This window comes from Melanerpes formicivorus, unplaced genomic scaffold (genome assembly GCF_026170545.1).
Source record: "Melanerpes formicivorus ecotype bairdi unplaced genomic scaffold, bMelFor1.0.p_v2 SCAF_32, whole genome shotgun sequence".
NCBI lineage: Eukaryota > Metazoa > Chordata > Aves > Piciformes > Picidae > Melanerpes > Melanerpes formicivorus.
In genome coordinates this window covers 7,933,744-8,208,003 of record NW_027142384.1, presented here as the reverse complement: position 1 = coordinate 8,208,003, position 274,260 = coordinate 7,933,744, and the positions used below count along the sequence as shown (strand labels likewise).

General features: G+C 41.5%; 4 protein-coding genes and 1 long non-coding RNA gene across 11 annotated transcripts; 3 read left to right on the top strand and 2 right to left on the bottom strand.

The window, feature by feature from the left end:
* Positions 1–39,715: 39,715 nt before the first annotated feature.
* Positions 39,716–68,658, bottom strand: LOC137449748 (uncharacterized). 3 transcript variants are annotated; one of them, XR_010989479.1, is made up of 3 exons: positions 50,554–50,884; positions 48,184–48,241; positions 39,716–43,586 (listed from the first exon to the last, which is right to left on the bottom strand). It is a non-coding gene; the product is annotated as an uncharacterized lncRNA (long non-coding RNA). The 3 variants fall into 3 exon arrangements; XR_010989481.1 differs by lacking the exons at positions 48,184–48,241; positions 50,554–50,884 and adding an exon at positions 68,550–68,658; XR_010989480.1 differs by lacking the exon at positions 48,184–48,241.
* A 2,752-nt stretch (positions 68,659–71,410) lies between these two features.
* On the top strand, positions 71,411–91,718 carry SQLE (squalene epoxidase). The gene is made up of 11 exons (XM_068155556.1): positions 71,411–72,274; positions 75,942–76,194; positions 76,470–76,650; positions 80,174–80,270; positions 84,076–84,189; positions 85,351–85,522; positions 86,245–86,340; positions 86,939–87,081; positions 88,437–88,533; positions 89,003–89,090; positions 89,838–91,718. The coding sequence occupies exons 1-11, from the start codon at positions 71,978–71,980 to the stop codon at positions 90,028–90,030; spliced, it is 1,731 nt and encodes a 576-aa protein (XP_068011657.1). The 5' UTR covers positions 71,411–71,977; the 3' UTR covers positions 90,031–91,718.
* Positions 91,719–96,422: 4,704 nt separating this feature from the next.
* Positions 96,423–121,896, bottom strand: WASHC5 (WASH complex subunit 5). 2 transcript variants are annotated; one of them, XM_068155550.1, is made up of 29 exons: positions 121,779–121,896; positions 120,679–120,976; positions 118,119–118,264; positions 117,145–117,229; positions 116,820–116,920; positions 116,256–116,448; positions 115,304–115,456; positions 114,333–114,446; positions 113,099–113,270; positions 112,212–112,339; positions 110,634–110,763; positions 110,304–110,416; positions 109,531–109,697; positions 108,905–108,980; positions 107,261–107,371; positions 106,998–107,138; positions 106,031–106,111; positions 105,314–105,415; positions 104,567–104,746; positions 102,605–102,729; positions 101,371–101,533; positions 100,579–100,681; positions 100,387–100,466; positions 99,412–99,515; positions 98,868–98,997; positions 98,663–98,759; positions 97,769–97,922; positions 97,441–97,528; positions 96,423–96,774 (listed from the first exon to the last, which is right to left on the bottom strand). In XM_068155550.1, exons 2-29 carry the CDS (start codon positions 120,862–120,864, stop codon positions 96,718–96,720), a joined length of 3,480 nt encoding a protein of 1,159 aa, XP_068011651.1. In that variant the 5' UTR covers positions 120,865–120,976; positions 121,779–121,896; the 3' UTR covers positions 96,423–96,717. The 2 variants fall into 2 exon arrangements, with proteins under 2 accessions (XP_068011651.1, XP_068011650.1); XM_068155549.1 differs by lacking the exons at positions 96,423–96,774; positions 97,441–97,528; positions 121,779–121,896 and having other exon boundaries at positions 97,800–97,938; positions 120,679–120,971.
* Positions 121,897–122,093: 197 nt separating this feature from the next.
* On the top strand, positions 122,094–252,172 carry NSMCE2 (NSE2 (MMS21) homolog, SMC5-SMC6 complex SUMO ligase). 3 transcript variants are annotated; one of them, XM_068155551.1, is made up of 7 exons: positions 122,094–122,273; positions 125,204–125,351; positions 152,906–153,012; positions 183,155–183,308; positions 248,199–248,296; positions 248,614–248,720; positions 251,790–252,172. In XM_068155551.1, exons 1-7 carry the CDS (start codon positions 122,106–122,108, stop codon positions 251,944–251,946), a joined length of 939 nt encoding a protein of 312 aa, XP_068011652.1. In that variant the 5' UTR covers positions 122,094–122,105; the 3' UTR covers positions 251,947–252,172. The 3 variants fall into 3 exon arrangements, with proteins under 3 accessions (XP_068011652.1, XP_068011656.1, XP_068011653.1); XM_068155555.1 differs by having other exon boundaries at positions 248,614–248,763; positions 251,790–251,875; XM_068155552.1 differs by having other exon boundaries at positions 122,125–122,256.
* Positions 252,173–258,970: 6,798 nt separating this feature from the next.
* TRIB1 (tribbles pseudokinase 1) lies at positions 258,971–267,116 on the top strand. Of its 2 annotated transcripts, none has more exons than XM_068155548.1 (4): positions 258,971–259,019; positions 261,785–262,221; positions 262,619–262,911; positions 264,964–267,116. In XM_068155548.1, the coding sequence occupies exons 1-4, from the start codon at positions 258,986–258,988 to the stop codon at positions 265,430–265,432; spliced, it is 1,233 nt and encodes a 410-aa protein (XP_068011649.1). In that variant the 5' UTR covers positions 258,971–258,985; the 3' UTR covers positions 265,433–267,116. The 2 variants fall into 2 exon arrangements, with proteins under 2 accessions (XP_068011649.1, XP_068011648.1); XM_068155547.1 differs by lacking the exon at positions 258,971–259,019 and adding an exon at positions 261,248–261,281.
* The last annotated feature ends 7,144 nt before the right edge of the window (positions 267,117–274,260 follow it).

Sequence of the window (274,260 nt, the reverse complement as noted above, 5' to 3'; positions counted from 1 at the left end):
GCTGTTCCTTAAAGTGGTTGACAGTTCAAAAAGAGACAGGATTTTTTTAAAATAGGTTGCTAAAGGCTGAACTATTTAATTGAATTATCTCTTTAAGAGACTGATGCAAATTTATACTATTATTCTCCTTTATATTGCCACAGAATCTTTCATCCTCAAGCCTTTGTAAAATACATCTTTAATGAAACGAGCATTCTGACCCTATTTGTTAGGCTTTCTAATAATTATTTATATTTTGAAGTATGAGGATGTTTTCCTTTGTATAGACTGAGGAAAAAGATCCCAAGAGGTTTCGAGAGATGAAGTCCCTAACATGATTTCTTTCCATTCTCAGGATGCTCATCAGGTAAGATCCTGGTCTGATCATAAAAGCATGAAAAGCATGTGAGCTCACTTTACAATGCCTAATTGGATGGAGAGGTAAGGTGGCAGGCAATACAGCCAGAAAGATGCCACAAAGGAATTGATGAAAAAATGGAGCAAGCCCAACAGAATCTATGTGAGCCAGCTGTCCCAGTAGCATTATAAATATTAAATAGTGACCACTCCTTATCACTAGTGAAAAGTCTGCATTATATCTAAAGAAGCTTAATTATTCACTGGTCATACATGAAGGTAAGGATCTCGTGAGGGAGAATTTGCTTTTTCAGGAGCAGGTGTTTACAGTCTCTGGTTTCAGAACACAAGAAATAACCATGTTGTGGTTATTTTTATGTCCCGAATTGTTTTTAAATTGCCAGCTAGCATTGCTGTACTGGGGGTACCTCTGCAACCATTTCTGCTTGCTGCTTGCTGGCAAAATAACAGCTGCTCTTTCTTTACCGGGATTGATTTCCATAGAACAGCTCCATCTAAAGCCTACCTACAGGCAACAACTCTGCAGCAAAATATCAATGCAGTCTCATTTTCAGCTGTAAGCTTTTCTCAGAAGGAAAAAAAAACCAAACAACTAACATTTTCAGCAAATTCCAACATGCAATATAATTCATTCAGAGCACATATTTTTAAGGCACTAGATTGGTCTTCCACTTCCCCCCTCAACACCACACTGGCAAAAAAGAGTCCTTGCCCCAGTTATCTCTGTGCACAGGACACAAAAGATGACAATCAGGGTTTGCATGTTCTGTCATGGGCTTTACATATAGGCCACCACATTTGTCAGTAGTGGAAATGTGAAATGTTCTTGCTCACATCTGCCTTCTCAGGCTGGTAGATTCAGAAAAGGTACTCGGGTCTATCACCTCCTTCTAGTCAATGCTCCTGTCAGCACTCTCAAAACTCATGCTTGATGAACCTCAGTAAATGGCCAGTGGGGTTGCTGTGACTGAGGTTACCTGGGCACTTTCATCCTGTGCAAGGCCACAGTAGCACCAACAACATATTTCCACACTTGCCACTCAGCCTTGGCCTCCTTCCTATGCCACCACATGTCACCAGCACTGGGGCTCAGGCAGTTGTGTGATGGATCACACAGAGACCTGATCTGCCTGCGAACTAAGCCTACAGAGAGAGAGAGCCTACAGAGAAGGAGGGACTCTGTTTTTTAGTGTTTCACAAAGAAGGGGTAGTCTTCCTTCCCATGCTCATTTCCCAGGAGATACCTGCTTGTTTCTTGTCTACAGCCCACACAGGTTTAAATATCCAGAATGGTGATCGGAACTCTCTTTCAAACTCACTTCATGATCTTGTATCAAGTTCTGGGATGGACACATTCACTTCACACAAACTGTCCTCACACGTTTTCAGACTGTTTAGCCGATGTGTCTTCAAGTCATGCCCTAAATTAATTTGGATAAAATTTCCTGAGTACGCCTGTGGAGACAAGCAGTAAGTTGAAAAATGATCAGGCTACGCTAGCAGATACATACAGGCTTAAACACCTTGAAGAAGTAAAGCCTATAATAGGTTTTGCAAATAGATCATGGCCTCTTCTTTAGAGCAACATCAACTTTGACTTTGGTATAATTACAGACAGATATCAAAGCTGCCTGTTGGACACAAGCTCCAGCACATACATTAGTTCAAGACTTTGTGGGCCATTTCCCCCTTTAGGTGTGATACAAAATGAATCTGAGTTTTTCTGTACTTCCCATTAATCAACAATTTGTAGTAGGTCACTATTCCTAAAACCTCTGAGATCTGTATTTATTGCTCTTCCCAGCACTTGGCATATTGAACCACCTCAGGACACAGTCATGTGAAACATGATGTAACACTTTCTTCTCTAAAAGAAAACAGTATTTTTTTTGCCAGTCCATAAATCCAGCTTTAAAAACAAGCACAAAGAAACTTATTGGGGGGGGGAGGGGGGGAAAGTAAAAATTATTTCGATGGGCAGACTTCCAAATTTGTGTAAGTGTGGAACTGTCAGGCTGTTGGATTTGGATTGTTTTGTTTTTCTCCCCTATCTCTTTAGTTATGTTTAGTATTAGAAATTCTTATGAAAACAACTTGAACACTAATCTACCTTTCCAGACCTAGACACTTCGGATGTCAGTAAGGAGTCAATTTTAGGTAGAGGTTTCTGCTATGAGTCCAAGTTCCGCTGCAAATTCCTTGGCCAGAAACCACTCTGTGGAGATAAGATCACGCTAAGAGCCTGCTAGCATACAGTTCCTTCAAAAGACAAAAAGAGAGGAATTAGAAACAAGAGGAGTTCTTCCAATGAAGAAAAGAAGGTGTACAAAAACAAAAATCTACTCTACTGATCCAAATAATATAGGCAGACCAGCACGTACTGGAATTTGGGACTAAAACCAAAGAGAGCTGACATGAGGACATACTGGAGGGAGGGACAAGCACAGCAATGAATGGTGCCATTGTGTGACTACTTTAATTAATTTTTGTAATGAAGCCAAAGCTCTAATTTACCACATCTCAAAAGTAAATAGAAAAGGTTATGACCTTAATTTCAGAGGTGGGGAGGGAAAACCTAATTGCTAAGTTGTCAGCTGTCACTCGTTATCGCAATTGGATAGATACACTTGGTGTGTTACTATGAATAGTCCAGATTCAACAGTCAAAATAGTGGCTAATGACAGCTTTGTTCCCTCTTCACTTTGTCTTCTTTCCAAGGCTTTGATTAGTAACATTTTGCACCAGTTTTACCATGTGGATTGCGGCACTTCTAACCCCACCACACACTGAGTAAACCTGTCTAGGGCACAAAATAGCCTTCTTTCTTTTTTTCCCCTGTCTTAGTGGGCAGATATGTTCAACTTTAGCAGGATATAAACCATACAGAGATTACAGAAGGTCCTTCCTGCCTTCTTCCTTTCTGTTACCCCCAAGTCAATATATCTCTATACATGTCTACATGTCTACAAGCAGAAAAAGTGTGAAAATCATATTTGTTTCTATTTCTACTATTTCTAACTATTTGTTTCTAACTATGTGCACTAAATAAATACAATCAGTTGTACATTTTATGTTGTTCAAAACATGCCTCTGTTTGCATTTTTATGCACAGCTATCTCTGCACTTAACTTGTGGGGTCACTTCTATGGGCCAAGATCTGAGATTAGTGTAAGGTCCCTTATGTCTTATCAAATGCAATGCTATGCCTCTGTATGTGACCACATAAAGAGAGAGTACAATACTGTGCTGTGGCTAAATGAAGTGTTTTCTACTCCAGACCTTTTTGTTCTTTGCCCTATAATGACAGTTTGAAGAGGAAGTTATCCAGCATTGGAACATGGAGGATTTAAGCAGAAATGTTCATAATAAAAAGTGCTGTTCTAGCAAGTTCAGCTATGGCAGACACAAAAGAGTGATCTGTGTTAGGCTGACTAGTTCAGACAGAGCATACTGGTATTGGACAGGGTGAATATTAACACCTATAATGTGTTAGTTATCATCCAAACTACAAATAACATACTTTCTGACCCAAAATCCTTGTGTTAATAGGCACCTTCCTTTCACAGCATATGCAGAAGCAGCCACCTTTGTTCTAGAAACAGAGTATTTCTTCTAGCACTGTCCTTTTCTCCATATTCCTACTGAAAATCCTGAATGGGAGGGTACTTCAACTATAGGATGTCTTTAAATACCCAGTGATGAGGCAGGTTAGTTAGCTGGTTGGCATCACAGTTTAACAACTCAGGTCTTGAGCAGAAAAGTCTATGTATTCTTCTGTCAGGATTCAAGACCTAGTGCTTTCAACAACTAGGAACAAACCTCATGAATGACTTTCTAAACCTCTGTCAGTTCAGGGAAGTAACAAATCTTCCTTCTTCTGTGGCTGTCAAATCAGAAGTGGACTGCCTTTTTCTGAAGGACATGTCTTGACAAAACACAAACTAGCAGGAGTCCTGATGGTCTGTGTTAGCTGACAAGATGATCTAGTGGTGTCTTTTGACTTTGAAGGCTAAGGCTATGGCAATCAACCTCTAAAGAAGACTCATGGTCTGGCACAAATCTTGAGAGACAGCTGCCAGTCTTACTGTTGCTCAGGGATGATAAATAAGGAAAACACTGATCCTTTCACATTCTTGTCCCAGTGGGTTGAGGCATGGCAACAGGAGGGAGAAAGATCTCATGATATATGATGTGTACATGCACAGTGGGCAGTGTGCTAGTCTCCAAAGCTGTATCAATATGTTTCATAAGGCCCAATAAGATATTTGGAAGAGCTGCCCAGGGAGGTGGTGGAGTCGCCATCACTGGAGGTGTTTAAAAAGAGACTGGATAAGGCACTTAGTGCCATGGTTTAGTTGATTAGATGGTGTTGGGTGATAAGTTGGACTTGGTGATCTCGAAGGTCTTTACCAACCTGGTTAATTCTGAATTCTGAAGAAGACAAATGTTTGAGTACAGGAGCTTTTCCTAAAACCCATGTAAAATACAACAAACTTCAAAGCTAAGCAAAGACATTTAAAATGTGAAAATTATTTATGGGTAGTATTTGATGTTGCTCTTGTGTGAGAAAGAAAATAATTGATTTTTAGAGGACAGCTTCTACATCAGTTTTGGTGTTAGGGCTGAAAATGTCCCCCCTGGGTATAGGCCACTTGGTTGACATCTACATCTTTTGGCTTTTTGTATCTGAATCCCACCACAATGCTGATTTCCCAGCCTGTGCTCCACTGATCAGGAACAGGTAAGCAGGGCTGTTGGGTGTTAGGTTTTGGCTAATGGACACTGTGGCATGGGGTCCCAGGATACCACTTGAAAAGAGGAGCAGATTTTACACCCTTCAGTTGCAAAATGAGCACTTGGCTCCACCGTCAAAGCTGGCCTTTGGCTCTGTAGGCCTCAGCCATCTGCAAAGAATTGCTGCACACTGACCTAGATACTCCGTCAGCTCTGCTGCAGTGCTGGCTCAGTGACGAGGCTGCCATTTCCCTGGTCTCTGCTCTGCCCTATATCCTGCCTTGGAGATAAAACAAAAAGCCAGGGACAAATTAATGTTAATCAGAATAGCATTTTCCTCTGATGATTTTTCTAGAAAATAGAGATTCCCAGGGAAATCTGTGGCCTTAATCTTCCCCTACTGCTCTGCTTCCCTGCCATCTCTGCACATTGCTTTAGCTCAGAAATCCTGCCTCCTTTCAAACGTGGGCTGTCCTCAAGAGAAGTCAAACATGCCATATCCATTCCCTCCTTTCCTTACATCTCCACCATGTGCTCCTAGTATGTAAACAGAGAGGGAGGGCAATTTATGAGATAAAAAGTGGGGTCTCCAGCAAGGCTAAGCTCTGACAGCAGCCACCTGAGATGTCCACATTGCACTCCAGTGGCATATTATTAACAGGGCACTTAATTCAGCTTGAGAAGTACAGCTGATAATGTGACTGTGTCTCTGTAGCTGCTGATCTGTACTAGCTAGGAAATGAAAAAAAAAAAACAACAACAACAAAAAAAAAAGCCCTTAATTGCCTCTAAAATTTCACTAGAATCACATTAGATTGGGAAATTAGTTTTTCCTTTACAAAAATAACTGGAAAGGTACATCTGTGATTATGAGTAAAGAGGAATCTTTGTATTTGTAGTCTTGCTGTAGAGGCCTATGGGGACAATACCAAGAGAGCATCCCAGAAGGCAAATTTCTCCTCTTTCTTTGCTTCACATGACAGCAGTAGGCCTTTAGAAGACACAGTATTCTGCGGCATGGTGGAGCAGAGCACTGCACTGCCTTGCTTCCCTTCCGAGGAGAAAAGCTGCCTGCACCTGGAGACTCCTTGGTTGAACTTTGTGCACTACAGACTGCTCTGAATAAAATCCCTGCCCTCCTTTCTGCTCTGAACCAAGTGGAACCACAGGCTCAGTTCTCTGCTCCTCCACGCCACTTTTGTGTGGCCCAAAGTGAACAATTCAGACCAAAATGTTTGAATTCTGTCCCTTGGCTTTCTATCTTCATTACAAGGCTACCACAGCTTTGGAGGACCTGGCCTCCACTGTGTGCTGCACCAGAGCTATGGTGGCATCTATCTGGTGAGACAGAAGATGTGGTTTCAGCTTGGTGCTCAGTGAGATGGAGCAGAGAGTCCCACTGGTGGTTCAGTCACATGTGGTGGGAGGAGAGACTATTACTGACAGGTTTTCTGTAAATTTTGTTTTCTGACACGTGAGAAGAAAATTACTACAAGGCAAAGCAATAAACATCATAATTCACTTGGCTGGATTTGCAGGGCAAGGTGAATAATGTAGAAGCAAGGGGAAACAAATGTACTTTATTCCAAGAAATGTAAAAATACCATATTGGAGACTGATCATTTCTTAGAATAAAACCAAACCAAACAAAAAAAAATCCTCTAAAGACTAGTGTCCCGAGAGAAGGGAAGAATCCCATGAATTCAGGAGTTATCTCTTCTTAAAGAAGGTGGAAGCAAAAAAGAGATGTGGGGTCTGACAGCCCTGCCCTGCACCTTTTGGCTGATGGTTTTCTTCCTGAGGAATAAAAATAGCAGTGTTTTCAGATGTGGTCTTCTTGATGGAGTGACCATGGCAAGGCTGATCTGGGAACATGTCAGATTCATCTTCACTTCATGCCAATTCTTTTTTCTCCCTTGCTAACCTCCGATTAAAAGGGATCTTTGTTTTACATCCATGGTCTTGACAGGGCCAAATCCTCAACCTCATTATGATGTCTGAGTGATGAAGCTGAGTGGGAGGAGGGAGTGATAGGGAAGATGGGTGGCAGCAGAACCAGGTTTTGGGAAAAGCTCTTGTAGGAACAAATGTGTGTGAGATGTTTACCCACTCCCTGAAGGCTTCAGAACATTTCTGTGTTTAGGGACAGGTGCTGGACTTCATCAGAAGACTGGCAGCCTTGAAAGCCAGTGCTTAGCCTACTTTGCTAAGATTGTCAGGTGACAGAGGACATAACATCCTTAAAAGCTTGGTGCCCCACTACTCTGGGGGGAAGTTTTGCTCCCCACCATGACACGTGGAAGAATTTAAGCTAGGCAGAACCAAACTGAGATGGAGGTTGCTCCGGAAAAAAGTCAGATCTTTTGTTTCCATCTTTCCAACAAAGGGCTCCTGAAACAGAATTGCTTTCCTCACCTCCCAGTACACATTGCAAAGCTTGTTATTAGAAGCCTTGGTATTCAAATTATTGAATTAGAGTATCTCACTGAAAAATGTAGAGGTCTTATTTTCGTATAAAAAGTACAAAACACACTGCAAAGCATTGCAGTGGCACCAGTGGATTAAAAATACGGCAATATGAGAAGCCACTGAGCTGGCTTGCTTGTCACCTGCCAAGAGTTTACCTTTCAGTTGAATTCAGCAACTTTTCTCTTAATGGAACTGCACTTTCCAAGTAATAAAGTAAATGCAAAGATGGCAAGCAGTGCATTTGAAATATTTATCAGGGCTAGTGCAATAAATGCATTCCATTCCCCCATTTCTGTTATGAATTTAGTTAAATGCAGTTAGATGAAGTAATTTTACAAGAAGCATAACTTTATTCCCTGACATTAATCATTCCAATGCAATCTGAGATAATGGCACCAAAGAACAAATATGAAATATGCTTCCAGGTTTTGTTATTTCTCTCCCACTATGATCACTCCAGGGGCATCCTTTCCTTTTCTGTCCCATCCCTCCATCACAGGAAAGTAGCTGAGTGTGCCAGGGAGGTTTGGTGGTGTGCAGTGCATCTGTGCCACGCTGGTTTATGAAAGCTGGTCACAGTATCACAGTATCACAGTATCACAGTATAACTTAGGTTGGAAAGGACCTCGAGGATCATCGAGTCCAACCTATAGACACAGACCCCATGACTAGACCATGGCACCAAGTGCCATGTCCAATCCCCTCTTGAACGCCTCAAGGGACGGCGACTCAACCACCTCCCTGGGCAGCACATTCCAATGACGAATGACTCACTTGGTGAAGAACTTCCTCCTCACCTCGAGTCTGAACCTCCCCTGGCGCAGCTTGAGACTGTGTCCCCTTGTTCTGGTGCTGGTTGCCTGGGAGAAGAGACCAACCCCCTCCTGGCTACAACCACCTTTCAGGTAGTTGTAGAGGGCAATGAGGTCTCCCCTGAGCCTCCTCTTCTCCAGGCTAAACAATCCCAGCTCCCTCAGCCTCTCCTCATAGAGCTTGTGTTCAAGGCCTCTCCCCAGCCTTGTTGCCCTTCTCTGGACACGTTCAAGTGTCTCAATGTCCTTCTTAAACTGAAGGGCCCAGAACTGGACACAGTACTCAAGGTGCAGTCCTCCTGCTCCCATGTGCACCATATGCAGAGGGCATATTACACACATGGCTGCTGCAGCATAAGCTCACTAAAACGCTGTCAGCTTGTCTCTCTGATATCCCGATAAAGTAGAGCTTTTGGAGCATTATTTTTCCAAGGGCAGTTATTTATACCATTGAAGTCTACGTAATGGCTGAGCCTTGCTCTGCCAGGTTGCTATTTTGTGTCTTCAGGACTCGGGGCGCTTTGTATCAATGCTAGCAGCAAGTCTCTCACTTACAGTGCTGGGAGGAGGAATTGTCTATTGTGATAACAGCGTATTATATGTGAAATCTGACAATGAGGATTTTGTAGGATATGGCATTGCATTGATTTAATTGGTTTAATGTCTTTTCCATGCCTTGATCTGAAGCAAGACCCTCTCAGCTAAACTTAGTCCTTGAAACTGAAGCAGACTTTTATATATTTTTTTTCAATGGCTGAAATAGAAAAGGAAAGAGGAAAGAAGGAAAGAAAGAAAGAAAGAAGAAAGATGGTTTTATATGCTGGGGCCTCCTGCATTTCACAAGTGATAGAAAAATTTCTGTCTCCGGAGACACTGAGGCTTTCATCTGCAGGTGGGAGCTGGGAGGCAGGAGCAGGTGTCTCTCACATTGGCAAGCTCTGTGAAAGCCTCTATCCACCTCTGAGCAGAAAGATCAGCAGGCGTTCCTGCGGTCCACAAATTGTTGCCAGCTGTCAAAGTGAAATGGTTCAGCAGTGAGTCTCCTGGGCTGTGTTCTGGCCAAAATTCAATCGGATTACAAACCAATTGCTCCAGCCTATCCCAGAAGCAGGAAACCACAATCAGCTGGCTGGTGGGATCTGGTCTCAGCGACCAACAGCGCTGCTACTTGCCCACTGCAATATGTTTGCAGTAGCTCACTGGGAGCAGTGGACCTCCTTGCATGTCTTACAAATGCAACTCTCTCTCCTTCCTCAAGCTGTGGGAATAAGGACTTCTTGGGGGAGGGGGAGGGGGGAATAAGGATGAGAGAACTAAATGCTGCACTGCTGCAAACAGCTTTTTTTCTAAGCAGTGATTTCTCTGCAAAATATCTTATGCAACTCCAGGCACCAAATCCTCTCAAAGAACTACCACTCACATGCAACTGAAACAGCAAATATCTTTCACTAAAATAAGAAGATTTCTTTTATTTCATATACAGTTTGGCTGTAGACAGCCTGGCTGTGGACTGTAATTGAAGTCAAATCAAGGATACTTGGCCAAGTTTATAGGCAGCAAGACTATCTAATGATAGTCTGTAATCAAACACCTTTTGGAAAGGAGAAAGAAGTCTGCTACTGTCACTGATTATTTGTAATTAAAGGCAAGACATTTATAAGAAACAGATTGTCATATGTGCACCTGGTCATGTTTCTTGGGTCTCATCTTCAGCACTGACTACCTATACCATACCAAAGTACTTGGTTGTGGATCTTAGTAGGATGCCTCAGCTAAAGCCCCTTCAGCAGAACTCACTTGGAAAAAGTGGTCATTGTCTTCACTTGTGAGTGCAAAGCAGTGAAACCATCATGTGTCAGTCTTACCAACATTTTAAGACTAAATATAAATGTGAATAAGAAAGGATCCTGTTGAGGCACTTGACTGATCCTGCTGAGTAAGAAGTGCCAGCAATGGAGCATTTACCAGGCTGAGGCAGTGGGCTCCCTGTGGGCCCCTTTGTTCTAAAGGGATGAGACCTGTAAGAACAAAAAGTAGAGAAGCACAGGAAGAAATGGACACCTGAGAGTATAAACAGGAGCTTCTTCCCATGAAAGGGATAGGGAAGGAAAGCTTTGATTCCTCTCTCTCTCATAAGCCTTCAATTCCCTTTCTTTTCCTTTCTACTTCTAGTCCCATGAGGGACTAAAATATTAGCTCTAGGGAGCTAAAATATATGTTGGAATTATTTGATGGAAAATTTGGCTGTGGTGAAATCAACAGGAGTTTTGGAATCAACTTCAATGGAGTCTGAATTTCACCTTACTGCAATACTGTGCTAAAACATTTCCAGGACCATACAAAACATTGCCTGGTGGATGCTGACCTTTATGTCACAACTCTAGAGAGCCTGATGCCCTCCTGTGAAATTCACCATTCTTTTGTGATAAATCACATCCCTCTCTCAAGGGGTAATGACAAATAAATACCCCTTAATCATCCTGGGAATGAGATAAACAGTTTCATGTATCACTGGGCACCATGAGCAGACTTTTGTAGCCTCAGTGGGAAACTGCTGGAAATCTAATGTTTCTGTAGTGGCTGTTTATTTGAGGGACAAATGGAATATTCCAGTGATCCAGATTTAGTTATTTTTGGTGTCTCTTTCCATAGGGAGCTGGCAACCTATTTAAATCCAGGGGATCATGACTAGTTATTCAAGTTTTGCTCTGCTGGATTTGTGCTGTGTATATTTTGGAAACAATGCCTGCTCCAAGCAGCAGATAGAGTGATGCCACAGCCCACATCAGTGAAAAGCTAGTGATTATTTATTTTCCTCTTCCATTTTCATTGAAGGCTGTGCTCTGTTCTCCCTCTTTCTGTATTTTATTGCCAGTGTGGAATGCTTTAAAAATGCCATTAAGGAATGTGTTACCTGGTAGGATCTACACTGCATTTCACTCTTTATGCTCTTTCCAACATCATCAAAGCTTTGAATCTATGATATCATTCTTATGACTGCAAAAGCATAAACATTTTCTGTTTGGCTAGTTTAACATTGGGGCTGTTGACAACAGGCTTCTAACATAATATGCAGAGCCCAGGTTTCCTTAAATGCATGGTGATTTTGACATGACTGGGCTGATTATCTGAGGTACTTGAGCATTTGAGAATCCCAAGCTGTTGGTCTTCAACTCTTCAGCAAATGAGTCAAGACCCTGGAGATTCAAAAGTCAGTTGCAAAAACTGAGCCACCCAAATCTCTGAAGTCTAATGGCTATCTTTTCTCTCATCTCCACTTTCCCATTCTTGGGAGAATTCAGCCTGATTTCTTCACTTGCATCTCTACCTTTCAGAAGCACTTCTGGAGCTATTGCTTCACTATCCTTGGAGAGGACTGGAATGGAGTAGTACATCAACAGCAAGGGATGACTCAGCAGTGAGAAGCCTTTGCCAGATACAAACCTACCTCCCATGGTGATTCTGAGAAGAGAGTAAACATGCAAATACGTTGGCTCAGCATGATGAAATGGCAGCTGGTCCTCATGCAATATCTGCCTCCACTGTTAAGTCTCTCACATATGCCCACATAGCACCATCCTCTCAGCAACCAGGCACCCAGAGTGGATCTCCCCTTGAAATCCTTTCACAAATGGTAGCAAAGGATCCCTGACCTGCCTCTTCCCCATACTACTGCTTGCCTGGCTCTGATCTAGATGTTCCTGCAGACCTCTGCTACTAGTAGGTGGGATCAGCACTTTGGGAACCTAGCAGAAGGTAGACTATAGTCTTTTTTATGAGGACTCTAGTGTTTTATACATTGCATACTTTTATACATTAAGATGATGTGATGTGAGGTTTCGCTCTGCACTGCTTTGTCAGCCCCAAGCCCTGCCTCAGGCTGCTTTGGCTGTGTCCTTGGAGGTGTTCAAGAGGGGACTGAATGTGGCACTTGGTGCCATGGTTTAGTCATGAGGTCTGTGGTGACAGGTTGGACTTGATGATCTTTAAGGTCTCTTCCAACCTTGGTGATACTGTGATACAAAATGGCAGCAGGACTGTGAACAGACTGCCTGCACAGGAGTGGGGTGCTCAAAGACATTTCCACTTCTGCTGTAGGCTCACCATATGAGGCTAGGAGGGCAGGTAATTTCTCCATATTTAAAGACTGAAAAGGCAACTCTGACCTACTGAGATTAAAGTGGTTTAAAAGCTTGGGCACTGTCTTCTTAAATGACCATAGTATCATAGTATCAGTCAGGGTTGGACAGGACCACAAGGATCATCTAGTTCCAGCCCCCCTGCCATGGGCAGGGACACCCCACACTAGATCAGGCTGGACAGAGCCTCATCCAGCCTGGGCTTAAACACCTCCAGGGATGGGGCCTCAACCACCTCCCTGGACAGCCCATTCCAGTGCTTCACCACTCTCATGGTGAAGAACTTCCTCCTCACATCTAGCCTGAATCTCCCCACCTCCAGCTTCATTCCATTCCCCCTAGTCCTATCACTACCTGAGATCCTGAGAAGTCCTTCCCCAGCCTTCCTGTAGGCCCCCTTCAGATACTGGAAGGCCACAATGAGGTCACCTGGGAGCCTTCTCTTCTGCAGACTGAACAGCCCCAACTCCTTCAGTCTGTCCTCACAGGAGAGGTGCTCCAGCCCTCTGATCATCCTTGTGGCCCTTCTCCGGACACGTTCCAGCACCTCCACGTCCCTCTTGTAATAGGGGCTCCAGAACTGGACACAGTACTCCAGGTGGGGTCTCACCAGAGCTGAGTAGAGGGGGAGGATCACCTCCCTCAACCTGCTGGCCACACTTCTCCTGATGCAGCCCAGGATCTGGGCTGATGATGATTGCCAGAAAAGGAATAGAGAAAATAAGCTGGAAAAAAAAAGTCTTTCACTTGCCACGTATCTAAAAATGGCATTTGATAAAAATATCACTTGAGCTTGTAAAATTCAGCATTTCCACTGCCACCAAATTCCCATAACTCCTGTCTGCCTCCCTAGACCCTTGTGTCTTATGCAACACAAGCAGAAATCTTGGTCATCCCACTGAAAGACTGAATCCTGGTGCAATGCACAGGGAGCACTCAGTAGCTGTTGCTAAGAGTAAATTTCATTAGAAGTCTTGGTGAAAGACAGAGGAGCTGGATGATAAACCAAAGGCAAGCACAGAGTGTATCCTGCAGAAGTCACTAGGGCTACTTTGGTGTCTTTAGCAGGAATCAGATTTGGTGTAGAGTCTGGGCCATTTGGGAGACCTTAGTCTTCTACTCTTGTGAGTAGTGCTGAAGGAAGGTGGCTTTCAAATTCCTTTTGGGCAGTTTTTGTGCATCCAAGATGCTACAGATGTTCAGAAATAGTTTTGCTAGCACAGTTTATTAAGAAGTGGCCTTAGTGATAACAGTTGTTCTGTTCTTTGTTCTGTGAATTACAATGTGAAAATAAACATTGCTCTGCAAATAGAAGGCTGGTTAATCTCTACTGAATTTTGAATGAGTAGCACCAAAGCCATGCCCTCAAAAAGCTACAATGGTTTCACTGAATAGTGCTAAATCGGTACTAAAGCCTAAAGACTGGCACCCACTCCTGGAAGAATCACTGGATAATAAGACTCGTCATCCCATGACTTTAGAATTCTTCTGTGTTCCTTCCAGATGCTGTCTTGCTACAAGCAGATGATGTCCTCAGTGCAGTACCTGGAATCTGTGTAGTTAACAGGTAAGCAGAGCATTTACAGACTGCTGGTGGGAAAAGTTCCCACTTCAGCACCTGCTTCACCTCAGCACCAGTCTGATCTCTCAAACCTTGATGATGGCAGACAAAAGGAGGGTAGCAATCATAACTATTTCCTGCCTCATTTCCAGCTGGTGCCATGGCTTTTAGTATGGACTTGATGATTTCTGTCATGGCTACTCACTTCTCATGTGCCACTGCTGCTTGGCCACACTGGCCCTTCAAGGCAAAGATCACGACTCTTGGTGTAACACATTCTGCTGTGAGAAGCACAGGCTCTTGCCACTTGAATAAAGAAATTCCTACAGCATAAATCAATTTGCTTGTGCTTTCCCCCTGTGTTTACATAACATGTAACTATTTTTATCTAGCTAGGCACAGGCCTTTTATAGTTATCTCTGGTTATTTTCAAAACCTTAACATTTGGCTTGTATCACATCGGCCCCAATGATTTTGTGCTGCTTTTCTTCCCTATTCTCTCAATTCCTTGCCTTCTCTCCTTGGCAGATCCCAGCTCATGATCTCCCAAACAGGCACAGGCTGGTTTCAGAATGTCTGCCCTACTCTGGCTTAACCTAGCAGCTTCCCCCAACACAAAATCAATAAAGCCTTCTCACAATAGCCAATGACAGTGCTGGTGGCTTCTTTCTAGCTCTTAAAAATGTACTTATAGCTCAGAAGGCTTGAAAAGAGATCATTAAGGGAATATATTTGTGAATGTAGATCAAGATCTGATTCTGGGATTTTCTTTACACAATTACTTAGTGTAAATAATAATGTTTGACACCTGCTTTCCTATCCCATAGAAATCACAAAGCAGTCTACATCTATGAATTCAGTAAAGCACTCAGCCCCAGTGAGGCAGAGAGAGGAGCTGTCCTTGAGGGTCTTAAATTGACCCTATATTCTGATCTACTAATGTTTTTCTTTTAAATTCACTGACTTGCTCTTACTCTGTCTGTGACCCCACTCACGCTTCTCCTCACTTCAGAGGCTGAAGCATGAGTGAATTAGACCTTCACAGATTCGAATTATATCAAAACTGTAGCACTAGAGTGCTCAATAGTGACATTCAAAGAAGACCCTGAGCTCCCCACTTCATTGTGAAGCCACTGAGCATTATCATTCATCTATAAAATATAGCACAATTACACACTGATGCAGAGAGATGATTTTTTTCCCATTTCTTCATTTCCTTTCACTATCAATGAAACATGAACATCAGGGCTCAGGAGCTCCATCCTTTTCCTGCTTTTCAGTGACAATCTGAATACATTTTTTGTGCAAATCATGTTTTGTTTTCTACCTTTGGTTCTGATCAAAAATTGCAAACTTGCAGTAGTGTTTGAAAATGGGTGCAAAGTTGGAAAGCTCATGCATTACCCATGGAAATGTGCCTCAAACCCACAATTTCTCTCCTGGGTTGTGTCTGCACCCAGAGAAACCAGGACTCAGTTAAAAATTGCAAATCCCAAGCAGTGCTCAAGCTGAGAAAGCAGCCACATGAGTTTATCATGACTTTTTTTATCCCCAAATTCAGATTTTTTTCCATTTCCCTGTTATCCTTCAGCCCTAAGTGCCACTTGCTGCTGGTCATAAAAGCAGAGCTGTGATGTGTGCCAGTTTGCAGTTTGTGCAGAGTCAGAGTAGTGTTACAAGGGTGGTCATGCTGACTTAACCAAGCAAAGCCATCCATCCACCTGCCCCTGATACAGCCCAACAGCTGGTGAAAGAACCACAAGAGCAGATATTTCAAACACTAGGTAGATCCTTTCATAACCATTTTTCACAAGATACTTCCTCTAAACTTTAAGCCCATGTTATCCCAAAAAAATGTTTTTGGTGGAAGTGCTTTTTTGCTATGAAAAGTTCCTTCTTTCTGTGAGTCATCCTTTTCATTGAATCTTTACTGTGAGCCTTGACAAAGGTTTCAAAGTCCGTTTTGTTTTCCTTGAGCAACCATCAACATACAGATCAGAGGTCTAGTTCTTCAGAGTGCTGGCCATGCTTGAGCAGTACTGTGAGTACAGGACTCCTATATTACATTGGACCTGGGAAAAGCCTAAAAGAGACAGCTCAGTGACACTTCCTCTAAAAAATAAGCTGAAACTTAGCTTTATTTATGAAGCACATCTTAATCCAAATCAAAATATTAGGCCTTGGCTCTGAGAATTCAAGGGAATCCTATCTTAGGTACCTTGTAGGTGAGGGAATGTAAACATAGTGGTAAAATGGAGACACAGAGATTTTAGATAGCAAGTTGAGTAAGTAAGTAAGGAGAGTTAGAATCATAGTTCTTTAGGGTGCCATGAGGTATGACTTGGGAGTCATTCATGTGCAGAGCTTGACCTCGTTCATCTTCTCCCAGCTCGTGTAAAGAGCTAGGTTACAAACCCTCTTATCCTTCTGCTTCTTCAACCTAATTGTGCAGGGCACAGCCACTTTGAAACCAGAGAGGACTCAGGCTCACTGATATTCTTTAAATTAATAGATTCCTTCTAATTGTGTTCACTGGGCTGCAGTTACATCTCTTGGACCACAGCATGTGCATCATCAATTTTTCTTCATCTGAAATGTAGCTACAATTAGGCTCATGATATCCTTCTGTATCTCATCCTCCATCTCTGGCCCAGCTACCTCTCCTTTACACCTGAACAGAGACACTCTGGAGCAGAGACCTATTAGCTCTGTGGAGGTGTCAGCTGTTCTTCAGAGCATGCAATAATTATGGCCATAACTGGGCCAACCTGCTGATGATTAGCAGTTGTGGGTGCCAAATCTCTGATGACTTTCAGGCCTGTTGGTGTCTCCTCTGGCTACACCTGTGCTAGTGAGCCAGTGCCAGTGTTTGCATTGTGGTCCTGAGGCCTGTTGGCAGAGTCTGGTCATGCTGCTACTTTTAGCTTCTCTGAGCTTCCAAAACAATTTTGCAACTTCCTACTATTAGTGTTCCCTAATCCAGACTAACTCCTGAACCTTTGTTTAGGAGAGTGTTGCTTACTCCAGCCATAATCATGCCCCAGACCACTCCAGTAGCTTCACAATGTTGATGTTCCATGTGTCTGAGCCTAGACTCTGGCATTGTTCGTGTTGAACAAATGCTAACTTGCTTTGTGGTTTAGAAATACTTTCTTTCCAAACACCAAGGATTTGTTTGCCTGCTCAGCTGATGCTAATCCCTGTGAATCCCCTTGCTGTCTCCTAGTTTTCAGTGTATGCATCGCCTTGCCGGGGCTCTACAAATGCTATCTGTGTGTCTTCACAACAATTAAAGAGTGGCAGCGGCCCGGTGGAGATACATCACAGATATCTGGTTTAAAAGAATCATAAATTATAATTCTGCACTTACCTTCCGTATTTACAGCAAGATAAGCCAATCTCTGCTGAATCCCAGGCCCACAGCCAGCTGGTGTTTCTGCAAGGCAGACATATATCCTCTGCACCAGGCCTTCCAAGGTTTGAGGAGTCTGGAGTATGAGGTCCAAAACAGATCATTAAAGGCCATGAGGAAAGTCTAAACAGGATGTAGAAATAGTTCTTCCAAGTCACAAGCTAGTATAGCAGCTGCTGGAGCACATTTCCCTCAAATTTAACAGGTGATGGGTCCTTTATGTCCTTTACATTTTCTTCTCCCTGTAGTAACACACAGGACCGACCTTAGTTCATACAGGCCAGGGTCATAGCTCCAAAAGTAGTCAGAAGGCAAGTCTCGAGGGAACAGAAGGTGCTTCGTAGGGCAGAGGAATGCTAATTCAGTGGTCCAAAGGCCTTAACTGTGTGTTTGTATATTACAACTCAAAGGCAAGTGAAACAACTTCCATGACAGTGACATACCTAAAAAGGCTGAAAAAATAAACTAAAATCTTGTAAAACAGGAAGTGTGACTAAAACACAGAGGAGTATAAGAAAATGAAGATTTATCTGCTGTCTGTGGCGAGCTCAAAGCAGGACCTTGTTAAGGAGGGGCCCTGGCAGCAGAAAGGAGGCCCCTGGCACCCAGCAGGGGACAGGAGGTCCTGCAGAAGTTTCTTGAGAGGAAGCTGCTATGGCAGTGCACCAGCAGCATGGGAAGAGCAACACAGAAGAGCAGGAAGGCCAGGTATGCACTGTGTTGTCTGCAGAGAACTGCTGGGAAGGGAAGCCCACCTAATCTTTGCTAACTCTGGCTCGGTAGATACTCCATGTGAACTAGCACGTGTAGCTCTGGACAGAAGGGCACCTCTGCACAAACTGCAGCATCTGCTGGAGGCAGACATGCTCAAGGGCAAAGCAGGTGTCATTAGGGACATCTCTGGTGGGTCCTGGAGCAGACCCTGTCAGGTTCTTGCCACATTCAGAATGTGGTTGTTAAATCTGCCTGTATTAGCACCAGAATGAGATTAGGGTAAGGCAATCACCCTTTTCATAACAGTGTTCACCAATCTCCCAGTTACTGAAAGAGAAATACTCTAAACCAATCCTTTTATTTTCTACCATAGCTGGAGCCTGGGATCTTACTTTATCTGTCACATTCACTCTGCTAAGAGAGGCAGGTTCTGTATTTTAGTCTGTGGTATGATTTTCTGTTTGTCCTTTTGAATGACTTTGCCCAAAGGGGTGATAATAAAAAAATGTGAAAGCCAGTGTCAAAATAATTTCTCTGAGCCTGGAACATACAGTTTTGTCATTATTGTTGACATTCTCTTTTATTTGTGTCTTTTCTCTTCCCCTCTCCATTTACACTCACTATAAGAGCAAAGTAAAACACATAATACTGATAATTCTGCTTTCAGATTTCTCAGCTAGCGTTGCCCGCTCTCATCTGGCTATGTGAGAGCTCTGCAGACCACCTATGGTCTTTATATTCCTGATATTTATGAAGACACACAATTTTCCATTCACAAATGCACAAGACCACAGTCATGTTGAAGATCCTTCGATTTCTGCTATTTTTTTCCCCTCCCTCCCCTAGGTTTACTGTTTTAAAGCCCACTGTAGAGGACCTGATCTGCTTCTAAACACATTCATGGGCATTTTGTGTGTATAGCAGTAGCAAGGGCTGATTTCTGAATAAGTGCCACCATTTTGACATCTGTGTTTGGGAGAGAGCATCTCCAAACCTGTATGTCAAGAGGATCAGACGTGGTTTGACTGGCACCATGGCTTTGTTCCTGGCCATGGCTGCTCTCCCAAAGGCAGTGCAGGGCAGGCATTTGTGCACTCAGTCTAGATAAAACTGAAGATGACATGGTTTTGCCCTTTAGTGTTGCCATTACAGCAACTCTTTAAACAATGTATTAGATGATGTGCTGACATGGAGGACACAGTGGTCCAGCACCCGCATCAAAGACAATTAAGAAGGTGGGGAAATTACAGGTGTATCATGTGGGGTTATTTCAATCCACCCATGTCTTTAATAGCCACAGCTAAAAAGTAGTTAAAATAAAAATGATTGTTCATGCTGGGATCCCTGGCAAACCATAGTGCCATAAAGCTTCTAAAGATTGATTAGATGCTACAGTCAGTTGGTCTTAGTGAGCTGCTAAAAGTTGCTGCAAGAATAGGATTTGCCTTGTGGCTGAAACAAAGGACTGGGAATCTCCTGGCATTTGTTACAGTCTCCACCGTGGATTTGAAATGGTGGCTTTGGGCAAGGCTTTGTTTCTTTGCCTTGCTGGTCTCCTGCCTGTGCTAAGTAGTATTTCCCCCCTTGCAGAAATGCTCGTGCTTGGAGATTAGCAAGGTGTACCAAGAGCCTGTCAAGGCTGGCTGCAGCTGGAAATTCCAGGGACTGTTTGCTGCAAGGGCATGTGTTAAGTAACACTTTTGCTGTCTGTCAGCAGCAGTGGGAACAAAGCAGTGAAGGCATCATCACTGTCTTCTACCATAATGGAGGGGGCTGGGCCACGGGTTGAGTACTGGAGATTTATGACAGCAAGGTGGACTAATAGTTTTTACATGGAGATATCCACATTGTCCTGGCATGGGTGATGCACGCGATGTGAAGGGTTTGGAAAATTGCTTGGAGCAGACATGCTTGGCAAATAATGTTTGCTTTGTTTCAAAACAAACAGGGAGTGATTGAAATGCACAAAGGTATTGGCAGTGCCACAATGAGAAAATTATGAAGGCACTCACAGGTGACATGTTGACTGGGTGCAGCTCAGATTTGTGAAAGAACAGAAGGGAAGGGAACTGGTTGTTCAGATCCCAGAGATACTCGGTGGGGTTTGAGCATCCAATCCTGCCAGTGTTCAAAATTTAAAAAAAAGAAAAGTATTAAATACCATAATGCACATGAATGCACTCTCCTCTGCTCCAGCCAATGGCTCCTGGCTTGGGCTGCAGAGTTGATGGGATGTTGTCACAGAAAGTCGGAGTTTGGTGTCAGTAGCTGCAGTGTGGTGATGGCCTGAGACCCTGCTCCAGTCCGGCTCCCACACCAGTGGGTCTGACAGCAGGAGCCAGGAGTAGATTACAGCAGAGCAAAGGACCAGGCATACTCCAGAAGAGAATAAATAAATCACCCATGGGCAATCAGGCAAGGAGTGAAACTGTTTCCTGATTCTGCAGCAAGCCATTTATTTTTGACAGAGCTGGGGTTGATTAGCTCCTTTCTGAATATACAGAACTTCCTTCTTACTTGTTCCCAAATCCAGCCCCAGAGTCCACCAGACGATTCCTCCCAGCAGGTAATTCTGATTAAAAGAAGTCTTGTGAGGTCTCTTCAGGACACAAGGATGACTAACTCTGCAGCAAGTATCTCCAGCATAGATCAATCAGTCACATTCAACCAAAGCAACTTCTGACCTCTTTCACACCATCTGAAGTCCCAGATAACTCCAGAAGCTTCAAAAGATTTATCCTCTGTCTTGTTTTAGTATAAATAGTCCAAAATCTGAGCAGACCTCCCTGCAGCAATTATTTTATATGGGCAAGGGTGGATCCTACCACAACTGGTTTTGTAACAAACTCCACTTTTGACACTGCTTTGGCAAACAAGGTCCACTTTGGAGTAACCTGGCCCACTTTGAGTTGTGCCCTACCACCTGATCGGCTTCTTGAGCAAAGTATGACATTCTCCTAGGTGCGCTGCATCCCACCTTTCTGTCAGCATAAATAGGTCCTGGTCTGGCCCTAGATGGCACACAGGTGGAGGGACCAGTAACTGAGATCATCAGACTGAATGTCCTCAATTCTGCCCTTCATCACTTTTTAACCAAAACAATGACTTGGATGAAAGAGGAAAAAAAGGACAGCAACTGGGAAGAAGAAAACGTGTAAGTTTAGGTAATTTCAGTGTATAACTAAGGTTTACTCTTGTTATATGTATTTTGGACTGGACACACACTACTCAGATGCCTTATTGCTGCAGTCCATAGATGTCAGGAGCTGTCTTGGCACATAAGAGAGGGAGACACCACATAGGACATTACTGCATTTTATCATTTTTTTCAGAATAAAGCTGACCTTTTCTCTTTTCCTCCAGTGCTGGCTGCAGGAAGGCTTTGGCCACCCCTGGGTTTTATATTATTTTGGGAATGAGTCTCGTTTTCCACCTCAAGCTTTACATAGCAAGATGTGATTGTCAGACACTGCTCTGCTTCCTCTGTGCACAATCTCTGACAGTGCTGACGTGTTTATTATGATTAAGAAACATTATTATTCATAATACAGCAGCAGCTGGAGTCTAATGAGACATTAGGGCCCTGTTACTCTAGGTCTGGTAGAAACTTACAGGAAGAAGCAGCAATTTAAATAGACAAAAGAATGTTACTACTGTTTCACAGGTGAGACCCAGAGAGATTTGAGCATTTGTCCCATGCCTCACAGGAAGCTTTGCAGAATCAGTAGCTGAACTCACATCCCTTGAGCTCCAAACTCTAATTTTACTGAAACAGAAATGCAGGAGGAAAACCACTGTGACACAGTCAAGAGCATCACAGGACACGTTCATTCTCCCGGCCCCATAGAACTGAATTGCTTCTGGGATTTTTTTGTTGTTTTGTGTTTCCTTTCCCTGGTGATTATTTCTTTTCTTCTTTGACTTGCAGCTTGTGAGTCATCGCTGTAGAGAGAAAATTTTCATCCAAAACAAACAGAGCCCAGTTTTAATCAGGAAATCAAACACCATTTCTTCTTCTTCTTCTGTTTTTTTCCTTTTCCCCACCCTGCTCTCTCCATTTTTTAAAATCAAAGCAGCACCAGATTGGGCCCTACACAAAACCACCTGAGTTATTTGGACTAACATTTGATTGCCTTTTACTGCACCAGTTCACTTTCACAAAGGACAGTGTGGAACATGCTAACGACTCTTTACTGCTAGATTTCCTCATCCTGCTGGCAGTGGGATTAATCTTGTCCTGCACAGGACACTTGGAATGATTGCGTACAGCTGTCTCAGTAAGTTCTCTGTAGCTCATTTTGAGTGTGAAGTGATGCTTCTGTGATCTCTACCTCCATGACTCTTCTGAGATTCAAATCCATCCTGAAAACAGTCTTGTCCTGGTGCTCCTGAGAAAACCACTGACCACTTTGTCCTTCTTGGAGGGTAGTGTGAGGGCCTCCTCTCTATTCTGGGCTATGTCTGACCATGCCTGTGCCATCTTGTTTTCCCTCATTCACCGTTGCTTCAAATTACATTTTTGGCTCCCTCAGTGCATGTGATTTGTTTCCTGCTTGTGGGGAATTCCTAGCTGTGAGTACTCCTATGGTATGAGTATTACCAGAAGTCGCCTTGCTGTTGTATTTTGGGTGAGGTAGGAGGTGGTGAAGGGTTGTGTTTGCATCAGCATTTGCTTTTCTCTTCAATGTAGATGCCTTGCTTCACTTCATGATATCCTCAGCCAAACAGGTGTGATTATAATCTTGCCAGCCTACACCAAGTTGTAGATCCTGTCCCAAATACCGCTATGCTACAGCCTCTTTGAAACCTTTGGCAGACCTGGGGGCCATATGGGGACATCCATGCATTTAGCACATAACCTGGGGCTGCTCCTGGTGTTACTCCATGTGTGTGTTCTCCACAGATGGAGAAAAGTCACCTCTTTTCCTTCAGAGAGGCAGCAGCTTTAGAATACCCAATACAAGTATTATCTCCTGCTTGGAGGAAGACTGCTTGGAGGAAGAAGAAACCTTTTCTGGAGTAACAGCCTCTGTGGATAGTGTGTGATATGGATTAGTAAGACACATGGGCTTGAAATCACAGAGGCTTTTCTTTAGCAGGGGAATGGGTTAACAGAGCCCACAAAGTGCATCTGCTGCTGCAATGTCAGAGAGTTTAGTGGGTAGCAATGCCCATGCTGGAGCTGGCCAGGATACAGAGGTTTACCAACTCATCTCCCCCATAAAGCTAAACCAAGATAACCATAGCATATATGTAATGACTTGAGATATAAGAACATGCAGTTATTAATGCTCCCTGACTAAAAAGCCTGTGGTACCTGCTCCCTTCTGCACAGAGAGAGAGGGGGCTTTCCAGCACTGCTGCTCCAGCTCATATGTAACTTGATGTAAATAACTTTTGGAGACTATGGATACATAGATGCCAAGATACTGGCAAATTCATCAAAGATGTGAACTTATGGGCCATTTAGCCTCATGGTGTACAGCACACCATACAGCAAAGTATACCATCCTTGTTATGATGATAATTTCTGCAAAGGAGGTAAAATGAAACAGACTTTTCCTCAGAGGAGGAAGAGCAGATGGCAAAATCTCAAGGCATACTGGGTTTTGAGTATAAAGAAGGCATCATGAATAGCTGGATTTGAAGGCAAAGACCACATATGCCCTTTCCTATTCTCTTTATTTAAGGACAACAGCTGACTGCTTTTCCACTGTATTTCAAAGGGCTGCTTCAAACAACAGATTTCAGTTCCAGGCATCTGCTTCTTCCCAAACGTTGAATAGCCACGGTGCTTCCTAACACCATTTACAACTATGAATTTAAGGGGCAGTAAGCACCTGACCCAAAAAGCTTCCAGGTGGATATTCAAGTATGGAGACACTTGAAAATATGTGACACCTTGAAGACAAGGGGCTGGTTTTTTTCTTTGGAGAAATGAGACTGTTTAATTCTTCCTGTTCTGTGCTGAGTATATCAAACATCCATGGATTTAACTGTACCTGCCAAGTAGCAGGAGAGTGGCTATGAAGAAGCATGTTTGTTATCACAGTATCACAGTATCACAGTATAACTAAGGTTGGAAGAGACCTCGAGGATCATCGAGTCCAACCTATAAACACAGACATCATGACTAGATCATGGCACCAAGTCCCACATCCAATCTCCTCTAGAACACCTCCAGGGATGGTGACTCCACCACCTCCCTGGGCAGCACATTCCAATGGCAAACAACTCGCTCGGTGAAGAACTTCCTCCTCACCTCGAGTCTAAACCTCCCCTGGTGCAGCTTGAGACTGTGTCCCCTTGTTCTGGTGCTGGTTGCCTGGGAGAAAAGACCAACCCCTTCCTGGCTACAACCACTTTTCAGGTAGTTGTAGAGAGCAATGAGGTCACCCCTGAGCCTCCTCTTCTCCAGGCTAAACAATCCCAGCTCCCTCAGCCTCTCCTCAGTGTTAACACTGTTGAAAACCTTTGAGCCTGCTCATCTGTCTCCATAGGACCCACTTCAGGGAGAGGTTGACATTCCTCCTGCTTCTTCCATCTCTCAAGTGTGCTATCCTCATTTCATCCTGACTGCAAGAGAGGCAGCTCTTCATGGACCATCCACTGAACACACAAAAGGAAGAGAACTCCTGCTCTATTTCCCCTGCAGTGCCCTCACCAATGTAGGTCTTAACAGACTGGCAGGGAAAAAAAGGCCTCACCTTACAAACCCCAGGTTGTGTGCATTTACCTCAACAGCAGTTCCTGTACCTTCATGGGTTTGCTTTCCCTGTACTTCAGTGTTACAAACCAGCAAATGATGTTGCAATAGAGCTGGGCTTTCCCAAATTTTCCACTTTGGATGGCAGTCTTCTCAGACCTTGCAAACCACAGAGACGTATGGTTGGGGAAGGAGTTCTGTAAATGGCCAGACACTGTGGGCAATGACGCTGACTATTCATCATGTCTCACTCTGAGTCACCACTGAACCCACTGACAGAGGTGGGGAAACACAGTGCTCAGCAAGGTACCATGTCCTGAGTGAAACAGAAAAAAATGCCTTGGATTTGCAGACATAAAAACTTTTAGGGAGAAAGTTTTGCTATTTAAAATAAAAAGTCATTAAAGAATGACTGGAGAGTCATTAAAGAATGAATGGAGAGTGAGACTGAAACATTACCTGGTGTCAGATCCCTTGAAACACTAAATGAGGAGTTTACCAATTAGCAGTGTATGTGAACAGCTCTCTGACCTAAGCTGGCTTTACTCAACACACATTATCTGATGGCTTGGAAGTGAGAGGGAAGTTGTTGTTCCCAGAAGGCAAAGGGTCACTGTGATCTAATGTCTGCATTTGCAAAGCCAAGACTCCTTACTCATCCCTTAAATGTCTATTTTAAATAGCAGTTTTAAAAGTAGCCACAAGACAGACTTGTAAAGCAATTCCTTGTACAAAACCACTGGTTCAAAGTCTAGTATCCAAGTAGCTTTTTCACATTGTAAATACATTCTGTGCATTTCAGATTTCCCAGGCAGTAATCAATGGATTAAGTCATGAAAAATCACATTATAATGAGAGTGACATGATGCTTTAATGAGTCCACAGCTAGGAAAATGAAGCCAATTTTCCATTCTCCTTAGGTTTATCATTAGCATATCATGACCAGCTTTAATTGAGTGATTAATAATAGTATCAAGACAACAGTGAGGTGTTTGGCAGTGTCATTCTAGCTGGTGTACAGACAAATCACAAATATCTGACCTTTGTCTAGAAATGTTTACAGTTTAAGAGAACAGAACAGAAAGTCCACAGCTGCCAGCTTCAAGAACACCCTCACTACAGGCTGATGACAAAGTGGACTCTTCTCTACCCTTTCTGCTAAAGCTGCACCCTATGTGAAGAAAGATCAAGGAAGAGGTGTCTCACTGGTAAGTAGCCACTAGCACTTCCTCCGGAAGGAGCAAGTCCAGAGCTCTGCTCCTCACTCCAGATGCTATTTATACACATCATACCAAGAAGCAGGACCAGAGAAGTCCTTGGTGCAAGGATCAACCATCACTTCTCATTCCCCACACTGGAAGAGCCCATGCAGCATGCTGCAGAGGCAGGATATATTTTGCTTGCTCTCTCTTGAAGATGCAAAGCTGGACCACTACTTTTTGTATAACAGCCCAGCTTCAGTTATGGCTGCAAAGTGTGGGGAACATTTCCTTCTCTCTTTGACCTCCAGCAAAGCTGTGAAGATGTTCATGTGGAGAGGGAAGCTGTGGCTTTGAAACCTCACATGCTGAAGTTTGAGACCCAGGTCTCACAATTTCTGGGCAAGTTCTTTGACTAGCAGTCTTTTATACAAAAAGAAGGAATTGTATATGCCAGTTATGTTCAGGAATTTAAAAAGCAATCTGGTGATCTCTACCCAAGGGGAAGGTTGTGATTACATATGGAGTGCTCTGCAAATCCTTAGTCTGGATGATTGCCCTTGCCACTTCCTGACTAGCGTGCTTAGGGGTCACCAAAGTGTGCAGGAGCCTTCCACTTTCTGACTTCCACAGGAGGAAGATGTGGGTGCACAGTTTGGAAGTCATGTACTGTCCCAGCCAGGTCCTGGCTTGGCTGTATGGTGAATTGTGCATCATCAGTATCCTGCATCCAGACAGATGGATGTCCCAGGCCACAAGATGACACATATTTTGGGTTTTCAGGTAAATAAATCAATCCCATACAAAGGTGGCATTTTCAAGATTGACTTCTTCACATATCAGACTGCCTTAGTAATGTCCTGCTTAGCACCCTTAAAGCTGTGGGTTTCATTATGGAATGCCAGCTCTCTTCGTTGTGGTAGTGGTGTAGGTGCCCTAGCCCATGTAATGCTAAGGGCCTTCTAGGTCCCATTCTGTAGCCTGCCTTTCACTTGCAGTTTTGTACCCTTCCTCCCAAGCTACCACAGGAGTGTTTTCCAGAGCTTACAGGGCAGTTGTTTACCTCTGTTGTCAGTTGTTTTCCCCAGTTGTTCTCCCACTGTTGTTTTCATGCTGTTATTCTCATGGCCTTGAACCTACAAACCCTGATACTGTTAAGAAGGGTTCTCAAGGGCAGCGATTGTCACCAGAGTGAGACTCATAGCTACCCTTTCCCTTACCCTTGGTGATAGCTTTCAATGAGGAGACACAACAATACACAAAGATTAGCCAGCATGCAACGCCCACCCTGATCGAAGCGTGCTTCCAGCAGCACTGTGAGCAGGAGTAAACCACAAACTGCCCACAAGCAGTTTCTGATGAAAACTGTGTTGTTAGTATGCAACATAATGGCAGGACCCTGCTACACTGGCGAGGACAGCTATCTGGGGGGCCCTATCACTTGTCTTCCCAGAAGACTGCTCAGAGAATTTTCCCTTTTGCTTATCTCTCTCTGTCTACTTCAACAGTTGTCCCTTGTTGTCACTGATCGCCTGGTAACAGCAAGCGCTGTTTGATCAGATGATTGCAAACATGGCATCGTAACTCAGGATGTGGTTATGAGTGTATCCGAGATAACTCTTACAGCTGGGCACTTGTCTTCATAGTTCATCGATCTTTCAATCAGTCTGATTCAGAAATGTACTAAGCTCTTTCCAGGGAGGGATTGTGAGGCCCAACCTGAGACCATGTCTGTTTACAAGAAACTTCCTCCTCCTTTTAATATAAAACAGGCTATCAGCATGGCCAGTTCTACAGTTATGGTTTATGTTAAGACTTTGTGGCGTTACAGAAGTGTGGACCTTCTTCCTTGGTGCAGAGGATAATGCCAGTTCATGACTGATGAGTTCTTTTAATCGTCTTTATTTTTTAGAGCCACCCAGTAATTAAGACTCAGAGAGTGCCTGTACAAATAAATTTGGATGCAGAAGATGATACACTGCGTGGAGTAACTGCTTATATTAGCAGCTTCAATTCTGGCCTGAGATTTCCTTAGTCCTGCCAAAACTCAGGAGTCAATCCAGCTATGAAAGATAAGATTTCTCTGTATCTTTTCCAACTGCTGTTGGAGATTCACTTCAGCCAGAGTCCTAACCAGTGCAAATCCAGACAAAGCAGTGGGAACACACAGAGGTGCAGAAAGCCCAAAATGAAGAGAATCTAACTTCCCAGCATCCTGGAAGACAGCTGTGAGATGTTTATTAGCGATGAGGATACATGAAATAGAAGGGAAGATGACTAACAAGCCTTTCACTGAAAGTGTGGGTGAGTGTCTCATAACCATCAACACTCAACTGCCTCTAGGCAAAATCCTCCATCAGTCCCAAAGAGCAGACAGTGCAGTGAATGAGTAAACTGAAGCTAGGACGCAGTGATTTCTCCACTCTCTTGCCATTGATGATTTCCACCCCTTGTGCTTTGAGCTCTAGTATGCAGCTAGCAATGCCCTTGCTCCAGAATCATCATTGGCTCAGCAACATCTAACATAACTCACCCATTACACATTGTCTAGAGTTCGGCTGTCATGGCTATAAACAGGCAAGATAAGAGATCACCCAGATTACTGGCAGCAGTAGAAGCTGTAGAGCAACCTTGGCAAGGCTGCTTTTGCTATCTGGCAGGAAGCTGAGTAGAGAGGAGAACAAGGCACTGGGGGCACAGTCCTTGGCATCCTGCTAGGACAGCCTGACACAGGCTGCCATCACCCAGGATTTATGACAAGCTACCCTTTTAGCTCAGCAGAGCTCTGCACAGGTTTAGGACATCTTCCTGTGCATGTTTCCCAATGATATGACACTCCTAGAGGTTCAGACATGCAAGGGAGACACTAAAGCCTTAGGAGGCACTGCACAGCATCAGTACCCTCTGCTCCATCTGATGCTTACCCTGAGCTAGTGGCAAAAAAGGTCTACATTAAAATATTCTGCAGCTCCCATGTGCAACAGATGAGCTCTTGTTAGAATGTGTTGAGGTTGTCTCAGAATGGGAGCCTGACCAGTGCTCAGAGAGGTGGTGGATGCCCACACCTTAGCTGAGCTGTGGTAACTGTTCACATACGTGCTCCCACCCCCCTGTGAGTAGTAAGGAAAGCATCTTCATCTCACCCTCTTCCACTGAGGCTTAACATAATGTGTTTTACCTCATGGCTGCCGGAGGCAAGTGTATGAATCAGTCAACTGTTGCAGCACAGCTGACATGTAAGAACTCAGCCATGTGCCTCAGCCCTCTGGGCTAACTATTGTCACAGTGTCCTTCCTCCTGCATTTGTCTCAGCTTGTTTATGACCCTCTGTGGCTGGGTCACATCAGATTTACTTTGTGCCTTGCCTTGACTTAGCAAGGGCCAGGTTCCCATTTCATTTTTGCTATACGGTTTTCAGTTTGGGGGCTACTGTGGTTTAGCTTTTTCTCCATCCATATGTGTGTGGGGGGAGGGGGTGGTTTGCTGAGCTTCAGAAGTATTTTTAATATTTCTACTTAAACCCCCCATAGCTGAGCCTTTCTATTCATATTCAGGCATGTTCTTGTATTGCTCTCCATACAAGTAATAAAGCTCTCTTCATAAGCAAGCAAACATGCAAAAAAATTAGCCCAGCACCAAAAGCTGTTCAAAACAGATAAAGTTTAAAGCCTTACATAAAAAGTGGGGCTCATTGTACTCGGTGGAGCATTTTGGCTTTATAACTTTGGACTACAGGAAAAGAACCCTGCCATAAAAGGCTGCCATAAACTGACCTTTTGTTGCAAATTCTGCCATTCAAGCATAAAGCAGCAAGAAAGGCTACATAAGCTGTGGTAAAAGTAGGTCACTGTACATCCGCTGTTGCCACGGCTGGTGCTGGCTGTGTGTTACTAACTGGGTTTCTTGAGCAGCAATACACAGACAAGATGATGAACTCACCACACAACTCCATGTGATGTAGAAAAGTCACCATGGTGTTTGGGGTGATTAAGAGCCTTGTCCCTGAGTAGGGCAGGACTGCTGTGGGCCATCCATAAACATGTTTTCTGAGAAATAGGGCATCCTGGCGGGAGGGACAGTGTTTCTTCAATGCGCCTTGTGGCTGGCTGGCACTGCCCTGCTTAGGTAGTGACACTGGGAGCTGGTAGGATGTTCTACTGGTAATGCTATACCTTTAGATACAGCAACAGTATTGCAGGTCTGTGTTGCCTGGCCTGGCTGAGACTCTCTCTCCCTGTTGTGTTTGCATCCAGAGCTGAGATAATGCTGTCTGTGTGGGCTCCCTACCACAGCAGTAGTCCTCTTTCTCCAGCCCAGCATGTCTTCCCTTTGCCCAGCAAAGTGCTTGCTCTGCTATGATGTGGCAGGTATGAGGTAGAATGAGAGAGAAGTCAAGGAATGATTTGCACTGGGGACCTCATCTCCTCCAGTCTTACCTCTTGAGTCTCCATCATAGAATAAAGACACCCTTCCTGCTGTACTATTAGTTTGCGCTCAGCTGGAGAGCTGAAACTGTCTGAACTGTCATCAATTCATTAGTATTAGTCGTCCAAAATATGGTGTCAATCTCTGCATATCCAGAAGAGTCCAAGCTAAAACAAGAGGTTGCTTAACTCACTCTGTCCCCTTCCAGGGCTACATAATATGGGGATCCCTGATTTTTTTTTTCAGCATTGTCAATGTTATTGAAGAGAAAGCTGAATCCAAGCCTCCAAGAGTCAGACAGGATCTTTCACCATTCACTCTGGTGGGATGACTACAGACATTACGTCAGAAAACTATCATGCTCCAAGAAAATGCTTAAATGCACAAAGCTCTAAAATGCCCTCCCCAATAGGAGTGAACAAAGCTCAGTTAAGAGTTTCCTTGACTCAGACCCTAACCAGCATAATATAGGTAATAAAATCTGAGTGAGTCATATGAACTCCTCAAGAAAACAATCAAAATCTTCAACATCTTTGTGGGTGCCATGGACAGTGGCATTGAGTGCACCCTAAGCAAGTTTGCTGATGACACCAAGCTGTGTGGTGCAGCAGGCATGCTGGAGGGAAGAGATGCCATCTGAAGGACCTTGAGAGGCTGGAGAGGTGGGCACAAGCCAACCTCATGAGGTTCAATAAGAGCAAGTGCAGGGTCCTGCAGCTGGGTCGAGGCAATCCCAGGCACAAATCCAGGCTGGGCAGTGACTGGCTGGAAAGCAGCCCTGAGGAGAGAGACTTGGGGGTGCTGGTGGACAAGAAGCTCAACATGAGCTCTCAATGTGCACTTGCAGCCCACAAAGCCAATCAGATCCTGGGCTGCATCAGGAGAAGTGTGGCCAGCAGGTCAAGGGAGGTGATCCTCCCCCTCTACTCAGCTCTGGTGAGACCCCACCTGGAGTACTGCCTCCAGTTCTGGAGCCCCTATTACAAGAGGGATGTGGAGGTGCTGGAATGTGTCCAGAGAAGGGCCATGAGGATGATCAGAGGGCTGGAGCACCTCTCCTGTGAGGACAGACTGAAGGAGTTGGGGCTGTTCAGTCTGCAGAAGAGAAGGCTCCCAGGTGACCTCATTGTGGCCTTCCAGTATCTGAAGAGAGCCTACAGAAAGGCTGGGGAAGGACTTCTCCAGATCTCAGGTAGTGATAGGACTAGGGGGAATGGAATGAAGCTGGAGGTGGGGAGATTCAGGCTGGATGTGAGGAGGAGGTTCTTCACCATGAGAGTGGTGAAACCCTGGAATGGGTTGTCCAGGGAGGTGGTCGAGGCCCCATCCCTGGAGGTGTTTAAGAGCAGGCTGGATGAGGCTCTGGCCAGCCTGATCTAGTGTGGGGTGTCCCTGCCCATGGCAGGGGGGTTGGAACTGGATGATCCTTGTGGTCCCTTCCAACCCTGACTGATACTATGATACTATGAAAACATCCATCCACGTTTCTCCTAACTGCCCAAGCTTATCTGTCTCAGCTGCACTAGCTGGCCCCAAAACAAGACTGGAGTCAAGATCCAAGTTCATCCTGGAGACTGACAGGAGACCCTGGCAGGTGATGTTTGCAAAAGCATTTCACCAGATTGGGCAATCCCAGTGCCAGTTCTGCCTTGTCCTTACCTCAAGGGTTTCCTGTAAAACCTTTTACTCAGCAGCAGGCCAGAGTCTTCATTTGTTATCCTTGACTTAAAATGACATGATAAACCGAAGAGGAGGAATTGTTTTCCTTTGTATCTCCATTACAGACTTACACAGGGAAATAATGCTCAGCCTTTGATGTTGTTCGGCATCGTCTTTGCAGCTGATTGAAAAATAAAATATAGGCTGTGTAGATTTAAAGACAGAGGAACAAGACTAGCTAGACTTTGTGATTTGTGCTGAATTATTTATTGTGCAATAAATAACTTCTCTCTTTTAGTAGACAATCTGTCCATCCATCCCCTTCCATGGGCTGTTCAGAAGGGCTTACACACTGTCAGCAGAGAGAAATGGAAGCAAGCAAGACAATGCCACCAGGGAAGAAGCAACCAACCAAACAAAGAGCTTGTTTTGCTTTGTGTTTTTAGTTATAGCACTGGATAGATATTAAGCAGAAAGTTTCTTCCCAATATTTCTCTGCCAGTTGTGAACAGTCCCAAATGGAAGTGCAGTTCCTTACACTGAAGAAACAGGAGCTAGGCAGAATGGGTGGCCCAAGATCCCTCAGAGCTGCAGCACTATAACTTGGTGAGGGACACTACGGAAATCAAAACCTGGCCCAGCTTGTTTTTCTGACATACAAGGTATTGCCTTTAATGTGCATTTTCTGCTAGTTTTGACTATAGCTCTACATACTATATGCCAAGTGGTCTGTGGCCTGTATTGTACAAAACACCCAAAGCTAAACACAGACTGATTAAAAGAATGCTCTGCACTTGAGCACCAAGCGTTTTAAGTGCCCCCGAAACAAGATCACACCATTTCTGTTATCTCTGCAAGCCTGATTTTCTGAAGATGATGCACAATCAAAATGTCTGTGTGTTCATGTGTGTTATTGTGTGAGATTTCCCCCCCCCAACATAAATGTATGAATGTTCCCACCCTGCAGAACCACAGAACAGTGAGCTTAGGAGGCAGTTGCTGAGACCATCTGATCCAACACTTGGTTAAAGCAGGGGCAATTAGAACAGTTTGCTGAGGGTTATATTCAGCCAGTTTTTCAGTATCTCCAAGGATCAAGAGTCTGCAATCTCTCTGGGCAACCTACTCCAGTGTGAGACCACTGAACAGTATCAAAGTTATTTTTGTATACTCAGGCAGAATTTCCTATACTTCTGTTTATGGCCATTGCCCCTCTGGTTGTGTCACTGGGCACCACCACAGAGCAGTATCTGGGGCATCTTCCTTACTCAGATCCCCACCTCCAGTCAGGTATTTATTCACATTGATAAGGTCCACTGAAGCAGTTATCTTCTCCAGGCTGAATAATCACAGCTCTCAGGCTCTGCTTGTATGACCCTTGCTCATCTTTGTGGCTTTTTTTCTGGACTCATTCCAGTATGTCCCTGTCTTTCTTGTACAGGGGAACTCAGGACTGGACACAGCCCTTCAGATGTGTCTCAGCAGGGCTGAGCAGAGGCAAGGATCAACTCCCTTGACCTGCTGGCAATGCTTTGTCTAATACAACCCAGGAGGCTGTTTGCCACCTTTGCCACAAGGCCACATTGCTGGCTCATGTATCACTCTTCCCAGTGTTCTATCATCTGTAAACATGCTGACAGTGCATTTGGCCCAATTGTTCAGGTCACTAATGAAGACACTGAACAGCATTTGCCCCAGTACCAACCCCCTGGGCTACCTCAATGGTGAGAGGCCTCCAGCTGGACTTTGAACTGCTTATCACAGTCCTCTGGGTCCAGCAGTTGAGCCAGTTTTCAGTCCACCTCAGTGACCACTATCTAGTCTGTACTTTGGCATTTTGTCTTGAGGATATTATGGGAGACAAAGTTGAGAGACTTGCTAAAGTCAAGATAAACAACATCCACTGCTTTCCCTTCCTCTTCTGAGCCACTCATCTCATTGTAGAAAGCTACTGAGTTGGTCAAGCGTGATTTGCCTTTTGTAAATTCATGCTGAGTATTCCCAATTACTTGAAAATATTTGCTCTATCATTTTCCCAGGGATCATAGCAAGGCTGACCAGCCTGTAGTTCCTCAGATTCTCCTTCTTGCAGACAGGAGTAACTATTACTTTCCTCCAGGCCTTAGGAATTTCCCCCAGTTACCACAACCTTTTAAGATAATTAAGAGTGGCCTTGCAACGACATTGGCCAGCTCCCTCAGCACTCATGAGTCCATCCCATCAGGTTCCATGGAAGTATGTATTTCTAGTCTGACTAAATGTTCCTTAAATTAATCCTCTTGCATCAAGGGAAAGACTTCCTTGCTCCAGACTTTCCCACTTGTTTCAAGAACCTGGTATTTCTGTAGGCAAATCTTACCGGGGGAGGGGAGGGGAAGGGGGGGGGAAAGGAAGGAGGCACTGAGTACTTTGATCTTTTCTGTGTCTTTGTTCCCCAGTTTCTCTGCCCCACTCTCATCACATCATCCCTGTAACCAAGGCTACCTCTAACCTTTATGCTGCTGGCCAGCTCTTTTCTTTTTGGTGAGGCAGAGCACTTCCTTTTGCTGGCTTCTCCTTTGTCTGTGTCAGGAAGTGGTTATCATCAACACACTCCAGAAATCACCTTGACTGGTAGTGCCCTGCTGTGTTGTGCTCCCAGCAAATGTCAGGATGATTCAAAACTAGGACATGCCAACATGAGGCTTCTTGCAGTTGTCCACTGCTGCTTCCCCATGAGATGATTTGTAGCAGACACCCACCACAGTTTCTCACATTTGTCTGTTCTTTAATCCTGACCCACAGGTTCTCAGATGGCTCACCTCCTCTCCTTCTGCAAAGCTACATGAACTCCCACTGCTCTTTCACATGAAGCTCTCACACCCCTATAACTTCCAAATCTTCTAGTTGATTTCCACAAAATATCTGTCTCAAGCATGTGATGTTCCTACTACAATTTTTCATAGAAACATGTCTCCATAGGTGAAGGGAAGGGGTGGATGAACAGATATACAACTGATCAGTGGGATTCAGGATCTACTCAGTCCTTCTTAGGCATGTAAATCCAGTTATAGAACTCAAATAAATGGGGATCCAAATAAAGAGAATAATCAGACCATATTATTTCTGCTGTGTAGTACTGTGGTACTGTATTCTTATGTAGAAGCATTGTGAAGATTTAAACCTAAACCAGGCAAAAACCTGAATGTTTTTCTCAGAAGAAAGGAACAGCTACATCACAGGACATCCCAAGAGAACCAAAGAAAAAAATCCTTACACAGCAGAAGATCACATCACAAAGTTTGTTATCCAATGCTATCATTGCCTGTGCTTTCCACAATCATTTTAACTGAGCTATAGTCCCTTGACAGCAGGATTTGGTACTATCATAGAAAATATCATTCCTTGGGTCATACACATTGATGCTCCCATTTCTAAGCATCTCATGAGCAAAGCAAGCTCTCACTAATGTCATTCAATGCTATTGTTCTGGCACCACACAAGTTATTACTGCTTATTTTCTCTTTACTGAAGGCCAGCAACACACATACCAAACTTATTGAAAAGAATGAAATAAGAGCCCTAAGACTCCAAATGTAAAGACACAGCTCCAGCTTGCTGTTTCAGAACCCCTTGTCTCTCACATTTACACCATAGAGGGAAAGAATCCATTCACTGGATGAAGTTACAAGCTGCCCAAATCCTGAAGAGTTATTCTGATGGTGTTATTGACAATGTGTTTATTAGTTACCTAGTGTAAACAGCCATATGCTCTGTGGAAAAAAGAAAAAGAATTTAAATCAGAGTTCCCACAGCTTATTTGCTAACACAGACTCCTTAGAATTGTTTTAAAGCTTATCCTGTTTTCTAAATAAGCAGGAATGAGGAACAAAACCATCAGTTATTACCTCTGGCAGGTATCTCCTTCAACAGGGCTACACTGGTGCCAAAGCTCAGCCTCGATTTAGAATTGCTGTAGGTCAGACATGGAAGGAGCCCTCAGCACCAGTGTCCTGCTAGGTAGAGCTTTGTGCTCCTCCCAGCACAGTGAGAGCATCACTCTCTCTAGGGAACAATGGCACAGCTGGCCCCATGCTAAGGAATTATAAGTTTCTCTTTTGAAATGTGTTCTTTGTTTCCATTAGTAATGGGTAAAAGTCTTAAAAGTGCAAAGCTTCTTTCTCAAAAAGTGACAGGAAGCTGTTGAGCTTGGGTCTCCAAGGCAGCTGCAGCTGAGTTACCTGGTCACAGGGATCTGTAGGATCCAACATGCACAAACATTTTTGAAAATCTGGGCCAAGAGCTTAAGTTTCACTCATAAGCAATGCAGCACAGACACCAAAGTGTTAGTCGTTTAGTTAGCTCCTAATGTGGTATTGTGAAACACATCAGTAGGATCAAAGTGCCCCTTGTAATTGTACAGCTTCTTTTGTGTCTGGTCTTTGCTGGTTTTGAAAAAAAATACCTTAGATCTATAGCTACTCATCTGCATCTCCAAAACCTTAACCATTCTTGAGCTTTGCTGTCACTTGCAGACCGGCTGCCACTAACACCCTGCAAACCATCTTGATGCCACCATAGATGGTGGCTAGATGCCTCTACCAGGCCAGAATGGCACTTGTTGGGCATACATATGAAGTCATGTTGCACAGGGGTAGTCCTGCATAACCACACAGTCTCTCCCCTCTCCAGTACTATGTGACCAGCATTACATATCATTGCAGGCAGAAACAAGAGAGTGGCAGATGGAAGCTGAAAGCTAGCCTTCTAGGCTCTTGCAAATGCATAGTCGGCATCCCAAAGGGCTTTTGTATTTCCTGCAAGAGAACTACATCAGGGTCAATGCCAGTAATCCTCTGTGACTGTAACAGTCCTCCTTAGACGATCTTCTGCAGCTCTCAATCATTTGTAAGGAATTATTGCCACCACGGCCACAGAACCTCTTAAGCACAGATGTCTCCGCTGTTCTTACTACCAACATTCAAGATGTGCTTCTATAAACCTGGCTGAGAGAAAGGCTTTCTCTCGAGTACAAACATTTCAAGCACTAAACTTGTCTCCAGTACAATACTGTATTTTGTCCTCCAAAGAGCTCTGATATGGGACACTAGAATCTTCCAAAGGCACTGAATATAAGAACAGAACTTTTTTTACTTAGTTATGAATACAAATAGCAGATAACAAAAAAAAAAAAAGGGCGGGGTAGGGAAACCCATGGTGGAGCTCTTATTTTTATTCACTCACATATGCCCACACCATTTCCATATAAAAAAGACAGGTCTGCAGAACTAAATTCAAAAGTGACATAAAAGAAATATAATCTAAGCTGACAGGGAGCTGACCCAGCCTTTGTGTTGTTTGGGCTTTTTTGCTAAAGCAGAGGCCCTTATTTTTCTTGCTGCTGTGTCCATGGGCTAGCAGAAGCTCAGGGCAGCTAGATGCTATCCTTCCACAGTGACATGCTGGAGAACATTCTGTGGGAATTCCTGATGTTAGCATTACTGCAAACGACATGATGTACTAGTACAGATGTCAGGTGAGAATTTCACAGTCACGATTAAATCACTACAAAGCCCGGAGCTGGCCACTGTACCAGGAAACCTCTCCAGACTTACGCAATCCTGTTTGTTCCAGTCATGCCAATCAGAATTGTTCTGGCTCAGGAAAAACAAAGCAACTACAAACAATTATTTTCAAATAACAAAACTCCTGAAATCTAGTTGAAGAAACTTTGAACTCTGCTTTATCCCCATATTAAAAAACATTCCATGCATACCAGGGATTTGTCAGAATTCCCCCTCCTCTATTTTTCCTTCTTGTAAAATTTACTTTTAATAACTGTCAGCTTCCTGAACCGCAAAGCTCTCTCTTCTGTTTTGCTGTTATTCACTGGAGCACAATAAAATGCTAAGGCAAGAAGAGAACACAGGTGTGTTTACCCTGGGCCAGGGCAAAAGTGATCTACTCTCCAGCAGGAGTAGAAACACAAGCAAGGGACTAATGGGTTGTTTCCAGCCTTTGCCTGCTGCAGTGGGAGGTCTCCTAAAGGGGCTTGCTAAAGGACATCAGCCACAACTGCACCTCCACTCACACCTCCTACTCTCACGTGCTGCCCACTGTGATAGCTTATCTTGGATGGAATGTAAATCATCCTCTTCCTGTTGTAGGAAGTTCCAAACTTGTGGAAAGCAGAGGGGAGGGACACATCTTAAACACTGCAAGTTCCCCCTGAAAACCCATCCTGCTTCTCTCTCAATCTGAAATTTTACCATAGCTGTCTGGAAGTATGCACTGGGGAGATGCTTCAATGCCTGCTGGTAGCTCTGAACTATAAACTTGGAAATAACAATCCAGTGTAGATGTTACAGTGCAGCTCCTTCTCACTGAGGGAGCTCAGCAAATGCCATTGTGCCTCAAACGGCAATACCCTTGTGGTAGACTATGATGGCACTGCTTAGAGGTGACAGGCCAGGTTTTAAGAAGCATTGAGCTCACTGCAAAGGTAGATAGATCCTGGGGAGAGACTTTTCAATCGCTTATATCCCATCAATTTCCATGGCAATTAGTTGCTACTCATCTTTGAAAAATGAAGCCGTAAGCTCCATTCCTTCATACTCTGGCTTTTAGCTGGCAAAGGACAGTGCCTCTAAACCCACATTTTCTGTACATGGGGGAAAGGGGTTGAGACAATTACAAGAAGAAATTAATCTTAAGAAACTGAAACAAAAATAATTTTACTTCAAACCTACTTTGTAGAATTCTATGTAAAACATACAAAAATGCAGAGAATATAGTGGTCAGTTCAGGTAGCTATCATTTCATATCTGTTTTCTGTAATACTGACTACCCTGTACTCTCTAAAGAAAGCTTTTTCAATGTAAGCACATTTCCATAAGCCAGTGTAAGCACATAAATATCTACTCTGCATGCCAAGCAGGCATCCTTCTCAATATTTAAGTATGTGACCAGTTTGAAGCATTCATACTAATTCCTGGTTACAAACATCATCTTAAATTACAAACAAAAGACTGTTGAAGGAATGCCTGCATAGGTAACAGACAGATATTTACAATATATGAGGAAAAACTCTGTTTTCCAAAGCAAATCCAGCAGTTAGCCTTCAACTACAAACATTGTCCATTAATTTACTATACTACTTTGAAGCTCATTGCTTGATCTATGTGCAGACCATATACAAGCTTATTTGAAATTGTTTCAGCATAAATTCTGGCAGTCCTGGCCAAGGTTTTAACACCCAGACTCTTCAACAGAATTACTTATTTTTTTTCTCTTGCTGAGGATATTCTTGCACATGATTTTGTTTGTCAGGAACAGAGACCTTTCTGCATACATTGCAGAGTACTAAAAATCCCAAACCCAGCATCCTCCCAAAGCAAACACCTGAAAAACAATGTTCCCGGTGCATTCACGGGGATAGTTAAGAGGCTCTTCAGCCCAGTGGGAGATCTGCAATTGTATCCTCTTGGATTGCCATTAGGCTGAAGAGAAGCATCTTCCTCCTCTTCCCCAAATCACACTGCTGCTCAGGTACGTTAGACAGAATTGAGTTTATTTGACTTGCTATCGATACCTCTGGGAATAAACAGGAGAATTCACCTGGGCTCCCAGACAACTTAATGCCTCTATTTTCAACCACCAATTGATTTGAAGGCTCATATAATTTTGAGGCCACACAAACAGCCTGAGTAAAGAGTCAAATTAAGTGTCCCAAGTCATGACTAGGCAGGATTTAGGTTTAGTGTAGCTCTACATACTTAATTGAAGGAGCTCAAATGTTGATTGCTAAATGCTTACAATAAATTTTTCACATACACCCAGAAGAAAAGTGCCAGAAAGTATTTAATTGACATCTATATTTTAAAAAATAAAAAAATCCCCAAACCCAAAGTGCAGAAAAATGTAACTCACTCCTGAACAACTTAAATGTAATAAAGTTAGTCTGTAAACAATTGACAAGGCCCATAGCTTCAGTTATGCCATGGCTGCCCTCAAATGCCTGATTTTTTTCCCAGATAGAGCAGAACACTCCCTGGTTCTCTAGCACCAGAACACAAAGGGATGCTCTCTAGATATAAGTGAGCTCTACTTCAGGAAAATTTATAGCCTGTAGGTCAAATAAAGCAGTTCAAAGGTTTTCTTTCTTTCTTTTTTTTTTTTTTTCCTTCCCCTCTCTCCTGTCCATCTGCAGGCTGGTGTGGTTAAAGGAACATGCACCAGCCAGTGAACCGGAGCCATATGAGTTGCCCTCCCCTGAAAAGTGAGGGTGCAGAGGGCTTCTGCCTTCTGGAGAAGGCACAGGTACCTCCTGCTTCTCTTGTGTCACTGTGAAGTCCCACACAATCCTTCTTCCCTGTTCCTTTTGAGAGGCAGGAAAGCCCTGGACGAACCCAAATTTAAGCCTTCTGACTATAAAATACAGACTGTGAAAGCCAGCATGCCTGAGTAAGTGTGTGTGACAGAAGAAGGTAGCTCAGAGATAGGGCAGGAGAGGACTTGGACAAAGGCAAGATGAGTAGGTTGGCAGCAGCAAGACTGGGCAGGTCCCGCTACAGCAAAGGTATTAAGTTGAAAGACAGTGATGCACAATGAGGTGAAGGTTCTGGCCTCCTATACACACTGTGTGGTGGCACAAAAGAAGAGTAAGTTCTCCTGAGATACAGAGAGAAAAAGCCAAAGCAGGAACATGGCCTGTGAGCAAATACCTTCTAAAGGTCAGTGCTGTGACAAGAAGAGGGTGGTCTGGCAATGATGGTGGGTGATGAGGAACGAAGTGAACTTGAAATTTTATGGAGCATGTCTCAGATTCTTTTTTCTAGGTATTATAATTTAGAGATTTTTTTTTAATAAGTCCACAAGTTCCATCACATTTACTTCAAACCTACTTTGTAGAATTCTATATAAAACATACAAAAATACAGAGAATATAGTGGTCAGTTCAGGTAGCTATCATTTAATATCTGTTTTCTGTAATACTATAAGAAAGCACAGAGAAGGAGACCCATCATTTCCTGCCTGCACCCGGCTCATCTGTGATCAGAAGGATCACCAACTCTCCAAACAACATTTCTCCTATTAAAAGAGTTAAGTAATCAAATGGCAAAAGTCCTAAGTCTGCCGATAGAGACAAGCTTCTCTGGGGGTTCCTTGGCTCTCAGAAAATCTTTTGATAAACTAGACATTAAAAGAGAAAGAAACCTGCAAAACTAAACCTGCCCAGGCAACGGCAATACGGTCATCTCTTTCTCTGTGTCACATCTGTGCTGACTAGCAGTAACACATCCCTGTCAACTGGACAAGGCCCACTTCTACACTCCCTGCACAGTGTGCATCTACTGCACTGCAGAGTTATGCCTTTAGTTCCCAACCAGTAAGGGCACAGGTGGGTCTTTCCCACTTCATGCCACAGGCAACAAGGCAACCTCTGGCTCATACTGTTTTTTCTCTTTATTTCCTGCATTTTCAGCAGTTTGCAGAGTTAAAATATACTCAATTGCTTAACCAGGGCCATCATCTGGAACACAATCAAGATTAAGAAATCCTTGTTTTGTGAACAAAGTGTCTTCTGGTATCTTCAGATAACACACTCGTTTTCAGCTTTGTGTCAGCAACAGATTTGTCTCACTCCCTCCATTACTTTTTTTTGTTTTAATATGGAATGCATTCAAAGAGAACCCAAATCTTTCCAAAGCTAACAAGGAAGGGATTTCTTCCTCTGATTGAAGTGGAATTAGCAAGGTTGTGATGAGGCACTTCATGCTGAGACCTGTATGATACTGGCAATGAGCACGTATTAAGATGAGAGGAGTCATTGTAAAACTCCAGGCAAAGGGGTTGGGCCCATCTCTCTACAGCCTGATGTATAACTCGTTATTTCAACAGCAGGCAAACAGCAAGGCCAGATTGTTTACAGGAGCGGGGAGGTAAACCATCACGGTATTTTGTTTCCTGTGTAGTTAGTGATGACAGAACAGGTGATTATGAAAAGCAATCGAAGTATTTCTTCCCAGATTGGATGATTCATTACTCCTCGTTGCTGCTGTTGTCTCCAAACCAAAGGTTGCTGATGACGGTGTGAGGAGGAAGAAGGAAGAAAAGAGAAGGCACGAAGAAAAAGTAACAGGATGCACCCATAGCAATCTGCCTGCAACCCTGATCTACACTCACGTGCATACCTCAAGCTGCATGTACAAATGAGCACAGAGTCCAATACACAGGTGGGAACAGGAGTAAAACTTAAAAAAACAAAACAACACGAAAATTATTCCTATATGGAAGACAGAAGACTAAGAGCAAGCAATAGGCTAGACACTCAGTCATGCACATAAAGCCCATACATAATTTCTCACGTTAAGCCATCACTCAATATACCCCAAAATGAATAAGCTCAGAAAAGTCATTGTCAAAGCACAGGGGCCAAGAATGGCCTAGATTAACTTGTGCTGTACCCCCACCTGCCTTAGAATAACTAGAACAATGCCAGCGCAGCTGTGCCAGTTTACGCCAGCTTAAGCTATGACCTGTTTAAACATTTTTGGACAGAGTCCAGTGATAAAGTCTAGACATTGTTATTCAGGAATAACTTGATCTTCATCTTTTGCTTTTGTACAGACAGGAAGAGGAAATCTATGTCACAAAGCAACATTTCACACAGAACAGCAGGGAAAGACAGGATGGTAACCCAATTAAAGAAATCTTTCAAAGCCACTTAAAAAGAAACATAAACTAACTCCATCCTCCTGTGACTGAATGAAAAGAGATTGCATGGAGCAAGGAATCAGGTGATCTGCCTGCAAAATCTTCTTCGCCTCGCAGAACAAGATTGAAGAGCCCATTTCATCAGCCTTGCCCCTTTGGTCACTGCTGAAATCTTTTGCTCTTATCTTCCTTAGTTCCTGATCTGGCAGACCCAGCACTGAAGAAAACGAGTCTTGCTACTGCCTGCTGTCTCCTGTTTGCAAGGGAAGTGCTTACAAGGTCTTCTCTGTTGAGGGGCTATGTCAAACAGCTTTGGGGTTTTTTTTGCCCCTTGTTACTTGCTTGAAGGATTGTCTGAAGTGAAATACCTTCTCTGATTCTAATATTTTGTATTTTTCTGGTCTTCATTGCCTCTTGGTCATAAAGTTTTATTTTTAGCTTACTTCTCTTTATGTAACTTCCACAGAAGAATTTGGCGCGCTCCTTCCACACGAATATCTGCACTTCGAGCAGGGAGATGAGGGATTCTTTGAAAGGAACATCTGTGAAGTCTTTGTGCTACAGCTTCCCGAAGGCCCTGACATTCTGTCTCTTCCTTTGCTTCTACATCAGCTTCTTGTCTCTTCATATGCAGCTTTTAAGTATATTTTTAGACAGTTGAACAATTCAAACAGTTTGCCTGAAGCCAGCATTTAAACTTAGACCTATATTTTCAGAAAAAAATAGATTTAAAGTTAGAATGGTTGTTTAGAAGTTTCAGAAAGGTCAATCTCCTGCTGCCAGTTTTACATATCTTATTTTTGTAGCTGCTTATATACCAGATGAAAAGTTTGTACCTTATAAAGAACCCTATCAGCTGTTTCAAGAGCAAGAAAAAGAGGTCACAGTATTCTATTATAAAATGGCAGACATTTATTTACCAGGCTAAACTCAGTGGGACTGCTTCAGTACAACCTAGACTACAACTTGATGAGATAGCAAAGTCTATGTTCAAGGTCCGAGTACTGCATCTGAAATATCATGCACACACCATGACAAGCACTGGTTCAATACAACCCTCTCAATTTGCTAGTTCTGTTTTAACACAAACATTTTTGTAGATTGACACAGCAGAGCTAACCTAGCATGCTGTCTGTTCTGGTGTAGCTGCCCAAAACCAGCATAAACCTCTTCTTGAGAGCCTTTGTGAGCTGAACAAAAGCACATTCACAGCCCACATCATCGTTTCATCCAACAAGGCACAGGTTCTACATGCAAGTGGGGAGCCACAGCTTTAGGAGATATATGGACATGAAAACCAAATTATCTCAGCAGCTCTCAGAATTGATACAATGACTGTAACACAAATCCTCATCTCACAGGTGTATCCCATCTTAGATTGCAAGATTCATTGCAAGACATAAATCATGCTGGACACGATGAGTTCTCCTTTAAGAGAACTCTGACTGTCTCCACCACTGCTTATCTTCCAGTTCCAGGGAACCCAAACCTCCCAACCTTTCTCAGCTATTTGAGAAATTGTCTCCACCAGCCATATGAAGACAATACAGAGAGTTGAAGGGTGGGGAATACCAACATATTTTGCCTGGAAAACAGCGGTTCCAAGGACCTAATCCCTTCCTTGATAGGCAAACTCACCCTCAGTAACCAGCTGGCCTCTAGATACAATACCAACCTCAGCTGCTATCACCTGCCTACCTGCTCCCCCTTTACTGCTGCTATTTCATGAAGCCTCAGACTACTAGTACAAAACCAAATAAAGCCAAACATTTCAGTTTCTTGATTTCTTCCAGCACCACTCTTTTTCTGACTCACCCACCAGTCACCTCTTCACTTTATATGTGCTATTTCAGCTGGTGCTTCATGTCCCACTCATGCCTTCCATACCAATGATACCAGTTGCCATCAAAACATCAGGATCTTAACGACTGCCACAACTGCAGTCTTTATATTGGGATACTTCCCTTCCCCATGCTGTTAGCAGCATACGTTTTTTCTGACAATTACTTTGGCTATATCCCACCATGTTGAATTAGAGGAGACTGAGCAGACAGAAGACATCAGTGGTGTGACTTGACCCTGCCAGTCAAGGAAAACAGTATTTAGGTCACTAGGGCTGCAGATAGAAGGGTTCAGAGAAAATGGGTCTATGTAAAGAAAAGCAATTGTGGTGGAAGAACAATTTACCACTTCTCAGCCCATCTCCAGGTTTTCTCTGTGGTAATATCATATATACAACATATGTAAAGCAATGCATAGAAACGTAGTCTTCTTGTGGCCTCAAGATGGAAATCCAAAACACCTAGATAGCTTTGAATAGAATAGAATAGAATAGAATAGAATAGAATAGAATAGAATAGAATAGAATAGAATAGAATAGAATAGAATAGAATAGAATAGAATAGAATAGAATAGAATAGAATAGACCAGACCAGACCAGGTTGGACAAGACCTTCAAGATCATCGAGTCCAACCGATCATCCAACAGCATCTAATCAACTAAACCATGGCACCAAGCACCCCATCAAGTCTCCTCCTAAACACCTCCAGTGATATTGACTCCACCACCTCCCCAGGCAGCCCATTCCAATGGGCAATCTCTCTATGAAGAATTTCTTCCTAACATCCAGTCTAAATCTCCCCTGGTGCAGCTTGAGACTGTGTCCTCTTGTTCTGGTGCTGGTTGCCTGGGAGCTTCAGCTCTGCCTTAGCAAAATAAGGAATCATACTCCTCTCCAGAAAGGTATGAAAATGAATTCAATAATAATAATGATAGTTCTGAGACTCACAGAAGAAACTGGTAGGAAATGAACATCTTTAAAATTGGCATAGTGCTAAACAGACCCCACTGGAATATGGTCTGAAGCTGCACAATGGTACTGTTAAAGCTGATCATTCAGTAGACACTATCCTTACTTTGCACTGAACAAAGTAAGCATCATATGGAAAATACAGTATGTAATCATGCAATAAAACCTAACATGTAGAAAGGGTATAAACTAAGTTGACATGGCAAATGTTAATTCCAATCCATCTTCAGAGTTACTGCATTTGTAACTCAATTTTCTTCTAATAGAGCTTGTTGGGTGAAATATTGGTATATGTTAGCAAAAAAAGCAATTCAAACCAGACAACTGGATGTCATTTTTCCCCTCTAAGGAATGTCACGTTTGGAATGGCCCAGTGGGCAAAGATGAATACATGATAGTTATTCAGAAAGCAATTAGATTCTGACCTCAGGGAAATGTTTTCTGAATGGATTGAGCTTTAATAGAATGGACCCAATAGTCCTCTATTTCTTACATAAGGAATCTCTTTTCCTTCAAGTTAAGATCGGGGTTAATGATGAACACATAATTATACTCTTCACACAGTTCTTCACTATGAATTTATACATGTATGTTAACAGTTACAATAACTGCATTCTAAGATAGACATAAATAAAAGAGTGGCTAAAGATATTTTGCTATAAATGGCCTTTATATGCCCTTAACTACAGGCACAGTTATGCCAGTGAATGTTAGCCTTTTCAGTTTGCAAACACGTGGTATCACAGGAGTAGTCAGTGTTCAGGGCTGATAAAAACAACAAAAGCAAGTAGTAACCCAAGCCAAAATTAAAAGGAATGATTTGCCTTTGAGAAAATTTTAGTGATTTAGAAGCCTCCCATCTTCTGTTCTTTCTTTCCATTGTATGATATGAGAAGCTTTACTGTATTTAGAAAACTAATAAATAACAGGCCTGATTTTGCTCCAAACACAGGGAAATCTCAAAGCAAAGGCAAGACAGTTCAGGTAGGTTATTAAGCCAACACTCCAGTTCTCCCCATTGGCTCTTCAGGAGTGGAAAGCAATAAGGCTGCTATAAATGAGTGTTTGATAATACAGGAAAAATTAAGTCTTTACAATATCTAATCTCATACCTCAGTAATGACAAACTGTAAATACCTGCATTACCTGAATATCCAGCAACAGGTAAAGTAACACAGCACAGGCAGTAGAGACATGGAAGGGAGCATAACAGTTTTTTCTTTGTTTTCCTTATAGACATTCCCATATCAAGGACAAGCTGACAATTTGCCCTAGCCAGAAAGGTGAGAGATAATACAGAACAGAAGTTGCTTTGCTGCATAGCTACAGAACAAAACAGGATCTTCTAGGTGGTGAAGTCTCATCAGAGCAGCTGTACTTTTCTTCTGCATAAATTGCTATTACTGGTTTTGCATTGCTCCCGGTAACACTTAAGAGGCTCTGCTAAAACAATACATTACTGCACCAGCTCAAAAAGCACTCACACCTACCAGACTCATTTTTCTAGGGGGTTTGTCAGGCCTCAGTTTGAGAACAATTATGTACACCAGGACTGCTTCCTGTAGGTTTGAATATACCAGCTGTTGCCGATCTTCAGACAGAATCAAGTGTCTCTAATTAGCCAGCAGGATCAGGTGCTCTCATAAAAGGTGGCAGTGTTGGCTCAGCTTCTTGGTGCATCAAAGCCAGTTTCTGTGTTTGGTAGTGATCAACAGCTGAAGTGTGAGGTGAAAATGCCTGAGGTTACATAATTTCCTTTTTATGATACCAGGTATAGCATCAGATGGCTGCATCTCCTTTTTTCCTATTTTATTATTTCTTCTTTGTAAGTGGGAAAAATAATAGGAAAAACCCAAGTCTTTGTCATTCAATATACTTCTATGTCTGAGCAGCCAGCATACCTCTGGACCTCTAGTAGAGGTCAGTTTCAATGCTTGTGATGATTTAAAATAAAAAAATATTTCCCTGATTTGGTAGCAGTATCTGTAAGAACATTTACTCTGTAGTAGTATCAAGTTTTTAAATAGAAGAACAGGCGTTGTGTTCTTAGTGACATGCAAACAGAAACAATTCTAATCAGGAAGGTTGTTTGTAGAAATGATAAAACACCTGCTTGGATGGAGGCCAAATTTAAAATACATGAATGATATCACAAGTCATCAAGTGATAAGATCTTGCTCTTATGAAGTGTTTTTCACTGGTATGCTCAGATCATAAAGCAAACTGAAATGGAAATCAGTTCTATGGGAAAACAATTGGGAATCTGGTAGATGTAGACGTGAAGGATGCGCTCCACCAGTCAACGTGTCAGTCAGAGCGGTGGGGAGAAAATCCTTGTTTCTCAATTCCCTGACCAGTTTTCTATCACACTGCTGCAGACTGCTGTTGTTTAATCTTGGGTTTTTAAGACACAACATTACAGAGAGAGATGTGCAAAAACACCAGGAGAAAAATAATCCTTGTGGGCCCTCCCTTCAAATTATTATAATACCTTAATGGAATTTTGTGCGCTGAAAGCCCGCATCCTCCACATCACCACTTCAGGCATCCTAGAACACATGGGAGAACTATGTCTGATGATGTTCAAATAAGGTATGGAGAAAAAAAACAATGTTTTAACAGCCACTCTTCAGCATACAACCACCTTCAGAAAATGATCAGGATTATGTTCTGATATTTCTGTGAAGTGTATATATTGTCTTCCTCTACACAAAGAATTTTTAAGAAATGCTGGAAGAATGTTTGTTGGAAGAATGTGGCAACTGTGTTTTCATTTATTTTCTGTCTCTCTGTGAAATTGAAAGTAATGGTTTAGGGCTGCTTCCTCCTTTCTCTGTAACGGATCATTTAGTCACAAGTTGATAGTCTAGTGGATGAAAATGTTAAAAAGCTCACAGAAATGTATTCACTCTCCTGCTTTTTGCAGGCAGAGGACAACAAAATCAGCTGTGAAGATGTGAGGGCAACTGATTTAGAACTGGAAAGACTGAGCTTCCTGAGTATCTTCTATAATATCTATTATTATTATCTAATATTGTTGGAAAATAATTGCTATATATGGCTTTAAGAGTCTCCTCTTTTTTTTTTTTTTTCCCCTCCCCTTTTTTTATCTCAGTTGCAAACTTGTAATTTTTTATTTCTTTTTTAGAAAGAGCAGAATAATAATTGTATTTGATTTCTTTTTCATCTTTCCTGGACACAAATAGGGATTATCAGTAGTGTTACAACACCTATACAGAGTGTTTCTGAAATGTTCTCTGTGGTCATCCAAGCTTCACAGAGCTTCTTATTAAACAGAGAGAATAGCAGAGAAGGCAGTTTCATATCATCCAGAGCGTATAGCTATGCAGCAAAAATTACATTTGAGAAGCACTTTACACTGAATACTACAAATATAGACAGATTTTAACAGTGGTGCTTTGAGAAGTACAAGAAGCTCATCAACCAGCATCCTCTCTTCATTTCTATTCTGACCTCAGTCTCAGTTCTTCTTAGATCGGCCGGAGAATGAGTCAGCACTGACCGTTAAATCATGTCTGTACTGAAGACAGGGAAAAACCTGCAACCTCCAAGAAGTTTACTGTCTCAGGATATGTAAATCCTTTAGCTAAGTGACTGCACCACCATCCTTAGTACAAAACTCTCTTATTGTTCCTGACTCTTCTTTCTCTAATCTTCCTGACTTTTACTGTATGTTATTCTTGGGTAAAATCTGAAATGTAATGGATTCTCTTAGTAGAGACACATTTCCAAATTCAAAGCCAAAGTGCAAGTAGGTTCTTCATAGACTGTAAGATACCCTTCACCATTTTACATGTGGTAAAATATTAAGTTCATTTATCTTAAGAATACATTGCTGCAAGAGTTAGTCTCAAAATTATGGATCATCAACCAGAAATCACAAATTAGCCATCAAATGTACTCTGAGGGCTTTATCATCTGTGATAATCCCAGAAAATATTTTACAGTTAATTTCAATGTACTACTTGGGTCAATTTTGAGCTGTCATTTGTCATACATCATTAATTTACAAGTCTACACAAGATCTGATATTAATTATTACTTCACAACACCCCCAAAATTATATAAAGATATAGTGATATTCTTCATTTCTACCTGCAACTGTCTGGCTGCTGAATATTTGGTATTCTGTGCTTATTTCTTCTCATGCCTTGAATTTGTTAATCTGTATTCACTAGGAAAAATACTACAACATAAAGCATGCAATTACTATATTCCTTTTTTAACCTTCTGTGTGGTATTTGACACCCACAGAGATTTTCCCAGCTCTGGGAATTGTTGAGTCAATGTTGTCTCAGCTACAGACCAGCAACCATAGCTAATGTTTTCAAAGCTGTCAGAAGCTGCACTCTTAAATCCATTATTTATACCCTTAGATAAAAGTGATCTGATTTTTAGAAACATTAAAAGAATCCAATAAATTCCTGACTGAAATAAAATGAAGAGTAATTATTAGCATTCCTAATTAGCAAATAGAAACAGTAGTCTTTATATACTGTCATGTATTTGTGTTCAGTCATACCTCCTTCATTTAACAGCCTGTTACATTGGAAAAGCAGCTCTTAAGCTTTGGATTAATATTTCACAGCACTGCCCAATGGGACACCATAATCCAGGTCATACCAATAAGCAAATTGCAATCAGTATCTCAGAGAACAGATGTCTAACAATTTAGAAATGAATGTGAGTGGATAAAAATGCCAAACAGTAACATGGCTCTAAAAATGTTCTTTATATATGTAACAAATTTAAGAATATTTTAATTCTAGAGCAAACCAATAGCTTTATAAAGGCTGGTAAGCAAAAGAAAAAGGGGGAAGACTACTGTCAAAAAATTTACCCTGACACAATTGCCTGGAGGACATCATGGGAGAGGGGAAGTCACCTTCCCATCACACGGCTGAGGTGGAGGTTTCTTCCTTCACTGCAGTGACTCCTTGGCCCTTCCTGCCATCCTGGCCCTCCTTTCTGTTATTGAAGGACGCTGAGAGGAAGGCTGCAAGTGCCATGCTGATCTCCCAGCTCTGTGAGCAGAGTTCTTGGCCACTGCTGATGTTGCAAGGAGAAGGGAGGGGAAACCGAGGGAAGCACTCTGCAATTAGGCAGGGTAGTAGCAGAGGGAAGACACAGCCATCTTCACCCTGTACCCAAACAGCAGCTGGCAGGAGGTACTTTCATCCTGACTTGGAATTAGCTCTCCGATTTAGCCTACCCCACCTATTTAAGCTGTCTGGGTTTATGTTTCCTTTGCAGCAGCAATGCAGCCTGGCCAGTCTGGCTGACCTCAACTGGCAAGCTACAGCTGAGAGTCTCATTATAGCTCTTGGTGATATGCTGTACTTTTGTATCAGGAGCTGAAATAACAAACTCGGTTCATGCAGGGGGCAGAGCTTTGGACTCATCTCTGCTTGAGAGGCCTGGTTATTTATTAATTATATTTAAAGTTTTATAACAGCTTAAAAGGAATGTAAGCCAGAGGCAACACTTCCAGTGAAGCTTCCCTTGTGCAATGCTTGTGTAATTCTTTTGCTCTAGCGCTAGTTTGTGCAGATATGAAAGGTTTCAGTTTGTTCCCTTCTCTAAAGCCTTCACTGCTCCTGACGATTTCTTCGTCCTTTTGACATGGGAGTGTTCTGACAAACAGACCCCCAAAAGTACTACTTTGTGGTGAAATCCCAGTGCCTGGGAGACCAAAGGGCAGACCAATGCCAAAGCTTGCCCAACTAACTTTCTAGGGACAATCTGCAAGGATTACTTCCTTTTGATACCCACTTAGTGGGAAGACTGGAAACAATGCTTGGCAAGCCATTTCCCCTCTCCTTGAAAGACCACTTGCCATAACAAGGTGAGTGTGGTTGGTAGAATGCAGGGTCCAACTTCTGACCCAGAGCTTGCCAAGATTAGAGTATCAAAGGATGGGGGAAGTGAATGAGTTCAGTTTCATTAAGAATTGATGTAGACCAGCTTGTTGAGTCAGGAAAGGCCCTCGTAAACTTATGTTCGATTTGCCACAGTAAAGCAACCATTTCTGAAGGAGAAATTCCCTAATGTCAGTGCTCTGGAGATAAAACACTCCACTGGATGAGAACAGGGGATACTGGGTTTGAGCCTGTTTGGGGCATGGATAACTAAGGACTGGACTCTGCCATAAAGCTGCTTGTAAATGGGCATGGTGTTAATAACATCAGTGAGCCTACTCCGGGTTTCATCTGGCTTGGCATGCCGAGAGCCTGCCCCACTCTGGGACAGCTGCTGCCATCTACAGCCACCTGCTGGCTTCTTCCTGCATCCTGAATGTTTCTGCACAAGCATTTGCAAGGCATAAGAAGAAGTTTGGGTGTCAATCTTTCATACCACCTGTCCTTTTGAACAAATTTGATCTGTTTAATTTGAGAGCAAGTTCTTGTTCTGGGAATCTTGTTTGAGATCTTTATTGACTTTGTGTCTCTCTTTTATACAAACCAGGAATTACTTCCAGACACAGCATATATTAACTAATTAAACATTGCAGTTTTTCAAAGCATATAACTATGCCCATTTTGCAGCAGAGTGCTGAGAAGTAAGTCAGGTGAATGTTCAGAGTCTTTCAGCAGAATCATTGATATGGGCTTTTGTCTGACCATTCTTGCCTACATGGTTTGATACTTGCTGGTCTTTCTTGAGATGCTGGCTTCAAGGAAGAAAAGGCTGGGAGACAAGACATGCTGCATGCTGTTAGGAAGGATATGAGGAGTTCCTAAAAGTCATTTCACTCTCTGTCCTTCCCTACTGCTGAATTTAGCTCAGCAGCACTGCAGGCAGGAAGAGGCAGGCCTTAAAAAACCTGACATAAATTCAATGTATTGTAGATGAGCTATGGGTTGCACCTTGATTAAATGAATTTGCACAGCTAGTATTAGCTATATCCTAATGCATTTAAAAATATGTTAATCAATTAAGAAGTACTTAGGAAATGATATGCAAACTAAACAAAATAAGGCATAGGAAGGCATGCTTAAGGGAGTGGCTGCTGAGAGGCTTCTTCAGCTTGCTGTCTGTGGATAAGTTGCCATCCTGCTTTAGCAAGGGCTTATCGAGATAAGCCAGTAAGTGACTGCTTTGATTTTATCAATAAAAGATACTATCTCTGCTTCTTAATTTCCTTTAAATTAACAAGCAACCTTCTGTAGTAATGTTACAGGTTTCATAAACAAACCCAGTAAAGGTAAAAAATGTTAAATTGGCCTATTAACCTCAGTTTAATATGATAATTAACAGCTTTTGTTTTTCCCTTCCCATGTTGCTAATTGTGCCAATTCTTCCCAATTCCCTTGCTCACTGCATTAACCCTTCACTTACCCCACTGATTTAATTTTTCCCAGGGAAAAACTATCTTCCTGGCCCATTATGCAACCCTTTACAACTCTGGCCTTTGGAGCTATTCAAATAAATGAAACTGGTACACCTTGTCCTAAAGTTCTTGCTGTCTAAGACTGTCACAAAAAAAGAAGCAGATAAACAAGCTGACTGTGGTGGCAATAAAGGATATTAAAAGAATGGCTGTGATCTGGGGTCTCCAACCAGTTTCAGTCTCTTCCTGCCACTTCCCTGGCACAGGTGTCCTCCTTGTAGTATTACAGAAAGTCTACTTCCCAACCAAGGTTCAAGCCTGCATATCATCATTTGCTCTGACATATCTGTTGCCCTCAATACTACTATTAAATGTTGTCTTTTGACACTTTGTTGCACTGGACACCATGACTTTCCTGTGTCCTTTTTGTCTCAGTAGACTTTCTCTCAAGTATCTGTGCCCAGAGCGTTTCCTCCCTCCTCAAAGTGTACCCCCTTCAAAACTTCTTGGATCCCCTTCCCCTCTACCCTCACTTCTTTGGCCTCAGATGATCTCTTCTGCTGATATGGATGTAATTAATACCTCTGTGCCAACTACATTTAAAATAATTATCTAATGTCGATCTTCCACACATCAGTTTCACATCTCACTGCCTCCATACTGCTACATCCTGACAGACAACTTGCTACCAAACTCACTGAGGTCCAAAAAAGGAATTTACTAAAACCCAAACCAAACAACACAGCTTTCCCTAGCTCCCTGGCCAGCAGCCAGTGTGTATGTCAATTTTAATGTCTTTGATATTTAAATTTAGCTCTCACTGCTGATACCATTTGGCAGAAGATGTACTTACAATATTATTCCCAAAGCTATTCACCAGGCAGCTCTTTGCTACATTCAAACCTTCCCAGGAATTCACTTCTGTGAATAAAAAAATGTAGGGATGAGCAAACTATCAGTGCTGTCCTAATTGACTAAAGGGCTGGTTTTCTTGTTTTCACTCTCTTCTAGCTGATCATTGTATATTTGTGTGCTGTACCAAATCCTCCCTTTAGCCAGCACTGTCTTTAATTATTCATGATGTAGCTTCAGGTTTCTTGGACAAAATTTTTGCCTCTCCTATTTCACCTGCAGGATTTGATATGATGTATATCCATACAGCCACAGCCGAAAGAGTCTTTTTTTTCCCATAACAGCAAGGCATTCACTTAGATCTGACTCTTCCCCGTTTTTTATCCTAGGACTTTGGAAGGGGCTAAGCGATCATCAGCTAGTCAGGGCAGAAGTTCTAAACGGTTTTCCATAAAATGCTAAATTACTAATAAGAGTTGGGCACAACACCCATTTCTTGGATGTTCTAATGACCATAATGTAGTATCATACTGCTCTGCTTTCCTTGCTCTGCTGAATATTCAGGTATGCCACACAAAGCAGAACTTCCACAGCGGATCAGAATATTCTGCAGCAGATGGTTGTAGTGAAAGCACAGAAGTGGGACCTCTGGAATTAAACATTCTTCAGAGCATGGTGCCTGGACTTCTGTGTCCCACATCCTGGGTGCCTGAGAATTTAGGTGAATGGCCAATACCTGACTGTGACCTTCATTCTGTCTCAAAGGACTTCCCAAAAGGAGAATTACACCTCGGTATGTGCAAAATCAAAACCCCAAGTGCAAATGGTTAGAAAACAGGATGTATAGTATTCCTCCTGATAAAGTCCTGTAACTAGAAAACTAATCTGCTATGAATGACCTCAAAAAAGGTCTTCCTTTCTTTTCTCTTGCGCTCTAACCTTTTTTTTTTTTTTTGTTCATGAAAGCCTTATTATTAAGCTGTAGAGATGACCTGCTTCTTTTAGCTCCTTAGAACTACCAAGCAAGAACTTTATCAGGGGAACACTTAAAAATGCAAGTTACATTAATAGAATAGAATAGAATAGAATAGAATAGAATAGAATAGAATAGAATAGAATAGAATAGAATAGAATAGACCAGACCAGGTTGGGAGAGACCTTCAAGATCATTGTGTCCAACCTATTATCCAACCCACCTAATCAACTAAACCATGCAACCAAGCACCCCATCAAGTCTCCTCCTAAACACCTCCAATGATGGTGACTCCACCACCTCCCCAGGCAGCCCATTCCAATGGGCAATCACTCTATGAAGAATTTCTTCCTAACCTCCAGCCTAAACCTCTCCTGGCACAGCTTGAGACTGTGTCCTCTTGTTCTGGTGCTGGTTGCCTGGGAGAAGAGACCAACCTCCGCCTGTCTACAACCTCCTTTCAGGTATTTGTAGAGAGCAAGAAGGTCTCCCCTGAGCCTCCTCTTCTCCAGGCTAAGCAACCCCAGCTCCCTCAGCCTCTCCTCATATGGCTTGTGTTCCAAACCCCTCACCAACTTCATTGTCCTTATCTGGACATGTTCCAGCAAGTCAACATCTTTCCTAACTGAAGGGCCCAGAACTGGACATTTATGTAATACAAAATTCTATGGTTTTTTTTCCAGCAACACCTCAAGATTGTTATTTATCTGTATTATAATACTATTTAACTTGTCTGTATTGCATCTTTTTCATACACAGTGTTCACAATACAATCCAAAGCCTGCTAAATGTAGTGGGAACTGTGTTGTTGCTTCTGTTGCTCATCTGCAGAGTTTTTCCTCACAGTGCTTTATAAGCTCTGCAGAAATACAAGCAGGAAAGTTTCAGTCTGAGAAGACTGCTTGACATTAATTATTGAACACTTATTAATATTCATCAAGGACCCAATTATCTGGGAAAGTCATAGTGTTCTTATTTGCTGATTAGCAAAGAAAACACTGACATGATGCTTTTCTTGTTGACTAAAATTTATGTCAATGAGCAAGCACAAGGTTAAAATGAAGTAAGTGGATAATCTCACTGGCGAGATGACAACTGCTGAAGTAAAAGTGATAGAAATGCAAGTGAGTGATTTTTTCAGCAGGTAAGAACCAGTCATGTGATAATTTAGTTTGGAAGGACCTCTGGAGGTAGACTGGGCCAAATCCTAAACTACATTCCTCAGGGCCTGCAGGGGACACTGCAGTGTTAACAAAACACAAAAGAGGAAGTGGTTTAACAAAGGAATTAGGTACAATTAGGTATAAAAGGCATACTTGAGTGATCATTTGGATTTTTATCCAGGGAAAAGTGCTTTCTGAAGTCATCAAGCTGTTCTGTTTGGCCAGGTAGTGTTAAAAGTAAATGAGTTAAAAGGTTGAAACCTTATGAGTGCTTTAATTCTGATCAGAAGTGAAAATCTTCCAGTTTTTGCTAAAATAAACCACAGACAGTGATTCAGGATAGCCATGAATGTAGTAAGTAGCAGCTGAGCCTTATCTAATGATTTAATTGGATAGTCAGCATACCCAAAACCTCTGGATCACTCACTGAAGGACCACTGTGGAAGTGCCTCACAGGAGATACCTGCCTCAGGTCTCCAGGAATGAGAAGAGAGATTCACAATACAAATGTGTAGAGAGAGCAGTCAAGCTGTACCAGCGTGTTCCTGAGACCTGGCATGTGATGCCCAGCAGCACCACATGCACAAACATCACCAGGAAACGAAGCAAAACACCTCCTGCTCACCTACATGCCTTCTGACATGCTTACACCATCTTCCATCACACACATTAAAGCCAGGGAGTATTAGTTTATTCCCAGTCCTGGGAAGGGCCACCACCTTGTTACATTCAGCCTTGTTATAGCTCTGCCCACTGTTTTTTATCTGACTTGTGTTAAGGATGAGAATCAATGGCAAAGTAAGTTCTTGTGGGAGCTGACCTCGTGCAGCAGGGCTCAGCCACCTTCAGACAATTTTTGGGTTGCCTCATTTTTCGGGTTACAGCATGAAAAGGCTGACTCACTTGCTTGTTATGATGCAAAAAAGACAGTCAACATCTTCCAGCAGCTTTTGAAATTGGGTTTTGGCTTCTGCTATTTCCACACTGAGAATGTTGCCAGTTTTGCAGCTGAGACTGGGCTAAACTGACAGCTGGAGTAAAAACTGACAAAGATTTTGATGGCACAACTTGGATTTTATTTATTTTTTTCCTGTGTATCATCTACTAGTTTTTGAAAGCTCCAAATTTAACAGATTGTGAAATTGACTAACTTATGTGAGACACTGAGAATGCCTAATTTCTCCTTAAATTTGTTTCTTATCTTTCTGTCCATTGTTTGCTTTTTCTTTTAAAGTATCCATGCCAGCACAGCCTTACTGACAGTGTGTCTTTCATTATTCAAGGCTGATGCATTCAGTTATGGGGTTCTTCCAGCCATCCTACTGTCTCATGAAGTGCTGCAACACTTGCTTTAATTTTGCAGTGAAGGATTAAAAGGACTGCAAGTCAGAAATGCATGTAAAAGTCTGATTATAGGTTGTCTTTCATGTGGTGGCTTTTGGATTTATGTAAGAGCCATAGACTTAATTTTCTGACCATACTGAAACGTGCACCAAAACTTACAGTTATTTTTGTAACACGACCTCTCCAACACAAGCTTTGTCAAAAGTTAATATGGGTGCAAAGGAAAGATCCTGAATTTTTTTTTTTTTTTTTAAATAAAACTACTAAGTTAATCCCAGGTACTGTCTTCTCCATGATGCTTTGAATTTAAAGCATCAGAAGTTCCAGACAACCTCCTTAAGAAGATCAGTTTGAATAGCCCCCTCAGTCCGGATCTGTTTGCAATTGAACAGTAATGTGCCCAGCCAGAGCTAAGGAAGAGATCACAGTATCACAGTATCACAGTATAACTAAGGTTGGAAGAGACCTCGAGGATCATCGAGTCCAACCTATAAACACAGACCCCATGACTAGACCATGGCTCCAAGTGCCATGTCCAATCTCCTCTTGAACGCCTCCAGGGATGGTGACTCCACCACCTCCCTGGGCAGCACATTCCAATGACTAATGACTCGCTCGGTGAAGAACTTTCTCCTCACCTCGAGTCTAAACCTCCCCTGGTGCAGCTTGAGACTGTGTCCCCTTGTTCTGGTGCTGGTTGCCTGGGAGAAGAGACCAACCCCCTCCCGGCTACAACCACCTTTCAGGTAGTTGTAGAGGGCAATGAGGTCACCCCTGAGCCTCCTCTTCTCCAGGCTAAACAATCCCAGCTCCCTCAGCCTCTCCTCATAGGGCTTGTGTTCAAGGCCTCTCCCCAGCCTTGTTGCCCTTCTCTGGACACGTTCAAGTGTTTCGATGTCCTTCTTAAACTGAAGGGCCCAGAACTGGACACAGTACTCAGTGTTCAGGAAGGTTTTAGCAGGTAAAAATACCCAAAGAGAATGAAGTATGGCCTGTAAGCTATTAACAGCAGAAAGACAGATAAAAGGCTTATGAGTGTGATCTTGAGAAGAAGCTGAAAGATGGTCTTTTCTGGGTCGAGGCCCCAGAGTCAGATACACTCACTTATAAGGGTGATGAAACTTCCTACCAATGTTTGCTGTTTGTGCCGACCCAGAAACAGGATGTATGTACATTTTATGCAAATAAGATCATACTACAGACATTTCTAATTTGTATCAGCAATTGTTAGTCAACTAGAAGAAAAAAAATCCTTGTAAGGCCTTGCAATTTGATGATCCCCTTGAGCAAAAAGGGCAACACTAGTCAATAACATCTCAAACGCAAGACTCTGATAGCCCTTGAAACGCTTTGAAGAGTTAACATTTTGCTCTGTGGTGGCCACAAAGTAAACTAAAACATCAAATTACATTTCTGGTTTTTCTCAAAACACTGATGAACAGTGTGTGTGATTATACACAATAACACAAGACTGAAAGGACAATTGCCCAAACGGATCTTCAAAGCAGGAAAATCTGTACACAGCGGACAAGCAAAGAAACTGAAAAGGTGTGGGAAGGAATAAATGAGAATCAGCAGAAAATCTGTGAAGAACTTGAAATCTCATCCATGCTTGGTACTGCTACAGCAAAGGCAAGATGGCATAATGGGAACCTCTACAGAGCTAATTGGAAATGCAAAAGGAAATTTTAGGAAAACAAGTATCTGAGTCCTTGACATTTATGAGTACTTGACACTGTTGAGATACTGAGAAATCTTTTTTCTCAAGGCAGATATGTACTTCTGTATGTACACATGGATGGGTTATTTACAGATGGAAAATTGCCAGTTGTGCAAAGTTGTTAGCACGGAACATCATTTACTGCAGAAAAAGGGACTGGTAGGAAATTTTCACAGCTGACAAGAAATCAGATTAAAACTGGATTTTCTTGCACCTATAGATTCGCCTCTAGGTCTCTGACAGATTAAATCTGGTTGGCTGCAATTGTTCTGTCTCTGGCTGTCTGCCAAACCTTTAAGGCAGAGCTAATGCCACAGTGTTTTACATCTAAAATCTGAAACCTAGCTAACCCTAAACACAACTTGCCTTATCCCAGTAGCCTGAAAACTGTGGTGGTCCCAAATCTGCTTCGTTTGCCGTTTACTTATCCCACGGCAGGGTGAGGCACATATGTGGGGTGGGCTGAATCTGCCATCAATTTTAATCTGACATCACATTGTGTTTAAGCAGTAAGTACGGTTCTGCTGCTGCTGCCAGAGGAAACTTCAGCCAAGAAATGTCATTGCACAAGACAAACTCAAGAAAAAATATTCAGTCTGATCTGTGAGGAAAAACACACTGAAAACACGAGCCAGAGAAACTGAAATCTGTGGATGAGATTGGCTCTGTGAATGGAATTAATTTCTCTTTAAATATTTAGTCCACTACCTGCACTTGAGAACTGGATGTACAGGAGCCGAGAAATACCCCTATTCATGTAGCTAACTCTTTTCCTTCAAAGTACAGTAGCATGAATGTGGCCAAAAACATTCTGACCTTAGCTAATGATTTCTTTCACAGCAGAACTTCCCACTAGTTCAGACAATTCTTGCATGGTTTCAAATGTGAAATGAGGACTTCCCTGGGACATTTTATTTTGCTCTGGTTCCAAATAACAAGAATGCCTGCTGATGTCCCACACAGGGGAAGTTAATGGACAGACCTCACTTGACTTGACTCTAATGACCATGTTTTGTCTTTGTTATTCTCTCAGTAAAGTCCCAGCACTGTTTTCTCAGACCTGATCTCCCAAGAATATTTGCATTGCTACAGCCCATTAGGTAATTACAGACCAGGACTCCTCAAATGCCAGAACATGGTCTGTGTTCAGGCCGTGAATAAATGAGCTTATCAAGGCCTGGCAAGACTGAGGAACAACCAAGACCATAGGGAAAGCTCAGTCAGCAGCACAGCATGCACTCTGCATAGGATGAACTGCTTAGGCAGTTCACTTTCTAGAGGGGAAAGTTTTGTGATCCCTGCTTGTCTAGTCATGTCACTGCTGGCTCTCCTGTCAGAGCCCTTCTCTCAGTCCCTGTTGATTCTTGGGTTTGGTCCTTTGGCAAATAGTGGAGGATGAGGCTCATGTCACTGATATCCACTTCTAGCAGAAGTATTTCAGCTGTTGTACAGCTTGCTCACCCCTGAAGCATCCCAGCCACCAGCCAAGAAGACTGGAGGTGGTGTGAGTAAAAAAATATTCTAAGAGAAGAAAAGACCATTTCAGATATTTCAGTTGGAAGGGACCTACAACAATTCTCTAGCCTGTCTGAGTATCTTCTTGACTTAGACAGGCTTGAAGGATGGGCCCTTAAAGCACAATGCCAAGTGCAAAGTCCTGCACGTAGGTTGAGTCAAGCCCAAATATCAGTATAGACTGGGGGACAAAGGGATTGAGAGCAGCCCTGTGAAGAAGAACTTGGAGATATTGCCAGATAGAAAGCTAGACATGGGCTGGCAATGTGGACTTACAGCCCAGAAAGCCAAACATATCCTGGGCTGTATCAAAATAAGTGTGACCAGCAGGTCAAGTGAGGTGATTCTCCTCATCTACTCCACTCTTGTAAGACCTCACCTGGAGTTCAGCATCCTGCTCTGGAGTCCTCAGGACAAGAACGACATGGACCTGTTGAAGCAGGTCCTGAGGAGGGCCACAAAAATTATTAGAAGGATAGAACATTTCTCCTGTGAGGGAAGGCTAAGAAAATCAGAGTTGCTTAGCCTGGAGAAGCGAGAGCTCCAGGAAGACCTTATTGCAGCCTTTCTATACTTCAAGGCAGCTTATAAGATGGAGAAAGACTTTTTACTAGGGCTGTAGTGACAGGACAAGAGGTAACAGGTTTAAAATCAAAGGTTATTAAATTTAGAGTAAACATAAGAAATATTTTATGATGAGGCTGGTGAGACACTGAATGAGTTGTCCAGAGAAGTTGTGGATGCCCCACAATTGGCAGTGTTCAAAGTCAGGTTGGATAGTGCTTTGATCAACCTGATTTAGTGAAACACATCTCTCTTCATGGCAGGAGGGTTGGGATAGATGACTTTTAAAGACCCAAATATTCTATGATTCCTCACATCCAAGCCCAGAGTGTAGAAATAGAGAGCAGATGGAAAACAGACATTAGTAAAAGAGAGCTGCTGGAGACAATAAAACGGAAGAGGTCCCCTTTTTTCTAGGTTCTTCTTTTCCCCTCTACTGCATTTGCTTCAGACTTGCCTTGGTTTATCTCATCTTCTTGCAGTTACTTTATGTTTGCAAGTTCTCTTTGCAAGCTCAGCTCAAGTACTTGCTCATGGAGGATGAAATCCCTCCCTTTTCTTGTCATTCCACTGGTGGAGTCACACTCATCTTCATTTCATTGTATCAGCTATCAAGAAGAAATTTATTTTTCAGGTTGCCAGCTAGGTTTTTCAAACAGCATGTCGTAACACTCATCTGCTATTCTGCTTGTACCATCAAAGCTGACATTTACAGGTGTCTCTGCTACAGTCAGGTACTCAGGTTTTATATTGGGGATTTTTCTTAATATTTCATCTAATTAGTATCCCATGGCATATTATAGATGCTCACAGGGAGTGTGAGGAGAAATCCTACCTTCATTAACTCTACTTCCATCTCACACTGGTAAACAGCAGGATTTGAAACCATGAGAGAATACAACCTTATAAAATTAAGTTCTAGGAGGGGACGCAGTCATTTAAGCTGTCACATGTAATACAAACCCTCTTGTGTCAACCAGTTACCTCTGTATTTAACTCAGTTACTTGTGTTGAATAGAAGCATATCTTGTGGATGGCTAAAAAAAACCCATATAATGTGACACCTAATTTATAGACATAAAGAGATGGCTTTATCATCTCTGCAGAACTCGCTGCCAGGCATTAATCATGCTCAGCATTAAACAGTTGGGCCCAATTCCTCACTTGAATGACTCTGGATCAGTTTGAAGCCACTGCTTTTGAGCCACTGGTACTTGATTGAAGAATCCACTGGCACATGGGGGGTTTTTATACCCAAAGTTGTTTCTTTGCTATAATCCAGTCAATTCTAAAGCCGTTTATTTGAAAAATGCCACACAAATTGTCTCTTTAATATCCTAATGAAATGTTTTTTCTTTGATCTGAAAAATCAGGTGTGATGCTCTTTTGCTCACTTCCCCCTTTCTTAAGGTTCATTTTTGCCCTTGAGAGCACAAATTTCCACAGGCCTTTCTGGTATCATTGTCAGCAATATCATATATTACAGCAAAATAATTTTACTTTTCATTATGCTCATCTATACATCCAAAGATTACTACACTGATGCCTCTTGCTCCAGCACTGTCACTGATATGCATGTTTAGTGATTTTCACAGCTGCTTCTTTTCATTATACAGTCCCTCTTTTTATAGCAACTGAAGTCTCAAGAAAGCTTCAAAGATCTGTCACCCCAAAAATGCATAAAACATAGGATGAGCCTCAAGTACCCATCTTTTCTTTTTCTTTTTTCTCTAAATCTGCATCAAGCAGTTAAAACTAAATAACTAAAGACATAGGCATAAAGAGAAATTGATGATTAGACTGAAAATAAAGTACATTCCCCTACTCTAACCACCTCTCGCCTAGCCTTGTCCATGTGTGTTGCATGACTCAGTCAGGAGCCCGACTTAGACACGCTCCGGCAGGGCTGGCGTGTAATGCTGGAGTACTCCACAAGAGGGGGCTGCGACCCACAAGCAAAGCCTGCTCGGGAGACGCAAACGTGACCTCACAGGGCTGGGCTGCAAATCTGGCAGTGAGGCTTAACTTCTGGGGGCTCCCTGGAGATGAAGAGCCAGACTCAGTGTGGTTGCTGCCTACCTCAGTTGTTTTTAGGATTCTAAAGTAGCTGAAATACTTTCGATATAAAATAGCAGATAACTACATGTATTGAAGTAAATGACTGAACACATCCTATCGGTCACTTGAGAGACAACAGGAGACAAAGTCTGACTCTGGAAAGAAATACAGCAGCACCTAAGAAGCAGAAGTTGTTCCCATGCCTTTGTAGGAATAGAAAAAAAAAAGAAAAAACACATATTCCTTTTTTATACAGGAATATTACTGAGTCAAAACTACAGATCTCATTGGAGCCATCACTGTTCACATACAACACAGCAGTACTAAAACCCATATTCAACCCCTTTTCATACTCTAGAGCAGGACATTCAGCAGTCACCATTAGAGATAATACCCTCATCTAGTCATGGTGAATCATTATGAAGATCAGCATCCTCAAGGAGGTGAAGGAAGAGCTAAAAAGTGCTGCTAAATTAAGCTCAGACTTCAGAAGAAAATATTCAGTTCTCTCACCCGAAAGAATATTTTGCCTAGGATTACTTTTTCTGTTTTTTAAAGATGAAGAAGCAAATGCATCTCCTAAGGAAAAATCAGAGTAGATGCAGAAAACTCTGAAAAGAAACAGGGAAGATGGATGGCAGGGAAGATATACAGAAGTACTAGGGGAAGTACTTCTCTGCACCTTGAGACAATGAATGTTCAGAATTTTTTATCACATATTCTACAGAGACAATCTTTGCTCTACAACCAACAACAAACCAACAACAAACCCTGCTAAATGGAGCTTGCCAGCTGCATGGATTATCTCCATCCAGTTTTGCAGGTCAGGCATCTTGCCTCTCCAGAGGCTGCAATTACAGGCTGTCCTCATTTTTACTGACATTTCCAACACATAATGGTCAGTCGTAAACTTCACCTGGCCTTGCCATTTATACATGTCAGATGATTTATATTTAAAACACTTTAATTGGAAAGCAATATTTTTTGTTGTTAAGTCATGTGGAAATTTGTATGTGGCCATTAACCTTCTCAGGAAGTAAGGTTGCTCAACAGCTGGAAAAGCTCACTCATAGCAAAGTCATGTGCTACAGAGCTAGTGCACCTCTTGCTCCACCATTGCTCCATCCTGACGTTGAAGATTTGATCATCTTCTGGGTAAATCTGAACTCCACCTATGTAGAAACAAATTGCTCACTGAGGAAACCATGGAGAGTAATGGCCCCTGGGATCCGTGATGGGTCTGCCATAAAGAGAAGGAACTGTTTGGATGGCATGTGGAAATTGATACTACAGATGCAGAAGGGCTGCATTTCTGGTCAATGCTGCATAAGTGCACAAAAATGGAAGACTCTTAAAATAAATACCACTGTGACACTGATCTTCTCCTCTACCCCACTTCTTCTTATTCTTTACTTGTTTTTACTTTCTCAGTACCCATAGCCTGCCTGCTCTCTGTTAACCCTATTCCTGTATCACCACCTTCATACCACAAGCCTCAGGACCATGTATGTGAAAACATTTTGCTGTCTTCAGCAAGGCACAAGTAGGAAATGCCCACAGAATGGATATTCAAAAGCAGAGAAAACCACAAAGCTCTGTCATATGGCCACTGGCTCTACCACAGGCTGAATGTTGCCTGTATTCCTCAAGCCCAAAGAACTTTAAATTACAGGCTAGACTTCCCAGGCACTACAGGTTTGCTCCCAAAGTGGTGCCCTCTTAAATAATCTGTCCTATCACACTGCAAAAAACATAATAGCTTTAATTGCCTAATTATGCATTAATAACAGACAAATTATTTTACAATCTTCCTGCTGGGAAAGAGAGAAACTACTGATAAACATCCCTTTGATCACAATATAAATACCATATGTCATCAGGATGAAATTTCATGGCATGCTGCATAATATTTTAAACTTCTTAGTGGAATTCCAGTGCCTGCATTACCTGTATATTTGATGATATTTTTGGTGTTGTTCAGACATTAAACTGTTTTTGGGGGGTGGGGGGGTTCACATTTATTAAAAACATATTGAAAACATCTGCAGAGTTCTTCGCTGTGATCAGTTTTGAAAATATCCAGCTGCACTGCAACACTTTGTTAGGAGGGCTGGAGCACCTCTCCTATGAGGACAGACTGAAGGAGTTGGGGCTGTACAGTCTGCAGAAGAGAAGGCTCCGAGGTGACCTAATTGTCGCCTTCCAGTATCTGAAGGGGGCCTACAGGAAGGCTGGGGAAGGACTTCTCAGGATATCAGGTAGTGATAGGACTAGGGGGAATGGAATGAAGCTGGAGGTGGGGAGATTCAGGCTGGATGTGAGGAGGAGGTTCTTCACCATGAGAGTGGTGAAACCCTGGAATGGGTTGTCCAGGGAGGTGGTCGAGGCCCCGTCCCTGGGGGTGTTTAAGAGCAGGCTGGATGAGGCTCTGTCCAGCCTGATCTAGTGTGGGGTGTCCCTGCCCATGGCAGGGGGGTTGGAACTAGATGATCCTTGTGGTCCCTTCCAACCCTGAATGAAACTATGAAACTATGAAAACTATGAAAATAAACCACGTAACTTCTCAACAGCATGAATTTCCCACATGAAAGACACACCCAGTGATATATTTGCAACAACAATTACACCTTTTTGTGCCCAGAGCATCTCCAAGTCCGAGTAATTGCAGTTTCATGCAGTTATCCTTCTCATTTTTCAGGAACCTTGCTACCTCTCTCTTTCAAACACCAGGCTCTGCTTCTTCACTCATGATGGTTAGTGACATACAGAACAGTTATTTATCTTTCATCTTTTAGTCTACCCAGCAGACCCTCCCCATCTACAGTGCAAGTAGATGACCACTAATTGGATGCACAGTGAGACCAGGCTCTACATCTGTGATAGCTCAATCCTCTGTTGTCACCTGTAGCAGGTCCATGGACAGTCTTGTACAGCACATGCTGGTTAGTTGTGCAGCTTATAAGCAATAGGTCTGATACCTCCTATATTGGTCCTGATGTATGTGCTGCCAGGGTAGTTCTGCTCATGTACTAGGGTCGTGCCTTGTGTTTTGTGTGTCTGCATCTTAACATACCATACCTATGACACCTGCTTCCATAAAAGTGGCAACATTTTCATCAAGTGGTTTGTTGGGTTTTTTTATCCTGGAGGTCAGCCAACCATTTCAGAGAATTCCAACATCACATTGCTGCCTGGCCAACTGTCAGTTATCCAAGCTGCTTCTGGAGAAGGGCTAAGAAAAAAACACCTTGCTGAGCCTCTTCTCAGGTTCCTTTATTTCCTGCTCATGGATTTGTTATGCAATTTTAGAAATTCCTGCTCCAGCCTGTTTGTAAGATTAAAATAATCAAATGTTGTTTCATAGTCGCCATCTTGACCGTGCTTCACAAGTAAAGCAGAAGTTTCTTACCCTAGACATAGAATTCTTAACAAAGTTCAAGAATATACATAAACACAAAATACAAAAAACACAGGCTGTTTTGTAAGGTTGGAGAATAAGGTCATGGCAAAAATTCAGTAGTTCTGCTTATCTACAGAGATAGCCTCTTATTTACAGTAATGCAGAGAGCTCTCAGAGAGAGCAAAGAAATCCAAACACACCAAGCTCTTCCCCATAGCCAGGACTCCAATAGTAAATGCAGTGGGGAGCCATGTCTTGGCTAGAAATACAGAAATGTTCTGACCATCTATGAGTTATCAGAAATGGTGTGAGCATCTATGAGTGCTGCATTCAGAGCCAGAATTCTGCAATTGCTTCAATTCCCTGCACTGACTGCTCTAAGTATCAAGAAAAGTTCCTCACAGGATCACAGGATGTTAGGGGTTGGAAGGGACCACCAGAGATCACTGAGTCCTATCCCCCTGCCAGAGCAGGACCATAGAAACCTGCACAGCTTGCACCCAAATGCATCCAGATGAGTCTTGAAAGTCTCCAGAGAAGGAAACTCCACAACCTCTCTGGGGAGCCTGTTCTAGTGCTCTGTGACCCTCACAGTGAAGAAGATCCTCATCATGTTGAGGTGGAACTCCTGTGCTGTAGTTTATACTGACTGTCCCTTGTCCTATCACAGGGTGCAAGTGAGCAGAGGCTGTCCCATCCATCTTGACCCCCAGCCCTTGGATATTTATAAACATTTACTAAATCCCCTCTCAGTCTTCTCTTCTCCAGACTAAAAAGCCCCAAGGCTCTCAGTTCCTCCTCAGAGGGCACATGCTTCAGTCCCTCAATCATCCTGGTAGCCCTCCATTGGACTCTGTCAAGTAGATCCCTCTTGAACTGGGGAGCCTAAAACTGGACACAATATTCCAGGTGAGGTCTCACCAGGGCAGAGTAGAGGGGGAGGAAAACCTCCCTCGATCTGCTGGCTAAACCTCACTTGATCAGCTGGACACATTCCTCAATGCAGCCCAGGATATCATCAGCTTCCCAGTTTGGTATTGTCAGTAAATTGCTGAGCAGACACTCTGTTCCCTCATCAATGTCTCTGATGAAGATGTTGAACAGGACTGGACCCAGCAGTGATCCCTGGGGGGACTCCACTAGTTACAGCTCTCCATCTGGACTTGGCACCATTGACCACTACTCTTTGGACTCTATTTTGTAACCAGTTCCTAATCCATCTCACTGTCTGTTCTTCTATCCCACACTTCCTGAGCTTATTCACAAGGGTGTTATGGGGGACACTGTCAAAAGCCTTACTAAAGTCAAGGCAGACTACATCCACTGGTCTCCCTCCATCTGCCCACTCAGTTATGACATTATAGAAGGCTATCAGATTAGTCAAGCAGGATTTTACACATTCCTGAAAAACGTTTTAGACAAGTATTTAATCAACAAAAGGTGGTGTCTTGAGGTGGAAAGAGAACAAGCATGTGGTTTTGTTGGTTACCTAAGAAGATCTAATTACAGCCTGCAGCCAAAGAGACTTCCACACTCATTCCTGAACCACCCGTGTATGCTCTCACCTCTGGCTCAGGCATGGAGGCTAAAGGTGACTTGGATGAGACAGAAAGTTGATGTTCTGTGTGGCGTTTGCTTTGACTGGGATTAAATTAACGAGGTGGGAATTATAAAAATATAGTTATCTTTATTTTCCCCCAAAACCCTGCCCCAAAATTATGTACAAACTAGTTAGATTTTATTTACAGGTTCTATTCGTTTGCGAGTTCTACCAGGATGCTTATGGGCAACTTTAGTGCGATTTAGAGAATTCAGAAAATAGAAAAGGCTAAGCCACAAAATAGTTTCACCCCACTTATAAAACGGAGGCAAGCCAGAACCTTAGGGAAAGGCAAAGAGGATGCCGGCTGTACTCACCAGGACGGAGCAGGAATTTGGAGACAGTCCCTAGGTCTCTCTTCGGTGGCAGGCTCCAGAACTGCAAGTTGATAATCCAGTGTGTGGGTAACGCGGCACAAATCCAAAGGAAAAGGGACCCGCCAAAATCAATCCTCAGACACAGCTGCCACGAGGCAAGCCTCGAGCAGCAGCACCGCCTGAGCGGCACCGCCTGAGCCGTGCAAGGGAGGCCGCACTGCCGGCCTGTCCCGGCCAGCAGCCGCAGCTCTACGGCAGGCAGGCCCACTCCAGCAGCGAGCAGGCAGGGAGCAGGACCCCAGAGCAGGCCGGTCCGGGGAGCAGCCAGGTCCGAGTGCTCATCTCGCCAACTTCGCCACGAATCCAGAGCAAGTAGAGCCAAAATGAGAGTGCAGACCACTTTCTCGTCAGTCTGTCTAAGATTTTCTTAGCCGGTGTGTCCAGTGCCAGTATACACAGGGCACGAAGAACCCAGCCAATCACAGCGCCAAATCCCAGCGCGGGCTTCGCCCACAGGTGAGTACATGTGAGGGGCTTCAGCTCCCGGCGGGAAGAATGGAGCCGTTTAACCTGTCCCTCAGGGGGAGGCGAAGGCAATTTCACCCAGTGGAAGCAAATTTGCACCGCTGTCTTCCCCCATCAAACCTCCGCTGATGGAGGCGGGGGACGGGGATTTGGAGCACCCTGTAACAGAGTTACACTCTCATGTTGTCACCAGTCGACCCAAGTAACCTTACAACTGCATAAAGCTGGATCCACAATGGCTGAAGGGGGGGGTTGGGGTAGTTTAAATTTTACTCTAAAGGGGGAAGAGTAAATTTTACTCTAATCTTAAAATCATCACACTGTTATCTTAATTCACATAATTCTGCTATTGTCTGCTTACTTAAACACCACCCTGCTCTCTATCACCCACTTAAGCTTGTTCTGGTCCTTGGTACAATCCTGACTCTGCGAACACTTGCATTACTCTGGTATTATTTCCAGTAGTTCCTGGTTCGTGCATGTCCATTGACACTTCTTAGTCCTTAGAAGCTTAGTGCTGGTTCTGGGAGCTTAAAGGCTATGTTTCATCTCCTGTTTAGAATCTAGCATGAAAAGCTCAGAAGGGTTACACATGGTTTAATTTGGTCTTACAGTGTGCTGAGCAACTCTGTACAACTCGGTCCATAAAATGGCATTTTTAGCAGGTACAAGGAACATTTGTAAACTGAACACAGGAAAGCAAGTGCAGATGTATTTAAGAGGCTCATTCTCAAGTGGTTTAAATATAAAACTTGCTGACAGCTTTAATAACTCTAGTGTGAACTGGAAAAAGCAGCTCCTGCAGTGAATGTGCTTTTACAGGTAGGTGCCTATGATTACAGATGCCTCTCCTGCACAAGAGTTCGTTTCATCACTGAGGAAATAACCACCATCACCAGATAAGACCCATGTCTTTACCTTAGAGAAAAAAATGTGCATTATCTGTTCTGAAGATCTTTACTTCTAGCTGGAACTGATCTTACAAATAAACCAAAGCCCCTTCTCTTACTACCTCCTATTTTCACCTATAGTCATGCAAGTACACCAAATTGTTGTCAGTCTTTTCTCATGTCAGTGCATGAGAAACTAATTTTTTTTTCCCTCTCTTCAAAATCCACTCCACTCTACCACTGTGGGGATCCCATCTTCTTTTGCTCCATTTACATGGGAGTGATTTTGGTCATTCTTTTGGTTATGCTGTGGTCATTAGGACCCTGAAGTGGGGGTCCTGATGCACTTCATTGCTTCATCACTTTTATTACACTGCAGCAGAGACACTTCAAGTCTTACTGCACTGCAACAGGTGCACAATCCTAGAAGTGTCCCTCCGAGAAAAGTGTGTGCTCCTGAGCAGCTCCATCTTAAAAACAAATGATTATTTCTGTTTTGTCCAGCTATACAAATCATCCCAGGAGCAAATGATAGAAATGCCTGGTTGGGAAAGACCTTAAGAACATCGAGTCCAACCATAAGCTAACATCTTGCACAAAACTGTTAGACCAAATCTCCAAATTCCACTTCCCGTTATTAAGGCTGGGGCACAGCAGACTCGACTCTTCTCTTCTCGCCCCCCCACTTCTCCCATAGATTTTGCACTTTTGGGTCCAATTTGCGGCTGAGGGGCTGCCAGACTGCCCCTGCGCCTCTGGCTGCACTGCAACCCCAAATTCACCCCTTTCCCTTGGTAAAATGGTTTAGTTTGCCCAAGCTGCAGTACGGTGCCGTCCACCAAGGACTGCCTAGCGCCGAGACAAACGCTGCTGTCCTTTGCACCGTTTGCTCTCAGCCTCCGAGCCGAGCACAAGCGAGCACACCACCGCTACCTGAGCGCCCCACGCCGCGCTGCCTTCGGCCACCCCACAAGCGCCTGCGCTTGACATCGGGCACGCGCAGCTGCCATTGGGCAGAGGGATGCGGCGGGGACCACTCCTCCCCGGCGAGCAGCAAGCCCTCATCCCGTAGCCACGGCAACCGCCGCGCTCCCGCCCCGCCCTCCCCGTCGTCACATCGCCCTAGCTGCCGGCCGGCGCAAGCCCTGCCTTTCTCGCGCTCCGATTGGGCGCCTGGCCATAGCGCCATCTCGGCATAGCACCGCTGATTGGCCAGCTACCTCTGAGGCATGGGGCGCGCGGTACCCAGGCGGAGGTGGAGGCGCGTTCTCATTAGCATGGTCCCGTCCCTTCGCTCCGCCTCCTCGCCCCGCCCCCGCCCTGCTCTCGCCGGGTGCTGACTGTGGGGCGCCCCCGGGGTTCGGGGCGCTGGGCGGGAAACCAGGCGGAGAGGGTGGGGAAGACAGCGCCGTGTCCTCCTTCCGTGAGGCGGCTGGGGGTGGGGGGGGCCCCTGACAGAGCAGGTAGAGCTTCAGCCGCGCACCCCGGGCCTCACGTGAGCCTTCCTGCGTCGGAACCGCCTTCCTGGGCGCGTCACAGGCAGCCCCCTCGCAGCGCCGTCGTCTGACTCGCGGGGCGTGGAGGCTCGGACCAACGGAGGCGCATCCGTCCCAGCAGCCGAGGCGGGGCTGGACACAGCGGAGGGGTGACACCGGGAGGCGGTAGGGAGGAGAACCCCCAGGCCACGGCGGGGACGAGCTCCAGGGGCATCGCGTGTGGTGCGCGGCGCTGTGCAGTTCCCCCGGGCGCTGTGCGGGGCTCGGTGGTTTTTAGGACAACTCCTACTGATTTTTTGGGGGTGTTTCTTGAACCTCTTTCTGGGCTCCTGCGGCAGCCTCGGGGTTTTGTGACGCGCCGTGTTTTTTTACGATCTCCGTCCCACCGCAACGAAAGTGTTTGCGCCTCTCTACATACATATTTTTTCACACTCTGCTCCAAGCCCCGTTTTGGGCAGCATCCGCCAGCCGGAAAGCTTTGGGGAAGGAACCAGCAACAGTGATCAGTCCCCTCACGATGTGGACCTTTCTGGGTATCGCTTCCTTCATCTATGTGTATAAAAAGTGTGGAGACCTCATGACCTATGCCAATAAGGAGGTGCTGCTCTCCGTGTTAGTGTTTTTCTCCCTCGGCTTGCTGCTGTCGTACAGGTACCGTTTCAGGGGACCCAAGCAGCAGCAGCAGCAGCAGCAGCGGCGGAAGACCCACTTGGGGATGCTCTCCGATATTCTCTCGGCTTTACCGCTTGTTGGTTTCTTCTGGGCCAAACCCACCGCTGCATCTCAACAAGCTGAACAACCCAAAGCCAGAAAGGTAGGTTCAACGTGACACGTAGGGTGCAGTGCCCTCCAGCTGTTCTATTTGGCCACAGACTCTCTGTCCTTGTGAGGGAAAAGAGCCGAAAAAGTGTTGGAGGGGGTTTGTATTCAGATGGTGGGTGTCTTGATTGGTCATATTCTGTGTTAGGTTCACATGGTAAAAGAAATAGTGAAACTTATTTAAGTGGTAGACCAGAGGTTTTATAGAGTTAAACGTGTTTGAAGAAAGATTTGTAGTAAAGTAATTGCCAGTCAGTTGTAGAGATGCTGGAACATCTCTTCTGTGAGGAAGGGCTGAGAGAGCTGGGACTATTCAGCCTGGAGAAGAGAAGGCTTGGGAGGATCTCATCAATGCATGTTAATACCTAAAGGGAGGGTGCAAAAGCATGGAGCCTGGCACTTTTCAGTGATGCCCAGTGGCAGGACCAGAGGCAGTGAGGACAAACTGAAACACATGCTTGTTCACTGTGACTGTGCACTGGAATATGTTGTCCAGAGAGAAGATGGAGTCACCATCCTTAGAGATACTCAGAGTTCACCTGGATATGGTACAGGCCAATCTACGCTGACCCGGCTTGAATGGGGAGCTTTGGACTTGATGACCTCCAGAATTCCTATCCAACCTCAGCTGTTCCAAGGCTCTGTAGTCAGCTTCCTAATACATTTGTTTAGACAACTACATATAGAGTTATTTGTAAGTTATTGCTGAACTATTGATTGTAGAATAGCTCCAGGACCTGAGCTCAGTCTGTTCTGCTGAGCCCAGCATGAGACTTGCTGTGACAGTGGAGAGAGCTGTGGTTTGTGGCTGGAGTCCTGCCATCGAAGACTACCAACTGCACATGCATATTCACTATGTCTGTGGGCCATCAGTGCTTGGCCACTTGCCTGTGTGCTTCTGAACATTTTTACCCTGAGCAGTGACCCTTTGCACAAGAGCTTGAAACAGGTTTTGACAGCAACTCAAGGGTTCTGTATTTTTATTTTGTTGGTGGTTTTGTGGATGGTTTGTTTGCCTGTGTTTTTTTCCCCCCTCTGGCAAAGCCTGCCTTCCCCCCAACATCTTGTGTTACCTAAATTCAGATAGTTTTACTCTCCCTTGCTACATTGTAGATACTGGAGTACTGCATTCAGTTCTGGAGCCCCTGTTGCAGGAAGGATCTGAACATGCTGGAACATGTCCAGAGAAGGGCAACCAGGATGATCAGAGGGCTGGAGCACCTCTCTTATGAGGATAGACTGAGGGAGTTGGGGCTGTTCAGTCTGGAGAAGAGAAGGCTCTAAGCAGACCTAATTGTGGCCTTCCAGTATGTTAAGGGGGCCTACAAGAAAGCTAGTGAAGGACTTTTTAGGGTGCCAGGTAATGATAGGACTAGGGGAAATGGAAAAAAATAGAAATGGGTAGATTCAGATTGGATGATAAGAAGAAGTTCTTCAGCATGAGGGTGGTGAGACACTGGGACAGGTTGCCCAGGGAGGGGTTAGAAGCCTGGAGATTTTTAAGGCCAGGCTAGATATGGCTCTGAGCAACCTGATGTAGCGTGAGGCGTCCCTGCCTGTGGCAGGGGGGTTGGAAGTAGGTGATCCTTGAGGTCCCTTCCAACCCTAACAATTTTATGATTAAACAGCTCCTACTCCACCATCACCATTTTTGCAGCCATCCCGGAGCCCAGGGCAAGACCCTCAGCAGCCAAGATACCACACAGAGGAGCTCAGCCCCAGTAAGGAGGCCCAGCCAGCACCTGTGGATGATATTGCAGTAGTCATCAATCATGTTCCTAACAACCGGGGGGCCACCAGGCCCCCCGGCCTTTGTTGTCACCACCACCATCACCCAGTGTGCACCACAGGGACTCACCAGTGACAAGAGGAGGTTCCTCCAGCCCAGATGGGCTCAACTTGGGGCTTCTGCCTTTCCTGGGGGGGATTAAATAGGGGAGTGGGTGGGGAGGGCAAAGTGGCCACAGCTGGGGTGGGAGTAGACTCCAACAGAGCCCAGGTGCCCTGGGATTTGAGGGGAAAAAGGGGGGAAATGAGGCAGGTGGGGTGGAAAAGGGGCAGGTATGGTGGGAAAGGGGAATTGGTGGTGGTGAAAGAAGGGGATTTTAAAATAATTTCATTTTCCATAAATCTTTCATAATGCACAACTGCAGCTCATGGTTTGCTTTGCCTCCATGCAAAAAGAACAAACCCATCAATACTTCATAAAATAAAGCGCAGCGGTGGCTATTACAATGAAATCTTCCCGTAATCATTATTTTGCTTGTTGGGAATATCTGTGCTTTTCAGATCAAGATAACAAGGTTTAACCAAACAAAAAAAAAAAAAAGTTCTGCAAGAGTGAATTTTCTGCCTGGATACCAGCAGACACCACCAGGATGATTAAAGGACTGAAGCATATGCCCTATGAGGAGAGGCTGAGAGCCCTGGGGCTGTTTAGTCTGGAGAGGAGAAGACTGAGAGGGGATTTAATAAATGTTTATAAATACCTGAAGGCTGGGTGTCAAGAGGGAGGGGACAGGCTCTGCTCAGTTGCACCCTGTGATAGAACAAGGGGCAGTGGGTATAAACTACAGCACAGGAGTTCCACCTCAACATGAGGAGGAACTTCTTCACTGTGAGGATCACAGGGTACTTGAACAGGCTCCCCAGAGAGGTTGTGGAGTCTCCTTCTCTGGAGACTTTCAGGACCCAACTGGATGCATTTCTGTGTGACCTGTGCTAGATTCCATGAGCCTGCTCTGGCAGGGGGGTTGGACTTGATGATCTTCAAAGGTCCCTTCCAACCCCTAACATCCTATGATCCTAAACATGACAATATGCCACTAAAAACTCTGGTGTCAGTGTTATTCTGGGTATTTGTTTCACTGATGCAATTGTATTTTTAGCATGGTCAGTGCTCAGGCATTTGTGTAAGAGTGAATTGGACTCTATTCTTTGGTCTACCAGCTGGAGAAATGACTTGCAGGTTTGCACTGAAATTGCCCTTTTAAGTTTTTTTCACTTTGAAGTGTATGCAATTAGGTGCTCTTGGGAAGATACTGTAATATAGCTGGTCTTCAGGTACCAGTTTAGACCAGTTTGTGTGTTAACTGATAAGTAATCTGATGTATGTCAATTCTTAACAGTTCTAAATGTAGTGAATGGTAGGTGAAGGGTAATTTTGCTTTGACTTTTGAGTTATCATCTCAGAGCCCCTTCTTTATAACATTTCCCAAGTAGCTGCTTCTCCTGACACTTTTCCTATGGTAGGTAGGTAGGTTCATTTACAGCAAAATTAATTAGAGGAATACATTTTCCAGTTAATCTGATAATGGTTTTTTTTCACTGGAAAGGGCTGAGGCCTCCTCGTGGTAGTGGCTCACTGATATGAAAGCATTGCTGTGTTACTTTATAGACCAGCCTTGGCTTGCTGCCTTTTACAGGACCTTAACTTTCAGTCTGAGGCTATGTTAGTGGTTTGTCTTTGATCAGCAGTGTAGTTTTAAGTGAGTTTCTTGATTTTGTTTGGAAATGTGTTGTGAATTTTTTGTGTTGCACAGTATGACTGATTTAATCTGGGGACAAAATGAAACTGCTCTCCAACAACCCATGCTCTCTCTGACAAGGTTAAGGTACAGGTGCATTGCCATGTATGACTTTGTTTGCTTTCTTCTCAAAAGGGTAAAAGAGAAGTAAAATTTTCGGAGGTCTGTATGACAGAGACTGTTCCAAATGCTACATTATCACCCCAGTATGATCCAGAAATTATCATTGTGGGATCAGGCGTCCTTGGTTCTTCCTTGGCCACCGTGCTCTCAAGAGATGGAAGAAGAGTGACTGTGATAGAGAGAGACCTGAAAGAACCTGATAGGATCGTTGGAGAATTGTTGCAGCCTGGAGGTTTTAAGGCACTTAAAGACCTGGGTCTTGAAGGTGAGTCAATTTCAGAATGTAAATATATCTATAGCACAGCAGTTGGCACACTCAGTTATGTACATAGGAAAGCATGCCCAGAGGGAAAATGAAGACATACATTATTTACTTTTAATATCTGAATTTAAATGTCTTCTATTTTTCCCTTTGGAAAATACTTATGGGTGTGTGTTTTGATTAAGAAAATTGGACTCCATGTAAATAAATACTCTTCATACCTAGTTAAGCTTGCTTAAAGGCTTTTAAAAACTCATCTATTTGTTCATGTTTTGCAGATACCATAGAAGGCATAGATTCACAAGTAGTAAATGGCTACATAGTTCATGACAGAGAGAGCAACTTGGAAGTTGAAATTCCTTATCCCACATCTGAGGATGGCCGCGTGGCGAGTGGAAGATCTTTTCATCATGGACAGTTCATCATGGGTCTCCGAAGGGCAGCTATGGCAGAGTCCAAGTGAGTCACCTTGTGAATGGGCCCAGGTGGGATCCAAAGATTCAGAAGCACTGTTCCCAGTATCCCTGAGATTCCTTAGCCATTTCACGCTGTCCCAACACAGAGGGCTGCAGTGACCCAGACTGAGAGAAAGTAACAGCTGTAGTTACTTTGTTTTCTGTGGACAGGCTTTTCTACATCTTACATGTGCAGGGTCCTGCATCTGGGTCGAGGCAATCCCAGGCACAAATACAGGCTGGGCAGTGACTGGCTGGAAAGTAGCCCTGAGGAGAGAGACTTGGGGGTGCTGGTGGACAAAAAGCTCAACAGGAGCTCTCAATGTGCACTTGCAGCCCGCAAAGCCAATCAGATCCTGGGCTGCATCAGGAGAAGTGTGGCCAGCAGGTCGAGGGAGGTGATCCTCCCCCTCTACTCAGCCCTGGTGAGACCCCACCTGGAGTACTGTGTCCAGTTCTGGAGCCCCTATTACAAGAGGGATGTGGAGGTGCTGGAACGTGTCCAGAGAAGGGCCACAAGGATGATCAGAGGGCTGGAGCACCTCTCCTATGAGGACAGACTGGAGGAGTTGGGGCTGTTCAGTCTGGAGAAGAGAAGGCTCCGAGGTGACCTAATTGTGGCCTTCCAGTATCTGAAGGGGGCCTACAGGAAGGCTGGGGAAGGACTTCTCCGGATCTCAGGTAGTGACAGGACTAGGGGGAATGGAATGAAGCTGGAGGTGGGGAGATTCAGGCTAGATGTGAGGAGGAGGTTCTTCACCATGAGAGTGGTGAAACCCTGGAATGGGTTGTCCAGGGAGGTGGTTGAGGCCCCGTCCCTGGAGGTGTTTAAGAGCAGGCTGGATGAGGCTCTGGCCAGCCTGATCTAGTGTGGGGTGTCCCTGCCCATGGCAGGGGGGTTGGAACTAGATGATCCGTGTGGTCCCTTCCAACCCTGAATGAAACTATGAAACTATGAAACTATGAAATTACTTCAGCCTTTGGGACAAGTTAATATTTAAAGCCTGCATTTCTGTAGTTGAAAGATTAGGCAGGGTACTGGTCCATCTGCCTGAGAGAACAGTCGAGGATGAAGGGTTTGACATTTTACCAGAAGTGACCTCTTCTCAGTGAGCAATGCATAGAACTTCCTTGGTCAAGAAACAAGTGGCAAATCTGATACAATTTCTTAGAATCATAGAATGCTCTGGGTTGCAAGAGTACCTTGAAGGACATCTAGTCCAACCCTTCTGCCATGAGCATGTATTTCTTCCATTTCTGTGATGCCAGAAATAAAGCTGCTTTTACATTTGCGTATGGTTCTGCTCCTTCTGATAGCAAGAAGCCAAGCAAAGTAACTAGAAAAGCAGACTAAATGGAAGTAGCTCTTTCCAGTCATTAACTTCAGTGTTCAAGAATCTTGAAGGCATCTTCCTAATGAAATATAAATTAGTGTTTGGTCTTTCCTCCTTAATGGATTTTTTTCCCCTTTTATACAAAAGATGAGAAGGAAACCTTTAATGACTCAAAACAGATTTTAGGTGCTGTTTTCTGGGGGATGGGTTTTGTTGGTGGTGATTTTTTAGGGTCATTTGTTTGTTGTTGTTTTTTCCCCCCTCCCCTATGTAATTCTTACAAAGGAAATGTGGCATTATCATCTATTTACCTTATATGCTTCTTTTGTTCTGAACTGGAAAATTGCTTTTTCCTATCACATCTGTTACATCATATGAATTACTAAAAGTAGCACTGAAAGATAATGGCTCTGTAGCACAGATAAAATTAAAGACAACTGTGGTGAATAGCTATGAAAACTAAAGGCTTCTTCTTGAGGCTTCAAGTTCAGTGACATTTGGGCACCTGCTCAATTTACACAGTAAACTCCAGTAGCTGTACAGAGTTTTTGAAGCAGAAACTTGCAAAAGCTGTTTGTGACTGAAATCCAGTTCTTTCCCCTTTTCCCACATTGTCTTCAGTGTTAATTTTGTTTATGTTTTAATTGTAGCATAGAAAAATGCATTTTAGATTAAGGTGCTGGAGAAATGAAAAACTCTTAATAGTACCATGAGGCCTTGTTTTCATCTCCTAGGTTGTGAAAATATAGGGGATAATTATTGCTGATGAATGGATCCTCATTATAAGTGTTAGAAAACACTAATTTATTTCAGATGAGTAAAATTACTTTTGCAGAGGGAAGAGGGAGGTCATCATTAGTTAATTATTTTTATAGTGTGTGAATCAAAATAAGTGAGCACTTACTTTGGCAACTGAAATGACAACTGCAAAAGAAATTTAAAGCTGATAGGATCCGCAGAACTCTGATTCACCTAATATTAACCTGAGATGTTGCTGCACTCCCTTGCTGTGGATGTTTCTTCCAGTGTATGTACACATTCATGTATTGGTGCTGTCAACCTGTCTGTTTCCTGGCAAAGCCAGCCAGTCACAATCTGTTTGGAAATTTCTGTGCTGGCTCACATGAATTGAGTTGCTCATGTTCCCTCTGAGAGATTAAAATATCAAACTGTAGTATTCTCATGTGAAACTTAAGCTCATTTTTTCAAGTTGTGAAATTCCATCTGGGTGTGAAAATATTTGTGAAGGAGAAAGTGTGTCCATTTCAGTCTGCTAAGTATGAACTGCTGGGATCAGGCCTGACATCTCAGACTCAACAAGGGATATCAGGTTACAGGTATTTAGAATGGAATGGAATGGAATGGAATGGAATGGAATAGAATAGAATAGAATAGAATAGAATAGAATAGAATAGAATAGAATAGAATAGAATAGAATAGAATAGACCAAGTTGGAAGAGACCTTCAAGATCATCACATCCAACCCATCAACCAATCCAACCCACCTAAACAACTAAACCATGGCACCAAGCATCCTATCAAGTCTTTTTAATTTTTGAACCCCAAATAGCTCTTGATAGGGAGGTAGAAGTGATGGATGCTCAGTTTGAGCTCCCAATGTAAGCAGAACTTTAAAAGCATAAATAGCAAAAGGAAAAAAAAAAAACCACAACTGTTCCTGAATTCCTGAGGTGAAAAGCTAGATGTCTTGTGTCCTGAGCAGGTTAGATTATTAAGTGTTGAAGTGCTGCTTTGGGTCTTGCTCCTAAATTCTGCTTGGAGCTAGGTCTCAGCTGCAATGTCTGCATTTCCCACCATTTTGCAGGGATAACTCAGTCAATGGCCTGATTTCTGGCCATTCGATGTCATACTCCTCTCTGCTTCTCTCACATGGCTGTGGAGCACCTGAAGCTCAGCTGAGGATTCTGCTACTTGTTAGAGTGTTTAAGACAAGCACTACCATTTTGGAATAGGTATCAAACAAAGTGGTAATGATGACCTGAAACTCATGACAGGCACCTTTTGATGTTTAATATGGTTCCTGAAATCGGACAAGAACACATAATTGTCAAATTTAAACAAATAGTTTGACAGAGACAAGGTTAGTGAAAATCTGTTTTGGCTTTTGTGTCAAGAGAAATGTTACATCATAACCCCTTTTCATTCTGTTCTAACTCTTCCATTTTATTTCAGTGCAAAATTCATTGAGGGGACTGTGCTGCAACTGCTTGAGGAAGATGACTGTGTTGTGGGTGTCCAGTACAAGGACAAAGAAACTGGAGACACCAAGGTAAGACAGTTTTCTGTTACAGTCTTTGGAAAACTATTGAGCAAATCAAAGATTGATTTTTTTAATATATATATACACACAGTATTTTAGAAAATGTATTTGGAGCATGGGTACAGAAATAATGCAGTTGTCAGGAAATCAAAAGCTTTAATAAAGGGAGATTATTTTTTGGTGGGTACAGTCCTGGCATATGAGAATTCTTGTTATTAACTTACTGTGCAGCTTCTGCTTTCAGTGTCTCTGGATACTTCAGAGCTGGGAGTTTAAAGTCTTTTGAGAGTTACTGGTGGAAAAAAAACAGTATTTTAAGATTTGTGTTTTGCCTGTGTGTGATAGTCTGCAGTTCTACATATTCCACCATTGACTGAGGTGTCTGAAGACAGGTGCCTGTTGATAGGGAAAGCTCTGTCCAGTCAGTTCTTGATCAGTGAAGGAGACTTCTGGCCTGTTTTAGTTGTATCACTGGTTCACAGGGGAGGTTTAGGCTGGATGTTAGGAAGAAGTTCTATACAGAGAGAGTGATTACCCATTGGAATGGGCTGCTCAGGGAGGTGGTGGAGTCACCATCATTGGAGGTGTTCAGGAGGAGACTTGATGGGGTGCTTGGTGCCATGGGTTAGTTGTTTAGGTGTGTTGGATAGGTTGATGGGTTGGACAGGATGATCTTGAAGGTCTCTTCCAACCTGGTCTGGTCTATTCTATTCTATTCTATTCTATTCTATTCTATTCTATTCTATTCTATTCTATTCTATTCATGTTCTTTGGCTCAACTAATGCTGAACTGCTGGCTAAATGCTGTGAAACAGTATGAGCTTAAAACGTTTATGAAAGACCAGTCTGGGTAGAACCTGTGTGCTGAAGTTCTGCATCTACTGCCTGTTCTATAGTGTAGTGGTGAGATGGTTTAATCCACCCGTACCCACATCAATCACAGCTAACCCAGTCAGAGAAGTGAATGAAGGCTGTATTTTACAAGCAATGGTGAAATGCAATGAATATATACAAAATATACAGTATTTACAATATTATACAGGAATTTACAGGAAATAACACAGGAAAATCCCCCTCACAGGAGGATCCCACCTTGGGTTCCCCCCAACCTCTCTCCCCCTTCCCTTTCCCCTCCAGTTAATTAGGCAAAAAAGGAGAAAGAGAGAGAAAAGAATATTAAGGGAAATTAATTAGCTCAAAGCAGTTGTTAAAAAGTTAGTTTTCTTATCTTACCAGTTTCAGTCCAGGGTCAGTGGCATGCATTCTGGCCAAGAAACGAAAGACAGACAGACTGAAGGTGGAGTGAGTGAGAGGGAGAATATTAGAGATATTTGCTATGGTACATCTCACATCTGACCAACGAAATTCGTTTAGAATTAATCTTTGTTTTCCTTTTTACACCAAAACATTCAGCTAGAGAGTTCTGCAGCTATCCTTTTCTTAAAGGATATATTTATCACATACAGAAAAGCCAAATTATATATGTCACATATAGAAAAGCCAAATTTGTAATCTTCTTTGTTGACTTAAAAATTTATTTGCTGCCCAAAGTTATGTAGCCAGAACATTCACTTGTGCTCTGATGGGGAAGACAAGAGTTTCCTGCCTGTTCTCTCTATCCATACACGACTGCAGAAGTTCCTGAATAGCTGGAAGATCCTGCTCTGGGCTTTGCTAATAAAATCTCTCATCTTTAGGTCCTTTAGAAATGGAAATGGTGATATAAAACCATATGTAATAAACCTCTTTAAAATATTTGACCTAGATGTAGGAGATGTTTTAGACCCTCCTCAGACAAATGGCTTTTCAGCCCTCTTGATGGTAGAATGCTCTTAGGTAGGAAGCTGTGAGAGAGCTGAGTGGAAATAATATCCTTGACCCCTCTTGAGGCAGCTGGATGAAGGGTGAGTTCCAAGTCCTGGTCCTTGGTCTGTCTTGCACGTCACAATAAAGAATAAATACCTATTAGAATTAAATCACTCATGGATACTGGAAAGATATGGAGTTTAGAGAGGAGGAGGTTTTTGAGGGGATGGTTTGTTGGGGCTTTTTTTCCCAGCTCCAGCAATGCAGGAAAGAGTTTTTTTTGGGATTATTTTTGGAGAGTGGAGGGGTAGAGTGCATGTTTTGCTTTGATATTTAAGTTTTATGCACTTTTGGATGTGGTAATGTTACTTGAGACTTACTTGACCAACAGAAGAGTAGCCAGTGTTTTAGACTGCATCTGATGTTTACACTGCATGGATGTTGTTCATAAGGCCTTGAGCTTCCTATCTGTATAGTGGAGATAAACAAATTCATGTTTTGCTCTGAATGCTGAGGTACTGTAGCTGGAAAGAGCTGACCTAGAGCTCCTTTGATTTTAGAAACCCAGTGTAAGAACTAAACATTTCTTACTAACTGTGTTTCTCTAGCTATCACTTTTTACAGCTGGGAAGCTACTTAGGGAAATAAAACCCCAAACCTAAAGCCTGTTTACATTCCTAAGGACTGCTTGCATAAAGAAAGGACGCTGATCTCTGAGTTTTCCTCTTTTCTCCATGCCTGTTGTTTACTAAATTACCTTGAGATCTTTATTCTCTTCAATGAGGTTCAGATTAGCCAGTGTGCTAGAGCTCAACTTAGGAAATTTATCAAAACCAGGGAGCTGAGTAAAGGTTTTAGTACGTGGACTATGGAAAAACTGTAGCATGAGTGTTCAGCTTATTAGGCATCAGAGAACCCATATGGGCAGGTGTCTTTGCTCTAATTGCAGGAATAATTAGAGCTTGGAATCATCTGAGGCAGGAATCCATAGGAAAGAGGTTTAGTATCTCTATGCGGGAGTTGACTTCTATAAATAAGCTCAGACACCTTAAATGTTATTTTATTCAGCTCTGCTCTCTTCTGATTGTCTGACTTCACACAGTAAAAAATGTAAGGATTGTGTGACACAAGTGATGGAGTCCATTCCTATGCAGAAGAGAGCTGCTTGTAGAGGAACCCTCTCACATGCTGGCTCAGCAGATGCCAAGGACTAATGCTCAGTACTAATCTATAGCCGTTTGCAGTTAAGTCACTGAATATACTGACACTGAGAAAGCTGTATCCAGAAGGAAACACCTACCTCTGAATGCTTTCTAATATAACAACATTGTTATATTACCATAACAGAAAAGTATTTAAAGTACATATTTTAGTAGTCAGAATAATTTGCTTATGTTAGAGAACAATCTGTGTGTGACACATTAGGAATTTGTGCATATGTTCAAGCTGAACCTGATCTGTTCACTCAGATTCCATTTTGCATTTTGACGTAGGAACTGTCAGAATAAATAGTGTATAAGCACACTGAGAGTCTCTTTTAAAAGGTCTTGGTATTATTACTGCATTTCTGATTGTTAGAGCTTGGCTTTGTGTTTGGTTAGTTCCTTATGGACAGTTCTTTAATTTGAAATTTCTTCAGTGTTTTCTTTTTTCTTCTGAAGGGTATGATAGGCTGAAAGGAGCAATTACTCTGCTTTCTTGTCTTAATCCAAGATCCTACACAGTCTCCACAGTTACCTGAATGCATGTCTAAAAAAAAGCTAAAGTATGTTGTTAGATCCGCTTTTAGAGGCAATAGAGTTAAATATGAATATGAGGAAGGCAAAAAAGGACTGTGTTTCTTATAGCAGCTGTAAGAAGATCACAGACCACATATATAATATGTGTATTGTTTTGTAGAATGCCTGATGCACAATTGAAAATGAGAGCTTGGAGGGAGTGGTTTCCCCCTATTCTGAAGCACAGTTGAAAATGTCATATCTTTTCTTATTCTTTTTTTATGCTGCAGGAACTTCATGCACCACTCACTGTGGTAGCTGACGGGCTTTTCTCCAAGTTCAGAAAAAACTTGGTCTCCAACAAAGTTACAGTTTCATCCCATTTTGTTGGTTGCATTTTGAAGGTAACTTTTATGCATAATAATCTGTAAGCCACTGTGTTACTGCTGCTTCATGTCTGTCTGAATTTCACTATATTGTTCTCATTAATTTTTCTCCACAGAAAGGATGTTTTTAGATAACAGAACTATGTTTTTAGATGTTTGTCCAGCTGTTTTATCAATTTATGTGTCCCTCTGAGGAGTGTTTAGAAATTCTGGCCTGTGTTTTTTAACTCTCAAATTAGTGATGCATGCTCTCGTCCCAGCTCTAGGACAGCCAAAACTTGCCATGTTAGACAACACGTTTGGTGCATATTACAGAGCAGATTTTCAACTCTTTAAACACTTAAAAAGTGTGAGCCAGTTTGGAGGGGTTGTGTGGTTTTTAAGTAGATACTGTTAAAAGTTAGATTTCTGCTTCTAAGAGTGGAGTATGGTGTTAATCTCAGCTGAACAACATACCTTCAGGACCTAGAAACTTCAAGAGAAAGTGGGATTCTAAATTGGTACCCGAGTAGTTAGGGAACCCAGTGAGAAATCCTGGCTGGGTCTTGTTCTCTGCTGCATTAACTAGTGCATTGACAGCAGAAACAGTAAGGGTACAGTTAAGGTACAAAACCTATAGAATTTCACTGAACCAGGAGCATTGGCTTGGAGTGATTTCAGTCCTTTTTGGGTCCTGGTTACCTGGTTACCACTACCCAAGCGCCTCCTGTTTCTCTGCTTTTGGAAATTTGTCTGAGGCATAGGCAGGACCCAATGATTCTTCCTCAGCTGGTATCTGCATTGATGTGGATACAGACTAGTGTGTTTCTTTTTCTCCCACCACTTTCTTTGTGAAAAGAAAACAAAGAGATCTTACCAAAAGCTACTGCATTGAACACATAACAGATTCTTCAATTGCACGTGTTAAACAGTAGGGAGATAGTAAGATGACATATATAACTTAACATATACTCTACTCAACATTAGAAAGCATTGCCAAAAGAATTGTACCTACACTGAAGTTCCAAACTTTGGTTTTGAAAACACTTCTCTTGTCCATGTGAAGAGAAAAGTAACACAAATTTAAGCTGATGTAGGATTTTATTTCCAAGTATTTCAGAAAATGGTTTCATGCATCTGAAGTTTAATGTCTTTCATTAATCAGTCTCCATTTTTCTCCCCCATCTTTTTATTTCTAAGGATGCACCACAGTTCAAAGCTAATTATGCTGAACTTGTTTTAGCTAAAACTAGTCCAGTGCTAATCTATCAGATTTCTTCAACTGAGACTCGGGTCCTCGTAGATATTCGAGGGGAAATGCCAAAAAATTTGAAAGAATACCTGATTACAAATATTCATCCACAATTGCCTGGTGAGTCTAGAAAGTTTCCCATCCTTAATTGCTGCAATTTAATGTTCCAAAAAAAGGCAGATCTTGTTGAATCCATTGAACCTGGAGCCTGGAGAGGAGGAGACTCAGGGGTGACCTTATTACTCTCTACAACTACCTGAAGGGAGGTTGTAGACAGGCGGATGTTGGTCTCTTCTCCCAGGCAGCCAGTGCCAGAATAAGAGGACACAGTCTCAGGCTGCTCCAGGGGAGGTTTAGATTGGATGTTAGGAAGAAGTTCTATACAGAGAGAGTGATTGCCCATTGGAATGGGCTGCCCGGGGAGGTGGTGGAGTCACCATCATTGGAGGTGTTCAGGAGGAGACTTGATGGGGTGCTTGGTGCCATGGGTTAGTTGTTTAGGTGGGTTGGATTGGTTGATGGGTTGGACATGATGATCTTGAAGGTCTCTTCCAACCAGGTCTACTCTACCCTGCTCTACTCTACTCTACTCTACTCTACTCTACTCTACTCTACTCTACTCTACTCTACTCTACTCTATTTCTGAACTGTGAGGGCTTTTTCCATGTGTGCAGTAGCCAGACAGCCGCCTTTGATTGCACATCACATAGCAGCCTGTCTGGCACACACCCATGAGTTTATCAATTCAGAGGGATTATGTCTGTAGGAAGAGGTTAAAGTGGGTTGTGTGCAAATTGTTTTAGACTCCCAGGCAGTGTAATGAAAATCTTTGGTTATTGCAGATCACTTGAAGGAGCAGTTCTTAATAGCAGTTCAGAATGATCGTCTAAGGACTATGCCAGCCAGTTTCTTGCCTCCTTCAGCTGTGAACAAAAAAGGTGTGTATTATGAAATAAAAACAGGGGGGAAAGGCATTGTAGAATTCCTATGGGTCTTAGGGCTTTGTTGTCACAGATGTGTATTTGTTGTTCAGTACACCTGTCTTGTAATTCTTCTATGAAAACTCATAATTTGACAATCTGTACCCTGGGCATAGTTTACCTGGAATATTGGTGTTGGGCACCAGACTTCAAATCAGTGCCTGCTTTGTTTTTAAGCTTAAATCACTCAGTTGCTGAAGCTTGTACAAGTGTGGTCTTTTTGAGGAAAACTTGACAAAAAAGGGAAAGAAATTACCTTATAATGTGCTTGTGTGTTTGTGTCCTTTGCCACACAGGGATGCCTATAAGGAAAAAAAACATTTAACCTTCATCTTAAAGTCTTTCTAAGCCTGTTAATTTAAGGACAGCTGATGGTTTGGTTTGGTTTGTTTTTCCTATGTCTTTTTCCTTTTTTATATTTTTAGTTGTTACTCATTTTACAGTAGTAATAAATCCTTAGTAAGTGTGATTTTGAAAACAATATAAATAGATGGTTTGATTTCTGAGATTATGTAGTGGCTGTGCATTAGCCCATTCATCTTTCTTTTCTACCTAGGTGTTCTCCTATTAGGAGATGCATATAATATCAGACACCCTCTGACTGGTGGAGGAATGAGTGTTATTTTAAATGATATTAAAATATGGAGAAGTTTACTCCAGGATATCCCAGACCTTTATGAAGATTCTGACATTCTTAAGGTGATGCTTTATTTCAAACTTACATTGGGCAGCCTTTGCTTCAATTTAATGACACATGCTGAAGTTTTATGCAACTCAGGGACATATCAGTGATTGTGAGGCACAGCAGTTTTCAAGACTTTGTGTTGGACATTTACTCATAGCTACAATTTAGGCTGTGTGGCAAAAGGCAGATTCAAAACTGTGCTTACTGACCTGTTGTCTTTTGCTTAAGGGGATGAGTGTGTTCTGTCTGGTCAGCATGCCCTGCTGGTACAGCCTGATAATCCCATACTAGGTAGTGTAGTGTAGGTGGATCTTAAATGGGATGGGTTCAGACTGTTACACTTGTGTGAGTGTTTTCAAGATGCATCTCAATGCTCCACTAGCCTCGTGACTGCTGCATTAATCTCACAGTTAGTAGACACCCTTTGTGCCCAGGAATCATCAGTGTCAGTGTCAGTGTTAGGTTTATTTTTTCAGTGAGATTAGTGGATGATAAGATCTTTCAGTTACTCTTTACTGCTTGTACTTTTGTTAGGCATGTTGCCTTGGCTAAACTACAGTTAAAATAATTGTAGACTGCACATCAATGATTCTTCTCACAGGTAATTAGTGATAGAACAAGAGGGAAAGGTCTCAAGCTGCAGCAGGGCAGGGTTAGACTGGACAGTAGGAAGAAATTTTTCCCAGCAAGAGTGGTCAGGCAATGGAATGTGCTGCCCAGGGAGGTGGTGGAGTCACCAAGCCTGGGTGTGTTTCAAGGTGGTTTGGATGTGGTGCTTGGGGATGTTGTTTAGGGGTGAAGCTTGCAGAAGAGGGTTCTGGGTTGGACTTGGTGATCCTGAGGGTCTTTTCCAACCTGAATGTTTCTGTGGTTCTGTTTGCCCATAAAAGGTGTATTTAAAAATTGGGAAGCAGTGAGAGGGACCCTGAGTGTCAGGACAGTGCAGGACTTACCTGACCAAATACTTGCATCTCAATAATAACAATAATAACAATACTTGCATCTCATCTCAGCCAGTCACACTGAACTGAACTTTCAGTTATTTCCTAATTTGTCAACAGGGAGAGCTAAGTGCATGTTAGTCTTCAAGTTTGTGACCTACCCCAGCCACCTACTGTAGGATGAGATGGAGCACACCCTGGAACTACCTTTTTTTCCCACCTATATTTGGTGTAAGGAGCCTGCATAACTTGTTTGACAGGCTTCCAAAACTCCTTCATGGCCTAGCTTGGAACCACTCTAGCCTATCACTAAATCCACTCTGTTTTCACAAGTGTGATTCTTACCACCTCTTTGGCAATTTTTGGAATGCTCTTCTGCATTTACTGACAGAAATACATTTGTGGTTTTTTTTTTTTTCCCTTCTTAGGCAAAAAGAACATTTTACTGGTCAAGAAAAAAATCTCATTCTTTTGTGGTGAATGTTCTTGCCCAGGCACTTTATGAACTCTTTGCTGCCACAGACGGTAAATATATTTTAAAGATAACTGTTGATTAATTACAACTTGAAATGTAATTCCTGGGGAGGGGATGTGTATGAGCATATGTCTGCATGTTTGTCTGCATGTTTGTCTGCATGTATACTGATACATATAAAAAACACATCAATCAAAAGAGTTTAATGAGTTAGCTTGTGTTCTCTGCCTAGTTGTTTTGTGTTATGTAAACTGAGTTTATGGAATGTGAATGTGAGTCTGGAATTTGTACTAAAAACAAACAAACAAAACCCCATGGACAAAGCTGCAAACAGAAGTCACTTGTTCTTGAGTCAGGTAATTCAAAAAGATGTAGATAGTCTGTAAGACTACTTACCAAAATGAAACTAGCTCAAAATCCAACTGAATACAACAGAAAACTCCGTGTCACTGTGGTATATGTTGAAAAGGTTTTTAAATGTTGAATATATTTGTTGAGTCAGTGTAATTCATGTTGCAGATTCCTTGCATCAGCTGAAGAAAGCTTGTTTCCATTACTTCAGACTTGGTGGAGAGTGTGTCTCAGGTCCTGTTGGATTGCTATCTGTGTAAGTTCAGTGCACTGGTAATGGTTTATGTGAACTGGGTCAAGCTTTGCGAGCCTCTGTGAGAATCTACTTTGCTCCCAGTCCATCAGCTCCATCAGCTTATGTTTTTAGGATTATACTGAAGGTTGGAGCTTTATTAGAAGCTTTGACTTTAAATGTTGACTCTTCTTTACCTTTGTAAAAATCACCACTAAAAGCTGAAGAGAAGTTAATGTAGGTGGCAGAGGAGTTTGAATGAGGTGGAGGGGTCCAGACTAGCAGATGAGCTGGAGAAGACATTTCATGCTTGGCAAGTTGAGCAAAGTCTCCCATAAGAGAGGGGTCTCCCATAAAAGAACATAAGGAACAGGGAAATCTGTGCCTTCTCAGAAACCACTGAATGCACAACAAATCCTAATACTCTGAACGTGTGAGAATGTTTCTCCCTTTTTGGAATGAGAGCTGAAACTGACGCAGCCTGTTGAGAGTAACCCCCTGGGGTTGCTGAAGGCAGGTGCAGATTATGAGAAAGGAAGAGAAAGCAGCAGTGTGTGTTGGCTGTGCTGTAGTAAGGAATTGAGGCTGTATAGCAGCTCCAGAACAAGCACATTTGTATTTTTCAGTTGAGATGGCAGAATCAGGGCAGCCTAAAGAGGCAGGAAGGCTGTGTGTTGTCTAAAGTGGACACCTCTGCTTGCAAACTGAACATTGGTCAGTCCTGTCTGATTGTATTTATTTACATGATTTATCTCTCTCTTTTCAACACAGGCTATCTCCCAAACCAATGGTACTGATTGGCCACTTCTTTGCTGTGGCATTGTATGCTGTTTATTTCTGCTTTAAGTCAGAGCCCTGGATCACCATGCCTCGAGCGTTTTTCAGTAGTGGAGCTATTCTTTACCGGAGCTGTTCCATAATATTTCCACTTATTTACTCTGAAATGAAGCATTTAGTCTATTAAAATCCAGGGGAAATGACTGGAGGAAGAAAATCATGATGCCTTCAAAATCTTTTGGACATGTGCTATTTAATATCGTATTATGTTTTATTTTCTTCGGAATGCAATTTCCTTGATGAGGATTTGACTTAATTTGGGGTTTGTGGTTATATACATATATATTATATGTAAATAGTATCTGCTTTGTAAGTAAAGTTAAAAAAGGAGTTAGCTGTTTACAAAGACCATTATTAAGTGTCGACATGTGGTAGATAATTGCCAGCTTTGTCAGAATGTCATTCCTTGCTTCATCCATTGCTGAGTGCACCACTAACATTAATAAACTGAAAAGTGACAACTGTAAACCATATGCTGCTATTATCCTTCATGCTTTTTTGTCCCATTCAGTAGTTCCATAGACTGTTTCTTCATTACTGTGGAAGACTGTAACGTTCTTGGTTTGGCTTATTCCATTAGGATTTGCCACTGTTCTTCTTCAGTTACAGCTAAGATACTAGTCTACAGGCACTTAAAAGGACACTCTAATGGATTTCAGATCTGGAAGTAGCACCATATCTTTAACTTCACTGTTGTAAGTGCCATGTTGCTCTTCTGAGATCATTCTTTACAGTAGAATTAATTTAAATGAGCACCAATCAAAGCATAGTTTTGTTGGCTACCGCATAGCACTCAGGTACTGAGAGCAGAGGTGTTTGAAACTTTCTTCCTAGCTCACTCCCTTTGAAAATCTTTGGGGGTTTGTTCAGGTTTACTTGGTGTGTGTGCAACTGAAGCCATAGCACTGCCATGAACTGAAGCACAGCAACAAACCACGTTCACTGAAACAAATTCACTCCGGGCTGTCTCCAGCAGACAGTGTAATCTTTACCATTACTACTTCTGACTCGTGGCAAGCACCACAAAAGTGTCCTTTTAATACTTGGGATGTGGGGGTTTTTTGTCCTGTAGAAGTCACTCTTAGTCACTGTTTCCCTCCATGTTCCCTTTATCACTATGCTTTCCTTTCATCTCGTGTATTTTCACTTTTCCATACCCTTCTTAGATCACTTTGTGTATCGCCCTGTGGCTCCTCTCCTGGCTCGCCTGAACAGCCCCACGTTGGAGCAGCCAGCAGTTTAGAGAGCAGGAACAGATTGATTTTGATTTTTGGTTTGTAATTTGTTTTTTCCTGTACTGGCACAACTTTGACTACATCTTGAAAATGGCAGATTGCATCAGCTGTATATAAACATCCATTGAATGTTTGACTGTGAAAACAAAATTCTGTGGAGAGGTTTTTTTCAGTCTTCACTTGACAGCTATTTCAACTGCCCTCTTCTGTTCCAGAAGCAAAAGGATTTTGTCTGTTTTTCTAACCATTACCACTTTTGATACCCTCTGGCAATTACATGCATCTGGAGTATGTCTGTGGTTAAACTTCAGGGTAAAGCACTAATATTTTCAAATATCATTATGTCTGGCAACCAAACTGTGCCCCTTTGAGGGTATGCAAAGTTTGCAGAAGTGATAAAAGTGTTTCCAAAGTTTGTGACACTTGTGAAAATGGGGATTGCTCTTACCTTTTCTATTTATATATATATATTTTTTTTTAGTATTATTTACAGTCAGTCTCTTTTTAAGTCCAGGATAAATAGTCCTGAGCCAAATACACATCCTCAGCTAACTTAAATAAAAGTTATGATCTCTGTGGATTTTTTGTTGTGTATCTCTCCTTAATGAGCTTTGTTAGGCTCTGATTTATCAGGAAATAGCACTCTGCTTACATTTGCATAGGTAATAGCTGCTTTGCTTTTCTTGAACCCAGTGCCTTGTTAAGTGTCTTGATGAGGAGGGTAAAGATCACAGGCTGGAAATTACCATGGGAGAGTGAAAAATCTTGTGTGTATGTGTGAGGAAAAGCAACTCATGAAATGGTTACATCCTTGCAGAACTATCAAACCAACTGGGATCACTTGGACACAGGGCAGCACAGGGTGTGGGCTTCTAATCTGAAACTACTGATGGGTTAGGCATGGGTAATAGCATTGGCTGGGCTCCTGCTCCAGCTAGTCAGTAGCATGCAGCAGCACTTTGCCCTGGTGAAGGAAAATCTCAGGGCAGCATTTCAGGCTGTGTTCTGTAGTCCCTGGCTGCAGTGTTTTTCTTGAGGACATAGGGAGGTTGGGGGGGTGAAGGGGAAGTCACGAAAGAAGCAGTTTTTTGAGCCATGTGTGAGTAAGAAGAGTAAAGTTGTCGGTAAGTGGGCAATGCCCATGGATAAAATGGAATCACAGTGCTAGCTAAAGTATGCAGTGGTCTCTAAGAGTCCTTGTTTCCATTTTCTGCACCTGTGTGCATCAAAGGGACAACTGGATGATCTTTGAAGTCTCTTCCAACTGGATGTATTCTGTGATATACAAGGAAAGGGGAGGCACAGGTATGATACAGAGCCTCAGCGGATCACAGCACACAGGGAACTCACAGGCTGCATCAACTGTGTATCTGCAACTCTGAACAGGTCAGTTCTAAGGATTTTCACACAGTACAATTCAGTGCCATCCTGTACCCTCAGCAGTGTGCTTGCTAAGTGTTGTGGGCATATGTGCCTCGTATGTGTATGTGTGTGCTCATCCCTAGATACCAGAACCCATGAGAGCTAACAGCGGAAGCAACAAGAGAAGCAGCAATACATAGTAATGAGGTCACAGCTGGTGACACGGTGCAGGAGTGTGAAAACTTGCTGGTGATGGGGTGGAAAGAGGAAACTAGTTGTGTTCTCTGCGAGTCTGGTGATCTGGAGGCATGTTCATAGGTGAGGAGTTGGTTTTGTGTCAGTAGAGCAGTAATTTGTGGTTGGCCCACAGTGATTGCATTTTGCTCTCTGGAACCACCTTGTGTGCTCTTTCACAAAGGCAGAATCCCTTCAATCCAGCATAAATACAGGCAGTTGATAAATTATGCATCCTGGAATTCTGGCTAGCTCAGCATGACATTACTACACGGGAAAATAGTGTCAGCAGTTCCTTAATTGTTCCCTGTGGAGCTCCAAAGCGCTGTGCCAGCTCCTGTGCTGTGTGCTGTGAACGGCAGCATGGCAGTTTGCTGAGATGAAGTCATTCAAGGCATTGTACATAAAAGCTGATGGGCTGGTTTAAGTAGTAACTGAAATCCACCTTTAATGTAAGCAAAGTAATAAATAGGGAAAATAATCCTGATGGTGGAACCTAGCTGTTGAGTGTCCTGGGGTCATCATGTCTGGTCCTCTCCAAGATGCCACTCAGTTTTCAGCAGCAATCAAAAAGGTAAAATGGGATGTTGGAAATTGTTAATGAGGGTTAAAGTGAAACCCCACAATTCTGCACAAAAGGAGGCTTTGCACCAACTGGTGTATGGCAGAGCAGGAGCTAGTTATGCTTTGGGCAGGGTCAAGAGAGTCTACAGAGTGAAGTGTTGGGCCTTTGTTGGTATCATGCTCAGAAGGGGAAGGTGATTAGCATGGAGCAGGGATCACTGCCAGCACTGGGTGGATCAGACTGCCCTGTTTTGGGTGTGAGCTTTTTTGTGTGCCACACTGGTTCCCTACATCACAAGATGGGTCCTGACATGTTTTATGAAGGTGTGAGTAGTGAGATCCTGGGCCTAAATGTGCACATGGGGCTTCCTGAGCACAGTGCTGAGTCCAGCAGCAAATGATTCATGTAGCTTTTGTGTGGGAAGTAGAGCATAAACATATCCCTCACCTGTATTTCAGTATAAACAACAACCTGGTACTAAGGTTCTAGGTTATGAAGCTTTACCATCTTCCTTATGACTTAGGATATTTGCTGCCTTTGTGTTTGCCAGGACAGAACAGTGGCCATTTTATCAAGTGATTTGTCCTCCTATCTGCTGAAAGAAACTCTGCACAAGAGGATACTGGTAGCAAGAAATTGATTGCTATTTTGAGAATGTGGCTGATGTGCTTTGATCTTGGCTAATTTTTCCTTTGCTTGTTGGAGAGTGGATTGAAATGCATTTTTTTGATTGCATTTTGATGCACATCCTGTTGTAGGCATGTGAATTCCTCAAGTGTTTGAGATGAGATACCTTTGTGTGCAGGAAACCTCCAATGTCCCCACCTCCATCTTCTCTTGAAGCACCTCCAGTGCTCAGAAATGTTTCTGTTAACCTTGAGCCTTATACCACTTTTTCAGGGTGAGTTTTCTCTTCCAACTGTGAATCAATAGGAGGTGGGAGAAGCTTCTGCTGCAGGTGGCCTTGGGTTGCCAGGGGTCACTTGTGCTGCCCTCCCTGTGCCAGAAAGCCTTTCTGACTGATGACTGCTGTCTGTATTGCTGTATTGCATTTTTCTCCAAGGTCTCACTCTCTCCTGCCAACACCAGGCGGGAATCAGATCCAGTACCTGAGTTTTCAGCTCCAGCTGCCTCCATTTCTGTCAAATGTGAGCTGCAAAGCAGCACTGCTGTGGTTCAGGCTTGGCCATAAGGTGACTCGGTAACTTCAGGTAATTACTTTGGCAGGGGAAACTGGTCATTGACTTACTATGTTTTCCTTTGTACAGAGAGTAGCTGGTTAATTGCTATAGAAGACAAATGGAGCCACTCTGTCTCTCAGTAATGTATTGGGTGTCTGCACTTTTCATCTTCAGGAGCTGTTTTCTCCTGTGAAGGACAACTGGAAACAGTGCACAGAGATGTTATTTGCAAGCCCAGCTTGGGGCATTTGAATCAGAGGTCTGTGGTTTTCATGTGTCTTGCCATGTCAGCATAGCTCAGCATCATCCTGCTCCATCATTCTGTGCCTGCAGAGTACCTGTCAGTTACTGTATTTGTCACACCCCATCTTTACAATCAGATAAATTAAAGCCTGTTCCAGGAAGGCATTTCTCCTCTCAGAGAACTGCACTGCCAGTCATTGCTGCCTGACTGCTGAAGAGACTCTTTCAGTGCCCTGGGACCATGCTCTGCGGAGCTGCATGCCTTACAAATGTCCTTGTTTTTAAGGACCAGCATGCCTGTAGGAAGGATTAGCCTGATTTGGTTATATTTGGATGAGTAAATGAGGGTGGTTAATGCTTATTTGCTAAATGCAAACCAGAGAAGTACATAGCATTTGAAGGCTTAGAAGGCATGAGCATGCAGAAATGAAGTTCTGTCTGTATTAACCTAGTGTATAACCTCAGCCTTAAAGGTCCTGTGCCATTCAGCCAGTGAGATGTGTGAGGATTCATAATCTTTTATCCTGGTACAGCCATTGCAGTGCTGGGGAGTGTGGCCAGCAGGGAGTCCTGCACCCAGACATCTTCCTTTTTTACTGCTGGAAGAGTTGTGGTGGAGATTACTGTCTTGAGTTATGGAGGTCGCCTCTCCCAGGAAGGCATTTCAAATACCCTCTTAACAGGCAGGCTAAAGAAATGTGCCCTGGGCAGTTCTGGCTGTGAGTCTTGCACTTTAGCTGATGCCAGCTCATGAGCCTTTTTGGGCCTGGTTAACCAGTTAAGCAATGGATCATGATGCTGAGACCCCACTGTGTGCCATTGTCAAATGTAGAGGCAGAATAAATATGCTGGGTCTTTTCTTTCATGCCAGAATGGAAACTGAGGATTCTCTTGAAAGCATACTACTGGTTTGTTCTTAATTTCCTTAGTTTCAAGGAAGATGTAGCCTCATGTGGCTCTTGTGGTTTGCATAGTAGGGCTGTTTGAGCCAGGCCTCCTTGTCAGGGCTGCCTGAAGCAAAATGCTAGCCACTCACTCAGTGTGGGTGCAGCTATCACACATGGAGAGAGAGATGGAAGCCAGAAGGGCAGTGGCTGGCAGCAGGACAGCCTGTGCTATAGCTTAGCTGACATGAACATGCCAAAGCTCTTGCATGGGCAAGGAGATGGGCATTGGGCAAGCCTCTTCCTGGGATGGGGGGAAGGGCTGTACTCCTGACCAAGCCAGTCACAGCCACGGAGTGCAGGAGATAAAGTCCTTCCCCCTGAAAAACGAGTTACTGGGACACAGGCTCAGCTTTTGCACAACTTGAATCGGGAATAGGTGAAGAAACAATGGTCAGGAGTGCTGGAGCCCACAGACAGTCATACCTTCAGCAGAGGAGGAGGTTGGGGAACATATTTAACCAATGTGGGTACCATGGGAGCTGGGGGGATGCACCCCTGGGTGCAGGGAGAGTGCGCAGGTGTCTACATGAGACCACTAAATTCTCTGTGAAAAATGGTGGTGATCCTGGGGCCTGGACTACAGCAAACCACTTCTCTCTTCAGGAGCAGCAAGGTGGAGGATGAGGGAAGCTGCAGCACGGCCAGCTTCACCTCACTCCCTGGAAAGGTGATGGAACCTGAAACCTGTTCCCAAACATACAAAGGACTGGGCCTAGGCAGCAATGCTTTACAAAGGGAAAACCAAGTCCTGCCAACCTCTCCAACACCTTTATTTCCAGTATCATTGCTCATTTGTGATAGAAAAGTCAGACTTCTAGAGGCAGCTCTTCAGCAGAAAACCTCCAATGATTTCTGCACAAACAATTACATACAGCATTTATACTGTGCAGTACAAGTTGTACACCAGTTGGGGGAGATGCAAACAGTACAGGTGAGAGGGGATGGTTATGTTTCAGAGAGGTGGTTGCAGGTACCACCCTAAAGCACAGAAAAGAGCTCTGAAAAGCTGTACTTGTCTCATCCACAGTCCTTGGTCCTCCTCCATATTCACAGAACAGTTCTGAATTCATCAAAAAGGAAGCTGGGCACATGTGCTTCAACCACCTGAAGCAAACAGGAAGGCACAGTTAGGGTTATTGGGTCTCTCAAGCACACAACACTGTCACCCTAAACCACCCCAGCTTTAGGATGTGCTCATGCTTCGTGCACAAAGAAAGAAGAAGGAAGACCATGGTGAGGGAGGTAAAGTGAGCCCTGGGCTGGGAGGAAGTGCTGTAACCATAGGTAGTGTGTAAGACTGGAGGACCATCGACAGCCTCTCTGCTGCTTCTCCATATAGTGCCAGGCAAAGCAGAGGTACCAGATACATCAGCTGTAAGACTGAGACAAGGGCCTTCTGCTACATTGCAATGTGAACTAGGAGGGAAAGACTGGAAGAGTCTCTCTTTCAGTTGTATTGGCTGGGAAATGGCTTACTCAAGAACTGCTCAGGTACAGCTTATAGCAAATGGGATTCTGACTTATTTATGGGCAGTATTAAAAATAACTGATCATCCTCAAATGCAGATAGGCTGCTTTTAGCCCCCAAATAAAGTCTCTCTACAAGCCCAGGCTTTCAGAACAGGGAAGGAGGGAAGGGAAAGCCATATCCCTGCATAGCTACATGTGATCAGACTGCTAGTACCTAACCACAGCATAAACAAGGCTGAGGTCCTCTGAAGAGGACTCCTGCTCTGTGCTACAAACAGGAGAGAGAGAGTTCTTTCTTACCTTCCTGGGTAGCTTAGTGTAGCGAATGTAATCCTCCAGGAACATGAGGGCGCCCACTACATCAGCAGGCATTTCTGGTATCTTCTGACTGAAAAGTAAACCACCATCAGTTATTTGCACAAAATGACATCGAAATGCCAGCCTTCAAGTAACACCATTTCCACTAGGCATCATGTGATTCCATTACAAAAAGAAACTCCTTTAATCTTGTATCTAGTGAAGTCTTTTGGTATGTCAAATACACTCTGCTAAAACAATCATCAGCAAATATTCTGCTGAAGCTCTCCTCACAGAGGTGATACTCTGGGGAAAAGGAAGGCATGGATACCTCGTGCACTGCTCCATGGTTGAACGAATGAACTGACCAATCAGCCCGAGAAATTGTTCTGTGTATCTTGAGTGAAACTGTTTCAACAAGGTAAGGAGTCCCAGAACTAGAGGAAGCCAATCAATTTGATCAGCAGGCCGCTTGCACACCACTCCTGCACAGAAAAAAACCTGTAACATGTTCATAAAACAGGACAGAGTCTTTATAGCAGAGACAAACGTATAACATACCATCCTGATTATTTTTGCTGTGCCTCCCTTTCTGCTCGCCCACACATGGAAATTAAAGACTAATGTAACAGTTACATTGCTGTTGTAATATAGTTGTTCTATTCACCCTGAGCACAGCTCCCAGGCCAAGATGTAAGCAGGCAAAGACATTTATTATGTTATACAGCAAAGTTATATAGTCTGTCAGAAGGCACAGGTGTCACATCTCAATTGGTTATTTTCTACTGGCATGCATGTAATTAAGGCATACAATAGGTCAAAACAACAAAACAATATTTTAACACATCCAACCAAATTCTGCCTTGTTTCTCTCCTTCATTCTTTTCTGAGTCAAAGACTAAACATAGCCTTCTCTAATTGGAACAAAGGCAAATTTTCATAGCCTTCCAAAGCTGTCCGAAAACAACCCTTCTCCCACGTTTCCTCCATAGCAAATGCCTTAATGACATTAACTAAGGCACAGGACGAAACGAGAAAGTCCAGGGGTGCAGGTTCTGTTTCCTATTCCATTGCATTTGGCTTCAACACTATAAACAAACCTGCCTGGACATGATAGACTAAAGTCAGAAATCAAGTACTTTATAAGCAGATGACCTTGCTGTCTCCTCTACAGGTAATTTCATGTAAGTTTTTGTTAGATTAAGACAGCCAACTTATACAATACCTAAATTTCTGTTGTACTGAAGTTTTGGAAACTGGGAAATGAGAAACAGGAAGTTGACAGTGGGAAAGTACGGCAGACGTTTTGTTGTTATGTAGATCTGAAGGGGAAAAAAGACAAACAGTTCTTCTATGTAGTTTCTTCCTCCATTAATAATCAATTAAAATAGGAAAGGCAAACTCCACCTAGCCATGGAATGCAAGCTGACCTTATTGAGTGGATTGTGAATGCCAGCTGCTTCCAGATACGCTGTGATTTCATACAACAGAGTGTTGTCTTCTTTAGGGTAAGGTAGTGATGGGTTCTGATAATGTGCTTCTATGTCAGCCAGTATTGCTCTGAAAAGGGAAATCATTAAATGCATATTTAATGCCACATCATATTAATGTAGAATCTTCAAAGACACAAAATCTGTAAAGGTTACAAGCAAGGGTAAACCACCTTTTTGAGGAGTTTCTTTCTACAAACACTGTATTTACTTAAAAACCAGCACCACACATTTGCCATGTTCTTCTCACCCAAATGTGACTCCAGGTCTAACCAAATGCAATTAGAAGCTGTGCCATCCACTAGCATGTCCATACAAATTACTTGCCAAGCTACTGATTTTTAATTCAAATATCACCAAAAATACAAAACAGTCTGAAGACAGACTCCACACTTTGCCATAGTTTAGCTTTTAGGGCTCACTGAGTTGATAACATTTACATCACAGTGACACACGCAGCCCTTCAGCACATTTTGCTTCTTACTTGTTGAGATTTTCCAAAGCAGCAGCCAAATGCTTGGAGTCAAACCTGCAGGAATAATTTAACTCATTGGTAATCTGTTGTCTTAAAATCTGCATCTGTCCAACCTGTTGAAACAAAAACAAGATGCAAAGGGTACTGTGTTACACTGAAAGCAAAGTCAAAACTAAAGAAAAACTAAATGAGTAACAATTACCAGTATAAATTGATTACACAAAATCCTCATTACACCTAACAGCCTTTGTAGGGCTGCCCAAAGCAGGGACATATTGTGGCTGGAGCTATTTCTTCCTGGGATAATCAGGCACTGATTCAGACTGCCTGCAGCCAGAACTGAAAGACCCCAGCTGCACAGTGTAGCCAGAGGAGAGCAGTCACAGCACTCGAGATTTCCACACAATTCATGGTAGCAAGCACAGACAGGTACAATTTTGTACCTGGTAACTGGTATAAAAGCTCAGTTCCTTGTTTTTCACTACACAGTGAATGCTTGTGCTCTTTTCCCCACCTCCCCCTAGACCTCTAGGTCAGCAATAGCAAGGATAAAAGCCACCAGACAGGCTGGTTGCAGTCAACCTTCCCCTTCTTTCCCTGACCTTTCTTTCCTCTTCTCTTCAGTAACATAAACATCCACAGTACTCTGGAAACACTGGTGGCACAGTATCATTACAAACACAAGTACTAGGGTACTGTTGGGACTCTCTGAGCTCCCAACACTGAGCACTAACTCAGTCTTCCCAGGTCTCTAGTGTCAGACTCCACTTCTGGCAAACTATTAGACATGAATCTCAGTGCTAAGCACTTTCTGGAGTGTGAGCTGTCTATATATATGAAGCTCAGGGGCTCTCAAAAACTCAAGCCTGCTTCACTTATGGTGTTACAGAATTGCAGGTCAACAGAATACTTGAATCTGCTTATTTTACAATGATGTATGTAAGAACCTGGAGCTCTGTGTATCACTAAGTCACATAAACCTACTTTCATTATGGAGTCTAAATATGCTGTCCAGATCTTCTGAGTCTTTGCAATTGCTGCTGAATAAACCTTGTTGGAATTTGCTGAGAAAGGAAAAAGAGTGAGACATTAAAAAAAAAGAACAAGTAAGAAGGGAAATGAATGCAAGTGTACAAAGACAATGGCTCTCTTCCATCTTACCAGGTAAGCACTTACCTATAATTCCTTTGAGAGGACTGACAGCATTCATAAGTGCTTTTAAGGTATCCTGCACTGTCCTGTCACGCAATATAGTTTTCTGAAACATACTGAGGAAGTTCTAAGTAAAAGAAATAGGTAAGTCAAATCATCACACATGTACTCTTGCTTAACCCTGGTGGTACAAAAGCCACAGTTATTAAGAGCAGGGAAAGAATATATCCACAGGCAGATTGATGAGGAATTCTGTAGTTAGGCTTTGTGTTTCTCTGCTACTTATCCTAGCACTAAGGAGCATAACTCAGATTCCCCTCATCCAAATGTAATACCCACTGTAGATGAATACTAATTCAACTTTTGAAAAAGAACTGTCTCCATCAATACTTCTTTTCCTTAAAAATCTTTAACCAGACTAGGACTGGATTCTTCTATATGAAACCATGTTCTTTTCTGAGAGGTATTAGGGGAAAAAGTAATGACATAGATTTGACACCTTGTTTAAAACATGGTAGACCCATATAATCTAATTTTGTATTGATATCTGGACTGAAAAATAGAAGTTGACCTGAGATCAGCTTCTAAGTGTATGCATTCAAAAGGTTTTCCTTGCAAACCAAAGGTTTTCCCTGCACACCAAACCTCATCATACACAGCATCAGGACTACCAATTCAGAATTGTATCAGTAACTGAAATTCTTACATTGTTTGTGATTTCAATTTACCATTTCAAAAATTACCAGGTTTATTTCACTAGGAGTCACTGAACAGTAAAGGCCTTGTGACCTTCAGAAATCAAAGTTCAAGAATTACCTGCAGCTCCTTTACAATCATGAAACACAGCAGCCTGTCTAAACCATTGAGACCAAAGGTCCCTAAAGTATCTTGGATCTCTGAGAAGAGACGACTGTTGGTTACTTCCTGATGTGTTTTGACATCATACCAGGTGTTCATTTGGTCAATGTAACATGTGATTCTGCAATAAAATTTGAAAAAAAGAAGTATTTCAGAATAAACTGCAGCCAGTTTCTGTGACACTCTGAGTGATGAGCTGCCTTATTCAGGTAGAGATTTGAAAGACTGTCTCAGTACCTTTGGTGATGTTGAATCGCACCTCTCTCCACAAGCTACTGTCAACCCTTCTCTGGTTACTTTCCTCTCTTTTCCCTTCTCAGACAAATCACAAATTTTTCTAGACTAGATTTAACATGCACAGCTAAGTGGCTGGAGAGCAGCCAGGTAGAGAGGGACCTGGGGGTACTGGTCGATGGTAGGCTGAACATGAGCCTGCAGTGTGCCCAGGCAGCCAAGAGGGCCAATGGCATCCTGGCCTGCATCAAGAACAGTGTGGCCAGCAGGAGCAGGGAGGTCATTCTGCCCCTGTACACTGCACTGGTTAGGCCACACCTCGAGTACTGTGTCCAGTTCTGGGCTTCTCAGTTTAGGAAGGATGTTGACTTGCTGGAGCGTGTCCAGAGAAGGGCAATGAAGTTGGTGAGGGGTTTGGAACACAAGCCCTATGAGGAAAGACTGAGGGAGCTGGGGTTGCACAGCCTGGAGAGGAGGAGACTCAGGGGTGACCTTATTGCTCCCTACAACTACCTGAAGGGAAGTTGCAGACAGGCAGATGTTGGTCTCTTCTCCCAGGCAACCAGCACCAGAACAAGAGGACACAGTCTCAGGCTGCGCCAGGGGAGGTTTAGGTTGGATGTTAGGAAGAAGTTCTATACAGAGAGAGTGATTGCCCATTGGAATGGGCTGCCCGGGGAGGTGGTGGAGTCACCATCATTGGAGGTGTTCAGGAGGAGACTTGATAGGGTACTTGGTGCCATGGGTTAGTTGTTTAGGTGGGTTGGATTGGTTGATGGGTTGGACACGATGATCTTGAAGGTCTCTTCCAACCTGGTTTGTTAGCCTATTATTCTATAATGATGGTGATATTACAGCTAAGAAAACACTATTTGTTGTACATTTCATTTGCATATGGTAGATTTGGAGCAATTCAATGCACGGCACCAAAATACAGCTTGTGACATCCAGAACTTACTTTGGGTCTGTGATCCTCAGGATTTCTCTACAAAGCCGACCAATAAAAGTTACAGACTCATCCACAGGAGTGAACTTTGGTATAGGAATATGAGTGGACTGGTACATGCTTTGCCAGTCTTGAATCTGAAAAAAATAGGAAGTTTTAGATTAATTTGCAGTGCTACTATAACATGTTTTTGATTCCCTTAAAATTTGTATTCCTGTTGTTCAATTTAGAAGTAGTGCACCAAAGCTCTACTGTAGATTGCACACAGCAGAACACTATAAATACAGAAAAAAACACAAGAGAAGACTGAGCCTTATGACTAAGAGGAAGCAAAAGGTGTGGAGGTTGAGAGCACTACCTACATCTAGGTGAGAACTCCATCTGCTCCTTCCTGCAGTAAAGCCAGTTACCACAGTTAGCTAAATTTATGATCTGTCCACTCTATCACTTGTGAAATACCACCAAAAATTGCCAGCAATTTACTGCAGTCTTTCTAAGCGTGCCTCCTGATGGTTAACTATACATAGAGGGAGGACTGCTGTGACTCAGCAGGATTTTGTGTATTGAGAAAGAGGAAGGATATCGTTCACTGGAAAGATATTAAACTGTTTTGTTCGGGTACTTTGCTCTTCTTATGTACAACTTATCACACAATCAGTAAGGTTGGAAAAGACCTCAAAGATCATCAAGTCTAACCTGTCAACCAACACCTCATGACTACTAAACCATGGCTTCAAGTGCCACATTCAATCCCTTTTTGAACATCTCCAGGGATGGTGACTCCACCACCTCCCTGGGTAGCACATTCCAATGGCTAACAACTTTCTCCTCACCTCCAGCCTAAACTTCCCCTGGTGCAGCCTGAAACTGTGTCCTCTTGTTCTAGTGCTGGTTGCCTGGGAGAAGAGACCAACCCCTACCTGGCTACAACCACCCTTCAGGTAGTTGCATAGAACGATAAAGTCTTCCCTGAACCTCCTCTTCTCCAGGCTAAACAATCCCAGCTCCCTCAGCCTCTCCTCGTAGGGCTTGTGCTCAAGGCCTCTCCCCAGCCTCGTTGCCCTTCTCTGGACACGTTCAAGTGTCTCAATATCCTCCTTAAATCGAGGGGCCCAGAACTGGACACAGGACTCAAGGTGTGGCCTAACCAGTGCAGTGTACAGGGGCAGAATGACTTCCCTGCTCCTGCTGGCCACACTATTTGATGCAGGCCAGAATGCAGGCCACCTGGGCACACTGCTGGCTCATGTTCAGCCAGCTGTCAATCAGTACCCCTAGGTCCCTTTCTGTCTGGCTGCTCTCCAGCCACTCCAACCCCAGCCTGTAGCTCTGCATGGGGTTGTTCTGACCAACAAGGCTCGAGGTGAGGAGAAAGTTCTTCACTGAGGGAGTCATTAGTCATTGGAATGGGCTGCCCAAGGAGGTGGTGGAGTCACCATCCCTCGAGGTGTTCAAGAGGAGATTGGACGTGGCACTTGGTGCCATGGTCTAGTCATGGGTCTGTGGTGACAGGTTGGACTCAATGATCCTCGAGGTCTCTTCCAACCTTGGCTATACTGTGATACTGTGAAAGTGCAGCACCCGGCACTTGGATTTGTTGAATGCCATCATGTTGGACTCCAGCCATCTGTCCAGCCTGTCAAGGTCCCTCTGCAGAGCCCTTCTACCCTCTAACAGATCAACACCTGCTCCCAGCTTGGTATCACCTGCAAATTTACTGATGATCAACTCAATCCCCTCATCCAGATCATCAATAAAGATACTGAACAGGATGGGGCCCAGCACTGATCCCTGGGCAACACCTAGTGACTGGCCTCCAGCTGGATGTGGCACCATTCACCACCACTCTCAGGGCAGTGGGGATGCTGAAATCTTTCAGAAGCAGCCGGGGGCAGGTGTTTTACACAGTAAGTACCATATCAGTGCAGAAAGACATTCATCAACTTTTGAGTTACTCTTGGTTTTGGCTAGCACCTTTGTTCTTAGGAAGTTATTGCACTCTTGTTCCACGTTGTAGTTAATGATGCGAGACACTTCCTCTTGCCAAATTTTTAAACCATATATGTTGACATAATCCTGGATATATTCAAATGAGCGATGGAACCCATCCATTGTGGCTGCCATTTCCTTCAGTTTGGGCATCAGTTCGCTTGGCTGCAGAAAAAAACCCAAACCAAACAAATCAAAACAAAGCTGTGAACAGGTAGAATATAAAGAACATGCATAAGGCTTCTAGATATCTTTACACAACAACCTCTAGAGGATTTCACTATGCTCCAGCCAGAACTGAAAAGCACTGAGAAATTTATCAAGGGTTGTTTGATATCTGAAGTAATTCTTCTATTCAATATTTTTTCTTTATGATTTCAATGATTATTTTAGGCTTCAGTGGTAGCACTGACTGAATTAGAAGAAAGACTCAAGAAGCTGAATCAAACATCAGCCATCACAAACACAGAACTGTAATTACAAATCTATAGGACACTTGGCAATAAAACTTGAAATATGCTTTTGAGCTTTATGTACTCTTTGTTTATAAACCCATTTTAGTATCAAACAAAGGCATTCCAAGTAACCTTTAAGAAGATTTAAAAGTATGCTTTGCAAAAAAGGAAAGCTGGACAGAAAGGACAAATTGTTTTCTTGAATGCAGTATTATAAGAAGTCCCATCAGACCCAAGAGACATCAAAAAATTAAACTCAGATCAAGCTGTTGCAAACCTTGGCTCTAGGGTTAAAGATGAGTCCCCTGTGAAGGGCTAGAGCTACTCGTTTTACCAGTTCCTTCCTTATGCCATCCTCTAGTAACTGTTTTGGGTCCACCTAAGTAAAAGAAACATTTGTTTCTTAGTCAGAAAAGTATAAAAAAGATTTCTTAGGATTGTGTTTGTACTATGAAAGATTTTTAAGTAGTCAATATAAATTGGAAAGCACTGCTAGCAGATGCACTTTCCCACCAGTGCCTATCTAAAGAATAAATAAATGAACTGTTATCTAGCAGTATTCAATTAAGTTGAATGGCAAAGATTGGTAGTTACCATAGTTGACCTCTGCTCATGACCCACTGAAAATTATATACAATTATAAGAAGCCAGAATGCATTAAGAAGTGTGTATTTCTTAAGGAATACTTGCTCCTGGTCCTGAAAGAGGAATCCTACTGTAGGACAAAACAGCTCTTCAGAGAAGCTTGCAGTTGTTTTTCCAGCAGGGAAACAACAACTCCCAAGAGCATCAATTATGGCTGATGAATTTATTTACAATGAGTGATGTGGGTTCTTAATCTTTAACAATACAGTTCTTATCATCTGAATGCCATATTAGGTATCACCATTTGAAAATCTTGTCTTTTTATCTTTCATCAAGGTCCTGAATTATCTGTGGCTTAACTGCTGATTGCCATTGTTTTTTCTTTCTTACTGCAATAACACAACATTACCTTGATGATGCCAACTAAAGTAGTTTTCATCATGAGGATGCCTTCAGTGAAGATTGAAATTGCATGGGTTAGCTTTGCAACCTGTAATAGAAAGGGAATATACAGTTCATTGAAGTGATTGGATAGATTCAAGTAATTATGCTCAAAAGACACATATCTTTCCTAGTGGCAGCATCCTATTTTAGACTAAAGTAATTTACACTAATTTATTTTCAGTTTTACATCTTGTCCTAGATTTATCTATAGTACAGTTATCTTCCTTTTAAATAGATCATTATAGGTATGTTACCAGAGGTAAAGGGAAAGAAGTTACCTCTCAGAGATGTTACAGAGATTACAGGAGGAAAAACTAGCCAGCTATATCACGTGTGTACAAAACACTGCGGACAAAACTCTAAGTTGGTAACTATAAGCAGGACAGGGACACAGCTTGAAGTAGTAATTCCATAACCAAGCCTGCTGCCAGCAGTAAGTCCACTTCAGTATTTGCACTGATTTAATACAGTAGCACATTCACCTAGTTTTAAATTATTAGGTGAGTATTCTTAAGCTGTCTCTGCAGACAAGCCAGTCTTTTGCCCTTTGCCTGCTGCTTGATTCACTCTGGCTTTCTCCCAAACAAGCTTTCCAAATATGGATAGCTCAATTTCAGACTTGAAGTTTTAGGTATTTTTTTCCCCCCCAGCATCTAAATAAATAAAAAATATCTTTACCTTAATTTATAAACATATTTAGTTTTCCTCCTCTTTTCTGAAAGATCTAAAGTTCAAACTTTTACAAACACAAGAGCTACTCATCTGTCCTGAGGAAGTCCAAGGTGTACTCATGATAGCACAAGCCAATTTTAGTTCCTACTCAGCCAACAAATCCAACTTCACTGTTCAAGTGTAACTCTGTGGAGCTGTACTTAGCTGAAGATGGCCACCTATCAAGTATGCTTCTTCAGAATTCCCTACTTTAACTGCACCTCGTATCGTGGTCCAAGCTGAGCATAATCCCGTAGCTTGTCCTTATCGAGGCGCGTCGGCACTTCAATAATATCATGAGTCTGAAGCTTTATGATTTTGAGAAGAGATGTAAACATGCTTTCTGGAATTATCTGTAGAACCTTTGCAAGTGAAAGCACAAAGAAACAGTCAGCATTTTCTCATTAGAAAAAAATAATTAACAATACTCAGTTAAGAACAAGTGATTAGAGAACAAGACAATTCTACCTCTCCAAATGCCTACCTTTCTTACATAAGAAACCAACTCGCCAGAGTAATACTGGGACACACTGAGAAGATCAGGACTGTTTGCTTGATTGATGCGGAGAAGAGGCAAGTCAAGGGCAGAGGCAAGCTAGAAATAAAGTTAACATTTTAACTTCATGTGTCTGCTCTTCTAATATAAAAGTGACATGCTTGACCTCTCCTGCTCAGGCTTTTAACCTACAATTGAAAGCACTAGCATATTCCTGAAGAGGAGTGCTGACAGTTTTGACAAAACACCACAAAAAACACAACCAAAAACCACTGTGGCAGTTTTAGGCTGCCAATCTGTGGGAAATTTCCTAGGCATCAGCCTAAAACTGCCACAACCAACAACAAACTGTTAAAGTGAAAAGACTCCCAACAGCCGCTAATGCTACACTGCTTACTCATTTTTCAAACGCTACCAGCTGACTGAGGTGTTACTTCATTGTGATTTTACACTCCCCTCCATACTATTTACCATTTTATTTCTATAGAAAATATTTTCAGCTGATGCCAGATCTTCATCATGACAAAAGCATAGCCAACATAATTTTTGTAATTCTTCAGCCTCCTCCAATTCATAGAGGATGCCATCTATGCACCAATGTCTCCAGCACGTAACTCTTATGAAGAGAAGCTGGATGATGAGACTCATTTGCCTAGCAACAGCAATAGAAGAGGTTGCATAAAAACCCATGCAAAACTTGGGTGTACATTCTTTAAACTAACCTTGAGTTAATTTCACAGTATCACAGTATAACTAAGGTTGGAAATGACCTCGAGGATCATCGAGTCCAACCTATAAACACAGACCCCATGACTAGACCACCAAGTGCCACATCCAATCTCCTCTTGAACGCCTCCAGGGACGGTGACTCCACCACCTCCCTGGGCAGCACATTCCAATGACGAACGACTCGCTCGGTGAAGAACTTCCTCCTCACCTCGAGTCTAAACCTGCCCTGGTGCAGCTTGAGACTGTGTCCCCTTGTTCTGGTGCTGGTTGCCTGGGAGAAGAGGCCAACCCCTTCCTGGCTACAACCACCTTTCAGGTAGTTGTAGAGGGCAATGAGGTCACCCCTGAGCCTTCTCTTCTCCAGGCTAAATAATCCCAGCTCCCTCAGCCTCTCCTCATAGGGCTTGTGTTCAAGGCTCTCCCCAGCCTTGTTGCACTTCTCTGGACATGTTCAAGTGTTTCGATGTCCTTCTTAAACTGAGGGGCCCAGAAATGGACACAGGACTCAAGGTGTGGCCTAACCAAAGCAGAGTACAGGGGCAGAATGACTTCCCTGCTCCTGCTGGCCACACTATTTGATGCAGGCCAGGATGCCATTGGCCCTCTTGGCCACCTGGGCACACTGTTGGCTCATATTCAGGTGGCTGTCAATCAGCACCCCCAGGTCCCTCTCCGTTTGGGAGCTCTCAGCCACTCCGACCCCAGCCTGTAGCTCTGCATGGGATTGCTGTAGCCAAAGTGCAGCACTCGGCACTTGGACTTGTACAGTCTTTAAAAAATCTAGATATAGAATGTTGGCAAAAGGAAATTTCAACTGTTCTAGGTCTTAAGGCTGTGAAGTCACATTTGATAAGCGCTTTCATTGACCTGCAGTATTCAAGTACGTTCACTGTTCATACCTACCTTTAGGAAAGTGGCTCTGAGTTTAGTTACCATAGATGGACTGACTCGTATACTTTCCTGCATAATAGATGTAAAGCTGTGGTAGGAAAAAAACCAACACAAACCAAGTCAGTTTCCTACCCTGAAAATCCTATTTTCAACTGCTAAACTGTAAGGCAGCGGTACCAGTGTAATCTAGAAACAACACAGGAGATCAGTAAAGAACTTCATTCGAGAAGGATTTTGGTCTGAAGAGATATTGGATAGACAAATTCTGTATGATAGGGGAGTAGGGGGGAACAAAAGAAGAGAACATCAGGGAGTATTAACAGCCAAGATCATGAACTAGCAGCTCAACAGAATCACACCATGGCAAAATTCTCTAACACTTGTCTTTCCTTCTTTAATTTTAGTTGAAGTGGGAACTCCAGCATTTTGGAGATCACTTAACTACACTAAAGGCTGGAGACAGAAACTTATAAAAATTGCTATATTTAGAACAAGACAGACAGTAAAAAGTTAAGTGTCCCTTAACCTGCAGTTCCTGTTTTAAGCTGGAAAGGTTACCGTATTAATAATATTTATGCATTGTATTTCCCACAAGTTTTGCAAATGATGACTAAGAGAAAAAGCTCCTGCAGAGATACCTGTCAATTAACTGCCAAGCATACGAAAGATCACCGACTATCTGCATGGTGATCAAGACCTCTTCCTTAATGTTGATAGTTCGGATCATCTGATGGAGAAATTTGCGTGTATCAGCCAGAAACTGGCAAACTTGCAGGTTAGTTTCCAGCTGGTGAAACTCTTGGACCTACAGTTAAACAAACAGTCCATGAAGCAACCCCTTTTGCTCTGTTCATCTTTAAGGACAGTGATACAAATAGAATCAGTAAACTGACATATTCAGGATATTATTACAGTAAGATGCTGAACAAATCCTGGCCTGCTTTAGAGTGCATTAAATAATAAATTTCAGAGGTGTTACTCGAGGTGTACTGTGAAGCATCACACTGGGTATTCTTCTAAATCCTGGCAATAGAAGAAATGAACCCATAACAAATATGGGTATTCTTATTTTGCCTTTCAAATTACCCTGTCTAGCTTCAAATGAGTTTATTTTTACAGTTTCTAATAAAATGAGTAATGTATCCAAAGAATCTTTCATACTGAATCAATGTCTTTGAAACACCTGCAGCTGGTATGACTTCTTAGGCTGTGCCCCTTATTTCATGAACACAAAGTCTCTATGCAAGTCCTGCTGACTGTATATACAAAGCTGCAAAGATCTACAGACTGAAAGCAGTTGTTAAAATGCAGATCTGTCTTGTAATTCATCTATCAGAAGTCAGTGCCCTTCTATCAAATGCTGCTTTGTCTAAAGGACAAGGTCATTAATCTCAACATTTCTTTGCCATACCTCCTCCAGTGCCTGTATTAGCTGCACAGTTTTTCTGCCTGCTGCAGTGGAATCATCATAGTTTAGAGACAGTATTTGCTTGGAGATTTCTCTGAACCAAGCCTGAAGATTTTCTACGCAAGAACAAGAAAAATGTGATCAAATATTCCCATGCCTGGTAAGCATCAAAGCCAGGCTGACATATAGAATACACACAGGACACCTAAACAATACACCTTGCAAGATACCTCTGAGGCAGCTGAGGGGCATGATTTTTTTTTCTTATTATCAGTATTAACATCATGTATTTTCTTTTGGTACCCCCTGCCCAGTTTAGTTTTCAATAATTACCATTTTTCTCCACTCTAGTTAGAGGCTTAACTCCTGAGAAGACATCAGCAAGCTCAGTCATCCTTTCAGATCCCTCTTTTTTATAGTTCTCCCATTTAGCTTGTTTTTCTGACAGCATCTGCTTGAACATCTGTTAAGAACAAAGCATTTGGTTCACACAACTGGCAGGAAGGCATACTACAACAGATAAAATACTGGAAACAGACTGACCTGAACTACTGTGATTACTACATAACTTCAAGGTCTTGCCAGAATATTAAACAAAAACTTGAAAATGTCATCACACTGTGTGTCTTAATACAGTGATAAAAATTAACTGAATTTACAACACCAGTATGATGCAGCCATTCTTGATTTTTAGTTACCTATAAAAAAAAAAAAAATCTGGTAACTTTCTCATCTTAGAGACTCTAATAGGCTCTGGTCAAATGTTACACAGTATCACAGTATAACTAAGGTTGGAAGAGACCTCAAGGATCATCAAGTCCAACCTATAAACACAGACCCCATGACTAGACCATGGCACCGAGTGCCACGTCCAATCCCCTCTTGAACGCCTCCAGGGACAGTGACTCCACCACCTCCCTGGGCAGCACATTCCAACGCCGAATGACTCGCTCGGTGAAGAACTTCCTCCTCACCTCGAGTCTAAACCTCCCCTGGCGCAGCTTGAGACTGTGTCCCCTTGTCCTGGTGCTGGTTGCCTGGGAGAAGAGACCAACCCCTTCCAGGCTACAACCACCTTTCAGGTAGTTGTAGAGGGCAATGAGGTCACCCCTGAGCCTCCTCTTCTCCAGGCTAAACAATCCCAGTGTTGACTTACACTTTACAATCACCTCAGCCTGTATAAGCCAGTTCAAAAATGCATGTACATGAAGTTAAGCACACTCTCATATTCCACCAGGTTAGCATCAGAGCATTAATGGGAAGCCTTTCAGAAGTGGCAGAACTTCTTACATAGGTGTAAGAGATTTCTTAGCAGCTTACCCTCAACATATCAGGCTGGATGTGAGGAGGAGGTTCTTCACCATGAGAGTGGTGAAACCCTGGAGTGGGTTGTCCAGGGAGGTGGTTGGGGCCCCGTCCCTGGAGGTGTTTAAGAGCAGGCTGGCTGAGGCTCTGGCCAGCCTGATCTAGTGTGGGGTGTCCCTGCCCATGGCAGGGGGGTTGGAACTAGATGATCCTTGTGGTCCCTTCCAACCCTGACTGATACTATGATACTATGATATATAGGCTTTTGGCTCTGCTTTGAAGGAAGTGTGATGTAAAGACGTATGGTAAGATAAAAAAGCTTTAAACAGATTCCTCAATGGATTTTATTATACCCATCCATGTAAAATTCTGAATAAACATAAATGCACTGGCAAAGAATCAAAGCTGGCAATTATTGAGAAGACTGCAAAACTAATTTCCAAGCAACAGTAGTTTGTAATCTTCTAGAGGAAACTCACAACTAACAAAAACTAAACAAAACCAATCCTTAAGTAGAATGTGTGGTAAATTCACCACTACTATACAAATCATCAGCTCTGTTCTGCCATGCAGGGGAAAACGCCAAGGGAAGCAGCAGCACTTTACCTCTTTCAAAATGAATTCAAATTGAGCTGTATCCAGAAGCAGCTGGAAAAGGATCCTAGGATTGTATCTTGAGTCTGTTAGAATCTGATCCTTTATCTGGCGGAGACGTTTGTTATTTGGATCGCAAGCTGAAAATGGAAAGACTGTTACAGGATCTGGCCCAGCTTTTAAACCTTTGCAAATAGGCTTCCTTCTAATTGCTTGAAAACAAACCCATTTTGCTCTGATACTCAAGTGTCCACTCGTTCTCCCTTGTACAAACTATCCTTAGAACAGGAAACAAGTAGTGATTCTGTGGTGCTTCAGCTCTTTTTGACTCTTCTCCAAGCTACATGTGAATTTTGTATAGCTGACTGAGAAGTTCAGAGATCAATATATCTGAAACCACTACAGGGAATGCATGGAGGGGTAACAGAAGCCCTCTCACATATGAAGAAGCTCTAAAGATAGCACAAACATTCAATCAAAAAGATGTCTAAACAGGTTAAGTTTACAGAATCAAATTCACGTCAGAGATATCATACATCAGTTTTAGTCGAATGTCAGCCCAATATAATAAAAACCTTAAATTATTAAGATACTACAAAGTTGTTGGCTACTGCTTACCTTTTTAGTGCTAGATAAAACTTTGAGAACACTCTAAGCGCTAAGGCAGAAAAAGATAAAGTTGCAGACTTTTTCTGCAGAGTATTATTCAACAGGATCATGACTTCTCGTAGTATTCTTTGCATCTGTCTAGCTCATGAGAGTTAAGGAAATGCACGTGTGCTGTTCTAGCCAAAGAACAGCTCAGAAATCTGTTGAAATGCTGCTGACTTCAACAGCAGCACACACTAAACTTATCAGGACTGACAGCCCTACAATAAAGATCTAGCATGAAGTCTTACCTGTGTCTGCAGTGTGAAGCATCAGCCAGCGGATGGCTACATTGCAGTCTCGCAGGCAGTTCAGCAGCTTGGGAATGTTGTCCAGCACCAGCTCCTCCCTCAGACAGCCCTCCTTGAGAAACTGCTGCACCTGTGTGTGCACTCGCTCAGTGACTGCGGCGTACCTGCTTGCCTTGGAAAGCACAAAGCTTGCATCAATATCATCCTTGCCTCAAATGGCATATACGATGCACTGGATTCCAAGGAATTTAAAGGGCACATAGATCAAAAAAGCACTACAAAAATTATTACTTTTATCAGTAGGCAACATCATACACTGCAACTGCACAACAAAGGAGGCAAGCTAAATTTCAGAGCAAAAAGCTTACACAGCAAGTATGTTGTTTCAAAAATGCAAATTATAAGCTTCCTACAGTCACTTATGAACTATCTAGTAATAATTCCTAAAAGAATGTTACTAATGTTTTATTACCTAACGAGAAAGAACAATAATGCAAATCTATTCCAGAATGGAAATACTTGTTACAAGTTAGATATCAGTTCTACTAGCAGCCTTCTTCCCTAAAGGCTAATGAAAAACGTCTGCTCATGTTCCCAAAGTTTACTAGAAAATACATACTACAGTTCTCCTAATTAGAAACTTTATGTGTTCTTTCCTGAACACTGGTGACAGATTTTAAGAACACTTTTTGCTATCATCAGTCAACTGATTTGCAATTTGGGCAAACAATCAACAAACCCAGTATCATTCACTGTTTTTTCAGGCATGGAAATAACTAACTGCATTGCATCGTTCTGGTATCACACTTTAGAAATCAGATGTTTCTTCTACATTTCATTTGGGAGGCTCCATTTAAAGTTGACCAATTGCCACACTCATAAATATGTAACATCTAAAACCGGCATCTATAAAAGATCAAACAGTATCGCCAGCTGAGGGCATCCCACTACTGAGCAACATAGTGATGAGTCCAAGCACCAATATAATTACTACCCTGAAACCCTTCAGGGAAACAAACACTGCAAGAGAAGTGAAACAAGCAGTACTGTGAAGACCAGATTTTGAAGCATCTTTAACTCAAAGTTATGCACTGAAATTATTGTTCTTGAATGTAATGCCAATAACCATATGCAAGAAAAAAAGACTCACACATTACTGATGCCATATAATACACATTTGAGATGTCTGCACAGATTGACTCTTCCTAAAAACACCTAATTCTGGCTTATGTACCTGTTCTTTGACATTTGAAAGATCCAGTGTGTAGTTGAGGGCAGTTTTAGCAGCTTTGTAGGGTTCCCATGCTTCTGCTAGATTTACGGTGATTCCCATGTAAATGCTAATGACCTAGAGATTGAAAGCAGAAAACAAGAGGTTGCACTTATATTTTTATTAAGAAAAGGACATACTTTTCATTTAGCAATATGAGTAGAAAGTGATATGCTAAATGTAACTAAATATATAAACTAAACTTTTTTGGCATCTGTACTTTTTGCTCCACCACCTTGGGAAATCAAGATGACTTCAGAATAAAAGGTACATAGTTAATTAGAGGCTTAATTGTGAAAACAAGGTGACTGTTCTTTCAGTCACTGCATATCATCCTTGGACTCTATTTCGTTCCCCATGAGCTTCTGACCTTTTTTTCATTTCCATCATGTTATACATGAGGTTGATGAAAGCAACCAGCAAAACCACTTTGATGGGATGAGAGGGGAAATGATCTGAATGAATTCTACTGTGAGACTGCCTGAAGGCCCAAACTGAAATGTAATGCATCTTTGATAGTGAACACAAACAGAAGGAAATGATGATTCTTCAGTGTGAGTTTTAAAGAGTGAAGTGGAACAGATTTCATACCTCTAGCCCAGCTTTAACTGTGATTGAAAACACAGAATTGTGGTTGACTTACAAGTGTTTGCAAGACACTTAACTAAAGAATATACAAGACAAGAATATACAAGAATATACAAGAAGAATATACAAAGCTGTGTGTTGGACTAGATGATCTCAAAGGTCTTTTCCAACCTGGTTAATTCAATTCTATTCTATTCTATTATGAAGAAAGTAAATTTCCCCAGAGAGGAATTTATTCTACTTTTATGAGATTATTATTTTCTACAATGCATGCTGTAAAAAGAGGATAAACTGTTCCTATAAAATGAAATCCAAGGAGCACTTTAAAAATAATTATTATTTCTTACCCAATTATCTGGAAAGTATTTATCCACTATTTCTCTCATTTTTGCTTGCTGAGTGTGAAGAATAGAAGGGTCAAAATAGAGTATCACATAGAGCATAGCAGCCTGAGTAGCCAGGGCAGTGCTACGGTGTTCTGGTAATGGATACGCTGAAACCTAGGAAAGGGGAACAAAAGAAAACAAAATTTAACATGACAAATCTCTTGCAGACATGATGAGACACAATAAAGAGTACAGTATATAGATACTAAGAGGCAAGAAGGGTATGTGGGTAAGCTGGACATGCTTATGCAAGCAGTGTATTTACCAGATATATTTTACAGAGTATGAGAGTTGACTGTGTAGATGCCTGCTAACTTTAACAGCATATAGTAAGATATTACTATGCTGTAAAGGAGTCAGAGGAGATGGAGAGATTCAGATGAGTTGCAAGGAGCAGTTGGAAGTATTTTGTAACAACTGGGCGTATTCAGTTCATCTCAGGAACAAGTGTTCATTTAACTGAAGTAATAGGCAATAGGATGCAGATAAATTTAATTGTTCACCAATTCTATATACCAGCAAGATCAAAAAGATTCACATGATCAGCTGAAATTTCATTTATAAAACACAAAAGGGTAATATACCAAAAAAAAAAAGTTGGTATCAAAATCACATTCAACGAGACATATGAATATGTCATTAGTTTTTTTTTCTTAACTGGGAAGTTGGTCAAACATGAGAGGAAGTTTATCAGATAGATTCTGCAATCTGCACCTCTGGAGGTACTTAAAATTCAACTGGACACACTCCTGGGCATTCTGCTCCAGCTGACTCTGTTTGAGCCAGGGGGTTAGACTTGGTGATCTCAAGAGATCCCTTCCATCCTCTATGATTCTTTATGGCTGAGTAACTAACTTTTAAAAAAATCATTTTATATGCAGCTTTAGATCCCTCTTATCTCACAGTCACTTACCTGATTATAAATGTCATCGGACCGTAACCGGCCAATAACCATGCTAATGAACGTTTCACTTATGGGTACCCTGCTGAAGTAACTCTCAGGATAGTTTGGAGGTCTTTTAGCTCCAGGTTGGCTTGAGTATCCCGTGCTTCGAAGCAATTTACAGATGTCATCTAAATTGGAGTCAGCAGAGGATCGGGCTGCACTGTTTCACAAAAGAAAGGAACAAAAACTGAACTGTATGACCTAAACATTGCCTCTTCCCTTGTAATCATCTTGTAATCATCTTCCCTTGTAATCCAAGAAAAGGACCAGATACTGGGCTGGCGTTTTTGATGTTTAGTCCAGTAATAAGATGTTCACTATATTATAGGAGGATACTGATAAATGTCCATAATGGAATCCCAGATCAGCACACAAAGCACAAAGAGAATAGAAACTAACTTTATACTCAAAGAAGCAGCTTTGTACTGTTGGATTTTTGGGTGGTTTTTGTGCTGTTAATGTAGTTAACTAAATATATTGCATGTTACATCCTTTTATGCGCAGGCGCTTCAGAAAACCAATGTACATTACCTGTATCTGTAGTAGGAAACCAACATTCTTTCTCTGACCTCTCCTTCGATCTTCTGGTCAATGACCAGTAGCATGACTCCATATAAATAGAGCGCTTCACACTGTTTAAATAAAGAACAAAGGGAAGAAATCAGATAAACACAATTTCCTACTAACATGCAAAGACAAACATGTACTGGTAAGCTAACACAATGTCAAGTACACAGTCAATACAATATGAAAAATGGTGCATTTCCTTGTATTCAGTTAACTTAAATCTTTGTCTAGTTTGGTGCTAAACTAGTTGGTTCATTCTCTACTTGTTACAGAGTTGTTCAATACTTACTAGAAGCTGTTTTCCATCTTCATTAAGGAGGACTGTTTCTAATGTTTGCTGAATGTAAATTCCTTCATTGAGGTCATCTAAATATCTAGGGATCATAACAAAAAGTTGGTCATTGACTATTTTGCTCTCAAATTCTACAATCTCACAACTTGATTGGCCAATTTCCACCGAAAGTCAACAGACATCAGAACATTACTCTTTGCTGCTTGTACTGGGGTATTTCAGACAAAGAAGAGATGCTCTACAATGAAATGAGAAGCTGGAACACCTAGCTAGAACCAACCAGTGGGCAAAAGCCTACTGCCATATCCTGATGGTGTCTGTGAAAGACACTAGAGGAGACTCTAACTTACAGCTGTCATCATCATCTTATGGATGGATAATAGCCTGAGAGTATGAGAAAGCTTCTACTGCAACATTTAGTACAACTGTCATTTTCCAGTTTTCAGAAACATGTTAAATATTTAATCCTTCCATTAACCTTTTCTTATAAGACCAGTAACAAAACCACCTCTCATGGTTGAGATTCTCTGAAACCTTTTCTTAAGAGTACTTTATGAACCTTTCATATTGTTTTTTACAAGTAAGGGAGCAAACTTGGGAATACAGCAACTCCACTGAAAAATTCATTTCAGGAAAATAATGCCAATGAAAGTTAAAGAAAAAACTCTACCTGATACTCTGTTCTGCAAGACCACAAAAATGTAGTTTAATAATATGGAGTCTCTTTTTATTAAAACATCTCCAAGACAGAGAAGAAAAACTAGCTCTAGTTTAAAGTTGAGGGAACGAAGTAGTGAGGCTAAATGTTTTCAAGTCACGTAGTAAGCTGGTAAACCGTAGTGGGAGTAACAGTACTTGAATATGTTTCAAGACTTAAGTATACTGGGTCTCCAAGACAAAAGATTCTCATTATTAAGACTAAACAGTAAACCAGTGTTGAAGAAAATCCAGGTGTATGTGAGACACCATACCTGTTTAAGTCTACAATGTATTTATGTACACTTTGGAAAGCTAGATAAAATCTCGTCAAAATTTCAATGTTGTTTTCACGAAACTCTTCATCTAAATCCAGTAACTCAGGTTTGGCTTCCAGTTTGCCTTCACATGTCTCAGGCCCCTAAGAAAAGACATTCATCTTTAGAGACGATATTTGACTTTGGCCTCTGTTTTACTTCTTTTCAGACACAGAACATGTACAACCACCACCATGCGCACAACACCAGAATCAATGTTTCTAACTTGAACAAGGATCTGTGGTTTTCCAAGCTACTTTACCATTGATCATTGATTCCATAAAGATGAGTTACAATCTGCAATGATTTTAAATATCATTTATAGTATGTAACAAACAGAAAAAGTAGTTAACACTTTGGGTAAATCCTAATGCATCTCAAGCCACTGTGTGCTTTGTTGTAGTGCTAACCATCTCCCGCCTGGGCTTTATTTTTCCCTTTACACATTTGATCTCATTAATTTCTCAGATAGAAATCATAACATTGAGGCTTCACAGAGCTTAGGAGACACTTTTGTTTTCTGTTTGGTTTGTTGTTGCTGTTGTTGGTTTGTTTTTGGTTTGGTTTGGTTTGAAGACTCTGGATCTAGCTCAGCATTAGTCCCTCAAACTAATGCAAAACCAACCATGGGCTAAAAAAGGGTCGGGATGAAGAGTTTGACTTCCTTACATCAATGGCACATTTTTTTCTAATCACCTAATATAAACAATTTTTTCTAATCTAATCTAAACATCTAACCTAAATTTCTCACAACCACCATTTGGTCTTACCACCTGATTTAAAATACAGCCTATGTTTACTTGCAAATATTATCAACATTAAACTGAAAATACTGTTAACCTCATTCCACACACTGCTTATGACACCAGGAGATCATGACTTAAAAATAGTCAACATGAACTCTTAAAAATAGCTTACAATACAAGTAAAATAAATTAACAAGCTTCATATACAGATGACTGTTTTAGTGTGGTTTAAAAAATCCGCTCCTGCTTCTCTTTTTGTGCAAAATACCTACATAAAACAAAGGATAAAAGCAGCCCCAAACTACGTATGAAGTTCGAATGTGCAGAGTAAACAGTCTGAATGTTCAAAATCTCCTCTTGCTAGTTAATTGTAAGAATCATGAATACAGAAATGGCACAGGGACAGCAAAACCATTTGTAAATTCACTAATGAGTGCTTTAGTTATTTAGAATAAACCAAACCAGGTTGGAAGAGACCTTCAAGATCATTGTGTCCAACCCATCAACCAATCCAACCCATCCAAACAGCTAACCCATGGCTGTCATGAGGTATTAGGTAATAGGCTGGACTTGGTGATCTCTGAGGTCTTTCCCAACCTTGTTGATTCTATGATTTATATGTATGTCTTTCATGGATTCTGGGGTGATTATTCTGAAAAGCAGCAGCACTGTTGCCCAACATAAAAAAAATCTTACCATTGTATTTTTCACCAACTATACATATATGCTTTTAAATTTTCAAGTAAACTGTGTATAAAACAGACTTCTAACGAGCACTTATAGCTGAAGTTATCTGGGAAATCATTTGTACTCAGGGTTTTCAGTGTCAAATGCTCAGTTAGTGCTTGAAATTTACGACTCCTGCTCAAGAAGAAAAAAAAATAAACCCTCCCTTCTCTGCTTTACTATTAACACTTCTTGTAGACAGATATAGTCAGATTAGCCTCTGCAGTTCCTTCTTAATCATGCTGGAGAATGGCAGAGAAATAGGTATCTCAAGAAGCTTAATTTTGTAAGGGAAATAAGGTTTTTTCCTGGGCAGGATCCTTTATTTGTTTATTCAGAGCATGTGACAAGTCCAGCAAATGAACAATCACAGTACTGTCAAACAGGAAAGCAAAAGCAGTTTTCATGGCTGCAAAGCATGAAGCCACAGATACACAAGAGTAGATGGGCACACTGCCCACAGTACTGCTTCAAAGTAAAACAACCATCAGAACAGGCTCAGAACCTGCTGGTAAAAATGTAATTTGATGTTCTTGCAGGAAATAGTAATAATAAACAACCTCATAACCCAATACCTCAGTTTCATATAATCAGTATCTATCAAAGTCCACAGTGACTGCTTTGAAAGGTGTAGCTGGGACTGCTCTTGAGTGAACTCAAAACTGGCACCCCCTTCTTGCCTCGATACTCTCAGTGGATGTTATAGTTAAGATTCTGCCTAGGGGACTAATCACCAAACGTTCCTAGACTGTTTGCTCACTGAAATGAGTATGACGAGGCTGAACATGATCAGAAGCATATATATATATATAAAGTAAAAGGCAGCCAGGAAACAGAACGTTATCATGCAAGCATATTACACCTGTATTTCAGTCTAATGAATTTCTGGTAAAAACTGAACAAGGAATTAGTCCCAGTAGTCAATTCTGAAGAATTCTAATAAATATAATAATCAGGAATAGCTGTTTCATTGCCTGAAGACAGCAATGTCTTGCCCTCATGCAAGACAGCAACTCTTTAAGAAGTGCAACAATAAAAGGATTTACCTTAAAATAACTGAAATCAAATATGATATCCCCATACTTCTGTTGATCAGCCTTGTCCTTTAGCCTGAAAACACCAGGAATAAATTCAGAAAGCCTCAGAAGTTCTGCAATGATGGCATTTCCGCAGGAGACTATCCGAAGAATGGCCTGACCACAGAGATTGTTTTCAGCTAGAAAATCAACCATTGTGGAACTAGATTTGATAGGGAAGTGGAAGTCCTGATGTCAGATCCTGACCGTTAATCTTTAGGTTCTTTGAAGAAAGGCTGATGAGAAAACTATCTGCGCCATTAAAAACCTGTAAAACCAAAATCACCGACAGTGAGTGGTTTGTAGTAATATTTTTTCATAGTTCAATCTATGCAGATTTTTAAGCATGCTCTCAAATCTTCTGGTTTATGAAATCTAAATTATCTATAGCTTTGTAAAATAGGGAAAAAAAAAAAATCGTTTAAAAGGGCACTGAATTTATCTTCAGCACATGTTTAATTCAGGGGCTTGCGCACCAGGCAAGGTAAGTATGATCTTCTGTACTGAACAGTTGATGCAATCTACTAAAGAAGAATTAAATGGTCACAAAGACTAAAGGAACTGAGACCAGTCAAGCAGATGGCAGCAAGGAAAGCAAACCAGGTTACAAGATGTGTTCATAACAGCTATTTCAAATATACAGCTGAAGTGACTGCGATAGGCTTTAGCAACAAGGAAAACTTTTCTAGCACATAAAAATGACACAGCTCTGTTCCTTTATTTATTGCTGCAGTGTTAGCTTCTGCGGCTGCATTTCCTGGCCACAGTTTTATATATTGACATGTTTCCTAAAAGATATGGAGCGTAGCACTGCTCAGCCCAAGCTTTATGTTTGAGAACATTTATGGGAAGTTAGGAGTTGACTTTTCGCCAATAACTTTCCCAACCACCGAGGTAAATTCAAGACGCCAGCGCCTCTCCCGCCCCCAGCTGAAAGCCAGGAGAGGGGCCTCGCCGTTAGGCGAGGTGCCAGGGCATCAGTCCCGCAGCAAGCTCCTCTGCAGGGCCCACAGCGGGCCCCAGACCCCACGACAGCCGGACCGGGCACAGAACTACCTCCCGACCCTCACCGTCAACGCGAGTCTGCCCGGGCCGCTCCATCGGTCCCGCCTCTTTCTCCCGGTTCGAACCCCGCCTCGGGGCACTCTCCGCCACGCTGGACCAACAGCTATCCCCGCTCCCACCGCCTCCCCTCACACAGCGGCCGCCCCGACAGAGCCACCCGCGCCCGGCGGCGCTCACCCTGCCCCGTCACCGATGCGGTGCGCGGCGGCAGTGCCTAAGGGCAAGGCCAGCGGCCGCCGGAGGGGAGCTACGGCGACGGATGAGGAGCAGGCAGCCGCAGGCAGGAAAGAAGGGAACGATGCCCACACAGCGCGGCCCGGCCCACCCGTGAAATGATGGCGCCGTCACGTGGAGAGGCGCCGGCTGATGAGGCCGTTCCGCCGCCCGCGTGCACCGCCTACCCGGGGCCCAGCGCTCCCGCCTCCTGCCGCTGGCAAGACTGGTGTGGGGGCTACCGCTGGGCCAGGAGCCGCTTCGGACCAGGTGAGCAGCAGCCGCTGGTAAGGGTGACTGCCTTCACCCTCCCCTTCACCTCTTTAGGGCTGAGATGCGCTGTCTCAGCCAAGGGAGCGGGGAGAGCGGGCGGGGAAAGGGTGTGTGGCCATTGCCCTCCGTGCATGACTAGCAAGGGGCAGAGTGGACCAGGCCAGCTGCCCTGGCTTGTCGTGGACGGGATAGGGGAGTAAAGTAGAGGGGTTGGGAGAGTAGACCTTTATGCCTGATGGGCTTTTCTCTCCAACTGTGATGCATGTTCGTGGAGTGATGGGGTGAACGCTAATCCTGGTAGTCAGTGAGCACTTGTCACCTACAGATCTCTTTGAACCATACAGAAATCAGGTCGTGTGCTCAAATCTTTAAAATAAGTGGCGGAAACTGTAATTTAAGTTGGTAATCCTGCTTGGTAATCCTCTCGGGATCGTCCGATCACTTATGGTTCAACCAAAGCCCAACCTCCACAATCTCACTTGCCCTTCTTTTCAACTCTGCTTTTGGTGGTTTCGTTTTGCAGAAGTGAAGGAGTTGGAATTTGGGAGTTGGAAACGTTAAGTGCTTAATTGATGCACCCACTGAACCAACGTTCAACCAATTCCAGTGAGGAATGTGGCTTTTCTTCTGAAGGCAGAATGGGCAGCTGCAGGCTGAAATTGAAGAATTCACTTAAAGCATTCAAGACTGAAATCTTTGCTAGGAATCATAAACAGTTCTAATGATAATAATATTTCATTATTAACAAAAAAAAAAACAAAAAAGGAAAATGTGTCCAAAAATAGTTAAATTACTTTCCAAGAGACAAATTTAGAGAGAACTGCAGTGGTATGTTTTAATATTGTAAATAGTAACTTCTGTTCCCACTAAGTTTGCTTAGTGCTTCCACAAATGTCGAGAGAATGAAGAAGCCATTTTAACTTTTCACTGTTGTTTTTTTACAGATTCCTGCCTTTCACAGTGTGTATCTGTGAAATTTCCAAAGGAACAGTAGGCAGTCTCAGTGAGATTAACCATGTTCAAGAGGAAATTGGGTTCTTACTATTAACTTTGATACACTAAATGGGCCCAGAAAGACAAAGCTGCTAACATAATTTTATGTGGCTGGTTGATAGTGTTTGTCTGGATCACAGAGGTTCTATACAAACAGTTTTGCTAAGATGGGAAAAAAATTAAAAATATGTAAAAGAAAACATTAGGAGGGAAGACAGTATGACAAGCAGGTATTCTGGTGTCAGTTTGCATGATGGATTGAGCACTGACTGAATGACAGAGCACAGAGGGTTGTCATCTAGTGCAGGGTCTAGATGAAGGATGTGGCTAGTGGTGTTCCCCAGGGGTCAGTACTGGGTCCATTCTTTTTCAACATCTTCATGAGTAACCTGGATGAAGGAACAGTGTACTACTCTTAGTGAGTTTGTTGATGATACAAAACTGGGAGGGGTGACTGATACACTAGGAGGCTGTGCTGCAACTCAGCGAGACTTGGACAGGCTGGAGAATTGGGCAGAGATGAACCTCATGAAGTTAAACAAGGGCAAGTGTAGAGTCTTGTACCTGGGGAGGAATAACCCTTTGCATCAGTCAGGGTTAGAGGCTGACCTCCTGGAAAGCAGCTCTGCAGAGATGGACCTAGGAGTGCTGGTGGACAAGTTCACTCTGAGCCAGCAGTGCGCCCTTGTGGCCAAGAAGGGTGCATTAAAACCATGGCTGGTAGATCAAGGGGAGCTTCTACCCTGCTACTCTGCCCTGGTGAGGTTGCATCTGGAGGACTGTGTCCAGTTCTGGGCTCCAGAGTTCAAGAGGGGCATGGAGCTACTGAAGAGAGTCTAATGGAGTGCCATAAAGATGATTAGGGGACTGGAACATCTCTTTCAGGAGAAGAGGCTCTTCAGTCTGGAAAATAAATAGCTGAAGAGTGGACGTCATGAGGATGAGGCTGGGCGCTTTCTAGTGGTGGCCAGTGATAAGACAAGGGCAACGGCTACAAACTAGAACACAGGGGGGTTCACTTGAACATAAGGAGAAACTTTCTTCCTTTGAGGGTGGTGGGGCACTGGAACAGGCTGTCCATAGAGGCTGTGGAGTCTCCTCTGGAGACATTCAAAACCCGCCTGGACATGTTCCTGTGCAATCTGATTTAGGCGTACCTGTGTTAGTAGGGTGGTTGAACTAGATGATCTCCAGAGATCGCTTCCAACACCTACCAATCTGATCCTATGGTTCTATGATATTTGTGGGGAATGTGTCAATGTTGTTAAGGTTAGGGTGGGCACAGGATTTACTTCTGGAGTTCCAGCTTAAGTAGTAGAGGGAGAGCCTTGGGATATGCAAAGCTTGGGCTTGGGCAAAGCTTTCTCTGTTCTATTTGGCACTCTGGCACTAAAAGTTTGTACCATTTCTGGGAGAAGTAGACAGCATTTTAAGGTGGGTTTTTATTTAAAAATAGTGCTAGATATTTTAGTCATAAGGATATTCTTAGAAGAGTGGCTCTTTGTTAGAGTCTTTTTTTTTTCCCAAGAACCAGCTGTTGAAACAGGCTTGCAGCTGATGAGGCTGAATTGGATGTGAGAAGTTGTATTTCTTTCCAGTCTAATTGATAACCTACTTAGAAAACACTGAGAAGTTGGGGGCATGTGGGCTTCTTTGGATCTGAAATAGAACAGTAATTTTCAAGTGGATGTAAGCACTAAGTTTGAACTTCATTATGGTTTAGCAATAGGAATGAGTAGGTGAAAAGTTGCTTTTTTTGTGATGTAGTTTTGCTTAATATTGAACAGGAGGTGAATTGAAATTACATTTTGGGAGATAAGGTTTCATTCTTCCTCTCTGATGTTTCACTGTTTCTGTTGACACTGCTTCTATTGACAGTCTGTACTTCGTTTTCTCTCCCAAGTTCTTTGGGTGTAAACTGCCTTCAAATTGTTTTATCTGTTATTTCTAGAGTAACAATTTCAAGATGCCGGGCGGTGCAAGGATCTCATTCAATGGTGTGGACTCCTCTCTTTCATCATTGAAAAACTGCCAGTCTTACATAAATACTGGAATGGATATTGCTACTCATGTTGCCCTTGACCTTGTGGAAAGTTTCAGTGAGTATATTCTCTCTTGTAGTGCATTTTGAATCTGACAGATGAGTCCTAGGCCTATGCATTTTGACTTGGCTACTGTTGATATCTATCTCCTGGCTAGACCAGGGTGTTTTCATTCCATTCAGTTGATTGTCTTAATGCTGAATTCAGTGAAAATGTAAATACCAGGCAAATATTGTCCCAGCTTTTGAAATATCGAAGGATACTTGTGTTCCAGTGGTTGTAACCCTACAGCTTGTAAATACTTTCACATTGCTGAACAAGATGGAGGCAGCCTCTTAAGTGGGTGAATAAAATGACTTTTCATTCTAATACTGCTTCTTTGTGCTTTATTTGAGGTTTAGGGCAAGATATATTAATGCTAATGATTTTGAGTGTAAACCCTGACACATCTGTTAGGGAATGCAAATTTTTAAACTACTGTCACTGCTGAAATTCAGACCCTTCTAGGGTGCTTCAATATGGATATTTGCAAGGTGGGGTACCTTAAATATGTGCTTGCTGTTAACAGTCTGGTTACTGCTATTTCACAGTAGCAAAGCTACTTTTCAGAGGCAAACATTAGGCATCTCCTTTCTCTTCTGAGATATGTGATACATTTTTCATTAGGGGAAAAATAAAAATTTAAAGCTTCAAAACATGAATAGTTTTAATTCTGTGTGGACAGTGAAGAATGATAATCCTCTGAAACACAAGTTTTGCGGTTCGTTATAAATCTTGCACTCAACTAAGCCAAGGTTTATGTACAATTAAGATGAATGCTTTTCTCTTGATCTAGTGTGGTACTTTTCTCTCCTTTTTATCCATACTGCTGTCAGAGACAGCTGACATGTCCTTTCTGTCTGAGTAGAGGAAATGGAAAGCTTATCTGAACAGTCAGCTGGGGATTCCCTTTGAGATAAAACTGGTTTAACCAGTTCTGTTTCTTCTGGTTTTGCAGTCACCCTCTCTCCTACTTTACCATAAGCAATACATGGAAGTACAGTGAAAGTACTGAATTCTTTTACTCCCAAGTCTGCAGAATGATTGACAGAAATGAGTTATTTGTACAGAAGTTAAAAGCCTTGATTAATTTCACCTTTCAGTAGAAGCCCTTGTTGCATTCCCTTTTGGAGGGGTGAAAGGCACCTTAAGCTCTGCTATTGCAGGTCTGCAGTTGGAAGTCCAAGCTTCATACTCTTAGAAAATGTCACCATCTTCCTCACTTGCCTGCTCCTGACACATTAGTCTTTAATTACAACCTCAAAATAATTTTGTCCCCTCAGACACCAAAAGAACCACACTTAGCATTCTCTCCCGTATTACTCTTGATGAAATATCCATGGTCATTGTTACAGATAAGTTCTATCATGTGACTGAAAATCAGCTCTAGGCTGTAACACTCATTTTAGCAGGGCCAACTTCCCTGTGGAATCATAGTTACAGAATTTCCAAGCATGACCTTTTAACATGGTTCATCCCATTGCCCTACTGAAAAATTATTCCAGACTTGTATCTGTAGTTTGTAACTCTTTGGTCTGGTGTTATGGTGTTAGCTTTTTCCTTACAATAGTTGTCTTCACTTCTACTCATTTCCTTGCAGATGTGTGTACATGGAACAAACAAATGAGTGAAGCTTCTCAATTTCATGACATTTTGTTTTCACTCCCCTGACTACTTCACCTGGACTTCAAGTTGTGTTCCTTACACAGTGCCATCAGGAAAGATACAGGGTTTCTGTGACATGTTACCTTTGGAACGAATACTTGTGGCATTACAGGATTAGCATCATCTGATCTGCCATACTTGGCTGTTCAGCTCTTGCCTCCAACACATATGTGATGATTTCTTTTTCTAGAATTATTACTCATCTATCATACTTTGCCTTCATGTTCTGAGGCAAAATATTAGTTGAATTTTGTGCCAATGTTAGCTAATCTGTTTCTGCATTCTTGTTCCTGTCCCACTTGCAATTTGTTTTACTTTCCTTAAAGAAATGGTAACCATCCAACTTCTGAGAGGTTTCACTGCCAGGCTTTGCATAAGCAAAGAATTCTGTTGTGGCTGATACCACCACAGAAATAGTGCTTGCAAAACAAAGTATTTTGGTCCTTGGGATATTGGACAGCACTGTTTTTTGGGAGTAGTACCAAACATTTTCATAGCAAGTACACAAGTGAAGTTCCATTTACATCTGAAGATAAATAACTGAAAAGGCAACAGTAGTACAATAAGCAATGTCTGTTTCCTCTCTTAATTGCTATTCTCCACGAGCCCAATCCTGAAAACATTTACTGGTAAATGCATTTATCGAATGTATATTAAATGCAGCCCAGTAGTGTTTGCTGGACTGGCTGCAGTTTAATGTGGTATCATGGAGGGACTTCCTAGAAATGTAGCTGATGCTACCTTAGATCAAAAGATCTACCTGGGTCACTTTTCCCTGTTTTCCTAGGTGTGGTAGTGGGTTTGCTCTGGTGCTGTAGGTGAGATGCTTTGTAGGCAGCAAACACCATAGTTCTTTCTTTCTTTTTTTTAACAATTAAATGGTATTTGTGAAAGAACCTGTGTGTGATTTTTTTTTCTAACTTAAGAGCTCTACTAAAGGAGAGAAATATAATGTAACAAATTTATGTTTACTTTGACATGTGGAAGGGGATTTTATTGTATGCCCATTTGTGGGTGTTCCTCTTAAGTAAAAATCACTTCCTGCCTATTAGCACTGTAGGGCTAGAAAAGGTTCTGTGTTTTCTGACCTGTTGAGGGGAGAGCAATACGAAGAACACTTATAAAGGATGTAGAAAGGAAACAGTTTCATGTTTCAGCACTTTTGTGTGCATGGAAGTTATAACGCAGCCACATGATTGTTCAGGTGGAGTGAAAACGAAAGATCACTAGGGGGCAGAGGAAGACCGGGAGTAAGCCGTACTGCCATTTACGTTCTTAAAAGCGTTGAAAAGAAATTGGTCTCTTTATCTGTACTTTGATCTGTGCATGATCCTTGAGTTGCCTGAAGTCCTCTCCACTTAAACCATCCAGAGAACAAAGAGCTCTTACGCTGGTTATGGAAGATGTAAAATCCTCCCAGAATGATTTTGAATTGAAGCTTTGCAAACAGATGGTGGTAGTGTTACATAGGATAAAGAGGGAACAAAACTACTTGTTTGATCAAGAAACCAGAGGGCTGCTGATAGGAGGATGTGCCAGACTTGTAGGCAGGAATTGGCTCAGGATATTCCATGATTTATAGTCACCTATGTCACTAGTTACCTATGTCATCTTTCTTCAGACAGATGCTTTGCAAACACTGGCTAAGTCTCTCAACTCTTGGGGAAGGTAAATAATGGTTACAGGAATGACTTACTTCACCACCATTGAAATGAAGCTCATTTGGGTGAATAATGGTTGCTGTATAGGAACATTGTAACTGTATCATAATCCAAAAGAGAAAAATAGTATTTCCTGTAATTAAAACAACTGAGAAAACTTTATTAGAGAAAATAGAGGGTTTGTAGTTGGATATCAGGGACATCAGACTAAACTGCTTACTCATGAATAAATACCACACTAGATCTTTCACACTTCTATTTTGACTTGATGTTTGAAAGTTTCAGAACTAAATCAAACACTGGGTTTCATTTCAGCAGTAATTTTAGTTGGAGAATGCATCCTGTTGAATTGGCACTATTCTTTCTGGTCCCTAACTCTTTTTAGGAGGCTGCTGTCTACCTACTGACTCACTTCAGGCCTGCTTAAATGGAATTTATCTGTTTCTGGGTAAAGACAGCATAGCTGCAAGCCAGTGCATGTACTGATGCTGCTGTTGATTACTCTTCATTACTGTGCTGCTGTAGTTAAATTTATTCTGTCTGTAGAGCCATGTGTACTTCTTAATCATTTGCTCATCATATTTAACTTACATGAGGACTATCTTCTGTAAATAACAACAGAGCCTTTTAGTTTGATGCAGTTCTCATGTTTGGTGTTCTTGGCTTTTTTCTTTTCTTTTTTTTTTTTTTTCCTCCTATGCATTAATTGTATTCAGAATGTCCTGTTTACTTGGTATTTTCCCCCATAAGTTTTGATTTTCTGTTCTGGAAAGATAAAGTAATCTCACTGGACACAGCTGTTCTGAGAAATATGGATGACTGTTAGAGAAACTGACAAGAGAGAAAGGGTTCAATTAAATAATTAAACATTGTAGCTTTGCAATAAATAGGGATCAGAGGAATCTGGAAAAGGGAAGGAATGGGTTTCATGAAAATAAATTACAATTCAGATGACTCTGAAGATCTAAAGGTTTATAGCCTGTCATCACATGGTCCCACATTCTGAAATGTAGGACAGAATGTAGCAATCAATCTAATTCTCCACGACCTTGAACAATTAGTTTTACTACTTTCTGCAAAATAATAATACTAATAACAGTATATTTCTATTTCATGTTAATAATAGAAAGATTTATTACCCAATATTTCTAGGCAGATTCACATTGATTTCAACTTATGCAGCTAGTCCTCTTGAAAATCTGTTTGCAGTCAAGAATAGTAATTTAAAATTGCTCCTTTCCATGTAAGCTTTGCTTAAAGCTGTGAAGTGTCTTGGAAATCCTAGTGAGAGGTAATACAAAAGCATGGATTTTTAACTTGGAATTGTAAATAATAAGAGACCTTACATGAAGAAAAGTATTTCACTGTGGAATTGAAACAATCTGAAATGTCTCTGAGCCTCCTCTTTCTTTGTGCTGCCTAACATCTTGTTCATTTCTGCTGCACTCTGGAGATTCATCTTAAGGTAGCTATAACCACAGTGATTCCCAAGTCTCTTTCCTTTAAGGAATCCTCTGTTCACAATGTGCTGTAAAAGTGAGATACTTAGACTAATGTGAAATTTGTTGCCAAAAATGCAATTAACCAAGTCTTCATTTCATGAGTGATTCTATTGCTTAGTGCACTAACACCTTTACATCTATTTTGTTCTAGTCCTATATACATTTCTGAAAAGAAAGAGCTTGGTGTTAAATATTCAGGTCAAGCATTGCTCATTTATGAACATGTACAATCTCTAGCAAAATAAGGCAGAGTTTCTATTAACTGATGTTAACTTAGGTGAAGAATAATATTAATGCATCTGAGCTGAAAACCTTTTATTTTTCAAATAACTTTGTTGAGGTACAGGAACTGAAATTGGAAATTAAGACCTCCCTGTCCAATGAGAATTGCAGACTTTCAGCATTGAGCCTCTTCATGATGCCATGTTGTGTGCAAATGTTGGCAAAGAGGTCAAGGATCTCTACCTGGAAGGTGAAAATCAGGTTCACCAAACTGAATATCGAAGGGAAACAAAAAAAAAAAGCTCATTTTATTTAATAAGTTAAAAAAGAAAGACGAGGTTTATGTTTATTTTAAGCTTTCTACTGATTAGATACTGACGTTGTCTAAAGTTTGTATTTTTCTCTTCTTTCAAGAATGTAATTGTGATATAGAAACATTTAAAAATGTTACTTTAGGAAACAGCCCTGAGCTGCACCAGGGGAGATTTATGTTGGTTATTAGAAAAAAAATTCTTCACTGACAGAGTTGTCAAATACTGGAACAGGCTCCCCAGGGAGGTGGTTGAATCACCACCCCTGAAGGTGTTTAAAAGATCCATAGATGAGGGACATGGTTTAGCACCAGACTTGGAAGTTAGATAATGGTTGGAATTGATGATCTTAAAAGTCCTTTCCAACCAACACAATTCTGTGATTCTATATAAACCCCCCATACAAACAGAAAATCCAGACTTTGCACACTTGGATTCAGTACATCCTCCCTGTGCTCAAAACACTCTCAGAGGCTTTGTAGCCCAACCTAACAAAGAAGCAACGTATACACTGAAAGTCATGAGTGGTCCACCAGTGTTCAGACTGGTCTGTATATTTTAAATCTTAAGCATATGCTTATATCCTTTGTTAGATTGGAGTCCTAACAGATATGTGAATTTGAAGGTGATCCTGCTTGAAATCAATTATAAGGCAAGAAAAATCATCTAAATTCTACTGTAAAATTCATCTTCCACATTTAGCCTCAGTCTGTTTCAGAGCTTTATTAGTGTGATTGAAAAGAAGACTTCACTAAGTCAGTACTTGTTTGTCAATGTCTCTTAACTGTAATGCTGCTAGTATTGAACTTCAAGCCCTGTATTGACACTTCTGCTGTAAGATAATGGAATGAAGCAGACTAACTCATTGTCATCTCCAGGCTTCCAGCCCAGCAGCTTGCTCTTTCCATTGCTTTTGTCTGGGCTGGAGCCAAAGCTATGTGGGACTGGGAGGAATGTCCAGTACAAATGGAAAATAATTGGAAAGGCTGGAGATTAATCTGCAGACCTGATTTCTTAGCTTATAACTTCTGAAAAACAGGGTTTCTGATAGAGAATAAGATGCTGCCTCAATGTCTGGATCTTCAAACAACACATCACACTCCCACTGTGAAGTGTAGAATAGCTGGGTGGGTCAAGCAGTTCTTGCACCTGAACTCTAATCTTATTTGGGGGGAAAAAAGTAGCTGCTTTTCTTCTAAAACTTGCTCTAAAATACTGTAGTCAGCTGCTACCTGTGGCTGTTCTCCATCTGTATTACATCGCAGTGAATTTCCCATAGCAGTATCAGGGTCTGCATGAGAATTCCTTGTATCTTTCTCAACGCTTGGATGGATTTTTCTGCTCACCAGTATGTACAGGGCAGGCCCCTGGGTCTTACAGACTGTTAGTGATAGGATTCTTTGGCATGTGCCCCAGATTAAGTTAGCCCTTTACAGCTCTGGCTTTTCCTGCTTGTCCGCTTGTTTCCTGTTGTATAATCTACTCTCTGCCAGCAGCGTTTACCTTAGCTCTGGCTGCTGATCCTGTTTGTTCCCCTTGCCCCAGAGCCATCTCTGTGCTTTTCATGTGTGCTGCACTGCATCTTGCATGTACAATGTCCTCCCTTTACCAATTGCTTTCTCTTCTCCAGGTTTCTTGGGATCCACTTGTGTTGTGATGCCTGTTAAATACTAGCTAAACAGTAGTTGGTAATGTGGGACTTTGAGATTACCCACATCACTTTGACTTCTCTCATTGCTCTTTTAATATGGTATTAAACAGGAATCACCCTAACATTGTTGACCCTTGTTGACATAGGAAGGAGCGTGGAGCACAGAAATGTTAGCCTAGCTTTATGAAACTGTTGGCAGCCTTTTATTAAACAATTAGTTCATGAGCTTCTGTGGAATATCCACTATTACCTGCAGTGGCTTTCTAAACACATTGCAGCAACCTGTAAAAGTCAAACTTGAACATTTCAAGTTCTTTCATTGCTGAGAGCAGGGGATCTTTCCATGGCAGTTTCTCTGTCCTTGACCTTAAACTCCTCTTACTTGGAATGGTGCAAACTCCAGTATAAGGATGGACTGTAGCTGTGTTTGAATATAAAATGGTTTGGTTAATTTTCTTCTTTTGCTCTTTATATCTACTTATTTATTTCCTATTTATTTTTCACAGGAAGTTTAAATGCAGGATTCCTGCAATACCATACCATAACATGGGTCTTAATATTTTAACAACGTTCTTGTGCATGAAATGACCGTGCTGTGATTGATTTGGGAATCAGAAAAAAACCTGCTGACACTTGTGCTTCTAAAATTCTCATGCTTTGTTAGTTTCCATGGTGTTACAGAACATTGTGCTTCATAAAAATAATCAAAATACTTGTTCTGAGAATAGGCTGTAGTGTACAGGCTAGACTGACACTTTGCAACCTGCTTCAGTAAGAGATGGCATGAAGGACTGAGGAAATGAGCAAGATGAAGCTCTGACTTGCTATCCTTTGAATTGCTGTCCTGTTCTTGTCAAGGAAAGGCAAGCTGTGTCAAGGTATTTCCTTGCACATCCTACCTCCCTTCACACAGGAGTTGTGGTTTTGTTAGGTTGCTCTCACCGCCTAGTGGACAAAGCTATGGCATGTGTTGTAGGGACCTGCATGAAGAATCAGACCTTTTTTTCCCCCCTTGTGAGCCCATTTATCTGTGAAAGTGCTCATGGGAAGCAAGTAGCAAACAATTTTATATGCAGTGTAGGAATGGTAGTAGAATTGAGCAATCCAGTACTTCTTTATGGACACAAGGGAGCAATCTTACCTGTATTTGAAATCTCCTGCTGTGCCTCATTCTCTCAGAATTCACTTTGTCTTTAAGTTAAATTCCAACTAAAGGTTGCAGGATGTTGGTTTGTTTGGGTTTTTTTTCCTTCTTCTTGGAGAATGTCAAAGTCCATCCTGGAGTTAATGACTTTTCACTGTCACTTGCTATACAAACATATTTTCTGCTATGAGAGAAGGCACTACAGAAAATGGGGAGAGGCCAGTGATCTGTGAAGTTCAATAACCCTTCTATGTTAGCCTCTACCAGATGCTTCCTGTGAAGCTGCAAGAATTCCCCCACAACAAGATGCTCACAGGAAGTTTCTTCCTAACCCCAGGCATTTATCTACCAGAAGTAGTTTGTTAACTGGTCTGCCTTGTTGCTACACCAGTGTCTGTGGTGCTAATTGGTGACTTGCACAAACTCAGTGCAGGCACCAAAATTATATCTTTCTTCTTGGGAAGGTTCTTTTCCTGTTGTTTAAAGTAAACCTGTATTTTGAGATATGTGAGATAAAATGTTTCAAATTCCTTTTGTCAAGAATACTGATTTTGCTTTCCTTCAGATTCCTTGCTTAAGATTCATCCTTTTAGGAAAGATGTTCTCTTTTAACTTATTCTTGGACTGTTTTATAGGTATTTAACCTTCTAGCTAACAGTGAGAAAGATAGATATGTTTTCTTGAAGTAGCTAGGTCGATGCTGTCACACTTCATGTATTTCTTCTTCAAGTAGTTTTGGTTTTAGAAGCAAAGAGAACTGATCAGGTTCTTGTGAAATGCTTTTCTGCATTAGGCTCTTCCATCAATGCCAACATTTTGAGAAGAGAGGGTTGGATTAATTTTGTATCTTACCTTTGTGCTGCAGAGCTTACACTGCTTAAATTCCTTAAGACATTTATAGCCAGCTCTGATGAGCCTGTTGTTGGAATGCGCCAGTTGGTTCTGAAGGCTGTTCTTAAAAGAAGCTGTCTTAAAAAATGAAAATTTGGAAATGTACCTTGTTGGAAAATTTGGAAAAATATGGCTTTGAAAGATTTCTGTTCTTTTACATTTCTCCAGAAACCACCCTGTGACCATAGCCTATAATCTTACAAAGTGGGGAAAAACCAAATATGTGGGGCTGTTATTATTTCCTAGCTGGCATTTTGACTGTAAAAAGAACACAGTGCAGGGAGGGGAAAGTAGCTATATTAAGCAACATTCCTTTTTTTCCTGCTGGCTCTTTTTTTGGTTTGGGTACTCAGTAGTCTGAGTGCATCCAAGTATCTTTGTTCCTCAGCTTCTGCAGTTCTTGAGGGAAAGAGAAACCCATGAGGTGGCAGCAAAAGCTTTCCTGCAGCTTGTGTCATTGTAACCTTCACCTGCTGTGGGCAGCTGCTGTGGCACTACAGCAACTCAGTCCTAGAAGGATCACCCTGCTCCTGCATTTAGGAACACTAAAATATAAATGGAGGATTAAGATTGATAGTGAGAGAATTTGTGTTATCAGATCATAGATTTTTAAGGCTCTTAGAGATCAGCATGATCTACTGATTCAACTTCCTGCCTAATACAGGTCATTGCATTTCGTGCAGTTACTCTTGCATAAAGCTGGTATGTTGTGACTGAACTGGACAGTATTATTCAAAGTGAAATCCAGTCCTGGTTTAAAGCTAACTTGTTTTAGTGTATTCTCATGGAAATGTACTGACAGCTTGCACCTGAAGAGAAGGTTGCACTCTGGACAGTCTCAGTTGTTGTCAGTACTCTTGTGAACATGAAGATCTAAACTGCATGGTTTTTATTTCCCAGGTTTCAGTAGGTGACATTCACAGTGTTTGATTTCAAATGCAAATATATGTATGTGTGTGTATTTTTTTTTCTTATGTATTTTCTTAAGGAAGTAGTATTTTTCTCTCCCAAAGGTCATTAAGAGTTAGGGGAGGTTTGCAGTCACCTGGTGCGTTACCTCATGTACACACATAGTCACTATAAATTTCTCTCTGCCCCAGACCTCATAAATTCTCAGCAGTCTTCAAAATAGATCATAAGTGGGATTTAAATGCTGTATAGACCTTTTTGCAGACCCTCTGCACACTAGTGATGTTAACCTTGAGAGAATGAGCAAGCTTACAGCTGTAAGTTATAGGCTTGAAATTTCTGGGTGAGGTTCTTTGGCCTCTACTATGCATGAGATCAGAATAGATGATCCTAATGGTCTGTTTCAGCTTCAAAATACTATGAAGTACTGCAGAGGTCTTGTGTGGGCTCTTTAGCACAAAGATAAATCAACCTCTTTTGAACAAAAGCCAGAGAGGAATATTTTATCTGAGTAATTTACTGTATGAAAATATTCTCTGTAGTATATTAATCTGTCAGTTTCTTCATATTTCTGCCACAGAAGTGTGGCAGTAAGAAAATACTGCTAACTCCTGTTCAAATGTAGAGGCATACAGTATATATAGAAAGTAGTGTGGGCTTTGAAGAGCTCACTCTGAAGGCTTTAATTTTTATCAATTTAAGTAGATCAGTATTTAGCTTTCAGTAATCCAACTGTGTGCCTGAATAAAGAGGGAGGAGGAACCCACAAAAGTAGAAGAAAAATTGGGTGAGCAGCATTCAGGAAGATTAAGAATATCAAGGAATTGTATTTCTTTCCTTGATTCTCTCCAGTAGAGAAAGATTTATCTGGGTTAAAAGTAAGTATTGTGGTAACATGTTCTCAAATGTTTGGTAAAAACATGAACGAATCTCTGAAAGAATGAAAGGTAATTTTGAAAGTTCATCCTGATCCCCTACCTGTAGATGCAGGACACTTTTTTCACACACACCCCCCGCCACACACACACCCTGTATACATTTTTCCCTTTTTTTTCTTTCTCTTCTTTGTTCCTCTTTTCAAGAATTCAAGAACTTGAGACTTTTTTTTTTACTTTTCTCTTTTTTTTGGTACCCAAATAACTTTCTTGGCAGTGCAGACAGAATTAATGGTGAGAGGTTTTTGCTCCTTTCAGACAAAAGTAATTTTAAAAAGAAAATGTTAAAAAAAAACTGCATTCTGACTCAAATCCAGGCTTTATGACTGGTTTCCATTTACACTAGGTAGTATATAGCACACTGAAGCTCTGGTGAAGAATGAAGATGAAAATATGTACTGATAAAATTCCAGGAATATAAATGGGAATGTTTGCTTTATCAGTCAGAATCACATGTAAGACTTGTGTGTACCTTATGATTGCTGACACTGAGCCCTGTGAAAACTTTCAGCCTTTGGAGAATATGCAGAGGTTGTTTGTCTGAATTGTAGATTCAGAATATTTTTTTAATTAAGATTTGCTTTGGTTTTATTTGTTTCCTTTCTCATTTTCTTTCCCATTTTCTCTCAAGAAGTACATGGAACTCGTCATAGCAATATATGAAAGAGATAAACCAGCTGAGTTGCACCAAGTCTGATTTTGCTGAGGCCTTGAAGCTGGGAACAGTCATGCTTTCAAACTGCCACTGCACTGTGTGGCCTTGGGCAAGCCACTGAAGTTCCCTAGGCATCAGTTTTGCCTTCTATAAAAAGAAGTGCCAGAAGTGTTTTGAGAGTATATATGAACATCTGAATATCTCAAGTTCCTGTGTAGGTATTCTGTTGTTGCTTGTGCCTTCTGTGATTGTGGAAATGATCTTGCAAGAGTCTAGAAATAATGTGACTTGTCTGTAATGGTGGTAGGTGATGGGAAAAGGTAGGAAATAGCCAGGAAAAGATGTGTACAGGGGAAATAAAAGGCAGAAGAAAACAACAGCGTAGCCACAATGTCAACATTGCCTTTCGTGAAATAACAAATAGGAGGTATCACATCTCCAAGAACCATTGTAGTGATATCATAGAATCATAGAATCAATAAGGTTGAAAGAGACCTCAAAGATCATCAAGTCCAACCTGTCACCCAATACCTCATGACTACTAGACCATGGCACCAAGTGTCACATCCAGTCCCCTCTTGAACACCTCCAGGGACAGTGACTCCACCACCTCACTGGGCAGCCCATTCCAGTGGCTAACTACTCTCTCTGTGAAGAACTTTCTCGTCACCTCAAGCCTAAACTTCCCCTGGCACACCTGGCTACAACCTCCCTTCAGGTAGTTGTAGAGGGCAATGAGGTCTCCCCTGAGCCTCCTCTTCTCCAGGCTAAACAACCCCAGCTCCCTCAGCCTCTCCTCGTAGGGCTTATGCTTGAGGCCTCTCACCAGTCTCGTTGCCCTTCTCTGGACACATTCAAATGTCTCGATGTCCTTCTTAAATTGAGGGGCCCAGAACTGGACACAGTACTCAAGGTGTGGCCTAACCAGTGCTGAGTACAGGGGCAGAATGACTCCCCTGCTCCTGCTGGCCACACTATTTCTGATGCAGGTCAGGATGCAGGCCACCTGGGCACACTGCTGGCTCATGTTCAGCCAGCTGTCAATCAGTAGCCCTAGGTCCCTTTCTGTCTGGCTGCTCTCCAGCCACTCCAACCCTGGCCTGAAGTGGTTTGAACTGCTAAGATATATGTAAGGCACTAAGCAAAGATTTGCACGTAGATAAATTTTGAGTGGATCCTACAGTTTTGTCTACAGGAGGATAGTAAGTCAGTAAATAATATTATGTGAAGATAGAAAATATATCACCATATATAGAATATGTATAGAAATACATCACCATATATAGAATATATATAGAAAATATTACACCCATTCAAAGAAAGTGCTACTAAAACTGCTTATGTAAAGAAAATTTACACTGAAACCTACAGTCCAGCAAAAGGTCAACTGAAGTGAGTGAGAATCCATCCCATCTCTGAATAAATAGTTCAACCTTGTATTTTCTTTCTTCATTAGCTGTGTTTCAGTTTTCAGGCACTGGCTCTTATGTTACTGGCTGATAATCAAAGAGCTCAGTATGTTCAGAAATCTTGAGGATGGTAGTGGTAAGTCACCTTTAGCATCTCTCACTTAAACTTTGCAAGTTGAGCTTCTTTAATCAGTCCTGATGTAAGTCACACATTCCAGACATTGAGTAATTTGTGTTGCTCTTTCTTTGAAATACTGAAAGAGCTTATTGAAGGCAAATGCAATTAGCAGGATTTAGTCTCATGCTTTTTTGGTCTAAAAAGAGCCTTTGCTCAAATTATACTCTTTGTCATGTAAGATAAGGATGCATCTGCAAAATATTCACTATAGAATCAGCCTCTTTTTAAAAAATATGAAATAAATAAACAACAGTCCCTGTACCTCTCTTTAGACATTGAACAGAGGTCTGGCATTTGTCATGAACATCGCACAACACAACCTTCTGTGTAGGGCATACAGTGACAACCAGGTAACCTGTCATCGCTCACGTTGCTGCCCCAGCCACCCTTTCAGGCATTGTTTGCATTACGTTAGTTCCCAAACCATGCACTACATAGCAGTTGCTTTTGTTTAGTTTGAGGGTCTTTTGTATGTTAATGGATATTTATGCCAGTAAAAGAACAGCCATAAGTCTACTAGAGCTACAGCAATATAAAAGGGAGGAAGTGGGGAAAGACCCTCAGAGATTGTGACCACTGGGAAGCTATCAGTGGCTAAAGAGAAAGAATCAGAAAACAGGTTAGCAAGTACTCTGGGAAAAAAGAAACATAACAAAAAAGAGCAGGAATGGGGGAACTGGTTGAGGAGGGAGAGAAGGGGAGAGGTAAAGAAATATCTGTAATGAAGAAGAAGTAAGAAATAAGAAAGCCACAGCAAAAGGATTAAGCAGGGCAGTAAGCTGATGGTACCCTAGATGATGAAAGATATTTAAATGCCTTTCTAATGATGTTTCCCATGCAAGCAGCTTCTGTAGTTTCCACAAAGGTGTTAGCATTTGCAAATGGGAAGAGTCTGGCATATAAATCAGAGGGGTACTGGTTCATGTGGTTGTAAATGAGAAGAGAGATGTAGTCTTTCTGATTAGTCTCTGGATATATATGAGTGAACCTCTTTAGTTTTTGACATTATCAGCGAATGCTGTGGAGTGCTCTGGAATATGCATGTGTTCTAGCACTCAATAGAAGGTGACAATCTCTAACTTCTCTGTGAATTACATATAATGAACTTTCTTATTAAAAAAGACTTAACAAAAGGAGCCAGCTGGCTTAAGGAGAAGGTGGCAGATGAAAAGAACACAATTCAAAGAAGTGTTCACACATTAAGGAAGTATTTTAACAGGCTTTCCCCAGACTGTAAGTGGGAATGAAATTACACATTGCATGGAAATGTCAAGTGACAATAATATCTTATGAGTTAAATCAACCTTGCAAACTCTTTCCTATTTTTCTTAAGCAGATGAATAAAGTTTAACTTGTGATTTCCTTACTAATCATCTTAGTAAGCAGTGGGTGAGTAGACTTTTTACTGTATGGGTAGATTAATGTGACATTTTCACAAGACTTTAAAAAAAAAGGTTTATTACTTGTGGGTGTGGATCTAATTCACAGCTGTTTTTTTGAGTGAATTTGGTATGCCATTGCTCAAATTCTGTATTTCTTCAGTATTTTTAGATTAAACTTTTACCCATGGTTTGTTGGAAGTGTGCAGTCTGCCCAAATGTCTCAAGATAATCTCAAATACAGACTTCTCCTCCACTGAACATGCTTCCTTTAGTGGCCCAGTCACTTTTATAGAACACCAGATTTTGAACTGAACAAAACAGAAAAGACTTTCAGTACAAAGGGGAGAAAATTCTCCCAACTGGCGTGTTTCAACTACATGAATCTTAGGCATAGTCATATTTTCTGCATTTCATTTACTTTAATAACACACTGACTGATAACTGTGTGATAGTTTACCAGTTCTGTTTAAGTACTGACCAAAGGGAACCTTCTACTTCTTTCTATCTAGTTTCAGAACACTTCAGTTTCAATTTATATTCCTGTTCTTTCAAAGCTGCCTCTTTAATGCCATGAGGCCCCCAGAAAGCTACTTCTTTCCTACTATGGGCAAAGATAAAAGCATTATCTAAGAACACACTGAGGGACCATCATCTGTGGTGCATTGTAAGGCATCAAACAAATTCCTGTTTCTTTTCAAAATCATAAATATTTGTGCATATGTGAAAGACTCGGGCAGTAGAGAATTGCATTGCCCTTTTTTGCACATAGGCACATTTTCCACATGATAACAAAGTAACAGCTCCTCATAATAGGGGGAATTTTTGCATGAAGTTTGTGGGAAATGAAAGTCTGGCAATGGGAAGATTTAGCTCTGTCACTTACCAGTATGCAAGCAGCAGAATGAATGCCACATACCAGCGATTCATGCCAAAACCAGGAGATCTGCCAACTCACAGAAGAGGTTTTATGCAAAGGAGGCCTGCTGGAGGCAGAATGAATTGCTGGTTTTCATTATGCTTGCAGTTTGTGTGCCTTGTCTGTGTAAGAGGATGAGGCTGTGCATTGGCTTTTTGTGTTGTGTCTGATGGGGGTTTTTTGGTCATATTGAGGAATTATGGGCTCTGAAAGTCCAAGATTTAGTAATGCTACATGGTTAGCACTTCAAGTATCATATCAAGATGTGATTCATGCTAAATTGGATGTTTTATGGGGAACATCACTTGACCTTGGCTTGCATGAGACATGAGTTTTCTAGACTCTCTTAGTTTCATCTTGGGTGTCCTCTGTCCATTATCTCTCTTAACAGAAAATGGAAAATATCCAGAGCATGTGGAAATACCTACATTTTCAATAGGCAGTTAACTTTGGAAACTATAGTCTTACTTGTTTCTACTAACTTTCCTGTGTCTGATAATCTAACAGATAAGTTTTTCTCATTTAAAATCTCTAAACATCCCACTGTTAGCTCTATATTATGAATCTGATTTATCTTTTATTCCTTTATGCATGTGGACCAATGTCAGCTGTTGTAAGACATACCACTGCTCTGTCCACAGGAGTGTTGAATGTGGAGTTGCCTGCCAGTCATACTTGCCTAAAAAGCTGACTGTAAAACTGGATTGTTTTTCCACCCTGAGCTGCTTGCTACTGCAGCTGCAATACAGTTAGTGTTCTGGCTACTTAGCTGAAGTCCAGCCTTGTTCTGTCTGAGGCTACTGATTAGCTTCTCTGAATTCTGGAACCAGTAGTGCCAAGGTTTGTATAAGCAGAAACTTAAAAACTTGGACTAGGAGACTGTGTGGGTTTAGGGGTAAAAAAGTTATGTTTGGAAATATCTAGATATTTGACATTTGAAAAATGAATACTTTGGCATTTTTCCTCTCCCAGATCTTTCATTTTAGATTAATAATGTTAACATTTCAGTGCTGGAAGAGTGTTCATTTGTGTCTGCATGAAGCTGTTGCTGTTGGTTGTGCAATCTTAAGTTTGGATTCTGTGGGTGTTTTTGTGTCACAGTGCAACTATGACCACTGAACTGAGCTGAAGTAAGTCAGATCTGGAATATCTTGAAGTGAAGGATTGTCTTGGTCTTCCTGTTGATGCATGTTCTACTGCTTGAACTTCTCCTAGAGCTCATGCACGCTGCAGTCTGCTGCTGGGGATTTGCTTGCGTTAGGAGGGACAGCTTGCTGATTTTTAGCGGGACCAGTTGAGCAGGTCATGCACAAGCACTGGTACTGACACCTGTGAAGATGGCACTTCCAGGGGTTGGCAGTGAGACTGCCCCTGTAGTGAACCTGCACTCACAGCTGCTTTGCGAGGTGACTCTGCTGTGCTTGTGCCCTGTGTCACAGCCCTGTGCTCCGTCCCGGCCATTGATGATGCACAATCCCATGACTCCTATTTCTTGTGGTGCCACATGCAGCATGTCTAGTCAGTGTAATTAGATTTTGAATTGTATGTATCTGTATCAGACGTGGATAGGATTGTCGGGTGAGCCCAGAACCAACACAGTTGCATTTACTGAAACATTATATCTGATTAAGTAAGCTCTGATGAGGGCTCATTACCTTGGTTTCTGAGTTAGGCTGCCTCCAGTTTTGGACAAAGTAATGCTTCAGAGAATTTTGAAGGTTTGGGGTGAAGAGATTATTGTCCTATCTCTACTGAGTGTTTTTTTTTTTTTTCAAATGGAATGACTTTCCAACATGTTATCTGTTTCCTCCAAACAGAGGGATTTAGTTTAATGAAGGTGCACTTCGAATGAGCATCTCTGGGAAATGTAATAGGTTCATCAACACAGGCAAAGTTTTTTTTGTGAGAAACCTAATAGTATTGTGTACTGCTAAATCATAACAATCATGCCTTTCACTGGAGACAGACTTTCTCTTCATGCTGAGATATTTATTTTCCACCTGTCAATACAATTTAAAATAAGAGAAGAATTGCTTATTGACAACAGAAAGAATTAACACGTTTGACTTCTAAACAAAGAGGGGGTGGATTATCTCTGTAGAATTCATAATGTGCAAGTAGGGATCTTGTGTAATACAAACCAGAACAAGAGGACACAGTCTCAAGCTGTGCCAGGGGAGGTTTAGACTCAAGGTGAGGAGAAAGTTCTTCACCGAGCGAGTCGTTCATCATCGGAATGTGCTGCCCAGGGAGGTGGTGGAGTCGCCGTCCCTGGAGGTGTTCAAGAGGAGATTGGACGTGGCACTTGGTGCCATGGTCTAGTCACGAGCTCTGTGGTGATAGGTTGCACTCGATGATCCTTGAGGTCTCTTCCAACCTTAGTTATACTGTGATACTGTGATAGTGTGAAAAGAAATTGTGCTTCTTAAAAAAAGGAAGATTCTAACAAGTTGAAAAATCAATTTATTGGAATAATAAAAAAATAATAAACTATTTTTCTGGCCTTCCTTTCTAGTGGAAATGGTAGGTAAAGCAGCCTGTGAACTGCTATGGAAATTGTAAATGACATTAAAAATCTTGAAATAAATTATTTAATTTGAAGTAGCAGTTTTAGGAAGTGTTCTGAAGTATCAGTGAGTAGCAATTACAACACCTCAATAAATATGTCACTGTTCATTATGAGGGAACTATTGTAAAAATTTCTTTTCCCCAAGTTCTAATGTTAAGTTCTAAGAGGAAAAAATAGTTAGGACAGCAGCAGACGCCCTTGATTTTAAATACGGTCAACCCTTCCACCCCTTGTTTTGTGGAAGGCAAGGTCAGAAGCATCCTGGGGCTTTGAACCATGATCTGTCGTGTGGTGTAGACATGTTCATGCCTCTGCAGGCAAGAGGCTGGTTAGTCACAAGAAAATCCTTTCCCACTAAAATTATTCCTGCATGTTGTTTTCAGCCTTAATTTCATCATATGTTGAAATCCACTGAGAAGAGGGGGAGATACACATGTACATGTATCTGTGTATATAGAGAGTCAGGAAAATATTAGTTATTTTATGAGAGATTGGTCAGACTTCTGTGTGAAGATAACATATGCTTTGAACTTACTTGGAAAATATAGGTGTGGTTCCTCTACCATTTTCTGGGCAAACAGGTTGGTTTAGGAGGTTATTGCCCCCAACCTCACCCTGCTGCAGTTTCCCACCCCCTCAGTCATACTAGTACAGCTGTTTGTATATCTGCACTTCAGATTAATTTATTGGAATGACATGGGGTTTGTGTTTGTGGGAATTTTTTAGTGTCATGGTTTGGTTTGAAAGGCTCGCATGCCATTTTTAGCATGGATTGTTTCATTAATCCAATTTATAGTATAACCTTGTGAAGAGCCATATTATCCTAGCAGAGAAGAAACACAGCGGAGCAGCAAGGATGAGTGCCTGGGGAAATGACCTGTGAAATTCCCTTGGTTTCTAAAGAAAAGCTACATGAACCTCAGCCTTGGTGTTTTCCTGCTGCACGTCAATGTAACTTGCATTTCTGTTCTTCTTGGGCCTGTGGATGTAGATAATGGTGAGGAGTGCTGATATGTGCTGAACAGAGCACAGATATCACCATAATGCCAGGAAACTGATGCAGAGTTATGACAGAGGAGAGCTTAACTTGCTTCTCAAGACTGTTGCATGTTGTAAATGCTTTATCCTCCTTTTAGTGCTTCAGCTTACTGGTTACAGTGTCTTTGTTAACTTTTAGTTGTTCCTTCTGCAAAATTAAGTAGGTTTTAATTGGTAAAATAAAAAATTAACCTCACTATGACCTTTGATTTTATTTATTAAGGTTGAAAGACCTGCTGGTCAGGTACTAATATGTTTTCTCAGAAAGGAGAGAATTAGCCTGGAAATACTCTGGGCCTTACTATTTAGTCCAGCAAGCATCCATTTCTGAGAGGAAGTGCCTACATACTACCTCTCTTCATGTCTTGGTGCTGTATGTATGGCATCAAATATAGAGGTTACAGTAGCAAACAAATATGCAGATATGTTATAGAGACTTTTTTTCACTTTGTGTGCCATAGCACACTCTACTTTTACTAGACATTAGTTGATGTCTTATTATGTGTGTGCCTCAGCCCCAATTAAGTCATATCTGTTTGTGCTGAAAAATGTTTTACTTTGGATTTTATACAGCAAAGCATATTGGCATATGTTGGAGTGTTTTGCTAAATTAAACTCTGTGAAAAGCTTATTTATTTCACAGGTATTTGCACTGTCAGTAGGTTTAGGAGGTGTTGCCCTTCGTTACAGTCTGTTTGGATACTGTGGCAGAAATATCTGGTAAAAGAGATCTTTGTTACTGCTCTCAGGTCTAAACTGGGATCATTGTAACTTCCTCTGCTTGAAGGAAAAAAAATCCAGTACTGTAAGGAAGTTGCTTTCAAAAGTACTGTTGGCCTAGTTCTGTTGGCAGCAGAGTTTAAGGGAGTTTCATGTTGAGCAAAAGTTTCATGATTACTTTATTATAGAATAATATAGTAAGTTATTTTCAGAAGTGGTTAGTACCACTGGTGCCTCAACTTTTCTGTGCCCACGCCGAGATGACTCTGTTTTCAGAATGTGTGCAAGACCCACTCACTGGAAATGCTGACCACTTGAGGTATTTCAAACTGGGCATTCAGCAGCTGAGGTGTTTCAAAGTGGACACTCAGACCGTGCAAGTTCTGTTGCTGTTGAAAATCTTACTCTCTCTACAGTGTAAGGTACTTGGGTTTCATTTCCATGGGATTGGCAGGAGCTTCCTGGGTCAACTGAATTTTGTTTCCACTTCAGACTATCATAGCCTACAAGGAAATGACTTGTAACACAGGATGAGGGTTTTGGTTTGGTTTGGTTTTGGGTTTTTTTTTTGTCAGGAATAGTCTGTAATTTGACAGATGCTCTTGGCTTGGCTTGCTTTATAAAAAGTTACATAGTTTAAGCAGGGAGAAATGGATAGCTGAAGATTTTATCAGTTATTTGCTGAATAAAACACATGTTTAAACCCACACTAAAAAGCACTGTCCTTTCCAAAATAAAACCTTAGAAGACTTTACTCAGCTATAGAAAGATGCTTGTTGTTTGATGTGCAATTTCTTAACAGAAGCCCAATAGAAAATATTCACAAGCGATGGTTCTGGCGCGACTGTGGACACAGTCAGCTGAAGGTGTTCTGCAGTGCTAGATTTTCATTTACAGTAGCCCTGTCTCACACACTCCTCTCACTTCTATTTCTTCTAGTAATTTTTTTTCCTTTGGTGAAGTATAGGAAACTCAGATTCAACTTCCTTCTTTGCTTGAAAAGACTTGAACTCACTTTCAGCCATCTTCTAGAAGAATGGTTTAGAATTGAAGTTGTATATTGAGGAATATCACAGAATCACAGAACGGTTGGAGTTGGAAGTGACCTCTGGAAGTCATCTTGTCCAATGTCTCTGCTCAAACAGGGTCATGTAGAGTGCATTTCTCTTTCTCTCACCAATGTAATTTCATTTTGTAAGGCATACCTTTTTTGCTGAAGTGCTGGTATCAAGGTGAAGGTATTGGTCTGTAAAATCACTCACCTACACTCAATCTCTAACTTCATGTACATGAAAGCTTTCTATACAAGTAGAATGCTTCACTTGGGGACACTCAGGGAAATCCTGCTCAAAATACTCTACAGCCTAGTTAAGGAGCTGAAGGTTTCTTTAGGACTAGCTTCAGCAGTAAGTAGCTTCTGACTGTTACACGGAGAGGAATTTCACAATTACTGCTCTGAGTTCCCCTTTAGCCCACCAGTTGCCATTCCCTTTATGGCTGTTGGCCCTCTAATCAGTAATAACTTTTCTTCTCTTAAGATCTGCAATGGTTAGTTCCTTATCCAAACTGTTCCATGGAGGTTTTGGAGCATTCTAATTTCAGCCATTTCTCTAGTTTTAACCTGCATTCAGGAGATTACATTGGTTTTCTCCAGGCTTTTGCTGTTCCTTTGTATTGCTTCTAATTTATTTTAGTTTAGAATTTTTCTCTAGTAGCTTTTGGCTCTTTCTGAAGTCTAATAGGTAAAATCTATTACAGGTCAAGGAGAGGGATTTCTCTTATGACAAGAGTTTTATGAAGAGCTGTCCACATATGTGCAGAAGAAAAGATAAAGACACACCCTAGTGCTGCAGAAGCAATCAGTTTAAGTTCCTCTTGATCTGTATAGTCTGGGAGCGCCATGACAGGGTCTAATGTATCTAGAGGGAGGAGGGAAATAAGACAGTGGTCTTATACATAGGTCTGTATCCTTTGCTATGAGCATCTAGACAGCAGAGGGACATCTTGCCACTTTCTTCTCCAGTGATTTTGTGAATCTCTTCTTAAAGAGTGTGGGTTGGATGGTAGGTTTTTTTCCTTCAAGCTGTATTGTCCTATTTGAATTACCAACAGTTTTTCATACACCAAAATTTGGGTCACATGTCTTACTGCTTTTGGTTTTGACAATTAAAATACTTGCCAAAAAATAACACAAATGCTTCCCTGTATTGTGAATTACAAACGTACATTCTCCAGAAGGTGGAACTAAATTGAGGAGCTGGGGAGCTTGTGTTCCTCTCCTGTCAGCAGTAACTTGAAACCTGCTGGCAAAGCCTGTATTTTATCTGCTGGTGCATATGAAGACAGCTGCCTACTACTGCTGTTGCTATTGGCTCAAGTGACAGATGTTTGTGTTACATGTGTTTTAGAAGTCTGATATCTACTGTGAAAATTTATGAGCAGTGGTACACCATTCCTCTTCTGCCTTGAATGATGGGAGAGCCTGACAGGAAGAAAAAAAATCAGCATCTAGCCTTGAAATTCAAAGCAAGCTAGGATGTAGTACAAGAGAGAGAGCTGACAATGTCCTCTTTTCTTTAAATTGAAGTTTGACTTTTATTAGCCAATACTATAAAGATGTGGAAGTATGTGTAAATTCACGTTGTCTGTGCTTAAACATCCTTTGTAAGTAAGGCTTAGAGCCTTCCCGCAATTTTATGGTATTCCAGACTCTTTGAGATAGCCTGCAGTGGAAGTGAATGCTTATTTGCATGGCTTCAGGACAGCTGCAGTACTCTAAGTAAGTAAATACCAGTGTTGTAACATTTGCCACAGTAAAAAGAGGTAGTTGTGAAAAATCTTTAGAAATAAGTAAATATGAACTCAGATGGCAGAAAGAAATGCAAGTTCTGGATAAATGAGTGGCCTTTAACGTCAGTATTCATATAGGAAGTATTAAATCAGTGCTGACTCGACTCTACCCTGTTATTGCAACTTCTGTTTTAACCCTGAGGTTCATGATGGGTAACCCAGCCCTGACTGAATACAGTTTGAATCATCAGGAAGGCACCTGAGCATGATCAGTTTGGCCTCTCAGTAGAAATGAGAAGTTGAACTATTGCTGGTCTCTTTCTACAATTTTGTTCTTTAATATTTAGGGAGAATGTTCAGAGTAATACCCCTCTTTCCATTATAAAAAGAGATCATGAAGTCATGCTGTTTGAAATTTATAACCATGAAGTCTGCATATTCAGCCAGCACATACTTAGCCAGCTAATTTTAACATAAAGCACATGGACCTTTGAAAATGAAAAGTATGGTCTTGAACTGGGCTCTCTGTGAGTAAAAGATGTGATATTGCAAAATGCATAATCTCTGCGTGGTGAGGTTAAGGACTTGTGGAGAAATGCTTACTAAACTCAACATACTTAGCCTAGATAACAAGGAGACTTAACTACAGTGTGCAACTTCGATGGTATTTTGTGGCAGTAGCTAAAAGCATGTTCGGCGTTTGGAATGCATTCCTTAGATATGAATTAGAAACAAGATTAGGATAAATTTTGATTAGATAACAGTAAGGCACCAATCCAGCACTTGCAAAGCATTTGATTTTGTTCTTGAGCTACGTTGTTGGCCTGCAGAGTGCAAGGTTTGAGTGCTTTGGAGAGTTAGCTGGCTTTGTAGCTGGAGTCTGGCTGGGAGGGTGTTTAGCATGTAGCTTGGTCAGTCTGCTGGAAGAGAGACTGTTTTGAATCTCTTTACTAGGACTCTCCACTGCCTTCCTCACAACTGAAATAAAAGTATCAGTGAAGTTTGAGGAGTGAGTAATGGACAATGCATTAGAATCAGAGTCAGAATCAGAGTTGTGTGGGTTGGAAGAGGTCTTTCAGACCAAGTCCAACCATTAACCCAGCACTGCCAGGTCACCACTTAGCCATGGCCCTCAGCACCACATCTCCACAGCTTTGAAACCCCTCCAGGGATGGGGACTCCACCACTGTCCAGAGCAGCCTGGACCAGACCTTGACAACCCTTTTGGGGAAGAAATTGCTCCTCATGACTAACCTAAATCTCCCCTGCCACAGCTTGAGGCCATTTCTTTTCATCCTGTCTGTTGTTACATGGCTCCACCTGGCTCCAACCTCCTTTCAAGGAGCTGTAGAGAGCCAGAAGGTCTCCCCTCAGCCTCTTTTTCTCCAGGCTGAACAGCCCCATTTGTGGTCCAGTTCAAGGATCAGTTTGAACAGAGTCATCAACAGCCTGTGCCCACAGTTCCAGAAATTATCAGGGCTCTCCAAGCTCCGTTTTCCTTGTTAGCAAGAACCAGTGTGCACCCAGGCTGGCCAAGACCCTGCAGTCACAGCTCAGGAGGGGACAGGACTTTGATTGAATCATAGAACCATTAAGGTTGGAAAAGAGATCCAAGATCATCAAGGCCAACTGTAAGCCCAGCACTACCATGACCACTAAACCATGTCCCAAGTGCCACTTGACATGTTTGTGAACCCCTCCAGGGATGGTGACTCTACTGCTTCCCTCAGCAGCCTATTCCAATGCTTGACGACTCTTTCAGTAAAGAAATTTTTCCTAATATCCAACCTAAACTTCCCCTGGTGCAACCTGAGGCCATTTCCTCTTGTCCTATTGCTAGTTACTTGAGAGAATAGACCAACCGCCACCTCAAGCTCCTTTCAGGTAGCTGTAGAGAACAATAGGGTCTCCCCCCAGCTTTCTCTCCTTCAGAATAAACCCAGCTCCCTCAGCTGCACTTCAGAAGACCTGTTCTCCAAACCCCTCAGCAGCTTCGTTGCTCTCCTCTGGACCTGCTCCAGCACCTCAGTATCTCTCTTACACTACAATGCCCTAATCTGAATCTAGTATTTGAGGTGAGGCCTCAGCAGTGCTGAGTACAGGGGCACAATCACTTCGCTACTCCTGCTGAACACACTATTTTTCATATAGACCAAGGTGCTGTTGGCTTGCTTGGCCACCTAGGCACATTGCTGGCTAATCTTTCAGAATCTTTCAAAAACCTTTAAAAAGAAGAGTTTTGTTTCTTCCTGACATTACAGTGCTTTGTTTCTTCCTGACATTGCAGTGCTTTTAAACTTAATAGCTTGGTGGGATTTGGGAGAGAGTTGTGGGATGATGGTGAGAAGAGGTAAGCCTTTCTTTTAAAATTTCTTGTTCCCTAGAGTAAGATCAGGCCAGCTGATGTGTTCTTATTAGTCTAGGAAACATTGAAGGTGCAGGGATCCCTGCCTTGGTGAGCTGTAAAACTTTACATCCCTATAAGGTCACCTACATCCCTGTATGTCTACACCCAAGCTCTGCCCTGCATCTGCTCCTCGCCAGGGAGGGGCAGAATTGCTCTTAGCTCATCAGGGAAGGGAGTGTGGTGGGAGCAGAGGAGCCATGCACGGCAGGTTATTGCAGTGTGTAATGGGAGACAATGAGAGTTTTCTAAGGGCAAATAGAATAGCCTGTAATGGGATTTTTCATTTAAACCTTGTTTAGTAGATGGGGAGATGAGTGGCTGGGAATAACATGGGAGATTTCTTCTTAGCTCTCAGCACCTTGGACTATGGATTGAACCACAGATAGAAAATGGACTCTGGTATCTGTCAAAGAGCAGAAATAAAAGATGAACAACTGACCTGGATACAGTGCTTCAGATCTATCTTTATGTCCATAATGCCTTCAAAGGCAGGCTGTAATCATGCGTTGGTGATGCGTTTGGTGATTTCCCAGTATATATAGCATACTTCATGAGCATAAAAGAACACAACAGGGAAACAGCAGTGAACATCACTGAGACTTAAAGCTGGTTGGTGGATGGGTGGAACAGTCAGTGCATGAAGAATGTAGGGCATAGTTACACATAGTGTCCCTCTTGCCTGAGTTGTGTTCCGCCTCTGAGCTTTATTTTAAGGCATCTCTCACATTGCAACATTTATTATTCTTTACCTAAAGACTTATTTTTAACCTGTTTGAAAGTTAGTAGAGCTCTCTTGGTGTTTAACAATGCACTTCTCTGCCCCCTTCAGAAAAAAAAAGAATTAGATTTAGGCCACTGTAGTTTCTTTCTGTCATGGAAATGATTCATTCTGGCCATGGGAGGAGAATGACAGTTACTTGCTACACAAACCTTTCCTGTGATTCATGGAGTGCCATTTGTGTCAGCCTTGAAGGAGGCATTTCGTATTCTTCCTAGCAGGAAGGAAAAAGAGCATGATCATAGTTGCCGGATAGGATATGGAAATTGGGTGGGAGGGAAGGGAAAGGGGAAAGGGAAATGCTGATTATTCAGAAGAAAGTTGCAGGAATGCCAAGGTTCAGTTTGCAAAATCCATTCACCTACTTAATGAGAAAGGGATATATACCAAGTGTCTGTGTAATTAAGGGAAACATCATGACTGTAATTGCCATGTACACAAAATGTTATGGCTTATTATGCAACTTTTTTTGTGTGTGTATAAATATATCTTAGTGCTCTCCCTTCTGTCTCCTGGATGCATCACTGTTTCATACAGTATGAATCTCGTATCTCTGAGTGATGTTTCAGCAACAGTTTCAGGTTTTGCTCTCAAGCTAAGATGGCTGTACACAATGCTTTATGGTGGCTTTCTGCACAGACATTTTTTTGTGCTCTATCATGCTAGTACAGTTAGTGACTTAGGAAATGCAGTAGCTTGCCAGATCAGAAGACATTTTCCTTTCTTCACAAAAAACAAACAAATGAAACCCAAACTAAACAAGAACAACAACAACAAAAAAGAACACCAAAAAACCCACCACAAAAAAACCCCAAACAACAACAAAAGTTGAAAAGCTGTACCACAAATTTATTCCTAAAAATAACATAAATGGCTACTGAAACTGCTTGTAAAGAATAATATTCCATTAAATGACAACTCTTAATAATGCGTGGCAGACTTTGGGGCTCTGTCATGTTTTCTTTATACCTGGGAACTGCAGGGTAGGAAGAAACAGGAGTAGAAGTGGAGAGTAGTGTTTCCTAATTTCTTTGTTTCCTAAATGGGTTAAGGGCATGTGGTTGGCTATCCTTCTGCAGCTGGCAGTGTCTGATGTGGTACATGAACTTGTGTCAGCAGATACAGCTGTGGCTGTTTAGCCCCATAGCAGCTACAGGGAGCCCTTATCCAGTTACGTAGGTGCACAGCAGTGTTAGAATGAGAAAGCAGAGGTGTAGTTAGAGATGAAAGGAGTGAAATTAGGAGGAATGCAGAAGAGAATAAAAGTGGGTGTGAATTACTAAGCACATGTACTGTATTCATTGATTTTCACTGGCAGTTAAAATTTTACTGCTTGATTCACCAGGGCTATTCAGTCTTCCATTATGTCCTGTGTTAGAAAATGTTGGCTCTGTTTGGTTTTTGCAGTAGCTGTTTATTGGGGATAAAGGGTCTAATTATAGCTGTGAACTATACTGTACTGAGAGGGCATTTAAGTGCCTTCTGACTATTTCTGAGGCAATGTGATGAGTCATGAAATATAACTTTTGCAGAAAATATCCTGATTGCCTAATGACTAGGTGTTGGGATATGAAATTGCACACACTCTCTTATTCACATGAAACCAGGAAAGTGCCTTTTGGAGTAAGCTGTTTGTTCAGGTTACCCTAGAAATGTCAAGGTTTACAGCTGAAAAATAGGAATCAAGTGTGTGTTTGAGGAGCTTGAAAACACCTGCTCTGCCTCATAGATGCTGTAGAAATTCACAGCATTAATACTTGTCTTCATATCTGTAAAGATAAAATGCTATCTGAAAATAATAAAACTGATCATCCATGTACAAACTATTTTGTTTTGCAGATGATGTAGAGGATGTTAATACTATGGAAAATGTCATGCTAGAATATGCTGCAATGGATAGAGAACTTAATCATTACATGAGAGCAATTGAAGAAACAGTAAACCAGGTAAACTGCCACTTCTATTGAAATTATTAAAATAGATCCTTATGTAAATATTGTCTTTTAATAGATAGAAATGGTACATTAAAACAACACAGAGTTGGAAAGATAGATCTTTGATGGGTGTGAAATACTAAAGTTGCCAGTAAAACTATTATTTTTTCTTCTTGGTCTCCCATGCAGTGTGATACAGTTTCTAATTCCTCCCCACCAAACTCTTGCTCTGGTTGGAATATAGGATGAATGGGAATGACTGGGAGCTGTAGTTAAGACACTCTAGTTTCAGGTAATGCCTGCTTCATGTGTGGTGGAAGATGGAAGCTGCGTAATGAAGGCGGCAGCTGATGTCAGGAATAAACAAGTGGCTGTGGAAGCCGGGACCTGAAGCCTGGTTTCCCGTGCCATCCTGCCTTGTGAATTCGCTGGTTCTTAATACAGAGCGAGCTTCTTAATTGTTTGCTTCATTCACTAGGGTGGCGTTTGCTACCTGCCCACTCCTATGTCGCGTTTCAGGACGTTCAGGGGGGTTTTGGCTCGCCCTTGAGCCTGACTGCAGTTGCACAACAGGTGCTGGGGCTGTTGGTGTGCCACGCAAACAGCGCGGGTTGCGTAAGCTCCGTGTCATTAGCAAACGGGGCTCGACGGCGGACGCCGTGGGTTAGACAGATGAAGACCAGCTTTCGGAGGACTTCACCCTCCTTGCCTTTAGCGGACGGAAGGCTACGCCGCTTAAACCCTTCCTGTGTCCCCGTCGGGCCCCGAGGGTCGGAGTCCAGGGTGGGGGGCACGGCCGGGGCTGGGGTTGGGCTGGCCGCCAGGGGGCGCCGCGGTTGCGTTCCCCGCGGGCTGAGCTGCTCTCCGCGGCCCACGCCCGCACAGCGCTCCGGCTCCCCTGCTGCCCTGCTGCCCTACTCATCGCCCGGGTAGCGCCCGGCTTTCCTGCCCTGCTTATCGCCCGGGAACTGCCCCGAATCCTCTGCCCTTCTGCCCTGCTCATCGCCCGGGTAGCGCCCCGGCTTCCTTGCTCCCTCCCTGGGCAGTGCCCCTGCTCTCCGGCCCCCGCCCATCAGCATCGCCTCTCTCTGAGACGCGGTCCCCCTCGGCATTGTCTGGTGTTTTCTCACCGTAATGGGCTGTCAGCCTCTCGGTTTTCTGTCCCTGGCTCTCGGACTCTGCTAATCCGCTCAGCTCCGTAACCCTGTTATGTCAATGCCAGGGTGCCGCTGCTGCTGCGGTCTCTCAGGCTGCCCCTGATCGTTCTCTTAAAACAGCTCATTAGTTTTCTGGCAGTCTGGCAAGCAAGGTAAGGCACCAGGCAAATCCTGACATGGAAAGAGTCAATTTCAGTGCAGTCTATACTTGGATCACTTCATATTTGGGCCACATCATTCTTGGAGAACTCAACTTTTTAAGCAACCTATTTCAGTGTCTGCAAATAGACTTTTAGGTGTCAGTCTTGTATGCCTTTCTCTTGAAAAGGCAAGAGCACATCCCTGATTTCCCTTCAAGATGTGAAATCTGTGTTTCATAGCATGAAGGTAGTAGAGCTTTTCTATTAAAGATGTCTTGCTATTATCTTGGTATTGTTCTTTGCTATACAAATACGAAAACATGAGAGCAAAGTAATGCATTACCAATAGTTCTATTCTGAGAAATGCCTACATGACTTTTATTTTGTAGAAAGGTTTTCCTTTAATACATTTTTAAATCATCCTGAGTCAGATGATTAACTGAAAAATCTTCATTCAAATAATTAAATATTACATGTTAAAAGGAGTTGAAAACTATGTTTACATTAGCAAATGAAGCATTAACTGCAGTGATCAACTCAGATGTCACCATAATTGCACACATCCTCACTTATATTTGTTAGAAACTGAATGGATCAGAACGTTTTTCTTCTGTTTGGAATATCTGTGAGTTTTAAAGCTTTCTTCATCATTAGAGATTAATGAGATATATCCAGACTTGAGAGAAACACAGTAGGTTTACAGTTTGATTGTAAGCTCTTAGCAAATTGTGTTATAATAGGAATTCCGAGTAATTTTTCAACGATGTGTCTTCTTTCATTATTCTTGTGCACCATCAGAACACCTTAGAATATTAGGAGTAAAGAGTAAGCCTGTGCCTTCACCAAACACTCAAATCCTGTTTACTTCAGATGCATCCACTCATGTTTTTTCAAGTCAAGCACAGATTCAGCTGCATAAATTAAGTGAAAATATTGTATGGGTTTAGGTAGGGCAGTGATATATTCATGATTTTTAAGACTGGATTCAGCTGCATCTGTTGTGTGCAAAAACCCCTAAAGTCCTGGGTTCATTTTCCCCCCTTTTTCCCCTTAAAATAGCTCATTTATGTTGTATCAGAAATTTCTTGCTTTGTTTTTGCTAAAACAGGCTCCTTCCCTGCTCATGCATTCCTTAGATTTTAAAAATGCAGCTCCAAGACATTTAACACATTTTAAAGTCTACATGGATTATAATGTCAGTAATGGCTAATCTATTAGCCTCCAGCCACATTTCTCCTGTCTATTTCCTGCCTCACTCTCGGGAATTTTTTGTACTTTCCACAGCCAGCACTCTGAACCTCTGAACAAATGTTTCTGAGCAAGAGAAAGACATGTATATAGGCTTCTGCAGTAGAACAGAGAGACAATCTGTTCTCTACAAAATAGCAGTGAGTGCTTTGTCTTGGTGGGAAGCTGCATGCCATGCTTCCAGAACTGCACAGCCTATCTCCAGTTACCTGCCAGAGACAGTTTAAAATCTGCTTCTGGGAAACAGATTATGTTGCTGAATTTAGGACTGCACCTGGAGGTAGCTGTAGAAAGCCTTGTGGCTTTTAATAGCTTCCACTGGCTTGCTCCTTGGTTCCATCTGAATTGCTTACCTGAGGGCTCTCTCTGGGGAGTTGCAGCAGGTCATTCATTTTCACAAGCAAACTGTTTTTCATGTAGGGTGTTAACAGTATTTGTCACAAGCTGCAAAACACATTTTATCTGATTATTTTGTGGGTTTGAAAGGTTTTTGTTGTTTTGTTGTTGTTGTTGTCTGTTGTTTTGGGTTTGTTTTTTTGTGTCTGTAATTTCTTCAAACAGCAGTGAATCTAAAAGGATGTTATATTCTGTTTCACCTTCTAAGCACCTGCTTGTAGTGAAACGCCCAACTGGAAGTTAGCAAGATAAGGAGTTTAAAATGCTTCATTTATTATGTGTAGCTTTAAATGGCATTGAAGAAAAAAAAAAGGAAGATATGTTATAACAAAACTATATGAGGTAAATACTAGGAACTAGCATGAAATAGATTCACATGTTCTTAAAAGCCAGGGGTTTTGTTGGTTTAGGCTGCAGTAGGTGGAATGCAGAAGGTGAAAAATACCAGCATCCTTTTCTGGTGAATCAGCAGCCTGTTGAGCAAGAAATGAGCAATTGAATCACACTGTTTCCAACAATAGGCTGTGGGAAATCCTTTGTCTGTGGAAACTCCCTGTGCCACTGGATTTTCTTGTACCTAAGGACTGGGCTCCTATTGCTGCTTCTTTTTTCATTTTTAATAGGTGTTAAAAGAAATACATTAGGCAATACTTGGGTTCTTCCCATGCAACGTCCAGACAGCACTCTTTAGTGTAACGACAAAGGGCTGATGGAGCTGTGAGTATCACTGGCAGACTTCATTACAATCTTGAAGTGGACCAAAGTGACTGGGACTCAGGCTGACTTAGCCAGTTTAAGTGTCTCTTACTCTGGAAGAGCTGTGAAGTGGCTATAATGCCAGCATATTGTGCCTGGTCTCTCATTTCCCACTCTGCTCTCTAGATCAGCAGGGGTGTTGGTGGTAGACTTTCATCACTATTTCAATATTTCATGCATTTTACTTGTTTGGGACTGTAAAAGCTTGAGTAAATGTTCTGAAGTCCTCAGAACTAATCACAATGTGTTTTAGATAGATCTAGAGACAAAGATGACAAAACTAACTTTCTAATGCTGCATTATTTCTGCCTCTTTTTCCTTCTCTTGCAAGGGAAGGGAACTTGGGCTCTTTTACTTGTTTTGCAGGTGAGAACAAGTGTTGAGTGTGCTAGTAGCATCTCTGGCAAAGATTGCTTAGTATTTACTGTTGTCAGTTACTGCTTTGCAAACATCAGTTTATCTTACTTGAATTATATCTGCCTTTTGCTAAGCCTAAGCACTGTGAGGGAGCATAAAATCTAAACCTGAGTGAGATGGAAGGAAAACATAAGCTATGCGTTCAAGGAAAATGCTAGCAGCCATGCTACAGAAGGACTGAGAGTGGGAAGAGGCAGACAGAAAGGTAAAGGACATGATCTGGGGAAATCATGAGGTCATATAGAGAGATAGGGAATAGTCTGGTTGAAAGAGTGCTAGGGAGGAGGTGGTATTGAGCTGGAAGAAAAAGATGGAAATATTAGAAGTTGCGTTGGTGTTTGAGGTTTATCCATATTTCTGCTACAACCTTCCTGTGTTCTAGATGATTCATTTCTATCACCATGTGAGTGGCTGCTGACAGCTCCGGGTTTTGATTGTCCTACGTGGAAACTGACTTGAGTAATTATAACTGTAAGTTAGATAAAAGGGATTTATAGTTTGGACACAGGAAGTGAAATTAAGCATGTTCTTTTGAGTGTTGTTTTCTTTCTGTAAAACTACATATAACTGATGCAGGCATGTGCCTTGTGTAGGGCTTGAAATCTGGATGTGTAGGTCACTCATATATGAGTGACTTCACACCTTGTCAAATGTTCAGTCTTGTTTTGGCAAAGATGAGTGCACCATGTTCCTCATACAAGAGTGGCTTTGTCTGCAGAATGTACAGCAGCTACACTTATATTTGTTTTGTATTCCTGATAGTACTTCCCTTTAGACTAATCAGTTCTTTGGGCAGAGGATAGCAGGGAATGTTTTGTTCACTTTGTCAGTAATTTAGAGCAGATTATTTAGGTTGGGTTCTGTTATTGTCATGGCCAAATGTGTAGGTTTTAATCCTGCAGTGGAATAATTGCCTTCCATTGTGTAGGTCGTATCCATTCCATGTGTGCAGCTTGTGAGTGATTTAAGGAGCATCTGCAGGAAGGAACTGGATTTAAAAATACTGTACAGGAAAGTCCATGGGCTGTGTTTGACTTGCAAACTGTTCAGAAGAATTCCAGTTTCTTTACTTAAAACTTGTGATATAATGTTCTGGTGACATGGATACTATTCCTTGGTCTCAGGAAAATGAAAGAGGCTTAAAGAGAACATCTTTGTTACCCAGTCTCTGCCAGCATAACTGTCTTTGGCTGTGGGTCCAGTTGAGAAGGTTCTGCTGATGTATCCAAGTAAACTCTCTGGACAAAGCAAACTAAATCAACAAAAGCACTTTCTGTAGTGGTAGCTCCACCTGCAGTGAGGGTTTTGAAGGAATAGTAAGGTCAGCCAGGGGATGTGATTTCACCTAGTTCCTGTCCTCCTTGGTGGTGCAGCTATGACAGCGTAACTAATGTGATGACCAAGTCCTGTCTGTGTGGCTGTGCTGATGGTGTCATCAATGACCTCTGCTGTCTGTTACAGACAGGATTGTGGTTCAAATTCAGATTGTCACTTAGTTTTCTATAGGACTAAGTAACAGGAAGACTACAAATCCCATGGGATTCCTATGTTTTAGCTGATTGAGGACTCTGGCAGTGGCTGACACTGTGATGCACATTATAGTGAAACATTTTTGACATACCCATTGTCAGTGAAACAATTTTTGACATGAAACTTGCTGGTTTCATGGAACAAACAGCTTTGTTGCTGACACGTTCTTAATGAGCACTTTGCTCCTCTTCTTGCTGCACTCGTTTAGAACAAAGTCCTGATGGTACCTGTATCTGCAATTGTGACCTTCCAGCTGAGTTCAGAATACTTTCGCTCATACATGGAGTGCATCGGAGCTTCTGGATTCTGAAGTCTAATATGCTAGGTGTGAAAATTTTGAGACCTTTTCTTTAAAAAGCCCTTTGCTACACAGCAGTTGCTCAGAAAGATGTCTGTGAAATCTGCTACCATGCAAATGGGTTTAGTGAAATGGATTTATCTTTTCTTTGGCTGGTAGGAAAGATAAAACAGCTCTTTGTAGTCTTTCACTGCATTTTCAGTTTTTTTGTCTCTATCATTGTAGAAGCTACTGAATCTGGCTTGAAGTTCACTTACAGTGTACTGAAGTGTGATGAAAGACATTCTACCTGTGCAGTGTCTTATCTCCCATCAGATAGTAAATAGATTTCTGGAAAACTTGCTTAATCTTCAGAGTTCTGTTTACAGTGGATATCTCCTTGACCATTATTTTGGTACCTTGAATGCTAACAGGTATTGCTCTTTACTGCTTGCTAGCTGCTCATGAAGTCACTTGAGGCTGTTAATTCATCTTACAGAATAAGCAAGATATGGGCATTGGATCAAATTGGATCAATTTAGGGCCATAAAAATTGTCAGAGGGCTGGAACATCTCTCTCGTGAAAAAAGGCTGAAAGACTTGGGTTTGTTGTTCAGCCTGGAAAAGAGAAAGTTCTGGAGACATCTTATTGCAGCCTTTCAGTACTTAAAAGGTCCTATAAAAGAGATTTGGACAAGCTTAATAGCTGGGCCTGTTACGATAGGACATGGGCTACTGGTTTTAAACTAAAAGAGGGGAGATTTAGACTAGATATCAGGAAGAAATGTTTTGCACCGAGGGTGGTGAAACACTAGCAAGGTTGCCCAAAGGAGTGGTAGATGCCCTGGAAATTTCCATGCAAATGGAAGCATTCAAGGTCAGGTTGGATGGGTCTTTGAGCAGCCTGATCAAGTTGAAGATATCCCTGACTCACTGCAAGGGGGTTGGACTAGATGACCTTTAAAGGTCTCTGTTAACTGAAAGCATTCTTTGGCTGTATGATTCTGTGAAATTATTGTGACTTGGGCAGGGTACTAGAGGAAAGTAATTTGTGACTCTATGCCTTTGCATATATGTAGTGCTATAGGGCTTCCTAAAACTTCTACAGGCAAACATAATTCTGGCATTTACTGGCTATGGAGATCTTTAGTATTTTAAAGTTTTGTCAGTGACTTTCCTTTCATATAATTCATAATCAATAGGGTAATGTTTGCTCTGTCCTACTTCCATCTTCAAACAGCAGCTCAAACAATATTACACTGTTGGAGGCATGTATTCCATTTCCTGCAGAAACTGGGACAAGGATGGATTTCAACATATTTCTAATATTTGCTTTATAATATTTGCTTTACTTTTTTGTGTCTGCCTCTGTATGTGTTGGGTCAAGCATTTGATGGAAGCCGCTGTTTGTGTAGCTGTACAATGATGCATTAAGAGTTCACATTCGATGGGCTGCAATAAAAACACTTTTTCTAGTGAACACTATATAAAGAAGTAGGAGTAGCATTTTAGGTTGATTTTAGAGCACATCCTCAGTAGTGTGTCTGAATGCCTCAGAGCAAGCATAAAAGCATGTCCTTGTTTTTGGGATCTAAACCCTGGAAACCCTTGCACATGAACACAGGTTTATTTAACTTCACTGTGGTTACTTGTATTTGTCAAGCTAAGCATTTTCCTCAATATTTGCAGTGTTACAATGTAGTTGCTGAAACGGCCCTTGGCTTTTATGAGTGGAGCAGCAGGGGCTTTAGCTGGTTAGCAGATTGAGGATTTTGGTGAAAAGAAATGTTCTGGACCCAAGACCATGACATAGAACTGGCAGCTCCACAGACAGGGTGGCAGCAGGGATACTATTTAGAATGAATATGCTAAAAAGCCCTCAGAACTCCCTGATAGTTCGAAAACTGTTATGTTGGGCAGCAGCATTGGCCAGTAGGTAGCAAACTGGCAGGGGATTAAGGCAAACTGGATACTATTTTCAGGTCCACTAACAGCCTGTGATGTTGACCTTGACAAATTGTTTCACTCCATGCCCTGGGCTATGGTCCCATGTTCATTAAAGCTGCTTTTGTTTAGCACCAAATCACCTGGTAGCACATTCTCATCAAATAAGCCAGATCACATGATATCATGTTTGTGCTGGGTACACGCCGGCTGCAGAAGGACAGACGCTACCTGATGGAGCATAACTGTGCAAAATTAGAATTGGCAGAGTGGGTTGCATTTAATCAGTGTGTCATGGAGCTGTGGTGTTTTTGATCTTGTACTAGACATACTGAAACTAAATTTACTATCTAGTTCAACCACAATCTCAGTCATGTGGACAGCATCCCATGTCTCTGCCTGTAAAGAGATTGTTTAAATTTTGCTTTTCTGTGCCTGAAGATTTCAAAGCTATGTGAATTCAATTCTTTTCCTGAAGATTTCAAAGCTATGTGAATTCTTTTCCTGAAGATTTCAAAGCAATGTGAATTCTTTTCCTTTTTTTTTTTTTTTGTAATGGTTTTTATTTTAATATTAAGGATTGCACTTGGCAGTCTGAACTGTTTCTGGAATTCCAGAAGGTCACAACAGAGGGCGACCAGAGGTCTCTGTGTTTTGGATCCCTGCTTTTCTAGGCATTGTCTCCATCTCAGAGTCAACATGAGTTAAGTCTGTCTGGCTTAGTTTAGCCTAGAGGAAGAAGATAGAATTATGAAACATAATGAAAATGGTAGGAGTTGAGACAGATAGCCAGTGCAAATTAAAAGGCCACCTTTGTTTCAAATCATGGATTATTTTTTATTGTCGATGATGAAACTTGTTAATGGACACAATGAAGTTGTAGTTTCACTTGATCAGTAGTGAAAATTGTCTTTCACATTAGTCATCTCATCTGGAAAGCTCCTGCTGGCAGTCCAAGGATTTAAAAGCTGGGGCCAGGGAGTGGGAGTGCCAAAGGCTGGATGATTCTCAGCAGCAGGGGCTTTGACTTGAAATTAATTTTTGCTGTTAATTGAACACACCCAAGTGGATCAGTGTCTTTGGGGAGGCAGTTCCAAAATGCCTTCTATAAAAGCTCTCTTTATTTATAATTTAGAATAAACCAGACCAGGTTGGAAGAGACCTTCAAGATCATCGCGTCCAACCCATCAACCAATCCAACCCACCCAAACAGCTAACCCATGGCACCAAGCACCCCATCATACCCTCTCTCCAAACATTCAGTGTTGTTTTAATTACTGTAATTGTTTCCAGAAATTATGTGTATGTTGAGTATTTTAATATTTCTCCCCTCAAAGTTTTCATGTGAAGTCACTCATTTAAAAACACTTACTTTTTCTCCTAGTCTGATTTTAAACTGATCTTATCCATAAAAATATGCAGTTCGGGGCTTTGATTTAAAGGAAGCAGCAGGACTTTGTGTTTGTGACTTGCTGCAGTATGTAACTATACCTATTTTAATGCCTTCTAAAAAAAAAACCTAACCATCTGCTGAGTAGAACATACACAATCTATTATCTTTCCAGCCTGAGGTGGAGGTTTCAAAAAAGACTTAAATCCTGCCAGAAATCAATACAGGTGTCACAGTATCTCTCACATGTGGCCCCATTGTTGATAACCTACGATGTGTTACAAACACTCTGCTTGATAATAACGGTTGGCAAGTTGGACTAATTTCTGGATTCTCCACTTACTTAACTGAACTAAGTGCATAGCCTGAGTAAGATGATTTCACCAGCTGAAGTATTTTGTTCATCCTTGGGCTTGTGTGTTAACAGTGACAGTGAATGAGAAATATTCAAAAAGACTTAAGAAAATAAGTGTGTATCAGATACACACACAACTTGCTTGTGAAGTTTAAATGCTGTTAGTATGTACCCACACAGACTACAGCTGATAAATTCCACAAAACCAGAAAAATACAAAGCTGCATAATGTTGCTACTCTTAGGCCTTCTGCCTCTTTTCAAGTGTTGGTGTCTTACTGCATTGCCACTGCTTCTGTGTGAGCACTTCAGTCTTTATTCAATTCGATACTCATCCTGCATTCAAAGCTGTTATGATGCTATTTTCTGCCCAGCAGTCTGTTGTGTGGGGAGAGGATAGTAAGGGCTTGGATGCAATGAAGAGTTTACAAGGGTTGCTGGGAACATGGCAGCTCCTGTAGAAAAATACATGAAGTGTGGTTTTGCGGTGTGTGATAATTGTTGTAATGATGAAGTGTGGGCTGTAGATCAAATGTTTCTTCATGGGTATTTTTATGCTCAGTTGGAGGTGATCAAGGTATACTAGTAATGCTGGGCTGCATTAGTGGCAGTTTGGTCCAGTTCAGTAAAACTATCTGTTGAAGCAGGGTGTTTCTGGACTTTAGCTATTAACAAGCCTGCTGCCCTTACTACTTGCAAACACTCACTGCTGTCTGTGAAATTCCACTAACTACTGGAGGCGCAGCCCTCGTTGCCACCTCTTCTCTGCAGAGGCATGCTGATTACATTCAGTTTGGTGGGCAGCTCCTCTTCCTCTCCCCTTGATTCCCTTCTTACAGCCTGGTTAGGCTTTAGACTTGCTCTCTCGTCTTCTTTTGACCAAAAGCAGAATTGGCTGTTGTTGGGAGAAGACTCACAGAAGCATTATCTTCTTTTCATCCACAGCAGTGCATTGTATCTCTTGGCAGACAAAATCTGACAGAGCCATGAAGATCCTGTTGAATAGTGTCTTAAGAGAACCTGGACCATCAGTTGGATTTGCACACAGCTGCCCCATCAGTTACAATGACATATGTCTCTACTAACTCTCTATGATCTAATTAGACCCAAGTATAGGTAGTCAGTCCTCACTAATCTAGCAGTTAGGTTTGCATATGCCTGGCTTATAAGCATATATCAGACAAATCCCTTCAAGCAGGTTTACATGCACAACATAGATAACTATAGTTGTAAAGTGTATTACAACTCAAAGGGAACACACACAGCCATTTCAAAACCCTGCAAAACTCAAACCCAAATGCCTTATGTTAATCTCTCCTTACACTAGTTTATCTTTTACTTGTCTGTTAAGTTTTTAATTAAGACAGTGTTTCATGGTAAGGAGAAAATCCAGCTAAAACAAAAAGCACCTGTGGAGAATCCTACATGTAGCTTTACTTCTGTCCAAGGAGGAACTGTCAGTTAATTCAGATAAAAGGTAATTGTAATTGCAGTGTGTACAGTCATGGATGGAACAGAAGTCCTTGTTCACGATGTGTCATATAGAAACAAAGAGCCATTGAAGGAAATTTTCCAGCAGCAGGTTTTAAACCAACAAAAGGAAGTAACTTTACACAGTGAATAATTACATTGTGGAGGTAATTGCCACAGAATGTTATGGAGACCAGAAGCATTAATGGATTAAAAAAAACTACTAGTTAAAGTAATGGAAGAAAAAGTTATTGACATCTATTAGATGCAAAGATTCAAACACAGTCAATATCTTGGAAAATCCCCAAGTTGCAAGTTGCTAGAAATAAGAAAAGTATATTGTAGGAAACAGGCACTCTTCTATTTGGCACTCTTGTTACAGTCTTACTCCAGCGTTTTTTCTTTGACTGCTGTCAAAGACAAGAGAATATGCTGGATGGATCTTCGATCCCATACAGTCGTGCTCTTTATGCAGCAGAGAGCACACAGAAAACGGAGTCCAGCAGCACCACTGCATCCTGAAATTTGTGTTGACTGGCTATGTAGCTTTAGAAGAATAGCATTTTTACTCTGCTTCAAAACTATTTTGGAGCATAGTTCTATCTAAAAGCTGCCTTTTTTCCTCCATAATTGTAATATTTGGAAAGTCTTCAGAGTATTTAATAATTTCTCTCTGTGTTCTCACTCATATATTCAGTGATTTAGAAAAAAATAAGTAAATGAGCAGCTCCTGCTCTGGGCATTGTTACATAATTGGAAAATTCTTAATCCCAAAGCTCATTTCAAATCTATGTCATATGAAACCACACAAACCATTTAATAATTAGGTACTAGCAGATAAAATCCATTTTGAAGTTAGCAGAGCTACACCCACTTGGAGCAAAGAAAGGAAGAATCTTCAGCTTGATCCTTGTCTAGCAGCCAGTTTTCTCTCTTAATGCCCAATAAAAACTTAATAACATGTCTAAATAACAAATCTTGCTTGTAATATTGACAGGAGGAGCCAGACTACAGTTCTGGGTGACTATCTGCTGGGACCTTTCTTAAAAAATTGATGAAATTCCATCTTAAGTTACCTGCTCAGTCTGAACTGCACAAAATGGGATCATTGTTTTTTTCCTGGATGGTTGGGTACTGTACATTGCAGGGGTTTTGGCTTCTTTTAATAGATCAAAAGTTACAAGTTTTAAGATTGGTCCTTGAGACTCCTGGATTAGTGAACATAAAAATGCCTCTTATATATCCATCAACAGTCTTACCAACTAGAAAGGTAGTCCAACTGGGATTATCAGTATCAGTATCACTAAGGTTGGAAGAGACCTCATATATGGTCAACTAAACTGTGACTGTGGGCTACTTCCTACAAGAGATACTGAATAAGAGAGAACAAAGCATGTCTTTTAAAAAAAGAAAGCACTCAGTTGGTGGCACTGTCAGGAAACAAAATGTTATTTTACATGCCCTTTGTTTACTTGAGGAAAGCTTTGCTTCACCATTTTTGTAACTCTTCAAGTATTTTTTGCCTGTCTTAGCCTCCCATTTATCAGACTAAAAATATTCAGCTGCTCCAACTTCTATCAGTCATGAGCCCGTGGTCCCTCCCTGGACTCCAGTTTCTCCATGTACCTCTTGAACTGGAGTGTCAGATACTGGATGCAGTATTGCAGCTATCACCTAGTCAGTGCTTCATATCATTGGAGGAGAGTAACCTTTTTGTCCTGCTGGCCACACTTCTCTTAAGGTACCCTTTATCCAATCTGTCTTATTAGCAGTGAGAATATTTCCTCACATGTTGCATTGGCTTTTATCCTAACCATCCTGTTGTTTTCAGAAGAGTTGCTACAAAGCCAATCAGTTCTTACTGTGCACTCATGGATGGGGTTACTGGGTCCTACAAAAGCTGCAGTTCTATTGAACCGGACATTTCCAGGCCTGAATTTCCTCATGGTCCTTCTTGACTAAAGCTTTACTGCTTGATGTGTCAAACACCACTAGATTAGTATTGTCTAGAAGATGCTGAGAGTGCATTGTGTTTCATCATCCAGGTCCTTGGTGAGCATTTTCAGCCTTATTGTTCAGCAGGCTCCCACTGCTTGGGACTGGCTACCAGTTAGATATCAAACTAATGTATATTGTGAGTGTTATCCTCTAAGCTCAGCCATCCTGGTAATTCTCAGGCTACCTACCAGACCATTTGATATCCACCACTCTCCCCACATCAGCATCTCAGGTCAGTCCATCACACAAGGCAATCAGTTTGATCAAGCATGAACTGCCCTTTGTAAGTCCGTGTTGATCATTGTTGATGACCTTTTTGTTCTCTGCATGTTTGGAGGTGGATTCCACAAGGATGTAGTATGTAATCTTTCCAGGAGCTGAGGTAAGGCTAACTGCCTGTAGCTGACTTGAGCTCTTTTTCTTATGCATTTTTCAGACAAGAATATTGTGAGCTTTTTTCCAGTTTTCAGGGGCCTGCCCCAATGATTATGTTTTTTCTTTGGGGTTGACAGGCAGGACTCTTGGAGTCTTATCAGCCAATTCTTTCAGCACTTTCAGATTAATCTTGTTTGTACTCATAGATCTGAATATATCCTGTGAAAATTGAGGCAAAAATGTATTGAGTACTTCAGCCTTTACCATCTGCACAGGTTGTCTCCCCCCTTCAGTATCATCTCCACTTTTCTTCTGAACTTACACAATTCCCTCTTGCTGCTTTTTACATCCCTTGTTTTAATTCTAAATATACTTTGTTCCTAAGTGCCAAAGTAGTGCTTTTGTACTCCTTTATTGTTGCCTGTTCTTGTTTGCTGTATGCTGTCTTTGTGAATTACAGTTCATTAAGAAGTTCTGTGCTTAGTCAAGTGGGTCTTCTACTGAATATTCTATATTGAATATTCTAATATTCTGAATATTCTAATCATTACATTTTTTGTAAAAAATTACCAGCTATGTTCAGCACCTCTTTTGATAACTTCACAGGAGATTATGCTGAGCCACCTCCTGAGTAAAACCAGAGTCCACTTGCATAAAATTTTGAGTCCTAATTCTTCTGATCTCCTCAGTCTTCTTCTGGATCCTGAATATAATCAGCTTGTGGTTGCTGTTCCCAAGCTATCTGTGCCCACATTTGCCACCTTTCTTCCTTACTTGTGCACAGAGGTCATGCAGAGTATTACCTTTGTTTGGTCTCTCTAGCATTTGCATTAAAAAGTTACTACCAGTGAAGTCTAGAAATATCCTGGATTGCTTGCACAATGCCATAGAGTCCATGGGATTGAAATTCCTAATGAGGACCAAGGCTGGTAACTGAGTTGCTTTTGGTAGTTGCTTGTAGATAGCCATGTCTACTTCATCCTTTACAGCAGGTAGTGTTTAACAGGCCCTGCTGCTGTGTGGCCAGTGTTGCTTTTGCCTTTGCTTTTGACCATGAGATTCCTGTCAGATACATCTCTGGTTTCACACTGGACTTATGCATAGACAAAGAGGTGGTTTGTAAGAAAGTGCACCTGCCTTTCTTCCTTTCTTGTTTTTCTTGAACATTCTCCATGACACTGTACATGGATGCTTCCTATTTAATCTTTGTGATCCTGATCACATCAGAACTCTCTGCATAGACTTCCATTTCTCCTTGGTTTTTGGACAAGCTCTGTGCATTAGTATCCAGACACCTGAAGTGAGTTTTGCATGCCCTCCCTCCAAGTAGAAATGTGTAGCTTTCCCTTGTGGCCTTTTCTTACATATATTTTCTCCTCCCTTCCCTTACATCTGGACCAAATGTCTATTCTTCAGTGAATCTAGTTCAAAGCCAGAATGTAGAGACTCTTAAGAGATGTTTTTGTCTTTGTCAAGTAGCTTTCATAAATTTGTAGCAGTTCATCTTAATTGTAGAGGTTATCATAAACAAAGAAACCAAAATCTTGCTGATGACAGCAGCTGCACAACCAAGCATCGGTCTGCTGGTTACATCTCCTAGCCAGGCCTCTCCATTGACTAGAAAGATTGAAGAGTGCACCACTGAGTTTTCTGCTTTGTCAGGTTTTCTCTGAGCTCTCTGTTCCATTTGAGCTGCTCAAGGTTTTTCTAGGCTGTATCACCTGTCCCACAAAGATTGGGAGCAACAAGTAGTCTATGTTTAAAAGTCTAGGTGAATGTTGACAATTTCTCTGCATCAGTGATCTAGATTCTGAGCAAGAAACAGACTCAGCTGGATAATAGGGATGGATTCTTCTGTTTCACACAGGGGAGCACACTGCTGGCTCATACTCAGTCAGCTGTCAATTAACGCTGCAAGGTCCTATTCCGCTTGGCAGCTCTCCAGCCACTCTTCCCCTGGCCTACTAGGTTCTTTGGCCCTTCTAATCTTCTTCCTGTGTAACCTCATGACATCCTTACAGTCCTCCTGAGTTGCCTGCCTTTCCTTTTCTTCCTGAGTTCCAGCCAAAGTTCTTTATTCAGGCAGGTTGGTCTCTTAACCCACTGACTTGTCTTTCAGCATGTGGGTACAGCTGCTCCTGTGTCAGGATTTCCTTCTTGAAGAATGTCTAGCCTTCCTGGACTCCTATGCCCTTCAGGACTGCCTCCCAAAGGACTTCCAGAACTGGTCACCTAGACAAGCCCAAGTCTGCTCCTAGGAAGGCCAAGGTGGAAGTTCTGCTGACCCCTCTCTTTACTTCTCTGAGAATTGAAAACTCTACTGTTTTGTTATCACTATGCTCAAGATGGTCTTCCAACTGTTTGTAAACAATAGATCTAACAGCACGTCTCACCAGCTGTGTCAGGAAGTTCTCTTACACACACTCCACTTGTAGGAATGTCCTAGTCAGTTTCCACTCTGCTATGTTGTATTTCCAGCAGTCTTACCCAATGGGTTACAAATGTGTATCTTAGCACAATGTCTTGAAAGATCCTCCTGGTCTCCTGTGCAGCATTCCTGATGCAGCGAAGGTCACTGCCCTCTCTTGTCAGCTCCTCAGTGAGCAATAGCAGTGACTTGATCAGAACACACCTCCCTGGCTCTCTGGCCCAGGGAAGAACACTGGGTGCCTGAGCAGTCCAAGCCCTGCACGACAGAAAGTACTCACAGCACTTCCATGGAGGCTGAGGTTGCCAAAGTACCAGAAAGGCTGCGCTGGTGATCTGTGCTGCATTTTCACCAGCTTCTATTGGTGGCATCTGTGAGATTTCTTTGCACTCCCAGCAATCCAGCCGCTATATTAACTTCTTTGCTTCTGGTTTTGTGTGCTGATGACAGGGTTTCTTGTTGCTGGTGTTCCCAAAATTACACTGTCTCATTACTAGATGAGTAGGAGGCTGATGCAAGTTAACTCTGCCCCCAGTGAGACTCCTGCCTGGCTGAGAGCTTCTCGTGATGCTGGTTAGTTAGTTCCCTGCCCTGTTTACTTGCCTTGTGATCACATCACTTCACATCACATCATATCATGCATTGTTTCCTCTTGCAAGGCTGTTCAAAACAAAGCAGGGGCTGGACACTGGATGTAAGTTAGCTGTGCTGCTTTAGAACTAGGAACAGCAGGCAACTTTGGGACAGGGAAATGAGGGTGATTTGTACAGGATTTGGTTTTATGTGCTTTCCACAACAACCACTCAGTAAAGTAAATATATGTTGCTATTTTTTTGGGGTAAAGTATTTTTAGTAAATCCTTGGTGCCTGCTTTATTGAATGACTAATGCATTTTGGTACATCTGAATCGCTTCTGTACTGAGTCATTTTGTTTTGTAGTGATGTATTTAAATGTTTAAATCTCCACAGAAATGAAAGATTGTAAAAGACTAACTTTTTGTTCTGAGGGTTGGTTTGTGCCTGTATTGTATCACCACAAGCCTCTGCGATGGGGAAGAACTCCTTTAAGCTGAAGACTAACAGAATGCTGTGTCGCAAAAACATTTCTGGAAACCGTAAATGAGCCACTGTGTTTTTACACAGCCAAAATGTTGGTCTTTTTGAATCAGATCTTCCCCTGCTTCCTGCATAATGTTGTTGCATTTAACATTTCACAATACTGTTGTTGGACTCTTCATTTTTCCTAAGCCACTCTTCAACCAACATTTCTAAAATTTTCCCCTGTCTCAGACTGCAGTAACTTCACATTTTGCAACTAAGACTTTGTGGGGAAGGTTTTGGCAGTGGCAGAACTCAAAACAGTTATATATCAATGCTTTATGCAGCCTTGCTTTCATTTTTGGTAGAATTTGATTTTATTTCATTTTGTTAAACTTTTGTGCAGGACATGTAAGCTGAAATGAAATAAGAAGATCTACAAGTTTTATACCAGGATAACATTTATTGCATGTGTAGACTGGTTGAACAGCCTTCCTTCAGTTACTTTGTCCTCTGTACCACTTCTTGAGCTATTTCTTCTCTAGTCTGATACTGTTCTTCTATCAGCTCACAATGCACTTACAGTCCTTGAACAAATGCCTATTATACCAGGCTGTCTTTATTTTGAAATACCTTACAAGCTTTCAATTGTGCTTCATTATCCTGGATTTGTAATCTTTGTTTCTCCTGGTGTGTTCTTTATATTGTGTCTGTGCCTGTGTTTCAGCTCCGTCATTTACTTTGCAAGTTCTTTAGGGCAGAGAGCTGTTCATCACGTTTTGTACTTTCTGAAGCCTATAATACCATATTTTTAGAATCCAAAGAACAATCATCAGTCATTGTGAAAGACCAATATCCCTTTACTCTGTTATCTATGAATACTCTTTGAGGCAGTTCATTGTCTTTTCCAAGCAAGGATTCCAAACTAAGAACCACAGAAGCTGGTTTTCTGCTTGCACAGAAACCATCCCCCAAAAAACCCCAAACAAACCCAACAACCCAAACAAAGCACCTAGCTGTCACTATTGAGCAAGAGATTGTACTGAATATGAGAAGAATGGGGGATGCTTGTAGTGGTAATTCTGAAATAAATGTGACTTTCTGCTCTGAGAATACTTGTATGTAAAGTACAAGGAATAGGATTTTCAGAAGTGCCTACATGATTTAAGAACCTTGCAGAAACAAAGAGAGACTGAATCCACAGCTGAATGATTTGGCAATAACCTGAGATGTGAGACAGTCATGTTCAAGTACTTACTCCAATTATCTTTTAATTAGTTATACAAAGTGGAACAACTTCAAACAGGTGAGATCAAGATGCCTTGCCTCTGAATACTCAATAGCCTATGGGCTAGGACAACTAATATGGGATGAGCAGAGTTTTGAAAGCAGGTCACTCACCTTACTGATGACTGTTTTAACCACTTAGATATTAAATCTGATAGCATGTGGGTTTCTCTCATCATTGTATATGAGGAAGGATTTGCCTGGCTTAAGCAACTGAATCAAGGAAAGGGTTTGTGGTTGAGGCACCCATTGCCATTGGAGAAATAGAACTCCTTGTCTCTTGGACAGTGTTTGCTTAGATAGCTGGTTTTTGTGGTGCCTATTGTATGGACACTGGCTTTCTTCATCCATTTTGTAAGAAGTCTGACTGCCTCATGTCGGGAGAGGATTGCATTAGGTACATTGGGTAGCAGGATCTCTAAAGTTTATGTGCTACAATTTGCATCTTTGCTGCAACTTTTTTTCTTTCTATTTTTTTTTTCCTTTTTCTTTCTTTCCATTTACTTGTATGCCACAAAGCAGGAATTTAGAATGGTTGCAACAGACCAAATAGGAGGGTGCAGGAATTTCAGCAGGGCTGATGTATGAAATAGCAGACATGAAGACATTACATATTTTTGAAATATATTTACTGGTAAAGGAGGAAACCATGCTAATATACTAATGGCACTATCTTGAGAGACTCATAATTATCTCTACAGGATTTCATGAGTCTGCATTCATTTGATTTGGCCTAATTCAGAGCCTTGTCATCCTCATCTGCAATCTCTTGCCCTGATGGAGCATGGAAATCGACACAAGCTTTCCTAATATGCAAATAGAGATCTGCAGTTCCACTTCAAAGAGGCAACTTCTGAAGTGGGAGTTTTAATTATTCCATTTTGAGTTAGTGACTCTGCAAAAGTTTTTTTTCTTCTGCCAGTGAGTTGGGTGTTCTTTTTTTTCCCTTCAGTTTTGTTACCCAACTTTGCAGCAGGCATGTTTCATTCTCTCTGTCATGCAAACAATGAAACGGTTGGCCAGTTAATGATCTATCTATTTAGTGATTGCAATCTGTAACTTCCTCAGGGAGTTGTTTGTCCTGTTTGTGGGTTCTTTTGCATGTAGTACTTTATATAACAAGATGAGATTCCTCATTGCTCCTTAGAGGAGTCAGTCATGAACTTGAGAACCAAGGGCAGATCTCATCTGCCCTATATTTTATAGAGATGAGCTGTGTCCGGTGTCAAAACCTAAGTTCCTAGGACAGGAGAATGTGCTGGTGAGGTTGGTGGAGACCAGAAAAACATGAATCTAGAAATATTGTGTGACTGTATGTTGCATGGCAGAAAACAGAGAGGAGCAATCATGGTGGGGATTGATAGTAGTTAATCTATAGGAACTGGCCAAAATAGCAAGAGATCAGCTGAGAAGCAGATGAAATTTCATCTGATTGTGAAAACTACAGAGTGGTGTCAAGTAAAATGTAAATATTTTGCTGTGACATGTACTCAGAGAGAAGATCTCTATTGAAGTGTGAGAGCTTGAGAAGGATAGATTTAGACTGGATATTAGGAAGAAATTCTGTATAGTGAGGGCGGTGAGAGAGAGGGGTTATGCTGGGAGGCTGTGGATGCCTCCACCCTGGAAGTGTTCAAGGCCAGCTTGGATGGGGCCTTGAGCAGCCTGGTCTAGTAGAAGATGTCCCTGCCCATGGCAAAAGGTTGATGCTCGATATCTTTAAGTTCCCTTCCAACTTAAACCATGCTATGAATCTATGAACCTCTGAGATGCAACCATAAGACTTAGTTACTTATGGTGAGCTATAATGTTGCACTTTGGATAGTGTGTTTTTGCTTTATAATGAGGTAACTTAGGGAGGTCAACTGAGAAAGTGCATGGCAGTAGCACTCTCAGGACAAAATATTGCTAGGTGCCAGCTGGTGTACTTAGTTGAAGATGTACTACAGCAGCCTGTGAATAGGTCACCATAACCTATCCTTCCTGTGAGACTGCTGCCCCGTGCCTGGAGAGGAGGCTCACTCCGTCTGCTCCCTAAATCCTTTGCCAGTGACTCAGAGGCTGGTGTTTAGTGAGAATGTAATATATAAAGGGAAGAATTAAGGCATCCCATAATTAGGGCTAGTAATAAGAAAGGGATCAGTTTCACGTGTGATATACAGTGAGTCAGAGTCAGAGAAATGGAGGGAAGCAAGTTTGATAGAGTTACAAAGAGGGAGAAGTATTGAAGAGTTGTGATGAGTGGTGATGAGAGGAGTTTCAAAAGAAGCTAAAAAAGGGAAAGTAAAGTAATATGACAAAGAGGAAGGATGAGTTCAAAACCAGTGCTAAATATGAGAGCTAGAACTGTAAATTCATAGAATGGCTTTGGTTGGAAGGAACCTCAGAGATTGTTTACTCCAGGCCCCCTGCCATGGGCAGGGATGCCTCTCAGCTAGACTTGGTTGCCCAAGGCCTCATACAATCTGGTCTTAAACACCTCCAGGGAGGGGGCAACCACAACCACTCCAGCCAACCTATTCCAGAGTCTCACCACCCTTGTACTGAAGAGCTTCTTCCTAAGATCTAGTCTAAACCTACTGTCCCTCAGTTTAAACCCTCCTAGTCCTGTCACTTGACATGCTTATGAAAAGTCTCCAGCTTTCCTGTGTGCTCCCTTCAGATACTGGAAGACAGCTATAAGGTTGCTCTGGAACATTCTCTTCTCCAGAGGTTGCCTCAGCTTCTTGAACCAACATCTTGATTTTCTGATAGTTTGCAGGAAAGGTGAGCTAGACTCCAAGGATTTTGGAAATTCAGTGGAATGATGCATAGGGAGGTAACGTGGACAAGATTAATCCAGCATACCAGGGCCAAAGGCCTAGTGAATTACAATTTTCTGACACAAATCTGTTTCTGAGCCTTTGCATTAGTAACAGTGATGGGACTATAAGCAAAGGGGAGGCAAAGAATTGCAGCTGAAAATATCCTCCTCTGTCAAATGCTATACTGCCTGCAGGGAGCCTGTGAAAACTAAGGAACTGAGATATCCTGGGACACCTATATAACAAAAAGGATGTGCTAGCATACCAAAGTGTCCTGTGGAAAAGAATCACATAAAGCATTGGCCAAGACAAGGAAAGAGGTGCAAGCTGTCAGTCAGAACTGGTAAATCAAGAAGGATAAGAATGGAAGTAAGACCTGAGATTCAGTGGCTAATAACTTTTACTGAGGACTGTCCCAATAGGAAGCTGGATAAGAAAACATCACTAATAATGACTGAAGAATGTGATATGTGGAAGGGCTCAAGAGAGAAATGTTTCTCTAAGGCATTCCCAGTAAAGCTCAAAATAAAAGGCAGTTCTGCCAGAGGCCACAGACTGGGGACTGTCACACAAGTGAGGTGTTTCCTACCTACTGCAGTATAAAATGGGTACTCCAGTTTATAAGGGAGCTGGGGGGATATATTGCAGTGGCACTGTTTTGATCCTGGGGTTTTTTGTGTGTGTGTACTAAGTGCAGCTCTGCACCATCACTGAATTCACTGTTCTGTGTTAAAGGTGGAGCTGACCCTGACAGAAGTATTGCCATCTTGATCCATCTATTAATATAGATATATTAGTTTGGTGAGTCTAGGCTGCAAGTGTCAGCCAGGATATATGTTTTTCAACTAATGTCAGTTCAAATAAAGTATGAGTCTGTACTTAGGAAATCTTATTTCTGTTTCCCAAAAGTGTAAAGGTTACATTTAGTCTTAATGAAAAATGACAATATGACTCACAGAGCTGTTTTGGAGAATGTGAAGAAGAAATGCTGTAAGCACTGAAGAACTTTTTGAGGACAAGAGTTTCATCAGATGAATTAAAAAAAAAAAGAAGAAGTAAAACTTGAAAAAGGCTGCTTGACTTTCACTGGAGGTATATCCAAGGAATATGGAAAACAGCCTTGTGGAAATTCAGCTGATCTTAACAATACATGCTGTGTGCACATCTCCAAAGGATAAGTCACCCTTTGTATTTATACAGGCATCAGCTTCATAGCTGGCATAAATCAGCAGTGTTTTGTGGAGGCTGGTGAGGATAACACTGAATTGTACTTGGGTTAGGATCTGGCCCTTTATTTCTACATGGGTTTTAGTGATCTCAGTCAACTAAACAGACCTATACGAAAGTAAACAGGTTGTTAATCTGAAATTACCTTAGGGCCTTCTTCAGCTCCCACTAAATCAATGTCTAAATTCCCATCAGCTTGAGTGGGATATTAAAGAATAAAACCCAATTCTAATATCCATGTTAATGTATTTTCTAAATACATGAATTAATCAGCTACTTGATAAACTGGTTCAACAGCCTGATGCATTTGCTGAATCAGCCTTGCTAAAACAGATGCACCATCTGCCTCAGAGTTGCTAATATATTGTTAATACAAAGCAATGATTTTATAAGAGTTGTTATTTTTGCTGTTATAGGACATAATCTGTGCTCAGGCAAAACTGCTTAGAGCAAGATGCTGTCTATCTCTAGTGCACCAAAATTAGTTTGTATGTAAATGGTTTCTGGCAGAACTTTAAAGTTCTTAGAGAAAATGGGCTTAATGTATTTATGTACTTGCTCCTCCACTTTGTCTTGAACCATTTTTTTAGGTGTTTTGGTAATTGACTCCAGCATACTGTAACATTTTTTGCTTCATCATACTTACACTTTATGTATTGAAAATCTACAGAGGAAACAAGATGAAGAGAGACTTCTGTTTGGTTGAAGTCATTGAGAAAATACAGTCCAACCCTCATGGCAAACCACAGGCAGTTGGGCTTTCAGAAATGCTGAAGGGATTAAGGTGCTAAATATTCACTAACTTTCTTCACTTTGCTACCTTGGGAAAACCTCACCTCTAATACTCACATTTATTGCTCTCTTTATGAGCCAGTTGTACACTACTGGTAGCAAGTAGTTTCAATACTGGTATGTCAATAAGATCCACTTTCCTTGCTGCTTTTTACTCCTTTGCTCTTTGTGGAGCAGCTCACAAGGTGTCTTGGAGGGAAACAAAAAGCTGTTCAGTTTTGTCTCTACCATAGAGGGTAACTGCGTAAAATACAAAGAGCATTTTTTTCCCCTGTTAAAATATGTGCAGATTAAAGCATTTTGCTTGAGGTGAAACTTCTAACAGATGGGAACACCAAGAAATGCTGTTCAGGCTGTAAACTTTGCATTTGAACCCAGGCAATCTTGTTTCATCACCTGGTGCTCATTTACTTTAATCCCAGTCTGTATATATGGTTCCTTTCTAAACAGGAGAAAGAAAGCAAACAGAGTGGGCCAGAGTCCATTTCTAGCCTTACCAAAATGACTGTAATGCACCACGACCTGTGAGGACTTTGTTTGGATATAGCCTAGTGTACAGGGAAGCAGTATGTGCTGTTTTCTTTATAAAGGTTAAACATCTCCAGCTGTGTTCCAAGTAGGGAAAATAAATCATGGAGGGTACTAGAGATTCATGATGGGGGACACCTTAGTTACAGCCACCATGTTGACAAGCTGCTTTTGAACCATGGCAACCCTGCCTCACCTTCAGACTCTGGCAGAGTTTTAGGATGTTTGAAATGTGCTGACAGTCATTTTCTGCTGTGCTCCTACAGTTTAATGTGCAGTATTTGTCATCAGCATGGGTCAGCCCTTATAAATATGCCTCTCTTGGCATTTCACAATTGTCTGTGAAGGTGTTGCTCAACCAGAGTCCCAGCCCTGCAGCCATGATGTATAGAGGTGTTGAATCTCCTGAAGCAGATGTGGGCCCTTAGGCAATTCTGACTATGGCAGAGCTGTATTCAAACTAGTGCAGCTCCTGCTGCTGTGTGACGATATCCTTTTTGACTGCCCTTGCTGATGTTTCTAAGAGCTGTGTTTTATTTGTGCATCAACAAATGATCTGATATTTGCTAAGGGTTTGAATCCAGCCATTGAAGAATAATAAATGACTGTTTAGGTTGAGCTGAAATTTTGCAGCCTGATTCGGTTACAGTGGTGACTCACTTTGAGTTGGTTCTCACATGATTCACAAAGTGTATGGGTGACTCAGCCCACAAATTTACTTAGCTCCCATGTTATTTTCCCTCTCAGTGAAATAAATTGGTTATAATAAATAATCACAGCAAACTTTGACTTAACCTGAGGTAAAATAAATGTGTGTCGAAAGGATGTGTGTTTGTAATAAATTATGTAGTGAGGTAAGGATGGAATAATAGGATGTAGGAACTGTTAAACAAGAAAGGTGACATGCATTTTTGGTTGAGTTTGTGGCATATAAATAAAGGAAGAAGAGTTATTTTTATCTGATGGAGATGCTCAGGGAGGCTCATTTGATAATGCCCATTCTTACAGCCAGCCAATTCTTGGCATTTGTTCTCTGAAATAAGTAGGTTTAGATTTAAAATGCCTGAGTCAGACATTTGAAAGTGAGGTCAGTTCAGAAAGTGTGAGATAGCTGGTTCTGAAAACAGGGTCTTTGTAGGACATTTTTGCCTAGTCACCCCCATTATGTGAAGTTGTCTGTCTAAAAAATCCTGTTTGAGTTCCTTTATTATATCAAATTTACAGAGGTAAGAAATTATGTCCCAACAGGAGCTGCAAGATACTAAGTAAGATACAGCTGCTGTCAGTGTTACATGAGCACAGGAGCAGGCATGTGGCTTCACTGTGAATGCACTCTAAATTACTGTGAGTTTAGGGTTAGCCGGAGTGTATCTTTTTTTCAGATTGTCCCAAAGGGATATACATATCTAGGTAATGTGTATATACCTCTGAATATTTAGAATAGAATAAACTTTATTTAGAATAAACCAAACCAGGTTGGAAGAGACCTTCAAGATCATCGTGTCCAACCCATCAACCAATCCAACCCACCCAAACAGCTAACCCATGGCACCAAGCACCCCATCAAGTCTCCTCCTGAACACCTCCAATGACGGCGACTCCACCACCTCCCTGGGCAGCCCATTCCAATGGGCAATCACTCTTTCTGTATAGAACTTCTTCCTAACATCCAACCTAAACCTCCCCTGGTGCAGCCTGAGACTGTGTCCTCTTGTTCTGGTACTGGGTGCCTGGGAGAAGAGACCAACATCCGCCTGTCTACAACCTCCCTTCAGGTAGTTGTAGAGAGTGATAAGGTCAGCCCTGAGTCTCCTCTTCTCCAGGCTGAGCAACCCCAGCTCCCTCAGCCTCTCCTCATAGGGCTTGTGTTCCAAACCCCTCACCAACTTTGTTGCTCTTCTCTGGACTCGTTCCAGCAAGTCAACCTCCTTCCTAAACTGAGGGGCCCAGAACTGGACACAGTACTCGAGGTGTGGCCTAACCAGTGCAGTATACAGGGGCAGAATGACCTCCCTGCTCCTGCTGGCCACACTGTTCCTGATGCAGGCCAGGATGCCATTGGCCCTCTTGGCTGCCTGGGCACACTGCAGGCTCATGTTCAGCCTGCCATCGACCAGTACCCCCAGGTCCCTCTCTGCCTGGCTGCTCTCTAGCCACTCTGACCCCAGCCTGAGTGACTAGTCATCCTCCCTTTTATAAATGAACCAACAAAGAGTCTGAGAAAAGAAGAAATTCTGCCATTTCAGCTGATTTGGTCATTAAAAAGGTGATTAGCAAGCAGGAATGTTTCTTTACATCAAAAATACCAAATGTCAATAATATCCGTAAATCAAACTTCTAAAATCCATATTGTGTAGGGATTAAATAACATTTGGTTTTGGAAGATTAAAGTGAGAATTCTGAATGTTTTTGGAAAGAGAGTTCTTTTGCAAATTGTCACTGGTTTGAGGAAACATCAGCGCAGTTCAAGCGTGACAAGAATATTCTGAGAAATAAAATGGGTGGCACTAGCAAGCTCCCCAGAACCAAAGGACATGAATGATGGCCCTGAAAAAGAATACCTAGGAACAGTGACAGGATTAAAATTACGCAGCTAAAGGACTTCAGAGCTAGAGAAGAAAGAAAAGGCAAAAAAATAACTGTGGAGCATCACATGGCAAACCACCGCAATGCAAAGTCCAGCGGAGCATTTTTGTGGTGAGCAGAATGCCGCCCTTTTATCACAAAGTTTGCCAAGAAGCCACAAGCTTTTTCAGGCCTCTTTGTAGAGAGTGAATCAAATGCACATGTTAATTTGAACTTTCCCTCAGCTAAAGGAGAAGGTAAAATGATGGCTTTGTACTCAAAGCATGGGATTTATTTGTTCTTGATTCTGCCACAGTCTCCTTGTGTGACCTTAGGTCAAGTTATTCATCTCTTCATGCTGCACTCTCCACATTTGTAAAATGCAGTTGATGGTACATGTGTCACAATGAGTGTTTGAGGCTTAATAATATTTGTTTACTGTTTTGAGGCATAATACTGGAAAGAACAGATTAATAAATGCTGCAATGATGCATGCAAGGTCATGCTAATTAATGCCTTTTTAGGCACTGATCCCTTACTGTATGTAGATAATTACTGCATGCTGGTCCAATTTCAGTCTATGGTACCTCTGACCTCATTGGTTCTGGGATTAGTCTGAAACAGAATAATTTATTTCCTGTTTGGTGGTTGTGGTAATGGATGAAATAAAAATTTCCCATACTGCCCCTTAAAATACCCTGGTCTTTCAAAAAGCCTGATTTTTGGAGGCATAGTCTAAGAGTTTATGCACAGAACAGACACCTAACCAGTGAAAGAATCTACAACAGGAAGGCTCATCCTTACAGCCATTGCTGGTAGTCAAAGACCTGTGATGAGCTGGCTCATTTCATAGGCATTGCCCATCAAATATATTAACCTCTTTGCACCTGTCAGCTGTGACCAAATGGTGTGGTCTCTTGCTATGAGCAAATGTATCTTCTGATAAGTAAACCACATCTATGTTTTTCTGAACAATTATTTGTTTCAGTGTTTCTAAATGACCTTTTCTGTTGGCATTGCTGGTGGATCATATATGGAGTATCATTAATTATCATGTGTGACATCTCTGTTCTCCCTCTTATTGCTGAGCTCCCATGTTAAATACCTGTGTGGTTCTTTGCTGCTATGGGACTGTTAGAGCAGATCCTTTTGCTTTTTCTGTTGTAAACAAGCTGTTGTGACTGACTCTTTTCACCGTATGTCCTGAACACTCCCAGTTCATAGTTAGATGTCATTTCCAGGATGCTTTGTAGGGTGTGTGTGCCTCCACCCCATTTCAAAATCAATGTAACTCTCAATGGATTGACTAATGACTGGAAGGTGTTACTTAGCCTGCTGATTTTGGCTGACAGTGCTGCTAAATGAACAGTTGTTTACTTAACATGTCTTTCATGGTTCCCATGTGAAGTAACTTTTACTGACAAATTGAACGTGCCAATGGCTTTAGGTTTGCTAGGTAAGCATTTATCTGGCATGCTGCTGAGACCAGAAAGAAGTATGACCCCAACGTGTGGCCCTGAACACTGATAATTTTATCCTGTCCCTTAGCCATATCCTATGTTTGCATTGTCCTCATACATTTTGTTATGCTGATCTCATCATTACTACATCCATCATGAATCTGTAGAGTATGAGTGGGTGGTGAGAACTAAAGAAAACTGTAATGTACCTGTAAGGGTGTTGTACTCATGCAGTGTGTAAGATGTTGCAATTCTGTCCCACTGTGGGGAACTAGAACTGATGTCATCTTCTATTTGTTTTCATTTGCATTGTGGGGTTAGACCATTCTCAACCCTCTTCATGGAAGAGGATATGCAGCACCAAAGACTTGCTTGTGCACAGCAAACATATTTACTTGTTATAGTGGGTGGACATGCCTTATGATTCACCTGTGACATGTTGACCTTCCAGAAGGTCTACTTGGCGTTTCAGTAATAGCGTACATGATGGTATAGTATTGAGTGTGGTCAGGAATGGTGTCTCTACTAATCATTTTAATGAAAACATTCATCTGGAGGTGAACAGGAAATGAATTTAAATTTTAAATGTGAAAGAAGTTAAACTTATATAGGGAAGAGCATTCTTTGAGCATCTCTCTGACCTGGCATTTTAGGTTTCTCTAGTAGATGTTTGGTTGAGCCAGTGTCATATGTGGTGCATTGCTGGGCTATCCTCACAACATAATGTATAGCTGCTGGGAATACAGCTGGTGTGAAGGACTTTTTTTTCTTTATAACTGATGGAATTGCTGATGTTGCCTTCAGAAAACAGCATGCTGGCTCCTGCTTTGTTACATATATGTCAGCTTTCTTATGCTTTCATACACTAGATGGCCAAGTCTCTTCTCCAACTGAATAATGTAGGGTTTGGTTGTGATAGGCGTTCTTTGCAGCCGCTTGCTGTGATGCTGTCACAGGCAAATAATTTGAGTGTGTGTGATTGCCCCCTTTGCACAGGATGTTCTCTTTTCCTTTACCCCTTTTGTCAGGTTTCATAGAATAAGGACTGTATGCTACTACTTGGCTTTATGCAGCAGTCTGAGCATCTGTGATGACACGCTGCTGGTTTTCACAGTCACCATGCTCCTTTAGTAGCAGGATATCCCAGAGTCCTTTCCATTCACAGCTGGATGTTGTGGTAGGTGGTCTCTTATCTCCGGGTGCCTTTGAAAAATGCATACTATCACCTGGCAGTGCATGTTTTAATTCTTATGTTTCTTCCTGCCACAACTTGCATCTGCTTAAAGTAGATTTACCAAACTGTCTTTACTCTTGGAAGAAATAATAATTTTATGGATTGCTTTGCTTTGATTAAAAGGAAGGTGAAGTTTTCTTGGCTATGAAGCGTTTTATATATCGGCAACATCCATTTTCGGGTGAAAATATATTATGTCTTTGGCTCCTGAAATAAAATATATTCCACAGGATTTCCAGGGTCTTTGTAAACCCAGAAACCTATAAACACTTTGAAGTGAATATGTTTTTCTCACTAGGATCTTTTCTTGTCTTTCACAAGGAACAGTTCCATGAGGGGCAGAATTTAATGCGTGTAGTAGGGGAAGAGCGGCTCAGTGGAAATAGTGCTTGCCTCCTCTTTTTTCAGATTGGCGTGTTTGACCATATGTTTGGGATAGAAATAACCTTTGTCTGGGTCAGAGAATGCTTAGCATTAAGCATTTGACGTATGTCCACCTTCTTTCAGAGTTTGTGCTGTCGCTGATCATCATTGCGTAGCAGAGTCCCCACCACCTGTAAGCTAGTTGTTATGAAGGCCTGTATGGTTCCTTAGACTTTAATGCTGGCTTGAGAAACGGAACTAAAGAGAAAATTCTAATTGGTTTGGGGGAGTTCTCAAAGTGCTTTTGCACTCTTGGAATGTGTTAATGTTGCCTGTGTGATGACTTCTCTTTTGTTTCTATTCATTTATTCTTCAGATCATTCCAGATATAATTGCTATAAGCAGGTACTTTTCAAGATGCTGTTTTTTTACCTGTGTGTACAGCATAATGCTTCACACAGCACAAATACATTGAGGTGGTTTCCTTTTATATTAACTATCTATACTGCCTTTACTGGTGTTATCACACTCATTATGCAGGTAGATTATAAGCTTCTCTCAAAAATGGCTAGAGAGTGGAGGATTTAAAAAACTGTTTTTCATTTCCCTTCTCTGTTTTTGGGCAGTCATATTCTTTAGTTTCCTTCATGTTCAGTGTTATGCTGGTTGCTGTTAATATTTTGTCCTGTACCAGTCAGAGATGTAAATTTGACTGCAAGGTTCAGTTCTCACTATTGTTAGCATTGCAAATACCCTGTGTAGAGCAGCTGAGTTATAGGACACCGAGAAGTTAGCCTCCATGTTTTATAGGTACTTCTGCCGAAATAAACAGTTACCTAGGTGTTATGTTTTCAGAACAGGAATCCAAACAGTGATCCAAAGAAACAGGTTATGTTAATGAATTTTAGCTTGATGACTTTCACACTGTAGTAAAATGTATTGAAATAAATAACATTCAATTTCTTATTCCTTACAGATCAAAAGAGAAAAACCAGAAAATATACCAGATTTAAAAAATTTGGTAAAGGAAAAATTTACTGCCCTGGAGAGCACGAACAGTGACTCAGATTTGCAAAGGAATGAAAAATACATGTATTTTAAGGATCAACTTAAAGAGATGAGAAAACAATGTAAGTCTTATTTTTCACAAAATAGACTCTTTGAATTGTGAGATGTGACTAACTGTCCTAAAATATAGAGCTGCCAGTTATGGCACAGACCAAGATGAGTGTTCTTATTTAAAATCTTATTTAAATTGATATCTGTGTAGAAAAAAGCAAATGTAATTACCTTGGTGGTTGTATTTGGACTCCCACAGTTCCTGTGGTGTGTGAATAGGAATATAATGAAAAAGTTGCTTCCCATCTTTTCTTTTTGTTTTCTGCAAGGTGGGCTTGTGCACTTGAAGGCTTTTCTTTTTTCTTTTTTTTTTTTCTTTCCTTAATTGATAGGATCTTCTAAAAGGATTAGGTAAGCTGTTTTCATTTGTGACTTAAACAAATTGCTCCTGTTTCACAACTTCGGATGTGTTGCAACTCTAAGAAGACCTTTGCTTTAATCGCAGAACTATATTGTTGGAAAATGCTTACAGTGTGTGTTCTCAGGTTTACAGCCCCTATCCACACACCATGTAACACTGCAATTTGTTAAAAGGATTTTTTTTCTTCTATCACATGACTAATCAAATGCTATAATTTTTAGTTGCTTGTGGTTGAATTACCGGGAAAGTTTGAAAGTGAACAGTTCTAGTACTGATGCAACAGAACAAAATTGTATGCTTTTATTGCCCTGCACCTATAGCAGCCATTAAAATACCACTCTGATTACTGTTGCCAGGAAAGTTCATGAGCTCTAACACTATTTGTGCTGTTCTTCCCCAATCATGTTCATGTTTTGAAATCATATTATTCTGCTTGCTGTCCCTTGACCCATGTACCTGTTCCCTCTCATGCTACATTTTGATTTCAACATATACTGGTATCAGGAACTTCAGGAGTCATAGATTAATGATTTATACCATTGGAAAATTATATTCTGGATACTCTCCCCAAGCTTTCCTTGAGTTTTGTTTTTTTTCAGAGCTCTATCCTAAAGCTTCTGAAACTAGCGGAAATAATTCTCCTGCTGACTTCACTGGACTTGGGATTACTTCCCTGTAGAGATTTATGAAGTGTGAGGACATGATCAAGAAGGTGAACTTCAGATCTGATATTTCAAGACTTCCTAGGATTAGAGCTTGAGGGCTTAATACATTTGTTTTCCATCCTTATAGTTTTTAAGATTTTGGATTCAAGTGTTAGTACTGGTCCCTGAGTTTAATAAAACTCTTGGCACTACTCTAAGAACGAACACACCGAGTTGCAGACCACAAAACAGGGTAATTTTCACTCCCTGCATAACCATAAAATTATTACTGCCCCACCATTATGTTGTAATTTCTAATTTCCAGGTGTTTGTACCTGAGAAGATGAAATCTTGATAACTGACTTTGGACTTACTTTCTACCCTGTAATTGCCTGAGGGAAGGGGTGTATGTTCTACTAATGTGTTTAGCTCAGGCTGTGGGACTGAATTCTAACTGGCAGACCTGTTAGAAAAAAAAAAATCAAAAACCAAAACCAACAAACCAAAGCAGCAAATTAAATAAGCATAATAAGACTTACTATGTCAAATATGTATGTCTGTTTATGTAGATGAGGACATCACTGTGCTACTACTGCTTGAAATCCAGATTTGTCTTATTAGCCACTGGGACATTTTAGTTGTGCCTAGATATCAAACTATGCCCAAAATGGAATGCATGATGGTGTTGTATGGACTGTTATGTTCAGCACATAGACTTATCAGGTGGGTCAGCTTGGGTTTGGTAGCAGTTGTGATGGCTTTGATGATGCAAATCCATTGGTTTTGCTCCTCTTATAGCACTTAATGCAATTTTAAAGGTTAAATGGAAAATTTCTTGTTAGCTTTCACAAACAGTCTTGGATGCAATATAATGGACATATATTCAAATGAACAGTCTGGTGCAGCCCACGTTCTTTTGAAATGGAAAACTAAATGCCACCTCAGGCCTTCAGATAGAAAACAGGTGGAAAATTGAAAGTTAAATTTTTCAAAGCAAGCACGATTCTGCTGCCTTAGACTTGCATTACTGTTATGTCTTCTGCCTAAATAATCTGTTGAACCACCATAAAGTCACTTTCTTACTTTACTTTCCTTTTCAAAAGGCTCTTTTACTAAGAAGGCTCCAAGAAATTCCCAGGTAGTAGTGGGTGATTGAAGATCAGTGGAGCTTATATTCACATATGTCAATTTACTTCTATATGATATAGTGACCTGGAACCTGTGAGACTGTGGAGTTTCTCTATTTATTGTAGTTACGTGATTTGCTTGTCCTAATTACCCCTAATCCTCCCTCTGGCTGGATGTTAGGAAGAAGTTCTTCATAGAAAGAGTGATTAGCCATTGGAATGGTCTGCCTTGGGAGGTGGTGGATTCACCATTACTGGAGGTGTCCAAAAAGGGATTGGACATGGCGCTTGAAGCCAAGTTTAGCAGTCATGAGGTGTTGGGTGACAGGTTGGACTTGATGATCTTTGAGGTCTTTTCTTGCCTTATTGATTCTATGATTCTATGAACATTAAGGTCACCCTATTAAATATTCCACAGCCATGCTCAAGTCAAGTCCTCTGTGTATTTTTAGATACTCCTGTATGAGTTGTGCTTTTAAAAGCATGAGTCCTACAATACTAGTCCCACAGCATATTGTAATGTCTGCAAATTTTAGGACACACTTTAAAACTACTTGATGTGAGTTACAACAACTACCTGGTTTGAACTATTTTAGGTTGAGCTGCTAGTCTTGCCAAGTTAGGGCACAACTTAGTGCATAACTCCTGTTCTATTTCAAGCATACATATATAGTATGGTCCAGTTTTTAGCTCCTTTTTGGAATTTGGTTCTATTGCTAAATCAGATAAAATAGAAAACCCTCAGACAAGTTTTCTTGGAGGAGCTTTCCTGGAGTTCTCTTTTGTTCTAACCTTTTCTGTCTCAAAGGAGCAGATGGGGTAGATGCTAAAATGACTTGCCATTAATCATTACACATCTTTTATGCAGAGTTTGGCATTTGTATTCTGGAATAGCTGAACAAGGAAATGTATTCTCACGTTGTCTTGCTACTTGCTACTTAGAAATTAACTAGGATTTGATGGATAAAAACTTTCTCAACCATTTTTAGGTATGTGTAGAATGTGAAGCAGTTAAATATAACCTTATTTTAATGGAAAATTAAGAAAGCTAATACATTTTCTCTCTTGACATCTTGGGAGCTGTGTGGCTGTTCCCTGCCACCTGACAGGTGACAGGCAGTGCAATAGGTAGCTCTATCACTCAGGGAGGGGACAGCGCTCTGTCACCTTCAGATTGTCCTTTTCTCTAGGCAGTTCTGCAGACTTTCTTAGCTTTGAACTTTAGCAGCAGCGAAGCACAGAAATGAAATTGGGAAAGTGCATCTCTGTGGCACTAAGGATGATATGCCTCAGAGCAGTTTCTGTTCTGCTTATCTTTCAGGCAGTTTGCAGGCACTCTCCCTCAATCTGTGAGCCTTTATTATGCAGCTACCTTAGTTGGAATTTGTGCAAAATGATGCAAAATCTCCACCTCTGATAAGATGTGTCAAAACACTGTCAGACAGGGTTTTTGTGAACAGCAAGTGATTTTTATGAAGTCTGCTTTCAGAACTATCCTACATTTCTAAATTCCCACTTCTTATTTTTAATGGGAAACAGTTTCATTTTTCTACTCAAACCTACTTAGAAGCAGTAGAAAAGAAGTGTTGATTCATTTTTAAGACCCCCTTTTTCTTACCATTTTGTGTACCTAAAAAATGGCTACATTATCTTTTCCAAATAATTGAGCACATGGAGAGATATTCACTAAAACTGGTAATAACAGAAATTCTAGATCAGTGTATATGTATCACAGTATAATTAAGGTTGGAAATGACCTCGAGGATCATCGAGTCCAACCTATGTGCTTTGTAAGGAAAATTGTTGTGACCTTAATCCTACGTGACTGGTGCCCTTGTTACACATAAGGGTCCTGGCTCTGCAAAGTGCTTAGTGATCTCCTTTTGATAAGGTGAAATGCTTAAGCAAGTTGCTCAAATTAAAATGCAAGAGTAGATCCTTTGAAATGTGTTTGATGGCTGGCATGTTTCACTTCCTTATTGCAACCACACTACAGAACCTTGCAGGACTGAGCCCATAGGAACTAAGTCATGATTACTGCAGGAATTCTAACTTTGCATTTTGTATCTTCTGTAAATTTAAAATCCCACCTTCTGTTTAAAGTTGTATTATCAGCTCTTCTTATTTCAAGCCAATATTTATTTGTGTGTGTGTGTGTATATATATATATATATATATATATATATATACACATACAGATATATCAAAGGCATCTTCTGGCACAGAGTATGAGAATTTTGCCTTCATGAAATGAAAGGAAGATCTGTCTTTAATCTCTCTGTATCAGTTTAAATTTCTGATACTCTGTAAAAAGGAGCTAATCATAAGGTATCATCTCTACTCCTGTGATCCTAGCTGCCACTGCTGGTTTTGCTGTAGGTTCTTTAGTTTCACCTTCAGTGCCCAAAGGATGACAGGTATTCATAGCCCTTTTACAGCAACTGATAACATGCACTTTGGAATCTTTGATAACCATAGTCTGTGCAAATAGGCAACAGATGCAGACTTCAGTAGTCATTTTGTAGAAAGTGTTATGATTTGAGTGAATGACAATGTTGCTGGCTATGCCAGGTTGTTGAAGGAGTCAATTTGGCAAATGTAGAAAAGGTATTTTTTGGATGATTTTGAGACATGATAGTAGTTCAGGCAACTTTTTCTTATAAGATCCCCAGTCATTGTAATGTAAAGTAGCAATACTGTGGTTGTAAAGCTCTCCCTTGCCCGTTGCCACTGAAGAAAAAAGAAGTCTCAGAGGTTTTTGAAAGGAAAAAGTATGTATCATGATTTAACATTTTACTAGGATAGATTTACAGTTGTTATCTATAAGCAAACATTTTGAATGGAGAAAATTTCCAATTTACTCTTCAATGTTCAAGTGGAAGCCATTATGCCCTGTTGATAGATGCACTTTAAGCCATGCATATGCTGAGAAATAATGATGTTTAAAAAAAGAAAAAAGGTATTTTAGATTAGTTTGGGGTAGAAAAAAATGACTGTGAAAGGAATTCTCTTCTGTGCTGATTTTGTCCTGGTTAATTTTCTTCATAGTACCTTGTATAAGGCTGTGTTTTGGATTTGTGCTGGAAACGGTGTTGGTAACACTGGGATGTTTTAGTTACTGCTGAGCAGTGCTTACATAGGGTCAAGCCCTTTTCTGTTTCTGGTGGTACACACGAAGATGAAGGGAATACAGCTGGGACAGCTGACTTCAACTGACCAAAGGGATTTCCCATGCCATATGATGTTATGCTCAGCTATATACTATATGATATAAGCTGGGTGGAAAAGAAAGAAAAGGGGCACATTTGGAGCAATGATGTTTGTCTTCCCAAGTAATTGTTGATACTATGGAGCTCTGCTGTTCTGGAGATGGCTGAACATCTGCTTGCTGATGGGAAGTGGTGAATGAACAAATTCCTTGTTTTGCTTTGCTTGTGCTCTGCTTTACCTATTAATCTGTCTTTATCTCAACCTACAAGTTTTCTCAGTTTTACCCTTCAGATTCTCTCCCCAGTCCCAACAGAGGGGAGTGAGCCAGCAGCTGTGTGGGTCTCAGTTACTAGCTGGCATTAAACCACAATATCTTTAAATCCTTAAAAACTCTATCTGAAGATTGCAGGAAAGAATGAAGTCTTTAGTTTTCTTACAGTAGTATAAGAAAACAAGCTGCAACAAGACACTGTAGTATAGTGCTTAACAAGTTTCATCCAGTTGATCCTAAGATCACGATGAGGTAGACAAGGTAATTCTACTCCTCACCATGTAAGAGAGGTAAAGCTTGAGTAAATAGTTATTTGTGTGGATTCACGTCACTGATTTGTAGATCTGGATTTCTCTTCAGCTGTACCTAACTTCCTAGCTTTTGCCTTTATGCTTAGCTGAGTTGGCAGAGGATCAGCTGAAAAACTAATGTTACTGCAGTTTTCTTTGTATCTTTAATATGAAATAATAATTTAAAATCCTTTTACTGACTAATTATGGGAAAAAGAACTTCAGCGTAAAAGTTGCAATTTCTAACTGAAAGTAGGATTGGTGTTATGACAGTTCAGTGGGGTGTGTGGGACATGCACTTCTCATTTATGTAAAATTCCTTTAACTAGTAAAGGAATGAAAAAATGATCTAGTGCTTAGGAAGGTTGCTTGAAGTTTAGGAGACCTTGATTTAGTTCTTTGCTTTGTTACAGTCTTCTTGTATTGGATGAAGTCATTTAGGTTCAGAACAGATCATGGGGAGTTAGGTGGCTAGTGTAATGTTTTCATGGCATGTTGCTGAGGGAGAAAATTGCAGCCCCTGAGTAACAACATGAGCATGTTTAGAGATGTTTGTGTGAATGATATCTGACTTTTTGGGTAGGGTTAAAGGACTATCCTGGGAGAGAAACTTGGCATGGTTTTGTCCTTCTGGAGCTGTTTTATCTGGGCATTTTCTGGAAAAAACTAGTTGAATTGCTCAGGAGTGAGCTAGCTGATTTGTTCTTTTGAAGGATTAGATCAGAGCCTGGAATTCAAATGGAATGAGTTAAAGTGATGATGATTATGTCTGACATACAAAGTCTCAATTTCACAGGGCCCTTGGAGAGAGGAGCAAGCTAGAGAAACAAACCAGATAAATGGAAAGCTCAAATACTGTAACAATGGGAGTCACGCAGAACCTAAGATGGATGTCCAAATTGCAAAGTTACCACCACAGCTAGTGTCCTTCTTAGTTTGCAAAGAGGGACCAAGTCTAGAATGAATTAAACTGTCAGAAGTTTTCTCTTGAAATCTGGGACAATTTTTCTGGGTCAAAAATGAGGTATATAGCATAAAAGGCAGAAGCTTGCCTTAACAATCATTCCTTTAGTAGATTAATAAAGAACATCAGTTGCCAATAGATCTGGTGAGGGTTTTTAGATTAAATGATTGCCTTCCTACTATGACTGATAAAAAAAAGTTTCTCAATTTGGCATGTAGAGCTCTGGCATGGAATTTGTAGTTCAAATGAAAGAGGAATCAACCCACCCCCTCAAACAGCCTTTTTTCGTTGTGAATAACCTGAAGTGTAGGAGATCTGGGTTTCAGTCTCAGCAATTTAAAATCAGAACTTGACTGACTCTTGGCCTACTAGGTGATTGTCCTGTAGCTCTGGAATCAATGTGTCTCTCTGTTCAGTGGGTATTTATCTATATAGAGAGTAAACCGGAAAAAACTGAAGAAGGAAATCCTGAGAGACACTGACCCTTTAGCCCTGTGGTAAAAGTACTCAGCTGAGGGAAGTATCTAAATCAGAAAGAGCATCAGATGTAGGTCTCAACTGTTATAAATATCTGCCCTTACAATCAGTGAATACTTGAGGGTAAATTCATTCTATCTCATTCTGTGTCTCTCATCTGATCTATACATATATTTTTAAAAGATCTACATTTTATTTCATTACAAAAGTCTTTGCAAGATATAATTCTTGCTTTTATATTAGCCTGGCTTTCAGATTAGAGTATATAAAATCCAGAAAGGAAGTGGAGTGTTGCATAGGAATAGTTTTTTATTATTATTATACACGTAGGGATAATACTTTGGGTAATTTATTGTTACTGTCATGGTATAATTCTCTCTTAAGCGAGCACATTGATGACTACCAGCATGGCATTTTTATTGTTTGTAAGAACACACAGGTCAGGAAGAGAGCTTCTGGATGCTGATTCCATTCCCTTGATGTTGCATTCAATCACATTATCTAATAAAATGCCGTCTTAAAATACATTAATTTTCCCCCCTTTACTTCTGTTGGAAGAATGATAAAAAAACCTTAGAACCTTGCTCACATGGTGAGAAATTTTCAGCCAAATCAAGCCTGTGACCAAGTTTTCGTTCATTTGTTCTTGTGCCAGCACTGCACCCCTAGCTTGCTAGAGAAGTTGTCCTTTCATGGTGTTTAGCTCAGTCTGGTCAGTTCCTGTATTTCTTGGCTCCATGGCAATCCATTTGTGCAACAGAGAAGCTTATAGTATCTCACATCTTGTGACCATATTTGAACTCAGCAGAAATGTTTTACAAATTTCAGATGAGTAAGACGCATTGAGATAGATGCTAAAGCTTGACAGTATCTGAAAATCTGCAAACTTCAATAAATAGATTATACCTTATGGAAAGTTTTCTTTCTGGTGATAAAACATGAACAATTTCACTACCAGTTTTCTTTCACTTCCTTCATGGTGCAATCATACATACTATTGTGCTTGAAAAAATGTGGGCAGTGAAAATGCAAGGATTGCCTCTGCCATCTTTGTGCAATTTTATTTGCCATTATGTCTTTTGCATGCTATTCAGATAAATATAAATGAGAGAGGATGGAGCTCACAGCTTAAACTTCAACTAAGTGTGATCACAGGAGAACAGGTGAAGAACAGTCCAAGGAGAAGTAAGCAAAGAAAGGAAAGAGAGAGTATCTCAGTGTTATAATTTTTCAGTTGAGGTGTTCCATTTTGAGTTTAGTATATTGAGGAGGAAGGAGGAAAGTAGAGCTCAATAGAGCTTTAAATTTAGGCACCTTTGTTTTATTTACTAATTTCTTATGTTACTTGGGTATTTATCTTCCTCCTACAGTGGCAGTAGGGGGTTTTGCCCTTCCTGTATGGTCATTTTAATAATTTATACATGGGACTTTGTGGAACCAGGGATCAAAGGAAATAGAACTCTGCACCAAGTAATGCATTTGGATTGAGTGCCAGCCGCAAAAAGCATTTGAGGAAGAACGAGGAAGTAGATCTGAGATAATTCTCACTAAATAATAATCCATCAGTGTGTATCATCCTGCATGGTAACTTCAGAGTATGCCAGTTTCCAGAAAGGAAAACACTTGGTAGTTTTATGTTTCCTGAAACTACTTGCCATTTAGCTCTTTGGTGTGTCCTTCAGAAGAGCTGCAGGATGAGATAGATCTTGCTTTGATCTTGCTTTTAGATCTAAGCATCAATGTAGCTTCTGAAATCAATGGAATTTCTCTGTTCTACACTTGCAACATAGAGTAATGTGCAAACTAGTAATGTACAGTGAGATTAATAAACATCCTCTAATTTCTTACCAGAAGTTCACATGCCTTCACTGCTTACAATAATTTTTTATATCCACATTGTTTCATTTCTCTCTTGAAAGATGTAGGCACCAATAACTTCACAGTGAAGCATGATTTCTTTCCATCTTAAATTTGATGCCATTGAAGGTACTGGAGATCTTTACACTATCCAAAACCTATTCTGTAAGTTGAACTGTAGTGGAGAAGGAAAGATAGAAAAGCACTAAAGGACTGCAACACCCATCTTTTAAATGTGTGGACCTCAGACTGAATGCCAGTGGCCAGAGTTAAGTGCCTTGGCTCCCCAAAGAAGGCTTATTCACATCTGTGTGAACAGCTTTGTTCCATGACAGACCTATTCTGTTGTCATGGTCTGCTTTACACCTGGATGTCAGTCACAGGATTGTGTAAGATAACTAAAAATGTGCCATCTGCAGAGTAACACAGAGGGAATGAAATCAGGGCTTTTACTATGAGACTGAACATGCTTGTATTATGTAGCTGGAGAGAAAATTGACCACGGCTCTAATCTGTGGATTTGGGAATTTCAGGTGCTGAAATGATGACTGATGTCACCAGGGAGCTGAAGTGGTATTTGTGTGTACTGTATCTCAGGCATAACCTAAGATATAGGGGATGAGCGTAGGGTTGGGTGCTTTCAATTATCATTAGCACAAAGTCAGTGAAGTCAAACACCTTTGCTGGTTTTAGTCCTTACTCTGAAACAGGCTTGGAGCATTCAGATGCTCTGTCACAACTGAAGAGTGGTTTAAGTTGTAATCTTTCAGCTGTTATTAGTTCTCATTTGAGACACAGCATCTGACTTTACAAGTGTGGATAGGTTTATCATGTCTTATAATCTCAAATATGGATGTAGATTTGTTATGTTACCCGTCTTGCAGTGAATGATCTCAGGTGAGTTGCTTAACAGATGTTCCAGCAGGCATCAAAAATACCTCATGAGGGAGAGAAGCGGTGGAGTGCTGGTGAGAGTGCTTGTGTTTTATATTACAGCATTGTGTCTATAGCAGTTGCCCAGGAAGTGATGCAAACAAGTTCACAAATAAGCATCTAAGAAAAATCCCTTATTGGGAAGATGTCATTTTTGGCCCCTCTCTGGATCCTTCAAATGCTCCTGACCAGATTACTGGAGGCTGGACAAGAATACCAGGAAAACATCACTGTAGACTTTCCCTGCCTTATGCCCTCTGTAGGGATTTCTGGATGGGGTGGACCTTACCTCTGACATACAGTTTGTGCATAGGCTTCTAAGAACCTCTCAACTGGAGTCCAGTCTGTAGAGGGCACTCTCCATCCCTTCAGTTGAAGCAAAATCTGCATCGCATGCAGCTGGAAATGGAAGCGGGCTAGGAAGGATGCCAAGAGGGTTTGTGTACTCGATTGTGTACTCAGCAAGGGATGGGGAACTGGGTTCTTCACACCTCCATCACCACCTTTTCTTCCATTTGGGCGGAGTTGTATCTGCTTTCAAGAACCAAAGAGATCTCAGGACAAACCATGTATTCCCTGTTGCTTAGGCTGAGGCACCTCTGGACAAGTAAGGAAGTCACAGCTTCAGATCCCTGAAGAACCTGGGAGGAGCTTACCAGAGTCAGATATCTTCAGGCTTAGGAGGCCACTGAACAGAATTTTTCATAATTTCAGAGTTTAGTGTTTGTATTTGCTTCAGTTCTTTGGATCTGTCCCATTCTTAAAGTATTCTCCCTCACTCCCTATTTGAAAGTTTATGGGTCAATCCAAGACCTAATGAAATGAAAGTGAAAGGCAGTTCATCAGGATTTATCTATAGATTTCCATTACAAACTAAGTTGCTACTTTATAATCAGATAGGAAAACAGGAGAAAAAAACCCTGCTTAGTGGTGGTGAATGGTGCCACATCCAGCTGGCAGCCAGTCACTAGTGGTGTGCCCCGAGGATCAGTGCTGGGCCTTGTGCTCTTTAACATCTTTATTGATGATCTGGATGAGGGCATTGAGTCCATCATCAGTAAATTTGCTGACGACACCAAGCTGGGGGCAAGAGTTGATCTGCTGGAGGGTAGAGAGGCTCTGCAGAGGGACCTCGACAGGCTGGACAGATGGGCAGAGTCCAAGGGCATGAGATTGAACACATCCAAGTGCCGGGTTCTGCACATTGGCCACAACAACCCCATGCAGTGCTACAGGCTGGGGTCAGAGTGGCTGGAGAGCAGCCAGGCAGAGAGGGACCTGGGGGTACTGGTCGATGGCAGGCTGAACATGAGCCTGCAGTGTGTCCAGGCAGCCAAGAGGGCCAATGGCATCCTGGCCTGCATCAGGAACAGTGTGGCCAGCAGGAGCAGGGAGGTCATTCTGCCCCTGTACACTGCACTGGTTAGGCCACACCTCGAGTACTGTGTCCTGTTCTGGGCCCCTCAGTTTAGGAAGGATGTTGACTTGCTGGAACGAGTCCAGAGGAGAGCAACAAAGTTGGTGAGGGGTTTGGAACACAAGCCCTATGAGGAGAGGCTGAGGGAGCTGGGGTTGCTCAGCCTGGAGAAGAGGAGACTCAGGGGTGACCTTATCACTCTCTACAACTACCTGAAGGGAGGTTGTAGACAAGCGGATGATGGTCTCTTCTCCCAGGCACCCAGTACCAGAACAAGAGGACACAGTCTCAGGCTGCGCCAGGGGAGGTTCAGCTTGGATGTTAGGAAGAAGTTCTATACAGAAAGAGTGATTGCGCTACGGAATGGGCTGCCCGGGGAGGTGGTGGAGTCGCCGTCATTGAAGGTGTTCAGGAGGAGACTTGATGGGGTACTTGGTGCCATGGGTTAGCTGTTTGGGTGGGTTGGGTTGGTTGATGGGTTGGACATGATGATCTTGAAGGTCTCTTCCAACCTGGTTTGGTTTATTCTAGTTTATTCTAATTGCAGCATGGAAGAAGACTTTGTACAGAAGAGCTAAAGAGTTTTCTTTGAGGGGAAAAAAATGTTAAGAGCTTCCTGATTGCTTTATCAGTCTCTACAGTAAAATAGTAATTACTGCCATTTGAGACTAATGAATAAATCACTATATTAAAATGGGAACAAAAAAGTTTAACAAGCAATCAGATGTAATCAGCAGCAGCTCTAAGAGTGAGCAAAGTAAACTATTCACCTAAGCTTTGCTGCAGCATCCATTGTTTTGGGTGGGGTTTTCATGTTTCTGTTTATGTATTTCTTGTTTAAGGTTGGTATTTTTGGTGGGGTTGGATTTGGTTTGGGGGTTTTTGTTTGTTTGTTTTTATTTGGGGGGGCTGGGTGTTTTGGGTTTTGTTGTTACTGTTTTTTGTTGCTTTTTTCCCCTGTAACCAGACTAAATTCTCTCTGCCTATTCTCCAGCAGTTTTGTTATGTTGTGTCAGATGTCTACATTAGTTGGGCTCGGATTCCACATTTCCACAAATACCTACTCACCTAAGCAAACATGGTTGTGATATAGTTTCATTGAAGTCATGCCTGCATATAGGTTTTGTCACATCACAGCTGTGTGATGGAAAGATATTTTCCAGCTCTATCATACTCTCTTTACCACTTATCTCATTTTGCCCAACTGCTCCCCAGCCTGAATCAGCATCCTTCCTCATTTTTCTGCAGCTGCTTTCCCTTTTCACATGACGCCACAACCTCCTTCTTCCCTTCAGTGCTCCTCTTCAGCTTTCCTCCCAGTCAGCTCCTCCCTAGAATTGTGGGAACGGTGTTGCCCATGATCGGTGTAGTTAGTTTCACTAGTGAGACCTACATGCCAGTCTTGGTTTGTCCTGAAAAAGATATGCATGACTTCATTATCATGCTAAACCGCTTGGTTCATTTACCACTTGCTTTTGACTGCACAGTTACTGATAGGCCAGCATGCTTCCAGCTCAGTTGTGTACACGACACAAGTCGTAATTTAGAGGAAAGTAGTGGCTATTGACCACCAGCAGTACAGCTAGTGGTGTGCTAGCTGTGGCTTTACATTTTTGTTAGACTTGGAAAAACGAGTAGCTAGGTGAGTCATGAATCCCAACGTAGCAAAATTCAGTTGTAAATGAAAGAGGAACATTTCCATATTCTTAATTTGGCTTAATTCCTGTGCCTAATGGCTGTGTATATACCATAAACATTGTGAAGGAGCAACCATGGAAACACTTGTTTTCTTGCATTGCTAAATTTACTCTGGGTTGAATATTAACACAGCGCCTGGCATTACTTTAAAAGCAAAAATAGCTAAAGCATGACTCACTATGAGTCATTTACTGCTAGTCCTGCTATACTGCCTAGAGCTTGACATTGAACAAGTTGGCAGCCTGCATTGCTACATTTTTTTCTAGGAACTTTGAACACATTTCATTCTTGTGAATTCTCTTGTGCAACAATATTAAACACAGCAATGTGTTTATGTTGCTTCCAAAGTCAAATGAATCAGAAAATGGTGAAACAAAGAGTATTTTTCTTGGAGATTCTGGAAGAGCTGGGTTCTGAGAACTATTTTTTAGCAGCAATAACAAAATGATTGCATGGATGTTAAAAGTTAATTACATTTTCTCTAGATGATGTGCACTATATTTTAAACATGTTTAAATATGTTTTAAAAAAAATGTGCATTCTGGGCAAAAGCACACATGAAATCAGAAAGCTGAGAATGTAGGCTGAGAAAGGTTTCCCTTGGGTTGGCAGAAGTTTTGTGATGGGAAGGCAGTCAGCCCTTAAGGGGCAGACAAAGCAAGGCAACTGTATTCCTGTTGGCCTCTGTATTTAAAAGGCACACCCTAAATATGGTGCTTAGTGCATGAAAGTGAGTGGCTTGCTGGCTGCCTGTGGGAATGCCTATAAAAGATCAGCTGATTTCAGTCACATGGGAAGGGGTAATGAGAGAAGGCTGAAACCAAAAGCAACTTACTGAGGCAACCATGTAATGATAACCTGATATACAGTGGCAGAACCAAATATCATTCTTCAGTATGCTAAAATCTTGCTTCCAGTTAAATGTAATTTCTTACTATAAAAACACTTCTTAGAACAATAAATAACAAAACCTTTTAATGTTTCCCATATTTTTTCTTACTTAAAAAAGAAATTGGTATTACAACTGCTGAAAAATCCTACGATAGTGGCATAAAATATTCTGCATCTGTTTAAAGGAGGTTGCATAAATTAAATTAGAATATAATAATGTAAGTTCAAAACCTCTGTGAAAGTAAAATCCTTTATACCTGGGTTTGGTTGAAAAGCTTGCTATGTATCTCTTCCTTTAACTACAGATGAGGGATGTAGAGACTGAATGATATATTCATCTGTACCTTTAAAAACGTGTGCTGTTGCTGGATCATTACAAGCTAAAGCATTTTCTCCAATCAGCTAGAATACCAACTTCAAAAATTTCTCTTAAGAGTGGTTTCACTGTAGAAAAAGAATGTGTCTCATGCATTATCCTGATAGGCATAGTTCTACATTATTTCAGCATAGATTTGTGAATAAAAATGCAGACATAACTGCGCTGGGGAGACTTTGGCTGGGTTTGTTTTTTCAGTATACTTAACTAAAATAAGGTTGAAGTAATTAAAAAAAATATAAAATAAAAAAAAACTGACTAACAGTCATGCTAAAAAATGATACTGTGTTATTTTCCTAAAGCTAGACTAAAAAAATAAATGATTGTGTGACATCAAACAGTGCAAAATGGGACAGGATTTTGGTGACACCCCCCCCCCCCCCCAATCCCTGTTATTAAAAAGGTTGCAGTGGTTACTCTGGTATATGCTCTTTAGCAATCTCTTCATGGCTACTGAATAGGCAGTACCTCAACCACACCTCCAGACATGTTATGCAGAATACAGACATGAGAATTTATGTTAGGAGTAAGACTCTGCCTTTTAAAAGACAGCTCTGTGTAGGAGGTTTTTCTGCTCTGAGGATCATCGGAAAGATTGGAGCTGCCTAAGGCATCATATCTCTTGGGCATCTCTATACATGTCATGTAAGTAATGCCTTTATTAAGCTATAGCAAATTATTCCCCTCACATACACGTGTGTTTCTGTGTACACATTCACACATACTGACACAGAGAGGATGGGCAGGGCAGTCACCTGGAGTCCTTCTCTACAGAACGTATCAGAATATCATGAACTAAGCTTCACATGGGGCACACGGGAGCTTGACAGTCTAGCACTGAATGTGAACTTCATTACAAAGTATTAACTGTTTTCCGTAAAGATACAGGAAATATTCTGTTGAACTGAAACCATATCCTGTTACATGTGCATCCTAGAATGACAGATGAATACTCTCAGTTCTTAAATCACTTTCAGTTGTGAATTCAAGATGATTTTCTTTAATTTTCATATGATAGAACAAGCAAAACCCAATATGCATGCATAGTGCTGAGAGCGCTGAGAGCACTCATACCTACTTAATCGCTGTGGGTTGTGAAGATGTCCAGCTTGTTGAATTCTTCGGGGTCTTGAAGTGTGTAGTACTGTAGGAACCAGTATGTCTGTGAGATGTCAATAGAAAAGGGATAGGAATTTTGTGCTAACAAATTGTGGTCTGTGAGTGTATTGAGTTTCAACACTGTTTTCAGCAGCAGAATACAGATGGCTTTTCCCACCCTTCAAATGGATTTTATCAAGTACATATCACCAGAAGAATTCTTGTTTATATGTAATGGAAAGGATGCTTATTCCTTATTCCCTATGAATTTTGAATAATATAGGTATTGCTAACCAAATGTGTCCTTGAATGTAGTACTTGCATAGCATGAGCTGCAGATGGCCAGAAAAACACTGTTCTTTGTTGCACTATTTTTATGTGACTGTGCCCTTACAGAATGAACCTTGCTGACTAAGGTTGTCCTGTAAGCCTTTAATCTTAAAAATAGCACTTACTTTTTTCAGTTTGTGTGAGGTTGATTCAGAAGCACAGTCATACCAGGATCCAGTAGCACCATTGGGCTGACTGTTAATCACTGTCACCTTTTGAGAAGAGGTTGTATGTTAAACCGATCATTTATAAACAGCTGCCAAATGATTTGCTTTTGCAAAAGCCATTAGTCTGGTAGAGTTCATTGCTTCTGTTCTTTGGGGTTTTCCACCCTTAAAATCTATGGCAAGCTTTTTATACTTACGGTGGCAGTTGTTTTCATGAAATATTACTAGACAGATTTGTCCTGAGATTAACTACAAACCAGAAACTGCAAACATATGTTTGCAATTGAAAACATTTCCAAGTCATGAAAGTCTTTAGTCTTGGGAGAGTCAATTCACCAAAGACAGTGGGAATGAAGAGAGATGCTTTTCACTAAGCAACTTAGAAACTCTTACTTTAAGGCATAACTAGCTTGTGTATTTTGGATCATCGGTGCTAGCTGAGAAATTTAAGCTGCTGAAAAGTTAGCTTTCTGCATGAGCACTGCACATTCCAAAGTTAATTTCCTAAATCTGCACTTAGGAATCTAAATCTGGAGCCATATTTTTAGTTTATATATAAATTTTGAGTGTTGCTTTAGATTCCTGATTGAGAAACTTGATTATGATCTTTGTTATGTTACCCTCTGTATGTCATGGCAAGTCTACAGCTCAGGATGACTGTCTACAGACACGTGCAGACATATTGAGTTCTTCTGCCTGCATTGTCTCGAGCCAAATCAGTGCCATGCGAATATGACTATACAAATTCTGAATCAGCACTAGTCTATATCAGTTCACCCAATGGAATGGGGAGAGGAACTCTGTTAACACCTACCTATGCAGATGTGCCCTCAGATTCTTCAAAATTCCAGAGAATGAAGATTGTAATTAGGACAATGTGCTCATATTCCTGCTTGTACATGTGGGTTAATTTGCTTTTACTGCTTGTTCCTCCCGAGCAGAGGTCAAACCTTTGCTTGAGACATCAGCATGATTAATATTACACTGGATATCTAGCACACCATCATGATTGTATTTTTTTTTTAAGCAGGTAAAAATAGGTAACAAGAACTGAGGAGTTTTTAATAGGCTGTGAACCTGTTGACATACCTTCTCTTTAAAGAGGAACACACACAACACACAAAATAAAATTGTATGTAGGATGGATGACACTTATTCCAAAATTGCTTGAATAGAGTGGTTTAAAGAAAAAGATCATGATGTTTGCAGTTCAGGTATTGTTTTAGACCTTACTGAAATACTATAGAATGTGAATCAGTTGATGGTTATCTCAGATGAGCAGGTAAACAAAAGATTTATTTCCCAATGGGTTTTTCATATGATGGTGACAAACTCCATTGCACAACAATGGTCACATTCCAAAGCTGCAACCAGGTTCTGGAGGGCTTAATTTCACAACTGCTTACTGTGCCCTATTGCATTACAGTGACCTTTCAATAAAGAAGGGCAATTGCTGGTTTGGTTTTTTTGTTTTTTAACTTAAAAACTGAATGAGGATGCAGTGCAGTGCCCTACTTTTACATACTACATTTTGTTCTTGACATTATAAAACTATGTCCTCTGATGAAATGATCAGAAGATTCTTTGTGTTTCCTACCTTTTGATTAGTCTTGTAATGTGTAGATCTACTTAAAGTTTGCATTTACACTGGCAATACAGTTACCAGTAAAAAAAAAATACACCTGATATTGTGAGACTTACATTAAAAATACATTTTCCTGATGTAGCAACTTCTATATCATTGCTCTGACATATGAACACAACACGTTTATTGTCTAGTTTATATGTGGGATTTTTTCAAGGTGAACTCACAAAGACTTGATTTCTAAAAATTACATGGTTGAAAAAATAGCTACAAAGCAGAAATAAAATTATGTTAACATTATATGACATAAGAAGGCTATAAAAAATAATATAAGTATTATTTAGTTCTAGGCTGTTAAATGTGGGGGGTTTCATGCTTGTGACCTTCCCTGTTAGTGACTTATTTTGGAATTTGAATTTTAATAACATGAAGCACTCTGGTCCAAGTACATTCTTAACATCATAGTGCGAAACACTTGTTTAATCTCCAAAATAACTTCAGTGAAAAATTGCTTTGAAGCTGATAAATGAAGGCAGTATCCAAAAGCCTGAGAGACCAAGCTGAAAAGGCCAGACCTACAATGAAAAATATTTTACTCTTGATCCTGGGAAGGCAAGTTAGAAAGAAGCCAAACATACACTTAGCCATACCAGAAAAGTGCAGCTAGTTAGTTTCTTACAACTTTGCAAAGGACTGTGAACATCACCTTTAGACCTGCTCAGGCATTAAGTGAGTAGTATATGTATTCTGAAGCTTGAGTAAATGCCTGTTTAGGATAACTGAATAGTAACTATTATGACCATTCCCAGCTACAGAGTTTTGCCCATCATCCACATTGTTTATGTTGGGTGTGTGCTCAGGTGCTGACTGAGGTCTGACTCTGGGAGATGCTCTCAATGAGGAAAGCTTCAGGCTGCCAGCCTGACCCCAAGCTATCAATCATGTGGTCTGATCTGATTGGATGCAAGTAGATTTGAACACCTAACAATCACAACTCACCAGCAGATCACATAACCTCTGCAGTTTGTAATCATAATTTGGATGCTTTGAGCCTGAGTGACAGCTGGGTTGGCAGCTGGCAGCATGGTACTATCTGTGACATCTAAAATACTTTGCTTTCAAACAGCTGTTTACTTTACAGTATAGACAGAGACCAGGAATTATCCCTGAAATTGAGAATTAAATTTTATATGTAACAGTATAGCAGGAGCCAGGAAGTGGTATGTATTATTAGCACCACTAGATGTCTTCAGAAGAATCCATAGCTGTCATGACATTCCTAGCAGATAGAAAAGGTCAGTTTTGTAGTGAAAGTCTTCCCCTGATTTCCACACAAGTAGGAAGCTTTCTGTGGTGCCAGTGAGTCTGGAAGCAGTGTAAGCAATTAGCAAGAAAGAGCTTCAAAATTCCATCACAAGAAGCAGGGCTGCTCAGGACTGGAGAGTTTGGGGTTGTTCAGCCTGGTTAGCTCAGCTGACAAAGAGGTGATGTGTGCTAATTACAGCTCCCTAACCTTCTTAGAAGTTGCATAAAAACACAGAACACCTCCATGTTGAAACTGCAGCATTTCCTGCTTTCTCTACATGGGTATTCTCAGACCATCTGTACAATCCATTGACCTGCCTGGATGATGCATAGAAAGGTGTGTCTGTGAGCCAGCCTGCCAGTGGTTGTGGGCACAGGAGTGGGAAAGTTTTTCATTAGGATATGTAGCTGAGCAGTGTAAGCCCTGATACTATCGCTTTGGGTCAGTCAGCCTTTGAGAGTGGATCATGAAAACTGTGGTGCTGTGTTTAGCCAATGCTCTATAGTGCAGGTCTGATCTAAGCACAAAGAATAGAAAAAAGTTTATGTGAAATGCAGTTTCTGTTTTACCAGGGGATATTTTCTGCTCTGGTGTGGGTTTTATGCTGTTTTCATTATAACAAGAAATAACAGAATGACATTTGTCTGTAATGTGCAACTTTGTGGATTCTGATTGTTCAGTATTGCTTAGAGGGGGAAGGAGAGATCAGCACAATATTGAGATTAATTCTTTCTGTAAATACAGAAGCCATAGATAATGGCTGTCACATTTTTTCAAGGGAATATAACCAAAGTAATCTTTTCAATTATTTTTTAACATATTTTTTCCAGGTGTCTCATGGCACAGATTGTTTAAGATTCAAAATGGAATAGCAGTCTTTAGGGGGGAAAAAAAGGGTTTTAAGATACTGTCTTTAAAACAAGCAATCAAAGACTTGAACAAAAGATCTAAGTGGAAATATGCTTTCTGATCTACGCTTTTTCTAGGCAGTTCTGTTTAAATTGATGATACATTGTGTTGTAACACCAAAATGTAGTTCCCTTGTAGAAATTAATCCATTAAAAATAATTAAATAATGAGGGATGTTTCACATATATAGCAGTGAAGTTTAATCATTGAAAGCCTTGCATCTCCCATGGACTAAGTCTTATGAAACACTGCAGGAAATATGTGCCACATCAAGCACTTCACACTGTCAGAAAGTGTGCCTAGATGTTATGCAGGTCATCAGAATTGAAGCACATGTCATCCCTCCTTTACACTGAACTGTTTTCAAAAGGTCCATTCACATTCGGTTTAATGTTTGGTTTCAGCATTATTTCAGGTGAAAATTAATATTTAAGTGAAACATACTGACTGTTAATGTACATTTTCTCTTTGAAATTGCATCTTCTACCTGTTTCAGCATTGTGTGTGGGCATCCTTTGATGAACCACTGACAAACTGAGAGAGTCGTTAGCCATTGGAATGGGCTGTCCAGGGAGGTGGTGGAGTCACCATCCCTGGAGGTGTTCAAGAGGGGTTTGGACGTGGCACTTGGTGCCATGGTTTAGTCATGAGGTCTTTGGTGACAGGTTGGACTTGATGATCTTTGAGATCTCTTCCAACCTTGGTAATTCTGTGATTCTGTGATTCTGTTAAAGTCATTCCCCAGGTCTTGTTAGAACCACTGACATTGATAGACTTTTTGCTTCTCAGTTAGCTGAACTGTAAATAAATTCAGCAGCTGAACTGTAAGCTCTTTGACTGCTCTTTCTCCAAAATCTGGCAAAAGTACAATATTCTGCTGAGGTTCAAGAGTAAATACACAAATGGCTTGCTGTTCCTGGATGAGATGTATGAATTTTACATTCAGAATAAGTATTTTAAACACATGTCAAAGAAAATACCAACATACTTGAAGTGCTGTTAGAAATGTGTATTATGTTTGAACACGCCATCAACTAATTCAGAGTCTGTCCAAAACCACTGAAGAATGCAAAATGCATGAGCTAGGCCTGTACTCATGGCCACTGCAGGACTTGACCCAGCACCATTATTCTCAAACTCATGTTTATGGTCTTTTGTAGTTACCAGTGCAATTTCAGCAGGAATTTTCCCCTTTTACTTATGTTTTTAAGATGCCCTCCTCCTCTTAACTGTGCCTGCTATGTACTCCTGTCAAAGTGTTGCGTCAACCATGGGGGATTCGCACAGGCCTTCCTTGCAGTGCCTGTATCTCACCTCTTTGCTTTACAACACTGCAGTCTTCCTTTTTCTGCTCAATGGCTGATGAATGTGTTCTGAAGTTTTGCTCTGAAATGGCAGCATCATCTAGCCAAATCCCAGCTTGAGAAGGTCTTCCTTGAAGGTCCTTTCCTTGAGAAACAACCTGGTACCAGAGCCCTCTAGATGTTCAATCTGGTTTGTCCTCACTGAGGATCTAGATACCTACTGCCTTGTGATGTGTCACCAGCTACATGGAGGGCTATGCACTGGTGCCAAGTTGCATTGAAAGATCTCTAATGGCAGGTTCTATAACCTTACCCTCAAATCCTGCTTGCTGTTGAAATAAGAACAGCAGAAAGTGTGCTCCAGGTGATTTCTGCTAATTCATTTGATAATGCAACAAGACTTTTTAAACTCTTTGGTTACAAAGCCTGCAGTAAAAAAAACTGTTTAATGTGCGGTCTAGCTTGAGTAACAGTAAATCAAACTGCCTTGACAGTGCATTTAGACTGCATTGATTTAAGGAAAACCCCACAGGATTCAAAGTACCTGCTTTAAAAAGTGGGAAAATACAACACAAAACAATGTATTTTCTGCTATTTTTACTAATCTTGTGTTCTCAATTTACTTTTGTGAACTAATTTTCCTGGAAATTGATTTTGTGTTACATCTTCTTGATCATGGCTGCTTAGGATTTTTGCAACTTCTTTTGATTAAGCCATACTTTGATGAGCATCAGCTGTTCAGAGATTGCATGGTGAGGCTGCCCAGCATGAGGCACATGTACTAGCCTAATTCCTTTTATTTCTCAAGGCCTTAGGTGTCCTTAGCAGTGCTGCAGTGTAAGTCTCTCTTCATTTGAATTTCTGTAATGTCAATTATTTTCAAGACTATTTATTACTTTTATGCTTGCAGTTTTACTCTTTTTCATCCCTGATCAGTACTTTTGCTTTTGGATGCTACAAATGCAGGCACACAGCTGTGACAGCTGTGGTTTCCCTCCATATTTTGTCTTAAATACAGCAAATCTGCTGCTGCCAGTACTTTCTGTAAAGCTGTGGTTAGCTGTTGCTTGCTACAGAGTAATGGTTGCAGTCATATTTTGCAGCCACCCAAGCTATCCTCCCATAATGTGAACAAGAAGCCTGACTTTCTTTTTAAGAGCTGGCTTATCCGTACAGAGTTTTGCAATACCGAGGTCTTAAGTTCAGTGAGCTGTTTTTCCTGTCCTGGTAGAAACTGAAAATGACTTACATTTCCAGAAAGAAGGGACCATGTAATTGCCTAAAAGACTGTATTTACAGAAAATGTCATGGAATGTGGAAAGTACTATTCTTGCATCTTTATATTCAGGAGGTATGTTGCAATGCTATAATAACTGTTTTTGTTAAACCTGAATTTCATGCCTATTTAATCCTTAGACCCTGCTCACATAATAGGATGATGTATCAGAATGAACTGACAATGAAATCTCAGGCTCTCCAGAACTGAAGGGCACAAATTAGATACACTGAGTACGTTTTGAATGTACAGATTTAGAAGGTTTGAAGATTAATTGTGTGTGACCATTCTATTTCAGCTGATTAAAATAGCAATTGCTAGAGCAGGTGGAAACAGCAGCTCATGAAAGCAGTTCAGGTATTCCGATTTCATCTCCTGAGACAGACAGGCATACTGTTTTGGAAGAAAGGATAGAAAACCAAGGAGGGATCATTATGTCTAAGGAAAAAACACTGTTCTTGACTTCCTTATTTAGAGAGATTTGTGTGTAACCATGAAGAAATATATTTCCATTTCTTCTAAATCATCGTCTTGCTGTTCACACTTCCAATAACAATGTCTTCATTTCACTGCAAGTCATCTCAGTGCATTCTAAGAAGTAAAAAGTAGCTGTTCAATGCCAACAAGTTGAGGTTATACCCTTTCAATTAAGATAATGCAGCTGGAAATAGCAGTTCCTAGTCTATTGTACATGAGAAGTAAACCAGTTAGCTTAAACTACCATGAAGGTGATGTTTAAAGAAAGATCTGACTGTGTGAGTAAAACCTAAACAAGCAGAAGATGCCTTTCTGGCCATTTAGTCCTTTCTGTGTGGGAGCTGTTACCTCACTATGTATCTGACACCTGCATTTGCTGCTGATCTCAGTCTTCCACTTCTCCTTAAATATCTTTATCCTTTCTCTCCTGTCATCTTATTAGGTATAAGAGAAGCTTCAAGACAAAGTCCTGTTCTCCTCCAAGTGTCTCTTCAAAAGTGCTCTACTGAACTGCATAGAGAGAACTCTAACCTAATTATGGGTGGGCAGATGGCACGTTGTGTCTCATTGCCTGCAAATCCTGTGCATCCTATTATTTGTTGCTCTGTCTTTGCTACCACCTCCAGACCAACCCACTTGTTTGTCTCCTCCACCTGGTTTGTCTTGCCTTTTACATTGCATGCTTCAGAGCAGAGATTGTCATTTTACCTAGTATAATGCTGCTTTGACCAGGCTGGCATTCAAATGCCACTTCAATGTAGATATTATATAATTGTAATACTTCTTCAGAGATGGAACAAGTGTTTTATATAAAAAGACTCTTACTCTCTTCCAAAATGCACCACATGCAAATATTTTGTGGGTTTAACTATGAGCAGAAGCTTATATCATACATGTCTAAATAGAGCTACTTTGGCAGACTCCTTGTGACAAGGCCCAGCATTCTATGAATGTAATTTAATCAATGAACTTTATTTAAACCACTGAAATTTATTCAGTCTAAACAAATCCAGACTCTTTCATGACAAGCATTTAATCCCTCAAGATTGCATAACTGGGGGATTTAGGGATTATTTTGCTTTGAAAATAGGTCAGGGAAAAATCTACATTTGGTTAGAAACTAATCAGGTGAGGAAATAAGTGAAATAGTGTAAAAGCTCTAGGAAAAGTCTTTTGCAAAAAGAGTTTTATGTAATGGTGCAAAGAGTGTTTTCTATTTATATAAGAGATACAGAGCCTTTCCCCCCCCCCCTTCATTTACACTGCTAGAATTCAAGGGAAACTCCACTAAATAAGAGATGCAAGCATGTGGAGTTGTGTATTTTGTTTCTCTTGTGTCCAGTGCTTTGGGATAGCATAATACAGTTTATTAAAACCTCAAAATTACTGTTAATAGAAGTGATTTAGAAGTATGGACATTATCAAAAGTTGCAATGAATACAGGGTTGTACTTCTTAGAAGAAGGGTTATTAAAGAAAAGCTTAGGAATTATTGCAGTGAGGCTTTTGACCTAAAACTAATAATGTCCCCAAGCACTTAATTCTGAATTCCATCTTTCAAATGCTCATCAACTTTTCTTCTTCACATCACCCCTTTTACTCTGAAACAGGCTTTCTAGGGCTGCCTGGCACTGTGGAATGGCTTGTATTTTCATGGGTTATAATCTTATAATGTGGGTTCATAAGGGGGTTGGTCTGTGAAGTTATTGGAGAAGTAACTTCCAAAATGCCCCACAAGCTGGTGTGCAAAGCTTAGTCAAGGTCTTCGTGATGCTGTCTCAAATACAGTTTGCAGGTCTGTGTAGTCTTGTGCTTTTGAGTGTTGCAGAGAAGCAGAAAACACAGAAATACCTTCAGAACCACAGTACAGCTCAGAATACAAAATGATCCCATGACTGATTTTTTTCACCGTGTGAAATTCCTGCCTTATACACTGAATGCTTTGCAGTTTAACACCAGCAAAGCTAAAATCCATCGCAGCACTAAGTCTGCACAGTCCTCTAGGCAAGTGAACAGGTGAAGAATATTTAAAAAAGCAAACAAAAGTTTTGTTTTCTAAATTTCCAGCATATCTATCCTGGACTAAAAAACTGAACATTCTCAGCCACTATGTAGAGCTGCTGTGAAATGAGCTGGTATTGGAATTTGAGTGTGATGAAGCACTGGAACAGGCTGCCAGAGGAGCTGTGGAGTCTACTTCTCTGGAGACTTAAAACCTGCTTGGACACGTTCCTGTGCAACCTGATCTAGGTGTACCTGCTTTAGCAGTGGGGTTGGAATAGATGATCTCTGGTCCCTTTCTTCCGACTCCTACCATTCTGTGTGGTTCTGTAATGCCTGTGGATACAACTCTTGTAGCCTTACTCTTTTTCTAGCGTAACGTATATTTGCCCCCAGTAAGGATCGTGGAGATTTAGGTTACTGACAGGGTGTATTAACTGTTCATTCGTTTGAGGTACTTTAGCTTTCCCAAGTTTCACTAATTTAAGGTGACATGAGTGTAACTAATTTGTCTCTTTCTTTAAAGAGTTATCTTTGGAACACACTTTATGTTTTATTTTCTGCCTGAAAAAGGGTTTTAGTATGTGATGGTTTGTATTGCAGGCATGTGATATCAAGGTGGCAGCTTTGTAATAGAAACATTGAAAAGCATGCTAAAGGTTAGGTTGAGCTGAGCATTCAAATTTGGGTAAATTAATAATGAATCTTCTTACTAGGCTGGGAAAATGAGAAATGAGAGGAAAAGTACTCAGCAGTGCATGAATCATTGATTTGTGATCCAAAATTCAGTGTTAGAGTAACTTGCATCCCTATGAAAATCTTTTCTGTAGAACTGATTTCCTCTTTACTATTGTCAAATCTTATTTTATAAGATACTATTTTCATAGAACCATAAGGACTGTAAGGGACCTCTGGAGATCATTGAGTCCAACCCCACTGCTAAAGCAGATACACCTAGATCAGGTTGCATAGGAATGTGTCCAGGTGGGTTTGAAAATCTCCAGAGAAAGAGACTCCCCAGCTTCTCTGGGCAGCCCGTTGCAGTGCTCTGTCACTGGAAGTAAAGAAGTTTCTCCTTAAGTTCAAGTAACACCTCTTATATTCTAGTTTGTACTTGTTGCCCCTTATCCTACCACTGGCTGAGAATATCCCAGCCCCATCCTCATGACCTCCTGGGTCATTAGGGATAAGTTTCTTTTCTGTGGCTTCTCAGTTGCCTCATTCCTCTCTTAACTGTCTAATGAGGTGCTTTTATATGCATCTATTTTCTTATTTAATACAACACATTGGATTGCAAATCATTTGAAAAGCGTGAAGGGAAATGGCACAGGGTTTTGATTCCCAGTTCTTGGCTCAGATCTGAAGTGCCCAGGTCTAGTGAGGCTGTTGGGGGCCATAGGAACAGCAAAAATCAGTGGAATGCAAAGATGGCCTCTGTCACTTGTTTTCTCTGAGGCCATGCAAATGCTTCAGCAAGAGATGGTACTATTTTGGGCTTTATTAGCTGAGCTGCAAAGTTCAGAAAGCCTCATGGAGTCTGTGCAGATCTAAGCTTGATTGGAAATCCATGTAACATTGTTATTAAGAAATTATTTTAGAACTGGATTTCTTTGGGTTGTAAATTCCATCTCATTTCTTTTGCCCTTGTGCTTAGCAGATAGGAAGATAGCCAAAAGTAGGATTTTTGTTTGCTGAACTGATTAAAATAGAACATTTTCTGTGTATTGAAATCTGTCAAAATATTTGGTGGGGAAAAAAAAGAGGCAAGTTGTTGCTCTGAGGTGATACGTAATGTCCCAGTGTGGCTTGAACTGTGGCAGCCTCATTTGTGTAACCACTATTGGAACTGGCAGGAATGGCACTTGTAGTTTCAAGAACTCTAACGCTACTCTAACGCAGCTTCTCCTTGCAAGACCTTACTCCTGGTTCTCTGGCCTGCCGTATTTCAAGTCTTGGAACACCTACAATTCCTGGTTAGGGGGATTAGGCAATGGAGCCTCTCCCATGCAATGTGGCTTTGAATTAGACCTTTGGGTTTCCTTGCTATTTACTGACACATAATCTGGCAAGAGTAGGATCTTGTGGGCCTTGCAATAGTCAGATTCCTGACTCTGCAGTAGGAAATCTGTGACATCTAGTACAATGAGACTGGTTTGTGTTTGGAGAAGTTCCTTTCCTTCTTCCCCAGCACCTCATCAGAAAATCAGAAACATGCTGGTGACAAAGAAAAGGTGTATAAATCCACGGTGTGTTCTTAAAACATATGAAATTGATCAAGTTTATGTTTTTTGTTGTAGAATTTGTGGCTAGCTTTAGTTGATAATCAGTTATTCATGAATTTAAGACAGAAGCCACATCTGGTTTGTGGGTCTTTTTGCAGCATCCTCTGTAAGCAGGCAGAAGCTACATGAAATGGCAGGGTATCAGAGAAGCAAAGAACTGTTGTTTAATCCAAATGTCTAGAATACATTTGATTTCTACTTTTGGGGATATTATTTCAACATCTATATTCAAATGCTGAATTTAGAAAATTCCACAGACAGGCTGAGATAGTCTGTTCTGTGGTATCCATCTTTGTCTTTATTTTCTGGGGTTCATCAGTTAAACTCAGTATTTTCTCAAGAGCTTTCAAATTTGGACTAATTCCAAGCGTTAGATGTAGTCATGAATCCCCTGGTATAACTGTATACACAACACAGATAATGTATTATATTTATTAGTTCAGAACAGTTCTTTCAGAAGCCAGATGTTGAGTCTGTGATTGGATAGACTAGATTCCCTCACAGGGACATTCAATCAGAGCACAGTTTGGTTCATTATGCAGTGATAATGCTTTTGATGTCGACTTTCATATTCAGTTGTTTATGACCCAAATGTTTGGTTTAGCTTTCATTTACGGTAGAGGCACTGCAGCATCTGATATGAACTAACATGAAAGTGAAGAATAACATACAACAGTGAAGGAAAGCGGGGCAACAAGCTGGTCTTCTTGATACTTTAATGTCTGAAGACAAACAAATCAACACAAATGTGCTTGATACACATAAGAATAAAAAATCTACAACCTGACCTGCAGTCCCTAAGCCGAGCTATAGTTGCAACTGTTCCTCTGTTAATTTGAGCAGATACTTGTCTTTTATTATCCTCTGACAAACAGGGGAATACAAGCACAGTTACAGGTCAGTCATAACTAAATGCTGTTCAGGACATAATAGTCATTTTACAGTCAACTTTTTATATTTGTTGCATCACTAAGATTTATTGAAGAGATAAAATTGGTTATGGAAAACACTGTCCAGTAACCATGGCAACAGTTATTTGATCTCACAATAATTAGCTTAGCATTTGGTTGCACAATACTTTCACAATACCTCCTTGGTTAGTTCATTAAACAAAATTAGCTTTTGTTTGAACTTTCATCATTTGTTGTTTTAAGATTAATCTAAGTTCAAAAGACTTGAAAAACAGATTTTCAAGCTGATGTTGTACATGAATAATTTATGCTATAGGTGAATCTGTTGACCTCGTTATGCAGTAACACCAAATGTATTAGTTCTAGATGTAGTCTATTGGTTTAACTGAAAATTGCTTAATATATATAGATATAGGTGCTTACATGGTGCAGTGTGAGTGGAAGATTTGTGAGTGCTTGCATGAAGATCAATATGTGTACACATGTAACGTGGAAAGGAAACTATGAAGGCTTCAAGAGCAATTGTACAGACTGCTTGAATTCAAACTGTTAGTTTATCCCCTCTTCCTTCCCCCACACATAAGCAATCAGACAGCCTTTAAGTTATGTAGTCACAGTTTATTTTTGCCTCTCAATTCTGATTCAATATTTTGTATTTTCTACCTTGTTGACTATTTGGGCAATGCCTTTTTCTTACTGCTTTTATGGGGATAGCTTACAGTCTATGAGTTATTAAATACCAACACTTCATTCTGTTAATATGTAAACAGTGAACAAAAGGCCCATTTGTTGTTTTCTGCAGACTAATCAAGTGCTGTTCTTAATGCAGAGTTAGTGCTTCTGTTGTGCTTTTCTAATGATACTTGTTACTACAGTATATGCAAGCATTAATGAATTTGTTTTTACATTACCCATATGAGAGGATTATTATTATTCCCACTTGACAGATGGGAAACTGAAATTCAGAGAGATTAGCATAAACGTTTTTGCTAGCTCTTGAGAAGCCTAGGACTTGGTTTATCAGAGGTGTTGTTACAGGGCACACAGTTCACAATGACTTCAGCGTTTATGCAAAGAAGACTGCAGTCTGACGTCAGGTTTCGTAGGTCATCTTGAATCATTCCTCTTCTAAATTTGGAAATATGGAAACTCCCTTCCTTTTTCTTTTTTCTACCTCTCTTCTATTCATTCCATTCCCCTCAGGGTGCTTTTCCCAATCTTCCTCTTTCATAGAATCATAGAATCAATAAGGTTGGAAAAGACCTCAAAGATCATCAAGTCCAACCTGTCACCCAGCACCTCATGACTACTAAACCATGGCTTCAAGTGCCATGTCCCATCCCTTTTTGAACACCTCCAGGGACGGTGACTCCACCACCTCCCTGGGCAGCCCATTCTAATGGCTAACTGAAGAATTTCCTCCTCACCTTGAACCTAAACTTCCCCTGGTGCAGTTTGAGACTATGTCCTCTTGTTCTGGTGCTGGTTCCTCCCCCAAATTTGTGTTTTATCCCCTTTTGACTAGAAAGCCCCTTTCTCTTCTTAGTTTAGGCAGGGGAATGATCATCTTCCTTTCTTCATTCTGGACTCATGCCAATTCTAGGTGAAATCTCAATATTACTTAAGTTCACAAACTAAGAAAATAATGTGTGGATTTCAGCTTTTCAGAAAGTCATTGTTGGGTAAAATGGGCAGATTCTTATAGGAAAGACAAAAAGTTATTTCCAACACAGACATGACTTGAACTTAACTTCAGGTCCCTGCTTCAGGGGCATTGGAGCTGTCCAAAGAACAAATTATCAGAATTTAGGAGGTAAAACTGCATCTCTTTCATTAGCTTTGTGATTTTTGTGCTCTGAATGCACTTCTTTGATTCAGTTTCAGCTCAAGTGGGTACTGTTTAGCAAAATTATAAGCCCTGTACTGGTGTGTTGCTACCACTGCTCTTTCTAATAAAACTGCAGAGTGTGATTTGTTTGTGTATATATATTTAAGGACAAAATCTCATTAATTTAACTTCTTTTGATACTAGTTTTGTCAGATTGCTTTACACTGAGACATGAATGAAGTGCATAGATTTGTTTAGTAATTAATCTTCTTTTATTAAAATGTTACTATATTATAGTATAGTTTAGCTGCTTCTTCACAGATACAGCAGCAAAGTGGCAGTGAGACCTTAATGTCCACAAGAAAGGTAAAATTCAGAGTTGTGTATTGAAATAGTGTGGTCAGCAGTGTAGGAAGAACAATAAGTGCTTAAAGGATTTTCTGGGTGTTTTAATTACTTTTATTTGTTCTCAAAAATCAGTTTTCAAATTAGTTATGAATTTGGGCATCTGGTAGATTTTGACTTCCTTTTCTTGTGTTTTAAGGAAATTTGTACTAATGTTGTCTTCTTTTTCTAAGAAAAAAATACAACCCAAAGTTTGCCCAGATGTGGCCTTCCGGTACTTACTGTTTCTGTAGTCCCCAAACAAGTGTTTGACTGAACAAAATCTTTTCATCTCAGAGATATTTTTGCCCCTTAATGGCTGTAGAAATTGTGAATGTAAGATACAGCTCAGGATGTGTCCTGAACATGTGATTTTGAAAGTTCCTCCAGGTATTATTCAGGTAGTCTACCTGGAGGAAACTGGAGATTTTTGGTGTGAAGAGCTGTTTAAAAATTAAACCCAAATACCAAACCCCCAATGTCTTATAGAATAGACTAGACTAGACTAGACTAGACTAGACTAGACTAGACTAGAATAGAATAGAATAGAATAGAATAGACCAGGTTGGAAGAGACCTTCAAGATCATCGTGTCCAACCTATCATCCAACACCACCTAATCAACTAACTCATGCAACCAAGCACCCTGTCAAGTCTCCTCCTGAACACCTCCAGTGATGGCGATTCCACCACCTCCCCAGGCAGCCCATTCCAATGGGCAATCACTCTCTCTGTGTAAAACTTCCTCCTGACCTCCAGCCTGAACCTCCCCTGGCGCAGCCTGAGACTGTGTCCTCTTGTTCTGGTGCTGGCTGCCTGGGAGAAGAGACCAACCTCTGCCTGTCTACAACCCCCCTTCAGGTAGTTGTAGACAGCAATAAAGTCACCCCTGAGTCTCCTCTTCTCCAGGCTAAGCAGCCCCAGCTCCCTCAGCCTCTCCTCATAGGGCTTGTGTCATTGACTTTGATGTGAATCACAAGTAATAAAAAAAAATAACCAAAACACAAACGCATCCAAGTAAGCCAAAATAATCAATTGTATCATTTAAAATGGGATTTTACTTTCTTTTCCTTAGCATCTAATTTATAGGAGAACTGTAAAATCAGATCTACCCTTTGGAACTTTGAAAAGAACAAAAAGTCTTCAATGTGGGCTCTGTAATGTACATAGTTCTTATGGACTAACTAACAGTGACAGGTCTCCGCTCCAAGCAGCTTACAGTACAAATGCTTTCTGGAATGTGGTGTGCAAGAGAAAATGAACATTGTTAATTCTGGAATGTTCACTTTGGTGCATTTCTATAGGATTAGCTATGGATTCAGTATCCACACAGCATAGCATACAATTTCAGTCTTTTTTTACAGTGCAGTGCGTAAGCCCCTTACTTGAAGGAAAAGTAATTAGTTGGATTTTCTGTAAGCTGGATCTTTTTTTCTACTGTGTTTCCTTTGATTGGGAGCTCTTCTGGGGGAACGGGAGCAAAAATTCCCAGTAAAACAACTTGCACAGTTTGGATGCTACTTGAATGCAACAAAATCTGGAAAGTTAACAAGTAATAAGCTCACTTACTCTCTTCCAGCTACACAGACTGATCAGAGAATATTTCAGTTGGTAAAACATCCCTGTGAGAATTGTTACCTGTTATCAAACTTGATCTGTAGTTTAGACTGTGATTGGCAGGATAATTGACTGTTCAGCACCAAATGCTGTGTTCTCTGCCTATACTAGGCTTGTGAGTCTCATAGTTGTTAACACAACAGAAGTTGAAGCATGAGTGTATTCCTGATGTAAGCAGTAAAATTGAACCTCTTTTGTAATCAAAGAAGTATTTTTATTGCTCCATAAAATACAGAGTTTGATACGTGCAGCAAAGTACTAAAACTACATAACCTCATTGTGCCACTTGCATAGTTAGGCTGTTGATACCCTTACGTAATTCCCTGCCTTGGACTGTTAAGTCTCCTTTTGCCTCTGTGCTTGGTTTCTCATGAAAGAGAGCACAGACTTGTAGGGGCTAAACAGAAGTGAGATATGCATTGAGTTCTGCAAGGGCGTACTGAACATCAAAAAACAGTTCAGCAATAAGCACATTGCTTACTCTTGATTTCATCATCACTTTTTCCTAAGCCTGCTTTTTTCTCTGGTGGAATTACATCTTTATTCAAGCTATTGCCAGCTGAAAATGGCTTCACACGATGCCAAGTACATCTGTGAAATAATCTCTTGACAGCTGACTTGTCTGTTCCTAGAATCATGTTTCTTAAGCAGAAAGTGGTAGAATACTCAAATGATCCACAGCAGCTTCTCACTGACTAACAGCTGCGGATGGGGAAATGTGAAGAGCTCAGACTGCAAAACGGCTATCCTGATAGAGTTGTTATTCTGTTATTCAAAATGTAGATAAATACAGCAACATAGAAGCTGCTGCCGTCTTTATCTACCAAGAGGAAAACTGAACAGAGATACTAGGATCTTGCTACACAGTTGGTGAATGTTTCAAGCGTTAGCCAGGAGGAAAAATGCTTGAAATCCTGACAGTTAATTTCCTGCAGATGAATTACAGGCACTGTAAAATTGAGAGTTTTGCTTTTGATTTCAGTAGTACCAAGATTTCATCTATTTGGAAATCATAAGCAGAGACTAGTTGAATTTTTCTGTCAGCGGCATTTGCGAAGGTTCTGGGCCAAGTTTGGGGTTTCTCTGTGCTTTGTACTGGGTGCGTTGGTTGTGCATTAATTTTTTCACTCTCAGATCTGGGTTGCCTCATCATCATATTTCTGCTGATCGGGTAGAAGAATGTGTGATTGTGGTTTATTGCTTTGTTGAATGAGGGACATTGCTGATACATTGGAGGCTATTCTTGCTCTTCACCACACTTCTGAGAAAGGGCTTAACAGGTTCTGGCAGACAACTGTATGTCATCATCAACTGTTTTGAAATGCAGCAGCCCTTAAGGCCATATTCTGGCTCCTGGATAGTTTAATATGATGCCTTGTAGAGCTACCGCTTCAGAATTTAGAAAGGAGACTCATCAGTATGCTAGTGAAATACAGACATGTCTCTCTTCTCAGAAGAACCTGAAAGTTCAGCATTTCCCGTGAAGTAATGCTTGGATGATAATGCCAGCTGGCTGTGTTAAAGCTACCTTGTTTTCAACCCTGGGAAAACTAAAGTACTGCTGCTGAGTAAAGGTCATTGATATACGGAGGTTTAATCTGCCTTTGTCTGCCTGTTTATCCAGGCTGTGTGTTCACAAGTAACAAAGCCAAGCTAAAGATCTCAGAATCTTTTAGGACCATTCGCTTTTCACAGAAGATCTGTGTTGGAGTATTTTCACTCACTACCCAGTTTGTGCTCTCCGTTGTATATTTTGCTTGTAATTGTATCAGAATAGCAGTACAGCAGCACATACCTTATCCTTCAGTGCTCACAGATGGACTTCTCTGTTGCCAACACAGCTGCTCACCAGTTTGCATGCAGTTTACATGTATCACTAGTTTTTGGCTTCTCTGTACTGTTACTAGAGTAAAAAGTTAACCGTGGAGTTGCACCATTTCTTCTTAATGAAAAGTACTCTACAGTGTATGTGTTTCTTTTGAGGTCTTTGTACTGGCATCCATTACCCTCACATCAGTGTATCTGACACATAAAACCTTTGTTAGCTTCATCCGTGGAGGCTGCCAGCCACTTAAGCAGTCTGTTGTTTAGTAAGACATCAGTCTCACTAAATCATCAGCTTGATCACCGTTTCAGTGTATTGAGATAGATACCATGAAATAAATTCAGTCGACAATTTAATCATGAAATGAGTGGTGTAAGTCCTGTAAAGACCTAAAATAAGACATTCTGGCACAGTCACAAGCTCACTCTATTAATGTGTTCCTTTGAAAGATTGCTTCGGTGCTCTTTATTTTACAGTCTTTCAGTCTTAAAAATTCCAAATGTTCAGCAGGTTATTGAATACCATACATGGTGATTTCAATTTTATGTTACTGAACTTTCTCACATGTGCACAGACATGCATTTTATTTTCTAGCAGGATGTGGAATTTCCAAACTCTCTAGTCTCCAAAGTACAGCTTTTCAAAATCTTTCGCTGTCCTTGAACCTAAGACCCATTTTACCTAAGACCCATTTTACATTAATAGAATGGGTTGTAAATAAGTTGAGCAAATGATAACTGCTTTCACCAATGTGAGAGTTCATGTAGAGAAAACTTTTGTCATTCTTAATGAGACAACTCAATGCAGCAAAAACATCTGTCTTAGCTTCACGTCTCTGTGACATGCCAGGATGCAACTGCACCATAGATTCATAGTGAGACAATGTGAAAAAAGTGCTAAAAATAAGCAAAATATGACAGTTTAATCCTGCCTTGAACCTCAGATACTATGCTGAAGTATTGATCCAACTGAATTCTATCAGTAGAATTTTCACATAATTATCATGTGTAGGACTTTATTTTTCTCTTGAAGTATCTATCAGTAATTATTTACTATAAATAGTCGTAACCAGCAAGCTGTTGGAATGCTTAATATGCTTTTGATTACATGCCTGCTGGAAAGGAGAGTTTAAACAGGAACAGCAGGAAGCAGCAATAAATCAAATGCATGAAACTTAATGACAACAATCTTTTGGCAGAAAACCTTTGATTCAGTTTCAAATGTAGAAATGTTTCTTCTTTCTTTTAATTTTTGAGAGGAGGGGGTAGGTTACTATACCCTTGCTGGTTATCTTTTTCCCATGCTAGCAGAGCCACACTAAGGCTTTTGCTCTTCTGGAGTCTTCCCAGTGTAGCAGTGTCTGTCAGAGAAACTGTGACTGCTGAGACAGTGGGACTGTGTATTTTAAATATAAGTAGAGCTTTGTGACTGGAATGTATTTTTCTAGGTCTCTTTTTCTCCTGTCTGTTTGGGTAATGTCCCACACAGCCAGTACTGTCTTTAAATTCTTCTACTCTATGAGCACTAAAGGGCAATATGTGAGCTGCTTCAAAAGAAATGCAGTTTTTCAGTGATACCTATTTTGTGGATACTGGAGATCTAGAAAAACAAGACTTCTACAAAAATATTTTGGGGATCTTAACTCTCAGGGGTTTCAGTGGAAGTTAGACATATCATTCCCTTTGTGCAGCTGGATTGAAGCATTTGTACAAGAACTTTAAGAAAGTGTGTCAGAACAGAGAACTGAATCCACTTCTGTCACAGGCTAATACTTACTCAAATTATCCCTCCTCAGCCATATCTTTCCTTAATTTCCCTGTCAGTCTGTCACTATACACATCTTAAAGCAGAACATAAACCTGGAGAATACTTGCTGCGTGATATCTTTGGCCAGAAGGTGCCCTAGTAAAATGCCTGCTCGCCAGGAGTAAAGCTGTGAAAACAAAACTTATCGCTAATGAACAGAGACATAATTTTCAGAATTAAAGTGCCAGAACCTGTAAAGCTTTCCAAAAGCCTTTAAAGTATTTCTCTTCAGGTGGTGAACAAGTTGACATTGTTGGATTTTCTAAGGATGAGAATAATTTCAATAAAGTACTATTGAACTGTGGAATTAGTTTGGTCGCCTGACCCATAGCACAGAATCTGAAATTGTTGTGGATAATAAAGTCTTTGTCAGAGCTGGAAAAATTAAGTCCCTTTCTATGGCATATGAGAAACCTTTTATTTTAAAAAGCAATTAAATATGGACCAGGAGGGGATAAGACAAAGAACAAGTAATACATTTTGTCATGGAGAGTCAATCTGAGGTGACTTAGGGGTCCATTCAGATCAAAAGGCCTTAACACAATAAATTCCTTTATTGAATACACTAAAAAAAATAAAATAATTAACTTAGACCAGAGTAGAAAAACTGTTTGAACTGTGTTAAAGCATAACTATAGATTAATTTAAGACAGCACAGATAAATTTAGGGGTAATGCCTACAGAAAAGAGAACTTCAAGTCTGCCTGTGTATGATTAGATTCAAAACCTTCTGTCTGCTTGAAGGATGGCTCAGAAATATCTGCCTGTGTCCCACGACCTGGCACAAGCACAAGGAGTGTAACAAAATGCTTCTGCTTGGCAGCCACCAGTCTCACCTTCCAAAGGACTTAGTACAGAAAATCAAGACGTTTCAGAAGGAGAAATTAAGTTATTTTCTGTAAGAGATTTTCTTACTTAAGTTAGTATAAAATGCACTTCAAAACATAGATTCAGCTCATGAGGTTAAGTGGATGTTACAGTCAGATGGCTTTGTTGTGCTGCATTTGCGTTCTTTAGAGTAACTGTGGAGGAGAGCTCTGACTTTCCCAAGAACTGATCCCAGCAAGCTTTCTTGTGTAAGCTGCCTTGATCACAGTCTTTTCCTCCCAAGCTCCTTAGAAGCAGAAGTATTTTCAGTTTAAATCTCTCCAGCTAGATGTTGCCTTGTTTTGTTGCTAGCAAATGGGTAAGAAGGGCCCAAAACAATGAGTGCTTTCTTGTCTGGGTCCCCACAATCAGGCTCATCACCGTACAACAAGAGGAAAAAGATGATATTAAAAATAAGTATGGAGAGAGCTGAGAGAATATATACAAATTATGTATCCTCACCGTGAATGCTGTATTCATCTGCAGGGATCTTATCTTCAAAGCAAAGGCAGTTAAAGCAAAGTTCAGAGAGAGGCAGGAAAAACTATTAAAGGCATAAAAACCCTTTCTTGTATGAGGAAATCTAGACTGGGAAAGAAATGACAGAAGAGAGGCCTGTAAAGTGATTAATCATGCCAAGAAAACAAATTAGAGAACACAATTTACTCCTTATTTCAGATAGAGATATGCTCTACGGTATTCAAGTAGGTTCTGTTTAAACCTGCAGAGTGAAGCAGTCTCTCCATTTTAAATGCAAAAGCTTAGAGTAGTTCAATATTAAAAACAACCATTAAATTATGTATTTTGAATACCTCCTCAAATACAACCAAGAAGCTTTATAAGCTGCTTCCAGAAACCAATGCAGTTACATTAGGACACACAAGATATTTGGAAAAACCCAGAAGGCAACCTTTACAGATTTTCAAATATCAAATTAGGAAAAGTCACGTGAGATGGATTTTTTGAAGGGCATAATGATTTTAGTCCTGATTCTATGATGCTAGGTAGCCAGCTATTCAGACTAAAAGAGTTCATATGAATGCATCATTCAAAAAGAATTATTGGAAGACAGTGATGCAAGAGAATTACTCAAGACTGTAGTTAGCATCAGAACTATTGGGGGGGGGGGGGGGGTGAGGGGGGAAACTCCATTCTTCTATAGTGAATAGAGAAAAAAAGTATTTTTGTCTGTAGTGAATACAGATTACCAGCAGTTCTGGCACAGTTAATAACGTGTGTGTGCATGCATTCATATATTCAGGGCTGAATTTAGTAACAGGGTAATGATTAGTCCAAGTACAGTGATGACTTCTACATTGCACACAGAGAAGGAGGTAGAACATGTGCAGCCGGAGCACGGTTGCAAAAGTGTTCGTTGTCCTCTCAGTACACAGAGTAACAGGTTCAGATGACATGCTGAGTCACAAGTTTTACAGGAAATCAGCAAGGAAATAAATGAACCTTTAACTGACATTTGTAGATGTTTGCTGCACTAAGAGGACTGTTACAGGGTTACAAAGAGAACAGCACTGCTGTACAACTACAAATACTGGATTAACTTCTAAATCAAATGCAAGGGAAAAGAATTCAGTATCTTGATTTCTACTGTGATATCTGCAAGTACTGCATGCATTTGTACTGTAGAAATACTGCAAGCAATGCCAGTAGCAGAGTGTACTGCACTGCTCATGGGTGTATGGAACAGGCTGCCCAGAGAAGTGGTGGATTCTCCTCCACCTCTGGAGTCATTCACAACCTGCCTGGATGCTGTCCTGTGCAACCTGCTCTAGGTGAACCTGCTCTCACAGGGGGTTGGACTAGGTGATCTCCAGAGGTCTCATTCAACCTCTGTCATTCTGTGTCTGTCTGTATCTGTATTGTATTTCTACTGTGTAGAAACCTACCTGTGCTTTGCAGTCTGCATAGTGTTAGCCAGAGAGTTTCACAGTATTGTTTGGAGGGTTTTCTTGAGTGATTGTTCTGTTCCTATTGTGTCTATTTTTCAAGTTCCTCCCCACCCACCAATCTGTTCCCATAGCTGTACTATTCATATTTATGTATACATTTGTTATTTCCACAGGAATAAATTCTATTCATCTCAATTAAGATGCATTCTCCTCAGACTGGGTGGTACACATATGCATAAAAATAAAATAATCCTTGCTTAGAGTAGGTTACAGTCGAGATGCAGAGCAGACAGTGAGCAATTCAGTACTAAGCTTCTGTAAAGCAAAGTCTCAGTTCCAAACTGTTCCTTTGCCAAAAGACTCGTGACTGCTTTGGGGGGTGCTCCTTGGGAGAAATACTTAGGACTTCTACTAATTTTTTGGAGTTTTTTTTCATTGTTATTACTTTGTAATAATTGGAGGAGGGGGAGGGTGAAAAGTGGTTTTGTAAATAATTTGTGTAACACACATAGTCATGGTGAATGGAAAGTGCAAATCTAAATTAACCAAGTAAAAGTATCCTGTAAAAATTTGTAAACCAGAACAGCAAGGGTCACAGATACAATTTCTTAGTTGAAGTCAACTCATGAAATTGAAGAATTTGTATTAAAATGGAGAAGGAAAGTATAATCATGTGCTATTTGCTCATTTTCAGCAGGTTTTATTAAGCATACTTTATTTCATAAGTACTTAGAATTGAAGTTTCTCATCCTTTCCAAATCTCTTGTAGTATGAGCTCTCTTTGATAGGCTTCAATATCCAGCAGCCTTTTTTTCTCTCTAGCAGCAATTTTGTCATTTAACTCTACAGAAAATACTAGTACTACAGAATATATATTCATGTATACAGGTCATCTTCTGTAGGAGTGTAATGGAGGACATCTGCGTAATCTTCCGTGAGAGATAGCAGGGCAAGCTACACCTCTTCTAGTCTGTCCTGCTCCTTTGTCCATCACTCTTGCTACTGAATAGAATAGAATAGAATAGAATAGAATAGAATAGAATAGAATAGAATAGAATAGAATAGAATAGAATAAACCAGGTTGGAAGTGACCTTCAAGATCATCGTGTCCAACCTATTATCCAACACCACCTAATCAACAAAACCATGCAACCAAGCACCTCATCAAGTCTCCTCCTAAACACCTCCAATGATGGTGACTGCCCCACCTCCTCGGGCAGCCCATTCCAATGGGCAATCTCTGTAGAATTTCTTCCTAACCTCCAGCTTAAACCTCCCCTGGTGCAGCTTGAGAATGTGCCCTCTTGTTCTGGTGTTGGTTGCCTGGGAGAAGAGACCAACCTCCTCCTGTCCACAACCTCCCTTCAGGTAGTTGTAGAGAGCAATAAGGTCTCCCCTGAGCCTCCTCTTCTCCAGGCTAAGCAACCCCAGCTCCCTCAGCCTCTCCTCATGCACTGATGGCCTTCTGAGGATGAGAACCAGCAATAAACTCCACTGCTTGGTTATTTTCTTTCACTGCTTCTGTTTGTGTTTTTTCTTCTTTTGATTGTGAATACAACACCATTAAATATATTCAATACATTTTGAAATTTCTTTAAATGGCTTGAAAATGGAGAAAAATAGTGAAAATAGTTCCTTGTGACTAGATTGACTGGGACCATATGGCAGAGGATGAACGAATTCACAGAGGTCTGTTGCTTCAGTATTCTTTGCTTGATGTTGAATTCCCACACATCAGTACACAAAATCAGAGAACAGCTTCTTTGATATTACTGTATTAACAATAGTCATTATCAGGAGTACTATTGTGCCAAGACTAGTAGCTGTGCTGATGACTTTGCAGGCCTGTGCACTGGAAGTACAACAAAACTGGCTTTTATTTCATTACCATGGCATATATACCTTGTTTTTAATCACTAGGTCTTGATTGCTATATTAACAAAGGCAAGTCAAATGAGGGAGTTCAGACATTGAAAGGGAAAATGTTTTGCTGAAGGTCATCCCACCAGTCAGTGCAGTGTCAGGAATACAGGCCAGGGGCATGGAAAAGTCTAGGAGGAAATGGATCTTTCTGTAATCCGGTTTTGATGGCTCTATGAATGAGACGTTGAACCACACACTGAGTCATGATGATAAAATGAAATGTTAAAGACTGATCTATTTATTGCTCTGCAGATATCTTCTGCTGTCAATTACACAGGCCTCAAGGATTTTTATTTTTTTTAAGTATGAATCTGTATAACTAAAGGACTGTTCTGTAATGCATGTGACAGCTTATCTTCAGGAAAAAGTGATAGTTTTCAAATATTTCTATTTCAGTGGTCGTGTAACTCATGATGTGCTCCACTGTCATCCTTCAGAAGAAGCACTTAAACCAATTAACTATTTGGAAAATAAATATTAACATTATTTTAGCCTCAGGTTCAAAGGCGAAATGCACTTGGGTTTTAAGATCAAAACCATAAATTATGTGTAGTAGAGATTTTTTACCTTTCTTTTCATAACATCCTGGAGAACCAGAGTGGTGAAGCCCTGGAATGGGCTGTCCAGGGAGGTGGTTGAGGCCCCATCCCTGGAGGTGTTTAAGGCCCCATCCCTGGAGGTGTTTAAGACCAAGCTGGATGAGGCTCTGGCCAGCCTGATCTAGTGTGGGGTGTCCCTGCCCATGGCAGGGGGGTTGGAACTAGATGATCCTTGTGGTCCCTTCCAACCCTGACTGATACTATGATACTACTATGAACTTGTGGACGAGTACTAATCTCTCAAATTTAGATTCTGCAAATAAAATGGTATGATTAGTGAGTTTCTTTTTCATTGTGTTCAAGTAGTCTGATGTTGTTCTGCTTTAGTGTTCTTTTAAAGATATCAGTGCAGCAAAGACAGACAAAAATATGCATTACAGAAAGAATAACCCAAATTAGTTTTTCTGTGAGGATAAAGTAGAAATTTAATATAGGGCTAAAATAAGTGGAGTAAGATTAAATAAGGCATAAAATAAGGCTAAAAGTTAAATTACTGACTTAAAAAAATATAAGCTTACGTACAAACTTGTACTATGTAAAAGCCAAACCAAAACCTGGGACACAGTTGTGAAACAACTGATGCATGAAGTTATGTCTAAGGCATTCAGAACCTCAAAACTATTAAAAAGTCTTAAACTATCCCCACAGGAGCTGATAGCCTTGTCAGAGTTAGATAGCTCTTCCCATTCATCTGTTCAAAATTATTGTGAAATACTTGGACGGTAATGGGAACAGAGGACTGAAAGACTCTCATGTGCTGAATACAGTGAAGCTATTATTAAGATATATTTAATGTTTTACATCACTGAATTTTAGATGAGTAGTCATTAAAATCACAGGAAGACAAAGTTACTTGAGTGTGTAGTTCTCTTTGTAAAAAGAGAAGAGATTTCTCTTGCTGCCTGAGAGTTTTGTGGCATGTAGAAATACTGCTAACAAAGAAATTAAGTACTTTAGACAGTTACCCTGTTAACAAATAATATTCTTGACATGGTATCTCTTAGGCTCTTCTTTGGATTCCAAGACATGTGAAAGTGTAACCCAAAACATAAAGATAGGCAGTATAATGAATCATAATTTGGGAATAAATATATACAGAAAATAGTTTATGTTGGCTGCTTGGAGTGGATAACATCTTTTAAAGTGAACATACATTTGAGACTGGAAGAATTTTATGAAGACTTTTTTGATTGCATGTTTTTAAGTTGAAGGACAACACACAAGTGGTATCAAGGAGTATCCTAGCAAGATGTTTCAGAATTACATTGCACAATTCCAGGACTTCATAGTGGAAGTATTTAATCAGACTTGTTGTTATGAAGTATTTTATTATTCAAGTCAAAATGTGAATGGAATTGCATTTCAATGTGGTTAATCAACTCAGAAAATTCTTAGTTTGATATCATCAACAAAAATATGTTTACTTAGAGATGAGGTCAAACCAGGCAATTCTGAATGCATAGGAAACACCCAAATACATTTACCTAGCTCAGTATTTTTGATTTCTAACATTTTTTATTTTGCTTTCAGTAAAATTCTCAGCCATATATATTATAGTACAGGTGGTAGTTTCTGTTTAGGACTGTTTTTTATCAAAGAGTGTGTAAGCAGCTCACTGAACTAGATTTCTCAGTTTTCATCAGACTAATTCTGTTTTCTGTTTTTCTGAAGAGGGAAAAAAGTGATCAATTCGGCAATGTTATGCCTGGTGTTTTATATTTTACGTTTACAATTGTTCCTTCTCTTTTTCAATATCCATTTCTGTTCATACTCATATTTGAAATACCTCTGTCCATGAAAAGTTGCTGCAGTGAGTTTATTGCCTCCTGCCACCATTCGCATGAGCAGAGTGCAACCTGTTGAAGTCTTGTCCTTGCAGTTCAAATGGTCATCAGAAACCAAAATAAAAACAGATCCTTATGTCATAACATTTTACCTTGTAATTGGTGCACCTTCTGTAGTTCCTTCAGTGGGGATTTCCATTTCTTTCCTGCAGAGTGAAATCTCTCATCTCTCTTTGGTAAAACTGCTCTTATCAGAATTGTACAGGGCTTCCCGCTTTTCTGCAGGGGTTGAGGAGTGCTTGCTACAAGTGGTACTAGCATTTTAACTGGGGAAAAGGAGATATTTTCAAAAGAGTTTTAGTGGGGGTTTGTTTGTTTGTGGGGCTTTTTGTGGTTTGGGATTTTTTTGTTTGTGTTGCTGCTGGGTGTCTTAACAATATTTGATTATTTTTTTTAATGGAACAAAAGCTATTGTACTTCCATGAAGACTGTATACTGAGCAGCATATGTGGAGTTAGACAACTCCCTCTTAGGGATGTAAGGAATCCCTTCTTAGTTTATTATCCATTATTGCAACAGCTTCTAAACAAGCTTGAGTATTTTGTAAGTTTTATTGGTGTTTGAAAATGATTCATTGAAATGTCACAGAAATAGCCTTATAAAACTCAAGAAATATGTCTCATTGTTATGGCTTACTCTTCTTTTCCACCTACCAACCTTCTGGTTGCCCACTATCCCACTTCAAATGTATTATCATTCCAGAACACAACAAAAAATCTTGCCAGACTTGAAAGACTTTTAGCACTTAAACTTGGGCAATATAAGAGCTGGCATTGATTTATTTATTGGGGAGGAGGTTGTGTTTGTTGGTTTGCTTCTTTTCTTTATCGGTTTTGATCTCATGTCAGATGTATTAGGAATAGAATTGGCTGAGAAAAAAGATACAACTTTTTATTCTGACTCAGAATGAAAACTAGTAAATTTGTGTCATTGCCATGGGAGGGCCTGAAAGGAAGTGCCAGAAATGTTTGAATAATTGTATTCCATTATGAGGGATAAAGCACAATGGTACAAGTAGCTTGTCCTCACCTCTTGAGAAGATCACCTCAAATCTGCTTGGCCAAGGATCGAGGACTGTCAAAGATATTCCCTTTCAATGTGTAACTGAAAGAAATTTAATTCACATGGAACCATACAGGAAAGACAGAAAAGACAAAATCATATTGAGCTTCCACATTGTGAGCTGAATTGGAACGTCTGGGTATATGTGTCCCCTGCCACTGATTCAAAGAAATACCATCAGAACCAACAGCTTATGGTTTTTGCTTTCTGACCAGCCACTAGTGAGAGATTTTCTCTGTGTTGAGGTTCTGGAATTTCAAGTTTAATTTCAGACTCAAGGGAAAAATCCTGTACTTGTCGAAACTTCCCTGTTGCAGCTTTAGATATTTGTCCTAGCTACCCTTTCCAGATTTTCCTGACATTCTTCAACCTGCTTGTACCTGTCACTCCCACCTCTTCTTCAACCAAATTTCTATATTTGTCATCTTACCATTGTAATTCTTGCCGAATCCATCTGCCTTGTGCATTCCTAACATCTTACTTGTTTCCCAAGTCTGCCTCTCTTTCTCTTCCTTCTTCTATTCCTAGATTCCTGTTTTCTTTCACTCATATTCTCTGCATACTTATATTCTAGGCTACAGAAGAGTTTCAATGTTTTTTAGTCTCTCCATGTAAAGCTCTTTGTTCCTGTCCTTGATTGTTCCAGTTGCCCTTTCCTGTACCTTTTGTAACTCCAATTTCTCCTTGAATTGCAAAAACCAGAACTGCATGCGGTACCCAAAATGTGAGTGCTAGGTACAGTGCTTTATTCACAGGCAGGCAGGAACTCAGTGTCATGTTCTTAACGCCATTCCTGATGATGCCCAGAGGCTTCTTGACTTCCGTGACTTGTCCTGCACATTGACCTGCTTCAGGACAGGTAGTGGCAACTCCAGGATCTCTTTGCTGGTTTCTAAGCTCAAGGTCTGAGTTCAGCACTGTGCAGGCAGGATTTAGATTATTTTCCCCTTGATTACTGACCTTAGGTTTGTCTGCATTTAAGCTCTTTGGTCACCTTTAGACCATTTTATTCTGTAAAGTCTTATTGTAGTTCCTCATCATCAGGGCAGCACTTGACTGCCTTCCCATTTCTGTGGGTCACTGGTTGAAACTGTTGAATAAAACTGGTTCCAGCAGGGATCACTGATCCTACTGTGACCCTTCTCCAATTTTCAGTATGCAAATCCATCTTTTTCAATCCTGCAGAAGCATGTTTTTTTTTTTTCAATAATCTTTGAAGTGGAACCTTCTGCACCTCAGCTCTTGCTTGTGAGGAAATCCTTAGAAAATTTAACTTCCTGTGTAATAATAGTTCAGTAAGATTTTAATCATTTTTGCTAAGCTTTTACTACACATTGTTTTCTGTAGGGATGCCGAGTGTCAAATCCATGACATGATGGCATCCCTTTCATTGCCAGTTGTCTTATACTGGAGATTCATGAAATCATCATTTACAACACAATTTGCCAGTCTTTGTAATTCTTACTGTGTGCCTTTGTCTTATTTAATTTCAGAACTTATTTAATTTCTGAACTTTCAGGACTTGTACCACGTTCACTGGATTTAGTATCAAAACATACATATCAGCCAGAGTCTGGCAACTGGCTCTGAAAATTTGTCTGATCCCTCAGAATTTAACAGTATTAAATCTGCTGAAAATTGCTATTCTGCCCATAATTTCTGGTAGTAAGTTCACTTTATGAGTCTGGTGGGAAGTGATGCAAAGGATTAAAAGTATGAAATGCTGTGAATGAAAAAGAAAAGCTAAATTACAATGATAAGGTGAAGTTTAGTTAATTAATAGGAGACATCATTCTTGAAAATTATTCTGGTCTAAGGGAGGTCCAGGAATTCTTACATAGTCATAAATTACTTGAATATTTCTAGAAGGACAGAATTTAGAAGGGCAGAGAGTTTTAGAGGAAGTGTAGAAAAATATCTTTTCACAATATGAGCAGGACAAACAAATTGATTTTTAGTCCTGCACTTAAAATCCTTCTTCATGTACCTACCAGGTAAAGTATGTAGTGAACCTTCCCTCTTCCCAGTCTCTTGCTTTGCCCACTCCAGAGCATAATTCTCTGATATAATCTATGTGGTAAACTAGCTAAAGGAGCTAATCAGGGAGCTGTACAGAAACTGAGACTTGTTTAAATCAAGTCTTAACTCCTGTTTGGCCTCTTCTGGCAGTCCTCCACAAAAGGCAAAGAAAGATTGCTCTGTGGCCTTGCCAAGCTCCACCAGAAACAATTGGCAGGAGGTGGAGAGCAGCTCCTTGGAGAGAAAATCATCACGAGCAAACAATGATAATTTGTGTTGTGAACAGAAATCTTTAAAAGCTGGGAAGATGTTCAAACACTTTTAAGTGTGTTTTCATTGCAGTTTTCCCTTGAACTTTAGGAATGATCTTGAACCCCCTGAGACCAGTAGGTTCTGTTAGTCAGCTCTTGTACTGCAAAATCCTTTGGTAAATGTAACTGTTTACTTTTAAGGATTTTGTTTTAGTCTCAGTAACACAAGTCTGTAGAAGGAGGCTGTGTAAATAATTGCATTCGTATGTGGATAAAGAATTACTTTGGTTGGAACATTTTGTATGAAGACAGAAAAATAATGTATGGATAGATACTTTTGAACTTACAGATAACCGATGCTGAAATCTGAAGGCCAGTTTTAACATAAGGTTTCATTCAGTGCATGAGGTAACTAGCAATGCTGTTTCTTAGAAGAGATGCCAAATCACTGTTACAGCATTTAGTGGCATAAACTAGCCCAGTGTTTAGACATGTGAGTAGGTGTCCTGATTTCTTAGAAGCACTGAAGCCCAAGTGAATGGAATCATGCATAATGAGCACCTTGAGAATCAAGGACATTTTGTTCAGATGCCTAAAAACTAGTTTGCAAACAGTGCATTAGACAAATTTCAAGTTGTTGATCTTTCTTCTATGGGTTTTCTACTAACACAGATGCTTTTCTTTGTGTTGCAGGATTTATATTTACACACTTTTCTTTATCTTCTGACTTAGGAATTTATATTCTATATTTGCTTATTGAATAGTAACTCTCATCTTTATTTCTCTTTTCCTACTAGTTTTGTCATCAGTTGAAAGAAAAAGTTGAAAGAGATAGGTGTGGGCTTTCTCAAAGTGAGCACATAAATATACTGTGATCACAACAGGGGCAAAACCAGTTTGTTAAACTGGGTAGCACCAATACTGATAACAGAATTTGTAGCTCAGCTTAGACTAATGTATCCATGGAAAAATAGATTATCAAAGTCAATGCTAATGTAGACATGACTAGAGATGGGTAGTGGAAGAAGTAGAGGGGGTTGAAAGGAAATTGAAGAGGTACCCTCTCTCTGGTGGTGTAAAGCCAATATTCACTCACTAGACTCCCAGTTCTACAGAGACTAACAGGTAAAGAGCATAACAATGTGACTTTCTTAGATGTAAAAAGCCATCATAGGAAAGGCATCCTCATCTCTTGTTACTGCTAGGCTCTAGAATAGCTCCTTGATTCCATTGGTGGCCCTCTTCATGATCAGGCAGGCAATGTGCTTTCTCTAATTTGTGTTTGGTGTTTGACTCTAAAACTTTTAGGTACTTTTTACTTTCTCGTGCCTCACTTTGTAGGATATTGCTCAAATCAGTCTCAGTAGAGGTGTTTTTAGTGCTTGCTGTCATACAGCTAGCTGTTGGCACTGGTACTTCTCTCAACATCCTGAGAACTGCATTTTACATTAGGCGTCATGTGAAATACCCCAGTCAAATGTCCTGCTCTTGGAGCTGCAAAATCATCCTCCGGACTTTTTGCTTTCATTTCTGCCCATTGCTGCACAGTGGTCCAGCAGAAAACATCAGAGTGGCCCCAGATATTTTCCTTACTAGGGCTGCAAGCTACCCAAGAATACCTGAACCTTTTTATTCTATCTTCGTAGTTATTAAAAGAAAGGGAAAGAGTAGTGCTATTGCTTTATCTTCCTGACATGTTTTGAAAGAGACAATATTGTCTCCTATTGTTTTGAAAGAAAGAACTTTGAACACCAGAGAAGTCTTAGAACTTTAAATCTCTGATGGTAGGAGGGTGTTACAGAGTAAAGCACAAAATTCCCAAATATGAGAGAGCTGAAGCACTGTCACCAGCAGGTACTGTGTGACATTTTTAGCATTTTCAAGGTTGGTGGTAGTTACATGTCCCTTTGCTAATTAGCTGACTGAAGCACTATGTAAGACCCTTCAGCACCCAACTCGGTGCTCTCTCTGTTAGGCTGGACATCTTTGGTGGGATCACCTTAAAAGAGTCACTTTTAATTTTACATAGTAGGTATCTAAGCAGGACATTAAGGGAAAGCTATATAAAACTTCCAGCCTGACAAAGACAGGCCATAATCTGAGTTGGTTTGGGTGTCCTTGTAGCAACACCTTCTGAGGCTGAGCTAACTCTGGCCACAGAATTTAGGTAGTTATCTCAATCTATACCTGTATTACTATACATCTTCAGTTAGCAATTTGGATTATTATAAGAAAGAACCCTCCTGACCATCCTATACTAAAATTTCTTTACCATCTCTCCCAGCTCGCCTGTGCACTTTGAGGAAGGGACCCACACTGCAATTTGTGTCCCCAAGAGATTGGCATCCTCAGAAAACTAGCAAAGCCTTGTAAACCACACTGCCAGGCAGACTGGTGTGCCATTGCACCAAACAGTAATTACAGGCGTGCTTGAAGCAAGGCTTTCATAAAACTGAATGAAAAGTATGATTCATTTCACAGGAAGACCGACCCACCCACCGACCCATTCAGACATGGTCATGTCTGTCATCTTCTGTTGCTCCTTCTTTTTTCAAGTTTCAAATGGAAGTACAGTATCTGAAATAGAAGACCTGCCTGGACACATTCCTCTTCTGTATTTAAATCCATTTGTACAATAATATTTTGATTATAAGGTTTCCTAATTTCTCAAACTCTACTAAATTCGTTGCAGTTCCACCCATCTGCTTGTGTACTAATCACAAGTGTTGCTCAATGGATTAAATCTGATGCTGGGCTCTGATAGGGAAGGCTTCATCATTTCAAATCGTACTTAAGTTGCTAATATAGGTTAAGTACCCTATCTCAAAGAATTTACATACAGCATCAGAGTTGTGCATTGTCTCAAAATAGTGAAATTCTTTTGAAAAGAAATGTGTGATGTTGTACTGCTAACTAAGAAAACCAGAAACTTCTTGTGATTCTCAACCCACTTGAAATGCTGAAGCATCTATAACCAGATCTTCACAGTTTGTGTATTAGAAAAGATGCCTTTGGCTACCTTTGCCAGCCAAGTTTGCAGGATTAAAGCTAGAGTGCAGTAGGGTGGTGCTAATGCGACTGGTTTTAAACCAGTTTTAGTATGTTAGCACTGTCTGATTTCTGTACCTTTTTCAGGGCTTTAGATAAGTGTGAGCAGAATTCTAACTATGTTCTTCCAAATAAATTTCCCCTGCATCTTCATAAGCACTTTTGTATCATTTGGTATTTGTATTTACTTTTCCTGCATGGTTATGCTTTGTCTAAGTGTTATATAAATGCTTCATTTTGTGCGATCAACAGTCTAGACAAAATTCTTCTCTGGATGTTAGCCATAACAGGAGCGTATGTGAAGAGAGATTTCTGCCCTTTGATGCCTTTAGGGACAGCAAGATGACTGTTCAACACAATTCATGAGACTGCTGGTACTGCTCTTTTGGAGCTCATTTCATGGTCAGGGTCATAATAGAAAGTCAAATTCCATAGTAAAAAACAAACCAAAACTAAACAACCCACTCCGTTTGTGATTTCACTGGAAGAGGAGAAAGCATTTCATAAGGTCCTTAGAAATTCACACTTGTCAGAGCTGAAAAGAAACAGGTAAAACAATGTGCATTGCAAATTCTGTTGCTGGGTCAGTATGCAGACAGTAGAATGTGTAACTCATATGGCAGCATATAGTATTGCATATGGTCAGTAGTAGTGTCTCAAATGCAGCCTCAGTTTACCAAATCCAGCTTATCAGAACACCCAACTAGTCAAAGATGTATTCTTGTGTTCAGAGCGTGGAGATCTGATTAATGTGCTTTGCCAACCTGTAATGAGGGGGAGCTTAATTATTCAGAATCATCAGCTTGCAAAGGTTTTGGACTATCCCACATAAGCCTGCTCAATCAGCATTCCAGCACATGTGCAACCTCCATGATTGACAGTGGTTGTGGTTTGTTTAAGCATACACTTTAAGGTTAACCCCAAGATTTTCAGTCATGTTTTTCATTAACTCAAGGGATCTCCTATTCTAGATAATTGACTTTTAATGCTTAAGTGAGAAGTTTCACTTCATATACTGAACAAATAATTATGAATTATGCTTATTGTGCCATAAAAGCGCTGCCTCTTTACTGCATAAAGATATGCTCCCTGCCCCAGAATGCTTGAGATCCAAGATAAGTGGGACAAGACAATGAGAAAGCCATACAACTAAAGGAGGGTGTGGAGCAAAACAAGCAACAGATAAGATGGAAAAAGAGAGCCTGATAGATAGGACTCTTGCAGAAGTAGGCTAGGGGAATGCTTTATGCGTGAGGACCTTCAGACTGCTGCTGTGCCCAGTTGCGCACTGAGTGACTTGATGGAGTCCCCCACATCCCCTCTGCTTGGGCAGTGCTGGTCAGATTCTCTTATTTTCCCCTAAGCATCCTTTTTCTTGTGCCATCCCTTACGTGAGCAACACTCCTAAGAACTTCCATTGTAGAAACACTACTAGCCCCTGAACCAGTGCTAAACTACTGCTAATAATATCTTTTTACTGATTAAATGAAACTAAAAATGTTCTGTAAGTAGAAACTGTGTGTCCAGCTAATCTGTAGAAACAAATATATTCCATTCCATTCCATTCCATTCCATTCCATTCCATTCCATTCCATTCCATTCCATTCCATTATTCTATTCTATTCTATTCTATTCTATTCTATTCTATTCTATTCTATTCTATTCTATTCTATTCTATTCTATTCTATTCTATTCTATTCTATTCTATTCTGTTCTGCTTGTGCACCATCTCTCTCACTCCACCATCTGCTTGCTTTACATAACTATGTCATTATTTTTTTTTTTTCAGTGAAATGCTTTCTGTATAAAGCTGCTTTCTGTATAAAGTTGACTTCTCTAGGCCAGTAGTGACATGGCTTTGAGCTGGACACATAAATTTGTAGCAGTGAAAATTATGAAGAAAAAAAAAAAGGAAGGTGCTTTTGGCAGAGAAGTAAGATACAGTTGTGAATCCAAGAGAAACATATCCCAAAGTAGGCAGCAGATTTGTAAGTAGCACTAAAGAGGCACAAGAAGACTGACAGTTGGAAAGAGGACACAAAGCCATTTTTCTGTGTTTGACAGAAATCTGGGAATAATGAACACAGCAGCTCCTCTTTTATGAAATTTCTAGCTGTCAGGATTTCCATTTCTATCCACCAAGTAGCTTGCTTTCTGAGGAAAATTCTCATCAACTCTTTATCAGGGAGATTCCAGTGAAGAATAAAATGAATACAGAAGTCCCCTATGATGACAGTGCACCAGGGTCAGAGATACTCTCTTGTTCTTGAAATGTCTGCAGTAGTTCTCCAACAGAGAAGATGCTTAGAGACCTCTGCATGCTGCCAAAGCCAGGGAAAATACAGAGAATGTAGATATTTCAGAAAGAACTTGTGGACTGCTGAAAACAGTGCATCTTAGGTGTTCCACAGGAACAGCAAGAGAGGTACTGAAGCAACCACATATACATGCAAGGTAAATAGTTTGCTCTCCCACTGCATTAGCAAGGAAACCACTTCAAACAACTCTCTCTACCTAGGGAAAAATGTAGTAATAATAAGCAATAGCATAAGCCTCCACTCCTTGCCCCAGAGGTTGTCTACTAATCCTTAGGAGCCTTTACACTCTTCAGGCTTCCTTTTTCTATACTCATTTGTCACTAGAAAAATATGTGTATGGGTCAGTGGCATAGCACAAGTCAAAAACATATTAATAGAGAAAAAACCAAACAGTTCTCCAATGAATCCATTTATATGTGAGATGTAAACAACACACAGATTATCTTCTCCAAGGAAAACAGAAGCTCGTTAAAAAACCTAGAAATCCCTTACTGCTTGTGAGTTGCTGATAGCCCATTGTGCTGATGCTTCTTAAAGGAAACAGTGCACTTGCAAGGGATTTCTTTCATTGCAAAAGCATTCTCTGATTTGAGATCTCCACTGAACTAATTAAAACAGAGCACAGAACAACATTAGTTATGCACCAGAGTGGGAGTCAGAAGTTTAGTTCCCAGCCCTGCCACTGACTTCCTGGGTGACCTTGGGTAAACCTCTTTAGATTTTCAAAAGACCTCTGGGCCAAATTTTCATACTGAAGTGTGATTTTCAAAGAAGCTCAATATCTAATGATTTCCATGATGCCCATTATGGCCAGAATTTCAAGCAAACTAAGCGACAAAAGTGCTGAGCTCATTTGGAAATCAGGCTCTTAATCTTCTTTTGCCTCAGTTTCCCATCTCTGGCAGTGCCAGTTTAGATATTTTTTATGTCTGTCCCTATTGTTTATATTGTAGCTCTGCAATGCCAGAAACTGTGTTTTCCTGAATGTGCATTGCCTCTTGTACAATCTCGCTTGATCTCCGTTCTGGTTTTCAGGCATTACTGCAATGATTGTTGTACGAGTGATCTGTTTTAGAAAAAAAGCAACTATGATCAGAAGAAAGCATAATTACTGTGTTGTTTCACAGATCCAGTCGAAAATCTATGCTAGTTTCTTTAGTTTACTTGGGAGAATGTTGTCTGGAGAACATCAAAAGCTGTATTTTAAATCAACACATGTGTGCTAGCTGACTTCTCTAGGCCAGTAGTGACAGTTGATCAATCAGAGAAGCAGGTTAGATCAGTTTGACATGACTTGATCTGGCAAGAAACATATTGGCTGCCTTTTACTACCTCATTATCCTGTAGCTGCTTACAGTCAAATTGTTTAATAATTTGATGAAGAATATTTTCAGGAGCTGAGTGGTGTGGACTTTCATGCACCTCTCTGCCCCTCATGCCATTTGTAGTTCCTACTGCACCAGCTCTGTTTGCATTTTTCCCACACTACTTGCATGCTCTTGCAACATCTCAGAGCAACATAACATTCTCTGTTGGCAAAGGTATGGAGTGCTTCTTCACTTCATAAATGCTGTTTGCTTCCCTGGACCCACTACAACCCATTCCTGAAATTCCAGATCAGCATTGTCAGTGATAATCGAGCTCCTGGTTTCAAGCTCTGTTCTGTACAAGCCAGAGGCCAAATGTAGTAACCCAGGAATGTGTGATTGCAAAGACTGTCACTTCCCAAGGAACTTTGCTTACTGCTAAATTACTGCCCTTTCCACATACCTGTGGGTGTCACTAACACAGTGACTCTTCCCTGTTAGCTTTGTCATATATGGGTGCACCTCAAGCAGCTGAAAGTTTTGAAGTGATCATTTCCTATGTTTACAAAATCTGCATGCAAGTCACTGATGTTTTTCAGTTTCCTGTGTACTCCCAGGATAGAATTATTTATTATTGAAGTATGTGTCCTCTGAAGAACCCTTTTGCTGATTTATATGGTTTCCTTTGTATGAAGAACCCTTTTGCTGATTTATATGGTTTCCTTTGTATGAAATGGGATGCTGTACTGTGGCCAGCTTTGCAATGAAAAAAAAATAGCAATACACATCTAGGAAGTGTGTGCTCACAGCAATTTTTCAGTTAAGACTGAGTGTGTTTTGTCCTAGGGAGAACTTAACTGTGTCATTTGTCTGTGACTAGCATTTTCTACTGTTGCATTTTTGTAAGGATATAGTCTCTTTATGGTCTTTACTAAAAGTGTTTTTCAGCTTCTTACTCTAACAAATAATTCTGAAATGGTGTTGCATATTCTAGTATTGGCATACATGCCCTATCAAGGCAGTGTTTGATCCCAAAGAGTCGTAATTGCAGGTGCTGGTATCTGCAAACAAAAGCTTGGAATCAGGGAAATGTTACAGAATGGTTTGGGTTCAAGGAACCTTTAGAGACCTTTGGATGTCCCATTGGCATGGACACCTTCCACTAGATGAGGTTATTCAAATCTCTGTTCAGCACTTTCATGAATTGGGCATCCACAGCTTCTCTGTTCCAGTATCTCACCACCCTCGCAGCAGAGAATGTCTTCCTCACATCCAGTCTAAATTTACCCTCTTTCAGTTTAAAACCTTTCCCCCTTGTCCTGTCACTGCAGGCCTGGTCAAAATTTTCTCCCTATCTTTGTTTTTTGTAATCACGCTGTATCACCCTGTCCTTAAAGGTTTTCCACTCCTTTCAGTCACTGAGCCTAGTTCTCACGTAGTTTTACTTGCTGTAGCCGTGTGAAGAAAAGGAGAAATGTTAACTACCTGTACAAACAAGAGAGTCCCAGTAACAGTGACCTAACCTAAATTCTTGATTGCAGAGCTGTGCTTGATTTCTGATGTGAAAGGAGTATTGAGCAAAACAGGCTGTGCCTTATCTTCGTTGTTTTGAAATGGTGATCCCTTAAGTGTAGCACTGTTGTATTGTTTTCTTTTCCTTCTTTAATTAGTTTGATTGTTTCAGTTATATTAAGCTGTTTACTTTTAGGTACAAAATCTTGATCTTTCTTCGCATACACATTGAGATTCTATGTGTTTCTGCAAGACCTGATGTGCCAGCCAAAGAGTATGGGGGAAGCTAGTAGCTCTGAAGAGGACAATTCTAATGTTACTCCATCTTGATAATGACAATAAAATTGAAATAGCAAGCGTAATGTTAACTGCTTTGCTGAAAGATGAAGACTGTGCATAATGCCATGTGATTAACCTGTGTGCTCCTTATCCTTATTATGAAGCACAAGTAACACTGCATTTTCTGTCCTGTCCATTCAACATTAGCTTCCCTCGCTTTGTTTATTCTGCTTAGCCATTCTTGTTTCACCTGCTGCGTGCAACTGTCTAATAAGTCCTTTTTCTGTCCTGCTTCACTACCCTTTTAAACCTGATCTGGAGAGGAAAATGTAGACAAAGAGACCCTCAGGGTTTAAAAGAGTTTGCCTTGTGCTTGACCTTAGCTGACCTCCTCATGGTCTTCCCAGGAGATTTGCCATAATGCAGAGTCATTGCCGGGTTGTCTATTATGTGCACCATGCAATAATGTCAAGGTGAAGTCTGAAATGTGTGTATGGCTCTATAAAGAACACCTGCAGAACTGTCATGGTTTTCTGATGTCTGTAGCGTTAATGAAGATGCAGTCTTCCAGAAAACACCCTTGGCAGATCAAAATCTGCAGAAAGATATCTAAACCAAATATCATCAGATTTAAAACTTACACATTACCATCATCAGCTACTAGGCTGCTGCAGTTACAATCCATGAGTATTTATAGCTCAGAGGTTTAGTGTTAGAATTTTTCTAGTGACTGCCATTCAAGAAGCCTAATCTTACATCACAGGACAGGCTGAGAAAAATAACTGTTCAGCTGTTCCAAAGTAATGGCAGCATGATGTTTGGCTGCACAAGCCCCCCATGATATTGTTTTGGAGGATGTTGTATCAATTTGGATTAGCCACAGTTGCCATTTCTTTTAGGGAGCAGTTTACCAGGGATTATTACAGTGAAGATCTGCCCCGTGTGCACAGCATAGTTTCTGCAGAATGCCTTAGTACACATGCTTGCAAATTACCCCTCTGTCTTTATCCAAATTAAAACCTTGGAGTTTTATGATTCAGCAATGGCAGGTCTGTAGGTTCCTCTTAAAAAAAAAAAAAAGAGGTGAGTTTTATTTCTTAGCTTGTTTTGATGTAATACGAAATGTTGCTATTTTCCCCCTTTTCTCATGTAGTCAGCAAACAAGCATTATTTTATAAATATAATCTACCAGAAAGTGATCCTCTGTTCTTCAGTGCAAGTGTAAATTTTCCCCAAATAAACAACCAGATATTATGCAACTACTAGAAGTATTTTTTGCTTTTAACATGGAACTGATGCATTCACTAAGAATGTATTTGGAAGCTGTTCATAGCCTTAGTTACTCTGGGGACGGCAGTGTGGTCTAAAGGGAAAGACAGCAGTCTAGGACACAAAATGTGCCAGTGGCTCTGGATGTGTTCCTGCCTTGTGCCTCTGTTTTTCACCAGTGCAATGGTGATGGTAGTAAAACTGACCTGTTTTATAGTGCTTTGTGTTCAAGAGAAGAAGGAATTGGATGTTATTATTTCCACAGATGTTTCATTGCTTTGCGAAAATTCATCTTCTGAGGAGGTTGTTGGGCCCATGGGCTGGTGACCAAAGGCAGGAGTAGAGCAGGAGATGCAGCCCCAAGCAGGTACCCAGCCAGTGCCTGGAGCAGTGACCACAGAAAGGACAAGCTCTGAGATGGTGCTGGAGTAATGGCCATGACATACAGACAGCTAAGCCTTCTTGCCTGTCCCAGAGGCATTTCAGGCAGTGCAAAGCTGCACAATTCAGAATAACTGAAGTGGTAAAGTTTATATATAAAATACAGAAGAAATTCACTTCTATAGAAAAAGCTTGGGAAATTAGCACAACTTCTCTCTTTATACATCTTCTTAATATTGCTCCTGTAAGTTGTGTGGAAATATATAGTGCCCCACTGCACATTGAATTGTAATCACTCAGTGTTATCTATTTCTAAATGAAGTAAATTCATTTTTAAGTATTTAAGAGTTTTGGAAAGAGCTCTGAAGAACTGAAATGCATCACTAAGAACAGAACTGCAAATGATGCTCTCCTCATTAATATTAATTTTGAAATAAAATAGCTCGTCTAAAAATTTCTTTCAGGTGTTTCAACATCGGGCACTAGGGGATAGAGAAAAGAGTATTTTTTCCCCACCATTTCAGGTTCAGTTTTTCTTCTTATGTCTTTATTCAAGAGCAATACAGTTTATCTGTCTTTTCCTGGTAAAAAGGCAGATTTGTCTCTCCACTTTTCTTTTGGGTGAAGGGGGCAGTGGAGGTCATTTCCTGCACTACAAACCTGCTGCTTCCTGAAGGTGAGAGATTGCCCTTTCTCGCACTCTCTCTGCAGTTTCAGGCAGCTGCTGAGCCAGTGCCATCCTTGCCAATCACAAAATCAACAGGTCAATGTTCCAGTTTCAGTCCCTCTCACTGTACACCTCATAAATATTCCTACCTATGTTCTGACATGAAAAACTACTACAAACTGCATTTGTATTCACCACGCTTCTGACATCAGGGCTGGGAGCATTGTTTTGGTGACTTTTTAAAGGTGTTTTTCACCAGAGCTGTTTCAGAAAGAGATATGGTGAAGTCTTTGCCAAAAAGTCTTGTGATGAGAACACGAATAAACAGATTGACACGTTAATCAGAATGATAACTTTCTAGGGATGTTATCTTTTGGGCTAGCTGGGACTTAGTTCATAGGTTCTGTAGCAGTGCATGGGATAGACTACTAGGAAGCTGGTCCAGTTTCCTGATTACCTGTTCTTATTTTCTGTCCCTTACTTTCTGTGCCTTGGAAGAGTTCTGCCCAGGAGTGTTTTCTAGCAAAAGTTTGTTCCACCTGAAAACACGTCACCAGTTCAGCTTTTCAGAAGTGAATGACTGCAACCATGTGCCAATGACATACTGAGTGGGTCAAGCAACCTCGATCCATATAGGTTACAAGATGTGTCATGTTGCTTTTTGTTCAGAGATGACATAGACACAGTTTCTGCTTGTGAGCTAATATGCAGAGATTACTGGGCATAGTTTGCTCTGAGAAAGTCAGGATTAAATTTATGGAATAGAACATCCAGAAACTGCTAAGGACTCAGGCATAAATGGGTGTTGCTCCAAACTGCTGTCAATACTGACAGCTTTCCTCTCATTGCTCCTGTCCAGCATGTACAGTGCCTTTCTCAAGTCCACTGTGGAAGTGGATTAGGCTTAACAGCCAAAAGGCGCTCCTAGTGCAGAATAAGAGCGTCCACACGGTGAGTTATTGCCAAGTAGCTAATGCATTCTACATTCACACCCTCACTTATTTTGCAACAACTTCCCTGTGTAGGCAAGCCCTACATGCTCATGTCATTTGATGGTTAGCATTGCATCAGTGACATTCCAGAATCTGACCACAATGTTAGTAATGGAAAGTGGTTCATCTTTTAATGAACTGACAGGCCTTTTTTTTTTCCCCTTCCTTGGTTGCATCTTTTGCAACTTTTTCTTTCATCTCTCTGGAGTGAATTTCTTCAATTTTAATGTCTGTGATATTGTTGTAATCTATTTTATATGAAATGATGCTCTCTAAGCATGGAAATTGCCTTTATGCAACACAGTCTATGAAGCAGTGATTGCTCAGCCTTTTTTCTTCTAGGAGCTGGAGAAAACTCAAGTAATAAAAGCATTCTTTACATATATTTGTGATTTAGTAGCCTAGTATCTGATTTATTCCCCACCCCCCTAAGATACTGCAGGGTTTATGTCTTGCTTTGCTTGTGTTGTGGCATCCCTAAAACTTTTACTCTCTTGTTACATGCCTGGCACGCTTTTATGTAGACTTGAACTTTCCTGGTTCTTTAAGTAGTCTGTTTATCAGTTAAGTTTATTTTCAGCAAGCCTTTGGTGTTTAACTTGCTTATTAAGTTTACATGCCATTGTGGTTGATGATAGTTAAGATGCACAAATATGGCCTTCTTAGATTTTCCAGAAATAGTGGCTCCTCTGAGCTTCCTGCTGAGCTCTCATGACATCTTTTTAGGTAATCTTCATCTCCCCCAGGAGCTTCTTCAGATCGAGTCCAGACTGCAGTGATGAGGAAACTGCTGTTTGAAATGTCATCCATGGACTTTGAAGTGTGGATTTTTCATGGTTGTTTGCAGTAATAGAGGGAGCAAGAAAGCTGCCTTTGTGTGTTTGCATTACCAAACTGTTCAATTTGTGTAGCTTATAATTGAAGATACCCTTTCTGTTTGCATTTCTAGGGACATAGCTCCCACTGCACAACAGTATGATTTTCCCAAAATCTAAAAGCAAAGATGATGTCTTTGTTGAAGGTTTCACAGGGCACCTCTGGAGTTTGTTGGTTTGTATGTAGCTCCAGGTGTCTTTCTGTCTCCTTCACGTAGGTTTGCATCCCATAACGTTACCATCAGATCACAGTCTCTCTTCATTTTAAGGTCATTCAGGAAAACTGGCATCAATCAGCTGTACCCTGTAATGAAAGGATAAAACAGGAACAGTACTTCCATCTGGAGTAGTGTATTTTAAAAGCCTGCAGCTTAGTGGGACCAATTACTGTAAAATGGGCAAGTGCTGTGAATTTGATGGCATTAAAGGAGTTTATAGAGGATTGTTGCTTACTGCAGGGTACTGTCCTTTCTCACTCTTACTAGGTAAAGGAACTAACAATTTGCTAATTTGTTCATCTAATTTGTCTTTAACACTCCAGGAAAATCAGAATGGCTTGTATTTATGGGTTTGTTATTTTATTTTGGATTGCCCAAAAGCACATCTGTGTACTTCTTACACAAGTATGTATAAAACATGACACATACAAGGGACTTGTGAGTAAATTACTAGCAAGTTGTTTGGCCTGGGCTGGAGCAAGTAAATCACATTTGCAATTGCAATCTGGAGCAACATGTTAGAGGCCACCTTCCTTAGATCAACTCATGTATTGCAACACCAGCAAGTAATCAAATTGTAATGTACTTTAATGCAAAGCCTAGTTTGGCTTGGTAGGCAAATTAAACTATCACATGCCTCTGGCAAAAGCAGAAAGCCTTTGAACTGTTTGACTGCAGCTGTAGCTTGCACACCTTATTTTCCCTCAAATTAAACTGTTACCTGCAGCCTCTGTGGTAAGTTTCAAGGAAAATTAAACTGTTGCTAACTTTTCTAGCAAAGATAAATGTGTCTAATCAACCTGAAAAGTCCAGGCCCAAATTCCCCTCTCCAAGTTTAGACTAATTCATTGGCGGAAAACTCCAGGGCTTATTAAATACAAAGATATTACCTCTGACTCAGGAAGTCCTTGGCCGCAAACTGCTAGAGACTGGGAAGCTTTCCCAGGAAGATAGTACTCTGTGCTTCCCCTCTTCTTTCATTCTTCCTGCAGCACTTGCTGTGGATCCATCCCAGGGACAGGACACTGGAGATTTGTTCTTAGGTCTGTATCTCTGGATCTAAAGTCCAACTCAATATCAGAGCACTAATGGACATTCTGACCTACTCTTAAACATGGCCCATGGTGGTCTCAGCAGTGTGTTTTGCAGAAAGTGGTGTTTTGGCTATTCCCTCCTTTAGTCTTTTCCTTGGACCTTACTCACCGTATGCTAGCAGTGTTCCAGAGTCCTTCTGACTCTTAGAATACAACTCTTGAATGTGATGATGTCCTTTGCCTCCCCCACTTTTATTGTTTTCTCTGTCCTGCTGGCAGGACCACTTGCCATTTTTTTTGCCCTCATAAGATTCATGTTTTTTTAGAGCTTTCAGAGGTAGGATTTTTCCCAGCCTGTATGAGTTGCTGTTATTTCTATGGAGTCAGCAGTACAATAGACCCTCTTGGGAGCCAAGACCTTGTCTGTCTAGTGGCTCAGGCTTACAAAGACTCAATCCTCCATGCTTAACATCACCCTTTGATTTCCAGGATTAGTGTCTGACTGATGGCAGGTGAGAAGGCAGAATAGTGCAGCACCAAAGGAAATAAATCAATTAAGTTTACATTGCAACATGTACTCACTCAGTGCCAGCTTAGAGAAACAGGAGTTGGGTAGAGAATGTTGTTGGCCTTGGAAGCAGTGAGCAGTCAGTGTGTCACAGAAGTGACAATGACAATGGAGGTCTTCCCTCTGGTAGTTTTTTAATAAGTGTATTATCCATGCTTAAAATACTTCATAATATAGCAGTTAGCATCTCTGCACTATGGTTTTCTGCGTTTTAAAAGTTGGCTGTAAAGTTCTCTCTCTCAGCAGAGGAGGTAAAAACTGAGCTGAGGCATATTAGTCACATATTTATCAAGAGATGAAAGTGATAGAGATATAAAGTCCTACCAGCTTTTAATTAAAATTGAATAAGTAAAAAACAGTTGGCAGTGGCAAAATTCATTATGATGTGTTACCAAAAATAGATACCTTTATGAGAATGCAGTTTTATTACAACAGTGGGCATTAATTAGCTGTAAACATCACTGCTGAGACAGCCAGATAGAAAGTGAGTTACTAATACTCATAATAGGTTTCAATCGTCTGGAATGGAAAACTAGAAACTCTTCAAGGCTCTTAAAATGTAATCTCTTAGACTACGAAAATAGATGTATGTGCTGCTGTTACTTAAGGCAACATCAGAATTTCAGGAACAATGACTTAGTGTTTTCTGCACCTGGTTTTAATTTGCAAGGAGAACTCCATTGTACAAAAATGTAACCTGACTTAGCTGAAATATGTACGACAATGACCCAGTGTTTAATTTCTTCTTCCTATAGAAGAGCCAGACTTCCACATAGCATCCTTCAAAATTTGATACATTTAATTTGGTTAAAAAAAAAATCTCTTTGTCCTTAATAAAAACATCTTCCAATATGAGGTTACAGGTATACATCTATGATTCAGAGCACCTTACTGATCAGTTTGAGATGTGTGTGCACCTTGTGTAACCACTACATAATTTACTGTAATTGAAAAAAGTTATTTTCCTCTCTCTTCCTGTAACCCAGAGTGTCAAGCAATGACAACAAATCTGTGGGGGATTTATCTGATTTATTCTAACTTGCTATTGACATGTTTGAGGTATCACTTGCATCATCTCAGGCTTACATATGTATTATTTAAAATGTCAGCTGCTTATGAAAAGAAAATATTTTAAATAATTATTCATTTATGCTGTGATAATCTCTTGAAATCAGGGCCCCATTTGGGTTGAGCATATACAAAATCATTGCAAATAAAGTGCAACCCAAAGTGCTTAAGATAAACTTGCAGCCAGAGGATGATTTGAATCCGGAAAGATTAATATATCCCACCTACAAGGAGTGGGCCTCAACTCATGGAGGCAGAACAAGAAAGAGGTAAATACAGCCTGTGATTTAGCTTACATAATTTAGAGACTTGAGGCCTTCAGGGGAGACTCAAGCAGTAGTACCCAAGCTTGAGCTCCTATTTTCAGACTTGGCTGCTTCAACATAGTCTTCCAAGTTCTTGTGTTGGTACTTGAGTGAGCACACACAGAAGTGATGGGTGAAGTGGGGACTCTTCAGCAAAGTTAGAAGGTGCTGCACATGGTGAACATTCTTCGAAAGAGGCCACAGACATGCTTAACTGGGAATGCTTAGCTTTTAAGTTAAATCACAGGCACAAGCCCCACATTTTAAAGCTTTACTCTCCTCCCTTGGCATCTGCATGTTGATACAACAACAATCATCCTTAGAATCATAGAATTATAGAATCATAGAATCAATAAGGTTGGGAAAGACCTCAAAGATCATCAAGTCCAACCTGTCACCTAACACTTCATGACTACTAAACCATGGCTTCATGTGCCACATCCAATCCCTTTATGAACACCTCCAGGGACAGTGACTCCACCACCTCCCTGGGCAGCACATTCCTTGGTAAAATATCACCTGTCCTAGATCTTGCTAGTACTGCTGCACTCTAACTTCACTGACTGACATGATGCTCTGGTACACTGGAACTCCATGCCAAGTTCATGAGTTGAAACAAAGTGTAACACAGGGAAATGGGAGTTTACAAATGTTTTCAGTAGGAATGATAAGTGCTGCAGCATGTCAACATTTGCAGAGACATGAATTTAAGGAAATTCTGATTCTCTTGTTCTTTGTTAGCATTATTCACAGGAAGCAAGTCAGTATGGTATTTAAATGAGGCAGCCCATGCCAAAGCTGGCACCTACTAATAGTTGCAATATTGTTTAGTCTTGCTGTCTCAGTGGGATTTCACCCAGTGTTTTGTGTTTGAAAAAGCTTCATTATAACCTCCCATTCCTCCCCCCAGTTGTACTTTTTTTTCAAAATACTATGTGTTTATGCTAGAATAAACCCTATAGATGAACAGTCTAAGAATAACATGTGACAGATTTTACTTTCTGAAAATGTAGCTGCTGCAAATATTTTTCTGATGTTAGTTGCATTGTAGTTTTGGTATTTATGGAACTGTGTCCACTATTCCTTCTGATTTGCAAGTGTTCCCTTTTGTAAGGGGGGCAGTATCTGGTGAAGGTATGTTGATATTCTTGGAGATGAAAGCCTTAACATTATTGTTATTAGTAGTAGTATTGGACATTTAAGCTTATTTTTCCTCTGCATCCATTCCCTATTGATTGAATGAGGCCTTAGTAACAAAAACAGAAAGGCCCTTGATGCTTGCTTTGGTATTGCCTATGTATTTGCAGGAGTACCTGTGCCAGAAAGATGTCTGAGTGCTTAGAAAACTCTTGCTATATTGGAATGGAGAGAAGGGCAAGCTCTGTTAAGGAGTAAGAAAAATATGCAAATAAAACTGCATACTGAGAGGTGCTGTGGTGGAGAGATGGCTGCAATATCAATGCCCAAAGTACTTTGGCCAGAGAAAGTGCTGGCTTATGTGGCACTATGCTCAGCCTAGGTAAGATGTGAGAGATTGTGACTGCTCCAAGAGTGATGCCTGCTGTTATCATCTGGAAGGTGTTGGTATTATACAGGTGTGCAGAGTTGACCAGAAGTAAGGAAACACTGAATCTTAACAGATGTGGAAGACTGCATACCAGGGATGCAAAGATCACTGACGGTGTGCCATAGCAGCAAGGGGAACCGAGACTGAGACTTTGTAGGAGGCAAATCATGAAGTTACTAAACCATTCATGTTCACTCACTCGTGCTTCTCACTGCTCACTTGGCAGTTGAAGCCAACACAGGCCACAGAAGGATTTCTTCCTCTCCAAACCCTGTGTTGCTACATTGCAAAGCAGCCTGTGCAGCTAGAGAGAAATAGGTTCTATTGAGCTTAGGACACTTTGAGGACTACACCCCAGGGCACTGCTGCAAAAACATTGCAGAACTACCCCAAAGGAATGGAAAGTTATGGCAGGTGTTAAGTTTCCTATTATTACCAGATAGGATTTGAAGATAAATTAATGCATTCAACTAAAAGCCTAGATTCCCAGTAAAAGAACAAAGGAAAAGATAAAACAGTCTCTACATTCATTAAGGTTGTACTTAGTGATATAAATCCTCTTTAGCTGCTTGTGTGTCTCAGATATTTACTGGCTAATTAGATTCTCTGTGGAACCCTGGACTGCTGCGCCCCTGAGTACAGAGAGTTGCTTACACTTTGCTTTCCTCTGGTAAAGGTGGGGACTTGCATCCTCTGTAGCTGAAGGTGGATTTCTCCTTGTTTACCTGTCCCTCATTTCCTGGTACTGGGCCATCAGGTGTTTTCTGGGAGATCATAGTACTTTATTCTGCCCCTCCACCTTGAAAAGGTTACTTCGTTAATGTTTCTATCGACCTCAAATAACACTCTCCTGGCTTTTGTGTTTTGCTAGTTACAGTCTTGTTAAAATACAGCAGCAGCACTTTACAAATGATACATTATGATAAATAGTACAAATTCCTCTCAAAACAGATACTAGGTATACAGGCTAAATGCTAAGCCCATTTATGACATTCAGACACAAACTGATCTCAACGGTAGGGCTGCCAGGTCTGTAAAAGCTCCACATCATCCTTTTTTTTAAAGATTTTGGTGACTTAGCTGCATGTTACTGGTTTTTGGTGAACCTGAACAGAGAGTACCAAAGGCTTTGCATGTATTCAGGTCAGCTTGATTCCCAACCTCCTTTGTAGCATTGGCTATAAATAGACACACAGACACCCCTCAAGTGGTTATCATTTCAAAATACATGCTTTCTAACAGTACAGTATTTATTGCAGTATCTTGTTTAGGGAGTGGTACAGAAATACGTGATGGCATCGTAGATATCACGGTGAGATAATGTTTGGCAAATGCTGGTTTTTATTTTCTTAAGTATTGGTTATCTATATTAAATGAAAATTGCCTTGTTTTCTATTATAGTTCGTCATCAGTTAGATAATGATGAGGCCATTGAACAAATCGATGAAGATATAGCTGTGACTCAGAGTCAGATGAACTTTATTTGTCCCATTACACAGGTATGCTATCACCACTACAGTAACTATTGGGAAATAGCTATTTCTTATGGTTCATTGAATTGTTTATTACCAAACAGCAATGCTTGTAAAAAACTCAGGCAGCATGAATTACAAGCATCACCAAAGAGCAACATTGCCTGGAAAGAAACTCCCGTGTAGTAGAAATGCAGTTGCTGATGTGGGATCTAACCCTGTCATTTGAGTGGAATGCCTTCTCTAAATGGCAAACACACTTCCTGCTGTTTTACATAAAATCACATAAGAAGTCTTTTCGTGGGCATTATCAGTTCCTTTAAATCAAACCTTATTGATTACAGATGGAAATGAAGAGGCCAGTTCGAAACAAAGTCTGTGGACATATTTATGAAGAAGATGCCATTCTAAAAATCATCCAGAATAAAAAGCAGCAAAAGAAAAAAGTCCGGTAAGCTACCAAGAACGTGTGGAAAAGCTATTTGCTTTGCTGTGTAAGTGGAATTATACTCCACTTGTTCTAGAAAATGTGTTTGGATTGGCAAGGCTGCAGGAAGTAATACCTCAGTGTCTGCCCCAGTCACAGTCTCCTCATTAGTACTGTACACGTGAAGGAGCTTTTCTTTCAAATGAAAACAAAGTGTAAGGAAACATTTAGGAAGTGTGTGTGGAAGTTACAGCTACTCGTGGTACCTGCACAACAGCAGCAGAGAGATTTTGGATAGCCACAAACTTTGTCTTCCTAAAATTTAGTTGCTTATTTTGTTCCCACTGCTTATTTAGCAATCCCTGAAATTAATTGGGGGGGGGGGAGGGGGAAGTCTCCTCTCTGCATTCTCTTTTGCAGTTACATTCCACACATCTGAGAAATATTGAAACACAGAAATAAATGTTGAAGTGAGGAATACTAAAGCAAACAGAAATTTAATAATGATCAGACAGGATTAGTCAGATCCTACTGCAATTCAATTAGATAATTCTTATTTTACATCATCAAAGCAGCCTGCCACTTTCCACACAGAATTGGTTTTTTTTTTTAATGTAAATATATTAGAGTTGAATTTTGACACATGAAATGCTCTCAAAATGAGTTTCAAATTAACAATGGGTTTGATTATTAATTTTTTTTTAAGAGATAAAGGGGCTCAAACACTCTTTAAAGCAAGTTTAGAGGATGTAATATTTCATCATTAATTGCACATTGTTTTTTTCACACCATATATGCTAGAGCCTCATGCTTTGGGGGTGGCCACCACATGGAAACTTACCAGTTGTTAACTTTTTAATAAGTCTGCAGTTTGCACATGATCAGGAGGCTCTGTCAGAGACTAGCAACCTGATTTTCCCAAAGATAATGCCACAGTCAGCTTACTTCCTCTGTGGGTTGCTCTTATGTTTCTGTAAGACTCAACATACTCTGTCATGTGGACACAAAGGTGGTGCAGGACTTTGTATTCCATGTTCCTTCTTGGCTACAGGAAAGCACTGCTCTGAAATCAAGCATTGACTGGGGTATCCTTCATGTCAAGATAGCTTCAAGTGCAACTGAGAAGTACCTTGCCTGTGTTATGACGTCTAGGGAGTAAAAGTGGAATGGGTAGAATATCTTGGAAGTGAAAACAAAACCAGCAACTTGGATGGCCTGAATTGCAGAACTTGGCTGCAAAAATGAGCAGGAGTTGGGAAATAGGCCACAAGTTGGAGAGCATTCTGGAGGATAGAGACAGGCTAGGAAGCATGTTCTCAACAGCCTAAAACCACAACAAAATATTTTCTGCAATATGGAACTGAATTTAGGATGTCCATATCTAAATAATTCTGTGTTGTTAAATCCATCAGGAAAATGTTGTGGGAGTAGAGTCTGTTGTGGTGACTCAAAAGTTTCAGCGCTGCTGAAAAACTAATAGGGCCACATGACTGAATTTGTAAGCCTTAAAAGCTACCTTATACTCAAACTGAAGTTATTTGTGCAGGCTGAATCCCAGCAGTTCTTAATTCTGAGTTTTCAGCTTGCAACCTTGCAGTTGTTATAACTCCACTGTGCTTGAAAAGCACAAGCACTGCAATAACTCAGCTTCTCTGTAACTAAACTGAGAAAGACTCCTTGGTTTTCTCTGCCCAGTCTCACCAACCTGCTGTAAATATAACCTTTCTCATGAAAATGCAGTCTGCTCTGAAAAACCACGGTTTGCTGTGGTGGGAAGGCAGGCCCGCTGAGGCAATGAGTTCCCCATTTGAGTACCCCATTACTATGGTGTTGCTACTTAACTATGCTTCTGCCAGGTGTCTTGGTAGAGCAGAGTCATGGTTAGGGAAATACTTTCTATCCTGACTCTGAAATCAAAGCTTTTGCTTACTCTAGAGTTACAGAAGTGGCTGTCTCCATACACACACTTTGCAGTTTGGATACATGGGATTCCTTTGGTGCACTTGGCAGGGAGCTGGCTGGATGTCAGCTCTCCAGCTGACGTGTGCACAGCCACCAGTCCTGTGCTGATAGCCTCACTGCAGGCTCCTTTAGGCAACTCTTACGTGTCTTGGTTTGCTCACAATTTTCCACTGCCTGGAAGGACATACTAATACTTCATGCTTACAGGAAGTGTGGAAAGCTTTCTGAGCACTTGTTATTCATTAAGCTCACAAGCTATTGCTCTAATAAGGTGATAAATGGGAAAACTGAGGCACTGAGCAATTAAGTGATTTACCCATGACAAACACAGTCACTGTGGACAAATCTGGAGTAAAAGCTACAAGTGCTGAATGGAAAGAAGTTCAGTGCCTCAAGAAGTTAGTCTTAGAAAAACTCAGGAATAGTGTTATTTCTGACTACGGGTACCATCCTTGTATGTTTGGGCCACTGCCAAAGGAAACTGACCTTTGGTCCCTGAATATCTCTCACCCTGATGTCTTTATCTGGCTATTTGAAGTAGTTGTAAGACATTTTATATTTGATTATCACTTAGAGGCTGTTAATTCAACTCTCATCTCTCCTTTCTCTGCTTTCTCAGTTCATAAAAGACTATGTAAATTTTTACACCAACTAGATAGTCCACTGATTGACTTACCTCATTCTCTTTTATCTATTTCCCTAGAAATTAATTTTCCTAATTATCTATCAGTGAAGATTTTACTTTTCCACCTCAGATTAATAAGGTAAGAGGTGGTTACCTGCAGTTTGTAGAGGACTGCAAAGACAGAAACCAAGTCAGAAAGATGTCCATGAAATGCTAGTGCCATTCCTGATGCAGCTTGTGTACATGAAGCAAAGAGAGTGATCTGTGGGTGAGAGGCTCTGTCTCTTGCTGTGTTCCTTCCTTCCTTCATCTGTTGATTCCAATGAGTTAAAATAAATGGATTTACTTTTCACTATAGAGAAGTGGTGGTGAGGAAAAGCGGCAATGAGGAACTGACAGAAAGTGAATCCTATATAAACACAATAAATGAGCACATGTAATGTAAAAGCCTATATCTGACAGACAGTTCTTCCAATGTAATGGAGCTTCTCTTTTCTTTTTAACAGATGCCCTAAAATTGGCTGTAGCCATTCTGATGTAAAAGAATCAGATCTTATGCCAGATGAAGCACTTAAAAGAGCGATTGACAGTCAGAATAAACAAAGCTGGTCAACGCTGGAGAAGTCAGATGGATATGCTGCTGCCACAAAAATTTGTTATTAGAGGTCTTGTGAGATAAGCTGCTGATTGTAAGTAGGTTGTGTAACTGATTGTTATTTAAAGTGTTTCATTTATAGGCAAAGTTGAAGGTCTCAGCTGTAGCTGAAAGCATTTTTTTAAGCTGCCGAGCACAAAGAATTCCAGTTTAACTTGTTTGGGGATTTTTTGACCTTCCTGAAATTCTGAAAAGCTTGCATTTGATAAATAAAGCATGTTTTGTAGCATTCAACCTTCCTTGTCAGTCTGCTAATTTTTTTTCCAGTGCATTAGAGATGCAGATTCAGCGGGCATGAAATAGCGAGTGCTTTGATCACTACCGCAGATAGTTCTATTACTCAGAGTGCAACCCCTGGGAACACCCAGAGTAGAGCCCTCTGCCCAAGGCTTTACACATGTCATATACCCTGCTTGGGAACACAAGTTTTAATGCAAACCTCAGGAACCCTTACTTGAGCTTCATTTGCAGAAGTGCTGCATGTCTACACTTTCGGTGTGGACACACAACGTTACCAGTCAGCGCTGAGGATCTTGGTCTTGTTCTTATAATTTTTGAACACCCTGCACAACTTGGGCTTTTCTTGTGAGATTCAGAAGTTTTGCATCAGGCTTTTTGCATTTGGAAGTCTCAGATGGCTTTACCTGAATACCATAGGTTAGAAGACTACAATTATTTACAAGTGTATTCCAATACCTACTTTGTAGATTGTACAAATACATTGCAACCATATGCCCTGGGCTGGAAAGCAGTTAATCTCATTTTTTATGAGCTTCAGATATGTGTGCATTTGGGCACAGATCAAAAAAAGGACTTAAACTTTGCAAGACTTCATACTTACTGCCTAAATTGGTCTGCATACATGCAGCAGATAAGGAACTACATATATGACTTAGAAATAGCCATAGGTAAAAGGAGCTGCATTGGTGGTCAGATGGCAATTATATCTTGGCATATGTGAAGCAGAAAATACAGGTTTCTTTGAGCTTCAGGGCCCTTAGTGGGTTGGATGGTATCTTCCTTAGTAGTTTTTCTGAATTTACAGTCTGACATGTGGTGTAAAACATAGCTAAGGTACCTGACTGCTAAGCTTTTCACTCTGGGTTACTGTTTGCCAGCAGCTTTCTTTTTGTAGACCGTTATTAACTCCAATTGCACTTAAGAGTGCAAACCACTTCAAACTGGAAATTGTTATTTTGTAATTGGAGAATATTAATCTGCAAACTGATTTCATAGCTAAAAAAAGGGAACTGAACTGTTGTTATTTGTGCTGAGCTTCTGTGTTCAAAACACTCCGTGAGAATTAGCCAGGGTAATTTTCATAATGTGGTCTAACCCCAAAGGTCCATCTGCTCAGAACTCAGCAGGGATCGTGAGTGCTTCTGTCTGTGGAAGCCCAGCTGTGGAATGGAATGGAATGGAATGGAATGGAATGGAATGGAATGGAATGGAATGGAATGGAAGTAGAATAGAATAGAATAGAATAGAATAGAATAGAATAGAATAGAATAGAATAGAATAGAATAGACCAGACCAGGTTGGAAGAGACCTTCAAGATCATCGCGTCCAACCCATCACCCAACACCATCTAATCAACTAAACCCTGGCACCAAGCACCCCATCCAGTCTCCTCCTAAACACCTCCAGTGATAGCTGAGAGTCTGGGGAGCAATTGAGCAGTAGGTACCTATTTGTATTCCTATGTGTAAAAATCAGGTTCCTATAAAGATATTTCAGGTCTCAGACCTATAGTTTTTAAGACAGGTCACCGGTTTTCAGCTAAATGCTATAAGGGAGGGCATTAACCATAGCATTTGTTAAAAACAAAAAAAAAAAAAAGAAAAGGAAAAAAGGGAGGGTGGGTTGGGAAATGTTCTGAACTTTTCACAGCTGTGTCCTAAAGTTTCCATAGCTGTTTCTTTCACTTCAAGTTTGTGGTTAAATTTACTCCATTTATACACAGAACACTCAGAAACAAAAACTTGCATTGGTTAAACAGTCTCTGCAGTTTCTGACCAAGGTGCATTGACTTTGTCCTCATGGATCGAGTTCAATCCCTAGTGGCAATCAAGTCTCCCAAGTTCCCATACATTTTACATGACCTCAGTGCTGCACTTCAAATTTAGTTTCTGTAGGTGTCTAGATTCTTGTGTGTGCCTTCCAATAACACAGAACATTATAAATACCGACAAACTGGTGGTAGCAGGTTTGGTTTGCTTCCTGTGGTGGTTGTACCAGTATACCCTTAGATAGCTACAGTCCCTGATATGGTCATTGTCCTCGTGTTACAATGAGTAATGCTACAAGGCAGACCGCTGGCTTGGTTACATCTTGTCATAAAGAGAAGCTTGACCCACAGCAGTGCTGCTGACCCTAGTGGAAGCTGTGTTCAGTCTCTCTCTCTGTTGGCTAATCCACAGGTAATAATGTGAACTGCCTGTTTAAGATAATGCAGCTGGGAGAAGGAAACAAATAAATCTGAAGCAACACATTAAATGAAGAGAACAAGTAGTCAAGTGAACAAATAGTCAAGTTCTCACTGATTGCCACTCTAGGTGGAAAGGTGTTTTTGAATGTTCACATTCCTGCCTCAAAATACATGATCTTCCTTTTCTCCTTTGCTAGCCTGGGAATCAGAGAGCCTGGACAGCAGGTGCAGCCTAGATTCTGAAATCCTTCTCAGACTGCAGCTGAAAGAAATGGACTATTTTTATGACAGCACTTAACCTGCTTAGCTTTAATAGCAAACATATATGAGGTGAAGAGCCATGTGTATTTAAATAGAGGTCGGTTTCTTTCTTCTGTCATTAGAAATGTCATCTTTTCAAGTATGGCCACAGCCATATTATCCAGAAGACAAACACTCGTGCACTTATGTCAGGATTGCTGATGAGAGTACTTGAGCCCCATCAAAATCAATGATGTACCACATATATTCCACTGCTAGAGGAAAATGCCTGTATTTACTGAATTCAATGAAGTTCTCCCAGAATGTTTGGCATTTCTGAATTTGAACTATTTCATAACATTCAAGGAATCCTGATACAAATACAATGAGTGAAGTTCAATTTTTTGTTTTCCTGAACCTGGCATTTGAGCCATCCTGTTGAATTTTCATGGCTGGTTCTTTCTTCTTGTTGGCTCTTACAAGTACTTCCTTCTGAAACTGAAATATTACAGGCTTGGTCATCAGTATCAATTGCAGCTGGCACTTTACTAGGTGGAAGGAGAGACTTGCCTTGGCTGTTGGAGAAGGCTTTTGTACCTGTCAAATGACCTGATGGAAGTTATAAACCACTACTGATTCACTGGGTGGGGGCTGTAGTTATTGGCAGCTCTTTGCTCTTTGTTTGCAAAGTTTGGGGATTGTTATGCAGCTGTGACCTCTCTGTTCTTGTGTGTCTCTTGCTCCCTGTAAACTCTGCTCTGGATAGAAGCTTCTTGAAGGAGTTAAAGAATAAAAATAAGTCTCTGTGATGAATAAGCTGATCAGTATGATTCACAGCAGTGGAAACTCAACAGCAGTTAAACCTTCAAATCTTAATCTGTTTTGGCTATAAGATATCATATGCAAACAGGCATATGTTAACAGTTCACAGGGTAATTTGTGTCTCATTGTTTGACGTCAGAAATTTTGCAACTGTATTTAAGGAAAGAAACTCAGAGGTGAGGTGTTTTTTTCTTTTCCATAAGAGGTGCTTTCCAAATGCAGCAAGCCTCAGTGTAGCTGAGAAGGGTCTAGCACTGAAGCTTGCTGAGAATCTGTCTCTGCCAGAGAACAGAATTTCCAAATAGTATTTTGAATGATTAAAGAAATGCCTAATCAAACATTAAAATAAAGGCAAGAAAGATCCATATGCAACAGGTTTCAGTGGTACCCCGAGGCACAAGCCATTAGCACAGCTCTCTCACTACAGCAGATGCTCCCTGGGAAGCAGAATTCTCCATTTTACAACTAGAGACTGAAGGTTTCAAATCAGTGGAGCCATGATGTGTAAAGATAAAAACTAATCAGGCAGATCTCTCATGGAAGATTTAGCACACTTGTGCTAAAAGGAGTACACATTCCACTGAATCAAGGACATATTCATCATTACCGCTCTGGAGCTGTGATCTTATTCATTCTAGAAGAATCAAAAGCCTAGGCTCTGTCAGTGCTCCCTTGAGAAATACCCGGAGCAAAGCAGGGGCTGCAGGAAGTGATACCGATGACTCAACAGCCAAGGCCAACACACTGCCTTATTTTAGACAATGTCCTCTTGGATGTACTCATGTTTCCTCATGAGTGGCTGATGACAAAGGTCTTACCTACCTGTGGTCACAAGTACCTCATGACGTTTTTCTAAAGAATAGGTCTAGTACTGTGGCCAAAACTAGTTTAGAATTGACTGTGCAGCTTGATTAATTTCCACTGCTGTTTCAAGTGAATGTTAATCTTCATCTTCCCTAAAAGTCTCCATGTGAAGATCCTGAGGTGCTGTGTGGTTCATTAAATGAACATTTCCATAATGGATAGTGCTCTGTTATACAGTGAAGAAGATGCACCCAGGAAAGAGGCTTCCTGGAGTGGAAAATGTTAGAATATCAGCAGGACAGGTCTTTCTCTTGCCACAGCCAAATCTTCCAGCTGAGAGCTACCCTCTTCCATAAATAAAGATTTATTTTCTCGTCATAAAGTACTGTACTATTACTACATATTATTTCATACATACAACATGGTCACAGCAATGCTCAGAGGAGAACCCTCTGTGTAGGTGCCAGTGGATTCTAGGCTGCCAGCCAGTAACTATAAGAAGTAAAAACATTAGATGGATTATTAAGCAAGTAAGACTCTGGAACACGTGTGCCTTGTACAGTAGATGCACACCTATGTGCTTATGCATGAGCAATCTCAGCAACTCAACAGGGCTGCAGCAGTGTACAGCAAACACAGTGTGCTTCATCATTTCATAATGCTGCAGAAAATGCTGCAGTGGGCACAGGAAAGAGCCTGCTTCGCTCATTTATTGTGAGACCCAAAGACAGAGAGCTTGAAAGCATGCACATGAATTGAATTGCATGGGAAGCTTACCAAAGGAAGTGTTTGCTTGTAAACCCAGTATGAATAGGATCTTCTCTGACCGCAAGGGAAATGGAGAGACACTCATTCACTGTCTGCTTGTGCAATCAACTTCTGAAGTAAAAACAGGATCTGAGGTTTAAAACCTGAACCTTCACACGTCTTTCAAGCAACAGAAGAAGCCTTCATGCTCTTTAGTCTGCAAAGGAACAACGTCAGGAGGTGCTCCTCGTGAGACTCCTTGGATTTGATAACAACTGGTTTATCAAAAGGGAATTATTTAGAGTTTCTAGCAACAGCAACCCTCAGAGCAGCTTCTGTGTGGGCTCAAGGGGAGACATCTGAACACCATAACATTGCACTTCTTTTGATGTCACTACATGCTTGTCATGTGTTTTGTATCTTAACAGTGAATCTGCTACTGAGTTCCACAGTATTTAAGGATGTTTGTGGATTTATCACAGATTCCATTCCTGCTATAAAAAACCATTACTTTTAAGTCCTTTATCACCTGGTTACACAACTACACTTTGAGCCCAATCTGTGCAGAGTGATTCTGCACACTGGTAGAGTGTGGACAACCTGCTGGTTTTCAATTGCTGAGTTTCAATCCAGCAGTAGTTTAATTTTCATTGCATGGCTTGAGATAATTTGTGAAATGAAGGTTTTTTAAAAATAATTGGCCTGATAGTTTAATATTAGCTGAAGTATTTGTGTGTCAGGCCTCTCTCATCTGATAACTAAAATAAGGACTTCTAAATTTCTCCCCATAGCAAGCAGACAGTTTATTTATAAGTGGCCTAATCTAATAGAGATTTACTCTGTATATCCCGTGAGACATATCATCAAAGTTACCAGACCTGTCCCAAGCACTTGGGAAGTGAGGAGATGGTTACACAATTCTCATTGCCTCTGGCTGCTCCAGTTACAAAGATAAAGGGTCAGAGAAGTGGAGCAGTGGAGATAAGTTGTGTGCATCTAAGGAAAAGCAGCTCATCAGGTGAGTGTGGGCACTGGCTGAGGGAGAGACAGGTACATACTTGAATGTCATGCAACAAAAAACCCTTTAAATAAAAAATGTGCCAGGAAAAGGGAATGTCAGTGCATCACCACTGAAAATTCTGGATCCTGGAATATTCATCTAGCAGATGCAATAGTCCTGCTTTGCTTGGTTTTTTATAGGGAAAAAATGTGTATGTATATATACATATATGAAGAGCAACGTTCATCTTGCCACGGCTCTAGCTGTGCTGGACAAGACTCTTCCCTCTTCTGGGACAGGCCAGATCTGTGATGCACATCCCACAGGATTTTGTTTCTGCTGTACTCCTGGTTCCTCACCTAGCAGCTGAGACTCCAGGAAGAAGGGAGGCAGTGAGTAGTCCTGCTTGCTTTCACAAGACAGGATCTACTTTGTGTAGTGATTTTGTAATGTCCTTTTACTGAGAGCTGCTGATTTCCTTAGCTTTTGGAAGGCTCCTGTTGTTCTTTGCCAAGCACAAAAACTACTGATTGATACTCCCAAAGGCCATCCCTGCCTCACCTCACTGGTACCAGGCCCCTTTGGGAGTATCCAAGGCTGGGTCTTCAATTCTTTGTTAGCTGGCTCACAGCAGTTCATTTTTCCAGCACTTGGGATGCGAAAGTCAATGTTTTATCCAAAAGTTAGGTCTGTAAATGTAATTCTGAAATGTTCAGTGCTCCACATGGACTTACAGTGCTATCCACTGGAGCTACCTAATACTGCTTTGGTTTGGAAGGGCTAAAAAGCCATTCAGACTCCCATTCACTGCAAGGATGGCTGAGAACTACCATGCTAATTTCATCTCATGCTAAGCTGGGCGTCCCCAAAAAAATCTTTTCTGGGGGAGGGGAAAATGGAATGATGAAGATTTGTGCAGAGAATAAAAGAAAGACTTCCAATGTCTTCTCTTTTCAGGAGGAGAACAGTTGTAGGAGATAGGCCTGGATGTGTAAATGCCCGTGGCATGACCTGCAACGAACAAGAGACGACTGTGGCAGGTGTGGTAGCCCCATATTCTGAAAAAATCTTGTAATACTGAAACGTTGCAGCAGTTCTTCTTCACAAAGCTCTCCCTGGAGTTCCTCCTGTTCTCTGCACTGGTTCACACCCAAACCATGCTTGCATGCAAGCACTGGTAGAGATGGGTAAAGAAGAAAAATTTCAACTATCTGGGAAGCACCATGCCGTGCAAGTCATCAGACGCTGTCCTTGGCAGCCCTTTTCTTACTTTCTTCTTCTTTTTTTTTTTTTTCCCCTCTTCCTTGTATGTGCATTTGGGGGATCAGCCAGAATTAGGAAAAAAAAACAACCAAACACAACAGAAAACCCAAAGTAGGAAACACTGCTCTGCTCTGCATGTTGGAATGGATCTGGTGGAGACGGAGAGGAGCCTGGATGTGGATCTTGTGATCCATACCCAAAACATTTGACTGAGAAGAAGGTATTGAGCATTTGATTAATGAGTGCTGTTATATGTTTATTCATTACATTAATGCCTTGAGTAAAAATGCCAGGCATTTTAAAGAAGCAATGAAAGTTTCCTTCTGTCAGGAACCGCCTCCATTTTGCGAAGACCCAGCACATGGGAGAAAAAGTTGGGTTTCATTTCAGCCACATGTAGACGACTGAAGTTTGGTCTGCACAGCCAGATGGAAGAGGGCACTCACCCATAGTTCTGAGATGAGTTACCCAGGGGTTATTCTTCTCCTGGTATCTGGGGATTGCACACCCAGTTTCTGTTCTCCAGTTAGCAGAGACACCCCAACAGAGCATGAAATCTTGAGAATCCCTGTGCAAAGAATGTGCCCAGACACCACAAGTCTGTGGCAGGCCTGTGGGATGCAGTGCTGTGAGTCCCTCTGTGCTCTGCTCTCCTCTCAACCCCAGATGATTTTTTTGGGAGGCAGGAAAATGAACAGGGGTTTTTGCTCTTCTTCAGGACCAAGAGGTGTCATGGCCCGTTTGGTTGCCAGTAGCCCGAACCAAACACTTTGTGCTGGTCCTGGTGGCATAGGGCCAGCATGAGGTGACCATCTGTGGACTCTAAGAGGCTTTAAATGGGTGGGAGGGTGGGAAAGTGAAGGTTATGGCTTCCAGTGATGTGTGCAAATGCATCCTCAGTATGGCCTTTCCCCACCTCTGGGACAGTGAGTTGGCACAGAAGCTGAGAGGGGTGTGGACCCTTGGGAGGGTGTGGACCAAAGGGACCTACTTAGTCCAGGTGCATCACTCAGTTTTTACACTGACATCTTCACTCCTGCTCACACGGCTTCTCACTCTGAGGGAGCTACAGAGAATGCTATTACATGCCAATAATGCCTGGGGGGTGCCTTCATGCAGGCCCATTGCTAGTTTGATGTGATGCCCACACATGCAGCATCCTACCAGATAAAGTCACCCAGCAGTAGCATCTCAATCAGAAAAACTTCCAGGAAGGGAAAATAAAGCAAAGGTCTGATGGACATTCATGCATGTTTTACCTATGAAGGAATGAAATCAAAGAGCACGCTCAGAGAGCTGTGGTGAATGGCTCAGAAGCCATCTGCAGACGTGAACGGAATTGTACTTCTGGGGGGAAAAAAAAAGCAAGAGAAAATGCAGGCCCTGGGATATCCCTTTATGGCATATGCATTTTATGTTTAAATGTATTAATGGGACTGCTATGCTATGAGTCATCCCACACCAGAGTTTCATGTGTTTCTTAAAATACACTCGAAGTAGCTGAAGGCATGCACGGGTTTGCCGTGCAGTTATCTGCCAGGAATCTGAGTGAATACCTGCATGCATGGCATCACCGGCTTCAGAGCTGGAGGGTGCCCTGGGTCCCCTCTGCTGCTGAAACAGACCAGGGCTGGGGAAGTGAAACGGGATAGGCACGGATCCTACAGACCAACAAAATGTAGGCTCCGCGTGCTATCGGAGAAGCCTCAGCACTGTCTTACAGAAAATTTGCATATATGCAAAGAGGAAAGATGGAGAGTTTCCTTCTGAAGCACACTTGTCAAAACTACAGCTGTGCGGGTTTTTACAGATGATTTGCTGTCTTTTCTTTCTTTTTTTTTTCCCTTTCGTTTTGCTTCCGTTTACTAACAGTCCTGGATGCAAATCTATTTACTATTCCTTTAAACCCATACTTCTGATCCCGGTGGTGGCTGCTGAGCTCAATTCTGTGCTCCTCACAAGTCACTTCATCTGCTGGCTGCCGCTTGCTCTCCTTTTGCGGAGAGCAGACAGTTTAAACATGGGAAACCCAACGCCAGGTATTTCCGATGGTGCACGTTTAGTCTACGCGCAGGAACCACCGTCGGTGGTTCCTGATGCAAACCTTGGGATAAAGGAAAAGCCAGAACTGGGGCTGGGGAGAAACCGCAGCAAATGCATAAAAGCTAACCTCCTAGGAATGGAACCGAGCACGCTTTCTCTCCACAGTTAGCGGAGCTTGCGGGGTTTTGCGAGCATGCCGGGATCAGGAGCCCGAATCGGACATAAGATGTCCTTGCTCCAGACTGGCTGGAGCACCATGGGAGGAGGGTCACCTCCGCGGCCTGGATCCCAGCGGGTCCCGCAGCCAGACGGGGCGGTGAGTCCCCGCCGCCCCGCCTGGTTGCGTGGCTCGCTGGGGCCGGGGGCCGCGGAAAGCATCGGGCAGAGCGGAGCAGGCGCGTCCAAGGCTCCCTCCTCCCATTTCCCCGTGCGTCAGGGCCGGGAGGAGGAGACTCATTCTTTTTGTGTGTGTGTGTATTAATTTATTTATTTTTTAAAGCCTCAAACTACTTTAGCGCGGAGTCGGCAGCAGATGGTGGACGCGACCCGAGGTTTCGGCTGGGAGAACGAAGGGATGCGCCCAGCCTGCATCGCCCGCCTCTAGCTCGGCTCCCGCTCCCGCTCCCCTCCATGAGCCGCCCCGCGTCCCTGCTGCCGGCCGCTCGCTGCCGCAGCGCGCCGGCGAAGCGGCTTCAACCCCTCCAGGACGGTCCCGCCGAGGAAGCGCCGGCCGCCAAGTGCCCTCGCCTCGTCGATTGCGGACCCCCGGATTGCCTGAGCGCTCCCGGGTCGCCCTGTTCCCCCGCTTCTCCCGCCGGCGGCGGGGGAGCGGCGGGTCCCAGCCTGATCGCCTCGTACCTGCTGCTGCCGCTGGCCGAGCGGGAGCAGGTGTCGAGAGCGCTGAGCGTCAGCTCCGGACGGGAGCTGCGCTGCAAGGTGAGCCCGAGCTCCGCGGGCGCGCATCGGGAGGCTCGGGGCGGGGGATGAGACGGGAATCCTCCCGGCGTTTTCGGAGCGCTCGACGCTGGGAAACCCTTGAAAAATATGCGCCCGCTGCTCCCCGCCCGGCCAGCCGCTGGGAGTAAGCTGTTACTTCGGAATAGGGTTTTGGGGATGATGGTTTATTTTAATTTCCTCCCCCCCCCCCCCCCCATACACACACCTTCCCAATATACAATGAACAGGAAGGGTCTCAGTAGCCGCTTTGAACGGCGTTCCTGCCGAGCCCTGGCTCCCCTCCAGCTCCCTCGTCATTGTTTGGGGAGAGTTGCTACGCGAGCGGCTGCTTTCAGCGCCCTTGAGAATGAATTTGTGTTTAATTTCCTCTGTACAGGTGTTCCCCCTCAAACACTACCAGGACAAGATCCGGCCTTACATTCAGCTGCCGTCACACAGAAACATTACTGGGGTTGTTGAAGTCATCCTCGGGGACACCAAGGCCTATGTATTCTTTGAAAAGGACTTTGGGGACATGCACTCCTACGTGAGGAGCTGCAAGAGGCTGAGGGAAGAGGAGGCTGCCCGGCTGTTCAAGCAGATTGTCTCTGCCGTCGCTCACTGCCACCAGTCGGCCATCGTACTTGGTGACCTCAAGCTCAGGAAATTTGTCTTCTCTAATGAAGAAAGGTAAGCAGTTGTCACCAGCTGGCCCTGGGGTGAGTGGGAATGTGACATCCAGAGACACAAAAAGTGTCCCAGGGAGTGGAAACGGCCATGTCAGGCAGCATCACCGGCGAGTGATTCAAGTATGTCCCCATCACATGTGTGTAGTAGGTCACGGATCTAATCGGTACGTGTTTGCTCATACATCATGACTGATGAAAGGGAGGAAACTTGCCAGGAGCTTCCTCTCATTGAGCAGAAGTTCAGTGAAACCCGCTGTTAGACAAAGGGACGATAGTTCAGATGCCTGTTAGCACCAGAAGATGTCATGTGTGTCACTTGTTTAGTGTAAAATGAATAAAAGGTGGAGAGGAGGGAGGATGAGACACTGTGCTGGGGAGGGGGAACGGCACAGCTGGAGAAGCAGATGTGAGGAACCATCCTCATGCCTAGGTGAGCTGCCCAGTGGCAGAGCTGGGGTTGGGAGAGAGGAGTGCTCAGGAGGAGTCTTCTTGTTGAAATCCCCTGCTGATCAGGGTCATGCTGCTAGCAAAAAACTGTCTGTCCCCTTCGAGGCTTTTATCTTTCCTCCAGTACAGTGGTGGTGCTTTCCATGCCCCCTATGCCTGTGGATGTAGACACGCACAGGGGGGAAGGTGGGACATGGTTAAATATTGCTTTGGGAGTCCTGCACTGAAGAAAAGTACTTTGGTAAAACTCACCCTAAAAGCTAGGTTTATAGAGAGGCAATCCAGAATCCAGTTGTTAAATTTAGGTTAGGGAAATAATTCAGTATTTCCCTGAAGTGTTTGCTGCTGTTGTAGTGCCTTGCCGCAGGTGGCAGAGCCAGAAGTAGATATTTAATCAGCAAAACTGACTCTGACTAGCTGCTGATCCTGTGGAAAGCTAAAAATAAAAAATAAGTAAAAGCTTTAGTGGGGTTGTACTTAGTTTGATGAAACTGGAGGTTGTATTACTAGAACAGAAGAAAACACTTTTTTCTTTTTTCCTTTTTAACTGGACTAATGCCTCCTCAGGATAGCACTTATAAACCTGATATGAAAATTAACCAGCCCTGGCCCTCTTAAACAGAAATAACCATATGTTGACATGCAAAGAAAAGTAATTCCTTTGAAGGAAACTATTGCAGCTTTTCCCGCCCATGAGAAGATGAAACATTTGTTGAAATGTCACATTGCACACAGCCTCGCTCGTTTGGAAATAGCCGCGTTGCACAGGCGAGTGTCATGTGCATCCCATTTGGCAAGAAGAGGGTTAAGCAATGGCAGGCGGACTCGGCGCCGGCACAGGTGCAGTTTCAGGGCTCCCGCAGCCAATCTCGGGCCCAGGGTTCTCGTTGAGTCATATTTTCCGTTTGCAGAACCAATGGGTATTTGACGAGGTCATGCCGAGGACAGGCTCAGCAGGCTGCAAGGCAGTGCAGAGCCCTTCCAGGGCGAGGGGATGGCTTCCTCGCTGATGCAAAGCTCCCCTTTCACCCCAAAACAGGACGTCAGGGTGAAGCCATCTCCACCTGGGAGGTGGCAGGAGCAGCGGTACCCTCTGGAAAGGGGAGAAAGAAACAAAAAAAGGGAGGGGGGGAGGGGGAAGGAGAAGAAAAAAGTTACCAAATAAAATAAAAAAAATAGAATACAGAACTTCAGAGGGCTGATAATTGCTGCAAGCACAGAAGGGATCTGGACATTGCAGTCTGCAAAATCATGTAGCTGGGTGCTGTTTGCTGAAAGTCTGACCCGCAAATCTGGTACTGCATGATGCATCATGGCTGATTAACCCCCCGCAGTGGCAGTGCAACCTGCATACACAGCAGGTGACTTGCTGCTGCTCCTGTGTTGTCAAATCCCCCAGTAAATAAGCAGATGTCACTGAGTGCCTGCCTGATGTGTGTAGCTGTGCTTCCATTACACAGAGGCAGGAGTCCAGGCAGCTTCTCTCCTTTTCTTTATGCACTGCAAGAAGGGGAGTGGGGATCATCCTGGTCAGTGGCTTGCCAGGCTCGCTTGTGCCTGGGTATTGCAACTTCTAACCCAGGGCTTTCTCTCCTGCCCTCCCTAGGACTCAGCTGCGGCTGGAGAGCCTGGAAGACACACACATCATCAAAGGTGAAGACGATGCACTCTCAGACAAGCACGGCTGTCCAGCGTATGTCAGCCCTGAGATCCTGAACACGACCGGGACTTACTCTGGAAAATCAGCTGACGTGTGGAGTTTGGGAGTGATGCTTTATACTCTCCTGGTGGGACGCTATCCCTTCCACGACTCGGACCCTAGCACTCTCTTTTCCAAAATCCGACGTGGACAGTTCTGTATTCCTGACCATGTCTCCCCCAAAGCCCGATGCCTCATCCGCAGTCTCCTGCGGCGGGAGCCCTCTGAAAGACTCACTGCTCCGGAGATCTTGCTTCACCCTTGGTTCGAGGCAGTTTTGGAGCCTGGATATACAGACCAGGAGACAGGAACTTCGGATCAAATTGTTCCAGAGTACCACGGAGACAGCGATGATATTAGTTCTTTCTTCTGCTAATCCTGAAATCTCAGAAACCTCCACGGTTCTCACCTCCGGTGTCTTCATAGAGTTTCATTTTCTCATGTTTGCAAATTCAGCAGCATCTTAAAGTGCCAGTATGGTCAGAAAAGTGACCTTGTTTAAAACAAATGCCAACCTGTAGATCTCTGCTCCCTGAGTGTACTAGAGAAGTTTCATCCTCTTGCTCTGCTAGTCGTTCCATCCTGTTGTTCCTGGAGGACTCATCCAGCTTTGCAAAAGCTGCCTCCCAACATCCTCCATGGTGTAACTGGCCACGTCTTCGCTGCAGAGTCTTATGGCCGGCGAGGTGTAAGAGAAACAAAGCTCCGTCTGCTTTCCAGTGGTGGCTATGGGAGCGCTGAGCCCTGGCGGCAAGCCGTAGGGCGTGGGGGGCACGAGGCACGACTGACTGAACAAATCTGACAGAAACGGGTAAAAAGGGGAATGGACTTGGCGTGCTGCTCCGGCTGGCTTGCAAAGTAGCTTTCTGACTGTAAGCGCACTTTAATGTGGGAAGGAGGTCTTTGCTCACCACAGCCAGCTGCCTGCTCACTGCTGCTCCTCTGCAGAACTGGTGGATCTCCCAGCCGGATCCCCTCCAATTCCATTCGCTGACCAGGAAAGCATTTTAAATAGACTCAAGCCTCGTGTTACCATGGTGTAGCCTATATAACTTTCTGCCCTCAGCAAGCTTGTCAAGTAGCAGGTCTCATTAGCTCCGAGTGCCAAAACATATCCATTTACCAAACCGTAACACTATTGGCTGGGGCGCCTTCCCTTGGAAAATGACAAGGGGTATCTTGTACAGTATATGTAAACATGGTAGTGTTTCCCTACAAGCTCCCGAAAACATCACATCCCCTCCTCTCTTCCCCCTTTCACCCCCCCAGAAAAAGTTAGTCTTAAGAGTAAAATCTCCACACGCCCTTAGTTGATTATTCAGGTATACTGTTTGCCTCTGGCTAGGACTCCTCTTTCTCCCCCTCCTCCCCCTGCCTTTTTTCCCCCCCATGATTATTCATAATCTTTCCAATGTGTGTGGATAATGAATATACCTAAATCATTATCTTCCTGGGCTGAGGGTAAGTAAAGCTTAGTCCTGCCTAAAAATTCTGCTTTCTCTCACATTTGTGTCCAGTGGCTTATGCAAAGAGAGATGTCCATTCACCTTAGGTAAGTGTCTTCTGAAATGGCCGTGAGGTGGGTAATTTATGTCCCCTACATGGCACAGTTCCAGTGAAGTAATTTTAAGGGTTAACCCCCAGCAAGCTGCAGTCCCACCACAAGTTGCAAGAATACCATGTATACCTCATGTACTGTGTACTTTGTACATACCTTACTGTTTGGGGTTTTGTTTTCTTGTTTTGTTGTACCTTGTCCTAATAAGAGGTGTCGAAGAGCAATTTAATGTGAATTATTGTTGGCAATACTAACTTGACAGAATCATGAGCATTACGAGCAGGGCACTACAGCTCTCCGTTGCACTAAGCCTCTCATGATTGCTTGACATTTGTATCTGTGATACAGTTTAACCCTTCTATAAGAAACAGTACATTTGTATATATTGGTGGAAAACTCTGCCAGAAAAGATAAAAACACTATGTCCAGCTTGTAAATATGTACATGTATGTGGAAACCTGGATGAGAAAGTCTGAAAGTTTTAATAAACTTGGTTTCATAATGTTTGTCCCCATTTCTTGTGATGTCTGGAGGGGAACACAGCTTGAATATGTTTGAATTACATTGAAAAATTGGGGGCTGGCATAAAAGAGATGCAGCTTTTCTATGGTCCACATGTGCCCCATCACACCTGAGGTTCTGGGGTCTGAGCCCTGACTTTGCCCAGCTCTACCCAGGGGAAATTCCCATGGAGATGAGTGGGGACAGGGGGTGGCTCCTGCCTTTTGTAGGTGGGAAAGTGTGTGATAACTCATCGGTGCTATGTGAAATGGAGTATCCTGTTCACCTGATAAACGAGGAGAGAGAGTTACAGCTCTGCCTTTGAACTTTTGACATCCTCTTGCCTTTCAGAATGTGCATTCATTTCCATCTGTGAGTGCAAAATACTATGGCACTGAAAGGCTATCACCCTGCACCTGCCTGTGTGGCAATGTGATGCTCAAGCTAGTGGAAAATCGGATCTCAGGTGTCTAAAAGTGAGCAGTCAGAAGCAGAGGCAGTGGTCAAGTGGTAAAGTGGGCTTTAACAGAGAGCGAAAACCAATGGGCAGGAATTTGACCCTGCTGCCAGTAGCCAATGCAGAGGCCACCCAGTGCTCTTGTTAAAAATGAAGAGAAAGATTATTAGAGCTGCTTTGCTTTGTGGCAAGAAGAGAGGAGTATAAATAGCAGCAGTATCAAGGTTCGAGAATGTGCTCTCCTGAAAGAGATCAAGCCACCCTTGTAATCCACCCGGAGCGGTGAGATCATCACTCACAAGTAGAGAGGAGGAGGAAGAGAGTCTTGATTTTTATTTATACTTTGCCTCATGTTTAACTTTGTCCCTTTGCTTGAAATCTCTTCACCAGGGCAACTGCTTCCAGGCAGCATTTTGAGCAGGTGCAATTTGAGAAAGGGTTTTGCTTTTAGAAGAGGAGTGAAAAGTTACAAGGAGGGAACAAGGACTTGGTCAGTGATAAAGCAAAGTGCAATGACTTTGATTAGGTACCTTGACTCCCACTCTGAGAAACCAGCAATCTGTGCAGTAAGCATGTTTTCTTAGCACTTGCTGAGTGAATGTCAGACACCAAAATATCTCAAGTTACTTTACCGATGTTATTCTTCCAAGACTTGTGAAAATACATGCGCCACATAGCCTGGCTGATTAAATTACCCCCTGCCCTACCATGCTTTTGGGCTTGGACAGAAGCCCCGATGCATCCTCTTAAAACAACTGCAGGAGGTTTGTGTTTTGGTGAAACCTTCCAAACCTTTAAAGCACGTTTTTTTTTTCGCCCTTGCAGTGAAGTCACTCTTAGTAGGTGAATGTGTAGGTCATCCCATGACTTTATTTCACATGAGCTACGTTGCAGAGCAATTAAAATAAACGCCAAATTGTAGTAACATCTGCAAGCAGCCTCTGTGTTGCTTTAGGGATTATAATGCAATATCCGTTTGTACAGCAGAATAAATTGCTATGGCTTCGTAACCTCATCGTTTGTATTATTGTATACAAAGTTTCAGAGCGTGTTGAAAGAACCAGCATATTAAGTGATTAAACTTTGATGGTGGGTGTGAGAACTTTGATTTATGCAATGCATACATTTCTTTTTGAGGGAGTCATAATTTGTCTATTTTTAAATGGTCCTTTGGGATCAGGACTGTATGAATCTCTTGTGTATTTCTCAGACCTGGTCACTATTTTCATCTTAAAGCTGCAAGATGCAGCTGGCCTCCCTGAAGAGTGCTGGGAACCTTCAGTCCTCCTCCATTTCCTGCTGAGAACACAATAAAAGTTGAGGTTTTTCACAACATCCTGGGCTCTGTCCTGAACCAGCATCAAACCACCTACCTCTCAGTCAAGCTCAATCTTGTATCCTGAACACATTTTTTTATCAACTCTCGATGCTCTGGCTGCATTTTGTGCATCAGTTCAATAATTTTCTTTAGAAGTAGCACAGCAGAATTTATAAAGCAACTTCCTCTTAAACTGCCAGGTAAAACAGCCGGCTCAGCAAGCTCAGGTTTAAGGTCAACATCTCTCTGCCAAGCAGGTGATACTGTTAAGGTTATTTGAAATTAATGGAGAAGGATTGGTAGAGGTTCAGTTCTATCTATGGCAAAAACAGGAGAACACCTTTAAGGCACTTCTGCATCAATATGTTACTTACAAAAGAAAAGGGAGAAGCTCCCCAGTTTTTTATACAGGTGTAGAAGATGAAGATTCATTGCACTTGGCTGGATTGCAAAGTTGGTGCTATGCTCTTCCCTTGCTCTGCTTTAATGCACTGAGGATAGGCCTGAGACATAAGTAGAGAAGCACACTTTACTCAGTCAGTGCTGAGTGTATTCTGTCAAGCAAATCTCCTCAGATTTATCTCTTTATACAAAAAGCAGATTTCTTTTCTTCCTGCTTTTTTTTTCATGCTATTGCATTGGCAGGGAAAACCCCCAACATTTATCATTATGGCACTGCACAGACTTAGCAACACAAAGAAATACCCTATGCAAATGCTTCTTACAAATATAAGGCTTTTCCAGTGAGCACTGAGAAGAATAGGTTGACATGTAACCACAGTCTGAATTAATCCCTTGCAAAAAATGGCTCTGTTAAATGCAACATCTCTCAGAACTATTGTTGGTAAAAGAACCGTGAAATCTGCAACAGTTCTTACTATGATTCCTCCACAACTTGCAAAATCCTCTTCTTCAAGTGAAATCCAGAGTTCACATTTCAGTTGGGATCAATTTTTTGTTGCAGCAAAACGACAAATGCTTTAGGATATGAGTTCACAGCAGGAGCATTCTCGTTTTATTTTTTATGAAGCCACCTAGTTAGAAAATGCCTTCAAGAAAACTCATTAGTTTCCATTGCCCTGTATGTATTTATTTACAGTATTTAACCAGCTAAACAAGCTAACGTGCAGCACTTCATTTCCTAATTTGGCTTTGAAGCCGGAGCAGCAGAAGTATCAATTACATTCTGTCAAATGCAAACATTAACATAACTGTATGAAGCAATCATGTTTCTAACAACAGCTAGCACTGCCCAGAGGACCAAAATAAATAAAATTCATAGAGCAAGAGGTAACGCTTTTCTTTACAGCAGGATTAGGGCTGGCAAGTGCCTGTGTGCTTCCCTCTCAAGGGACGTTCGTCTGGTGGGGCAGCAGCGGCGGCTGGGGCGCTGAGTTGCAGGTGATTAATAAGGCACTTGCTCACTGAGGGCATGGTCTCATCACAGCGGGTGTGGATTTCTGCATGCAACTCCCGCTGTTATTAATGGTTAATTAATGTGTAATTTGCAGAAAGGGATGAAACTGGGACCTCGGTGGTGTGTTGTGAGCACACACACAAGGGCTTATCATTTGAAGAGCATTAGGGTGACATGAAGGGTGGATGACAGAAAATAAGTGCAGCATGAATCAGCTGCTCTATGTTTATCGTGCGGTGCTGTTGTGGGAAAACATTCACCTCCACCAACTACCATCTTCTGCCAACAACTAAAGTCGAGTTTGATAAATTATTAGTGGAGATGTTCTCAGTGGCTTTGCTTAGATTTTACCCCTCTTGCGCAAATTGCAGATTAGGAAAGGATTAAGTAACAACAGTGTGGCTAAAGTATTACACATCGTGCTGGCGATTAGCCAAAGAATGTAGCATGCAAAAGCTGACATTGCCTAAGAAATCAAATATAGCTCTGGTCACCACAGAAAATGACTCTTCCTCACCACCTAAGGTAGTTGCTCAGTTTCTCCTGTGTCATCGAGTGTCTTGCACCAGCAAGTTCTCATTGCAGGGCTTGGGTTTATAATTTTTTCTTTTATCTTTTCTTTTCTTTTGCTTTTTCTTCTTTTCTTTTCTTTTAATTCTTTTATTTTCTTTTTTTCATTAAGTTCCAAGTAGTGACAAAACCATAAACACTTAGATGAATCACAGAAACCATAAATGTAATTGAGTGTAAAGCCATTGTTTGGCCTTTTGATAACATCCCCACCAAGCCTCAACTTGTCAGGTTCATAGACCTGCTGAGGTTCAAATCTTGCAAATCTTCTTCGCTGCACTAGCAACTCGGGGCAAAGTATCAACAGAAATAGGGGGCAAAGTCTGCATAACACTCTCGTGCCCAGTGACAATGACTTTGCAGATGGGCAGTAGGATGTCTGGTGTGAGTAAGTGTTTTCCTCGGAGAGTTAAGGTTGCACAGTAGGGCTCACAAAGGTCAACTGGCAGCCTTCATTGCAAAGCAGGGGGGAAACATCCCACAAACCCCAGGTGAGAGTGTAAAACCTAACCTAGTGCTTGTGTGAAATTGTTGGCTGACAAGGAGGGTGGTGGACTCTGCTCCCTCTCCACCCTCATGCCTGTGCACAAACTGCCTGGGTCTGGCAGAAGGCAGGATGCTGTTAGGCCAAGAGGCCCACCCAACTCCAGGAGAAGCACTGGCAGATGTCAGTAGATGTGCATGGGAGCAGAGCAGGTGTTTGTCAGACTGCCCCTGTGATGTCCCCCCTGCAGCACAAGGACACACACAGGGACCCTAGATGGAAGATAGGGAGGGACTCTTTTTCAGGGAGTGTAGTGATAGAATGAAGGGAAACAGTTTCAAACTGGAAGAGGGTAGATTTAGATTAGATACCAGGAAAAAGGGTTGTGAGTCAATGGAACAGATTGCCCAGAGAAGTTATGGATGCCCTCTTCCTGGAAGTGTTCAATGCCAGGCTGAATGGAACTTAAATAATCTGATCTAGAGGAAGGAGCCCCTGCTGGTATCAGGGGGTTGAACTAGATGATCTTTAAGGTCTCTTCCAAGCTAACCCATTCTATGATTCTGCAACACCATGGCTCACTCATACCTGCCTTAGTGTTTAACCATCCTCTGAGGACCTTCCTGTCAAATATTTGCTTGGCTGACCTTTGTCCCTATCCGTACTTTGGGGTCTTGAAATCCTGTAGCAGTGAATTCCAGATCAGAGCATGATGCTGCTCCATTAAATTATCATGTTTGGAAAGGGAATATGCTCCAAAAGACAGTATAATTTGATCCATTGAAGAGGACTGACTGGCCTCGTTTTGGAGGGACTTTGTGCTGCTCTGTCTTCCCATGGAGACCAAAGGCAATGCCTGTGCTCTGTGCCGGGCAGCAGCCTTCCTAGGTGACCATGGTGCCTGGGGATTCAAGCCTATGAGACAGAAAGGCTTAATCAGCAAACTCATGGGATTTTTTATCTTGGGTCTTGTGATCCTTAATAAGCAAGAGCCTTGTCTGCTGAAGTTAATGATCTCCAGGAGATGTCAAACTTTCATATGAGGAAGAACAAGCAATTGTCTGGTCCTCGCGGTTGCAAAGAGGGATTTGAAAGGATGTGTCCTGTGAACTCTTTGGACTATTCCCCACTTGTCACTGGTGTCCTGGCCAGATGCTCCATGCTGCAAAGGCATGGTTGATTGTCTGCCTCATTACAGCAGGGAGATCATTGTCCTTTTATCTGAGCAGCTGGCAAAACAATAAATTAAAAAATAAGTCAAAGTCAGCAAATAGTTTCCTTTCCCCATGCACGAGGTTAGAGGAACTGCTCCACCTCCTCCTCCTCCAGAATGGTTTCCTGATTTGGTAACATTTATTTTCAATTTATTTATTTATTTATTTTTTTCTGGGTGCATGGGGAAAAGCTGATTTGCACTGGAAGGGGAGCACCTTTTCATGCCTTGGGGCACAGGAAGTTCATGTGCCAACCAGAACAAAAGGACTGGAAAAAAGAATTCACTCTCCAGCATGGAGCAAGGCGGCTTTGCAGGGAGAGTACTTTCAACACATCGGGATGGGACCCATGCTCAAGCCATGAGGAACCTCTGCCTGCAGGCTTCTTGGGCAAGCTGTGCTTGATGGAGACAGCACCGTATTTAATAGTGACAGCTAGGGCATGTCCATTCTAGGACGACTTTCTGTGCTGGAGGGAAGATGCTGGAGTCACATCTAGCTTCTGTCCCTGGCACTGGGTATGGCTCGGGGTTGCTGGCAGAGGTTTGGCTGCTGAAGGCAGGCAGAGCTGCTCCCACGGGGCGCTGGGAGCTGCGCTGGTGACCCAGGGCTGGCCCGTGATGCACATCCTGCTCACGCATGTGGGCATGAGTCAGAGCCCGAGAGGAAGAGGCCTCACCCAGCAGCAGGCAGAGCGCACAGGGGGCTGAGGCTGCTGCTGCTGGAAGTGATCGCTCATCACTGCTGACAGCCTCCCTCGGGGAATGCCTGCACCTGCGCTGCGGTGAAGGGCACTTGGGGCTGACAGGTCTCCCACTGCGTTGTCAGAGCTTCAATGCGCCTGCTATGGTTTGTAGAGGCAGCTCAGAGCCTGCCTTTCAGCATCGACCTACCTCAGACCTGAAGGAGTTGCTGGGGGCCCCAGGTAAACATAGAAACAGAGAATGCATTGGCGTGGAAGGTACCTCTAGAGGTAATCTAGGCCAAACCCATTCAGTCAGCAGGATCATCCCCAACTATATCAGGTTGCTCAGAGCACCATCAAGTCTGACCTTGGCCGTCTCCAGGGATGGGGCCTCCACCACCACCCTGGGCAACCTGTTCCAATGTTCCCAAACTCTCATAGTAGAGAACTTCTTCCTAATGTCCAATCTAAAGCTACCTTTCTCTAGTTTAAAACCATTGTTCCTTGTCCTATTGTTACATGCTTCTGTAAAGAGTTCCTCCCCAGTTGTCTTGTAGTCCCCTTTCAGGTACTGCCACTATAAGGTCTCCCCAGAGCCTTTTCTTCTCCAGGCAGAATGAACCCAACACGTTCATCCCATCTTCATAGGAGAGGTGCTCTAGCCCTCTGATCATTTTTTTGACCCTCCTCTGGATTCCCTCCTTCAGGTCCATTTCCTTCTTGTGTTGGGGGCCCCAGAGATGGACACAGTACTCTGGGTGGGGTCTCACAAGAGCAGGGTGGCAGAATCACCACTCTTGTTGGCTTATGCCCAGCTTTTCACCTACCAGTACCTCCAAGTCCTTTTCCACAGGGCTGCTTTCTGTCAGGTCATCCCCCAGCCTATATTGACCATCTCAAACTGCTGCCTGTCTCTCCCAGTAAGAAGGCACAGCACAGTTGAGCAAATCCATTTCCATACCCCTCTAATCCGCTCTCATGAGACACCAGCTGGACTACT

Coding starts and splice junctions, on each gene's coding strand:
- SQLE (XM_068155556.1), top strand. CDS start 71,978: ATGTGGACCTTTCTGGGTATCGCTTCCTTCATCTATGTGTATAAAAAG. Junction 76,651..80,173: donor GCAGCTATGGCAGAGTCCAA/GTGAGTCACCTT, acceptor ATTTTATTTCAG/TGCAAAATTCATTGAGGGGA. Junction 84,190..85,350: donor TTGTTGGTTGCATTTTGAAG/GTAACTTTTATG, acceptor TTTATTTCTAAG/GATGCACCACAGTTCAAAGC.
- TRIB1 (XM_068155548.1), top strand. CDS start 258,986: ATGACCTGCAACGAACAAGAGACGACTGTGGCAG. Junction 262,222..262,618: donor GACGGGAGCTGCGCTGCAAG/GTGAGCCCGAGC, acceptor TCCTCTGTACAG/GTGTTCCCCCTCAAACACTA. Junction 262,912..264,963: donor GTCTTCTCTAATGAAGAAAG/GTAAGCAGTTGT, acceptor TGCCCTCCCTAG/GACTCAGCTGCGGCTGGAGA.
- WASHC5 (XM_068155550.1), bottom strand. CDS start 120,864: ATGGTTGATTTTCTAGCTGAAAACAATCTCTGTGGTCAGGCCATTCTT. Junction 105,416..106,030: donor CTTTAGTTGGCATCATCAAG/GTAATGTTGTGT, acceptor TCTTTTACTTAG/GTGGACCCAAAACAGTTACT. Junction 99,516..100,386: donor ATTTAGACTCCATAATGAAA/GTAGGTTTATGT, acceptor TTGTTTCAACAG/GTTGGACAGATGCAGATTTT.
- NSMCE2 (XM_068155551.1), top strand. CDS start 122,106: ATGATGGCGCCGTCACGTGGAGAGGCGCCGGCTGATGAGGCCGTTCCG. Junction 125,352..152,905: donor TGACCTTGTGGAAAGTTTCA/GTGAGTATATTC, acceptor TTTGTTTTGCAG/ATGATGTAGAGGATGTTAAT. Junction 248,721..251,789: donor CAGCAAAAGAAAAAAGTCCG/GTAAGCTACCAA, acceptor TCTTTTTAACAG/ATGCCCTAAAATTGGCTGTA.